The following is a 231,955-nucleotide window of genomic DNA, read 5'->3' as shown; positions in this document are numbered from 1 at the left end:
GGGGGGCGGTGGAAAAAGGAAAAAGGAAATGAGAATTGAACCAACAGCACTAGTAGTTAAACAGGATGAAATCGAGGCGTGTAGGGAGGGCGAGTGGATACTTTCAACAGGTACAGGAATAGACCGGTGCAGTTTGATTGACGGGCGAAGATATACATAGCACGGATTACCCCTGGCAGATGGAGACAACCAGGAACCAGAAGGACAAAGAGCCAGTAGTGCAGGCCACGTTGGAAGATCAGACCATGTGTTGTATCTGGGGAATGGCGACGCTGACCTCTTTTCCGCACGCAACTAAGGATTTAGGCGCCCCCCACTGCCGATTAATGCTCTGCACAAGAGTCGATCCGCCTACCTTCTTTGGTTATCGTGTTCTTCTTACTGTAAGTTAAGTCCTTTTTGTGTGGATTTAGCCATGGAGAGGGAGATTTACGGAGTACATATCCCACCTCGATCGGATGCAATACAGCTTCAAAGTTGTGAATTGAATTAGTTAATCTATCGAGGCTCGGAGCTTACTCGCGTATGCACGTCGTCAGTCCGGCGTTAGACTTCAAATACCAATATATCATCCCCTTCGGCCTATTGGAGCAGCCGCTCGTTTCATATCGCTCAAAATCTGAGGCAGCTCACGGAAGCCGCCGGCTATAACTCAAATCCCCCATCGACTAGTGAGAGCTACGGGCAGCTTGAAGCCGCCTACTCCGGAGTAGCAGTGACAAAGTGGTCCATTCGAAGGTCTCTATTTCTCTAATTTCATACAGACAGTGTCAATACGTATACGAAGTGCTCAACCAATCTTTGAGATCCAGCAGGACTGACAGGATCATCTTGCCATCTTCCCCAGGAACCTCGCTCTATCGACCCATCAAGGGTTTCGAATCATACTTCCAGGGGGCGTGGTAGAGTGAGACAGGACACGAAAATGATCGTCTTGTTTTTCAGAAACCTCGGCAACAGAACCGTTCGTCCTCTGGGAGACCTTTTTTTTTTGATTATAATCTTCACTGCCTTGCTCATTGCAGCTGCATCCGAAGGCTCGTAGCAGTTCTGGCTGGACCCTGCCGACACAGGCTTGTCTTTTCTCCGGAATGTTGCATCTGCACCTTGACGTGTCCTTGCATTGTCAACCTTAATTGCACAAGGTCTCACCAGTCGGAATCATAATATTAAGTTGCTTGGAGCTCGGGCTTAGCTTCGAGGATGGTAAGTAAGTAACTGCCAGTAAGAGGTGAGTCAGTTTTGCGAATGTGTAGCTGTCGAGGACAAAAACAATCAGCTTTTTCATGTCGTCGCTATCTATGAGTGCATTGTGCAGATGACAATTGGTGTTTGGTGCTCCTTCCATTGATAGCTTATGCAGTAGTTATGCAGATGAAGTGGAAGTGACCGTGTTTCTGCCTGAGGTGTTGATGCCTGTTGCGCCGGCAACGCATCTGTCAACACCGCGTCTCCATACCGAGTCGCATCCAGACCCATCCATCCCTAACCAAAACTCGATCTACTTGGTCTATTTGAATATCGAGCTGACAGTCTGACATGCTCTGTGAAGTGCATTTATTTATGCTGTTTCTAAGCATACAGTCCGAATCATTTGACGCGTTAGCTGCGACACCAGCATTGCCAAAATATATTTTCGCGGTCGAGAGGATGATAGCTTGCAAGACTGCCTAAACAAATCACTTTCGAACAAGCTCCGGCCATTAGAACGACACCCTCGGATTCATTCGCCTTGGTCAAGAAGTACATTCACAAATCTGCTGTCGTTGACCACCAACATGTCGAGTTACATATATGATACCGCAACCCCCTGCCCGTCGCGGCTGAGATCTTCGGGGCTTGATTATACCAACACCCAAGGCTCACCAGACAATTTATGGGACACTAGCATCATCGGCAGCGACTCCACGGAGAACATCGATTTCACCACCGAAATCCGACCATCAGTGCTGACGAACGCCAAACCCAGACGGAAGACACGCTCGAACACGTCCTTCCTGATCCATGACGACCATGAGGTCAAATCCGCGCGACCTGCGCATATGCGTGGAGAGGCAACAATCGCGACAGCTGCCGCTTCAACTCACAGGAAGTCCTTGCTTGCCCAACCAGCTCAGAGGTTCCGTCCAAAGGTCAGTTTCGTTGCCAGCCCCCAGAGACAATCACGGCAATCGGGGCCCGTTGCGACGCAGCAGCACCAGAGACAAAATCAGGATCAGAACAATGAGCTTCTGATGCAGATCAATGGCCGTACCCAAGAGCCTCAGCCCAAGAATGCTCTCAAGAAAGCAGTCCGGCGCAATACAGTCTACATACCGCCGGATGATACGACGGTTGCAAGCGTTTTCATGGGTCTGTTTAGTCCTCAGAAAACTGAGAATGTGGAGAGCCTTCTCCGGGAGGACACGCAGATTAATAGCTTGGAGGCACAGATTGCACGGAAACGACAGGTTAAGCGATCGCTTCAGTTGGGTGCACAGCGAGCGCCGCTGAACCCCAGTTCGAAGATTGTTCAGGGAGCTAATATCCATGTCGACATGCCTGGAAAGAATGGTGGGAAAGAGAATATCCCACCAGGATCAGTTCTCGTTGAAGGCGAGAAATATCTCAAATCCTTTAAGACTAAAGAGCTCTATAGATGTAGCGAGGATGTGGCTCCCAATAATGAACAGACTCGCAGGACGATGTGTGCGTCACGATCGACGAAGTTGGCCCTCGCTTCCAAGACAAACAATCAGGTTCTTCACAACAAGAAGCCCGATATCGGCAAAGAAAAGCCCAAGACAAAGCCGGTTAAGACACAGTCCATTGAGAGCAGATCAAAAGCGCTTGATCGCAGCTACGAAGCCTTGAAAGGTCCAACCATGGAGCGTGACATGTCACCTCCGAGCCCAATTACTGCAAAGTCGAGTCTTTTACAGACTAAGGAGGTTGTGAGGAGTTCCTGCGTCATTCCTAACGACATCACGAAGCCAGAACTGTATGAGGATGACTGGCTCGGACATCAGGAGGTCATCTTGACCCAACTCATGAATGAGTTGTTTGATAGCACCAATGACAGTTTTGACTATGTCGATGCCAACAAGCTCAGGGATGAGCTGTTGGGTTTCTACCAGGGACCATCGCTCACGCAATTGCAGAAAAGGCTGAAGGCATCAATACTATATGGAGCTTTGAGCTTACCCAAGGATGTACTCAACCGTGCCAGTCAGATTCAGCGCGACTTAGGTCTGAAGCGGAAGTTCCTCGACTTCTGGGTCCAAACTTACGACTTGCAAACTCTAAGAGCAACACTCGAAGTAATTACAGGGAGAATCATCCCCAACTCAAAGCTAGCCCCCGGAGTCAGTCACGCCGACGGAGAAAAGGCATTGAAGCGGAAATTAGCGGGCTTCTTGGATGTATTCCTCTTACAAAACCAGGACATGGATCGACACGCACAGGATCACAGAGGAGAGGATGGAGATATTGCGGGCCGCGCATATCGTCGCACCCTTCTCCGGAGCATCATGATCATTGTGCTTCTGGATAAAGCAAAGCAATGCTCCGATATATCGCTACCTCGTCTCCTTTTCCAGCCTACGGCACCGTACAAGTCTTCCCATGCTGCTATTCAGGCACTAGGTCAATTGCTAGTGCCATCGTGCGGCGACATCATCAAGGCACTGTGTCATCTTGACTGCCAATTGTCGTACGAGCAGCAACCATTAGCGGAGTACAGATTTTGGATCAGCAACATTGCCGTGGACCTACGTGATGGGGTGAAACTGGCACGACTTGTCGAGCTTTTACTCTTCGGGTCAGCCTCGATAGGAGAACCGGAGCAGCAGAAATGGCTATTGTCCGGCAGGCTGAGGTTTCCCTGCCTGGGACGGGCAGTAAAGCTGCACAATATGCAGCTTACCTTAGATACAATGTCTTCGATTGATGGAGCTAGGAAGCTTGTCCAGGGCGTGTGTGCGGAAGATATCGTCGACGGACACCGCGAAAAGACGGTCGGCCTACTCAGGAAGCTCGTCACCACTTGGTGTCCTGGTAGGCTTCTGGATTGCAATAATCTCAGGAAAGAGGTTCATCGCCTGAAGACGAAGGTCACTTTCCAATTCGAATCTGAGGATTTTGGAAATTTGGATTCAGCCTCTCTGAATACTCCAGGCGAGGACACGGAAGCCAAGTCCTTGCTCAAGCAATGGGCCAAGCTGTCAGCGGAGAGCAACGGACTGCCCCTAAGCAATTTCAGCACATGCTTCAGCGATGGGAAAATCTACGAGTGCATTGTTAAGGAGTACGAGGCAAGCATAGCCCGATGTTATGAGCCTCCGTCAACGACCCTGGAGTCTCAACTTCAAGCTCTGGGTTGCAGTGCACAGCTGGGTGAGTTCACTTGAGCATCTCAGTTGAGCTAGCAGTCGCTAACAAAGGTCTAGTGAGACTGATATGTCCTGCGCGTTCTGGCGCCCATATCCCTGATGAAGACTTCACCATTGGGGTGCTCGCGTTCCTTTGCTCTCGAATTCTTCCGGCTATTGGACGCGCATGATCTGAAACAGCTATGAAGTACAGGGCAGTATATGTCGATATGGGGAACTATGACAAGGATGCGACCAGGAAGGACAAATGGGCACGCACATGCTATCCTGGACGAACGGAAACAGATCATGTCCATAACATATCCGGGGATTAATCAACTGGAAGACTCATTGAATGAGTACTCGCGTTAGCAACTATAATGATATCAACTACCAATCTCATTGTTATCTTTTCAACGCGAACGACAGGCGGCAGTGCAGCAAACAGTCCTTCAAAGACAACAAAGATGCACAATTCAACTAGACCATAGGTACTGTGCCCACCGTACATCCATAAACGCTACAAAAGCTCGGCCTCCTGATCTACAACCTGCGCAATCCACCCCCTGTATCAGTTGTGCCTCGTCTCAACAAAGTGCGGCCTAAGACCTCAGATAGATGCAGTCAGGCCACCCTCTATCCTCGGCCCACTATCCAAGTCAGCATTCGTTCTTGCTAGATTATAGCTCTTTTCTTATAGCTTAGGTCAATGCTCGAGCGTAACAACCCATCCACCAGCACTTCTTCAGGCGGACTGTGTGGTCACGAGCTCCGGGATTATCCCACGATGGGCCGACTTGTCAGCCTGAGAAGTGAAACTACGCTGATTGCACAAATCCTGCTGGAAAATAAGTGTGGCGACTATCCCCACTGCAGTATTCATTTTTCATGAAGACAAGCGAAATATGCTATCTGAACCGAGCTCATCGAGAAGCGATATCGTCAGACAGAGCATTATCACCTACTAGTACTCTCTGACCATTGAAGTAACTCCTCCGCCCTCGCCCACTTAATGTAGTAGGTAGTTTCCCCTCTTAACGCCCTCTCTCTCCGCCAACCATGAGGAAGGAGATGTATCTCTATGCCCAGGCAGGGCACCCAAATCCCGGACCATCTCACTCAACAAATCCACAACCTTCAGCTCAAATACCCACACTCGAAACGTCCAGTATCGAAACATACAATCACAAGCCCTTACAAAACCGATAAATATAGCATCCTCTGCGGAGTAGCATGGCTGTGACAACGATAGGCCACGGATTTGCCTCCATGTTGTAACAACCGACCAGTAAGCCCCGCGCTTCAGCCCTGTTGAGTCAGAGTCAACGTCAACGTCAACTTACTACGGTTAACTTATCTATATGCCTATGGAGTACTTGCCTCTCTGACTTACTCACTGATTCTGATTACCAAAGGATCATCGTCACGAGAGAAGAACGTGGAAGCCTATCCTCCCGTACTGTGTACTCCGTAGAAAGTAAGTACAGTCCGATTGCAACGAGCGGGAAGATAGATGATGTCAGAGGGTCGCATTTTCTATCACAGACGGAAGTATTGACTTGAAGTTGATGGCTTAGTTAGTTATTTACTGTTAGTAATTCAGAGTAAAAAAGAAGAATCTGAAAGAAGATAAGCCGGTACAGCCGAGAGATCCCTCTTAGCCACTGACTTCAATACCGAGTTAAGTTCACTGCAAACGGTGCGATGACGTATAGTGGCTGGGGTTCGGGCCCGAAGATACCCGCGCGCTCGGGATACATTCTCTTTTTTTTTTTTTTATGTTGTATGAACTCTGCGGAATACACAGTACGGAGTGTTATCAGGTAGATGACGTGAATGGATCATGCTTTGGGATTCCGACATGATCGCAGCTGTATGATGATATAATCTATAGGGATATCAATGCGAATAAACCTGGATAACGGGGTCAAGAACAAGTGACAGATGCGGGGAACAGCAGAGCAATACGGAGTACCTAATGAGAGCTTGAGATTCGAGAAGATTGCCCTAATAGGAAATACATGTAGGAAGCCTGCCTACTGCCGAGTGACTCGAGTCCACCTCTTCATTAGTTATGGCATCTCTCTCTTTCTCTCTTACTTACAACCCGGCATTAGCGGCCTACAGTCCACCCCTGTGGATATGCTGGGAGACTTGAAGTGAGCTACTACGGTGTGCGGAAGTATGTACCTGTGCTGGATCAACCTTATCTGCACCCCTTATCATTGGACACAAGCAGAGATCGCCCGCCTCATGATCGTTGTTCCTCCCGGCGATCGTTGCTGCGGAGAGGAAAGAAAAGCGGAGGGAGGGAAGAGCTGGAGGAGAAGAGCAAGTCCTGGATATCATCCGACCACGCATGCAATCCGAATGCACAATTCAAGACCAACGGGCCGATCACAACTCACTCACCGGTAGTCAATCTCAACTGCGTCGTCCTTCTCCTCTCCCTCTCACTCTTTTTCAGTTGGGTAAGAATCAATGGCGGTATTGGCGAGGTGGTCCTTGGCTACTGATTGATAGTCATTCTCCTGAGACGATCCAGGCCCAGAAAAAAAAAGCACATAGCCTCATCATCTGGACTGGGGGGGAAATGAAATCTTGCCTGCCCCTGAACAGCTTCCCCCCCACCCATCCGACGTGTTCACGCTCCCTCATCGCAGTGCCAAGAACCAACAATGCAGTTATTGAAAACAGGTGATCGACGTCGATCCCTTTATCCAAATCAGGAACTCCCGCAGCTCCTCCTTCTGAGATAATCGTGAGCGATCTTCGCCGCCAAATCCGCCTCTCTCCAAATTTGTAACCTCTTGGCCTGGCGTACGGACAAGTGAAGCGTAATTGGGAATGGAGTGGGATCTTGGCATCACTTGGCCGCGCGACCAACTCAATTCGAATCCGCACAGCGGGCAAGACAAGGTAAGGAGGGAGGAAGAAGGAATGTGATCGAGAGCGGAGTACGGGATAAGTCGGTAGCCGCGGAGAGAGAGGGAGGGAGCAGCGGGTTGCATCGTCAACCGGCCAGACTTTTGCTTTTTCCTTCTTGTTGGGAGACTCTGAGAGGCACTCACTCACTCACTCACTCTCCTTGATTTTCCCCCTTCTCTCGCTCTCGATTCTCATCCCCTTCCCGCGGCGGTATCATGGCTGTGTTCTCTCTTGGCGGAGAGGTGCGCTTTGCTCCGTTTGTCACACCAGAGAGAGGGGGAAGGCGAAGTCATTGAACGTTGCCAAGCAATGTTGTGGAATGTTGCGGTGGCTTCGTCAGAGGGAGGGAAGTTTCGAAGTAAGGGCAGAAAGAAGAGAAAAACAGCAGCAATCTTTGCTTTTCAACGCTCACCTCAAAAAGGAGACCTTGGCGCTCTTGGCGGAGGGGTCTTGGCCTTTTCTTCTTCTCAGTCGGGAATGCATTGAGAGGTGCGGGTGATTTTCTCAACCCCCTCCCTTGTGTCTCTTCGAAGAAAGGGGGGGGGGGACGGACGATCACAAGACTCGACTCGACCCGACTCGACTCAATTCTACGGTGAATGAATGCTATGTCATTCATGGAGTGCGGAATCCCTCCTTTGGAGGAGAATGTCATCACCCTCTCGGACTCAAAGCATTGACACATTCCAGATGGTTACCTACTATGGTAGGATTCCGGAAGTGCAGTCGGACCCGGCAGGATGGTCACCCAGGCTTTCGACTTTCTAGACCTCGACCTCAAGTCTGCGGCCACTCACTTCTCCCCCTCCCCCTTGGGATTCATACCGAGTTCTGGGCCCCCCCGCCCTCAAGCAAGGGTGAGAGGTGCGCATTTCCATGTGCGACTTGAATCGGTGACCATCACTGCAGCAGCTGCAGCAGCAGGAGCAGCGGCAGCTTGGCTCAAGCAGTCGAAGCAACAATCTTATATCCCGTGTATCCAACTTACTATACATGGTATGGTATTCTCGTTACAGTGAGCCAGGGGGAAACGGCCAGGCCAGACTTTCCAGATAGTGCTGCCGCATAAGGAATGGGAAAACGTACTTCTCACTATGCAGCAGCTTGGCCCAAGTTGTGAATTCTTCCATAGAGAGAATCAAACCATGCCACCCGCGATATGGTCTCGGAGAGAGAGGTGCGGGTTGCAGCTGTCATGACGGGCAGCCTCGCATACATTCGCTCTGAGTGCTATGACTTATGAGGCTGAAAGCAGTTAGGACAGGAGGGGAAGAAGGATCCAACAGGGGAGTTCATTGATTGACTCGACAATTAGCTCAAGAGTAAGAACACGCTCGGACCATCTCTCATCATCCGCGGAGGAAGAGAGAGGGGGAGGAGGGTCTTAGAAAACCCGGGGCGTCAGAGGACAATATGCGCCGGGTCGGCCGACCCTTTAGCGGGATCATACTAACTCAATCGAAGGCTGACCGACAGACCATCAGACTCACAGCGGTTGCCGTGCCGGACGGCGTGTCTTGGGGGTTTTACTTGTTACTCAATTTGGGGCGCCATGCGTCAGAGGATCAAGAGGGCGGCGCAAATCCGCGAACGAAGTGCTTCCGTTGCCGGCGGAGGGGAAGAACGGCCAGCGAACGGGGAGAGAGAGAGAGGAACGAAGGAGGCAAGAACGAGGGTATAGTAAGCCATTGTTAAGATCCCCCCCTCTACTGTTGCTGAAGTTGCTCTTCTTCTGCCACGAACTCCTCCGGACTAAACGAGATGACTGGGTGCCTTTTGGTGGTTTGGTGCAATGTACGGAGGTACAGTACACGGGGCTCAGTCTTACTGAGGGGGATTAAATCCCTCATACATTTTCCTTTGGCCCTTAGGGCCGACCTTGGCCGTTCAGCCCTCAAGCAGGAGTCCTTCGTTGCCTATTTTGCAACTAGTCACCAATAAGATATGCCATATACCCTCCCGTTCGTATGTATGAGATGCGGTAGTGTAAGCCACTAGGTCTAGTTACTTGTTGTTTAGGTGGTAGTCGAGTACCGAGTAGCCACCGACCAAAGCCCCTGTCATGTTCGAGGTTATACTATTCTTATCGCATCGAGGCGACGATCCGGGAATTCGTTCAAACATATGGAAGGAGTACATTTGAGCAGACGAAGAAAAATCTCCAGGGGCAATCCTCCAATACGTTAGCTACGTAGTATGGGGACTCCGTACACAGTGAATGGGGATAAAAAGTACTACTGTAGTATACTGTTTCGAACTGCGCTACCCGCTTTTCCTTCCCTTTGATTGTCCCCAACAACAAACAGAAGCAGACAATCGCATTCAAATCTGCTTATTCTTCTCTGTTCACACACGTTGCTTCGTGCATGCTGTTGTTTCCTCCCGTAGCTTCTCTCTGGGGTGTATTATTATAGATCAAGGTTACTGACTAACGGACTCTGAATCCATCAATCGAAATTGACACGCACGACAAAAAAGTCTATTTCTCCGGGTTCTCCACCATGGAGTGCAATGGTCCGATACACTTCCACTTGAACTCCCTTCACCCCACGCCTTCGATCCTCTGCCCACTCCACTCCCCCCCCCCCCCAAAGTTCCTGTTCGTCTGATGGCTGGGGGTAGATGGAGCATGGACAACGCTGCAGAACGCATGATTTCCTCTTCCGGACACCCGGTGACTGATGAAGGTGATGCTACCGGTAGCCCGACGTACCCCGACCAGGCCTTGCCTACGCTGTACTGTACCTTAGTTAGTTACTGTTTTTCATGCACTTCCAACTCTGAAGTGGATTTACTCCCTCATCTGCTCTGTGATCTGTTTACCCTGTACGGAGTACCTCTCGCATTCGACTCGACTTGAGACAAATCACAGAATACGAGTAGTTATCTAGTAACCAGATAAAATAACATACGCAGCTGTGACCCCCGACATGGACTAAACTACGGGGTAAACACACGAAACAGCTTCGAGATCTTTGTCCTTTGGCTTGGTGTTTTGCACTAAACTCCTTCTTCCCCCGAGCCGTGCCCGGTTAAGCCACACCATGCACCATGCACCTCTCAAACTCCTCTCTCCGCGGGGTTTTGGTGTTTGTTCCCCCCGGTCCTGTTATTCTCGGGATTACTGTAGGGAGTGTTCCCGGGCACGCTTCCGCTGTACTTACAGCAGCTTGCTCATGAGTGCTGTAGAACGTTGTCTGGATCAGTGGAATTTATGTAGTCTGCAGGATCCTGGTCTGGAATTACTGGGACTTGACAGGCTGGAGGAAAGTCCGGGGGGGGGGGGAAGAGTTGAGGGTCTAGATTGCGGAGAATGAAGAGCTGGCTCTCCTGCACTTAACAGCTTACAGCTTACAGAGTAACTTTACCTTCGGGTTGATTTGATTCTGGCAAGGGATATTGTAGATGCCTGAGGGTGTAACTCGGATGAAACTGGTCCTCCGCCCCTCTCTTGCATCGTTGCTCATCTTCCACCACTCGTCATCGATGTTTTATTTTCTCTTTCCCGCCTTTGATGGCCATTTATTGGGCAAGAAGTGCATGCATCGGCCAGAGGGATCGATTGACTTGAAGAGGCAACGCAGACGAAGAATTGAACCCAAGCCGATGGGGTAAAGTGGAAGGTGCCCTGATTTCTCCCTCAATTCCACTGTGCCAGTTGTTCTTATTGTTGTTGATCTTTCGTTGTCGGTGTGTGGACTGAGGGACGGAGGAAATGGGAAATCAAACGGTGAGTGATCGATTCCGTCACGGTGAGAGGAGAGGATCGTCCTGCTCGTGAGTTGTTAAGGCTGCGACTGCTGCTGCTGCTGCTGCTGCTGCTACTCCAGGCAAAGACTCACCGAGGAGATCCCTTCTCCCGGACTACCTTACAGTATGCCCACGTTCAAGGTCGAGTCAGCTCAGCTTAGCTCCGCGCAGATTCAGCTCCTCCCTGTCTCCCCACTTTGTGTCCGTCTATCTCAAGTGATCATGATAGAATGGGCTGACAAAAATTTCTTGGTTCTTGGGTTTCCCGGTTGATCATCGGAGCAAGAGGGCGAGCGAAGGAGGGCGGTGATGCATCCTGATTGCTGGGATGGGGTTTGGCTTTTGGCATTGGCGATGGATGATGGATGATGGGTGTGAGTGGAGTCTTTACTTCGGGATCCTCAGGACTCTCCCGTTGTCGACTGTACTGTAAAGATTCTTCGGGCTGATCGGTTGCGTGACTTTTGGGATGGTGGTGGTGCCCGGGGCCATGGGACTTGATGGGTTTTGCGGTTGGTGGTGGGGATAATCCCTGAATCGTGGGAAGCTTGTCCCAGAACTCATTTAGAATTGTGGATTTGATTGACTTTGTAGATTCATGGGTATTGTAAGAAAGTTTTTTCGATTATGGCGTACATACAATCAATGACTACATTTAGTTTTTGGGTCTTCATTGAAGCTCATGATTATACTCAATCAACAAACAGTAAACAAGGTTAAGGCTCCGCTTTTGTTGGGCCGGGGCGGGCGCCCATCCTTGAACTCGGAGTGTCTGTCATGTCATGTCATGTCATATCATATCATCAAACCGCGCAGTGCAGGGTTCAGGTTTCACCCCAAAGCATCGCAACTCATCCCATCGCCCTGCCCAGGTCCCCTCCCTCTTTTGCTTCCCAATTACCTTGAAGTCACAGTGAGTAAGGTTCACCAACTTGGCTGAAGGAGAGATCAAGAGCAGGTCTGTTGGTTTTGACGCGCACGATTCATGGTTCATGCTCCTCCTTACCCGTCCCTCCGTCCCCGCCTCTCGCTTGTTGGTGTGATTTTCCCTGACCGCTTCTCTTGGCTAGTCAGTCAGTCCATCCATGTCATTTGCCCATTGCCCTATCGCCCATCGGGCATAGACAAAATTATGGAGACTTTGAACAATGGATCTCATGGATTGATGCACATAATCACATCTGAATGTCCATTCGATCGACTGACTCCTCTCCCCGGAAATACGGCATCTCAGCCCATCATCATCTGCAATGATTCCAAAACCCCTTCTTATTTCTTACACAGTCCTCAGGATTTGCTTTTTTTCGGAAGACCAGGCACCCAGAGCTTGGCGTACGCACTGCGGAATGCGTTGGTGTGTATGGTGTCTGTATGGATGCATGGATGTATGTAAGATACAATCTCTACATGGCTTCGTGGGATTCCCTTCATGATGCTTTTTGCTCGGCATTTGGCTTGGTTCATGCCCTGCCTACCCTGCCCTGCTCTGCCCTGTCCTGCCCCCTCTCTTAGGCTGTGTTCTGTCCGGGGCGATCCTGGCTTGATGATCTTCTTGGGAGAGTCTTATCATGATGCCTAAATGAATATATGGTCATGCTGGGTAAGAAGATTAGGACTATGGGTGATTTGTCTTCCCTGTTGTTTAGTGAGTGTATCTAGTAACTACTATGGTTGTGTCGTCAATATCGGCGGGAGCCGGGAATATAATCTCAGTACAGCGGCGGAGCAAGCATAAACAATCACGAAGAAAAGCCACAGACACTCACCACTACCCACTAACCACTAATTACCGCCATCACATTTTGTTTCATACTGTGTACACAGATGGTCTCTTCATGCCAAGTCTTCATCAAAGAACATAAAAAAACTTACATCTCAGATCGCCCGCGTGTAGTCATACGAAACCTCCAACTTCAACTACATACATACATAGCTCGATGTTTATTTGGTTCTTGGCTGATAGTGCCAGATCGACGGGTGCACTAGTTTCAACTGTATCTGAGGCGCCCGCACCGCCATCGGGGAATACTGGACGATATGTGTGTGTGTGGACTGGACTTAAAAATAAAGAGACTATTACATTTAATGCTTAATCACAGACCACCTACGGAATGAGTTACTGTGGCTTGCTTGGTTTCTTAAATTGTATACTACCAAAAAGTCAAACTCGCACAGCCAAGAGCCCAGCAAGCTGACTATGTCTCCTGCCCAGCCAGATCTATTGATTCACAAGGGGGCTGCTGGTGCTTGTCGCTCCTCTTGGCGGTTTGTTCTTCCTCTTGATTACTACTAGTAGCTAGTGAGTTAGCAGCTATGTAGCAGCGAGTCGGTCGCAACCACCAACTCAATATTCCGACCGACCGATCTAGTCCCTGCGATCTTCCGGGAGTACGGCTGCTAGATCTGATGATGGATGTGGCCGGGTTCCTAGTCTTACATCGCTGGGATCAGCACACTGCACTTTGCAGTAGTTGTTTCAGCATGGTAAGTCACTCGTAGCGAGTATCCCGGGAGGGGGAAGGAGTATGGGGCTAGATCGTTCGTCTCGTTGCTGGTGCTGGCGCTGGTGCTGGCGTTGGTGCTGGCTCAGCTTCAACCCTTACTTTCCTACTATGGTGTATACAATCCTGGGCGGCTGAACTCCATAGCGTCATGAAATGTCATTGTTTGTCGAGTGAGGATATGTTGAGGGAGGAGGAGGTGGTAGTGGTGGTGGTGGTGATGGTGGTGGTAGTAGTTGTCTTCCATGGTTGATGACGGAGTAAGGTGGTAGCCGTTGCAGATGAAGTATGCTTCATTCATGGCTACCGATACCCAGGATACTCCGGGGTAAAGAAGTCATTCCTTTCCCCACATCATCATCACCATCATCATCATCATCATCATCATCATCCAAGGGGCTGGATGACCGATGGCCCTTCAAGGCCCAGACACTTCTGGGTGGGTTGTGATTTCATGATGAACGGCAATCCCAATCTAAACTCCTGTGGTACGGTACTCGCTACTCTGATCGGCATATCTTAATAGCAAGTGAAACTACTAAGTGCTCGAGTCATAAATGCAGTGCAGACTATCGAGGGACGAGGCGAGTATCTAACCGACACGGACTTGGCGGGGGAAGGGGGGAGTCACTAAGGTCGAATACGCACTAGTTTCCTCGTCAATCAGGGGCAGCGCAACTTACACCACTGACAGTGACTGCACTCGCACCGCAAAAGTTGGAGGGGAGACTCGGGGGAGACAGGCTTTTACGTCAGAGTGCCAAGAGGGCGGCTTTTCCGGATCAGGAACCAGTCGGGGAAACTGAGCCACAGCGTCTTATTATAGTTAGCAGTGGTTATTGGTCTCGGCATGGCAATAGTTTGCTCATCTCGAAGAATACCAAGCATTCTATTATTTGAGGTTGTTTGAGATCAATTGAGAGGAGTTTGATTTAAGGGTGGGATTATGTAGATGGCCATGAGGTTGAGGTTAGGGGGTTGTGATTATGGGATGGTTTGTGAAGTCATAACAGGACCACCAGGTTGGTCTAGTATGCTAAACCATACTGGATACTACGTCGTAGCGACGCCAATTGCGCAGAGAGCCATTACTGGAATGGGCGCATCACGTAGACACCACCACAGTTTGTTCGTACGTAGTAGACAGTCTCCTATTGACGAAGTTCGATCCAGAAGCTAAACTCGACTGGCCCTAGAGGCCTCAAAGCGAAGCATCGCTGAAACGGCTTCGGCGCGACTCCGAACAACATGGTGAGTGGGTGTTTCTTACCTAATCGGGTCCGCCCTCGTCTGTTCGGCTTCGCCTTGCCGTGCATGGCTGGGAGCGCCAGCCCGTATTTACCGCAACATTACCGCCTAAATGACAATACACGGCCCGTCATGATTACTGACCAGTTCGGTCGGTCCGTCCATCCACTCGGTCGGTAGAGACTAAGAGAGTATCAGAACAGGTTACGAGCGAGGCGGACGGACTGAACGGCATCTGCCAGTTTGCTGCTCGTGCCGCCACTGATGCTGATGCTGATGCTGATGCTGCGGTTGCCGCTGCTCCTGCCCTGCTCTGCTCCGGTGTGTCCTCGTGGCGGAGAAGATCGATCATTCTTCTCTCTTCTCTCTCCTCTCTCCCTTACCGCATACAATTCATACTACGGGGTAAGATGTTGTACGGAGACACCCTGGGAACAGTTCTTCCATGTCTTCGCTATCTGGAATGCGGTTGTTCCTTTCGAGATTTGTACTACATTCCGATCAGATAAATTCATTTCCCCGTCGTACATGTTCTAGAAAGAACCAATCACTCCCTTGCCTTTAACTTATTACAGTAGTAAATATTTTTATGGTTTCTGGGGTTGTGCGTTCTACAAGGTCTTATTATCAGGTTCGTACAGGATCGAGGGTTTTGACCAAGATCCTAGCGAGTCACCACTCACCACCACCAGGAAAGACATTTCTGGCTGACCGGGTTAGTAATATCGAGTATAGCCTGGCTCGGTCCCGTTGTGAACCAACCTCCAAAATGCCTCATAGTGATGAATGGAAGGGCCTTTGATACTAGTCTGGGTCTCATAGGATGAAACCGGGTGGTAAGTTGGTAACAACTGGTGACGCCCCCCCCCCTCTTAGGTTCCCTTCAACAGCAGCCACGGTCAAAGGACCGATTAACATTGAAAAGAATGAAAAGAATGAATCATGAACAATAAAGAACTCGGATCCCTGCATCGGGTTCTTCAGCATTTGTCTCAATTGAAATCTGGTGCAATGGTTGTTGTCTCGTCTTTTTATTTGGCCATCCACCCACCCACACACGGCAGTTTGGTTTAGACAAAGGTAAGTCAAGTAGGTATCGAAGATGTCCTGTACACAGTAACTACAGTACACGGTAATTGTGCTTCTCCCCCACGTAGCCGCAGGAACCAAAGCATTGCATTGGGTTGAGGGAAGCCAAAAGGCGCTGCAAAGCACCACAGTGGAACGCAGACTGGCGGGTTTGGTTGGACCGAGCGTTTCTTAGGCCCGCCTGCACAACGAAGCAAAAGAAGCCCCAGAGAAGATCAGAATATTATCGTCTTGCGGATTGGTTGGTGGTTTTATCTCTGGTCATCGGTATTGCAGGTGCATGTGCAGGTGAGGTGCACCTGGTGTCCTGCCCTGCCCTGCCATGCCCTTTCGCCTTTGCCCGGTCTGCCTACTTTGCCATGCTTTGTTGCCCTCGAGGAGAAAGTGTGGCGACGAGAGAGAGAGAGAGAGAGAGATGGAAGGAATAATAGCTCAACCCGGTTCAGTTGCTTACTGATGGTGATGCTGTTGTTGTTGTTTCCGCCAAGGTCAGAAAATACCAAACCTGGCGTTGCTCTCCCGCACTGAAAGGGCTTTTTTACCCTGCAAATCGTCATTCACCCACAACTTTTCTTTCTCTCCCCCCATTTTAACCGCTTTCCTCCTTTCCACCCCCGCCAAAGTACTACTAAGGCAACGTTACCACCGCACACCACGTAATAACACAGTTATCTTACATACAATACCAACAAGACTCTCCTCTACCCCCCAACCCTGAAAAGAATTTATCTTTCCTTTTTCGAATTTTTTCCTTTTTAATTCCGCATTTTAATTTCGATTTTAATCATTTCTTTTTTCTTTTTTTTTTTTTAATTTTTGCCTTTTCCACCGCCCCCCTCCCTTAATCACTTTTATTTTCCGATCATCTCTACATTCCTTCTTCCCTCATCTCAATCCCACCTAGCACACTGCCAACACATTGCACCTGCGAAACTCTTTCGACGCGTCTTCTTCTTCTGGCGCTCTCTGAGCTGCCAATCTCTGAAGAAGGCGTAAGTCCATCTCTTGGCCGCATACCTAATCCCTCTTGTCCTCCTTTAACCTTTTACTCTTTACGCTCCACCTACCGCACCATGTGTTCTATATCATGACAATCCTCGTCCTGCTAAGGACAACCTAAAAGCACCGCCCTCTGGGTCGATCAGTTTTCTTGTTGATCGATAGCGAGAGAGCATCTTCTTTCTTGACCTTGAATTGAAGCAATTATCCTTTATTATCCCTCTTGACTACTACTTATCGCCACTATCCCGCCGAGTCATCTCACCTATACTAATACTACATACCAACCGCCCATCTACCTCGTCGAACTACCTTAACTTACTCACGCCAAAACTCCGACCTCCCTCTGTCTTCTCTTATTAATATCCTAATTCTTCAAGGAATGGCACAGTTACGTGGTAGTGAACGGCCATTTGCCTCAATACACAACCTATTGAAGATGCTCCTGTCACCTCACCAGTCCAACAAGTCGGCCCCCCAAGATACCGACATGGTGGAGGATATGGATGAACCTCCTGATCACCGTTTTCTGAATACTTCAATGAACAACATGGACGAGGGTGTGGTCTACGTCAAGTCCCCCACCGCCATGTCGGACCGCAAAGAATCGCTCCTCACCCGGGCCCTGAAGAACAGCCCCCCTCTCAGCCCCACCGAAGCATCCTCCCATGAACACAGTTTCTACCGCTCCTACACATACACCAACATCAGCGGCATCTCTACCGCCGAGCTGACCAGCGATGGTGGCCTCACCAGCCCGTCATTGTCCAACACCCCGAGCCCGCCGCTGCCTTCCCATTTGACCTGCAAGCCCTCCTCGATGGGTGACAAGAGGAAGGCGGAGGCCGTGGAAGGAGGTGAGAACGCTGTCGAGGCAAACCTGGGTCGCAAGCGATGCATTAGCTTTGCCTGCGGTCGTAAGACTGAAGAACCCCAACCTGAAACCCCTACCGCGCCGCGGTCGACTCAGAAGCCCAGCGATACTAGCCCCACTCCTACGGAACCCAAGCGCAAGACGGTCCTTACGTTCGTCTGTCCGGCACCGGACCCAGAGTCGAAGAGAGAACGGTCTCCGACCCGCCCCAGTGCCTTCCGGTGCCGCCCGCGTGGATCACCTGCCCCCCTTGCACGCAAGCCTTCCCCGAAGAAAGAGACTCCCGCCGAAAAAGTTGCAGACGAGAAGCCGGCAGCTGAGCGTCGAGGAGTTCCCACCAAGGGGTTGGGCAAGTTCGAGGAGTCTGAGGCCACCCGCTTCCACGAATTCGCTAGCTCCGTGGGTGAGGACGATGAATGGGTCACCAAGTCGGGCGAGTACGGACAGAAGATCACGCTGAATGATTGCATGAAGAAGGAATTCGCCATCCGGAAGCTTGGAGAAGAAGCTGAGGCAGAGGCGCTGGACGAGGAGGCTCAGGAGGACGCCGACGATTCCGAGGATGACTCGACGGTTCACGACTTTTCCTCCGATGACGATGGGAATGAGTCAGACAACGAAGCTGGCTTCGCCGACTCGGATGACGAGAGTGAGAATGGGTCCGACTACGAGTGGTGGGCTCCGACGAGTACCACTGCTGCTACCAGCCCTCAGGCTCCCAACTTCACTCGATTCACATTCAGTCGTCGCAACTCAAACATCTCTGTCGACTCCGCCAACGACAGTCAGCAGCCCCAGAATTGGTCTCCTGCCTTCTCTGGGAAGCCCGCTCGAGTGCCGATGAAGATCCCCAAGCTGCGTCCTGGCACCCCCAACCTCCCCGATAGCACGGACTTTGTCTGCGGTACGTTCGACGAGGACCGTCCGCTGGAGGCCGCCTACAAGTCCTGCATTGAGCAGCGTCGTCTGTCCAAGCAGATTATCATCCCTCAAGATATCGACCCTAGTTTCCCCACCTCGGATCCCGAAGACAACGAAGACATGGACGAAGAGGATGTGGCCGAGTCTGTTCCCGACGACGGCCCCAGAGGGCGTACCGGTCGGGACAGCAGCCGCAAAGCGTCTCCCCGCCAGTCTCCCAAGCGCATGGTCTCTCCCCCTCCCCCCAAGCGTATGGTCTCCCCGCCTCCACGTCGTCATGGCCGTGCATCTCCTCGCCGTCTTCGGTCGCCTCCGCCCATGAAGCTGCGGACTTCTACGCGAGAGCTGGAGACGGTCGAGGAGATTCCCGCCCAGGGTCTCAACATCAGCGAACTGGTGCAGCGCCCCTCCATGTCTCGCACCAAGTCCCTCCCTCGCACCCCTAACCCATTCTTCACTAGCCTGGACAAGTCGCACCGGTGGTCGGGCATTGTTCCAGTGCAGGAGTCGCCGGAGCGCGAACTATCACGCACTCGTGAAGTGCATACGAGAGGCCCGATCGATATTGTCGAGGGTCTTGAAAAGAAGCGTCAGAAAAGGAAGGAGAAGTTCTGGCGCACCCACTGCCGCAAAGCTGCCAAGGAGCAGATGGAACGGCGACCGATCCCCGGCAAAGGTGCTGAACGGATGAAGGAGCTTGGCCTCGAGGTTGCTGAGAGGTGCAGAGCTTACGGCGTTGGCGAAAGCGCCCAGCTCGTCCTATCCGTTTAGACCGATATATTGCCTTCGTCCTCGGACGGATGAGGGGATTCGAGTCCTTCTTGTACATACTTTTCTTATTATTTCCCCCATTGAGTCGGCCCGCTCGAGCTTACGATTCTCCCGTGTGGATCGACCTGGGGTGTACAGAATTGAAACAAGCGTCAATTCGCTTTTGCCTATTAGCCTTGTCTATCTTTGTTCATTATTATATTCATTCTACGTGTCCCATGGTATTCGATTGGTTGGAAATGTTCCATCATTTGCATATCTGCTGGGCGGTCGAATCTGTCTTTTCTCCTTTGCTTGTCACGATTATCCCATTTTGCTTGACTCTTAGCATGGATTTTGCATGGCAACGGTTTTCCTTGAGAGTATACCCCTGCGTGTTTTTTCTGTTGTTTGTGTTGAGTTGCTATTGCTTGTATTGAGGCCCAAGAGCCAAGGGGGCACAAAGCGAGTTCCCAAGTCAAATTGGCAAACATACACAATTACACATATACATGTTAACCAAAACATGCCCAATGAGCTGGCCAGTGGAACACGTGGTAGTCCGTGTCTGCTAGTAAATGCAAGTATTTACATTGTAGTGGAAAGTCGGTAAAACAAAGAGACAGGTCGGGACCGGCTGATCTCCCGGCGGCTGAAGTTGAGTAAGTTGAGTTGGTGCTGGAAAGTTGGCAAATTTAGGCGCTCGGCTAAGGCGTCAAGGCCTTCCATTGTCAACTGACCGCAAGGTGTCTCCTTCCACCCTTCCACTCTTATCTCCTCCTCCTCGCTCTTCATCCCAGCTCGTGCCACTCGCCCTCTTACCCACGCTACCGCTTCCCTGCGCTGGTATCTCTTCCTTTTGGGAGTTTCTTGTTCAGCGAGTTTATTGATTTCAAGCCTACTTCCTTTTACCCCCACCATGTGGATCATCAACTGGTGTAGGTGATTTCCCTTGCTTTGAGGTTTGGGGTGTTAATGATTGTCCGACGCGAACGTGCTTCGCTGTCGGAGAGCGCGAAGGGGTGCCACTGGAAATCTCTAATCTGGGCCGCTTGCGCTTGTACAGTGTTTTGTGCTTTGTGAATTCGAGGTGTCGATATGCTGACGTGATGGTTGCTCTGGACTAGTTTACGACCTTCTGGCCTCCCTTGGCCTGCTCAACAAGCACGCCAAGCTGCTGTTCCTCGGTCTCGACAATGCCGGAAAGACTACTCTCTTGCACATGCTGAAGGTACGTGATGAGGTTGCTGTGATGGTTTATGTGTGGGATCGATCCAGATTCAATTCGGAGAGAGGGTGTTTGGGCACCAGGTGTTTTTGGGAAATGAGGGATGCAACAGATGCACTGGATCTTGAACATTAGGCTGACATTCACACCGCTTTGAAAAGAATGATCGCGTTGCCATCCTCCAGCCTACCGCTCATCCCAGTACGTTTTCGCCACCCCGCTGTGTGCCCGGCCGGATTCACGGGCCAGAGTCGCGATGGACGTGATTGGAGGCTTGGAGAAACTAACTTGCGTGCACTAGCGTCGGAGGAGCTGGCTATCGGTAACAACCGTTTCACGACCTTTGATCTGGGTGGTCACCAGCAGGGTGAGTATTCCAAGTTAACCTGGAATGGATGCAGAAGGGCAAGAGACTGACACGAGAATCCTTGCAACAGCTCGCCGTCTCTGGAAGGACTACTTCCCCGAAGTCAGCGGTATCGTCTTCCTGGTCGACGCCAAGGACCACGAGCGGTTCCCCGAGTCCAAGGCCGAGTTGGATGCCCTGCTTGCCATGGAGGATCTGGCCAAGGTTCCCTTCCTGATCCTGGGCAACAAGATCGATCACCCGGATGCCGTGAGCGAGGATGAGCTCCGACACCAGTTGGGTCTGTACCAGACCACGGGCAAGGGCAAGGTCCCTCTCGAGGGCATCCGGCCTATCGAGGTGTTCATGTGCAGTGTTGTGATGAGACAGGGTACGTTTGACTTGCGCGGTGATTGGGTCTGGGATGCTAATTCTATGTCTGTCTGCAGGTTACGGCGAGGGTATCAGATGGCTGTCTCAATATGTCTAGAAGTACTTTTCTCCCCTTCACGCGCCCCGCCTCACTGTACCGTATACACCATTCCCCCTCTTCCTCACCCTATCTTAGCCCACTTGTCTACTCTACCGCTTCCAATCTATACCAATATTTACACCTGTCAAACATACAACCAAACATCAGAACTCCCGCGCTTTTCTGCTGTCCACAATTGGTGGTAGTTAGGAGTTCTCCTCGAATACCTCTTGTCTCTATCCTCGTCCTTTGAGGGGGTTACCTCGTTTTCGATGCTAGTTCCGCGTTAGCTTCAAAACTTTATCTTAACGCATTACGCTTTCCTATTCCGAGTATCAGTCTATCCGCCTGTGTTTTGGATTGCTGTTGGGCCGATCACACAGCTAATTGATTCACTATCTTGCCGCTGCTGCTGCTGCCGGTTCCGTTCTGAATTCCCGTTTCATCCCAAGCAAGCTCCCTGCTACTACAACCTGCGTGTACCCTGCTGTGTCAATACGTCGCATTTAAGGTTAGTCTGTGGAATGTGACTCCGTTCACTTGACTCTAGCCCGTATTTCAGTAGCCACGAGAGAGACAGGAATCGGTAAGTAAGTATTTGTGATAATGATCCCCGTAGCATGTATCCAGGCGAATCTATCACCTGTTCACACATGGCAAAGTGGGCCTAGGACAATACAGCTCAGCCCAACATCCAACCTTAGTACAGTGGGCCCCGAAGCCCTGCTCAAGGATAGATAGATAGATTTATGTTTTACTGAGTCAGATGGAGAATGGCACACGCACGGAGGAATCGCACAAACAGCACCACCACCACCGCCACAACGCAACAGTGTTCATTTCTAGTGCTTTCATCTCCTCCAAATGACCTCCGCAGTCGTCTCTTGGGGCTTTTCTCCTACAGGGCGTGCCATTGCACCGTGTAGGAGTCCTCCCCGTAGTACACGCATACATACATTAGTATCGACACAGTCCAGATCCAGCACACTCAGACTCGCATACACATCCACATCCGCACACCCTGTATTTATTCACACAAATGCATATTCTCATCCAGCCGATATCAGATGCACAACACTACATGTCACGTCACACTCATCGCCGAGACATACATAATTCCACCCTACACCCGCTTCACCCACCCGTCACCGGTCCTACTCAGGATTTACCCCCCGAAGAGGACGGGAGGGAGGGTACTTACCGCCTGGAGAGAAGAAACAACGGAGTTGGATCGGTACAGTACAGTACAGGAGAGAAGAAGAGAGGAGAGGAGAGGAGAGGATGGGATAATGCAAGACAAGACGGGAGAACCACGGGACAAGTCCTAATCTAGCGGGAGAAGAGAGCAGAATATATGATGAAGAGAGAAAAAGAAAAGGGATGGAGTTATGACCCTAAGGGAAGGAGAAGGGGATAGAGAGCGGGGACTCCAATTGTACAGGACTGACTAAACGGCATGCCACCTTATAGTTATACCTAGCATTCCCAACTCCTGCTATATGCGGCGACATACTGGTTGCTATCTACCTAGCTCTTGCACATCCATCCACCAAGCCGTGTATCTGCATCTCCAATGCCCCCATAAAACTTGCCGAACCAAGTCTATCGAGAAGCACAGCTATTTGGCAAAAACCATCGAGAGGAAACCATAATGAAACACAAGGAAGGAGCGAGTGCACGGTGATTCGGTCTACCGGCGGGAAATGGCATTGGCGAAAGACTTCCAGAATATTACCATCATAGATTGTATGCAATCACGTGGCTTGGGGTGGGTGTTATCTGCTGTCAAACTAATCTGGAAGGGAATTGGCGGCGGCTGTCCATATGTGTTGAGTCAAGCGTATCTGTCACAGGGAATACGGTGGTATGGAACGGGGTAGGACAGGCGAACAGGCAAACCTCGAGCCGAACTCTCCGGAACGTCAAAAGACACGGGCGTGTCATTGCTTATTTGGTTGGCATTACACTCACAGAAAGATTTTCAGGAAAGAAGAAAACGCAAATGGAGAAACACCAGATGCAAGCCCGTCGCTTCGCCTTCCTCTGTCAAATGAATTCCGACAACATGAGATAAAATGGGTGAAGAGAAAAGAAAGGGTCAAAGAGACGAATAAGGAGAAAAAGGAGAAATAACACCAACCCCTACGTGGGAGCAGAAACTACCTTCCATGTAAGAAAATGAAAACACATTCAGCGAAAAACATTCATTTGCAAGTCGCTGGAGTCTGGAATTCCGGAAGTGGAGGATTGTGGAGGATTGTGTGACGTTCCGCGTGGTCGTGAGCTTCTCGGGCGGCTCAGGTGTGCTGCGTGCTGCTGCCGATCGTCTAATTTCATGGCCATCGATGTCGGTGGGGGTTTGTGTCTCTCGCTATAGTGTGACATGGTGGGAGTTTTGTTGATGACGAAGTTTATCTCCGCCCGAACCTGCTGCACATGGAAAAGCTCGTATGATTCCTTACTTCTTCTTTTGCTTTCGCGGAGGAGTGATGGGCCTGCCTGAGCTCATGCCCCCGTAAACGTACTTTTGTTTCTTCTCTGCCGGTTTTAGGATCTAAGGAGTCGAAAGGTTAGCACTCGCCACGATGCTCAACCGAACTCGTCAGAACCAACCTGGAAAGAGCATAGTAGACTTTCGTCGACACTCATCATTGCACCGGCATTGTCGAATTCACCGCAGTAGTTGGGCGCACTGAACAATGTGACCAGTTGTCTCTTGGAGAAAAACTCATATCCATCCTCAACGACTTGATGCGCACGGCATATCAAGTCCATGTCGTGCTTCTGAAGGAATCGCGATACAACATCCGGGCCGAACGTGAACGAGACACCACGGTCGTTCTCGCTCCAGCCGGTGATGTCCTTGTCGGGATCGGACCACAGAAGGTCGCACAGCAGACCGCAGTCGGGAATCTATCGCTGTCAGCAGGTGAAGCCCGGTAGCTTCGAGGGTCCTGGTTGAACATCCTTCGCTTCCATGTAATTCCAAGATGCAGGTGATTAGAGAGCAAAAAGGCGGACAGGGTGAATCTTGGTCTTTGAAAACGAAAGATCTTCCAGGACTGGCGACCGAAGAAAAGAGGGACTTACATCAGTGGGACGCATGACGCGACGGATCTGTTCCATGGAATTCAAGTCGGGACTCAAACCTCCATGCATCGTGAAGATCTTCTCATCAATAATGGCCGCAATGGGCAAGCAGTTGAAGCAATCGGTGAAAGTCTTCCAGAGCTTGATGTTATACCTCCGCTTGCATTCGTCGTAGAAACCGTAAATGCGGTTGATAGAGGCACACTCGTGGTTGCCACGTAGAACGAAGAAGTTTTCGGGGTACTTGATCTTGTAGGCGAGGAGCAAGCAGATAGTCTCCAAAGACTGCTTGCCACGATCAACGTAATCTCCGAGGAAAAGGTAGTTAGCCTCAGGGGGGAAGCCGCCGTATTCGAAAAGACGCAGAAGGTCGTAGTATTGGCCATGAATATCACCGCAAATCTGGTGGGCGCCGCTTTTGTTAATGACCCAGGCCATAGTCCGGATGATCCGGCATTGCAACAGGGGAAAGGGTGGCATTACCTTGATGGGGGCTTCCAGTTCCAGCAGGATGGGCTGGGAGATGAAAATCTCTCTCGCCTTGGTGCACAGATAACGGATCTCCGACTCCAAAAGCTGGACTTGCTTGCCAGGCCGGCTACCCCTCACCTCCAGCAATCTATCGATGATCGAGTCCAAATCCACTTCCTGGTCGGCCATGACTGAACGATTCTTGGGAGACACCACGAAGAGCGGGGGGAAGTGCAGGAGAAGGACAGAGGAAGGGAAGGTGAAAAAAAAAAGGATTATTAAGAACAAGCGTCAAGCGAAAGAAAAGAAAAAAAAAAGACGCGACGGAAGGAGTTGCGGTGCGCTCGCTGGTGGAACAAGTGATGAGACGAGGTCTACTAAGCTAAATGTTAGATGAGAAGGTTGAAGTCAGAAAATTGTTCCCGGATATTAGATAGAGGTTGGTTGGTGGTGGATAGAGTTTTGGGGAAAAGAGGCGATCGAGACGCGCGGGGGAAACAGATCATTGCGCCCGGTGAATTTTTTCCTCTACCCTTTTCGCCGACTTCCGCCCACCAATCTCGAAGAGTAGAGGAAGGGGGTAAGGATAACGCACATCAGGAGGGGGCGAAATGAAAGAGCTTACCAACTAATCTAATATGACGAGAGGGAAGAAGCAATGAGAGGCCAAATGGCCTTGAGAAAGAGGAGGGAAGGGGGGAGGGAAGTCGGATGAAGGTCTGGCCGGAGGGATGCCAGAAGACGTCAACAAAAGAAAGCAATCCGTGGTCGAAGAGGTCGAGGATGATGCGCAGTGGTGGTGATAACGAGAAAATGCGGCTAGCAAGGCTCGAGAGCGTAAAGGCTGCTCTGGACGGGGCCGTTGCAAAAAATAGCAGCAGGCGGCGGGAGAAACGGTTGGGGGGGAAGGAGAAGAAGGGGAGAGGAAGGGAGAGCGAGCGAGCGAGCGAGAGAGAGAGAAGTTTGGCGGCGGGTAGGAAAAGGCAGGGAAACTGAGGATTCCACCCAAATGATCTAACGCTCAAAAATTGACCGGATGTTAAAAGGCGATCACGAACAATCTCGTCGAAGATAGGGAGGAGAGATGGGGTTTTTGTTGTTTTTTTCAACTGGCAACCGGATGATGATGGATGAAGGACGAGGGGTGGGAGGAGAGAGAAGAAATTATGAGTGAGGTGGAGGGAGGGTGGAAGAGGGGAAGGTGACAGACAAACAGACAGACAGACACGAACAGAGGCAGAGTCAAAAGACAAGGAGAGAGAAGAAAGATCTATCTCTCTAGGGTGTAGGAACTGACTGTTTGCTTCAGCTAGAAAACGCCCAAAATGAGGTCGTAGGATGGCGTTGAGAAGATATGGTATAGGAACTAGTACTAGTAGGTGTAGCCAGGCAGCAAAAGGTGGTGGAGGTGGAGGTGGAGGTGATCGAGGCGATGGTGGTGGTGATGGTGGAACAGCAGCAGCGATAACGAAGCAACGACTTTTCCCAGCACAAGAAACACGCGCGCGATAGTCTAATGGTACTCCGTACTGTGAAGTGGGTAATGGGGCAAGTAAGTGGTGGTGGAGAGAAAAACGAAGAGGTGGAGAGAAACGCGGCGAGGCCAGGAGAGAAAGAATGGCACAATCCTCGTTTTCCGTGCAGATCAACCTTAGTGATTGGTCTGCAGGCTAAGGCGGCGAAGGGGGGAGGGGAAGAAGGAGGAGGGAAATAGAGGGAGGCAAATTTGGTTCAATTGTATACAATTTTCCAACAACATCAACAATAACAACAACAACAACAACAACAACAACAACAACCATTCCCACCATACCTATAACCACGAAAGCTGCAGCTACGGCGGCGATAGTGACAGCCAGATGATTCTGCAGTCTCCCAAGCGGCATCTTCAAAAACATCCCGTTCATGTCACTTGCCGGTTGCGCATACCTATTCTCTCATTCCATCCCAACCCGACCAGACCAATTCCCAACTCTGCAGTACGGAGTAGTCTGCGCCCCAAGAACTTCAATGACTTTCACCAGATAACCTCACGCGACAGATTCTGCAAGGAGGTTGACGGCCTGAAGTGAGTATACTCCCCCCACACTTGGCATCGAATGCACCGGCGGCGATGCGGTAGGAGGCGTCGATTCCCCTCCGTCATTGTCGAGTCCTCCGGTCGGCACATAAGCATATTCTTCCCGCCATCTGTCTGTCTGTCTGCCCAACACCGCCAGCGACAGGACCTTTCAGAAGAGCAGGTGTCATACATCGCCTCCCTTGTCGATTCACCATGGCAAGCTTCTGGGCGGATTTCTTCCCTTTCAGAATCATTCGATATTGAAAGCGCGGGACTACACTAACAGTAACTACAACTACCCTCCGAGGAGAAGTTATGCACAATTTGTGACTTTGTCAACGACCCAAATCGCATGGCATTTCAACTATTGGCACTATCGCTGGCAGATTCTTTGACTCGTCACAAAATCTTCGTGTCTCATGCATTAGGTCCGAAACTCATCAAGGGTCCGGTCCAAACCCGAAAATGGAAGACCGCTTCGTCAGATAGGAGAGAAAGCAGAAAATAAAAAGTGTACAGCTGGTGCATGGAAGCAGTCGCAAGTCAAACAGAAACCGATCATCAAAGACCCGTGGGCGAGATAGAAACAAAAATACTGCTGGGAACGCCCCAGCACCTGGACTCCAGCACCAAATACAATACAAGCCGTCTAAAGTAGGAAGCCGTGGTCTTTTTCATCACGCCTCCAATAAAGGTGGACCAGCCGGGAAAAAAAAGAGGTCGCATGCACGTCGTAAAATGTGTAACTGTGGAGAAGTAGAAGCAGAGCAGGAAAGCGAGGTGGCGTAGGTGGTGAGGACCTATAAGCTGAAAATGATCGCAGAACGCCATGAAGTATGCAGTTCAGCAAGCAGCTGCCAGCCCCACATATTTGGTGAATCGGCATATGAAATGCGAGTATATTCAAGAACAGGAAGTAGGTGTCATGAAAGAGGTGCTTTTGTCGTAGCCAAGGTAACTTTTACCGAATTGTGGAGGATGGTTATCGTGTCGAGGTGAGGTGAAGGTGGGGGGTATGATCGGCCAGGTCACGATATTGTGCGCTCCCCACGTGGTCTTTCCCTTCTTGCTCGTGCTTCGGCTTCCCTTTGATATTGGTTTTCCTGCTTTTGTTGGGCCGGTTTCGTTTTCCGTCTTCAAAGCAGATAGGCAAACTAATATCCGCTTTCGCCGAGTCGCTAATCGTAAGGTAACAATCCGTAGTCCAAATAACAACTCCATTCAAGTCAAAGCATGTCCTCCACTCAGGATGACCGGTGGGGTCACCATAGACAAGGAATCGGCTGGTAATCTGGTGGCTTCGGTGAAGTCTGTTCCTGTGCGTGGTACAGTGACCTCTGTCGAACTGCGCTTCCAGCTTTGTCCACCAAGTTGCGCCAGCCATGCATTACCGAGTTCCTGCCTGAGCGCTTCTAATTCACGTCGGTAGAAATCCCTCTCCATACTCCAGGCCAGGCTTTCTGATGCTGGCTGAGTTGTCAGACTCTCTGCGTTTTGAGCAGTGGGGTGAATTTGTTCATGGTCGACGTTCTCGGAGCTCTTGGGGCTAGGAAGTCTGGCCTGAGGTCCACCATCAGATTTCCATTGACAGTCGGTAGAAGGCGAGATAAACGGATCATCAAGTGGTTGGACGTGCTGGACAGAAAGAGTAGAAGGCACCACTGCACCTGGAGTATCATTACCATCAGTGGAGGGTGTCTCCTGCGGCCGATCGATGATCCTCCGCCGAGCTCCCTTTTTCCGACGAGTCGAACCCACCTCAAACTCACCCTGAAACACACGACCAGTGGGTCGCTCCTGCTTGTGAGGCGAAGGAGCTACCTGGCTGATGGTGTTGGACGACGGTTTGCTGATCACGGCTGAGTGATCAGCCGCAGCCGATCGTACGACAGGTGCAGCTTCGGGTTCCGCAGCTCGCTCCACCAGCTGTTTCCGTTCCGTGTATCCGGGGCCGGATCCATCAATAGTGATATCTTCCGAATACCCGGGGGTACGACGGAAGAGATTGAAGATGGTCACGCGGTAATTGGGGTGTGTCTTAACAAATGAATTACCAGACACCCAGATCTCCCGTATCTCAGGGAGATTTGTGAGCCTGGCAATTTCCGTCGGATCAGAGAGGTCGTTATCTCGGAGATCCAACCTCTCCAATGAGAGCAATCTTTCGATGCCCGCGAGCGAGCGAAGACGATTGCCACGAAGGTTAAGGGCTGTAATGGCGGGAAGAGGATTGCGAGACAATGAATGGAGCGACTCTATCATGCATTGCGACAGGTTCAGGGCGCGCAAAGCGACAAGCGTCGATAGACTATCGGGAACTTCAGTGAAAAGGTTGGCCGAGATATCAAGCGAATGAAGCGTATTGGCGACAGGTGCGAGTCCTGCAGCAGAGATGCTGGTCAAAGAATTATCCGGTAGCCCGAGATGGCGCAAGAACCTCCATTTGGACGCGGGAAGAACACCGGTCAGGAGGTTGGAGGAGCTTCCGTTGCGATGACCCGAGGTATCGCTCGAGTTTGAGCTGCCAGAGCCGGTGCGTCGGATACGAGAAACATTTCCCCGGCTATGGCGATAGGACGAATGTTTCGAGCTAGTCGGGCGCGAAGGAGAAATGCTCCCGGTCCGATGACGGCTCTTCGAGCCCTCCGACGCCATTCGAACCATCGAGGCTGCCTGAGGACTCGAACTCGTGCCGAAAGCCGTATCTGTGACCGGCGATCCTGGGGCCGAAAGGGACCCAGGCGTTTGAGACTTGTTGTTGACAGGCCGCGGATGAACAGGTTGGCTCCAACTCATCATCGGTCCATTGTTATGGTGACGAGTTGACCGGCGGCGACGTTTATCGATGTCGTCCAGTACAATCCCAGTCAGCAACTCGGCGGGATCATCGATGTTTGCCCGCTTGATCGTCAAGGTTCGCAATTGCTCTGACAGTCTATCCCAACCGAAGAAGGAGCGGAAATCTATATCGATAATCTCCAAAGCACTCAAATTCTTGAAGGAGTGAAGGGGCACTGCGGTGTCAAAGGGAAACTCTTCGTACCCACGAATCAAACGGGCACGACGGTCAGGGGCTAGTCGTAGGCAAGGAATCTTGGTGAAGGCCGAGTAGAGATACTTCGTATCCGCCTCTAGAGCCGCCTTGGCCTTCTCTGACTTGGAGACTGAGTCCTTGGATACCAGGCCAAATGAAGACCAGAGCGAGCTCATACCAGACATGACACTACGGACACTGGATACAGAATGAATCGAGTCTCGATCCCCCCTGGAGCGCTGGGGCTTATTCAAGAATGAGACGTAAGACTGCGAGATGTCTGCATGGATGTTCTCCAGTCGAACATTCAGGGGACCCACAGCAATGGAAAGTTCTTCGAAACAGGAGAGGAGGTAGAAAAGGTGGTGAGGAGTAAGGGTGAGTTTGGCAGGCTTGACGCTCTGCGAGGCGAACCTCAAAGGCCCGAATGACAGGGCAGCTGCCAGGGTGGAAGAAGCCGAGCTCGCGGACGAGCCGGACTGAGTGTGTGTGTTTTGCGCATTTTTGGGTGGTTGACGTTTCAGTTGCAGCGCGTTCGCCAATGCCTTCTCATGCGTTCGTACGAAACTGGCGAGGTTCTGATGGCCGAAATAAAGGTTAGAGCACAATGGCGTTGAGGCGCGCGGCGCAACAAACCGAGTCGGGGCATAGCAACCGTGCGGAGGGAAGACTAACCTTGATGAAAAGCTGTCCATCTTCGCTGTTCAGCTTCTCCATAACTGAAAATGCTCTCGCCCAACAAGACAGGAATGTATCTAGATAGGCGGACTCTGAAGAGGAACGCTCAAGTACTCGTAGTATGGACAGCAAGAGTCGACATCTTGCTAGTCAAGGCACCAAGTAAAGAAAGAAGCTATGGAGTGCAGCGAAGTCAGCAGCAATCCTAGATGAGATATGGCAAGGCCGGACTTGATGAAGGACCTTAAGATCAGGGTAATCGAAGTACCTTGAAGGGATATATGGCAAGGTATAACAACAATCAACAAACGTGAACAACAACAACAACAACAACACAGTAAGCCGCCCACACGACAATGCAAGATGAAAGATAAATTCAGAGACGGCGAGGAGGAAAGGGACACGCAGTGATAAAAAGAGGTATCCCCGAAGTCAGTTGAGAGAAAATTGTCACCGGGACAAAGCTAAGGAGGGGAAGGAACAGGGAGGAGAAGAAGTAGCAGGTATCACGACAAAAAGGAGAAGATGGGAAGGATGATGATGATGGGATGATAGAAATTGGGGATAGCGACGATTGAAAAAGAGGACCGGGGGGAGCTAATATGCAAAGTACCACGGACCTACTGGATTTAGGCTAGTGGATGGTATGTGACGGATGGGGGGTGGGAGGGGAGGGGCGGCCAAAGTGGAGCATGGATGTGCACCGGAGCAATCAGCTGAGAAAGGAGGGGGTTTTTTAGGGGGGGTGGAGGGGAGAAAAAAGCAAGTGAATGAATAACAAGGTAAATCATTTTATCATGACAGATAGATACTATCTTTCTTTCTTTCTTTTTTTTTGTCTTGTTCTTGTGTTTTTTTTTGTTTTCTCCAGCAACGACGGGAAAAGGGAGACAAGGGTGGGGAGAACGAGACAAGAAGGATAAGCGAAATCAATCACGAGCAAGATTCTCAAGAATCAGGAGGATAATTACCTTCTAATCTTTGATCACAAAGAACCGATCCAAGGAAAATCAATTGACGGTTGAACGATTGAGAAAAGGGGCAAGGAAAGAGTAGAAACCCCAAAGCAGAGAGAGAAAGGAAGAGGAGGGATCGGAGAAGAGGCGAGATGTTGGACGAGCGGGCTGGCGATTCCTACTAATATAAATCATTATCTTTTGACTGTTATCATCTTCTCAGCCTTCCCTTTGGTCAGGGAGCCGCTGCATCGGGCGTGGTCGAGGTACGTAGTACATGCAGTAGTGTGTATCGTACGGTATGACTCTTGTGGATACCGGATCACTAGTAAACTAGGTAGTAGTAACTAACTAATACCTAACTAGGTACTAGGTTACTCTGTTTGGGTGCTTGTCTTTCAAGGATAGAACTACTAGTTATTAGAAGAAAAAGAATCGGTTGTTGCTGTCTCTTTGATACACTATTCTATCCCTCAACCGACTTTTTGACCACCCTTCTGACGCTTGTCTACAAAGACTACCCATAAATTCGGTGGCAAATAATGATGCTTAATGTTTCATCGTAGGTATCGGTTTCCGTTCTCTCGTCCTCGTCTCTTCTCCCCTCTGTTTTTTGGGAGAATAGTCCACACAAATCGAGCCAGGAACAGGATGCTCGGTTTCTTTACGACTGTCCCTGCTCCAGACATGTTTGGCTTCAATTTCCCATACCTCAAATGGCTGGTAGCCTTCTTTGGAAACTCTATCTAGCGAGGGAGGGGAGCAGCACGGCCGAATATCCCGAACGTGATAAAAGAGATACCACAGATTGGCGAGAAACCCCACTGGTACCTCTGGGCGTTCCATCAGATGAAGAAACTTACTTCTTCAGTGACTTCATGGCTCATGGCATGCATTATTGGTTTCAGTATCAATAAAACATGATTCTATCCTCCGTGAGGGGTGGAAGGCACTGGTGCTATAGAGTAGTAATATTAACTATTGACTAGATGGTGTTGTTGTTTTTCCTTTACCACATCGCTATCCATTCTGTTCTCTTGAGAAAAGGGAAAGGGAAAAAAAAAAGTGGAGCATCTTTCCGACTGCATCCTTGAGAAGCGGGTTTCCCGATCGCCCGACCCTTGAACTTGGCTGGTGCAGCAGCAACAGCACGGAGAAGCCTTCATGTGAAGCGTACCAGTAACAATGATCGCAGATTTCAGCGAATGACAATCAACAGGAGAAGTACAAGCGCCGACGCACACACCATGTTGACCCTTCTACTTGGTCTTCTAAGAAGCGACTAATGTATGTCAGTAGTCGGAGAAGATGGACCGATTCTTTTTTTTTCCCCTTCTACTTTGCTTCGTTCCTGTGCAAAAGGCGGAGAGAAAGAAAAAGGGAGGAGGGTGGGCTTGCTGCAGGTTCGGGGGTATGTTAGAATCCATACATTATACCAATTCTAAGTTAGATAAGTATAATTATGGAAATGAAAATGCAAACCCGGCGCAGCAGCGGGACGAGTAATGGACCGTCGGTGTCAAAACCTCCCGTGATTGGTAGTGAGCCCCCAACAGTGCAGCTGATAGCGCCCTGGAGGACATCCGAGTATATCGCTCTCGGGCGAATCAGCCCGCACCCTCCAGCCACTGTGCATGACGCTTTACTCGGTCTAGTGCTAGAGCATCAATCCCTGCTCGGTCACCTGTAAACAACTACTGGCAAGTCTGGCAGCCTAGCACTAGGGAAGTACCAACACTGGCAAATGAATATCGAGACAAGGCCAAAATAACATCATGGCTTTCCCAATACAGTTATTTGAACGGAGGCTTGACAAGTTGAGGCGCTTTAGTGACTGGGGGCTAGGATCTTACTGAGAGTCCCCAGGTATGCCTGGGTATGTACCAGAAATGACCATACAGAACTATCTTACACAGTAGCGGCATCGAGAGGAATGAGGATGATTCTGTATGGGTGGGAAGATTTGAACACATTTCAGCAATTGTCTGGAAATCTCTTTCCGGCCGCATGTATGGGCTAATTACTGCGTCTCACTTCATGCACTTCATGCATCGGTTTCTTTAGCTGAAACTCGGATGGAAACTTCGTTTACTCCAAGAAGGCATAACTAACGGTTGTACGAGATCACTTTCTTAGAATTATGATTATGTGCACCCTCACCCCCCCCCCCTTCCCCTTCCTCTTCATTTACTTACAGTACTTACTCAGAGGGTGTGTCAGCAGGAGAATCACGAAATCCGACTCTGTTATCTCGCACTGACAGTTTGGCATTCTTTTGGGAGGCTCGAGTGGAGCCCTGCGCTCATGAGGATTTCTCATCTCTCAGTCTCAGCATCAAGTGACTACAAAAGCCCACCTAGACTTCGTAAAAAATGATCGGGTCATCTATCATGCCTCCCTCCCTGTTGGTTTCCCTGAACCATTCATGACACATACAGTAGTAAACTTTTCCCTGTCGTCTATCTACCGAGTCAACGAAAGGGGATCAACAGGTGCGCCGTGCACAAAACGGCGCTGGTTCGAAATCCGATGATGTGCTTTGCTTGCTGTGTGGTTATCTCGATTACCAGAAACCTTAAAAAATCACACACTTCAAAGACAGACACTCCGGCGATTCGTTGATTTGCTTCCGTTATGGATCGCAACTCGCTTTTCCCGCTGTCACACCGCTTCTGTTTGTTGACGCTATTCCCAAATATCACACCACACATTCTTTTTGTCTTGTCTAGCTCCAGTTCTGTGTTCCACTTTCTCTCGTTCGTCCGCAATGAATAACATCATTTGGCCCATAATTTCCACGCCCGCCCTGTCCCTCCCGCCTCCTTTTTTCCTTGAGCACGAGAGTTGTGTCATTGTCTGTTGCCCTCATTCCATGACCCACGTTCTTGGCGATCCTCCATATGCTTGATCGCAACGAGGGGTAGAATGCTGGTGTCGAATCTCAGATTCAATGACGTCTATGGATGGTGGGGGGGGGAAGACTATGCGATTCTGATGATTTCGTGACCGCTCTCTCTTCTTCCCTTTCTTCCTGCCTCACTTATCCTACCCATACGTAGGCTACGGAATAGCAGGCATCAATTGAGGCTACCATGTATCCATCTTCGCGACGATGCCGGTTGGCTGCTTCATGAACAGCCAACAAGTCTATCCGGGATGCTGATGACGACGATGAAGTGGGCACCTATCTCGAACCCATTGCTTTGCGGACCGTGTCTACAGCTGCATTGGAGGAGTGTCTTCGCCTCTCCATGCCTTGACTCTTCGAGGCGCTTGGCTGAAAAGTCGAGTCCCTTCTTAGGAAAAAGGGTGCGTATTTGATTCGCCCGCCCCAAGATGTCATCTGGTTCTACACCGTAGTAACGGATAGGTAGATACAAGACAGGCGACACTCACTCTATTTGCACTGCGGCATCCCTGGGAGTCATCGTGACGCTTCACGGTATGTGATCGGTCCAACGTCGCTCCCAAGGTCGGGACGGTAGTCTGGTGAAACCAGAGGAAACAATGAGAGCAAGATGGCCTTTCTTGAGTTTAATACCCCGATTTAGCCTGGAGGAAAGGGCCGGCCCTATTCCATGCGCTGTGTAGCATGCTAGGAGTGTATCGAACACAAGTTGTACTCCGTACACACAATTGGCTTTGTGGGTTATTTCGGGAATCGCGTATGCGAGGAGGTTCCGTCCAAGAACTGCCCCAGCCCTTAATGGCTTGTTTGATGATCAACCCTGCTTTGAAGCCCTGTCTCACACAATGTGTGGAGAGAAGGGGGAGGGGTCCAAATGTGTGCTTGGCAGCGGCGATTGTTGTTTGGCAATGAAGATTCCCGCCCACTCTCTCTATCCGATTAGGAATGCTGGATAACCATGTTGTATACGGAGGTTGGAATGGGCCAAACCCGGAGTCTCGGGGCAGGCTCCTTTTTTGATATCCTCGAATCGTGCCAATCACCGTTGAAATCGGACAGGGCGCACATGACCCATTATGACATCTTGGTTATATCTGGTTTGTCAATACGGATAGAGGGGGAACGCTTCATTCTTCCCAACGAAGGGGGACGCTAATTGTAAGAAAAAAACCCTGGCTACCAGAGTCCTGGGTGGACTATTCTTGAATGGATACAATAGTATCTTACCTACGCAGTAGACTACCTTAGTCTAAGGTTCAATTTGATGGCAGCAGACAAAAAAAAAAAAAGCCGGACCCGGTTGTGGGAGACCGAAGGAGAGTGGGACTCGGAGGAGGATCTGACGACTCAAATGGGCGGGTCTCCACTGCTCTACTCATCCCGCCACGAATGATCAGCAGTTCGCTCGACGAGGCGCAAATCTCATGCCAATCAGCGTGGATGGTGCATCCCGTTTGCTACTAGATTTTTTTCTTGCTGCTTGCCCTCTGCCTTCTTCTGGTCTCTCTGCCAGTGACAATTGCCAAGGACCATGGCAATAGGTTGCCAGACAGAAGACTTCTACGCGGCACATACGTACAATACTAATAAGACGGAAGACACAGGAGGAAACTGGAAGAAAGAACTGAACCCATGAAAGCACGGAGGCTTGATCTGCACACGCTAGTCAGAATCTGGACAGAACATGGGCGCAACTCCAACCAACTGTGAACTTGACTCATACGCGCACCGCTGAATTTAAGGCTCACGGTGATGCATCCCACCGCTTTAGGAAAGCAGCATAAAGAGTGCACAGTCGACGGAATAATGGCTTTGACTGTACTCCGTATACCTCCCGCCATGGCGCTGCGAAGGTTCACCTTACTCATACTGTGCTCAGTACGTACACGAGTTTCCATCTCTCTTATCGATTAGGCCTGAAAGATATCTATCTGCGCGGGCGGCTGCCGCGCTGGCGCCAGGAAGGAAACATCACAGGCATCTGCACTGCTGTGAGTTTTCCCTGCTTTGAGGGAGGCAGAAATCTTGATTGAGGGGCGAACTTTTATGCAAGCTACTTGAGTAGCTTCAGCTGCACCACGGTGAAGGGAACGGAAGAGGAAGGGAAAAGCAAGTTGCGCTGAACCTGTGATGGTATGATGCGGCTGCAGATTTCGTATCATTTGTTCCCAGTACGCGAATGCAGCACCCGATCCCTATTAACCTTTCCAAACCGCGGCTGAACTTTGTACAGCCATCCCATCATCCAAGGACGGGAATTAGCCTGCAGCACCCGTTGATCAGGAATCAGGATCCCATTCGCTGTCCGGCCTTCATCCTCCTCCTGGGACCGCGCACCAATGACCAGCGCCAGAAGGGAGGGTTCGAACTGTCGCCATATCACTAGTTTGCGTTGCTGACCATCCTGGCCGGTGCAAATCTCCGAGACGGTCATCGAAATCAGATATCTCCTATTTTGAGCCAGGGCTTTCGGTCAATTTTACCCCGCATTTCGTGAAAGTGCCGGAATAGGCATCGAGATCAAACAGCCTGGCAAACATACGGTACAGTAACGCCATGCGCTTCAGCTCAGACCCTGCACCTTTCACTGTGGTACACTGATATTGATATGCCGACCGATGGCAACATTGAGATCTGGGCGGCTAATAATGGAAGAGACTGACGGGACCACATCCGGGTGGTGGCAGTACACTCCGTTTGACCCTGTCAATAAAGCACGGGTCTTCCTGCAGCTGAGACCCAGGAACTTTCATCATCGTTCTTTCATCAGCTCTGCCGAGTTAACTCCAGCTCAGCCGATGTGGATTTTATGTGCCACACCCTTCCTGAAGAGACCCATGCAACTAGCGGTACATATGATCCGGATAGTCCTTCAAATGCTGGCCTGTAAGAAGCCGTTGGGACATGTACAGGTGCGCTCACCCGAGTCATGCCTACAGCCATCCGCGTGTTCCTCAGGCATGTGCGTGCGCAATACGGGCCTGGGACCGGGGGACACATTCCTGCCTCTGCGCCCCGGACTTCACAGTCTCCTTTGGTTATGTAAGTCTTGGATGAGCTGGTCGGATGATCATGGGCCACCCCAGGCAGTGATTTACAAGCTTTCCTCGTCTGCACCGTCGATCTGTCAGTGACACGGACCAACTCGGATTACAAATGGCCGGGAGTGATAGTGCAAAAGTCGGTCTTCAAAAAGCCAAGAATGCGATGACTTCAAGCGGAGAGACCAGCTGCATCACTTGGCGGGGGGGGGAAGTCAAGCTGATGTCACAAAAGCAAAGTGATGGAGCGGATGTTTGTCATCCCCATCTGCATCTCCTATTACTTAGTTTCATCTCGGCCCGGATTCAGCTTGCGAGGGCACTAGCAGTATATGATAGAGCACCAAGGGCTAATGGAAGGAGGGGGTGAGGATTTTTTTTCCTGGGTGGATGAGGTTGTGACACTGTAGACCGTAATCTGGTCACTTAATTTTCTGTTACATACTCATAATTATTGTACTGAAGTTAGCCTGATGTTCGACCGGTTCTTATCGCAACGGTTTATCTATTCCATCAACGGGCTAGGCTCGGACCCATGGTTCACTGCCGAAACGGGCGGGGGAGTATGAAGCACCGAGAATGTCAACCACCGTCACGGGAAAGGGTGTGGCGCATGAGGCCCGGAATAAGGGGCGGTGCCAGGATCTGACGTCTGTTCCTAGTGCGTCACCGATTACCTACCCTGGCCCCCCCCTCCCTCTTCCCGGAAACTCACCTTGCCATCATTGATTCTTCTCCTCAACATGCATTATCGTCAAACATGAACGGAGCAGAAAAGTCTGCAACGCTCGAGATCTACGATCCCAGCGCCATCCCCGACTACGACCACGACTTCATCAATTCCGATGACCTGCGACAGTTCGAGAACGCCCTGACCGATCAAGGGGCCTCACCATTGGTGGCTCTCAACGATTGGCGCCCGATATACCAGCGAGTTGTCAAAAAAGGCCGCAGCCGTCGCAAAGGCCCGCGACGCACCAAGGATGAAACGAGAGAAGGGGTTCTGTACACATTCCTCAAGTGGCCGTTCCTGCTCATCGTCTTCGGCTGGATCACGGCTCTGGCCATCGCTTACGCCTTGACGCGAATCTATATCGTCCTCTACGAACATTGGATCTCCTGGAGGGGCACGCGGCAACGGCTGCGGAGGCAGCTCCATGCGCAGACCAACTACCGCGACTGGCTGAAAGCCGCCCAGGCGCTCGACAACTACCTCGGCAACCAGCGGTGGAAGGAGATTGACGAATATGCATACTACGACCATCTCACCATCAATAACCTTGTGAAGCAGCTGCGGAAGGCGAGACGAGAGGTGGAGCGCGAGATGCAGGACAAGAGTGGTGGCGCAGGAGACACGCCTGCGGCTGAGGAGCTGTGCACCCTGCTGGAAGCGTGCGTCAAGAATAACTTCGCTGGAGTGGAAAATCCTCGCCTGTATAGCGAGGCTTATTCGGGGACCAAGAACCTTGTGCAGACGTACATGGACGAGCTGCATGCGTGCATCCAGGTGGTGTCGGAGTCGAAGACGATCAGCAATCAGGAGAAGATCCGTCACTTCAAGCATCTGGACACCAACTTTGGACGTACCGCGCTCTGTCTCTCTGGCGGTGCCACCTTCGCTTACTACCACTTCGGTGTTGTACGGGCGCTTTTGGACAACGAGATTCTGCCGGAGATCATTACGGGAACATCAGGCGGAGCGCTGGTGGCTGCCTTGGTTGCGACCCGAACCGATGAGGAATTGAAACAGCTGCTTGTCCCTGCGCTGGCGCACCGGATCAAGGCCTGCCACGAGAGCTTTCCGCAGTGGTTCATGCGCTGGTGGAGGACGGGCGCCCGGTTCGACACTCTGGAGTGGGCTCGTCAATGTAGCTGGTTCTGTAGGGGATCGATGACGTTTCGAGAGGCGTATGAGCGAACGGGACGTATACTAAATGTGTCATGTGTCCCATCGGATCCTCACTCTCCTACTATCCTAGCTAATTATCTTACCTCGCCTGATTGTGTCATCTGGAGCGCTGTTCTAGCGTCTGCGGCAGTGCCTGGCATTCTAAACCCTGTGGTGCTCATGACCAAGAAACGCGACGGCACACTTGCGCCTTACTCCTTTGGACACAAGTGGAAAGATGGTAGCTTACGGACCGACATTCCCCTCAAAGCGCTGAACCTGCATTTCAACGTCAACTTTACCATTGTCTCGCAGGTAAGGTTACCTTTGGATCTTCAAAAATAACACGCTCACTGACCCTTTCACTTTTGTACAGGTCAACCCCCATATCAACCTCTTCTTCTTCAGCTCGCGAGGGTCGGTCGGCCGGCCAGTCACCCACCGCAAAGGCCGAGGCTGGCGCGGCGGGTTTCTGGGGTCAGCGATCGAGCAGTACATCAAGCTTGACATGAACAAATGGCTGCGCGTTCTGAGACATCTCGAGCTCCTCCCGCGTCCCTTGGGTCAAGATTGGAGTGAGATCTGGCTTCAAAAGTTCAGCGGCACCGTCACCATCTGGCCCAAGACCATCCCGTCGGATTTCTGGCACATCCTGTCCGACCCAGACCCCGAGCGTCTCGCGCGCATGCTGCGTGTCGGCCAGCAAAGCGCCTTTCCCAAGATTCAATTCATCAAGAACCGACTCAAGATCGAGATTGCCGTCGTCAAGGGACTTCAGAAGTTTACACAAGCCGGCGCCGCCCCGGCGCCGCTGCCCGGTGGGTCAGACACCAGCAATTCGCTGTCGCGGCGGTTGGACGAGAACCTCCCCAGTCGACAGATGAACCACGGCAGCAACGACCACGCCAGTACGGGCGAATCGCAGTATCTGGTGGATACGTCTTACTCGGACCTGTCATCGGCGGAGGAGTCCTCGCACGCCCCGTCCCGGCTACGACTGCGGGTCCCGGAGCCCCGACGGGGAAGCTCGGGGGGCAACATCTTCGAAGAGATGCGACGCCAATCGGCGGTATTCTTCGATGATGTGGATATGTATGGTGAGGAGGATGGACTCCGGGGCGAATAGAGTTGGTGCTTTGTTCGGAATACATGCATGCATACACTACACAGTACACAGCCATCTATTCTTCTAGTCCCGTCTATTTAGCCGTTGCTTATCATGGTGCTGTTGTTGGTTATCAGCCGTTGTTCAAGTTTCAGTTTATTAGATCATTTCCCTAGCTATCTAGCACAGACACAGTAACATACGACAGCGCTAGCTAGTCACACTAGCTGAATTGTATCATATATTACTTTCCTTCCACTTACAAAGTACTGCATACACCTATAGACTTACCACCAACAATCAGTTTAAAGCAAACCCTTTAGGAGGGAAAAAAAAAAAAAAAAAAACGAAGATACAAGAAATTACCCCAATACCCGAACAACGTCAAGTACATGTACCTCGCCGTGTAGTGATCAAAGACCGAGATGATCTTCTCACTGCCAACCAATCACGAAGATGTCAGCAAATGATCTTCGACCTTCACCCAATGGCAAAACCCTTGTCTCGAGGATCTCTGACGGCTATGAAATATGATACTGGTATATGTTATAGATATCACCTCGCCACCCGTTAGATGAAGAACCTGGGAATACAGTACCAACCCATCCTAAACTTTTGGTACTTACCGTTATAAGTCCCAATTCCACCTCACGGCACATCCCATCAATAATTTCAATTTGAGAATGCAGGACGCAGAAATACCATTCGCCATTCGATCTCCTTCCTTTGATAAGATCAGAGGATAGCTAACCCGTAGATCAACCCCAACGCACCATCAATAACCACTCCCTTTCCTCAAACCCCCCCCCCCCCGTCCTTTGATATCATCCCATCACATCATCCTCCTCCTCCTCCAGAAATAAAGTGCGGGGTAAATTCCGCGCACAACACGATACTAACCTACTCTGTAGAACCCGCTCTAAAACTCTATCTATCTACGCCTTCCAAGCGGAATCTTTGATGATTAATGTCGATCATGACGTGAGAGGGTTGCTGGGCGGGATGAATCTGGTCACCCTTTTTCTTCTGGGATGTCCTTGCCTTGCCTGTCTACCCGCGGGCTTGGCATCAGTGGGATGGGTGGGAGGGTGAGGAGGAAGTTATACCGAGGGCACGGATGGGGGGTGGCGAGATGTATATCGTAGTAGATAATCACTAGGAGTGTGGTGACTGCCAGAGCTGCCAAGACAGGCTTTCCTGCTGAGGAGCAGATTGTCTGGTAGATCAGGGTCCTGACTTTTTTTTTTTGGTAATCTTTTCCCTCTCGTCAAAGGTCTTTGGATATCTAGGTGGTTGAAGAGCTACGTAATATTCTTTCCTCACGAAGAGAGGTGGGGGATACAGCGCGTGTGTTGTTTGTGTTGGTGTAGTCATCTCCAGGTAAATCATCAACACTCAAGCACAAACTCCCGGAGAATTGCGTCGATGAGCTGTTGATCTGCTGTCCTTGCTCTAAGCGTGAAGGAGGACATCACGCCGTGAGTCAAAGTGCACCAAGTGTATATCCGCGTGATAACATAGTTACTGTACTGTGCGTAGTAACTCAATGGGGACATCAACTGTCCTCCGGGAACCATTGCCTGGTACCTGGTACGGCAGGACGCCCGCTCCCCCCTGGAAGCTATCAAGGATAGATGTTGCGGGCTATGATAGGAAGCCAGTTGAAATCCAAAGGCTCGTTCAAACGTACCCATTCAGGCTGCGCGAGGTATAGGTGCGACAAGCACACCCTTGTTGTAGCAGCGGTGCCTCGAGTGGTACTGGGATCCTACCAAAACAGTAATCCAAGCATTTGTGCAACTGGTACCGTCTCATAACAATACCAACTTGGTGATATTCCGCTCCCATTAGTCGTATTCCGAAGCTGAGTCCATGCAATAAGTAGTTGCCAGTGTTCTCAGCAGTGGTTGCATGAGGCCGGACGGTGGCAGTCCCACCGAGACTACCGACGCTACGGTCAACCTTAAATCAGCCGAACTGATCTCGGCTTCTCCATAGATCGGTACGACCGATTCTCGGCCTCAACATTCCAATTTGATTGAAGTACAAGCTTTAAAACTACTCAGTATGGCCTCGACTCTCCAAGGTGCATCATCTCTCCTGGTTAACGACGCTGCGCTCACTTTTTGCGCTACCCGGCCCGAACATATCGATCGAGGTCGATGGCTAGTGCAGATGCAGTTCCAACATATGGCACCCTTCGATCAACTGCAGGGTACGCGTAAACCTCACTCCAGCAGTCGACGCGCATGCAAGGCCGCAAGGGTACCGTGCACCTGTGCCTCAAACTCCACCAACCAGTCCCGCTCAACCTAAGCGGGAAGAGGCCACACGTTCTTGTCGTTTTCCCTGCCACAAACCTTGAGTACAATAGACATACTACCATCTCCGCCCAGGAACAAAGACCAAGCAGTTGCACTTAGGGAGGGGAAACAGTCCACCCAAGTGCATACGCATCAAGGGACTCGCCCGTCTCACCAAGCAGAGACGGGTAGTCGTCTGCATACGCCAAGAAACCTCGCATCCGGGGCTGCTGCAGGGCCAGGCGTAGAGGGAATTCGATGCCCAGCGCCAGCCTTGCAGGTCTTGCTGGGCAAGCCGGAGATGCTCGTAGAGGCCAATGGCCACGAGATTGTTGTTCATGGGTGTCCGCTGCAGGACCCCGCTGGTAAGTTCGTTGGCATGCTGAGGTGAATATCTTCATCCTGGGCCTGGACCGGAAGGCCACGTTTAAAGCTCCAAAAGCGGTCAGATATATGAATGGTCCACCAAAGGCGCACGCGACGTTCTCTGTAGCAAAGTCGTCACACTGGTTCTCAGGGTTGCTGGTGGTTCAGCCCACATCTAAGGCCGGTCCGAAGAGCATGGCCGACGAGAGCGAAAGCGGATTGCCATCGGTTCACGAACTGACTGCAAAGGGCCTGAAAGCCAGTGGCAAGGCACTCGCCTTTGCACCGATCAGGTAAGGGGAATGATGGCAACATACGAGCATCAGAAGAAACTCAATGTGCTTGATGGTGGGCCGTTCCGGGAAGGCCGAAAGAAGCTCCATGGCGCGTACATAGTACGACAAACCCGGCATTGAGCTGCTTTTCGACACCACAGACAACATAGAAAAAGCTCTCCGAGGGCAAAGAGAGCGAGATGTTTACATGTCGAAGCAGAGTCTTTGCAAATTGTTCTATAATAGTCATCATGGAGTTGATCTAGCGAGGCGGTGCGAAGGGCTAGATGAAAGGGGGGGGGGCTAGTATGGTTGAAATTTGGTTTTGACCAGCAATTGAGCTTGAGCCGGACTCGGCCATTGTGTTTCTGTACGAAGAAGGCGAGTCAGGCTAGAATGTTTCACATTATGCTGCTTTTGAGGCGGATCCAGCGGCGACGACTCTTGCCCTCTGAGCATTCACATTGGCGAGTTGCGAAGGCCGCCGAAGATGCTTCACTGACATATCTGGGGAGCTCATGTCCACCCCAAGGATGGAAGCTCGCTCGCTTCGGTCAGTCCTGGGACTAGATTTTGATTGCTGTCTGCAGAGGCAAGTCTAGCAGACTTACCACTCCTCAACCAGAACTTTCGGTCACGAAAGACATATCTGCGTTGGTCACCTTGGCCAGCAAGGTGGCACTTGGAACACGGCTGCTCGCCCGAGCATCTGATCTTCTGTAGTAAGAGTACGGGTAGTGGATTGAGAGCGGACTGAGCTACTTACGCTACTGCCCTCTTGGAATCAAAATATGCGAAGCTGTATAATCTTTCATTAAAGCGTTAGTAGCGATAAGTCTGGCTGGTCGAGTTTTCACGACCTAGGATTGGGATTTGGCTCGGTCTCCGTGGCCGATAAAGGTGACTCGGATGAAGTCCAAATGAAATCCCCAACAACGAATGACCAGGCAATTACGTGTGCGCTGTAAGCAGCCGGCGAGTTTTCCAAAAATAAGTTGATCAATTGTACTTCGATGACCTTTTTTGACAGTTGACAGGTGATACCCCGTAAACCAAGAAAAGGATAAGAAAAAGGAACAAAAAAAAGGGGGAAATGAAAAGCAAAGGGAAAACAGAAAAAAGTCCTACAGTGCGTGCCAACCAGGATATCGCACTTTACATCCATAGTAATACTGTGTACGGAGTAAGATGGGCCTGTTCGATTTCTTTGATGCTGAACTAGAAGTGAATGACTTCATGGGTGCCAATCGTCGCCACGGACAGCTGCAGGGAACTCCCGATTCGGCCGCGCTCAAATCACCAACCATTGAGCCGTCACCTGCTGCGCAGATCGGATATCGCCGCTAAAAGCGTACAGATTCTGCAATGCCACCGCGGCTTCTCGCGAAAAGTCCTCCACAAAAGCAGGGTTGTCGACTCCCGCGCTAGCATCGGCCATGACAACATCGGTGTCGGTCATCAATCCCGTGCTCAGCTGCGAAGCAGGTTTGGCTTGCGCTTGAATCTGCTTGCCGATATCCAGCACACGGTGATACCCTTCTGCCGCTAGATGCGCTAGCCCCAAGGTGTGCCAGACGCGGGCAAAGTTAAATTCCATCTCCTGGCGCTCGGATAGCAGTGTTCCCGGTCGCTCACGGACACGTCGGTACTCCTGCATAAAGGATAGTCCCTGCATAATGAGGTAGTGCCGATTCTCCGACTGTCGTTTCAACGACTGGTGAATATAGCAGAGGGCGATGGACAGCAGGACCACCGGGTTCTCGTCATCCAGCGCGTACGCGCGGAATAGATAGTTCAGGGCCGGATAGAAACTGTTGCCCGAGTACAGGATCTGTCCGTATAACACGATTAAAGCGATATCCATCTCCTCGGCGGAGATGGCTTCTCCCGTGATCTCGTCGCGGGTCGACAATGAGGCTCGCTCCTGGTAAATGGACTCTCGTGGCCTGTTGGGTCGGGCTCCCGCGATGTTCTCAGGAAGGGTGAAGTCCATGGCCTTGATTTGACGCAGCATGAACTTCATATTCGAGGAGGAATGAAAGATGGACCGCTGAGGGTCGCCGCTTAGACGGCTTAGCATGGCAAAAAGACGATAGGTGTCAGTCACGAATTGGTATTCTTTGATGAACCAACGCGCCTCGTTCGCGAGAGTCTCCTCGTCCTGCATTCGAAGGGCGCAAGCTAGAGACGCGTTAGTGTTAACGTGCGAACAGATCACTGGAATACTCACTGAACCAACAGACATGAATCATACGGGTACTAGGCTTGGAATGGTACCAGACGCTTGCATCTGCAGCAGCTGCAAGCGTATCATACGCTTCATCCGCTTCACCCTGTGCTGCCACATAGAGAGCATACTGGAGAAACAAATCGAGCCACTCATCAAAGCTGATTCCGTGGTAATCAGTGGGAATGGTACTTTGCAGTGGCTCTTCCGTGATATTGCCTAGACCTTGTCAATATAGGATCAATCGAGAAATGTGATTGGTGCTTACCCAGCGACTCGTGAAGCCGACCTGCCATCTCTTGCATCTCCTCCATGAGGCTACGGCCCTTGCTCTTCTTTCTCTGCGCCTCTCGCGAATATCCCAAGAAGGTCATGTGGCGCTGAAGCGGATAGAAAATCCGATTCGAGCGAAACTCGCGCAGCAGAGCATCACCAATATCCAGCCAATCCTCCATGGCTTCATCATTCCCACTTTTCAGTGCTCCTTGCAACTGGAGCAGTTTGCCATATAGATACTGTACATTACTTTTCCTTTGTCCTTCATCGGGCTCGGCCTGCTTCTTGCTCGAAACTGGTGCAGCAGGGGTGGTGAGGATGGCGGCCGGCGCCTGCTCAGGGGAGACGGATTCTGGCACGGCAGCGTCAGCTCCTGAATCCGCTAAGCGGAACTCCATGGCTAGCTGTTCCAGTCTCGTGTCTTTCCGTCTTCTATGGCTTCGGGTTTCCTGTCTCCCAAGAAGGACTGCTTCGTTGACGAATTTTAGCGCCTGCTCATTCATGCCAATCTCTTCATACAGCTTGGCAAGCTGGACTCTTGATTCGATGTGTTGCGCATCGTACTCCGCCACGGTGAGATAACAATTTTCTGCATCCTCAAGTTTGCCCAGAAGTCGGTAGCAGTCACCGACTGCCATAAAGAAGCTGACATCAGCATAATCATTCGTTTGTTGCAATGGTATGTAGAACCTGAGCGCCTCTTGCAGCAAACCAACTTCCTTCAGAGCATCGGCGACCTCGCGAAACAAATCCCCATAATCATATAATCGAGCATCCTCTGATGTGTCTTCTGGGTCCAGCCATTCAAAGTGTTGTAACGCTTCGTCTTTGTAGTCATATCCCATCTTGAGTCGGAACAGCCCGAGCTTTATCCGGAGTTCAAGCGGTAGACCCAGTCCGTACGAATCACGATGCCATTGTTTCGGAACATAGCCATCCGTCTTGATCCGCCTGGGAGAATCATCGGCGTCCCACTCACGATCATCATCATGGAAGTCTTTCCACATTGTGTCACGGTTCCGACCCAGCAACCACCGGGACAGCGTCTTGGTGGCCTTCAATCCGTCAAAGGGACGGCCCACGATGCTGTGCAGCTCAGCATAGATATTGATGTCCGACCAGGAGAAATCAGGCACATCCTGTGGCTCATAAGTCAGGATATAGTCAACACTCCTCGACCATATTTCCAGCGCCTTCTGGGCCTCTTGGGTGTCTATCAGGGTCTCTGCAAGGTGTCGGAGGGCTCTCGCGTCGTTTGGCCGCTCTCGCAAGATCCTTTCATACTCGGTCGCAGCCCTTCCATTGTGGTTGAGCTCCCTATAGATGGCAGCTCGCTGAAACCTGATCATGTAATTCTGTGGCTGAATATCGATCACTCGGCTGTAACAATAGACCACGTCGTTCAAGGCACTGGTGCGATCCTCTCCGCTACGTTCCAGGATCATTCTAGCTACCTTGATCCACACTCCCGGATCCTTGGGTCGCGTATGTGCACCGTTGAACAATGCCGTCAAAGCTTTGTCGTGCTCACCCTGGGCCAAGAAGATCTCGGAGAGGAGCGAATGCGCAGCAAACATCTCCGGGTTGATCTGAATGGCTTGTTTCACCAACACAATGGCCCGGTCATAATCACCGTCAATGAAGGCAGAAGTGGCCTCGGAGTGCAGGATCTTGAATTCCGGACTTGGTTCTAGTGGTTTGCGAGGGCCTCGTTTGACTCCTTTCTGGCCCCGAGCCCCGTAGCGGCCACTAAAGGGACCTCCTTTGCGGCGGCGGCGACGCCGCGAAAGCGAATCATCGTCGTCTCCTTCCTCTGGCGGGGCTTCATATTCCTCTTCCTCACTGTCATCTGTCAGTACCGAATGTGAAAGAAAGTGATATGTATGCTTACGTTTCTTCCTCTGAAGACAAGGTATAGAGCGAGTCGGAGGAGACATCCACGTCTTCATAGGTTGCAGTGTCTTCGTGCGCAGATTGTTCGTCTGATGGCTGTGCAGAGTTACCGTTGAATAAGTCCCTGTATAGACGAGGATCCAGTACGGAATGGATAGAGGGCTCTGCCTGGGCGGGTGGCTGGTGACCCTGCCATGGGTACTGCCTTGTCTCGTCGACCGTCGGATAGCCATACTCTTCAGCCGAAACCCCCTGCTCCGGGTAGATGTTGTCAGGATACTCCATGGCGATGGTTGGTTATGCTACTAACGAACTGGATTGCTGCGGAAAGTCAATGACTTTCCTTTTCCGCTTTAGGCCGAACTTGGCGCCGCTTTTTGCTCCCTGAGCGGCCCGGAGCGTGGGAGGAGCACAAAAGTGCGTGTCCTGAGCAATCCCTGAGCGATCCCGAATTACTCCAGGACTAAAAACTAGAGAAGTAACCATTACTCTGATCATATACCTGACCATTAACCTGCGGTCAGGTATAAAAATTGAAATAACCTGACCTGACCTGGCCGTTAGCCACTCTAAGCAGAATTTTACCAGTTCAAATAGCTTTAACTATAAAGTATATATAATCTTCTTAGTCTACTAAAGAACTTAGTAATCAAGGTATAACGTAATCAACGGTCGGGCGGGACACACGGTCAGGCGGGACACCCTGGTAATACTAGACAAAAGGTACTTTTTTAAATACAATATATCTCAACCAGCAAAGTCTAGAAGGATTAAATTTGTTCTGTATAGATTTTGAATTATATTAAAATTATTTATATATCTTTCAAAAATCAGTATAGATATATTTATCAACTTATTATAATACAATACCTGTATTTTATTTGTATTATATAAGAGTTTGATCTAACTATATATATAAATATTTTAAAAATTCTGAAAAAATTATAGGACATCTATTATTATATACATAATCTATATACAATGTAAGAGCTTCTTAAAAGTAGTATTGGTTGATATATGATAGAATACAAAAGTCATCTTTTATATGGGATACCAGGGTGTCCCGCCTGACCGTGTGTCCCGCCCGACCGTTGATTACGTTATTTAGTGGAGTTATTAGTAGCTGAATTACTCCGAGTTAAAGATTATAGAAATAACATGCACGGAAGCCTACTTGGGCGGCCCGCTCACAAGTGGATTACATTATCCTAAGCCCGTATTAGTCATCATTTCTGGGAGGAATAATATTCACTCCCGGGGGTACCATAGAAGCAAAAGTTCCAGACTGGCAATGATAACAGCAGAAAGTTCAGCCATTTGAAAGTTGCTCTGCAGATGGGCACCGAAGCGCCGGTGTACATTCTAACGTTTGATTGTCAAGCAACTCATAGTGCAATGTATCCCAAGTAGAAAGCATGTATACAGTTTACCTGAGGTAGCTCTGGGTGAGATTAAAAATTGGAGGTTGCACTTTTGCTATTCGGCCAAAATAAAGAGACTTACATAGCACTTGAATCATATTTCAACCATCTATGAAGGTTTATACTTACGTGACCAAGTCAGAGCGAACTTTAGAATAGGACGAAGCTAAACCACTGGCAGTCATTTGGAGTAACTTGAACTAAGAATCATAATGCAACTACATATGCTACTTGTCTGTTTTGGCTCCATACGGAAGTAAATAGAAGAACGATATTTAGATGTGAAAAAAGAGGGAAATAGTCTGGACCTGAAAATGTTCATTCGCACCGAAGAATTCCAATTAAAGATGATACTAGATGATATCGGCTTTGCGAACAATATTACAGCGACGTTTTGAATGCATGTGGTCCCAGGTGCTTATGTACATGCTGATAGAGCAAGATCACCCAAGGTTCGCAGACGTACGAAATTGTCAAGGCCTTCAATGAACCCTGCACTTAGGAAGACAAATGTAAGAGCACGATCAGGGTCGACCATCCACATTGTGCTTCCGCCTCCAACAGCGTAGAAAGCACGCGGAGAGGCCGTGAAGCCTGCACCCGTGAATACATGCCCCTCTCCACGAATGTAACCGCCAAGGAGGCTGAAAAGAGCTGGATACTCAGGAAAACCCTTGGCCTCCTTTTCAAAATCCCAGGTCGTGTTTGTCAAGGTACGGGTGTGGTTTTGGCAAGCGTAGTCAAAAAGAGCTCTAGAGATGAGCCGGTGCTCTCCATTGTTTCCTCGTAAACGCATTGTCTCGGCAAAATGGAAGACATCTTCCGCAGTACCGTACGCACCTCCAGCTGGGATTTCGTTTCCGTCGGTGGTTACCGTGTTGAGCAACTTCTGAGTTTGTTCATTGTTCGTGGTGACGTGCTTCGGGTGGAACGAGACTGGAACACGCCTTGGGTGGTCTGAAGCAAGACCAATCGCTGCCTCAGTCATTTTCAAAGGCGTAAACAGCTCATCTCGCACAAGATCTCTGAAGTGACGATTTTTCGGATCGGTAGCCTCTAGGATACGGCCAAGAATGGCATAGCTAGCAGCTTGGTTGTAGGCGCAACGCTGCCCAGGTAAATGAACCAATGGAAGTACAGAAACAGCTTCGACAAACTTCTTCAGATCTCCCATTTCTGCAGGAACCACTCCCGGGGGTACCATAGAAGCAAAAGTACCAGAGGTATGGGTGGAGAAGATGGTGGATGGTGATATTCTGCTTTCCACTCACGCCAAACCCAGGTAGGATATCGATGACTTTGGTATCCAGATTGAACAGGCCCTGATCGATCCATCTCTACGTAAGAGAAGCGGTGAAAGACTTGGTAATTGACATTAGAAGATAAATATCATCGTCAGCAGCTGGACGACCATCAGGTGTCACTGTGCAAAGCTCTTTCTCGAACCAATGCGGCCATGGCGAGCGACAATGACTGAGGCTCCGAAGATCCGACCGTTGTCAATGCCAGACTGAAATCTTATCGCACAGTCAGTCTAGAGACTTCTGGTCCAAGTCAAGCTGATCGATGACCTAAGACATTTTGAGCGATCTGCGACGGATTTCAAGAGTTTCGGAAGTAGGGCAAACTGTGATGGCTTGGGTAGCAAGACAATTACACTGTCCTTGATGATTGTGGAAGAGACTCATTTTTAATGAGAGCTCTCATGACTCGGTGGATCCAGCGAAGACAATATCACCCCACCATATCGACGCCTCGTGCTTGAGTAATCAGGGGTAACACGGTTGGATCGGAAGCGCACTCAGCGTACGTACCGAGTTTGATGATTTAGCGGCGTCTCTTTGGCAAGGATTAGCGTGCCCATTCCAACAGTGAAAGCAGAGTGTGATGCAAGCGGAAAGCCGGCATCTTGCTCGGTCTCATTAACTACCAAAGGTTCCAGTACCGACCACTGACATCTCTACCTAGGTCATTTTGAATTCAAGATGCTATCTGCCCCACCATAAATTCGGACGCTACTGAAGTTTACGTGTCGAATAAGAAAAGTCTGCGGGGCCGAGCGGGAAAAGTCTACGGGGCCGAATGGCAAAACCCTGCGGGGCCGAATGATGGAAACAGCTGGTCTAACAATTACTGGCTCTTTCTAGCTTCCCCTCAGAATCACAACCGATCGCAATGGCGGAGCAGTGGAAATCAAGTACCCTAGGTTATTTTGAATTGAAGATGCTATCTCCCCCACCATAGATTCGGATGCTACTGAAGTTTACATGTCGAATGAGAAAAAGTCTGCGGGGCCGAGCGGGAAAAAGTCTACGGGGCCGAATAGCAAAAACCTGCGGGGCCGAATGGTGGAAGCAGCTGGTCTAGCGATTACTGGCTCTTTTCTAGCCTCTTCTCAGAATCACAACCAATCGCAATGGCGGAGAAATGGAAATCAAGTGATAGTTGATGATTATGGAGCTTGATCAATTTCTTTCAAACTAAAATTCTACTCACCTGCACTTTCAACTCGAAATGTTCTGTACGACGGTTATTTGCATCCCCACATCTGCAGTCAAAACTGACCCGGTGCTCGAAGTATAAGTCGCAGTTCGTTACCTTAAACACGAAAGATCTCTAACGCCTCCGCTGAGATCAGTTGGTTTCGGAGGACCTTTCAAGGTGGCACAGAGGTAGCTGCACCTACAAAATATTGTGAGGAAGGTTTTGCCGAAAAGTCATAGACATGGCTAGCTCTAGGGTCAATGAGGTTGAGCTTGCTGAGCAGGCACGAAGACACCATTCAAACATCTCCGCGTCGCTGGAACCCAGCTTGTCTCTGGACGATGAGTTATCTGGGAAGAATCCTCATTTGACTATGGGTCACGATGCACGGCAAGAGGCAGAAGAGTCCATCGAGTTCACTGTGAGCTGGGATGAGAATGATCCAATGAATCCAAGGAACATGAGCAAGGCAAGGCGGTGGCTTATTACCACAATTGTCTCCCTTGGGTCACTCTGTGTGTAAGTCAAATATGAATATGATTGAATCCCCTGGGTAGAACAATTGGTTGACCACGCACTCGCTACAGAGCTTGCACCTCTTCTATATATAGCACAACATATGACCAGATTGAGAGAGAGTTTAACTCTTCTCGATTGGTCGTGACACTTGGGTTGTCATTTTTCATCTGGGGCCTTGGTGGGTTCATTTGAATTTACAAACGCTTGTTCATCATAAATACTTACACACTCCAGGTCTCGGTCCGATGATTTTGAGCCCTTTATCCGAAGTCAGTCACCGAAGAGCACTCCCTGGGCGAATGGATAACAAAGTTAACAGATGGTTACAGTTTTATGGCCGCAGAAAAATCTACATCGCATCATTCACCCTATTCGTGGTGTGGCTCATCCCATGCGCAGTGGCAAAGAATATCCAAACTATGCTTATCTCTCGATTCTTCAACGGATTGGCAGGTAGTGCATTTTTGAGTGTAGCTGGCGGTACTGTGGGGGATATGTTTGATCGACATGAACTCGCTTTACCTATGATGTTTTATACTGCGACCCCATTCGTTGGTCCTGAAATCGGTCCTCTGTAAGTTCACTTGTTAATGGCATATTCGCTGGTCTTATTAAGACTAATATTCCTTGATAGTGTTGGTGGATTCATCAATGAATACAGCACATGGTATGTTTCAATTTCGAACTCAATCCTACAAAGATCAAATACGAATGGCTACCTCTAATAGGCGTTGGACATTTTACGTTCTTCTAATTTGGGCTGGCCTAGAACTGGTCTCTATTGTGCTCTTTGTCCCGGAGACTTATCACCCAGTGTATGTATTTCTATTCACAATTCATATTCCAAGATTTAGTACATTGCTAAAATCATATCAGTCTTCTGAGATACAAAGCCCGAAAGCTTCGTCAAGATACCGGTAATGAGAAATGGAAAGCCCCAACCGAGAGATCACAGAGGTCAATGGCACAGATGATCATGCAGTCTATGTATCGTCCTATTTTGCTTCTGACAATGGAGCCAATGTGCTTGAGTCTGTGTATATTTTCGGCTCTACTCCTCGGGATCCTTTATCTCTTCTTCGGTGCTTTTCAGTTGACCTTTTCCACTGTTTATGGCTTTTCGGAATCGCAATGCGGCCTATGCTTCATCGGCCTCTTTGTCGGTATGCTTTGCGCTATATTGACAGATCCATTCTGGCGTCGGAATTATATGCGTTTAGAGAGTGCTCACAAAGGGAGGGGAAACGAAACGAATGACTTTCAACCAGAATGGCGACTACCTCCGGGTAAGTATAAATTGCATACACGCTAGGTATAAGGTTCAATGGCTAATATCTAAGTCGGTGTAATAGCCATTCTAGGGGGCCCATTGGTCACTGTAGGAATTTTCATATTTGCCTGGACAATTTACCCTAATGTACATTGGATTGCTCCTATAATTGGCAGCGCAGTATTTGGAGCAGGGTAAGACCCCGGATCGTTATCACTTGAGCACATAAATTGCCTTCCATTATCCTGACGGACTCTTAATATCCTAGGACAATTCTGGTCTATTCAGGCATCTTCACCTTCCTTGTTGATGCTTATCCAACATATGCCGCTAGTGCACTGGCCGCAAATAGCTTTACCAGGTCATCATTTGGAGGAGCATTTCCGTTGTTCGGGATCCAGAGTAAGTACAGTTCCTTCACAGGCTCATTTGACTGTCATGCTTCTCGTTGAAAGCCTACTACAAGATAAACATTCTTCTTTTGAGAGCGGGTGAAACGATGGTCTGTGCTAACAATGCTCTACAGTGTATGATAAGCTAGGTTATCATTGGGCATCATCATTGTTGGCGTTCTTGACCCTTCTTATGGCCCCTTTCCCGTAAGTGAATTCTCTGCTTAGAGGCTTGAAGCGGCATGGAACGAGTGTTGCTTGACGAGTTTGACTCAAGTCAATCTCATGCCATCAACATTATACATGTTATCTTCCAATTACCGAATAAGCTACTTTTACTAACATTCCTTCACGACAGATACCTTTTTTTCAAATATGGAAGCCAAATTCGCCAAAAAAGCCGGTTTGCCACAGGAGAAAGGTGATCGCCTTATTTCTGTGCAAATAACACTATGGTGCATGCCTGAATTAGTGATCAGAAGTTTTCAGAAGTCTCCCTGAAGATATTGAACACCTGACCATGCTCCTTTCGTATGGATCGCGAGGTACGGCTAAGCGAACGCAGGTTTCTTCTATTTTTGTTTTGAGCCAAAAGTCTTCATAGCGGATCGCATCGTTGGCCATTGCTCCTTCGATCACCCGATCCCGAAGTATCGGAGATGTCCATTTATTATATGAAAAGCCCTAATGTTAGTCATGAAGAGCATGCTTGTAACTACAACAATCCAAATTTAGTCATCGATTTGGATTAGCATGGCCCCCTTAAGATTATTCCACCCTAATCTGGCATTCTTTAGCAGTGCTTGAGTTTGGCTCAGGGTAATATTGAGAACAAACTGAACGGTGCAAGAATGCCATGGGTTAAACTAAGGATCCGTGCCACATCGGAGCCGATAAAACAACTTCAATGATTTCCCACACGTCTCGCACATTGGCCAGATGGTTGAAGTGCACAGAATCCGGGCCCCTTCGTTGACAAGTCTGGAAGTGCCTTTCGTGTCCAACAGGCTGCCGACTCCTGTCAGATAAGGTCGCATATTGGGTCTTCCCTGGAGCCAATCCTCCTTAATGTCCTCATCTAGTTGCCCATCAAGTCGAATCGGGATTCCTGGCGTCTGTTTCTTCTGCCCTGAAATATCGAGGTGATTGTTGTTATTTGAGTCTTGCACGGAATTTTCGCTATAGATCCAAAGAGCAAGGCATGCGATCATGAGAGCCCGGCCTTCATAATAGCCGTACATATTCGAATTGCGGATATATCCAAACAGCCGGCTAGCATGTAAGGCAACCAAACGAGCTTCTGTATCGTTCTGTGAAATCCAAGATCTGAGACGCCTTTTAGAATAGACGATATCAACGCTGGTGACCCGATAGCCACAGTAGCAGAATAGCTCACGCAATGGCACAAGCAAGAGGATTCGCATGCAATGGTAATGGTGTATGACGACAGATCTCAAATAAGATGACCTTTGAGCATCACTGCGCTCAGGGCAAAGAGCCTGGAGGTATTTCACCCCTGGAAATGTCTCTGACGTCCTCTCCGAAGCATAATTCAAAGCCTGCCGAGGTGAAGTAAGACTGTGGTATATTGATCCTTGGTCAGAATTGCAATCACGGGAGTAGTGAACAGTTTGCCTAAAGACCGCCATCATAAGCAAGAGTATTGCAAAGTCATCTAGGCCGCGTCTGGGCTCCAGATTCTTGTATAAATATTCCAATTCGTCACGCATATCTTGACTTCTATGTTCACCTGAACGACCGCAAATTAGCAAATTCAGACACTGGTTGTATTTTGCAAAGAAATTCCTGAAGCTTACCGAGCTTATTGGCGCAGTCATTCCACGACTCTGCCGTCGGAGCATGCCACAGGCTTTCCACGTTGGGCATTCTGAGCCGAAGTAGATCGGTCGGAATAGTGGGAGGTAGGTCAAAGTATAACATGTATTGGCTATCAACAAGCTGATAGCCACGAAGCCGGTTAGCATCCCATAGGTAAGCGATTTCGATGGATGGGTTTTGAGATTTACCCAACATATATAAGCCAGCCGTCGCATACTTTCAGAATGTACCCATGCTTTCCAAGTTTCTGAGAGATTTCCTCTCTGTCTAACGACATCTGTCCGATCAATCTCAATGAAGCAATTGACTTTACGGCACAGAGTTGCCACAAGGCTTCTGCAAGATTGCGCATGTTCCATGAGTCTCAGATCACCTGAAAACTGCATTCCTATGAGGTTAAGAAGAGCTGTTTGGGCGAGCCATGGCTGGCAACTGGTCTTATAGTCTCTCTCAATCTAATTGATTGGTAATCTATCTTGGAAGATGGGTAAAAACCGAGTGAGAAACTTACTGTCAAGTTGATTGCTCTCCGGAGAAATTCTTGAAGAATATCTACACATTCTATCGCAGCTGGATTCCGCGAAAAATGAGATCCAGTGACGATTACTCCAAGAATAAGTAGCCAATGCTCACGACTAGGATCGAATGTTGGCTGGTGAAGCATGGGAAATATGAAGTTGAAGTTCTCAAAGTAAAGCTGCATGAAGGCAGAGCACGCAGCCAATGAGGGGAATTCGCCAGCTGCAAACGGCATGTGGTAGCCGTTGTCTTTGTTGAGCGTACGAAATGTACCCAAAATTCTGTTGTAAGTCTCGATAGGTAATGGTTGAACATGACCAAGGTCCTCTGCTTCCCAAACAGAGGACCCGCCCTCACAATCGGGCCTAGGAAAGCAGAATGCCCCCATGAGTGGAGAGTAGATGCTTTTTCCTTCACTCTGGTTTTGAGCACCTGTATGGGCTTGTAGGTGACAGCTTGAATCTTCTAAGCCATGACGACGGGACCGCCCTGTCCATACCTTTCGCAAGAAATCGTTGAAAAGTAAACCTTGGCCTTCATGGGGATCTGGGCTCGATCTGGCGTCACAGAAACTCGGTACAGGCGGTCTGCTTTGTGTGGTGTGTGCAGAGCCTTTGGTAGACCAAGGAGGTACACCGTGATTTTGAAGCTCCAATTCCTGATCAATGGGCTGCCCCAGACATCTATCTTCGTAATTCAAATTTGCCATTTGATTCGGAAAAAATCCCATGGAAAGATTTGGCAGGTGACACTGATACAATGGAGAAAACAGATTAAGGTCGTCCCAAAGGCGCGTGCCCTGTGTCGTTGCATTATTGTGATTGCGCTGCCATCGGAATTCCATGTTTGATTGCTGCTCATCACAGACATCCGGTCGGACCATATTTGTCTGTGCTATACATTGATTGGGCTGAAGAGTCGTTTCAAGCGAGGCATCTGCCAAGGTAAACAGACTATGGTGGACGGGATAGTTGGTACTCAAGGACGGAAAGGTCGCTGGTTCAGGTGGATCGCAGGACTCTAGCATCGTCTGGTCATTTGCATGTGATGCAGAGGTGCGGGAAGCAGGAAAGCAGTCCTCAGTATCATGGATTGGGTCTCGTGGGTTATTGCCTTCTTTTCCTAATCTCGAGTGTCCATACCAGCATACAATGCCTTTGGATTTGCACCGACCACATGGGCTGGCCCCATCACACCGAAGCTTCGATTTTGAGCACCTTTTACAAGCGTGCTTTATTCTTACCCCAGTACTTGGGTTCCTGTCGGTTTCTAATGATGGGTTGCGATTGATTTCGGTGTGCACACTCATATGTCGCCGAAGGGTATCTCTAGAACAGGTCTTGTAATAAGTCCGATATTGGTCAAAGCGGACAAAGAGCGACAGCAAACTGGCAAAGAATATGGTCTTACCTCCTCGCAAACTTCAAGTCACATATTGAACAACCAAACGGCCGCTCGCCGATATGGCGCAGCTCGTGCCTTGATAAGTGCCCAGCCCGCTGAAATGTTGCGCCACAGGTGCTACAGACATGAATGTGCGTAGGTCCTCCTTCCATGGTAAAAATTGGATGCAGAACATAAAGCAAAGCTGCATTACATCAAATATTGTCAAATCAGACAACAAATCGCAATAAATAAAATGGTGGAGAATTTGAAAAGAGGTGCGGAATTTCGCGGTTAGTGGGGAGGTGATGACTCGGATGCGGTGGTCAGCTGCAGAGCAGTAGGAAGGTAGGTTTAAATACCGTTGGTCGTTGTAGCGCCTGAGCACCCACCTGGGCACCATCGGGCCAATGACAGAACAAACTTTTTCATTACAAACGTTACACCCCCAGGTAATACATTGCGCTAGTATACGACTAACTAGCAAATGGAAATATTCCTTTGTTGGTAAGGCGAGCACTTTATACCTCTTCACTGCGACGCCAGCTACGTAGGCGCAGCTATGTTCGAAAGAGTTACAATGGCTAGTTTTTATAGGCAGGTCTGTCACGTCAATGAATGGCACTTAGGAAAAAATCAGACCTGACAGTCAGGATTTTCTCGAAGAGCCCATATTTAAAACTGAGCGCAATTCACGAAACCTGAGTATTATCGCACTTATTCTGCTGCGGTCAATTTGTCATATGGCTTTCCGATGGCTCATCACAAGACTTCCAATTTCCATAGCACAACTTTCACCGCCCATGCAGTATATCTATTGGCTTCGTGAAATCGATCTAGGAGGCGAAGCGAATAGGAATTTTCCGTCTCAAGACATCCTTTCAAGAACACTCTAGATAGCTCATAGCTAACTAGGTTTGCATGATCAAGCTAGACAAAATTGTTCTTTTGGTCTGCTAAATTGGACGTGAACGTTCAAGGTGTATCAATTGAAAGACAACGGTTGAGACTGAACCAACCCTCAAACTCAATCTCTTGTTATTCTTTTTACTTCCTGAAGATTGCCGAGTAGTTTTGATTGGATGTGACATAGTAGAGCGTACACATTACATGGTTTATTGTCTTTCTCATAATGGTTATAATACAGCTAATATATGCCTGTAAGAAGACAACCACTGTAACAGCAGCAGTTTGTGGCTGTGCCAGCTTACGTATCGGCAGAACAAGGCCGTCAGATGTGTTAAACTTCTTATGGGACCAAGGCCCTGATATAGAGCTCGGCTTCAGGCACCAGTTGGTACCTGAGGCCTTGGATACTATATACTAAACTAGCGCTAGCTTAGTATATATACTCAAAAGAATTTTGTATAAACTAATAAAATAGCTCTTTTTGGAAAGGGGGGGAGGGGGTCCCAATCAACGGGTATGTGTCTATGCCATGTTTAGAAAGATTTGAGAGATTTGCAGGGTGTCAGGTTCAAAGAAAAAGGAATGTGATTTTTTGTTTATCATGGATCCGATAAGTTAATGGTCATAACTGATGAAGGGAAGACAGGAACCCACCCTGCAGATGCTTAGCGGCCAGACCAGCCGGTCTTAGCGGCACGGATGCTGGAGGGAAGTTCTAGGATGACTTGACTAGCTTGGTTGCAGGGACTGAAATGTGATATAGAGTTGGTATGGACCATAAAAGATGATGTTGGGAAGAAGAGAATGGGAGCGAAAGAGAAAGGCGCAGAGGGTGCAGGTTCGTTGAGGAAGAAGTGGTGAAAGTTATTTTTTTTTCTACCCGCTTGTCCTCTTTTTTTCCCCTCATCTGCAGGTCTCTTTCTCCCTTCATTTTCTCCATTCAGTCCTGAATTTACGGAGTACTTTTCTTCTTTTCTTCTATTCTTCTTGCATTCCTACTCGATTGCTCTTCCCCGCTAGTTGACTATCTGTTTCTTCTTATAACTACTTTCCTTTGCCTTGTTATCTCTTCTTCCTCTCTCCTGATGCTTCAGGATCTTGTCCTTACTTATTGTGTTTGACACACTATTTGTAAATCACAATATAGATATTCTGACATTGTTTTGTTAGAAGAAGAGAACATATCACCCAAATAAATAATATAAAGAACATCAAGATTAAAAATAACAAAAAAGGCTTAAAAGAAGCGACAGGGAAGGATTGAAAAGTTCGAGGGCGAGGAACCCACAAGAGAAAAACTAAGCAAGATCCGGAAAGTCTCGCCGCTTTGTCCAGCCGAAAGAACTCTGGCCTTGTTTCTTCATTCTTCTTCTCTCTGTGTGTCTGACTGAGACTCGCGCTCTCTCTCTCTCTCTCGCTCACTCGCTCTCTCTCTCCTCTTCTTCTTCCTCTTCCTCTTCCTCTCTTGTTCTCATCTACTGATCCATTTCTCTCCTCCCCTCCTTCTCCTCCACCCCCTTTCCCTCCTCCCCCTCTCTCCACCGACCTTATCTCGCCCCTATTCACAACCTGACTCCCTTGTTGATGCTCTGACGATTCGATCGATTTCTTCTTCCTCCAAGAAACCGAATCGGGTAGTGCAGCCACTGGACTGGTCTGTGCATCCCCAATCTCAAATCGTCTCTCTGTCCAGAACCATCCACCGAGAGTCTCCATCCTTAGTGAGATCCGTCGTTTTGTACCCTCTTTATCGACTGTTCTCACCTACGGTTACGGGCTGAGATCATCGGAACGAAACGAGAAAAAATAAAAAGACTCGACCCAGAGTTCGAATTATTCGTCGGTTTTACGCAAACTCAGCAGGTGCTGCAGGTGTTTTGCAGTAATTATTTTTCTCTTTCTGTATTTATTTTTTTTACCGAAACCCCGCGAGAAAAAAAATCTTAGGGAGATCCCAGCATCTCTTCTCCGACCTTCCTTTTCAGACAAAAGAACGCCACTCTCATTGCTCACTTATGGCCAGCCACATCATCGGCAACCGCAACAGCACTCCGGAAGCTTCCAAGTCTAGTCTTCGTCCGCCTTCCTCTTCGCGAAACCTAGGGTCGCATCAGTTGCGAGCATCGGCCGATATGTCGGGCTTCCCCTCCCCGCTGTCTTCCCGCAGCATTCGTCCTTCGTCCGAGGTCTTCTTCAACCAGCAATCGCAAAACTCGAACAACACGGAGGATCCTCTGGATCGTGCGGCTCAGCAATGGCTCGCGGACATTGATCAGTACGAGACCACACTGGAGGAGATGGCGGCGGCCACCTTGGATCAGGATTTCAAGGACGAGCTTAGTGCCATTGAACAATGGTTCCGCGTGCTCAGTGAGGCCGAAAGGACTGCTGCGCTCTATGCTCTGCTGCAGCAGACCACGCAGGTGCAGATTCGTTTCTTCATCCAGGTCCTGCAGCAGATGGCCAAGAGTCACCCGATGTCGGGGTTGTTGTCTCCGGCCAACTTTGGAGAGAAGGGTAAGTCCACTTCAGTCGATTGATAGCAAGGGCTAATCCTTGACGTCGCTACAGACGCTATGTCCAACCGGCTCAACGATGCCATGTCCAAGTTGAATGTGGACAGCTCACGAAACTCTCTGGGTCGCCCGCCCCCCTCCCCGGGCGCCAAGCGCAACTCTGGACTCGATTCCTCCACTATTAACGCCATGTTCCCTGATGCAGCGGCGGCCATCGCCAAGAAGAAGGCTGAGTTCACTCAGCAGACCGGCAATGCGCCCCCTTCCAACCGGAACAGCGCTGTCTTTGGAGATCGGACCTCCTTCGTTGCTCCTACCATCTCAGCCCCAGACAACAATACCGACAATCTGGGCCAGCCTCCCGTTTCTCCTTGGGTGCAGCGCGGCTCAGAGCCCCAGCCTCCCATTGCTCGGCCCAAGTCCTCCTCGGGCCAGCAGCCAATGGGCCAGTTTAGCCAGAATCCCTCCAGCCTGCGTTCACCTTTGCCCACCCAAACGGCCACGATTCCTGCTCCGGAGATTGATGCTCCGCTGCTCTCCCCTTACAATGTTGGAAATGCCAGCTGGGCTTCCATGACCAACACCCCGATGACAGCTACGTTTGGGCAGCAAGCACAGCACCCCCCGCAGGGTTCGCAGGCCGATATGGTGGCTAACGCGACAGCAATGAAATTGGCCGCGCTGTCGACCGTGAACAACCGGATTGCGCTTGATGATGCTCGCAAATATCGCCGGGCCCGCTCGAACGATGGCCAGGGCAAGAACTCGGTCAGCCACCTCGGCCCCCCGCCTCTGGCCAGCCCGGGACTGCCCACTCCTAACCAGCTGATGGCCAATCAGTTGTTGAATGCTCAGCAGCTGGCTACCCTGCAGGCGCACCAGCAAGCTGCTCTGGCTGGTCGTCGCTCTCGTCCCACCTCGCCCGGAATCGCCATGCAGGGCGGTGGTCTGGGCCACATAAACTTCACCTCCCCGCAGAACAACGGGTTCCTCGCTGCGTACGATCCCAACAACCCGCTGATGGGGAATGGGCTGAGTGCGCTGGGCATGGGGCAGTTCGGGTTGGGCGGTCACGAGGGCTACCTCTCGGACCACTCGGAGGTGGCTCGCGGCCGGTCGCCGCGCGGTCGTCGGGGCAGCTCGAAGCCGCCAGAGGATCCCACCGACCCCGCCCTGCTGAAGGATATTCCCAGCTGGCTGAGATCGCTGCGGTTGCACAAGTACACTGATAACCTGAAGGACCTCAAATGGACGGAGTTGGTTGAATTAAGCGACAAAGCTCTGGAAGAGCGCGGCGTGAATGCTCTGGGCGCGCGCAACAAGATGCTCAAGGTGAGTCCAGAGGTATCGAAGCAGAAACACGGGCCGAGCTAATAATCGAAACAGGTCTTTGAGCAAGTTCGCGAAGCCAAAGCCGAGGGCAAGCTTGACAACATTGCTTGAATGCACCGATTGCATCCACACTCATTCATGCACTCATTCTTGAATTGGACGACGTTTCTGCTTACATTCTCTCTACTGCATTAATTGACCTAGATTGGCTTGGGGCATACGTGGCAGGATCCGAAATGAACCTATGAGCGATCTCATATCGGCATGAATCTTTGGGAGGAAGTTGCCTAGTAATGGTGTAGGCTGTTGGGGTTTATTTTGCGTGATGCTTGAGGCTGCGTCTCAAGGTTGTTGATGTTTACGACGGCTAGGATGTTAATGTTATAATTGGGCCAGGGATATGAGTTTGACTTTTGTTTTGTAGATATCGTGTATGACGGAGGATGAAGTGAATATTGCTTGTCAGATAGTAGCTGCGTCTGGAATATACTATGATGTCCGTATGCGAAGAATATTGTGTGAGTTATCGTGAGTAAGAAACAGCCCAGCTACGGGAGCTTTTGAATCCAAGGCGGAACAACGCGGCAGAATAGCCATCTGACTCGTTAGTAACATCACCATCACCATCACCACCACCCGGTTAACCTCAATCCACCCATTCGCATTCAACTGAAAACGAACAACGGACAGCCTCCTCCGCACCTTGCGAACAGGACACCCACATATCTTCTCTCTCTCTCTCTGTGCATACATCTAGACTCGAACACAAGCAACCCAAAAGATGCCCCCAACGAAACAAGAACTCTCCCTCTTAATCAACCCGCTCGTCCCGGAATCCCTCCAACACAACAACCGAGTATGTGCTCAACCCCCTACCAAACCATCCCATTACAATTCAATCTCCGCCTGTCGGCTCTCTTCCCCAGCACTCCCCCAACTCATCACATGCACACACCCCCACAGTTCCCTAAACCCATCACAACCAAACCCCAGTAACAAACACACCCATAATCTCCCCTCCCCCCCCCCCCACAAGCCCATTTGAAATCAACCAAGCTAACCACGACATAGACCCTCACCTCCCTCCACAGCCTCACCTCCTTCCTCCTCGGCCTAACAGCCGGCATCCTCTCCCTGCAATCGATCACCGGGTTCGCGTTCTACGCGGGCGGGACGGTGCTGGTGTCGCTGCTGTTCCACGCACTATTATTATACCGGTCTGGCGGGGTCGGGGCGGGGGTGTATTTCGCGGGGGCGCAGGGGGAGATTGAGGGGTTGGATGGGCGGACTGGGGTGGTGGACAACCGCCACAGGAAAGCTGCTAGTGGGAAAGGAGGGGCGACGGGAACGGTGATGGTGCGGCGTGCGGCGTGGAGGGATGTGTGGCTTGGGGGTGGGGTGTTGGGGGAGGCGTTGTCGGGGTTTGTGTTGGGGTGGGCGGGGGTCGGTGGTGTTTTGCGGTAGAGTTTGGGTCTGTTTTTTTGTTTCTTGTAGTGCAGTTTGGGATGGATTAAGAAGGTTGGGAGTGCTGGCTGGGTTGTCGGGGGAGGGGCTGGTGGAGGGGCTACGCTATACTATGCTCTGGTGCTTGGTTCAGGGTGAATGGCTGAACTAGAAAATACATTTTGTCTATTCACTTGTATATACTAGCGGGGTATCATTTTCAAATACTCTAGCTCGCTCACTCACTCAGCGGACCGGAGGTTGGTGTGCTGATTCGCCTGTATGATTTCAGATTGCCCTATTGAACGGTCAGCATAGCGTTTACCAGATAGACAGACTCTGTACTCACCTTCGCCAGTGCCCATAAATAAGGCACATAAATCACCTCGCTGCGCGCCTCTTCTCCCTCATTCCCCTGGACATTGACCCAGACGTTCCCCATCATCAGCCCCGCGAACAAGCTCACCCCCATGATCGGGAGGATTGCAACAAAAGCCCACATAATAGCCTCCTTCCCTGCAAGCTGTACCCCCGCCTTCGCAGCAGCAGACAGCCCATCCAGCATTGACAGAGAACTCGTGTCGTGCACATCCAGCGTTGTGCCGCCACTACTGAGCCCTAGAATGACCGCCGAGTTGCCAAACTTGTTGTTGAACACGCTGGTCATGACGGTCAGGCCAATGGTGCCGCCAAAGGGCAAGGACACCTGCATCAGAGACATGGCGGGAGCAATCCTCTCTGGCCAGATGCCTGCGGTGTGCAGTGAGGAGGACACCAGGCGTAATCCAATTCCCGCCCCTGTCATGACCATCATGCCGCTGAGGAGGCTTGTATCCCTGGCGCTGATGGCGTAGGAAATCACCGCCAGACCGATGGTGCTGAGGACTGCACCCAGACTGAGAGGGAAGAAGGTCTGCCGAGGGTAGATGTTGCACATGTATACCGCAGCGTAGACGCCTCCTAATTTGTCCATTAGTAGGCTCAAAAACAAAATGAAGAGACACGTACCTCCTAGGCCCGGGATGTAGTACAAAAGTTCGCGTCCGGACTTGGATGTAGAGTATCCTGCCACGAGAATGTAATAGATGCTGATGAAGTAAAAGATGGAGTAGGACGCTGATTGAGTCAGTGACTGCCACCCTGCCCTAAATGTGTCTCGACTTACCTGCTCCCGTTGCGAAGGTCAAGATCGCAAGCCAGATCGTATCTCTCCGTTCGAAAAGACTGTATGGCAGCGTCGCAACATGTCTTGGGAATACCCTCGCGCACAACCTGCCTGGCTCAAGCATATATTCATAGAGGAAAAATGCCGGAAAACAGACCGAGCCCACGATCAACGGTGCAAGAACCTGAGACGACGACCACGAGTAGGTCGCACCTCCCCAGGTCGTCGCAAGGATGATCAGCCCCACCCCAAATATAAAGAGGATCGATCCTCCAATATCTACGGTTGCGAGAGCCGGAAGCACCGATGACCACCTGGAACCTTTCTTGAACATAGAACCCTCGACCAGGTCGTGTCGCAACAGCACATACACCAGGATATGGCTTATGACAGTGATCTTCACCTCATTAGCACATAAACATCTCATGGAGCGGTTTTGGCACTATCTCACCGGGATAGGAATCACAAAGCAGTATCTCCAGTTAGTCTGTTCACAGTCAGCAGCTGTTCCGCGCAATAAATTCCATACACTCACTTGGGTTAGATACCTAATTTCATCGTCAGCAAACATCTAAGACAGCAGGGTAAGAGAAAACATACCCTCCCACTATGGGCCCCACGGCATACCCTACACCCCCAACAAGAGTGAACAAGGACTTGTTCCTCCCATTCTCTTTCAATGAGACCTTATCCGCTAGGATGATCATGACCAAATTCCCCAGCCCCGCGGATCCCATCCCCTGCAACGCCCTACCCAGCAGCAGCATCCCCCATGTCTGCGCCGCCGCACACAGCACACTCCCGACAAGCATGAGAAAGAGCGCCGTCTGCAGGATCAGATGCCGACCAAAGACGTCGGCGAGCTGACCGAAAATTGGGATGAAAGTCGTCGATGTCAGGCTGAAAGCCGTGATGATCCAGTTCAACTCGTCGAACTTGTCTAGAGGTGCTGAATTAGCATCTGGCGTCGGAGGATCGCTGTGTCGCGCGAGGATACTACTGACCAAAGTGCGACGCAATGACCGTTGTCGCTGTGGCCACGATAGTCAGGTCTAATGTGGATAGAATGAAAGGCAGAGAGAGGCCGGCGATGAGTCGCAGCCGGTACATGCGTTGCTGACGCTTCCGCTCATGACAGATGCTGCATTTCTCATTGATATCTGTATGGTTGAGAGCTTTAGCTGAGTCCGCGGTCGACCCGAGTGGTGACAACTCGAGGTCCATGTTACGACCGACAGCGGACTTGGATAGATGTCCTTGCGAGTGATGTATACAGGGCGGCTTTGGCGGGGAAGGCTTTGAGCCATACCGCTTCTGGTAGAGGTATTTGATAGCTGTAATGATCATTCTGCAGAATGTGTAGCTATCAGGGGACTGGAATCGGGTGGAAGTGGTAGTCTCTGTATGTCAACTTGGAGCTATCCAGGACCACAACAGGTACTTATATAGGCAGCGCGTGTCCTGCGCAATCTGACACGAAGCTGCCTAAAGGGAGCCATCTCACTATGACTCCATATTAGGAGAGAGTTGCGAACTTGCCAAAAGATTTTGTGGCGGAGTGAAATGAAGCCGCGACATTAAGAACGTCCCGATTAGGCAAGTGTCACGGAAGCCCTTTTGATTCATTTCGCGGTGCCTCCCGGATCGGGTAAGGGTTGCGAATAGCCAGCCCTGCCCTGAGCTTAATTCCAGCCGCTTATCCGCCTGATTCTCCAGGCAACAATGTCTCAGATCTCAACAGCTTGTCTCACGCATCGGCCTCGTGTCGGCCCCCATTTCGAACCGCTCGGACTCTATCCGCAGTCGAAGGGCTTTTCTTGACGTCAAGGCTCTATCTGGCTCTTCTGAGCACCAGAGATCGTTCAGATCGTGTACAGTTCATCCCAGCGCCCAAGTTGACAGATAGCCTTTTGAGGGTCATGAGCTCTCGTACTCCTGCTGCTCTACAGACTGAACCGCTTTTTTCTTTGTCCGTTCGAGAGAAGGGACCAGAGCAACCATGTAGTCGTAGCCGCGGCTGCACCTGACCTTGTGTAGTGGTCTACCCTCAAGAGCCCCGACGGTCGAGATACTTCCCGGGATGCTCTCCCGGACCAGGTCAAGGGGCCTTCATTTTAAGCTTATCTGGCTCCACAATGGCTTGGTCCCTGGCTCTCGAACCAGCTCCGCGGAGGTAAACACGTTCCTTTCAAGGCGCTCGTCCAGGGCAAGTGCGATGTACGTGAATTTAAGAAGTAGAATGCGGATCTTCCCAGCGTACGATACGCGCGAGCCATAACACCTAATTCTACAGTGTGGGCGACACTAGCGATATTGCCAGAAAATGTGCATTAGATCATGTTCGTCCACCCTCAATTAGTTTCATCTATATACAATCTAAGTGACATCAGGGGGTATAGTGTCGACCATAAAACCAAAAGAGTATCACAAATATATCCATAGGTCCAACAATCGCTGTCTTCATGTCAAATGACAAAGCAAGAAAAATCATTCCAAATATGTTCATGTCGAGAGAACGCTCCATCCAGGGAGTCTCATCTTGATTCTCTTTTTACTCGCAGAGTCTTCACTCGAGCTCCTCGGGCGGCGCATTGGCCAGAGCACTCTCAAGAGCACTGGTCAAGTCGATGTGGAAGAATGGCCGGTTGATGCCCTGCACCACCGCCACCTTGCGCCGGTTCCGGTACGCCTTGCTGTCGTTCAAGTCATGCTGCAACTTATCCTCGGGGACGCTGCTGATGTCCGAAGCCTCCTCGATGCCACGAGTCTCGCGCTCTGTTGTGTGGCCTTCGTGCTTGAGACCATCCTCGACGTCCCGTTTCTGTGCGACGTGCTGTGCATGCTGTGCGTGTTCGTTGTTGACCAATTCAGCGTGCGCAGCGGCAGACGAGCGGCCTTCAATTTCAGCCACGCTGAAGATCGGCTTCCAACGGTGGAATCCGTTGTCGGAGTTGGGAGTCGGGTAGCCGAAGCCGGCGGCGGCCAGCGCCCGTTTCGTCCACCGGTTGTTGATGTGAGCAAAGTGCCACTGCACGGCGCGGGGCGAGGCGTAGAGATCCAGCTGGTTGCGCACGTCGATCAGGTTCTGGATGGAGGTCACATCGACGTTGTTAACGGAAGAAAAGTCGAGCACAACAGCACGGAGCAGAGGTCGTTGCGAGCGCTGGTCCTCTTGGGCAGAGTTCTTGCGAGGGCCGGGATCGTTCCAGGGCCGGTCGCCGCGCTGCTCATACGAGAACGGAGTCGTGCGTCGTGTCTCCCGGAAGATGGTCTGGACCAGAGCGTCGGTGTAGTGGTTCGCGTTAGGGTAGTTGAAGCCTTCAGAGAAGCGGTAGATAAAGATACCAGGATACGGCTGTTCCAACTCCACTTCAGGATTCGAGCCGTCGGCGTGGTTGAGCGGAAGGAAAATCGAGCGACGAGACCCATCCTCATCATTATCCGGGGTGTTGGCATTGTTGCCCGAGCCATACTTGCCATCGCCTTGCACGAGATGGTCGCCAATGACCGAGTGAATGGTAACGCGGCCGAGAAACTGGCCACGGGCCTTGGCGACACGGAACAGGAGTACGGCCACGGAAACACAAATGGTGCAGTAAATACCATCCTCAATCGATGAGAAAACGGTGACAATGACCCCAATGAAGAAAATGAGCGCATCAATAGGGGAGACGCGCCAGAACTGGTAGACAGTATTGGGAGGGGTGATCAGATCTCCGACCGCGTGGATGATGACACCAGAGAGGGCAGCCTGGGGGATGTAGAAGAAGACGGCGGTCAAGGCATAGATAGCAAGTAGGACAACGACCGCGGTGATGATACCAGCCAAAGGAGTCCGAACACCAGCCTTCGACTTGATTGCAGTACGGGAGAAAGATCCAGTAGCAGGATAAGCACCCAAGAAAGGTCCGAGCAGGTTCGTCACACCAATGGCGACCAGTTCCTGGGAGGGATCGATGGTGTAGTTGTTGACGCGACCGAAGGACTTGGAGATGGCAATGTGTTCGATCAAGAGGACAATGACGCAAGCAGGGAGTTGTTGCGCGAAGACTGAAATGACTTCGGAATCAACACGAGGGACCCCGGCATCTTTGAAACCTGTGGACGGAAAAACATTAGTTTTATACCCAGCAGCAGTAGACAGGTAAAAGCATACCTCTCGGAACGTCGCCAATGACATTGAACATAGGATTATCCTTGCGGTGCAGATTGACGGCGGCACTGATCATCGTGTAGAACAGAATGACAAATACCGTACGCAACGTCGACATGAAGAACCAAACCTTGGCCTTTCGGGGGTACTTGCGAGCAAGATAGTTGCAAGCTGAGCGGATCATGTACAGCATCGCCAAGGCGGTGACTCCCAGAGCAGCATCAATACCCGCGGATGGCAGGTGTTTGAGCGAGTTAATTATGATCATGTACGTTGCATCGCGGGTGGAGAACGAGGCCGACTCGCCGAGCAGATTCTTGACCTGGCCAGAGGCAATGTTGAGCGCGGAACCGGTCATGAATGCGGAAATGGCGGGCAATGGGATGAAATCCACGATGAATCCCAGGCGAAGCAATCCCATAGCACAGACAATACCACCACTAATGATTGCCAGACACGACGCAACGATATGTCCCGGCACATCCGGCAGCTTCGTTTCGGCGTCGAGGACGATAGTTCCGACCAGGGTAGACATAACAGCGACGGGCTAAATGAGAACGCATTAGAATGATGTCCGGTAACCACACGCGATACAGAGAGGGCATACCCCAATGGTGATATCCTTGGAGGTGGCAAAGAACCAGTAGACCAAGACACCCATAAAAGACGAGTAGAGTCCATATTGTACTGGCACTTCGGCCAGCTTGGCGTAAGCCATTCCCTGGGGAACGACGACGGCGCCGACAGTAATACCTGAGTGTCCCAATTTAGACCGGATCATGACATCGTATTTTGCAGGATGACTTACCAGCCACCAGATCTCCCATGAGCCATTGTGTGTTGTACCTCGTTATCCACGATAGGAACGGGAAAAGTCTGATGAAGTATTGAGCTACATCCCTCCAGCTGGGAGTGATTTCCTTGAACCATTCGGCAGTGGTCGGCTCGTGCTCAAGGTAGGAATAGGTGTCGATAGTGCCGTAGGAAAAGGTGGATTCGCCTCTGGTGACCGGATCGGCATGGGCGCCTAGAGGATCCCGGTATGGTTGCTTGATCCCCAGACCCTTGGCCAACCCTTGACCGACTTTTGTTGTGAAGTCTTTCGACATCTTCGTTGTGGTCGACTCGGGTGGCGATACCGGCGAGTTGTATGGAAGTAGGGCTAAGAAGTGCCCGGGACCACTAGACCGCTAGGGCTCTGTCGGGTGGTAGCAAATGGAACACTTCAAAGGGATATTAGAGCCAGAGGAAAAGGCTCCGATTGATATCAATAAAGTCAACCTCCAGAGATGTCAATTCAAGATCCCAAGACGACCTGGGGAGGGGAGGTAATATAGTAGTGGTGGTTAGTGGTGGAGGCGGGAACCAGGTGGACTTAAAATGGGGATCGGGAAGCCAAGAAACGATGTCGTGATCGGGAGCTCCGAACGCGAAATATCAAAATTGCCCACCCGAAGCGTCCAAGGTCGGAATCTAACCGGACAATGGACAGACAAGACAAAGCTAAAGACCAGGCTAATTCCAGGACCGAAGATGCACACTACTTAGATCTGTCCCTGCTTCCAAGAAAACACAGATATTGGATGGTTGTGTGGCTTGAGCGGCGCACCGTGCGAATGGGAAAGGAGCAACAACTGGAAAGACCGCGCGAGCTGTCCACGGGAGAATATCTATAAATCCGGGAAACAAAAAACAAGAAAAAAAATAAAAGGAAGCGCTGAGGGAGTTTAATGGAACAGCGTCGTCAGAGAGCGAGCGGGTGACACGAGTTCTCATCGCCCGTGGGTGTTGATGCAGGCTGATCATCATCACTAGCACAGGCCCCAGGAGGCAACCAGGCAGGGGGGTGGGGGAAAGCACTAGCATACACAAAGGTCGGCGAAGGACAGATTACCCACCGTCCGACATGGAAAGCATCCAAACAACCAGTCTAACACAGGGAACACGCAGACGATGGCGGCAGCTGATCCACCAAAGATCGCCAAGGGCAAAGGAGGGCAAGCCAGAGGACAGAGGGTCGTGTAAAATTGCTGCAGGCCCCGAGGAGATCCTTTCAAAGCAGCATGCAATACGCATACATGCGCGGAGGGGAGTCTAGTCTACTCTGAGTAGTTTAAAGAGGCACCAGGAGGGACAAAGCTTGTCAGAAACCAAGCTGGCGTAAGAGAACCGTTTCGGTGGGTTGGTCTGGAAGCGACGAAGATGACGATGTGCCGTGGGGCAGCGAGGATTCCGCCCACCGGCGGGGCCCACGGGTTAAGCGTGTGGGCAACATTATCCGACCGGTCGAGCCGCAGATGCTCGCTCGTGTAGATCACTCAATGTTTGACCGGATGGATGAAATGGTGGGAGGGTGGAAGGGCTGGAAGAGGGAGAATTTGGGTTAGTGAGACACGACAACCACGACACCATAACGATACTGTGTAGAAACTAAAGTTGATGAAGAAGTGGACTGGAAGAGTAGGTCAAGTTCAAGTCTCCATCTGATAATTATTGCCCAAGGCAGACCGCCCACCGACGAGGAGATTTCGACGGGATCGCCGCCAATCAGAGAAATCCCAGGGCAATGGAGACCCTCAGCGCAGTGGACAAGTCCAAACCAATGGGATGAACGGCAGAACACGCCATCGCAGGGGTTGATGATGAAAACCTTTTATTTGAGGGAGTGTCCACGTGTGGGTTCGCCATGACAAGAGAGGAGTGAAAGTAAGAGGTGCATGAGTGCATGATTGAGGTAAGGCTTGTCTAAATCTGTTTGCTCTTACAGCCTGCATCAGCATTGGCATCCTTCTAGGCTTTTACTACACACATCTGTGTGACAGGACTGGCAAGATGCCAGATTTAAAAAAAAAATAAAATAAGAGACTGCTGAGTAAGCCCATGTTCGCTTCGCTTTGCCGACAAGTCTTGGCAGGTCGGGAAGAGTACGTACGCTTCAGGAGATGAACGTACGTATACCGCACTTACTCCTGTCGAAGTCAGAGTCAGTGCTTCTTGCTTCTGTTGATGATCGGTGTAAACACGCGCATGAGTCTTTACATCTTACCCACGGGGAATAAAACTCAAATGGGATGGGACAGGTCGAACTGCTAAGCACACAAACCACACTAAATGAACTACACTACTATATGAAGCTGGGCAACCGCTTGCAGAAGCCATTTCTCACGCTGACCCTCAAATTAACCACCGGGTCTAAACACCCTCGCGCAATAAATCTGCCAATCACACCATCCTCAACTTCTCTTGACTTGCTGCAGGGCCTCCTTAGCTACGTACGGAGACTCTGAATCCTAGTACTTTCGATGCGCCCCAGTATTGCGCCATCAATCTTATCGTGGTGACATGATGGCTATGCAACCCACTCAAGCAGTCACATTGTGCAGAACACCAGACCATTGGATAGAAAGTCAGAGTTCGAGCGTGGCAGCCATGCAGCCATGGCTTGATGTTTTTTCAATTGCATCCCAAATGATCCACTCACGCCCCTCGTATATCCAACCCAGCCCCAATCTCTTGGAGATTCTTTTTTTGCTTTGAGATCTGGCAGCTTTTTGCTTTCTTTCTTTCTTGCTCCGAGGGCGGCGCTGGCTCCACCATGGTAACCTGTCAGATGCCTCGCCAAATCGAAAAGCCTATTGCCAGATAACTGTCCATTAGATTATACAAGTAGTACACTAACCACTAGAGAGCCACATCCTTGCTGAAAGTTCACGGCGGTATGTCCGCCACATCACGGACTGTGTATGATTGAGGGACCAACCCCGAAAGGACCGAACCAGCATGGGCGCAGTGCTACTGCAGTCGCCACAGAGGACGACTCGAATGAAAGCCCTTAAGACGAGTCGCCGAAAACCACTGGTTCAATCTCGGACATAACCCAACATCGGACATCGTATTCCCTCTGAGCTAGTCCTTATTGTCCCGCGAGCACGACATCCTAATTCATTCCCATCGAACCCCAATCGCAAGATCGAGCTCGGCTGGATGGTTCTCATGTGAACATACTGCTTTGGATTGAACAACCTTCTCACCTCACAATCTACCAATCAGTAGGGTCTCTTAGCCAGGAGACATGGAAAGTCAATGCTTCCGAACACGAGATATCCTGCCTTGTTGGAACTCCTGTGCCGCAATCATCGTCCATAGGATGTGGTATCCAGAACCTAAGACTTTTGCGGCCACTCGTGATGGCCCAAGGAATGCTTCGATGGGAACTACCACTATTGCCTGTGCCGAACTCGGCTAGGATGAAGCTGAAGCTGAAGCATTCACAATCCCGGGTACGGAATGGCTCATGGCCGTCAAGGATGGCGTTTCTGCTCCATGACGAATCTGAGGTGATTGATCTCGCGAATGAAGCCCACGACCGCAGCAGCATCCCTGGGAGATTATGCAAGCGGTAACTGGAAGACCCGTCTATGCTGTGCTGCACACTCGTAGCGTCATGACGGGTTCTCTGCGATGCAGGATTGAGACCTAGCAGGAGTCTAGGATCGTAGACCACCCTGATCCTTTGCCACCACATTGTATTTATCACATTATGGCATCATGATGGAATAGAGCCGAGCTAGAATACCTCGACAGGCGTTTCATGTCCCTCTATTCCGTTCCAACTCGTCTACCCTGCATGGATTTTGCACCTAGAAGCCTGGGTCACGTTTAGACTAACGCTGTATATAATACTAGCAGTACTAACAATATAATCTCTAATACTTGGCTCTTACTCCAACTGTGTGGTCCTACCAGACAACTCCTTAACAGCAAATTCATGGTTACTACCACTTTTAGATAATATATCTAACAACTTTTATAAGTATCTTTGCAATATCTGTAAGTTTATCAGTACTGTATACTATTTTATGCCCCTAAAAAAATAAGAAAATAATCAGTAGAAGGATTGGATTTTAAGAATTGAGAAGACTATTGTAGGATCGTTTACTACTGCTTATCGCGCCGCAGCCCAGAAACAGTAGACCCACCACTGTTGCGATATCAATTATGCAGGCAGTCTCACTGCTATTATTACACATTTGAATCACTACTCTGGCTTTGGAAAGCCTCACACGGGTTGCAGCCCCTGGGTGGGTCGACTCGTCTAAGGTCTGTTCTTGAGGAATAACAAAATAGTCGATTGAGAATACATTGACAACCTTCGTAAGACTATAGTCAGTCAATATCATGGGTCCTGGTATTTCCGCATTTAGTAGCGTCAACTAAGCGAATCGGAGTGAGCTTAAGACCAGAACAACAGATTCGCTTTACAAGACTTATGTATTCACGGACGGACTGTCAAGATGTGAAAGAATCGCGAAAATCCACCTTTAAGGCTGAAATATTAGGCTGTGTTACTCTCTCACAATGAAACCTCCTCCACCCCAATCACAGCGACCCCTCCATTGAGATGTCAAATCACGAAAACTCAGCTTTTAGACTGGCTCTACTGAAGACGTGTTGTTTGGGACGCGGCGAGACATTGTTAGTGTATTACTATATGACTAGTCCAGATCTTTCTGATCTAACTATGTTATCTTAGGTTGTTGGCTGCAAGATACTTCAGGTGTAGGTGTGGTCGTCCGGTGGTAAATAGGGTTAAACTGGATTGAGGATAAGAGCAAACTTCAATAAGCAAGGCCTCGCGAACCAACTCACGACAGGGCTAGGGGAACCGGAGAAAAAGCTCTGAGATACAGGAGAAGCAGAAGAAAAGCAGCGCATATACCAGAAACAGGGAACCAAATCTATCATCTCAGTGCAAGGTGACTCTTGCCATTTGGCGCAGTTGGGAGCCCTCCCTTACTTATAATAAAATATCATGCGGGCATCCATTTAGAATACCCAACCTCAACGCCAGAATTGTACAAAGGTGGCTGCAGAACATGTGAGACTTTCGGCTATCACAATTGACCACACAGGATGAATCTCTGACGGGTGTAGACAGCCATACTGACTTCGAGACGAGTAGCAGGGAAGAGAGTCTCGGTTTCGCTTCACCCAAAAAGGGCTACTACACTCCAGCATTCCTGTGGGATGCAAAGATATCCCTGCACACCCCGATCTTGCTTGCCGGTCAACAGCTATCATTGGTGGATGTTCGATATCATATCTGCAACTGTTCTGCAGAAGTTGTCCGTTTTATAACCAGTCTGTATGCTAAGCGCGAAGACAACAATTTCCGAGAAGAATACAACCACCCCCGTCAATCCGAACAGTGAAGATGGCATATGATGGACTTTTCGGCTAGATCCAACCGTTCAAGCATGCGTGGATAAACGACTCCTTCCCCACAGTAACCCATAGGCCCTTGACTGTCGGAGTGGGGTCTACTCCTTGTATGTCTTTTCTTAGATATCTGTTACAGGCAGGGGCGGTTGGATGAGGCTTGAGTTTCTGGCACAGTGAGCGGCAGGTCGTTTTGCAAGACGAATGCGGCGTGTTGTCATAATGAGCCGGTATGGTTGAGGTTTTCTATTCAGGTAGGGATTTGACCATGCTAATTTGGTGTATAGTTTGTTGTTGGGTTTCTGAATATTTGCGCGAAGAGCAGTGGGAGCAATGGCAACGGGAATGGCAGTGGTACTGGCGGCGGTCATAGAAAGTAAAGGTAATCGTAGCATACGCAGGCAGCACCGAGGAATAGTTCAGTTTCGTCTCCTCAACGTGTTCTTACCCCTCTCCCACCAGAGAGCACCAGAAACCTATAAATACAGATTGTGATCCTCACAGTCAGACTCGCAATCCGTCTCACACCCTTCCACATGGCGGCGGAGACTGCGCAGCCCGCGGCCATCCAAGCTGTCCGGCCAGCTCGTGTACCAGTCCAGAAACTCCGGGATCGAGTCAAAGCGCGGCCGCCGTCCGTAGAGTACCTGCGGCGGCTCGAAGGTCGTCGCCTCGTGCTCCATAAAAACCACGCGCCATACCCACTCCCGGATCTGGGGAGCGTCCGAAATGCCTTCATCCGGGAGCTCAATCCCCTCCATATCCTCCTCGGAACCCTTCCGGCAGTAGAGGTACGCGCTGTACCACTTTGGATATTTCCCCGAAGTAGCCGGTGCCCATGACCACGCCCGCCCGCACCTCCTATTCCACATCCGGGCAGGCCGGGATTTTGGCCTTGTTGATCAGGTCCGAGGTGTGCTCTGTCTCCAGCCGCTCCCGCAGCCACGCACAGTCCCGGCGCACCTGCGCTTTGTACTGGTCCCGCTGCGCCGGCGTGTCCAGGCCCGGGAGGGGTTCATATCGGCCGCCTAGCACAACAGCCCGGCCTTAAGGGGCGCGACGCCTGAGTGGCGGAAATTCGGGGTCTTCCACCTCGTGGGCATACGTCAGGAGTCGGCCCAGCTCCTCACAGCAGGAAACGGCGGCTCGGAAGCGAAATCCTCGCCCTCGGCGGTCGCCCACTCCTCCGCCTGCTGTTGGAACACGTCCTGCAGGGTGTGTCAAGTAAGATCCGGCGGGCTTCCGGCGTGCGGAGCCGCGGCGGGTGGATCCCGTCCAGGGCGAACAGGGGCCGCGTGCCCTCGGCCAGCAGCGCGGGGCACAGCCGCCAGCTCCCGCGTCTGGCGGAACCGGTTGCTGGTGTGGCGCGCGGCGGGATTGCTGTGGCTGGCCGTCTCGTCGCGGTCCAACTCTTTGAACCGGCGCCACCGCTGCATCAGGCAGATTCGTTCCTTCTCGGTTGCGAGGCCGCGGGCGTCGATCTCCGAGATGCGGTCCTTAAAAAACCCTCGGTTAGCGGCCGCCATGCGCGTGCGGAACCGATCTACGGCTGCTGCATGGTCTTGTCGTTCCGCGTCGAGGGTCGACGGGTGGGTGCTGCTGCTGACCGAAGCGTTCGTGGACATATTGAGATTAGAAAGCCAACAAGGTTGCGCAGGCTTGATGCGACTTGGGAAAGGAGTGGTTGGCAATGAGTAGAAAGAGGGAATGGAGTTAGTTCTCTGGAATTGAGATGATACTCAGGATTTATTTCATCTTGTCTTCCTAATTACGTGCTGGGAACCCTACTACTACTCTATAGGTTCTGAGTATATACTACTCTTGGAGTCTAGAAGACCATACTATAGAAAAATAAATCTAATTATAAGTAAGAATCAGATCTATAGTTAGTTTAGCTTAGCGTAGGGCCCTGATTATTCCTAAGGTACTAAGTATCCTTAGATTCTATTACAGCCTAGACTTGGATACTATTAGTATAATAATATCTCTGCCCCTACTAGTAACTTTTTTCTAATACTATAGAGCCTTGCTATAAGAAACCTCAGTGATTTTAATTTCCATATATTGTAAATTTTTTAAAGTATTCTTTGCATATATTACGAGATTAGATCTAGAGACTCAGGCTATTTCTATATATAAATTCTTTCAATGTTATAAAAGAACTAGACTAGCTTAGATAGATCATATATTTAGTATGAGTACTTAGAGTCAACTCGCAAACAGCAATGACGAGTGCCGCATTCATCAGACCTGACATCACAGGCGACACATTTTGCTCTTCATCTTGATTCTGGGGATCCGCGATCAACACGAACGCAAGTTGCGGGGCAAAAGCGCTATTCCAAGTTACTTCGTGACTGCATATATCGAAACACCTAAGACAGAATACGCAATAGTCCCCGATTAGATTCAAGATGACATTACCCCTCCCTGCCCCTCACGTTCCAAGCATATATTTGCAATCCACCATCATACACATACAATCGGTCTAGAAGAATGTCCTCTGTACACCTTGTGCTCTTGGCAGCACTGTCAGCTCCACACAATATACACATATTCCCATATCTAAGCTGCCTCAGAGATTGCCTAGTACGCATGTGTCTACAAGTTACAAAGGACAGCTCCCCTCCATCATAAGTCGATATCATGCAGGACCATAAGTTCAGCACACACACCCAGACAGACAGAGGAAGCGAAAGGAAATGTACTCAACTCAGCAGCCACCACAGCAAACCCGCTTCTCACGGGGTAACCTCGGCCAGCACCAACCGTTGAGCTCCCCTTTGCTATACACCATCCCTGCGTGACCAACCCACTGAACCCCGTCGTACTCCCCTTCACCATCACAAACCGTACAACATACCTGTACTCCATCCATATAAAAGCCCCCTTCCCCGCAAACCAAATCCCAGACTGAATCAAACAAAGCCCTCCAGCTTCCCGGTGGGACAAAAAGTAAAGAAAACCTCTTCTCCTTCAAAACCAAGCCCCATCCTCGCCGATGGGCAGAACTGGCTGAACCCTGTACAGTACAAACTCCTAGTCCAGTCTCCCACCTGTCGAAACCATCCCTTCTTTCCTGACAAGGCCTAGACCTGCCCGGAGACAAGCGGTTACTATGTAGAGTAAGAAGATTACCATGCGCGGACAAACTCACGCAGGAGCAATATCAAAACCCCCCACTCCAACCTGAAACCCAGAGGAGCGTCCTGCAAGACCCCGGGCTGGTGTACAGTCCATACAAGGCCAGATAAACACTCCGACCAGAGTGGTTGAGCTCTATCAATTTGAGGCCACAAGTCGATGGAAACAAGGGCAGGGGACAAAAATGGGGGTGGTGAGATTCGCTCGATTTAGTGTGTGTGTCCTGGATCCATCTATCATGTTGGTCTATCTGGTACCAGAAGGTGGAGTGTGCGGGTTAGGGTGACTTATTAAGTACATGCAAACATACAGCACGATAGGCTGTCCGTTTTATCCAGGGTTCTGGTATTCTTGCAGCCAACCTAGGGCTGGCTTGCTTCAAGGCTGGTTCTTGGAGTCTCATCGCGAGGTCTGTCTCACCTTCTCTATAAACTTTTACACAAGGTTTTGTGAGCGATCTGGGGGAAGAAGGTTTCCTTGGCTGGGAAGAAGTCCAACGGTTACGCGACTCTTGATTTGACGTCTTGGACTCTTAAGGCTGGTGTTGGGTGAAAGTGCTTAAGTGATGATAGAGTCCCTCCTCCGCATCATCGTCGTCTGCCGCAATAGGCTCATACTGAGAATTGTGCGATCACTCTGATATGCTGCTGGACACGCCTCATCGTTAATTTCGCAACAGTGTTAGTAAAATAAGGGCACAGCTCATCAATCCGCACAATCTACGTAACTACAATCAATATAACGGATATAGTGAACTGCGCTCGCGAGTGGAGCGTCACATGCAATAACCAGAATCATGCCGATAGTCTATGGAATTTAAGAAACAAAACAATCAACCTTGTCATCTCTCACATGTCCTTGCAATGACGCCCCTTCTCAGTCCCATGCAAGTATGAAAAGCAGCACATCGCAAAGAGAGTGGCTCGCTCTGTGAAACCTCTCATGAGTCATCCCACTGAGCCCTGGCCGACTTCAAGCCTTCCGCGAGCGAAGCATGTAGTCAAGGAACAGGGGGAAAACGACATTAAGCATGGGGAAATTTTAATAGGGTCGTAATGGAATGGATCATGGGATGAACAGGAATGCAAGAAAAGGAAAGAAAAGAAATATCCATTGTCATCTTCCGAATTCTTCAATGCAAACGCCATCGCAAGAGTCAATGTCATCACATAAAACACAAAAGCAAAACCGAGCAACAGCACCAGGGCAGAAACCCCCCACATGGTATCATAAGCGAATCTCAGAAAGCCCCAGCGCATCATCATCATCTTATACTGTCCAACCCGAAGAGAATTTACTGAGAGGCGCACTGCACACGCTCAGCACCGGGAGGAACGTCATCCTCATCCTCATCCATGGAGTTGGCAGCTCCATGGGCACGTGCCTGGGAGTACTCGCTGGAATCGATGTCTTCGATCTCAAAGTCCTCAACCATGGCATCAGCCGCGGGCTTGGCCTGCTCCATGCGAGGAGGCAGGACTTGTTCGAGCAATTCAAGATTCTTGAGCTGGTCTTTCTCGGGGAACTTGACGTCGAACTGGATGTACAGGTTGCCATAGTCGTGGTGGCGGTAGGAAGGCATACCCTGGCCCTTGATGACCTTGATGGCGCCTGAGAGAGATGTTAGCAACTCGGTGGGCAACATTCGGACGGGGATTACTAACCAGGGGTGATAACCTCCCCAGGGGCGATGTTAACAGTCAACCACCGGTCGTCCAAGTGCTCAATGTTGATGGTACCACCGGCGAGGGCAGTGAGGAGGTCGATCTCAGCCTGGTAGAAGAGGTCGTCATCCTTACGCTGGAAGCGAGGGTGTGGCTTTTGCTCGATCTCAAAGACAACATCACCGGGCATAACGCCGGGCATCTGGTCACCCTCGCCGCGGAACTCGATCTTCTGTCCGTTCTTGACACCCTTGTCAACGTGGACGTGAAGGACCTTGCGCTCAACCACGGTCTTCTTGCCGTTACAGCGCTTGCAGCGGTCCTTGTCGCGGACGATCTCACCCTCACCGTTACAGTCAGGACAGACAGTCTGGAAGCGCTGAATCATAGGACCCATCTGGCGCATCATCGTCTTCATACCGCTACCGTTACAGCCCGTGCAGGACTTGACGGCGCCCTCTTTACCACCGCGGCCGTCACAGCCGGAGCAGATAACGGACTTCTGTAACGCAAGCTTCGATACCTTACCACGGTAAATGTCCTCGAGGTTGACCTTGTGGACGTGGTGGATTGTGCGAGCCTTCTTGGGACCCTGATCGCGCATGCCACCGCCGAACATGCCTCCGAAACCACCACCGCCGCCGAAGAACTGGGCGAACAGATCCTCAGCACCCATACCGCCGCCGGCACCGCCATGCTCGAGACCCTCCTCACCAAGCTGATCGTACAAAGAACGCTTCTGAGGGTCTGAAAGAACTTCGTACGCGTGGGACAGCTCCTTGAACTTCTCGGCAGCTTCCGGGTTGTTTGTGTTCTTGTCTGTTCGTGAGAGAAGACACTGGTTAGTGCACCGAACGATCTAGACGGCACACTTGCGACTGGAAAAACACGTACCCGGGTGGTATTTCAAGGCACCCTTTTTGTAGGCGGACTTGAGTTGGGCCTCAGTGGCCGAGGGGTCAACCTAACCGTCTCCCTGTCAGTTCGCGTGTTCAGGTGAAAACTCAAATCCAGAGCAAGACCTACCCCGAGGACGTCGTAATACTTGGTTTCCTTAACCATTTTGAAATGAATCCGAGACTCTGAAGCAGCGAAGGATGGAAGAACTTGGGTGATATGAAATCAGAGTAAACTTTTCGAAAGGGAAGCAAGAAAGCAGGTTCAGTCAGATAAGTCTACAACTCAGGGTATTGGAAGAAGCGGAGAAGAACGAAAACAGGGATCAAAAAATGCCGTCTTTCGAGCAACGAAACGCGCACAGCCACTAGATGTAGAGGAAAGAAGGAAGTGGGGGTTGAGGAGAGACGGAGAGGGGAGACTGTGAGAGAAAGAGGAGCAGAGAGGAGAGAGAGTGGGATAAGAGAGCCGGTAGTGAAGCAGATACTGATCGGGGATTATCAAAGCCAGCCTCAGCAGCGGCGAAGAAAGAGTAGGCGGAGTAGGCTGGTAAATTACTGGTAACAGGCACCGAATTTGCCAAGCGTCCCGAGCGATCTGAAAGATTTTGATACCGGAGATACGATGTGGCGAAACTCCGAGAGTATAGAAGATTCCGAGATTATAGAGAGATGGATTAAGAGGATTAAAATGAAGGAGGATGCAGAAGCAACTAGAAGACAGAGAATGATTGATACCTCAATCCCGATGCTTCCAGGCTGCTTTTGAACCAATTGTCTCTACAAATGGTGGCTTCCCCGACTGAATGGTGATGTTCTCGTGGTTTCGACTACCTCCGTCACCCGCGGCTTTCATGGCCCGAGCGCGCTTGGGAAGGCTTTCCATGTCTTTCGGTCAACTTCCATGGCTTTCGATCCCTTTCCATCTCTTTCCCCAGCCCCAACATCAGGCTGCCAGGTGGGTAATCTACGACATCAGACTGGATAATCGCTCAAAATGATAGTAAAATAAAAAGAGTGCAAAGAGAATCAGAGGTTCGATACTGATAAGAATCCCGGCTTTGCTGTGTAGTGGAAGACAGTCTGTCTGTTCTGTCCGTCGCATGGGTGTACTGTACAGTACTACGTGACGCTGTTCACTATCGAGCCACACCGCTGAGCTGTCTTCAGGTTGAACTGCCAGCAGAAAAGTCTTAAAAGTTGTTCTCCGCCTTGCCCACTGTGGCGCTACAGCCACATCACTGCACCTCGGCCACATTGCATTCTATGTCCCTGCCTCAGGACTCCATGAATTCCTAGTGACCAGGCGGCAGTCAGGGCTAGGCTAGCACTACTGTGTAGCCTTAAAGTAAGCTCAGTAAGGAAGGAACTATGGCTGCCCGCGCTCCGGGAGAGATGTTGTCTCCCGTGATGATCCACTCATCTGTTTGGTCTTTTGATGCTTGTTCGGTTCTGTGCGTACTTTGTAAATGTGTAGGAAAGTTCCCTGCCCATGCCTGCGTTTGCCACCCAGAAACAAAGAGGTACAATGAGCAATTGCCGATGATAACAAGTCTTCAGTGCATAGTTCTGGCTGTGAGAAGAACTCTGAGATCCGGACAACTTCATAAAGCACGATTTCATCGTCCTGCTGCGATACTAATGCGCCAAAAAGACTTGATCTTGAACCTCCGCACGCCAATCCAGCCTACTTTCACGTAGTGGCTTAGCTTAGCACATGATCGTGATGATGCCCCCCCTCTCGAGATGTTCTTCCCAAACTGGTTGATAATCTTTGGAAAGCCATGATGGATGAACCCCCCGGTCAGCCAGAGGAAACTCCAGCCTCTCGCCGGCGAAGAATCGTGTGGCCACATGATGAGTGGATCGGCTCGGTATGTCATCATCCATGTGCCAGGATTTTTGAGAGTCGAGGGCTGAGCGATCACAGAATTGCTCACGTCTAAATGGCGTTGAGACTAAGCCACACGCCTGGCCCCTTCTTCTTCTCGGTCCACACCTCACGTAGGTAGCGTGCACAAGTCATCTCGTGGTCTGGCCATAGACTGTTAAACCAGGAGGAAATCGGTAAAAATTCAAGGCATAGCGAGTGTTTCTGCCAGATGGTCTCAGCTTGCGACGCCGAGCGTTCCGTGTGGTGCTTCGCTTCGAAAGACTCTTCATGTCCTCCCAACAATTGCCATACAGGCATCTGCAAGGTGCGCCGGGCAAGAGCGCGACAACATTCAAGATGCGATTGCGAGAGGAATTATGGTCAATAACTCGGAAGAAGCAGTAGCACTGCAGCAAGCAGACTTGGTCCATCCAGCATCTCCCCTATATATCCTCCAAATCGGCAAGAGATCCAATGAAGTGCATGCCATCCCAGCCCGGACTCAGCTTAACCCGAACGATCTCCCCGACTCGTCATGGCCGATAGGTCGTTCAGCATGGTCGAGAGCTGCCCTCAAGCATACGATATAGTGACTGCATCTGGTGTTGTGGTTGCTATGTCGACGGATTCAATAGTGATCTTAAGATGCTCCTTGGGTAACGGGATATCGTTTGGAAGGTCGCAGTTCTCACAGATGTCGAAGTGTGCGATCATGACCACGGGGAGTTATGCTAATTGGGGCTGCGGGTTAGAGTACCCCTGCAAGGGAAGCACTGGGTTGGACATAAGTTACATATAGAATAGAATGAGTATAGTCAATTACGAAGATAACAGATAATATGAGATTCTACGATCACACTCCGAAGGGGGGGGAGCCTTGCGAGTAGTAATATAAGGCAGGGATCCGGAAAGACTCCGATCATCATACTGACAGAGAGAGACACTGGACCCTCCAGAGAGAGAGGGGTGGGGGGGAATTGAGTCCATTCACTAAGCCGCTGGATGAGACAAAGCTTTCCAGTTCCTCCTACCTCAATAGACTGCTTGCCAAGTGGCGTGGGGCTTGTATTGTTCACCTGACTAAGCCACAGTAACCACCGAGCACATACAAGTATATGGCTCTGATTATTGCTCCCGAACATTGATTTCTGTTATTCTGTAGTACGCTGCAGCAGCACGTTCAAACTGCCTCATCCGGAACTGCAGCTTCAATTCTACGCATCGCTCGCATGGGTTGCAACTCATGAAGCCAAACCGACAGACATCTTTTTCGGATTCGATGTCCAGAATCACCAACTTTCTCATCTCCTCTACCAGGCGTCGGTCCGCCATTTCAGTCCGGCACAGAGAAGCAGCCCACCCCGGAACTCTACCTTGAGGTCTTCGCCCCTCCTGCGTCGGTGATGTTCTGGGACTCTGACTCGGGCTTGCCGAGCATAGTTTGGCTTCCGTCCGATCACCCGTGCAGTCTGTGGTTCCTCCTGCGGTTCCTGATGATTGGACGCAGGAGAGCCGGCCTGAGCAGATTTATCTGAGGCGGACATGATTCAGAAACCTAAGGTAGTTCACAGGTGATGTATACACTATAGTTTCAGTATCGTTTAGACCCCAATCCTCTTCTTATACGTAGCGGAAATAGGATCCACCGCAATACCCCTGAAGAGGTACCTGGTTACCATACACGACCTGGCAGCACTTTAGGCTAAGAAAACACACTGACAGCTTCTCAGAAATGGTACACGAGGTTTGGGACAACACAAGGTATTGGGGCAAAGACCTCTGCTCAACACCGGGACACCGCTTGTTGTGAGCATGCGATCAAAACACCAACCATGTTATGTGCTTTACGGACTCAGGCATTGAAACGGGGTCCCGATGATCACCGTAGTGCATCACTTTGATGCTGAACGATGCAAGGCGATCTGGCGTCACAAGGCCGAAACATGCACTCAGACGCAGAGCTCTAAACCACCTATGAGGACAGGTGATAGCCCGTATTTATGCCCCCATCACCAAGCTATCCTAGCTGTCTGATTTGGACGAGCCCTTGACTGCTTGCTCTCTTCCTGCCTTGAGATTTGAAGAGCGAAAGCACGAATGAGGCGACATCAATCAGCAAGAGCAATGCTCTCCATCATTGATATGCCCACTGTCGGCAGGATGATGTTCTTGATCCGGCTCAGTGAGTACAGCTGCATAGCTTCTCGCTGTCCATCTCTCTGAGTTTGCCACAAACGATCAGTCTAGCATGGCTCAATTATGATTTGCGACAATCGTATTTGTTCCTCATCATTTTTAAGACGTCTACACGGACTCTCTCCCCCGACCTCAAGACCTTGGGCTGCTGGCTAAGCTGTCACGCCCGGATTAGTATATCTCACCTTTGCAACTAAAGGAACTGATATACAAGCGATCTGTGACCCACTCCATGAGCACAGAGGAAGAATTTCAGACCATCGCTCGCCAAACAGCCACCATGGCGCCCATCGCAATGTCTTCTAGCGAAACGCGTAGTCAAATCCCAGGACTTCACAACTTCCTCGCTGTTGAGGGGTCAATACAAGAACTCTAAAAGGTTTTCAGCAATCTACTACTCCTCGGAAGTGACGTTATCAAGCACGCGCTCGCGCAATATGTGGATTCCAGAGGGTTCAGTCCAGTCGTCTTTTCTTTCGGTGAGACACATTCAGCAAAAGCTTCATGCTTTTCGTTTTGGAGCCAGATTGGGTCCTGTATTCGGTCAAGGCGCTCCTCTCTGTTGCCGGCGGGCGTAGGCTTATGCCTAAGGCCGATTGTAGTTGCAAGGTCGTCAACGGCACAAGCGGTTACATGAGGGACAATACCAGTGGGGTACTAGGCCGACTAACGCGGGACTTCAACAAATGGATGGACCCCAGAACGCGGAGCAGGACAGATTAACTCCCAAGGAAGAAGTTGGTCGAGCTCAAGGGAGACGATGCGAACGCGGAACGGCCGCAGCAAGCAGGGCTTGTTGTTTCGGTGTACAAACCAATAGGCGATGAAGTCGGCGTAGTCAGACAGCGCCGTCGAGACTGGATAAAACGGATCGCGATCGGTGTAGTGCTGATTCAACTGGGCCTTGCCTTTGGATCACCTCTCGCATTCCGTGATTAGGGTACTCTCTTGATTACTGTAGCTGGGAATGTACTTGCCATCAAAACCGGCATTCTTCCACAATGGAGAGAGACATGGGCTTGCCGCCGGCGGGGCAAAGATCCGTATATTGTGATGCGCGGCAACGGCGCTCAACATGCCATTGTTGTGCTCGGAACTGGTGAAGGCTTTAACCTGGAGGATCTGGCTTCTGGAGGTGTGGATGTCGAGCTTGATTGGGAGACTCAAATTTTTCTTGCGCTTTACGCAGTCTTGTGGGTTGCGCTCCTCATCACTGCCGCCTGGTTTGATTCGCGAAACTGGTTCATTTTGATCATCGGACTGGTCGGCACTATTCAAAACGTCTTGGCGGCAAGCATGGCACGAACCCCGGAGGATTATGGCATTCCTCTCAAGTTTAAGACCTTGTACGGTGAGATAGGAGCGATGATTACTCTGTTAGCTGTTGAAAAACATTACCGACACATAGGACAAAGTATGTTGGGGGAGTTCTTTCCTGGGAAGCTCAAGCCCGAGGAGGAAAGAATTGGCAGAATCTCGAAGCCAGATGCCTCGAGAAGGAGGGTGGGGCTAACCCTCAAGACGATGGAGGTGAGAAAGACGTAGTAGATAGTGTGACTTTTGAGGAATAAGCTCGGTTGTGTGTGTAGTATGTACACGGAGTATGTAGTTGCCCAATACACACCACGGTAAGGGGACTCGGTTGACAAGTGAAGAGCGGGAGCAAGTCCATCATGACTTCGGCGATAAAAGATAAGATTAACCCCGAGTTGTAACTACGTACGGAGTACAGTGGAAGGAAAGCACTGCAATTTTGCCAGAGGTTAGCAACCCCCCTGTTTGGTTCGCAAGCGTGCTAGTAGGTAGCTCACCGCCTTCTCAACCTGTTGACAGCACTAGTTTGATAAAGATGCATTGGCTGATGGTGAAGTCCTGCCGGCAGAACTACACTCGACTGCTCCTAATTAGGAGAGCGGACGAACCACCCCACCTTATCATCGCAGGGAGGGGGGAGTTGCAAACTACTTTCCACCTACTGACTGTACCCGCACGCAGGGCTCTCGGTAAAAGATCTTTTCTCCCCCCACCACTTCCCCGGCATTTGAACAACCGATCTCTTCTAATTCCTGTTTCACACAGCGACCACAATCACAACAGTATCATCATGGAAACTGATCCTGGATTCATCGCCGCTCTGGAGGAGGCCAAGCAAGGGTTGGCCGAGGGAGGAGTCCCGATTGGAGCTGCGCTGGTGTCGAAGGATGGCAAGATCCTTGGTCGCGGCCACAACATGCGCGTCCAGAATGGCAGTGCCGTCTTACATGTGCGTTCGCATTAGCTCTCTTTTCGTCCGTCTGTCTGTCTGTCTGTCTGTCTGTCTGTCTGTCTGTCTGTCTGTCTGTCTGTCTGTCTGTCTGTCTGTCTGTCTGTCTGTCTGGGCTCTGGATCATAATTACTTATCGCAGTGGATCTAAACTAGTGCATGAGCCCCTGCATGACGTAGCCGAGCTGCAGACCAGACTGGGCTGGACTACCTAACCTTAATTGACTGACACTCTCCGATCTGCAATCCTTAGGCTGAGATGTCTGCGCTCGAAAATTCGGGTCGTCTGCCCGCTTCGGCCTACGAAGGTGCCACCATGTACACCACCCTCTCGCCATGCGACATGTGCACCGGTGCCTGTATCCTCTACAAGGTGAAGCGCGTCGTTATTGGAGAGAACAAGAATTTCATGGGCGGTGAGGAATACCTTCTCAACCGTGGGAAGGAAGTCGTGGTCTTGGATAACAAGGAGTGTAAGAAGTTGATGGAGGACTTCATCAAGGACAAGCCAGAGCTCTGGTAAGTTGTGACTTGGCTTGGTAACATTGTTTTGCTTCTATCATATATAATTTTGTGGCTGTTCTCACCGAAGGTGTGCCGGACTGACTGCTTTTACACAAACAGGAACGAAGACATCGCCGTATGAGGAAGTCGAGAGAGAAGATTGGCGGATATATAACAGTGAAAAATCCCAAAATGTATATAGTAAAGAGACCAAATGAGTCATAACCCACGTCAAGCGACGATCTCACGCCGCCGTCAAACGGTGAATCTCTTCGAAGTAGAATTTGAGATCATCAGGGTTGACGAACGGAGTAATGCCTAATCATCACCACTAATGTCAGTAGACGCAAGGTTACGATGCTCAGGAGTGTATATCTCACCATGGCCCAGGTTAGCAATCCAACCCTTCTTGTTCGTCCAGAATCCGCGCACCATAGTCTCCACAGCCTCGGTGATGGCCTCGCGGGTACCGTAGAGAACTCCCGGATCAGCATTGCCCTGCAGCGTAACGCGACCGTTGGCGATCTTCTTAGCCTCTGCAGGATCATGTAGCCAGTCCAGACCAACAACATTGTACCCCGACTCGCACAGATCCTCCAATGCGAACCAAGCCCCCTTCGCGAAAACAGTCATAGGGACAGGCTCCAGACCCATCTCCGTCAACTTCTTCGGGAGGTTCTGGGCGATGTACCGCAGGTAGGGAAGAGAGAACCTGCTGAAGGCCACAGGTGACATCTCCCCCGCCCAGGAGTCAAACACCTGCACCAGCTGCGCGCCGGCCTCAACCTGCAGCGCCAAGTACTCGACGCAGATCTCAGCGATCTTCTGCAGCAAGGCCTTCGACTCCTCTGCATATCTGTAGATCCACTTCTTCGACTGAACGAAGAGCTTCGTTCCACCGCCTTCGACCATGTAACACAACAGGGTCCAGGGCGCTCCGCAGAATCCGATCAACGGCACGCGGCCGGCAAGCTTGTGACGGGTGAGCGTGATAGCTTTGTAAACGTAGTCTAGCTCGGCCTTGACGTCCACCTGCTTGTGCATCACCTTCTCATACTGGCCATCGTCCGGCGACTGCAGCGGTTGCGGGAAGTGCGGGCCCTTCTTGTCAACCATCTCCACCTGCATGCCCATGGCCTGGGGAATCACCAGAATGTCCGAGAAGATGATCGCTGCGTCGATAAGTCCGGCGTATCGCTCAATGGGCTGGAGAGTCAAGGTGGAGGCGATCTCGGGGCTGCGGCAGCATTCGAAGAAGTCGCGGTTGCCCTTTGCTTCGTGGTACTCGGGTAGGTAACGGCCAGCTGTAGCAGGACAGGCATCGGGGTTAGATTACTACCGCATGTTCCGATGCCTCACACAGGTCTGTGAGTGAGAGAAAACATACCTTGCCGCATGACCCAGATCGGAGGACGAGGCACCTCCTCGCCTAATAGAGAATTAGCTTGCGTCGGGAACGGGCTCGTATTTACGTTTGGGGCTACCTTTGGCAGCCCTCAGCAGGAGGTCATTCTTCAATGGTGCAAATTGCTCAGTCATTTTGGCTGTGAAAGATATGTTGAGGAGGAGGGGGGCCTTAGGAAGGAGGGGCTTCGATTACATGCGCAGGCCCTGCCGCTCGGTGCCTCGGGCCGCCGATCGGCTGATCACCGCTGACTACGCGGAGGTGAGATGGACTACGGAGCACATAAGTTACCTGTGGATGAACAGATCACAGCATGCAAGGGCAAAATTCATTAAAAGAGCTACTCATTAGATGAGAATCCAAAAACAATAGTCAAGAAGGCAAGAAGTGAACTGAATGTAGATATTCGATTGCTAGCTAAGATTCGCTCTTAAACACTCTATCCCGATCTCTCCAATCGTAAAACGGCGACAATCAGGAATAGATGTCACAATATTCCCGAATTCCTACAAACTCATGACTCCGACCTACAGATAGCCGGGAACAGAGAGCTCAAAGAGTACTGTCAGAGCACGAAGTTGGCTTTACGTCCTACGACAAATCATGACGAGCCGACGTAGACCTATGTTCAGATGTTGTTAGCCACAATGTTGTCAAGAAAGTGCAAATGACAGAAGTAAGAGGGTAACAAGGGTGTCAGCAAAAAATTAGAGTGTAAGTTGTTGCTGTTTTTGATCTTCAAAGCCGTAGCTACGAGTTAAAAAGGATCATCATTCACCCGGGAAAGTTGTGCATGAGAAAAAAAAAATATGTAGTAACAGGTCTTGCTCACCTTAGTTGATTCGTCAGATAATGGAGCGTAGCCTACGTTCCAAAATCTATACGAGAGATCGATCACAACGTTCTTGACCATGAAAATCATTTTCATTCATCCAATCGTCAAGACTGGAAAGAAAGATATCTAAAACATGGCAATCGTATCACGTTCAGAATTGACGCGAGACGTTTAGTCGAAGAGACCGAAGCCCATGTCCTCATCGGACTCCTCAGCCTCCTCGGCGGGAGCCTCGGCAGCGGGGGCGTCACCACCAGCAGGGGCGGCGGCGGCGGCGGGAGCGGCGGAAGCGTAAGCATCGGGGTTGGCGATACGGTCCTTGAGCTCCTCAATCTCGGGCCAGGAGATCTCAGTCTCGATGGCAACAGCGAGAACCTTCTTGTAGCTGTTGACCACGGAGTGGATGACAGAGGGAAGGGTGGGGAAGTTAGCGGCCAAAGAGATGCTGGTGATGGTCTTGATGGCAGCGCTGAAGGCATCGAGAAGCTGGGACTCCTCGATGTCGAGAACCTCGGAACCGAAGGTCTGACCCTGGTCGTAGACCTGAGCGATGGTCATACCGTAGGTGAAGGGAGAGATGTTGAGCATGTTCAACAAGGTGGCCTCAGAGGGGCCGACCTTGGCACCAGCCTCAACAAGCTTCAGGTCGGTGGTGATTTCAATGGTACCACGAGCAATCTTGGTGGGGACACCGAGAGCCTGGAAGAAAGAGGTCTTACCGGGTTCCATACCGGTGTTACCAGCGGGAATCCAGACATCACCGGGAGCGACAGCACCGGCACGAGCGGGAGCAGCAACACGGTTGGCAAGGATCTTCTCCTTGGTGGCCTTGAGGTCACCGCTGGTGAAGATGAAACCAACGTTGCCTGTGGCATTCAGTCAGTCAATCAGCCGTTGTTGCCAAGCAGGAAAATTCAAAACCTACCCTTGACGAAGGGAAGCAGACGCTCGTACTCGGGGTTGTCGTTGACGAAGCCCTTGATGGCACGGCGGACCTGTTGTTGTCAGCATGCTTTTCCAAGGCCAATTGAATGGAAGGGATTTTAGAGGGGACATACCATGGTGTTCTTACCCATCAGGACGACACCCTCACCACGCAGAGAGACACGGATCTCGTGCATCTGCTGGGAGCTGACATTGTCGACACCGACAATGAAGACCGTCTTGTACTCATCGAGAAGGGCCTTGAGCTTCTCGAAGTAAGCGGCCTTGCTAGCAGACTTGCCCCCCATTTCTCCTTATTTCGCTGAAGAAAGGCTGTTTAAGGGCAAGGGAATAGTTCTTGACGTTGTTGTTGTCCGAATAAATCGAAACGTTGAAGTTCGAAGAAACAATCGCGCCGAGAATTTTGGGAAATCCTTAGTCGGTTGTGGCCTCGCTAGCCGATAAATCACGTGGGCCCCGCTCCGCGCCTGGCTTCCATTTCTTTTTTAGTTGGCGGTGTCGCATGCGGTGTCGGGCTTCAAGGCGGTGAGGTGTTTTTTTTCTGCCACGTCAAGTCCCCTCTACCAAATCGCAAGTGGGATGGGTCAAGGTTGCTTTCTGCGATTGCTCCTAATTTCATATCTTGTTGGAGTTGAACCACCATCCCTGAGCTCCCCTTACAGCAGTAAATCATGGCTGTCAATTTTCAACATCCATTTCAATGCGTTCAATACGTGCAAAGGCCGCAGGCCAAGCTACTGCTCGTCTCCGCTGGGCCCCGGCTGTATTCCTACTCTGCCGAAACTGGCCAGCGACTTGCGAGCTGGCCGCAAGATACTGGCTCAAGTGACCAAGAACCTCCGGAGAAGAAAAGGAAGGTCTCCTCGTCGGAGTCTGGACCACTTGAGGAGGGTAAGGCCGCAGAGAAGAATGAGAAGGCGAAGACCGCGCCTGCATGGTCGAATATACCTATTGTAACCAGCACATCGAACGGCGAATATGCCATCGCTGTCACTGGAGAAGACAAGTGCATCCGCGTTTTCCAGCTTCAGGACGATGGATCTCTCAACCAACTCAGCGAGAGGTACGCGCACTCTAGGACCCTGCCTATAGACCAGAACGAAACCCTTAGGGACCGCTAACGCATCCGAACAGAGCCATGCCCAAACGACCATCCTCCATCGCATTGACCAGCGATGAGACCACGATCCTATGCGCAGATAAATTCGGAGACGTCCACTCTCTACCCCTCATCCCCACCACCGACAAGCCCGCCGTGGCTCCCCGACCGAATCGGGAGGCGAAACTCAGTCATCCAGCCGCCACCAATTTGACCGTGCACACCAAAGGCAATTTGCGAGCCCTAGAACAGCAACTCCTCCTCGCCAGCAAGAAAAAGGAGGACGGGGAGGAAAGGTCAGTGGGTCCGTCCTTTGAGCACCACCTTTTGCTCGGCCATGTCTCGCTGCTTACCGACATGGTCTTCGTCTCCCTCCCCTCCGAAACTCACAAGCGCACCTACATTTTGACCGCGGACCGCGACGAACATATCCGTGTCTCTCGTGGCCCGCCCCAGGCGCACGTCATCGAAACCTACTGCCTGGGTCACACCGCATTCATTAGCAAGATCTGTGTGCCGCAGTACGCCCCCGAGTACCTTATCTCCGGCGGAGGCGACAATTACCTAGTCGTCTGGAACTGGGCCGAAGGCCGTGCTCTCCACAAAGTTCCCCTGGTCGAGAACTCATCCGCCGCTGAAGTGGTTGTCCGCGGAATCTGGGCTACCACCATCGGAGACCTGCGACTCGTTCTTGTCGCGCTTGACGGGTAAGTCTCGCTATCGCGCCTGTAACACATGAAACCAAGTGCCCCATATGACAAAAAAAACAAAAGCACAACTTTTGAAGAACAAAATCCAATGACTAACCTTCCTGGACACCCGCAGGTCCCCTAAACTCCTCTGCTTCACCCTCGAAGCCGACGGCGCCCTCAAGCCCCAGACCCCTATCGACCTCACCGGCAACGTTCTCGCCGTAACCCCCCTCGAGGAAGACAACACTATCTTCATCTCCGTCGACTCGATCCGCACCGCGGGCTCGATCCAGGAATGGCGCGCTAGCAGCAGTTCCCTTACCCCTCCTACCCTGATCGAGGCGTTCCGTCCTCAACAAGGCTCTGAGGGATCCTCGCTGGCCTGGGAACCGGCCCTCAAATCCGCGACGGACGCCATTAACGCCGCCGGCTCCGTGGAGGTCCCGGCTACCACTGAAGACAAGAGACGAACGGAGCTGAATGACTTGTTGTATGCCATGAGCAAGCTGCGCAAGACGCCGAGGGGCGGAGATGACGAGTAAGGGGGAGGGAGGGGTCCAAGAACCAAAGGAAGAAGTGCATTCAAAACATGTATACCCCGCTTAGTAGATATATGATACACAGTCGAGGAGCTTTTGTTTGAAAACTACTCTGTATACATCACTATAGATGATGTCATTGTACATAGGACACTATATCATGATACTATGATACTCTGTGCTAGTTACCACAAAGCTTTTTCTTCGGGTTCATACAGGAAATCATAGATCACAGCCACTGATTGATGAGTGGACTGCACCTTACGTGCGTTAATTTTTGAGAAAGCTTCAATTATTTTTACGGAAGCAGATCTCTGATTTTGAGGGTAGTAATGAGAAACCAACGATACATCATACTGGTGCAAGGCCAAGGATATATATTACTAGTACTAGTGAGTGGGGAGTCCATTGTGCAATCATGGACATCACACCTGCTATTATTCACCACCCCCATCACCACAAAAGTCAGAATCGTTAGGATGCCGGGAACCCAATCCGCCTTCAACTAGATGCGCAGACTCAGCCTGTTCCATCGTAGATTGAAGAGAACAACCCGTGGTGCGCCATTCACGGTTCTTCCGCCATAGAAAACACCATAGTCCATTCACGTGACATTCTGCCTCCAGCACTAATTCCTCAAGCCACACGCTGCCACCACTGAAGCTAAGAAAAGGTAGTCATTGTGGCACGAAAGCGCATACTCTCATAATATTAGTATTATCTATAGCAAGTTCGTGTCATATGCATCTATGTCTCGCTTGACCAGTCACCCCACCGTAACACACACACAGAAGAAATCATAGAGAAAGAATGAAAGAGGAAATTATATTCATATGTACAGAAAGGCAGATTATAAAACACGCCCCCAAGAGCAATAAATCACCCATCATCCCCGCCCCTGCCAAACCTACCTCCAAAACCACCTAGGTCGCGTCGGAAGAATTTTCCAATATTCTTGAGGTTCTCGTTCAGGTTAGCTGCGGCGCTGCTCTCCGCGCCCGGATTATTGCTCTGGGCCGAGCCTGCAAGGTTGGGCGTGGATGAAGCCGAGGCGAGAGTGCCGCTGCCGCCGCCACCCGCTCCGGATGTCGCACCACCCGCTCCTCCGGGTATTATGGGACCCGAGGAGCTGCTCATGGGTGTTCCGAAGCGGTCGACGCCATCTTTCGCGGCAGAGATGAGGGCGGAGCCGAGCATGGACGCGTCGAAGCGAGTGGGAAGGTTTGTGGCGCCGATGGACGCTGCGGCCGAGCCGAGACCGAGACCTTGGGAGACGGAGGAAGACGACGTCGGTGCCGCGGTGGATTGCAAGGCGGTAAGCATGGGGTTGCTCTGCTGAAGGTTGGATGCGTAGCGATCGGATGCACGGTGGATCTGGAAGAGCTCCAGGAGATGGTTCTGCTCCTGGCGGCTGCGGATGCCCTTCATGTCAAGGATCTTGCGGAAGTTGGTGTTGTTCTGGTCGGCGATGTGGACGAGGTAAGCTTGCACAAGGGCCTCGGGGGGCGAGGGGTGCACTTGAAGGGTCTTGAGGAGGGCCTCGATCTTTGCAAAACTGCCATTGACGCGTTTGACGAAGCCTGCAGGGGCGGGATTCGGCATGAGTGACGAGAAACCGGCTTTGAGGGCGTAGGCATCAAGGAGCATCTGTCCGCAAGTGATTAGTTCGAACGCTGTGGGAGGTTGACCGGGACAGGAAGATCCTTACTTGCTCTGCTCCAGTTTCTGCAATGGGCTTGGACTGGTAAATGTTGGTAATGAAAAGATTAGAGACCAGCTCTATAGTGTGATCTGCGAAAGCCCGGGCATATTGCTGTTTATGTAGTAGTTGCAAAGTTTCCGTGCACTTGGCTTGAGTTTTGGACAAGAGTTCGCCAACGTAGGAGCTCTGATCGCTGACATTTTCCAGCCGACTCCAGGGTATATTGCGCATTTCGCGCCAACAAGGCTCCAATTCGATTTCAACTCTTCGTACAAGCCCCCTGACAGTCGCAGACGCAATGCCCATGAAAGTATCTGCTTGGCTCTGCAAGTCTACTGCTTGTTTGAGAGACTTATCCAACCTCCCCTTGATCTTCTCCTCCAGCTGGTTGCATGTCGTGTAGCAGTAATCTGCGGTGTTGAGAACCAGAATAAGGTCTTCAAGATTGGGTACTTTCGATGGCGTGTGGCCACTAGGACGTTCACTGATGTAATATAGAAGTACCTGCTGTGCATACTGGTCCAGGTACTTTGCAAAGACCTTCGCGAGGTCTGCAAGGCTTGTGCCGGTCGACAACTTCGCACATTGCTGCAGAGCATGCCGGTAGAAGTTGAACAAATCCGTCGAAGAGGATATAACTATATGTGAGTCGAACTCTTCGTCCGGCGGCTTCACGGGCTGTTGCCGATACTTAGGTATAAGTGCAGCCAGTTGTTTATCCTGGGCCTCCACCCAAACGCTAAGATAGGGCTCAAAAGCCTCCGATATGGCCTGACCAAACACGGGCGCCTCACTCGATGCGAAAGTGTCGGTTGAAGGACGAGCGGGGCTGACAAAGCGTCTTTCAAGCGAATGTTCGAAATCCAAGGTCTCTTGCAAGCATGACAGGAGCAGGTTGACGTCGATCGATTGCCCGTTGCGCACCGAGCGGGAGAGAATGCCCTTGAAGTCGTCTCTTGTACCTTCACAGAAGATGTTGGTGAGAGTCTCATTAACCTTCCATGAAGCGGGGAAAATGGGCGCGTATTCCTCATCATAGATCTTCAAAATACGCCTGAACCACGCGTATCGCCGGGATATGTTGTCCAGAGACCCCGCCTCCTCGTTGTTTCTGAACACCTGACGATACTCGCGGAGTTGAAAGTTGCAGTACCAGGTCACTAGCCTAGATTTCGCATGCTCACCCAGCGCATCCATAACCAAGCATCCCTCCGAGAGCGTCGACCTCCGCAGCCCTACTTCCCCCTTCGCGAAGGCGAGCTCAAAGTCCTCGCAAACCTGTTCTAAGAGTTCCCGTTGAATATCTGCCACGTTCTTGCTGAGAAGCGCGATCTGATCAATCGATCGATACGACTTGAAGTGCGCCATGAGCTGGATGACTGCCTGCAGCAGCTGAGCACAGTCCCGATATTGCCTAGTCCGACCGAGGGCACGAAGTTGATCGTAGGCCGTCGTCAGCATTTGCAGCCGTTTGAGTGCAGTCATGGATAGCGTGAGGTTCTTCTTCGCGTTATCAAGTTGCTTGATATCGGCCGTCATCTCCGTTATTGCGAGCTCGGTCTTAGAAGCGCGGTCGCGCACATCGTCGATCTTCTTGAACAATTCGGTGAGATCAGCTTTGGCGGCCTGAATGCGCTCAACGCTTTCCGCATTCGAGGTGACCTGGTCCTCGACCAGAGCACTGATCTCGTCGTCGAGCTCATCTTCGTATGTGCAGAGGGACTGGGATACTTGGGACACGGCGGACAATGTGGACGGATGGGAGAAGATTGAGTTGAGGTGGTCGATGGGATCGTAATCCACTGGTGTGAAAGTCTCATCAGTTAAAAGCCTCAAGGATCAAGGACTGAGAGACTGCCAGCGAGTGCGCTCACCTGCATCTAAGGGGTCAATATCGGCCGCACCATTGGAGGGCATCGAGGCGGTGGTAGTGGTAGTAGTGGTAAACATTCCATTAGCTCTTCAGCGAAAACACCAGACACATACTGCAATATCAGCTTGAGGAAAGTCGCCAAATCAACATGCACACAAATAAAGAGATACGGGGTGAAATGAACAAAGGAAGCAGTATGAGTCGAGCAGCATCGAACCCAATTGATTTTGGGGGGGAGGGGGATGGGAAGCGGGGAGACAAGCTGGTTCGGAGAAGCTCACAAAGCGCCGGGCGGGAGGGAATCCGTCAGGCAAGTTGTTCAGGCAAGTCCAGGTCACGCCCGGGCCCCTACACAATTCCGCTTGGCAGGGGATTGAGCAGTTCATCTACATAGCACTATATCAGCATAAATAGCACGAAAATCGAAGTCTTTCCTCTCTTTTCACTACAATAGAAGGTGAAACGGTGCGATTGATAAAAAATCCGCCCAGGGGGGCATTGCTCGCCACCCTAGGCTCTTCACTGATGGACGTGATATTCGTGGTCTCTGGTAGTACATAACAAAATAGAACGAAAAAAAAATATAGTTTCAAGATTTGAGTATTCAGCTTGATTGCCATTCGCCCGGAAATGCAGAAATAGTGAAGCGAATTGTAACTCCAAACACCATCAAAGTCTAGCAAAATTTCAAAAGAATCGGCTGTTCTACTGATTGTGAAAGATTTTGGTAATGCCGAATAGCTTCATATCAGGCACTTGCGGCTAGAAAAGCTTCCGGGGGCAATGTCCCCTGTTCCTGTGTAGGGGGTTAACGAGGGTCTCATCTCAGAAAAACTGACGGTTGCTCTTACCTTAAGCTTGACGAAGTCCTGTAATGCTTTCTCCAAATCCCAACCATTTCCGCTGATAGCCAATTCTGAATACTGCAAAGTCATTCCAGTCTGGCTCATCACTTGGAGCACCAATCGCTCTTGTTGCAATTGAGTTTCACTCTTCCCAGGTGCAGGCATGCCGTACCCTTCCGGAGTGGCCGGTGGCCCCGCAACCTGCTGAGGAGTAGCTACCTGACTAGTAGGTTGCGAAGTAGTCGTTTGTTGGGCTGCTTCCTGTCCAGCTCCATCAACCTCCGGAAGCCAGGCTTCATTGCCACCATAAGCGCGACAGCACAGAATGTCATTAATGACCCTTACTCCACCTGCACCACCGCCAGGTCCCAGTACGAAGGTTCTGTCAAAGCTCCGCGTATCGATCTTAGATCCCTTGCCGATCTCGTCGTACCTGCCGTGGACGGTAATCAGAAGGCCACCAACACCAGTGGGACTCTGGCCGGTTGGATCAAGCAGTCCGGGGATTGGATAGCACTCAATCAGCCAATCCTGAGGGTGCGCCGCGATGTCCGGATGCCTTGTGGCAGGAAGACCGTTCCATAACTTGCGGATTTTCTCCGTACCGGTATGCGTCCGAGACATCCTCGCGGTCAAATGCGTGATTCTAAGCAAATTCCTGCTATTCTTGATGTACGCATCCCAGGCCGCAACGTCGGCTTGATGGGCTCTGGGAGCAGCAGTGTTGATGTTGAGAGTAAAAGTGGATTCGCTGTCATACACGCTATCGAGCAGACCGTTCCGGTCGTTATCGTAACTGGAGAAGAAAGCCCTGATGAAGTTTTCGGCGATGCATCCCTCATCCCGGAAATACGGTGCCTGCACGGGGATCGGCGACTTTTTCAGCGCCGCCAACTCTTCCGCGGTCCGAACCTCGATACCGTTGAGGATCCGGAGTTTGAGGTACCACTTGAGCATAGTATCCTTGAATGTAGGGTCGGCACTGAAAGGAGTATTGGAAAGGTCGAGGAGCTCGAGATTCTCGAATTTGTGGCGCCATGCCAGCAAAGACTGTGCGTCTTTGAAGTCGTTCATCGAAAGGTCGAGGTTTTTCAGGTCTGGAAACGTTTGTGCCAAGGTAGTGACCGTCTTGAGATTTGCAAGCTTGTTGTTCCTCAGACTAACGCTCTCTACCGCCTGACGTCGCGCGGCAGGGCTGTCGAAAACCAGGCTGAGGTTCAGCTCCCAAACCTTCATCAGCGCGGGGAAGAATTTCGATTCAGTCGATGTGCTTTGGAAAATTCCCATGGCAATGAGGTCCGGATCGTTGTGAAGATCCGAAAGGTCGAGCAACTTGTTTTCTCGATTGAAACGCTTGGCGAGGAACGCAGTCATCTTAGCCTTCGTGTCGGCCGCAGAAGGCGTACTGCCATTTACAGGCAATTGATCGAGCATCGCACTCTCCGCTTGATCATATTTCTCGATGGTCAAAGGAGCGCCTGCAAAGCTGAAGCCACTGATTTTGAGCATCCTGTCCAGCAGTTCCGGCTTGATGGACACTACAAGCGCGTCGCCTTCGACCCGCGACTAGTTAACGTAACGTTAGTAAGGCGCAAGAGACCTCCCGTAAATGCGATCATCCCGAGGAGTGAATGTCAAATAAGCGAAAGCAAGTGTCGACCGTCGGTCTGGAGGTACCATCACTGAAAACGAGAGCACACCGAAGATGACGGCGCTGGTGCTAACTCATGTCGATAATCGCAAGTTCTGGTGTTGCACATACCTTAGTGATCCTTGCGCGGGTGCCAGCGGGGACGCTGAGTTTCTTCTCAAGGAAGGAAATTAGGCTTTCTTGGCCGCCGTCGGGATTCGATCGGGCCTTGCATTTCTGATCTTTCCAGCCGCGGACGCTGACTTGTTCCAGATTGCTGGCCCGGCTACCTTGACGGATGTTTGCTTGTGGCGAGTCAGAGTTGCTGGAGATAGCCTTTTGGATGGCGTCCAAAGCTCTGCCGGATGTCTGAGACCGTGTTCCAGAAGAAGCACCGGACCGACCAGAATCACCACGACCTTTCTTTGCACGGGACTGAGACGTGTTCCCATCCATAACCAAGTCGCCTTCCCGGTCGACTTTCTTCGCAGCACCCCGCTTGCGGATGCCCCCGCGATCTGAAGCGCTGGTGCGGCCTTTAGCCTTTGCGTTCCTCATAGTGGGCGACAAAAGAGAAAATGATGTTTTTCGATTGTGAGTTCCTGTCGTCTTCGAACAATTCTGACTGGGGAGAGGACACGGATGATGTTCAACGATGCGCGAAAGGTTTTTGTAGGTAGGTGGAGCGCAGCGCGCTTTGTCGTCCAAAATCAGACAAGCGGCATGCGACGAAAGATGTTGAAAGAAGCCGCTTTACGAGGTCAGGTTGATGAGGTGAAAGAGCGATTCTTTCATTCGGGGTTTCTATAATTGGAGAACCCTTGGTGCGTTGTCACGAGTACCGCCAGCCAACATCAAAAGGCTTGAGGTGTGAAGGAGGGGGAAAATGATAATGAGACAAGAGACAAAGGCGACGAGCGAAAGCTACAAGCAAAAGCAGAAAAAGTGACGTGCACCCGAAAGTATGCATATCACGTGACAAGACATCAGACTCGAATTCCGATGGGGCTACCACGTGATCCCGTGAGTCAGGTACTGTAGCCGGCGGCATCCAATCAGAGTCTGTAGTCTGTCCTTTGAACAAATGCTGGTAATACGGTCGTATCGATAGACGCATGCTGGCAGGCAATTGTACCGCCCTAACCCCTAGGAGGTAAAATTGCAACAATACTCGGTATCTGTCCGATACCCGCAGTGTAGTTCTCCGCTTCAGCTTAACAGGACAGCTTGTTCCATTGAAAGTCGCACGCCAGTCGTCACAGACAGGAGAGGGCTTGCTTCGTGCTACAAACCTCGTTCACTCATTTACTGAATCATGTATGCTCTCCGATTAGATCTCAAATTAGCTCAGCTAATTGACATTCCCCGACTTGTTAAGCTAACATACATCTCCAGTCAATAGACGCCGCCCTGCCTTGATCGCGGGCACTAAATAGCTGATCTCCGCTCAATCACGAAGACTCCATCTCTTGACATAATCCGACGACCTCTCCGCATGGTCGTCAGATAAATTTGACAATGCCGGCCAAATCACGATTTACACGGTTGGATGCATTTGCCAAGACGGTTGAAGATGCGCGCGTTCGAACCACGTCTGGAGGAGTGATCACCATCGCATCGTTGCTGGTTATCTTCTGGCTGGTATGGGGAGAATGGGTGGACTATAGGCGCGTGGTGGTTCTGCCCGAATTGGTGGTGGATAAATCAAGAGGTAGGGGGGACTCTTCTTCTCCTAAGAACGTGGAGAACGAAGTGAGGCTGACTACATGACTGTTGGCGCAACGTAGGAGAGAAGATGGAGATCCACCTGAACATGACCTTTCCCCGACTTCCTTGCGAAATGTTGACCCTTGACGTTATGGATGTGTCAGGCGAGCAACAGACCGGCGTGGCTCATGGCATCAACAAAGTGCGACTGACCTCGGAGGCTGAAGGAGGTCGTGTGATCGACGTGAAAGCACTTGAGCTGTAAGCTTGGAACCCCTGGTTTCCCCTTGGTGGCTATTGCTAACCATCATCCTTTCAACTCAGCCATTCTTCAAAAGAGACCGCTAAGCACCTTGACCCCGATTACTGCGGCGAATGCGGTGGTGCACCCGCGCCTGCGGGTGCCATCAAGCCTGGCTGCTGCAACACTTGCGAGGAGGTTCGCGAGGCCTATGCGCAAAAGCAATGGGCCTTTGGCAAGGGAGAGAACATCGAGCAGTGTGACCTGGAGGGATATGCGGAGCGCATCGATGCACAGCGTCGGGAAGGCTGCCGCCTCGAGGGTGTCCTGCGCGTGAACAAGGTGATTGGCAACTTCCATATCGCACCTGGACGCAGTTTCACTAGTGGAAACCTCCACGTGCACGACCTCGCGACGTTCTTCGAGCCCAATTTGGCTGAGGACGAGAAACACACGATGACCCACGAAATCCACCAGCTTCGATTCGGACCCCAGCTGCCTGACGAGCTGTCAGATCGCTGGCAATGGACAGACCACCACCACACGAATCCCTTGGATAACACTCGGCAGGAGACCAGCGAGCCTGGCTTTAACTTCATGTACTTTGTCAAGGTGGTATCGACTTCGTATCTCCCCTTGGGCTGGGATCCGCTTTTCTCGTCTTCCATCCACAGCGCCTATGACAAGGCCCCACTCGGTGCTCACGGCATTGCCTACGGAGCCGAGGGCAGCATCGAGACTCACCAGTACTCGGTGACCTCCCACAAGCGATCTCTGCGGGGCGGGGATGCCTCCGACGAAGGTCACAAGGAGCGACTGCACGCCGCCAACGGTATCCCCGGCGTCTTCTTCAACTATGACATCTCCCCTATGAAGGTCATTAACCGCGAGGCTCGCCCCAAGACATTCACTGGATTCTTGACCGGAGTCTGTGCAATTGTTGGTGGTACGCTGACTGTGGCGGCTGCCATTGATCGTGGGCTGTATGAGGGAGTCAACAAGATGAAGAAGCTTCATTCTAGTTGAGGATATTCGCAGTGCATTCCGGAGATCAGTGATACGTTAACTTTAGAAAAAGAAGAAAAAAGACAAGAGACACCAGTAGAACATCAAAAACCAAAGGGAAACCAAGCAGCTGCGCAGGAGCATCAGCAAGGCAGGGCACTCAGGCAGTCCACCTCAGGCGTTTTCAGGTTCATAGTCGGTACACATGCTCATCTCTATTGCCATTTTTGATTAGCATTATTTTCAATTCAGATGAAATTGAGCATTTTGAAAAATAAGAGATTCTTTAAAGTAACCGAAATCTGCATGCATCTATAGAATATCCTAGGTATGCTCAGGTTGATGCAAGTCGAGTGGCGAGTGCCTGCATGGAATCACTGCAATGGATAAAACCAAACCAAATCCTGCGGGTGTTGCTTATGACGTTATACTCACAGAACATCTCCCACCCATGGCAAGGAAAAGGTACCTCCCCGAAACACGCGACCGATCCCGTTCCTCACAAGCCTTTCCAATTTGTTCTGACCTTCAAATTATGATTTCTCACGATCCCATGATACCATGTTCACGCTGTGTCGGAATCCCAGGTTATTGTTCCGTCCACTCCAGCAAGCCCGCCCATTCCCTCGACATGCCTTGAACTCCGGGCTGTGCTATACTGCAATTCGCAGCCAGGAGTCGACCGCGCCGCTACCTCCACGCCAGTTTCCTACAACAGGGTTCGCGAAGCTGGATCCATCTGAAGCATGGGAAGAAGAGCAGCTCCCCTACTACGAAGCGAACCACTTCTACCCTGTCCGCATCGGCGAAGTGTTCTTGGACCGATACCAGGTCGTCGCTAAGCTCGGATACGGCACTTCCTCGACCGTCTGGCTTTGTCGAGATCTTCAGTACGCCTGTGCCTCGCAATAGATGCATCCAGCAGACACTAAAGCTTCAGTCACTAGGACCCATGGGTATCGCACCCTCAAAGTATGCGCGCAGGGCCACGATCCGGTGCAAGAAGTCGCCGTCTCGGAACACCTGAAGAACGCTCCAGACCACGCGGGCAGAGCTCTCGTGCGGCTAGTCCTACGGTCCTTCGTGGCGACCGGGCCCCATGGGAAGCACCGATGTCTGGTGTACAAGGCCTGCGGCATGAACATGACCAAATACATGAACGGTTGCACCCTGCCCACGGAGCTGGGGCAGCGGAGTCTCCAGCTGACCTTGATTGCATTGTCGTTTCTTCACGCCAACCAGACTGTTCACACTGGTATGTACACCGACCGAGGAACCTTCGTCGCATCGACGAAGCGATTGCGCTCTCATGCGTTGGATCTTAAGCGTTCTTGCGCTGACCACACCGAAATCAACCCCAGATGTCTCCCCTAACAACATCCTCCAGAAGATCGACGATAGCTCCATGCTCTCCGCAATGGAAGAGGAGGAGATGACGCAACCGATTGCTCGCAAAGTCCTGGCTGACCACCGGACCATCTACCGCTCTCGCGCGATGCCCGCCTGCGAGGGGCTACCCGTGCTTTCGGACCTCGGGGAGGCGCGGTTCGGCCACGCCAAATACCAGGGCGACATCATGCCGGGCATCTATCGCGCACCGGAGGTTATCCTGGGGATGGAATGGGATGACAAGGTGGATATCTGGTCGGTTGGCGTGATGGTACGTGTTTGTGATATGGAGCTATATCACACACCTCGATCCAAGTCCAAGTACACACGACCTAACGTGTATCTATGAGCGATAGGCATGGGACCTACTGCAAGACGAACACCTCTTCTCCGCCAAAACACATGGGGTCCTCTGCAACGAGCAGCATCTCGCCGAACTGGTCTCGCTGATGGGCCCTCCACCCCGCGCATTTATTCAGAGGAGTAGCAAATGTGCCAGGTATTTCGATGAACAAGGTGCGTTGCCCTGCCCCCCCCCCCCACGCTCACTTCTTCCCACACCATCCACCCGGCCTTACTGGTAACCATTGTGCTTGTTGTGAGAACTGTAGGAAACTGGAAGGGCTCGCTCCCCATCCCGCATCAATCCCTGGACTCGCGCATCCAGCACTTCCACGGTGCCGAGAAGAGACTCTTCCTGAACTTCCTGCGACGGATCTTCCGCTGGCTGCCCGAGGAGCGTCCCTCGGCCGAGGAACTGGCGCACGATGAATTCCTGATGCAGCCGATCCTGGCGGCTAAGGAGCGGCAGACGCAGCAGGATAGCAGATAAGCCCGACGACGACTTTCCCGTGAACATAAATCAGAAGTTCGTCCGTACATAGACCATGATAATAGTGTTTACGACCCATGTGATGTTCTCTTCGTAGTTTCACTCGAACAAGTGACCAAAACCAGTTAGTTGCCTTTCATTGCCCCATTCCCAACCTTAGAATACCCTGCACAACTCCAAGTCAGGAACCCGCACCTAAACCGAGGTTACCAGCCCCAATCTACCAACCAGATCTAACACACTCTCTTCTCCAACCACTCCATAAACGAGACCACACTTCCCCCTGAACAACAATGTAATCCCATCAGTATCTCTGCTACGATAATGCCAAATCGTGTTCGTCGAGGTAGGTACCTCGAGCCGAATCCGACCCCCAGAAGATCAAAAAGATGTATAGGGTTAACTTACGGTCAGCGCCCTGGCTACCTTTACACACATTCCAGAGTCGCGCGTGAATGAGCATAGCAAGGCGGATTTCGACCCCATCATCCGGTCAGAACACCTGAGCAGTAGGTACATATTACCTGACAAGCTACAGTCTAGGATCCAACACCGAACTCGCTCAAAGAGGGGAAACACACACACACACACACACACACACACACACAAAAAAAAGGCAAGGTGCAGGACTGCAGGCAGATCATTTATAGTACAGAAGGGTGGGGGATCGTTCGTGATTGTACTGGCACGGGAGACTCACAGTATCGATGTTTTACAGTCTTTGATAGCCGATCAGGAATGACCGTGTGAATGTCAGATGCTCAGATACTCAACGCATGCGACAGTGATGTCGATGGGGAGTTTCAATCCAGCTAATGCGCTATCCAGCTGCTAAGTACTCGATGGTCTTACTGAGGGTTTCCGGGATTTGAGTACCATCCCGGATCGAGGATAACTTTTCAGTTCCTGATAGGATACGTGGTGAATATAGGTGCTGGTGATTATGGTACTACTAAGTACAGATAGTGATGAAGAGGGTGCTGTCAAGGATGCGTGGCGGGCTTTACACTGGAGGGGTGCTGGCCGCTACACTACGCTTCGCCGGTCTCTATTCCCTCTTCACATGGACGCACGCTCGAGCATGCCTACGCCATAAGACACATAACTACCTCGATAATTCACAGCAACAGGTGTATCGTTGATAAGTGTGAGACAACCGCAGGACAACCAAACAAAGTTGTCTTCCGGAACGTCAAAGCACTTCTGAAAGCCAAGAGCAGCGGTACTGTTAAACGCCCTGGAGATATCCCTAGACAATAAACGCCGAGTGATGCTGCAAACGAAACGTCGCTATTCAGAAAATTGAAGACAGCAGTGCACCAACCAGGTTTCTCGAGCTCTAGCTCTTTAAAGATCCACAGTCAAATGAAAGAACAAAGAAAGCAAGATAGCAACGAGAGGTCGACGCTCTAATACCTTAGCAAGATAAGGAAAAATGAAATGAGAACGATATGTGGGGTTTGGCCAGGCCGACAGTTCGTTTCACACACACCAGTGGTACCCTAGTAGTGACTGGCGTTGGCATTGCCGAAATAACCTGTTGGCTGTCCGAGAGATTGAGTGTGATGATGTACGGGGGGCGTCCGTGACTTTTGTGCCGCAAAGTATTGCCCATACCACGACTGACGCCGCGGCTCCTCGGGATGGTAAGGCTGGTTGAGAGCATCCCAAGTCCGACTGGCGGCAGGAAGGTTGTACACACTGTAGTGGTTGTCCTGGCCATAGAGCTGAGGTTGAGTTTGTGCGGGCGTGGGCGGCTGCTGCTGCTGCTGCTGCTGCCAATGTTGCTGGCGCTGGGCAATGGCATGCTGCACCATTTGATTGGAAACCCCCTCGCGGATGTTCTTTTTCTCCCGCTCTCGAGCATCAATAGCCCCAACCAGACCCATGGGGTTGACAGGAGTTACCTGCGGCTTGTGCCCGCCAGGGAAATCAAGAAGCGGAGCGCCGGTCATACGAGAGATATGCTCCTGCTCTCGAGCCGACAAATGCGAGGAAAGCTCGTTATAGTTCATGACAGTACTAGCCCCACGGGATTGGGGACGCGCTGGACCCTCCCGGTGGCCAGATGATTGCGGCTGTAGCCTAGAGCCGCCCGTCCAGTCTCCGGACAAGGGCCTAGGGAGAGCTGGCGCCAGATTTGTGGTTGCTGAGGAAGAGAGAGTCCGGTGGTGCGCATGCAACGGTGGGCTGGGAGCCGATCGTTGTTGCACAAACTGCTCGGGTGTGAGTCGGCCAGGTGTTGTTGGGCGCGGTGCAGCCATGCCCGGCTGCCACATCATGCTGGGTGACCTGGAATGTGAGCGCTCCATGTGGGGCGTGGGACCTTGCTTTTCTGTCGAGTTAGATTCACTCCGCCCATGACCGGATTTCTTGAAGGTTTCTGAGGTAGTGGGGCGTGCAGTGGTAGGCATCAAAGTCATTGTTGGCCCGAAGTCGATAGTAGGAATGTCGGCAGTGCTCTTTGGCTCTGAAGACTGCTCAATAGAGTAATGTGCGTCGCCGATGACAAAGTCTTTCGTATCCGGCACCGTTCCAACCGTCTTCTTGACTCCCATCCTAGGCCGAGGGATTGATTTGACAGAGCGTTTGCTGTATACAGATCCGCGTGTGCTAGCATAGTCAGGGGAAGCAGCCGACTCATCATCATAAACACTGTCCTCATCTGGACGGGAATCTTGGTCTCGAGATGTGAACGATAGCTGGCGGTTCCCAACCCAGTTCAGAGCCTCTTCGTCCACAGTGTGGCGAAGATCATCGAAGCTGGGCTCTCCAGCAGCACTGGAAGAGTCTGGCTCGCCAGCATATTGCTGAGGCACGGGCTTTCTCTTGACGGCCTTTGCGGTATCCAATCGTAGCCCGCGTGCCTTGGGTATAGCCAACGGTGGCCCAAAAGCATTAGAGCGGGGATCAATAAGCGAAGATTGTTGTAGGGTGTTGCTCCGGCCTATTGCCTCCGGATTCACCCAGTCTGCGTAGTGCTCAACAGTTTCGCTACTCGGGGTGGGCGGACTGGGTTGGCTAGTCTCCCCGGCTGTCGTTTGACTGTGCGCCGCCAGGTCGGAGCCCAGACGGCTCAACCCTCCAGAAGCAGCCACGAGCTGTGTAAGCGTGGCGTCTGACATCCTGTTATTGACTTTTCTAAGATCAGGGGATGCTCGGGGTCGAGTAGGGGGAACTTCTCCCGGTCCGTGGGTGAACGCAGGCGGTTGCACTACTGGTGAAGGAGGGGAAACAGGGCGGAGCTGTTGGCCAACAGCTTCCGCCGCAAGTTCCGCATGAGCGTGTGGCTCGGCCTCCCCACTGCTACGGTCACTTCCGCGGGGACGTTCGTCGCTTGGCGCAAGATCGTGAGCAGATGAGGGCGGAGAGCTCTCACTGAGAGACACAGACGCCTGCGTCTGAGAAGCAAGCCCGGTGAAGTCAGAGGCACCGCGAGCGTGATGAGCCGGCGATACAGGATCACTCTCCGCCACCTCGGGGACAATAGCATCGGTGGACTGATTATAGCCTTGTCGATGTTCGGGAGAAGAGGGTATGCGCTGGGTAGCTCCAGCGCGGACATTATTGCCTTGACGGCTTGGAAGACTGGACCGGAAGCGTGGCTTGCTTCCAGAAACGCTACTCGTTCGGCTTCCAGCTGTTGCCATGCGGCGTGCAGTGGCTTCCTTGAGCTGCTTTCGCCATTCCGCCTCGCTCCAATTCTGACTTCCCGGTGTCTGCATGAGACTTGAGATATCCAGGATATCCAAGTAACCGTAGCGACGCCGGTTAGGGAAGGCAAACATGATACTTTTGATATGGTTCGTCGCGGCGAGCAGCCGAGTCGGCCGCCCGTACAGATTGAAGGTGTCAAAGGTTGGTATGAGAAAGCGGAGCATCATTTCGAAGCCAGAAACAGCTGGGTGGACTTCAGGCATAACAAACACAAACCCCTCGGACGTGGATTCTGGTTGCGAATGAACGGTGATCGTTCCTTCTATTTTGACTAGAGTCGACTGTTCGATCAACGGCTTCGATTGTGGATAGATGGCAAAAGCAGCATAAGCGTCCGTAATAGTGGCAATTGGTGTCGCTTTTTTGGTCTTCTTCGTCTCGTAGAACTTGATATGACCTGTGACTAGTCGAGGCGCGCGATCGTATGCCGATTTCTTGATGGATTTCTGTGCCTTCTGGAACTCCTTTTCATTTGGGGGAGTGACAACGAACCAACATCGCCTCCAGGGCGTACCAGCACCGAATCTTACACGGGCCCAGTCTTCATGTTTGAAGCGGTTGCGCTCGAGAATATGTTTGACATTATTGAGAGTCTTCCCTTTGCCGGCGATGATCGAGCCAGTGTAGGCCTCATAGAGGGAGGTGTGCTCAAACAGGGCCAGCCGTATAGCGGCAGTCCATTGTGTCAAAGAATGAAAGGAGTTGAAATGGAGGAGATACCGATTCTGGCCCGCGGAGCATATGCTTAGTATGTTTTTCAGTGACTTGACCTGTTGGTTTCGAGTTGGTAACGTTTCGAGCTGGATCCGCGGATGTCAGTCAGTGTTGGGCCTGGACCAGTGCCGGTTCGAAACGCCAAGAGGGGGGGGGGAAGGTTGCGCCGATCCTACCATTTTAATCGAGGCATCCGCCAAATTGATGAATGTTGGGCGAACGTCACCATCGTCTCCCGCCTCGTCCAGCGCTGCGGCATCCCAAAGAGAAAGAGCTGTTCCAACGAGTTGCGCATAACACTCCACCCATTGTCGGTCAGAAGAAGGCCGGCCGTCTGCACGTTTCTGATAGTTAGTGCCAACTCCAACCTTAATGAGCGTCGGGAAGCCACGTACGTATATCTAAGTCGTTCAGCTTCAAAAAATAACCTTCGTGATATAATTTGTTGGCATGACTGTTCAGATGACTGAATATGGGCTGAAGTTCTGGCGGTGTGTCTTGCGAAAACTCCACTAATGGTGGATTGTGTGAAAAATAGGTCGAATCGGGTCGTGACGAGATCCGTCGTTCTGCATTGGAAGTACCACTAATCGGCGAGGCATCGATGGGCGACGCGGTGTCTGGCGTGGGGGGATCAGTCCTGAACGGGGGATTGTTCAAAGTGACTGAAGCTGAGGCAGTCCGATGGTGTTGACCGGGGTTGTCTTTGCGAGAAGAGCCGCCAAAGACGGACATCAACGATAGCACTGGGGATAGAAGCCCAAATTAGTACAGCGACTCCTAGACCAGGGGGGCAGCGGGGTTTCCTACCACGCGAGCGACCCATGATGTCGAGACTCCGGGGTAAAATCGAAAACCGGACCGAGATAAAGTTGGGGGGAAAGAGCAGTCTGGTTGCCAGCTAGAGACACCACGGCTCGCGCAAACGAGAAAGCCGGCGGGTGGTACGGTGCGACGAAGGAGGAAAAACGAGAGAAAAGAGAAGTGGAGGCAAGATGTCAACTGAGACCAGCTCCTTCGCAGCGTTCAGATAGCGCGACAACGGATGTCAGGGCCTGCCAAGACTAGGAACGGCGGAAGTTTGCCCGTTCCATGAAGTTACCGGCAGTGAATGTTGGAAGCGAAAAGAGCGGAGGAGGCAAACAATAGCGAGGGAGGCGTGTAGTCAGCGCACAAGCGCCTGTGACGAGGCCACTTGACGTCTAAGTTCCGTCCGGCGAGTCAGCGGGTCGGTCAGAGGAAGAGATCGCGGGATGTGGTTCTCTGAGGTGCTGGGTGTTGCGTGAGCGACACGGAGGCGAAGGAGAAACAGCGAGGGACGATGCAGTGGATATAGAAGTCGCAAGGTGAATGGAACATAGATGGAAGGAGAGAGGAATAAAATAAAAAGCGAAAGAGGAAGAAGATTGCACCAAGTGAGAGGGACAACGTACAGGACCAAAACGACAGAAGGGAAGGGGGGGGGAGAGGGGAGGATGATGCTTTTGCCCGGTGGGTCTGGAGGTTTGTTCACAGAGTGGTAAAGTGTAAGAAAGAGTCTCGCAAGTGTACTCCGGAGTAAGTGTTGGGGGGACCTTTCAGGAAAGTGTGTAACAGCTGACTGGCCAAACAGTCTTTTGTCTGAGACATCCCAGGTAAAGCGGAAACTCTTTCAACACGAAAGATGGTTACTAGTCAGTAAATGAGTATTTCAATGAGAAATGAGAATAAAATTGCAAAGTACGGAGGCTGGCGTCATCCATTGCATGTACACTTTGTCCCCTTCGGTTTTAGCTCCCGCATCTCTTCCCAGTAGTTTACTTCGTACTTCGTACTCTCTGCCCCTGTCTGTCTGTCTATCATTCCACAATGATCGCCAGAGAGGCTGCACTGCAGCACCTTAGCAACCTACTTACCTACACGGTACCCCTCGTGGATTAATTATCAGATGATAGCAATCAATATTTGAGCATTGCGATCATGATTATTGTTTTCTCATTACCCAAATGGCGCCTCACTCTTTTTTTTTTTTTCTTTCTCTCTCTCTCTCCCCCGCGTAACCGAAGTTCCGGGACACTTTGGAGGCTGCTCCAAATATAGCAACAATCCTGCATGTCTTAACCACGGCGATCGGAACTGATCCGCTTGCCTTTTTCGCTTCGATTCTTTGCTTCTTTGGCCTCCTACTCTCCACGAGGAAGAGCCAGAGAGGCAAGCAACAGTCCTGCCAAGCATATTCGAGCCTTGCATTACTGGTTGGTGGGCCATTGGTCCCTGTTTTGTTTTCTCTCTTCCAGGAGTCCAGGAGTCCTCGAAAATTGACCCCGGGGGATTTCCCTGAGACAAATTACACACAGTCAGCACGGCGTACCCACGGAGTACTGTGTGTTAACTACCTTACCTAATAAGTACTTAACCCTCCATTCGTGGAACTGAAGGTTCGGAAATGATAGCACTGCCACACAGGCGGGCTAGTGGGGTTTAGTTTATTTATTACAGTGATTATTTAAATTGATTCCCGTGCCACAGAGCATCAGATGGTCTTGCCTGCACACGCTTTTGGGGTTCTCCGTCAGGTGCCAAATAACTGATCATGATTGTTTTAACACTGAGACCCAAAGTCAAATACTGTGGCTACCTATCAATATCTCAAATGAGCAGCACTCTCAGCTTTTTCAATCTACCGTAGTCTTTCTGCGGAACACCACCATTGACGGTCTATTCTTGCCACTGTGTACCGTACGCAGTACTCCGTATGTCTCACGGATAACCAGCAAGTTCCACCAACGGCCAACGCCGCGACGCCATCGTGTGAGACCTTTCCCAATCCATCTTAGGCTGAAATTCCAGACCCCTCACAGGCTCCGAACGCAATGAAATCTCCCTGCCTTATAACAGGATTATGAATGACCTTTTGCTTGGCACTTGCTTGGAAGATTGATCAATCGCATTATATGAGTTCCTCTGGAGGGCAGATGACGATTTTAGATCTGCTCAAACACCTACGCAGTTGTTCAATCTAGATGTGATGTTAACTAACAATCTGTCTCAGTGTCTCCTGGACGAAGGTGGTCATTGACTGTGGAGTAGTTTCAAGTAAGCTAGCTGCTGGTAGTTATGCAGTTCAGACCGTCTACAGTGAGAGATGTTCTGCATATAACCAGATCTCCTCGTATGTCATTTACAGGGCATATACTCAGTAAGTCCTCGAAATAGCAGCGTTTCCAGTATACCGCACCGATCGAACAATATCCTCTTGCTAGTGAGTCCGTGCATAGAGATTGTTTTTGTTCTACTGCATGATCAAGACCACTTCGAACAATGGCCGTGCCATTCGTTCCGGGACGTTCAAGCCGTAGCCATGCACATTGACCCCAGGGGCAAAACGAAGGCTCCGCTCTGCTGGCGTGGAGACGAGTGGGGACTGGGTTTATGCTTGATACTGTTCCGTGCGAATGCCGGAAATTCGGCTGTCAGTCTCTATGTGACTACATTCAGCCTGGCTTGTTAGGTGCTGCAATCCGGTGGGGCAAGCATCTGCAGATTGGCCGGGGGATCGACGAGACATACGTTGCTTTCAACCCAAGATACTGTAGTGTTCAGCAGAGACTCCAAACAATCCGAGAAGGGATTGGCCGATGGGGGAAAAGGGCTATCTGCCTTTTAGCGCGTGAGGTGCTGCAATCAAGAGGGCATTACATGCTTTTATCTGGTACACTCGCTTCGCACAACAATAAGCATCCGATTCATATGTCTAAGCAGCAGAGAAAACCGAGTCTTGAAAGAGAGGAAGCAACCCCAACGCGGAGCGTATTTCTCGTTTCCATGCATTTGGGGCTATACCAACGGCTGCACATCTGCGGGACCCCATTATGAGTGTACCTTCTGCTCGATGACTGTGTGATTAGTTCAACTGACATATCCCTTCAGTCAATCCACACATGTTCGTTCACACGGAGCTCGCACTGATACGGAGCGCCATGTCGGTAACTTAGGCAAATTCCGGACAGAGACTTACTGAAACTCGGAACCATGAAAGAGGCGTCATTGGATTGGCAAGGTTCACTGTCTGTGTGTGCAGAGAAAGACATAGAAGTTCAACCCTCAAGTCAATCCACATATTGTCATTCCCCAGCCTGTTTCCAGTTCTACTTGCAGCACCGGCTGATCTTTACACCAAATATTCTCTGACATTACTCGCCTCCTGATACTTGGCAGCCCTAAGCACCGATTCCATTTGTCGAACAATTCTTCCATGTGGTCAGGCTCGCAGATGGATGCATCGTTGTGCCTGAAGAAGCTTCATCGTCTCAAAGAGTTCAAGAGGAGCTTGTTTTGCTGCTTGAAGAGAATCGCTTTCGCTATGGTTGTCAGTCAGGCCAGGGATGATTATCTAGGGGACAAAATCCTCGACCTTTTCGCAGCATCCGTCAGAATACATATACTCAGTGACATGGCGTATGTCCCGGAATTACTGTGTCATGGTACCTCATAGGCACCCGGGAATGCTGCAATAATGCTTTTGCACCCCATGTGTCGTGCGTGTTGAGGACGCAGGGAAACGGAAAGTTGGTGAGCTGGGGCTGGGCTACTCGCTCGGGGCGAATTCCTGGCTTCCGGTCCGCCCTACCCGTCCATTATGAGCCTGAGATCTTCAAATCGCGAACGTTGGTGCCATGATTCTAGGTCTTTGGTAGGGCTATTCATGCTATATAGTTCGGAGATCTTCGTCATTTTTCTAGGGGTGGACGTCATTAGTGCTAGGAAAGAAACACGGACCTTATTGGATAGAAATGTCTTCAGACGAGAGCACTCAATTCCTTCTTAGTAGTGATATGCTGACCAAGTTGAGTCTAAGAAGGCTTGTCATCATTTCTCATCCCACCGACCTGGTGGTGATGAGCCTCCAGCTGATCTCTACAGACTTCTGAGAGAGTCTGCTGTCTCGCGTGTCGAGCTGTGGGACGAAAGCCACCCATGGCTAGTCATCAAACACAGGGATGTGTGCGAAATTCTCACTGACTTGCCTCTATTTGAAGAATTCACGTTTTCAGGAATAACCGAAAGGTGAGGACAATGACTCTAGTGGTGAGAAGGAATAGGTTCGTCAGCGTGAAGATAAATGTCATCTGCCTCGCCCTTTAAAACCAACGTTCACGACGCAAGTGAGCTCTCTGGTTAAGGTGAGGCGGGAGATGTCAGCTTCACAGAGCAAGGCATTCTAAATGAATACCTTGGGTATCATGTGAGGCCTCGTGAGGATATCACACATACAGTACCTCTCATTATGTATTGAGATAGTCACCAGTGGTATTCAACGCATGCCTTATCAGATATTAGATGCAGATTAGTGACTCTTTGATACAACCGAGATGAGTACTCGTTATGGACGGATCTTTGCCAGGCTCCCAAATGAAGAGATAGGGAACGATTGTTCATCCCTTTTCATATCTATTAACGGAGCCTTTCTTTGTTTCCTTGTAAGCGCTGCACATGGTGGAATGGGCCCACCCGGACTCTCTGGAGAATGGTTTTGACTGTGAAATAGTAGTGAATTAGTACATAGGATATTTGCTTAGAGAGTGCATCCTCAGGACGCCAACAACAGGCATGTCGACTCGGCGATGACTGGAGGTGAAGCGGAGCACCTCAGGTTCACTGACAACCTTCGCTTCAGCTATACTACGTGTTATCCTGTTACATTTATTCTGATGCTTCCAATCACCATCTCCAGTTTGTATTTTGCTTCCGGAACGTTGTCATATCCCACATATCCTTTCCCTTCCTTTTGGCATCCTACATATCAGGATATTGTCTTTTAGACACAAACACAACCTCCTTTCTCTTCTGTGACCTCTCTACTCATCTCCAGATTGCCTGTGTCTCCCCGAAGCGCCACGGTCTTCTGACTGGGCCTTCGGGGGATTTGCAGCGCTCCTAATCTGCAAGCTTTTGTCTGGCTGCACTTGGTCTTTTTGAAATCTCTACACGGCTTAGCTGGGGTCTATTGAGTCAGTTACTTAGCATTGTAAACCTGGAATCCCGGTTGTCATGGACTATTTTTCCTATGTTCCGGGGGGCCGCAATGTGGTAGGACCGCAGCCGCTGGATATCATTGTCGATGAGCCTCATCACAGTGCGATGATTGAGGAGAAGAACCAGGAGATCGTTGCGGCCGAGTGTGAGAAGCTTGATCAGTTGATTGCTAAGTTCACGCGAGGCTTTGATCCATCTATCTTCCGCAACGAAGTCATCTCGGCCCTCCCACACCTCGCAGGCTCTGCTTTCCCAAGCAACCATGTGCATCTTCTGCTGTTGCTCTTCGCCACAGATGCGGAGGTGCAAGTTATGCAGGTGGAGCTTGAGAAGTGGACCTTGCAGCGTTACGAGGACGTGTTCAAGCGCTACAGGGAGGTACTTGAGGATTTCCTGCCGCGGGTCGAGGCAAATAGTCTCGATGAAACGTACTTTGCAGCCGAGATCGAGACTTTGCGACGACTGCTTGAACCTCTGCGTGGAGATTCCACTCATCCGGTCTACTGGCTTGGTTCTCGACGTGCAGATCCAGGCCAAGCTCGACAGCAGCTCGAGGCTGCGACCACGGTGATCAATGCGTTCAAGAAGGACTTGATTGCTGCTCTGCATTTCGGACCCCAGGAGCGTAAGTCAGACAGTGGCAACACTTCCTCCCTGCCGGACCAGACTAGCATGCAAGAGGTGCTCACTAATGACTTACAGGTGAATTCCCCAAGCCGCTTCCAGTCTCCGTCGAACGCTCTGCCTTGGTTAGCATAAAGCAGCTGCGTATTGACGCATGCAAGGACACTCTGCAATGGGATGAGTACAATAAAAGCACTCTGGTCTTCACTCATTTTCATTCGGCTTACAAGGCACTGATTTGCAGAGACAATTCGGACAAGGCCCGTAATTTAGGTTGGCTGCCACCTGCAGTGATGGTCGCTCCCCGTGCGTCGAGTCCGCATGCAGCTGTGGGGGATCTTGCCTACTGGCCGCTCAGACAGGATGAGAAGCGCATTTACGATCTCTTGATCCGCACCGCAATCTGGCTGGCACTTGCAAGAGGTCTCCCCGCAGTGCATCTATTCTGCGACATTGTTCGAGTCTTTACCTTTCACAAACCACCTAAAGATGCAAGCCTCGCAGAAGTGGCGTACCTGCGTCGTTTGACCCAGCTGCGCATGCCTGTAGAAGAAGAAGAAGAAGAAGAAGCAATTCACCCCGAGACTCAAATCCCACTGACTTTCCAGAACCCGTCATTGACAACCAGCAATGACACTTACTTCAAGGACGTCTGGAAGTCGGACAAGAATCTAGAAAAAGATCTGGCACGGCACGTCACGCTCACTGGATTGAAAACGGCCAAGGATGTCCGCGACTCCAGACCCCTTCCGCCTCGCCGCTCGTTCCAGCAGCAGGCACAACTGATCAAAGATGCTCTCACTGTTCAGAAGGGCTTCGACGATATGTGGCCTAAAGAGCCGGTAAGCAGTTCATTCCTACATCTGAAGACCCACAGCTAACCCTATCGGATACAAATCATAGATCCCCCTTGTGCGATCCCGTTCGGTCCCTATTCCTACTCCTGCACCTATCCCCAGACCTCAGTCTAAGGCTGAGCTACCCGATATCTTCGACGGAGAGGAGTACATCGCAGTCCTCCTTTGAGCGACGTCAACCAGAATAACCTCTCACTCGATCAGATTGCACTTATATCTCCTTCATCTCCTCAGAATCACGCAACGTACAATCCAAAGACATCACATACGATTGCCTCAAACACACGAGTCATATCGCATACTTTCGTCCGAAGTTTGTCAAGTACTCGAACACACCAATAGGACAAACGGATAATACAAAACATCTATCCCCTTAACTACACTCACACTTTCCCAGCCATCCAGCCAACCCAGGACTACGTCCCCGCATCTTCAGCATCTCTTCTACCTTTTTTCTACCTCTTTTCGACAGTTCTTGATCTATTTCAGGAAACAACATGCCAGTGCACTATTACTCATCCGCTACATGTGACGCCATTCAGAGGCGAAGCTTTCTTTGGGATGCAACTTTGCCAGGAATCGAGGTAAAAACTTCAACAGAAAGGAAGCGGAAGAAAGAGCCAGGAATGTTATCCAGGGTTCTTGGAGGGATTGCTATCTTTTTTATTTTTTTTTTTTTAAAAAGTTCCATAGCACTGCGTCTTTCATGTATCTAACCTAGAAAATTGAAGACGAAGAAAGAGAAACGGAATTCCTAGAGTGGACTGAGACCATTGCATGATGGTACATGGTCTGCCCTGCGGAAATGCCTTTTCCTTTCTGCGGGCTTGGTTCATGAGTTCACCGGTCCCGGCGGGTGACTTGAACCTTCATCGACAGAGAATCTGGAGATAGGGCTGTTACTCAGTGCACATGACATTTGGGACTGTCTGCGTGGCAGGTTTGAGCTGCTCTGCCGGACTTTTCACATGTACTACCAAAGAATTCAATAGTGCTGCCGGTCCCGCCTGTTGGCTTGGAATTAGGGCTTTGCATCGAGATTCTTGTTCCGCCTTTGTGCAGAAATCATGTGCCTGTTCCGGTAAGCCGGTGAACTCTGCCGGAGGTGGATGTAGTACATTCACCATGAGTCTTCAACTAGAGGCTGTTGATGCTGTTGTCATTGCTGTTTTCTTGATAGCCTACTCAGATTTCCCTTGCCTGCGCTGATGTTTACATTTACCTACTTACTTGTGCAAAGCTACCGGTGGCTGACCACCCTTCCAACTTTGCAATGTGTCTGGAGATGGGCTGATGAAGCAGTATCTGAGAACATGGCAGTCACGTCAACGGTCACAATATGGAAGTATCGATCATAGCTAGTTCCCACTTTCATAAGTTACATAAAGAAAACACCCGAAATAGTTATCTAGATCAGTCCAAACCCGAAAAAAAGCACTTTTGTTTTTATCCCGCCATGCTATTAAATTCCAGTAAAGGGTCAATCATCGCCAAATCATCAACTGTGGGATTCGCCGCACTGGGTATCTTGGTATCAATATCGTGCATCATGTCGTCATGAGGGAGAAATTCTCCCGTCGAGTAAGCGCCGCCGCTGCCACCATCATACTGGACCACCGGGCCTGCAGCAACCGGTTTGCCGTTGGGATTGTACGGCTCATACCCGGGCCCTTCATCGTCGTTGTCAAACTCCAGCCCATATAACCCAAACAAATCTCCCATCATGGCCGCCGCCGCAGCATCACTGGTGGTAGACTGTCGCTCGCCATTATCCGCCAATAGGGCTCGCTGCATGAACAGATCCCGGATTTCATCTTCCGAGCATCCGTGCTTGCTTCCCATATGCACCCAGAGATCGTAGTTCCGGTGAAAGCGATGCGCGCATCCTCCCTCTAAGCATGGAATCTGGCGTCCCGTTTCCTCGGCGTAGCCCGCGCCCGTTAGTGCCGCCAACGCCGACGGTCCCGCCCCTGCCGTGCCAATGGTCGTCTTCGGTGCCAAGCCTAACCGGCGGCGCCGTTCTGCCTTGGCGTTCGGAAACCCCATGTGCGCCGTGCGAATGTGTTCCTCGAGGGCTAGTTTGCTCCCGTAGCGCTTGCCGCAGCCGTGAGCGGCGCCGCCGGGCCAGCCGGCGACGCGCTTCGAAGCGGAGAGGTCGGTTTCGCCGCAGACGAATCGTTTCTCGCCTTGATGCACGGTACGGACGTGCACGGTCAGGTTGCCCTTCTTGGTGAAGCTGCTGTCACAGCCGGGGACGGTGCAGGGGAAGACCTTGCGGTCCGAGAGGGGAACGTTGCCGTGAGCAACCTCAAGGTGGCGGCGGAGCTCGCGTGTCGTGGAGCAGGTGAGCGGGCAATGGGGGCATTGCGGTGGATGGGCGGCGCGGATGTGGGCTTGGAGGAGGGCGTACGTTGGGAACGTTGCTGCGGTTGTGGGCGTTGTCGTTGCAGGGGAGCTCGTGGTGCTAGTGGCAGTCTGTTCATTATCCGCTCGTTGAGCACATTCGGCGCAAGTAAAGCGTTTCTCGGTGTGAACCCGGCTTTCGTGCGCGCGGAGATGTCCAGCCGTATCGAATGCCATGGAACATTGTTGGCCCGTGGTTGGGTCAACGTGCGTACACGGGAAGGGCTTCTGGTGTAGGTGGACGCTCAGGATATGCTTCTGCAGGGTCGTGTGTTTTCGGAAAGTCTCGTCGCAAGGCGGATATTCCGTGCACCGATACTTGTCCCGGCCATCGTGCGCAGCCAGATGTCGTCGGAGACGCGAGCCGGTCACAAAACTCTTTCCGCAGCTAGGGCGATCGCAGACGTAGTCTCGAACCCCTGTGTGAGCACTTTTCACATGATGGTTCAAATGTGACGCTCGAAGGAAGCTTTTGTCGCAGCCGTCATGGGGACACTGGAAGAGGCGCTCGTTGTTGTGGGAGCGTAGATGCTCTTGAAGGCGTGCTGGACGGTTAAATGCCTTGGTACAACCGTCGAAGGGGCAGTGGTGAGTTTTCAGTTCGGATGGGTATCTGGACGATGTTGTGGACATAGGTGTTGCTGGAGTTTCATGAAGACTGTCCTCCACTTCACTGTCACTATCCGATAACGCATACTCGGCGTCAGAGTGCTTTTCCTGATAAATCGGGTCTGAGATGAGAGGATTAGCATTGCGTGCTATCGCAGGAAGGGCGGTATACTGTCTAGCCTACCGTCATCATCGTTAAGCGTTGGCAGCCCCTGCAACCTTTTAGGGCTAGGGAGTTCCCCGGTAGCCTTTCTTTTCAGGCTCATTTTCTCGTCATCCGCTACCTCGTCTATCCAAAATGCTAAAATAGCATCATAAGGATGATTAGATGGAAGACGAAGGACGAGCAGGAGACAAACACAGAAAAAGGAAGCCCTGCAGATTGAATTTTGCCAAAGCGGTGAAAAGATACTGCCCCAGAACGGACTAGCGCCGGTCGAGAAGACAGGAACTTTTTCCGCCTTTTGGAGGTCGGCAAACTACGATTTCTGCACCTCAACAAAGCAAAGGCTGTCGCATCACTCCTTCTCTCGCTTCACCTGTTCCGGTCGCGGTCCCGGCACCTCTTTTCGTTCAAATACACGGCCAACTGTCTTTTAAGGATCTTGACTGATTCTCGATCGGCACCATGTCTGACTACGGCGATCACGGCGATGAGGATAAGTAAGAGCTTCCTCGATATGGCTTGCAGCTAGCATTGCGCACCTCGGGATTTGCGCAGCTGGCGGTTGGCTACCTTCCGATCTAGAGAGATTGTATGATGATCTGACTTCGATCTTCTCCTATCTTGCAGCTACGACTACGAGCCCGCGGAGCAGGAGTACGATGACAACGAGCCTGAGGACTTCATCAACCCCGACGATCTGGATGGCGCTGAGGGAGCCGAAGATTATGGCGACTCGTATGAGCCAGCCGTGAACGGCGACCGTGTGGTTGTCTCAGGCGACCCGAATGCCGGTTACTCAGGCAAGGTGATGGAGCAGGCGCGCGAGAAGAAGGTGCCCAACGATCAGCGCACGACGACCCCATATATGACCAAGTACGAGCGGGCGCGTGTCTTGGGTACCCGGGCTCTGCAGATCAGGTTGGTTTCGAACATGTTCCCGAACAGGCTGTCAGAGGACTGGGTGAAATTGACCGTGACATCAGTATGAACGCTCCGGTGCTTGTTGACCTCGAGGGTGAAACGGATCCTTTGCAGATCGCCATCAAGGAACTCAACCAGAAGAAGATTCCTCTCATCGTACGGAGATATCTTCCGGATGGCTGGTAAGCGCGACGTCTCACGCGAGCAACCAGTTTCGAGTGTCGTATCTAACTCTAGTCACCAGGTATGAGGACTGGACATGCGAGGAGCTGTTGTAAAAATGGTGGAGACGGTACGGAAGGTTGTACATTGATAAATGGTTTTCTGTTTTTTCTTGCTTCATAATGGTCACGGTCTAAGTATTTATCTCTTGGGCAGCATAGCGTTTGGAGTTTCGGGGTAGGGAAGCAAGCCAGAAAGGCTTGAGCAATCCCTAGGTCACTAGGACGAGCGCAGAGAAAAAAAGACTCACAAGGATAATGCACTGCAGTATATAACGGTAAAATGAAAAAAAAAAATCCATTCATGTCGACAGAGTTGTACTGAGTCTCATTTGGACGTATAGCTATTTCTGGCGTGTCACAATACCAACTGCCCATTTACCGCAACTTGGACTTAGTTAATAGTAGAGGTAGTCGCAAATAGAACACTTGAACAAGTCGAACTAGCCCGTCGCATTGCTGGTGCTGTACATACAGTACACGAGGCATTCATGCATAGCGACATATGATGCATCATATCAAGCACGATGCGCCAGCTCACCACCGCAACCCCGTTGTGTCATTGTATCATTTGTACGAAGTATTCGCAAATAGAACTTCAGGCATGTTTCGAACTGACCTGGCCATTAAACACTCTGATGTCGAGTCGTTGACTGCAGTCGAGGTGCAATTTTTTTTGCATTGGCTAAGCGAGAAAACCTCCGTCGTACTTCGCCTTGCCGAATCTAGTAACCTCTGTTGAGTGTTGACACATTCTAACCTCAGTCACTCTCTTCTTCTCTGCCTCATCGCCGCCATAAGTTGTCTTTGCTCTGTATCTCTTCAATGAAGATGCCAGCAATATCCAGGAACATTATATTGCGAGGCAGATGGCCGGGATGACCTGCCTTTTCGAGGGATGTGGAGTAGTTCAGTGAATAGTAAGTGTGCGTGCGTTGCGTGTCTGAAAAGTCGGTTCGTGCCGCGGCTTTGATCGTTGACTCATGATCCACCAGGCTTTCCTCCCCAGCCAGTGCCTGCGCAGAGTCAGTGTAACCTGCTGCATCAGACTTTCAAAATAATTAGACTAAGTTAGTCTCGTGCTTCAGAAGCTGAGATTCGAGGACTCTTTCTCCGCCTGGATAAATCGGCACGCTGCTGACCCTTGTTCCTTACCAATCTGCACTTGGATCGGCCTGCTAATGCATCAGCTCCAGGCCATAAAATGGCCATAATGAAATCGTTCAAACGCACGGCAGTGACGGCACAGGTTCATGCATCTCCTTCAGTCCAGGACTAGGATCGGGTTATGGCTCAAGCCCCTCTTTCCTGTCATCTGACGAACACTTCCTTGAAGCCATAATAGAACTTCCAAGTATCGTCGAGATAAGATGCGTCGGCCTCTGGCCCCTGGGGTAATGGGCCTCCTCCTCCCTCCCCGGCAAGAGTCTCCATCTGCATATCCGGAACCCACCCGCAAGACATCCAGTAGGATGCCTCCTTCAACGGAGCTGTCAGGCCATTGGTACCATATTCACTCTTTACTGGTTGTTTTACCATCTCCAAGTCGCTGGAGTCGACACGGCTCCATGTTAGAGTGGACCCCTGGACGGCTTTTTTTTTTCTTGTGGAGTCTGCTTCTTCTACTTTTCTAGCTTCCAAGCTCGATCCTAGGGCGTGGCCCCTCCCTGGTGAGTTTTTGGACCGAGAAAAAAATACATTATTAATCACACTACGCTCCCACATAACTACTGTTTCAATTGTCTTTAAATTCTAGGTTTAGCAGTGCCTGATATTTATCGACGGAACCTCTATATTGTGTCATCGTACGACCGCCGGCCGTGTTCAGATCTCAAAACGCTGTCGGTCTTTCCCTCTACCTTGCCTCTGGCGCTGACTCTCCGCTTGACGATTATCTCGGCCCCAAGCATAATCGTGGTGGAAGATGGGAACCAATGCTGATATAAAGGAGAAGGTCTCCGTGGAGTCTCCCAGCACCACTAATCAGAATGGCAGCAACACGATCACTCCTCTGTCGGACGACAAAGCCCCAGAGCCGACCTTTGATACCGGTCTCATTTCTTGGATTCAAGTCATAGGGTCCTGGTTCTTGTTCTTCAACTCATGGTATGTTTTGCGCTCACATATCGCGTTGGTCGCTTTGCGAGCTGCTGACTTGGATTAGGGGAGTGATCAACACCTGGGGTGCATACCAGACATACTATGAAGAGAATACATTGAAGCATATGTCCTCTTCCTCGATTGCCTGGATTGGCTCGCTGCAAGCCTTTCTGCTGATGCTTTTTGGGGTGGTAACGGGCCCTCTATTCGATGCAGGATACTTCCGTGCGCTCCTTGGGTTCGGAACCATCATGCTTCCCTTCAGTCTCATGATGACCAGTCTTTCTACTAAGTTCTGGCAATTGATTTTATGCCAAGGAATCCTACTCGGTCTTTCCGCCGGTTGCCTCTTCGTTCCCTCTGTCGCCATTCTACCTCAATATTTCAAGCAGAAACGAGGATTGGCGAACGGACTGGCAGCCTCGGGGAGCAGCATCGGTGGCGTGATTTATCCCATCATGTTTGATCAGTTACAACGGCGGGCTGGCTTTGAATGGGCTACTCGAGCCGTTGGCTTTTTGTCTTTTGGAACCTGCTGCATTTCGTTCTGTCTCATGCGCATGCGATTCCCTCCGAAAGAGAAGCGAAAGCTTGTCCAGCTGTCTGCGTTCAAGGAGCCAGTCTTTGCCATGTTCTGCATCGGTATGTTCCTGGGCTTCCTAGGATTCTATAACTTCCTCTTCTATATCCAATCGTACGCCATTGACACTAAGATCGTTGACGCCAACCTGGGCTTTTACCTGCTTGCCATGCTGAACGCGGGCTCAACTTTCGGTCGAATCTGTCCCAACTTCATTGCCGACCACATTGGACCGATGAACGTACTTCTGCCTGCTGCCACAGGAACTGCCATCCTGGCTTTCGCATGGATCGGTGTGCACAATGTCCCCGGAATCATCGTCCTGTCTGTTCTATACGGTCTCTGCTCCGGTGGTTTCGTCTCGCTGCCGCCTGTGGTGATGGCCTCCATGACCAAAGACATCCGCGACCTGGGAACTCGGCTTGGTATGCTCTTTGCTGTGACTTCGGTCGGTCTGTTGATCGGAACTCCTATTGGCGGCGCGATTCTCAGCAACACCGGGCAATACCTGGGGGTGCAGCTCTTCACTGGATGCTGTCTTATTTCCTCCTCGGTTATTTTTGCAGCTCTGCGATATTCTCGCACCGGTCCTCATTTCCTGGTACGGGCTTAAGATTGTCTCACGGAGTACTAGACGATGCATTACATCTCCACGAGCTGTAGACGATCATGTCTGGATTATCTATTTAGCATGCTAGTCTAATTTTCAGCATACTGATTTCCACGATGTTACTCGAACCGCATGCTTTAGCGATACCATTCATTTGCATAATCTTCAATGGGAAGGCAGGCGTTACTGATAATAGAATATGAGTTCGCGTCGCGAAGATAGTACTCTTGATATTTTTGGTTTCCCACGTGATACATACCTACGATGCATCCAAAATCACTGATCTTGATTCTCGTTCCGATTGAGCACAACGTCCAGCTTCCCTACTCGCTTGTTTCTTAATGCATAAAACTTTGGCCACGATCCACTAACACACCTTGTTGTTTTATTATCAATTATTCTCATAAGGATCACCACCTAACTTGAGTCGAAGTCATCAACGCCTCAACACCTAGCTTCTCGAAGATACAAGCGATAGCGTCTGTCGCTGCTAAAATTCCCTCATCGACCTTTGTATACTTACACATCGCTGTCCGTACAACGACTCTAATCCCCGAGTGTCCCCCCATCCCACTTCCTCTCCTCGCACGATCACGAAACATCCACCGGATCCACCAAGAATTCCTCCCCTTTCTCCCGAACATGCTGCAAATTCTTATCGCGACTGCACGGCTTGCGCATATCGAAGGCATCCTCGCCCGTCTCTGACATCCCCGACGGATCATCACTATAATATCCCACGACTCGCCGGAAGACCGAATACCTGCGCAAAATCAGGACGTAAGCCAACACCGTTCACAACACACACACACACACACACACACACACACACAATGCTCCAAAAGACAGAAGATTGAGACACATACCCCATGCCCTTATACATATCCACCGCGACCTTATTCCCGGCGCGCACATACAGATCCACGAACCAGGCGTCATTGATATCGGAGCCCCGCTCGAGGCGCTCGGTTAGGCGCCGCGCGTGGCCCAGCCGGCGCCATGCGGGCGCCACGGTCAAAACGGTGATGTGGCCGTGCCAGGGTGTGTAGTGTTCCGAGTGGCGCATGTGGGCGGGCTGTTCTTCGAGTTTGCCCATAACTGTTGTTTTTGGGGGTGTCTGGGTTAGTTTGATGTAGGGTTTGCGCTTTTTGCTTGTGCACTTTTTGCTTCTTTTGGGGGTTTTCTTCCCTTCTTTTCTTTTTCTTTTGTTTTTTCGCGGGGATAGAGAGGAGGGGGGAAGGTGTTTGCGTACTGTAGCCGACAATTCCTTCTTGACGATCTTGGACGCTGCTGAACAGGGAGGGCCAGCGCATGAGGTAATTCAGATAGAAGCCCAGGTCATAGTTTTCGGTCAATGGGTCGAGATTGGTGAGGTTGAGGGAGAGGAGGTCCGTCGGGGACATGCGGCGGATGGAGGACATTGTGGCTGGGGATGGGAGTTATGATAGTTTTGAGGAAATTGGGATCATATGAGAGATATAGAGATATGAGAAGGAGTCAATGAGAATGGAGGAAGAATAGAGCAGCAAAAGATTGTGGAGTGAGAGAGCTGTCAAGGTCCACAATCTATAGATTTTTGGTGCGGGGAAGGATTGAGGGCGATGAAATCAGAGGGGCTCTTGGGCGGCGGGCGGTGAGCGGCGGGCGGGCGCAGGCAAGACAAAAACAGCCATTGATTATTGTTTTTCGGCTTCAATTATTATTTCGGATGCTAAAGTTATTTCTTTCTCCTTTCCCCTTCCCCCCTTCCCCTCAATTCATCCTCTTGCTTGACAATTCCAAAATACTACTCTTACACACTCCTGACGGCTTTTTTCTTTCTTTATTGCCTTCACTCGACACTCATTGTTCTTTCTTCTCTTCCTTTCCTTCCCCTGAGCGTTCGGAGCATCCTGGTGATGCGGTCGGCGATCCTCCCGTATTGACTTTCCCCTGTTGTTTATCCCGTGGCAGTCCGCCCCAGCCCACTTGACGAATTTCGACACGAACAAGTTTCTCTGCTCGCTACAAGATACACCTCCTGTTACCTTTCTGAAATACAGACCTTTCGAGTCTCAACCACCTTCGCAACTGATTAAATCACAATCATGCCGTCCATTCCCCCTCCCCTGACTCTATCTCACCGCCACACGCGGAGTCGATCATCCAACATCGACTTCGACCCAGTTTCACCAGGCACTTACGCTCCTAACGGCTTTTCCTACCATTCTCCTCGATCGCCTCGGACGCCTCGTTCATCTGCGCCTCCCTCTCCCGTCGATTCTCGCCCGCAGCGTGCCAACAGCATTAATGAGTCGCACCGGATGTCGGTCGATTTTGGCGGCGTCGCCGGTGGAGGCGGGCTGGGCAATTTAGCCGATGAGCTGGCCGACGCATGGGAGGAGGAAGAAGGGGGTTACGGATACGCCTCTGGGCAAGACACCGGTGTCCCTGACACACAATACGCGCAACAGAGCGAAGACGACGCTGCATACAACCATCACACACGATCCCCGTCATCCGGGTACTCCCCAGAGCGGAATTCCACCCTGCAACCCCCACGGCCCAAGACGCGCAATGGCGCCCAGCGACAACACCGGCGGTATGAATCGCAGTACGATGGCTCCGACTACGGAAATGACTCGGATTTCGAGGAATCGGATATGCCCCCGAGCCTGGAAACACAGATGGCGGAGATTGAGAGTCTGGCTCGAAGAGGTATTGAGAACAACGGGAGTGAGAATGACTATGTGATCCCGCGAACGGTGGAGGCTTTGCGGGACTTGGGCGCTCAGAGCGGCATCGAGAATAATGCCATGAGGTACGTTATAGCTCTTTTGGTTGGTGCAAGAGTGGCTATTCAGACTGACGCGAGATCTTTAATTCTCTTTCTCCTCAGACTCATCACCGCTCACTCCTCCATCACGTCGCATCTCACACACCAAACCCGGGCCCTTCAAACCCTCATCCACCCTCTTCTATTCTCACCTTTTCCGCTTCTCTCCGAGGACGCCATTGACGCACTTATCCCGCTCATCGACGAAGAACTCTTGCCGAACCTCCCCTATCCTTTCCCCGACCAGTCACGACACTCCTCCCGACCCACTACCCCTTCGCAATATTCGGCTCTGAACCCGCTCACGTCGCTACAAAGTCTCGTCTCGCAGACCTCTGACATCACCCTCTCCCTCCAAAGCCTAAGCGACACGCTGTACGAGAATCGACAACTGACCTCCACTGCGTCGCGAAGGCTCCGGTCTGCCCGGGAGCTTGTTGCAGAGCTCCGCCGGGAAGAAGAGGGTCGCGAGGAAGGGACTCGATGGCTCGAACGCGGCGACTGGGACCGGCGTCTGCGGGACCGCGAAGCCGGCCGTGTTTGTGGCGAGGTGGTGAGCGGTTTCGAGGCTGTATGCGGTGAATGGCGTGAGAAGCTCTTCGGGGCTGCTGGGGCTACCGCGGTTGCTGGAGCAGAAGTAGCAGCCGCGTGATGAACCTTTCCCCCCTCTTCTCTCGAAAGACCGCATTCAAGGAGGATAATCTCTTTTCTGATCTGACTGCCCCAAATATCAAAAGGACTCACTCGCATGATGTAATGGCCCCTTTTGCTAGACATTCGCCTCCAAATCACCCCCAAGCTCCGTTCTCTTCCTCTTTCCTTGATATCCTTCTCTTCAACCAGTATATAGATCTTACTTTGATATCTTGCAGTTATGACTTTCTACTTATCTACGTGAAAAATTATTTATTTGTTCTCCTCTTTCACGGACTGGAAATGGTGTGTGGCTCTGATTGCTGATCTAAATCTGAATTAATCCCTACTCTCCTCTTTCGCTGATGGTCGAATGATAGATTTGCGCTTATCGTGCTTTTCAGTCCATCATGACTTCCTGCCTTATCGGTTGAATCAAACTGAAGGACATGCCTGTTGTCTGCTTGCTTGCATACCTTGGATCTGTATGTCATGGATCATCATCCCATGCCCCATAGATATACCACAGGAAACAGCTAAAGGAACCCCACAGAGAGTACCCTGTTTACCAGCTCATTTGTGACCCCCGGACTTTGCCTACTTTACCCGGCAGCCCTATACCGATTGAATTCTGATACTAAATTGGGTTTAACACCCACATCGGTTACGTACTCCGTACACAGCGATTCTCCTTATTACAAAAACGGGAAACCCCCAGATACTGTTTCGTAAATGTATGGAAAGAAGAAGGTAGATCAAATATACCATCCACGCGGTGGATGCATGCATCTAAGTCAACGTTGTTGGAGCTCAAATTGCCCATATTTGCGAAGCAAAAAAAAAAAAGCACAAAATGACCACATTAAGATAAAGGATGAGAGGAAAAAGAGCAGCGGCGGCAGCGACAAGAGGGCAAACTAACTTTGTACTACACTGTCGAAAAAGAAGGCTGGAACCCTTCCCCTGGAAAATCCCGCTTTTTTTTGTTCTTGAATAAACAAAATCAAGTCCCGGGATGCAAAGGGAGGCCAGGGAGCGGACATGAACGGTATCTTTTTATCAAAGGAAGGAAAAGAAAGAAGAAAGTCGGACTCGGAAGGGCAGAAGATGAAGGGAGGAAGGAAGAGAAGGGCTTCGAGGACAAAGTACGGAAAGAGGGGGTAGGAGAGGGAAATAAAGATGGAGAGGATATTTCATCATCATCGGCATCATATCAATCGCACACGCGTACACACACACACAGACACACATACGCCCCTTTTCTGCAATGAGAATTTCTTCTTGTTCTTTCCCAAGAGAAAAAAAGAGAAACTTTTTAGGTTCAAAAGTCGGTCATGTCATGAAAGAGAGAGTAAACAAAGTATCTACTGGCCCTGCTGCTGCTTCCACTTGGGTACCCACTTACCGCCCGAGGAGGGCTTGGACTCGTCGGAAGCAGGGGTCTGAGTGCGCGAAGGAGGCTGGGAAGAGCTGGAGTCGCGAGCGTGACGGGGCACCCAGCGCTCCGTCGAGGGAGCCGGAGCGGCGGCGGGAGTGGCGTTGGCTCCGGAGCGGAGGTGAGGAGGCACGTAGCCACCACCGGTGCGGCGGGGAGGCTGAGCCTCTTCTCTGGCGGGAGCAGCAGCCTCGGCGGGAGCGGCGCTGGTAGGGGCTCCGCCAGCAGCAGCGGCCTCCTTAGCGGCCTGGCGCTCTCTCCAGCTGGTACCAGCACCACCTGTGCGAGGAGCCAGGTTGAGACGAGGAGCAGTACGTTCGGTAGGAGCAGCAGCGGCGGCGGCGGCGGCGGCGGGTTCGGGCTCGGGTGCCCCAGTCTTACGGGCCATGCGACGGGCCTCAGCTTCCTCTTCACGCTGTTTCTGTCTAGCAGCCATCTCATCGAGTCTCCTATGGAAGAAATTAGTATGGTGCGCAATCGGGACAATGAAGTGGGATACTGACTTTCTCTCCTCCTCACGCTTGACCTTCTCCTCGGCCAGAACGCGACGGCGCTCCTCTTCCCTAGCCACTCTCTCCTCCTCTTCGCGCTGGGCGCGCTCCTCCTCCTCCCTACGGCGGCGCTCCTCCTCCTCACGCTCTGCCTTCTCACGGCGGCGACGCTCCTGGACTTCCTTGATACGCTGCTTCTTCTTGGCCTCGAAGTCGCGCTCGGCAGCCTTGCGACGCTTCTCGAACTCCTCGTGGCGCTTCTCGGAGACCTCCTTGCGGAAGCTGTTGAACTGGGGCACCAGGCGGCTGAGACGGTGCTTGAGGGCAACAGCCTCCTTGTGCTTGTCTTCGGCCTCCTTAAGGGTCTCGGCCTTCTGGGCCTCGTAGATTTCCATATCGCGCTTCTTCTGGGCCTCGTAGTCTTCGGGGATGTGCTTAAGTTCCTCACGACGGAACGCACGCTCCAAGTGGTCAATACGCTTGGCGGTGGTGCGAACGCGATCATTGAGCTCGTTCTTCTCCTTCTCCAGCTGCGCCAGCTTCATGGCACGAAGGCGGTTGGCATCAAGCTCGCTCAGGTCGAGCTCGCTGATGTCAATGCCCTTAACGCCACTCTTGAGCTCCTCGATCTGCTTCTTGAGCTCCTGCTGGCGGATGCGCTCTTGCTCATCCTGGATGCGCTTCTTCTCACGCTCGCGTTGCTCGTCGGCCAGGCGCTGCTTCTCAGCTTCCTGGAGCTGTTGAGTGCGGATGCGCTTGCGGGTCTCCTCATCGCGTTGCTTGCGCTGCAGAGCATCGGTAGCAGCCTCCTTCTTCTTCTCGATGATGACACGGCGAGCCAGAGTCTCCTCGTGCTCCTTGGCAGCACCGGCCTCAGCCCGGGCAAGAGCAGCGCGCTTAGCCTCCAGGCGAGCCTCGCTATAGGAGGGATCGACGTACATGCAGGTGACGTGAAGGGTCTTGGCCAAGCGAGTGAGCTGCAGGCGAGCAATCTCGGCGGGGGTATTCTGAAGGCGCTGGACGGAGCCGACCTCGCTCTCGGCAGAACCAGCAGCACTACCGGGGTGCAGGGCCTTGGCCGAGGAGAAGACATCGGTGTCGAAAGTGAGAACGCCAGAGGTGTGGTCCACACGGATGGCGAGATCGCCCTTCTTGCAACCGTTCATGATGAACTTCTCGATCATCGAAGGAGTAATCTGGAAGGGGTCGGGGAACTGAGCCAGTTCGTAGACAAACTTGAGCTCGACGGACTCGTAGACCTGAGACAGCTGCTGGAAGAGACGAGTGAGAATGACCTGCTGCAGGGGCAACACGTACTTCTCCATCTCGGGATCCGCGCCAATCTGCTTGAGGATGGGGGTGATCTTCTTGCAGATGGAGAGGGGGTGGAAGTCCACCTCAAGGATGTTGTAGAGGTCGCGGATCTCAGGGCGGACGCGCTTCAGCAGACCCTTGTTCAAAGCATCCTTGAAGAGGATGGCACGGGAGGGAGCCTGAGCCATACCAAGCAGGTTGGTGAGGCGAGTGTTCTTATTCTTGCGGACCTCATCGACATCGACCAGCGCACCGCGGGAGCGGGAAGTGCTGATGACAGGGATCGAGAGAGCTGACAAAAGAACGAAAGAAGCAGCCTTGGTCATGTCAGCCTCGCTGACGGAGGGGTTCTCCTTCTTGGTGCTCTGGCCAGCGGCAAGGGCAGCAGCGGACTGGCGGAGCAGGTTGTAGTAGCGGCTCCAGGCGGCAGCGTGGAAGAGGTAGTTCTCGCTGACGAGGAAGATGCGGGCCAGCTTTTCGTAGTAGTTGGCCATCATGACATTCTTGGCGGGACGCTTGGAAAGACTCAGCAGAGTGTGGATGTCCTCAATGCTGCGGAAGGCCTCCTGCCAGAGCTCAAGCTCAACGGCCACGTTCAGCTGTTGGAAGCGGGTGTCCAAGTGACGCTGGAGGGTGTCGGGATCGCTGAGGTTGATCGCGTGCATCTGGGCGGAGTACTTGGCGGCGTTCTGAACATGGTTGCGCAGGAGCTCGCACAGACGACGGAACTCGGTCTTGCGGGTGTACTTGAGGCAGAACTGGAAGGCCTGCAGAGCGGTGGTCTGGTACATCACCTCCAGGCGAGCGTTGTTCTTGAGGATTTCCAGCACGGTACGGTAGGTTTCCCAGAGAAACTTGAGCCATGGGGTGACGACAGCGCGGTCGGTACGGTCGCGGGACTGTTCTCCGGAAACGGTGGCCAACAGAATGGTCTCAGGGGTTTCGATAGCCTCCAAGTCATCAACGTTGGAAGAGGGAGCGGCGGACTCGAGGGAAGACTGAATCTCGTCGGCCTTGGCCTGGGCCTCGGTGACCTTGGTCTCGGCGAGCTCGATGAACTTCTTCAGGACAACCTATGACACGAAACAATGTTCCCCTCCGGTCAGCCTTTGCTTTTATGATGGTAGCAGCGAGTGGTCCTACCTCGATGGTACCGACGTTGGTGTTTTGGGCGATGTTCTTGTACTGGTAAAGACCATCCTTGGCGGACTTGCCCTTGCGGAGATCGACACACAGCTCAACGAAGAGGAGCATCACGGGCTCGAGCGAGACGATAGGCGTGCTGCGCGTTCTCTTGGAGGTAACATGTTCGTGAAGGACGTTGAGAGCGGCGGGGGCCTGGCCCACGGCGATGAGTTCCTGAGCCCTCTGCAGACAACAAGCCGTTAGTTTAAAAAGATCTCATCATTGCCCATTGTCATCTTCTTTTATCCTTGTCCTCCCCGCGGTCCAACAAGATTCTCCGACCTCCTCCCGACCGACATCGCGTACCTTGAGGACATTTTCAGGTTTGATATGGGGCGGCGGCGGCATGATGGGCGATGTAGCGAATGGGAAACACGATCAGTTGTTGATAGAAGGTGAGAAAAGGTGGATCGCACAACGACGGGCGGGCAGCAGAGGTCGATGGCGACAAAAGCCTAGAGGTAAAATGAGGCTGCCACGCGACGGTCGGCGAGATGACCCAGACGACAAAGCCGATGGGAAAAGATGGATGGGGGGAGGGGGGGGGAGGGAAGGGAAAGAGAGGGAGAGGGTGTTGTTGGTTGAGGGCGGCGGTGGTCGTCGTTGTGCGAGAGTCCGGCGAAAAAAACCAAGATTTGCCCACTTTGGGTTAAGCGACCTTTGCACGGCTGGGATCACGTGATGTCATATCATCCTGCCTACACCTCGAATTTCGTACCTACAAATGTATCTCATGCTACGAGATTGTATTCTACAATGTGTATCTCTTTTTCTACTGATGGATGATAGAAGTAATCATGGTGGTTGGAAAAACATCATAAAGGTGGCGGAGACTCATCGAGCCGTGTCCTCCTCCACCAACCAACTGGACCACCAACTGGGCCACCCGCAATTTATCTTCCGGAGAGTGAACAATAGGAATGACTGAATGAAATGGGAAGACATCCATGGAAACCCCCAGACGAGAACTATCCGGTAAGCCAGCACTTCGCAAACGTCTTCTGTCCTTTGTGCCAGCTGGTGCGATCGCCATCGGAGCTATCAAGCTTTGCAGGGTTGATGTATCCAACGACAGCAGCCGGACAACTGTCAAGCCCACTGACTGCACGTGAGGCTCACACCTCCAAGCGACGACCCCCATCCGGGCATGAGAGGATCGATCAGGGACAGAGCTTGAGCAGGCCCAGGTAGTAGCCTGTCTTGTCTCGTCTGGCCTGTTTTCAGGGGTGTCGGAGGGTCAAATGGGAAGAGAAAAATACGACTAGACGGGAAATTAGATTCGACCGCGCCGTTTGGGTTCCGAATTATAGAAACAGCAGAAACACACCACCACAGACCAATTGTTCCAGTGGTTTAGGTTCTTTTTAGTGCATGCTTGGGATTGTCGTGCTAAGCACCAACACTCACTAATTATTATAGATTTGTAGTTAGTGAGATGGTAGGTAGTTTTGGGGAAGAGTCCATCGAGTTGGAAGCACTGAAGAAGTCTTAGCTAGTTAAAAGAATGGTTTAGTTAAGTGGGAAGAGGTATCAAGTGGGTGGGTTTAAATTATCCCCTCCTTATTTTTTCCTGCTTAGTAGTAAAAACGAACAAGACCATGATTTGGGAATAGCTCCAAACCTCATCAATTCCCCCCCCTCTTTCTCGCTCTCTCTCTCTCTCTGTGCCTTTTTGTCTCTCCACTTTTCCCACATCCTGCTCCCTCCCCAAACTTATTCCCTATTCACTCTTACGGAGTCTTACCCACTACTTGGACTTGACGACTGACTAGCAACCAAACTACCACTAAGTTACTAGTTAACCATCTCTCCCTCTCTCCTCTTACCTCTTCTTACTTACTCTTCCCGTCTTTTCCTTCCCTTCCTTTCCTTCTCTTCTCTCTTTTCTTCCCTGTTGGATCGTCCCCCTCTGCTTTCCCTCCCACCCCCTACGGTTCTTGTCTGTCAGTCTGTCGTCTTATCCTCGCTTCACTGGCCTCCACTTCCCACTTCTTCTCCTCCCGCCAAGTTCGCTCATTCAATCTCCTCCTGCTGCTGCTGCTGCTGGTGTTTGGTGGTTTTACCTCTCCTTAATCCAACACAGCCTCCCACCACCATCCCTCTCCCCTTACAGCTGCTGCACCGCGCCGACCGCAAACCTTAACGGCGACTCCGACCTCTCTCTACCAGCTGCCATTCGCAATCCTACCACTACTTTATCGCTTCCTTCTTCCATCGCTCCGGCGCCGTATCTCGATCCGAACGATCAGACCCTCAACCTTAAAACGGCGGTTGTCTCTTCCATCGCTCGTCTCATCCCCACGTTCCCGACCGACCGACCGATCCGAATCATCAAACATCAACCCAATCAGCCAAAATGCCAGCTTACGAACTCCGATCCGGTGGTGATGTCAAGAATAAGAAGCAAAGTGTGGCCGACCTCAAGTACCGTCGCCTGACAGAGCTCAATGCCCGTCTAAAGGAGGATCTCGACCGGCCCCGCGTCAAAGTCTCGGAAGCCGCCTTGTCGTATGCATTTCCCTGCCCTTCCCCCTCGCTCTTCCGGCCACCGACCAGAAAAGCGCCCCCACGTCGTGAGCAGGACCAATGACTAACCACGGTCGCATTGCACAGTCTGATCAATTACTGCAACAACACCCGCGACTTCATGGTACCATCTGTATGGGGTCAGGTATGCGATTGATGCCCACGCGGTCTTGCCTTGCGCACATTAACACGGTCGCTAACTTGAACGCGCGCGCACAGGTCGACAAGCGGGAAGACCCATATGCTCCTCAGCAGCAGGGCGGCTGCTGCACAGTCATGTAATGGACCCCATGGCTATTTTAATACCTCTCGAACTCGAGCTCTCGACCCCGCCGATGGCCGACTTACGGCGTTCTCATTTCTTTAATATCCCCTCCTGCGATGACTTTTCTTTCTGCTCGACTTCTGCTCGACTATTTTAATTTACCTTCTGACCTTCCCCTCTCGTCGACTCCAACGTGGACCTGATTCGCCTCTATGCTTGTGGACATCGGTCGCGTGCGGCGAACCACGACGACGAGAAAAGAAAGACGGGTGGTGTCTCGCGCGCGCAACTTCCGACCGGTCCCTTTCACGACCCAGCCAAGCCACGATCAGATCTCCTTGTCAGAGGGGGGTTTTTTTCCCCATTACTTTCATGTCGGTCATCTATTCCTAGGCAGCTCGACAAACTCTTGCGTCCTCATTGCAAACCTTTTTCTTCTTCAATTTCTAGTGATTTTTTATTTAAATCCATATTTCCTATGTTCAGCCGTTGAGATTTTCCATGATGGGTTTTGGAGGGAGTTGCATGCAAGGCCACGAAAACAAAAGCCGGAATCGAAAGCGGCAGGTGGAGGACCTGATTCTTGTAATATAGATTTGCGAGGCTAGTTAATGAGTATTACAGTAGGGAGAGTGTGGATTGCATTTTGACAGTTGCTTGAAATCTAAATCTCCGCATGCATGCAGGAGATACAGTAGATTGACCCTGGCCTTGCCTGCCCCGTCACACTCCACCGGCTGACATCATCATGCCCCCCCCCCCTAGTTATTGTAGTGAGCTGACTGGGGAGTACCTCAACTTGCATCTTCCTTTTCATTAACTATTCAACAACAACAACCGCTACACCACCACCACCACCACCAAACAGAACAACAAGGATATCACCAAAATGATCTCCATCCCTCACACCCCCAATCCGAACGCCTCCTCCCTCTCCACCCGTGAGCAAGACCAACTCACCACCGCCGCCAACCCGCCCCCAGCCTCCTCTGCGCCGCAGTCCCAGCAGTCGCAGCAAGAATACCACTACCCCCGTCTAACCATCCATTACTGCACGCAATGTAAATGGATGCTCCGCGCCGCTTACGTATGTTTCTCTCTGCTCTCAAGCCTCAAGCACAAGCACAAGCACAAGTCCCCCCCCCCTTCCCGAATCCTCCAAAAGTCCCAGATTAGCTAGGATCTACCGGGCCACTTACCTACCTACCTGGACTCTCAGCCCCAGTTTCCGACCTACTACCTTATCCTTAACCTCCCCCAAACCCCTCTCCTAAATAAAAAAAAGAAACATAGCTAACCACAACCCCTGGTGGGACCCCCGCACCCCATTGCCTATCCCATCGTCTCGGGTGGTGATAGGTAATGGGCAAGGGGGGGAACGGGGTGGGACGACACTACAGTTCGCGCAAGAACTCCTCTCCACGTTCTCCACGCAGTTAGGCGAGGTAGCCCTCGTGCCGGCGACGGGGGGACGGTTTACGGTGACGGTTTATCATCGGTCGGGTGGTAGCGCTACCCCTGCTGCGACCGATGAAGAAAGTGGGGGACCGGTGACGGTGACGGTGACGGAGACTGTGTTGTGGGATCGGAAGCGGGATGGGGGGTTTCCTGGTACGTGACCATACTTAGGACTCTGTCCGGATACTGCAGTGTGTACTGTGCCTGAACAGAGGGGGGGGAAAGAGGCTGCTGAGGGTGGTGACTGACTGACTGACTAAACAACTAAACTGGCTATTAGAAGTCAAGGTGCTCAAGTCGCTCGTGCGGAACGTGGTGGATCCCGGCCGGGATTTGGGACATACCGATCGGGCCTTGAACAAAGCGGCCGAGAAGAAAGAAGTGGAGGGCAATGAGCCGCAGGAAAAGTGTGAGGATTGTGTTTCGAAACCAAACATAGAGTTGTAGTATCGTCCATATGTTATAAGAAGTATCAAAAGTATGAAATATGAAGTATCAGTAACGATCTCAATATCCAGTGTCATGCAATACAATTCAGAGCACACTCCCTGCCTCCGCCAAATAGAACGCCTGTCCACGCCCCGACTCTAATGGTGCTCCGTGTCCGTGAGTCTGTGTCCTCTTGGGTGATATATAAAAACAATAATAATAAATAAGATGGAAAGTCCAGACAATGGTCAGAAGGAATAGAAAAGAAATCTTAAAAAGAAGGTGGTTGGTGAGGGACTCAAATCTCTCACATGCAAGCATCAAAAGACACGAATCCCCTAATGCTAGCAGCATATCGTCAAGATCGTCAAATGTCGAAAAAGACCACGGCCAGAGCCGCTTGCAGGCAGAACCTATGGACGCAGCCCCCTCGTATCACCAATCCGTGTCGTCAATCATGCAGTCCATCGTAAATCCCAAGTCATCAGCTGAATGTCACCGTATGCCCATAACCCAAGTTCCCCCCCCCGTGTTTTTCCATGAACACCGTGAAATCAAATCGCAGAATAACGCCAAAGAAGCAGAAGATCGTTTCAAGTCTCGCCACTCAGCTCATGCTGGTGCGAATGATGCGGCTTGCGTCGCCAAAATGCCAGTCGGAGCCGACTCCGACGCTTTACCAGTTTGAACGGGCTCGAGTGACGCTCGCCGGGCTCGCCCCACGGACGGCCTCGGCCATCGTGTTTGGAGCTGCCCGCCGTCATCGTCGATTGCCCAGAGCTGCCGGTGCCATTCCCGACCGGCGATGCGACATGCTTGCTCCCCGCATCGTACGTGTGGGGGTCGGATGCGCGACGGTTGACCGGGTAGACGGTGCCGGTCGACTCGTGATTGGATGTGGCCGGACGGATGTTCGCCCGGCTCCATTCTTCATTGTCACTCCGGCTGACACTTTCCCGGGCGAATCCTTTCTCGTCGCTGTCCACCGTCAGGAAGCTAGTCGCATTGGTAGCCGGGGAGATAGGAGTCATGTTGTTGCTGTAAGTGCTGACGCTGTGGGTCCGAGTGCAGCTGTTCCGTTGAGAGCTCGACAATCCCGACGTGCGCCCCGATGAGCCCGTATTCGCATGGCGACGGCGACACCCGGTGGGCGCTTGCCGCGAACTGCTTGGTCGTTCCGACGCGCCTTCAATCGAGCTGTTGCGGGCACTAGACGGGCCAGACGCACCGCCATTCGTGGCAGACGAGTTGGCCAGGACAACCGCGGCCATCACGGTCGGGTCGGTCGACGAGCGGTTGGTGTCCGTGGAGCCGTCGAATATCCCACTCGGTCGGGCCGAAGGCGTGGAGAAGTCATGACTACTAGTGCGGGATTCTCCAGGAGTGGATACCGTTGCATGATCCGGTACAGCACCAGATGATTTGCATGACTCTATTTCCGTGGGAAATGAGCTTCCCGTGATGTCCATGGAAGGACCGGGGGTATCCGGTGATACCACTGGGCTAATGTTGTTCTCGTTGTAATCACCGGGTGGCTCATCCGAGTTCACGGGCGAATGCACGGCCCCAAAATAGTCGTCCGGGGTCTCATTCGGCTCACGAGTAGGAAAGGAGGGCTTGACCAGCGTGTTTGGCCCACCAGTTGCCACCGGAGCGCGCAACCCCTTCACACTTCGAATCGGACTCTGCGTCCGCGGAGAAACCACCTCATCCGGACGCAGATCAGTGAGCTGTGTTTGTCTGCTCTTCTCCCGATCGGCAAGCATGTGCCACCTGAACTGGTTTCCCCGGATATGATCCACCGTGAACTTCAAATCGGGGAGAATATCCGAGACCCCCTCGAATAGGGGGAGCGCAAAGATCGACATGAAGCCGATCTGGCCGGTGGCAAGTTTGTAAATGTTCCCGAGCTCTGGAGGCCCGCCAAACAAGGCTGTTTCCATGCCTACCTCTTTCTCCATTTCCCCTTGATTGGCGAACTCCTCCTGTAGTATCTGGGTCCACTTTTCTGCAACATCCCACGGGCGCGCAACATTGCTGATGTCGGCACATTTGATCAGCAGACCGCACACCAGGGTCTTGTACAGCTCCAGGTCCTGTGGCTTCCACCCGTCCGTTGTGCAATCATTTTCATGAAACCGCTCCTGCAACGAGCCCAGCCTCTCCATGAATTTCTGATGGACACCCATATCGGTCGCCAGGATGGAGCTGATCAGAAGTTTGCGCAGCTGGCGGTCTTTGAAAGCGGCCGGCCAATATCGGCGCAGGATCTGGGAAAATGCGGCGCAGTGGAACGCCTCTAGCACGGAGTTGTCATTGTAAAGCTGCGCCAACGGAGCGTTCAGCTTTACTAGGAAAAAGTTGTTCACGCCCGGGTGGCCGACATCATGACCAATCGCGGATATCAGTAATGTCAGGGTGTCAAACGGCGTGAGCAGGGATGCCATCGGAGATTTTTCGCCCGTGGCCGGGCCGATGGATCGATAAGGTGGCAGCGCGCCTATATGGAGTAGAAAGCAGAAAACCGATTGCAGAACGTCTATGGCATGACGAAAATTGTGGTACAGGACAAAGGAGTTATACGAGGCGCGACAGGCAAGGAGGAATGTCCGGATCTCACCTAAAATAATCCCAGCAGTCAGCTGACAAGACTTTTTTTTGAAACGCATCTGCGAAAACGACCATGCACTTACTTGGTGTTAGTTGCCACTCTCCGAGCTCGGGAACTTTTAAAGCATGTTGGAGCATTTCAAATGCTCCCAAGACCAGCTCATCATCTGAGAAACCATGGGCAGTGAAGCCCCATTGGCCGATCTGTTCTCTAACTAGCTCTGCGCGCTCCGCGCGAACATCTAATTCGCGATCTTGAAATTCTTCAATGACCTCTTCCGGATTGCATATGCCTTTCATAAGCTTGGAAACCATCGCCTCTCGCAGGTATGCATAGGGTTGCTCATCGTGCACACCGACCCACGAATGTTTTCGCGTTTTCTTTCTCGACAGAAAGCGCGCGGATTCTCGCAAAGCAGTTTTACGGGTCCGGTAAGCATGAACAACAAGAGCTTGGGCTCGACAGCTGTCAAGCGGGGTTACAAGAACATCGACGGCGCCGGCGTCCAGGCACTTGGAGATGTGCTGAGGGTCGGGAAGGGTGGGTATAGTGAGTGGTTGGTCGGTAGGGGAACTGGTAAGATCGCCCGAGGGGGGGCGCAGGATGGCAACGGGCACGATCAAATTGGGCAACTCCTGCACCTGAATATCGGTTGACAGTCCTGAGAGGAGTTTCAGATCGTATGCTCCTTCCCAGTTTGAGGAAAAGGTGAATCCGCGACGCAGCGAGGCGGGCGAGGGAGGGGATACGTCCGCCCAGGAGCCACGGCTCGCTCGGCGGCGATGTAGGGTCGGCTCTTCTCCGTGCAAATCTATGTCGAAAAATGCGAAAATCGGCATGCATTTGCTACCCGCGCCGTCGCTCAACTCAGCCAGTTTGGTTGCAATCGATGCGCCGGCTTGACATAGATAGATACGTTTACAGACCCCCAGTAGCACTTGAACGTCCGACCGAAGAGACTCCGGCTCTTCAAGCAGGAGGGCTTGTGAATCCGGGTCCGCCACAGGGTCCTGTGTATTGTGATCAACCCACCGCTCTGATCGGACGCGATGATCGATGTAAATGGCAGAACATTCAATGCGATCCATGGTGTCGTTGGGCATCGTCGTGGTACCCATAATCCAGGGGAATTCCGCTCCCAGGGTCAGGTCTCAGGCCAGTAGCAGAGATAGGAGGAGAGGAGGAAGATACAGTGAGGCCGATCTAAAGTCGGGCTCATATGGTAAACGTGGTTATAGAATGGGAAATTGCGGATAGGAGAGGTGGGAGGGAGAGTCTCTCAAGGCGAAACGAACGGCCGGGAGACTGGGCAAATGTAAGGCGAAGGAGCGTTGTGAAGCGAAAAGAAGGGCGTGCGATAAGAGACTGCAGTATCGAGTCACTGTATGCTGGTGTCTAGTTCTTGCGTCAGCGAAATCCGCCAGTTCAGGGATACTTGGGGTGCGGTGTATGCACGCGACAACCCGAGCTGACCAGGCGAAGCGCAGCGACCAAGAGAGACTTTCAGCGGCGACGAACCAGCGTCATCTGCGGCGGCGCACTCGAACAATAGATTTGTTCGCTGCAGAGCGGAACACCAGGTACATGGTCGATGGAAGCCTTTCTGCGGGAGGGCTGTGCAGGAGAGGGGAGGAGCCTCCCAAGGGAGACAATCCAGGTCGCTTTGCACCCAACTGCATGCATTACCACCAGCTGGCGGTCGGCTGTAGTTGCCACCCGTGCATACCACCGGTCGGTTTTAAATCACTCACATTTCTCTAAGGGCGCAAAGTAAGAATGGAAATAGGAAGATCCGGAAAAGACCCAGTAAAATAAGTAAGGAGGAAAATTAGGTTGAAAAGGTCGAAGGACGGGTTTGGGTTCAAGGTAAAAAGACTGAATGACGGGCAATTGCCAGTGGATAGTGGTCTGTGTTTCGTGGGATTGCGATTCTAAGGTAGGTTCGTCACCGATGATGGAAAATGGCGCCCGAACCAAGTCGACCCGAAGGGGGAGCCACCGAAATCGCGACACATGCAAGATTCGGCTACAGGGAAAGGAGGAGATTGGCGAACCCAGGCAATAGGGCGAATCTTAGGGCGTCATGGTGGGCCACGGACACGGCCAGGCGGAGACAGACACGGAAGAATAAAAGGCTGGTTGAGATATAGGAAAAGGTGTGTGTGTGTGTGTGTGTGTGTGAAAGTAGGAGAGAGAGTGTGTGGGGGGTGAGTAGGTGGTATGTAAGAGAAGGAGACCAAAGAGGAAAAGAATCAGAGAAGAAAGAAGAGAGCGGGGAGGAGAGAAGGAAGGAGAAGAGAGAGAGAGAGAGAGAGAGAGAGAGAGATTGCAGTAGACAGAGAGAGGGAGGGAGAGGGAGAGAAGAGAGGAAGAGAGAGAAGGGGACGGGTGGAGAGAGACGAGAGCCAAAGCAGGCCAAAGATCGATCGGGACCGACGAAGGGGCCGCACGGGTACTCTTGATAAAGGATTAGGTAACGAGAAGGGAGGGAGGATGAAGATTGAAGAGTCCAGCAAGTAAAGGGAAAATGATTTCAATGAAATGAATAGGGTCTCAATTGTCTCTGGGAGGCAATTGACTTAATTGGGTAAATGATTGCTTGATTGATAAGAAGAGGAGGAGGAGGGGAAGAAGGATGATGGAGAGATCAGAGATCGAGGTAAAGGGAACAATTGGAGGGGCAAGAGGGGGGTGAAAGGGTGATCGAATCGTGTGGATTGGAGAGACGTCACAAAGGGACGATTGTGGGGAGCAGATGGAAGAGGATGTCATGTAGTGTGTACTAGTGCAAAGAGGTACTCGTGGGGAGAAGGAGGGGAGAGGAAGAGAAAGAGAGAGAGAGAGAGAGAAGAGAGAGAAAGGGAAGAAGAGGAGAAAGAAACAGACGAGGAATAGGGAATGAATAGTAAGTAGTAAGTGTAAGGATGAAAGACGGGAAGTCGGTTCCAGGCCTTCAGGCAAAGAAGGGGGCGATTGGGGTAGATTACTTTTTAGTTGTACCTAGTGAGGGAGTGGGAAAAGAAGAAATGACGAAGTTGCTGTTGGATTGGAAATCGGAGAAGGCAAGTGAATCCAGGGTTTTTTTTGAGAGTCAAGATAGATCAATAGAATACTGTATGTACGGAGTAAAGTGAAAAGTGATATGTTATGTTGTATAGAGCAGTTGCAAGGCTTCAAGCTCCATGGCATCTCTTGCTTCTCTCCCTTCGCTCGGTCTTCCAGAAGGTCGCGGCACCCGGCGGCGGCGGCGGCAGCGGGCGTCGTCAGAAGACAATTCGAATGGGGCCAGACAGAGCGAGGCCAGGTTCCTGAGTCCAACGCCTTAAACTGAAAGCAGCATCGCCCCCGTCCGACTAAAAAGGATTACTATTCCCTCTGTGTGTGCGATCGGCCCTTCAGCTCCTCCTCCCCACTCCCTTGGCCTTGGGTCTAGTTCATCATGGGCATGGGGTAAACTGTGAACTGTCCTGGGTAAGTCATGAGAGTATACCTTAGTTATTCTCTGAGTTCTTCTAACTATGTAAAGCACAACCAGTAGTTTACATACATCCACTATTTCGATTCACCGATCGGAAGCTACCGGAGAACGTGAGTGAACACCCTGAGCCACAACCGAGAAAAAAAAGAGAGAGAGAGAGAGAGAAATACCCAGCTACTAAACTAAGGCAATGGGAGAATCGAGGGTGTGTGGGGCCCATGACGCTTAAGCAAGCCATCTTATTAGTTCCTGGCCTGCGTCTTTCTAGAATCTCCCGGAGCGGGAAAAACATGGAGTGGAGGGAAAGGGATTCCATCGCACCACTTAATTTATAATTAAAATGAGGCTTTTGACTTTCTAACCTCTTTTTGCTCCCTCTCTCTTTCTGCCTCTCTCTCTGTGTGTGTGTGTGTGTGTTGAGTCTGTGTCATCATCATCATCATCATCATCATCATCAAGAAGTTCCTTTCAAGCTAACGTTAGTTAACTAACGTTACTTACTAATTGCATATTACATCAACCCTCCCACTCTTTTCCCCAAATCTTTTTCTCCTCCCTCCCCCCCTCCACCCTCCCCATCCCCATGCATAAAATTTTAAAGTCATCTGGGTCTAGGGATCGAACGTGATGTCGATCCCCGCAGGTAAGCGCATGAATCAGAGCGTGAATGGCCGGCGAGTCATTGGCATCTTCTAGAAGTTCCACTTTCCACCCATCCATACATCTTGTGTATGTACATCCTACATACAATATATATATACATCTGAACCACGCTGCAAGCCTAGACCTGGACTGCTTGCACAATGCATATAGTTGGAAAACTGGCTCAGCTGGGTTCTTACACTACACACAGGAGACTTTGGACAAGAAAAAAAGAGAGGGAACAAACAGGTGGCAAACTTCAGTGACGTCGACCGAAACCCATTAGAACCGTTCAAGAAAAGAGAAAAAAAAAAAGGTATGAGGTGATTTGCATGATCTCCTTTCCCAACAATGGGAAGCAGATCCGTCTGACCGTGAACCGTGGGTCAGAGGAGGTTCTTGCTATTGGGCTGACAAACACAACAAGGGAGCCCTCGCTCCAAAACCTACTTGATAGTTGTTGTTGTTGGGAAAAAAATGTTTGGGAAGAGGAACAGGCAGAAGAAGGAAAAGCGGAAAAAAACAAGCAGAACTGGGAAGACAGCAGCAGCAGCAGCAGCAGCAGCGGCACAAAGAGAGCTAAAACGGGGCAAGGGCGGTGGGAAACTCTGAACGAGTCGACGTGACTTTTATGCAAGGAGCTTCGACCCTCTCTGCTGCTGCTGGGTGCTGCTACGGCTGCCCAACAACACCCACAGTCTCATCTTGTGAACTCGTACAACATACATGACCTTGGAAGTTGACGCTTAAATAGAAAAAAAAAAAAAAAAAAAAAAAAAAAAAAAAGCCCTGGGTGGGGGAATGGCCGGTCAATCATCTGCAAGACATGAACGCGCCTTATTGTCTCAAAAGAGATCGTCGGGCTACACCTCCCGGAATTCGTTTTTCTTCTGTCTCGTCGGCCAGAACCCACTCTTATACTCGACAAACCTCGTCACTCTGGGATGGTGATCCTGCCGACACCCCATCCCTGCTGCCTATTTATCTTCGGTACCTTCGGTACATGCACGGCATGAAACCCACCTCATCGGGGCCGACTTACCGCCCAGGACGTACTCCGTACCCCGAAGTAGACAGCAGAATGTCCCATGGAACTACCGTAACCTGTACTCCGTACTATCCACTGTACCCCCGCATGCAGACTACAGCGAATGGATTCATCGGACAATGGGAGTTTTCTTTCTCTCAGCTTAACGCACAGACCGGGTCCATTGGGGAAAAATAGAAATCTAACTAGCAATTCCAAGATTTCAATGTTCCTAGTCTAAATTTCACATCGGAGGAGGCCATTTGTCCACTCCCACCGTAGCCCCCCCCCCCCCCCCCCCCCCCCCCGCAAGCGATAACCTGGTATAGCACGCACAGCAAGGAAAATCGAAATCAAGGCAAGTAAGAAGCAAGGCACCCAACACATAAGGTTCTAATCCACGCTGATGGCCCATTTTTACCATACCAGAAACGATCCCAAATAAATGCAAAGAAGAAAATGGAAGGATAAAAGAACAAGACTATGATACATGATCTCGCGGATCCATCGCGGCGTCCCAAGTGAAGGGCAAAATGTCCGCGCATGTGCTATCAGGAAAGTAGATTCTTCAAGGAAGGGCTGGCGCTGGCGCCAGAGCCTCCATTCGTCCCACCACTGTTCCCTTGTCTACTGGTGTTCATCAAACCCGACCCGCCAACTGCGGGCATCTCATCCGACTTGGTAGGAGGAGTGGGTCCTCGAGGGTCGAGATGCACTTGGGACACCGGAGGTGACTGGGCGGCTGCCCCGAGAACTCGATCAACAGAGTAAACCCGCGGTGGCGGGCCTCCGTTCAACGCGCTAAGCGTATGGGAGGGCGAGTGCCGAACCATCGTGGCCTGAATATCGGGCGGTGAAGCCGAAGGTGCGTACGGGCGGGGCCCTGCAACGTGCGCCGGCCGTGGCGAGAGCATCGACGCCGGTCCGTAGGGACTTTGATGGGCGGAGTAGGGCTGAGGCGGAGGAGGGTGCGCGCCTGCCGTATAGTGAGGGGCTGGAGGGGGAGCATGGTGCGCTGGGCTCGATTGGTACCCGTTGATGTGATGCGCTGGCGGGGCTGGAGGTCCCCCGCGATACCCTGGGACTGGCAGACCATTGCGCATTCTACCTTCCGCGTATTCAGCGGGCCGCTGTTCATACCAGTCGGGCACACTGTGGGAAGGCGTCCCCATAGGTCTGGCAAGCACACTAGGCTGGGCTGGGTGTGCATGGTGAGGTCCAGGCCCATACGGATGAGCGTGAAACTCGCGCATCGTGGGATTCAGCAAAGCTGGTCGAGAAGCTGCTGAGTACGGCGATGGTCGAGGTTCGGGCGACGGCTGAGATACCGGCTTCTTGAGATGACATTTGTGACATTCCAGAAGCGCCTCAGACCCGTCGCTTGATACCGTGCCATTGCCCGGGGATGCGTAGTCGCCGTTCAGCCTTGGCAGACCGGTTTGTGATGGTTTGCGGGAGAGGTACGGAGGACTGGCCGAGGCTGCGCTGGGATATCTTGAATCATTGAGTCCAGCTCCATTCAAGAGAGGCGTCCGGTGGTCGGTATTCCGTCGCGATTTCTCGATCGGCCACCATTTGGGCGTGCAGGTACTCGAGCAGCGAGCACACTTCCGAGCGGAGGTTGTGTCGGTGGCAGGGCGAGGCACATGGTTTTCCGAGTCGATGATCATCTCGTCCGGTGCATGCTCAGGTGATGCCGGGATAACTTTGTGGTTGTCTCTGGTAGTCGTTGACAGAGGCATCACACCGTTGACGGCCGAGACCCGGCGACTCACCGGATTCGTTGTAGAGTGATGCGATGCACTGACAGACTGTTGCATGTAGTTGGCTCTTCGAACAGTCCCAGTCAAGCTCAAATCCGCTTGCTTGTAGGTTTGCACGTAGCGCTGAAGCGCATTCAAGCCTTCATCCTCGGTTGGCTCGCCGATCTCATGCACAACAGCAGAGACAGTGTGGTGGGGACACCAAATTCCGGCAGAAGCAGAACCATATTCATCACCAAGTCGTACACTGCTCACGGTATCCCTCCTGGAGCTCTTTACTGGTGTGATGTCGAAGCCGAACTTGTACTGCGCCTGGAATGCACATCCGACATGGAAACGGGCATTACAGTTGCTATAATGACATGGCACGCAGGCGCCTTTGTCCGTCTTGCAGATTTTACATACCTCACGAAACCTATCCGGAGGAATAAGTACGAAGCCTTCGGCTGGCTCAAGCTCCTTTGAGTTCCCAAACTTGATCTCTGGTGTCCAGACGGCACACGCGACGTGAACCCAATTATTCCCAGCGGTTCTCTTGAGCGGCTCGCGCGGCCCAACTGGCTTACCTACATCCTCCTGCCGCTGTCGGTAGAGCTTGATGGCCTCGGTAAGTAACTCTTTTTCGAGCCTCTCCTTCTCACGGTCGCGTTCAGTCTTCTTCTTATGTGTCGATCTCGGCGCCTCCATCAATTCATGTTCAGTCCACGTTACTGGGCACAAGACGCATTCATAGCGAGTTGAGGTTGTTGGATCTCGGTCATTGGAGCACATGTCGCAAAGCCATTTGACGCAGTTACGGGACGGGCTGACACCGTAGCAGCTGCGATGAACTGTCAATCGGCAATCTCGGCAAGACAAGTGCTGATCGCCCATAGGCTCCATCATATTGCAGATGGCGCAGGGAAGAGTCTTCGCCTTCGGAGGATCGGGCATGATTGGCGGAGGTTCTGGTACTTTCTCAGTCGGGGGTTTCTTCTTTGACGCAGGCGGCTCAACAGAGGTTGCTGTGGAGGTTGCCGTGCTATCTTTCTCCGTGATTCGTCCTTTCTTCTTTGTGGATTCTTGTTGTACCTGGGGGTTAGCATTCACCGGGACACCGATTGAGGCCGCTGTAGCTGCAGTTGCACTGTTGATGCTGATTGGGGTCTCGGTCGAAAGAAGAAGTTGAGTCAGAAGCTCTTCGTCTACGCGACGGCGCCATGACTTGTTACCACTTTGGGCGATCTTCTTAGCGACTTCATCGACACTCTCCCACTGAATGCCGTATTTTCGCCACAGCAGAGCACAACGCAAACAAAGAGCCACAGTGAGCGGTGGCCCCTTGTCCTTCTGCTTGGATGGGGGTTCACTGGGTGTAGTGGTGCCAGGCGGGATTCCCGGCGCGCGCCGCCACTGCCGTGAAGTCCGAGTTGAACAGAATTTGCACTGGAATCCACGCTTCTTTTCAGCAGCCTTGTCGTTGTCGTATGCTGAATCATCCTGATCATCCGCCACATCGTCCACCAACTTCGCAGCGCTGTGTCGCTTGGCTTCCTTCTTCCCCCGCCGACCTTCGTATGTTCCCCAGATCTGGCGTCCTCGCGGCGTCTTTTTCCACATGTAGTAGAACCGGACAATCTGATAGTGTGGCACGGTCCCAACGTGTTTTGTAACATGGCGTAGCTCCGACCCGAATTTCGCGACTGCTTGTTCAAACAACTTCACTTCTTCAGGGCGCAGGTGAGGTTCTTTGAGATCCTTGTATTTGTTAACCTGTTTCAATTTGCCAAGAGCCGCTTTGATGTCAAAGCTGTTTGCATAAAGCAACTCAAGAGCTTTATCGAGAAAATTGGTGGAATATTTCTCAACTCCCAAGTCAGGAGCCAAGGCCTTGGCTTGCTCCATATAATCATCGATGAACTTCTCCCTGTCCGCAAGGCTGAGATCGGCACCTGGTACGTCATCTTCTCCGCGGGAAGGGATCTGCTCTGCAGTAGGCATCTTGAACATTAGTTCGGCGGTGCGCATTTGCTTGCCAGCCACTGGGACTGGCTCATCTTCACCGCGACGCACGTATCCCACGGGCTCATCCATTACCCATTTAGGGCGGTTCGCTTTTTCTTGTTTCGCAGCCTCGATTGCGGCAAGCGTTTCTTTTGAAAGCTTAGAATCCTTTCGGCCGCCCGAACCTCTCAAATATTTTTTCTTGATATCGATCGGTTTGACATACTCCACGGGCCTACCCTGCCATGGAATCACCATTGCTTGATGCCGAGGCCCCAGGCGAGAACTGGCCCGTGGATATATGCGGTCATCGTAATCAAGAGCGTCTTCAACCCGACAGTGGATCCCGAGATAGCGGTAAGGCCACATTCTGGCCTGCGCCACTTGTTCCTCAGTGGCTGGTCGAACCTCTTCTTCGACAGGAGCTGGGGTGCTGCCCGTGGTACCGTTCGCTGCGGCGTTCGGGTCCTCCTCCTCTTCTTCAACGACCTCTTCTTCGCCTTCGGGATGCTGCGTATCGCCGAGCAAGGGGGTATTCCGTGCCTCCAGCTTCCGTTCCTGAGCTCGACTGCATGCTGCACAGGCCCAGGCAAACCCTCGGGCAGGCTTCTTGGTCAAAACAGGTCGAACACAGTACATGTGATAGGTGTTATGGCAGACAGCACAATCCACCGAGTCCGTACTGCGAAATCAATTAGTGTCGCGGTCTCGTCGAAGCAAAGGGAGAGCCTTGGTTCCTTACTTTGCAGCATACAGACTGCACCGTTTGCACGTCTTGACGGCACTGGTCAACTCCTTCCGTCGACCAATCTCAACCAGAACAAACTTCCACCGTTCATCCAAGACTTTCTTAACATTTCCGGGGACGTTGATGACCTTACTCGTGGGAATCACGTCGTAGTAGCGGTGAATGTAACGGTCAAACATTTTATCGTACCAAAAGCAGTCCCGGGTTTTCCTGTATTCGTCGAAATCTGCGATTTCTGACAGATGCGAGATTTGACATTTTCCGCGCAGGGAAGTGAGCGGGCAAGTATCGGAGTGCATGGATGCGAAAACCAATCTCGTATCTGCGACTTTCCGTTGGATGTCACGTGGTCTGTAATACCAATTCACGCGTAACGCCTCGATCGGGCCCGAGGCGGTGTTCTTGGAGGGCAGAAACTCCATAATTCGCGCCAAGTAATACGGTTCGCCTGGCGGCTCACAAATGAGGTAAACATGGTCTAGCGCCACAGGGCCTTAGCATCATTTTCCAGCCTTTCGTACACTCGGCGCGCGCTGATTGACAAGGAACAATGAGAAGGAGGGAGAGGACTAACCATTTACGGCAAACGTGGTGCCGTCATCCGCTCTGAGCTTTCCATCTTCCAAATAAGCGCCACGCTCCTCAAAACTGACCATATTCGTGTCCGGTTGGTGGTGACCAGCCCCCGGGGCAGTCGTGAATAACTTCTTCGTAGCATTTCCATTGGCAGTCGGAGTGCTTGTCGAGCTGGCCGGCTGTTTTCGTTTTCTAGATGAGTTGGCTGCTCCATTGAGGTCGTCGGTTTTGGCAGAAAATGATGAAGTGCCGGGGATGGAGGCGTCCTTTATCGTGGCAGTGGGAGTTGGACCATTTGCCGCCGTCAGACTTTTTCGCGAACTTGACGAGGACGCTGTCTTATCGGCCTCCATTTTGGAGCCATTTACAGACTGGCTTGCAATGCCGCTTGCCCGTTTCGTGGATTTAGGTGCGGGTTGAGCAATCTCCAAATCCATGTCGATGTCGCGGTCTTCCGCGTAGTTGGGACGTGGCGCTGCATTGCGCCCTCTGGAGCGGGTACCATATGGTGCTGGCGTCGTAGAAACACTGGGCGGCTCAGTGGCTGTGAGAGTGGTCTCCGAGGCCGGTGAAGCCGTGGCCGCGATAGAGAGTGGTTGCGATTGCAGATCGTTCCCGGCAGCGGCCCCTTTGGGCGTGGGAGAATCTGCGGAACCCGTCCGAGAAACCAGACCGGGAGTAGGCATTCGACGCACTGCGGAAGGCGAGGATGAACTGAGCCTCGCGGTGTGCTGGTGCTGCAGGGACTTTTGAGGCGGTGACCCGTCCGAGGCCATAACCATGCCTCAGGCAGAAATGCCAAATCAAACAAACCAAGTTAAATGGGCTGTAGTGCCTCCAGCGTGGCGGGCGTGTGGATTGATTAACCAAGCGGAAGAAACACCAAACAAAATTGGCTGATGAGAAGGAGAGGCGGAAATGCGAAGCTCAGCAACGGGCCGTGACGGGAAGGCGATCCCTCATCAAAAGTTGACTCTGCAGGCGGGTGGAGATATTGCCCAGCGGCGTGGACCGAGTATCAAGGGGCACCAACAACAACAAGAGGAAGACCAGAGATTGTTGGATTCGGGGGAGGTGGACTGGCGGGAAATATCCTCTACCTACGACTGCACTGGGAGAGGTAAAAGAAGACAGTCGATGAAGGCGCCGCAGATGAACATATGCCAGTGTCGACTTTCAGGGCAATTCACTTCTTTCTCTTCCCGCAAGGGTGGAAGGAAGGGTGAACGGATGGGTGTTGACGTCGAGCAATAACACTCGGAGAGATCGAGGTCGGCGGTGGAAATATCAAACGAGATAGAGGAAGAAACACCACGGAGGAGGAACGCTTGAATAGAATGACAAGGCCAAGAGCCACCGAGAGGCAGTTTCAACAGAAGGGTCACCGAAAAGCAAGAGGGGAAGGTAAATTGTAAGTCGAAGGAGACATCAAAAGAAAGAGTGTGTGTGGGTGGGAAAGGGAAAAGTCGAAAAAGAAGAGAAGCGCAGGAGGGGTGGTGAAATGAAGGTTAGCGGCGGTGGAAGCCAAACCGAAGTAGAGCCACACTAAGGTTGTTGGAAGACTCGTGGGGACGGAGAGGGAGGGAGGGAGGAAGGAAGTGGGAAGGGTGTGGATGTGTGTGTGAGAGAGAAAGAAAGAGAGAAAAGGAAGAATGGAGAAAGACGGACAGGAAAGAAAAGAGATGGGAAGAACGGATAGGATGACTTTAGAGCCAGTCAGATTGGACTAGTCCTTGTGGCAGCACTGGCACGGGAAAGTAAGTAGTTCGTGATAATCGCAGTTGACCCTCGCCCCCAATTGCTATAGTCCTTCGATTTCCCGAGGCGATGAAGGGTGAGAGGGATTCAGGGAAAATGGGTAGGTAGTAAGTAGTTCGATCGATCCTCACGGACGAGATTGTGCTGTTATGTATGTTATATTGAACTAGTGCATGTCCCGGACCCAAGGGGAAGGATATCGGGGAGGGGAAGTCAAAATGGGGCAGGGTTTAAAGAAGGGAAGGGGGGGGAGAAGAGTAGGGAAAAAAAAAAAAAGAACTTGAAGGGAGGAATAGAGAGAAAAAAGAGAAAGACCGAAAGACAGAGGAAGTAGCAGAGAGAGTGCGAATGTGAGTTGAGTGAGTGAGAGGGAGAGAGGGAGGGAGGGATGTGGGGGAAGGAGGCAAAAAGAGGATCAAGATAGAAAGTCGAGTCAAAGGCCAAACACGACCAGACAAGAAACGTGAAAAGTCAGAAGCTTGAGTTGATGGGGAGAAGAAGAAACATCAAATGCAGAGAGCAAGCAAGCAAGCAGTAAGTACGCAGAAAAGTGCAACAATGAGACCCCGAAAGATTCACTTTGCTACCTTTTCCCCTACCTACAACAATAAGTCAATTACCTACTGTACGAACTAACAAATCTACTAACTACAGTACAGTACATACATAACTAACCACCTGAGATCCCGACCAGTCCACATCCTCGCCCTAGTCCCAAAGGGTTAATATGACGGATCCTCCTTCATCCAAAGCACCCGGAAATGCTAGCTGGCAGAGACTCGATGATCTGATTACTGGGAGCAAGACAGCTAACTAGGCTTCCTGGGCCTTCAAACCCCGAATGTGTCGATTGACTCCCCCCATACAAGCTACCTCCTCACCCTCTCCATGCGATGTCCCCAATTTGATATGCCCTCAGTTACCGGGTTGTGAACGGGTGGCCGGCTAGGCTGCCCGGGCGCCGTCATAGATCCAGAGCATTCTTTTCGGGGCCAGGAGGTTGGCAGAGGCCGTGGCTTCTCTCTTTCCTCGGCGGTTGCTGACTAGCATCTTGATTGCTTATAGCCCATTGTTCCCCTTGCTCTCAGGCGGCGCGTTTGACCCGTTGGGGAGATCTACGTTGTTCGACGGGGATTAGCGGTAATACCTTAGTTTCATCGCTATCAAATGCTTGTTGTTGGTCCTTCTCCAGAGGCAATTACTGCTACTGTGGGCCGAGCGACCCGATACGAAGAGAGAGAATGCTGGTCATCAGGAGAGGGGAAGAAGAGTAAGTAGCCATGGGCCCGAAGAGCGCAATATGATGAGGCAAGCGCCCAATAGCCAAGACAAGGGTCGACCGGCCGGGAGAAAATCTGTCGAAACTCAAATGAAGAAGTGCGACAGAGACGGAGGAGAATAGATAATAAGCAAAAGAAGAATAAGAGACCAGATAGACTTTGCTCGGCTCAGTACACCGTAGGAGATGGGAGGCGGAGGGAGAGGTGGAAGAAAAATAAAAATAAGATAATAATAATAATATCAGAGGAAGGGGGGAAAAAAAATAAAAATAAAATCAGAGGGCATGTACGTACTATCCGTGGCAGGAATGTTGTCACGTAGGGCAGCGCATGCGCGTTGGATCTGAAATCCAGAGCGCCAAGTCTATTCCGGGTTCGGGTTGGATGGGGGAGCGATAAAGACCACCGCATCGGTCGGTTCGTACAGTATGTGACGGCCAGAGCCACATGCTTGAAATGTGTCCAGGTACTTTGTTATATGGTTCATACTAGGTAGGCATGTAGCCAGACAGATTCATCCAACACCTGTTCAGATGGTCTTTGCCTAGAGACATGGACCAGGGTTTGAAGTTTGAAGGGGGGCTCTTGAGCTCATGATGAGCGATACCGCAGTATTTAGGATGTTACAGGAAATCTCTCCGAAACAAGCAGCACTACTGGATTAATAGCAGTAGCTTGTAGGTACTTTACAGCCTTCTGGTCTCTACAAACGCTCTCCTCGACCGGAGTACTTCTGCACTGTGCCTCTGAGTATTATATAGTTTGGCAACAATTCCTGAAGGAATCCAGCAGCAGAGTGTATGTCGGAATATCGCACCCGTTGGATTCCCTGTTTTGCCTTTCTTATTGAAGAAAATTTAGGCTCTGTCCACCGTCATTCCCGATTTTACCGGGGCACGGGAGGTCAGAAAGGGGAGGGGCATTTTGTGCAAGAGTGGCTCCGTACGACCAAAGAGAGAACTGGAGGCATGGAGACATCTGGGTCAATGCTAAGCCATTTTAGACTAGATAGACAACCGAAAACTCGGATCAGAACAATACAGCAAGAAGGGAGAGGACTGTCGGTACCATGGCTCCTCTTAACCTGCTGTACTAATTGACTAGTGGTGATTAGCAATGAAACACCGTGGTCGATCATTGGGTGTGTGTTGGCTTGACATGCGGACAGGCAGGCTGGCCAGTGTCTGTACTGACTGTCGTAGACTACAGCATGGACGAACCTAATGCGAACTACCGCACACTTGACGCCTCGGTCATTGGGTCTCTCAATGTATTACATGCGAGATGACAGTCTCTATCTCGAAGAACTTCTTAGGATGTAACTGCTTCCCACACGAGTGGGATAACTGAATGGTTACGTGTATTGGGAATCGACTTTTGGACCAGAAGAGGTGATGCGATGATAACTTAATTAGCACTCGATGAGAAGTTCTTCGGCCCCGGCGGGAATATGACCAAAACCCTTAGCGCGACTCCCCTCCCTTTTTTCCTACTGGGAACTCCCCTCCCCCTCTCCCCCGCGACGGCGGATCGCCTGAGTCGCATGGGTACGGCGGTTCTCTCTTGGCCTTCAGGTTCTATGGAAGGCATGTGTAGTCCGACAAACCAAGCACACCCTTCAGCTTGCTTGGATACAAAATCCTAGTATCGGCGGTGTAAAGGGTTATCCATAGTTAGGTACTAGTCAGTTGCGCTCAGTTACATCATCCGGAAAGGCTGTCGGCTGCCCTTGACTTGGCTGGTAAGGTAGGCATTCAAGTGACCCAGACAAGTTACGTACCTCGGAAACTCCTGGGGGGTCATCATAACTACCTTAGGTACCTGGTATCCATTCATTCGGCTCATTCATGCCAGGTGATTTGCTGCCACACTGCTCCCTCTAGCCTTTATTGCCACCTGAGAACTCACCTGCTTAGCCCGGCACAGCATCACCCAGCGAAACAACTGAGACGGATTGGATCATTATCGCAGAACGATCATCTTGGTGAGTCCTGCCTCGTTTTGTGTGGCTTTCCCTGCATGCTATCCTTGGCCCGCACCCCCTGCCTCATGCCATGAGAGAAGTAGGCGGTTCAGATTCGGACAGGCGTGAACCACGAAGGCATATGCCCTTCAGTTTGAGGGAAATGCAAGATTATTTACCCCAGATCCCAGATAACCAAAATGCCCATGTGTCGAAACATGTGTCCAATGTATTTGTGCGAACGCGGCAAACTGCCGTAACTTAATATATATGGGGACAGGATTGCAGAGACTGATACTTTGGTAGACTAGCAAGTACAGCACAACCAGTAAAATGACGGCTGAACCTGCCATAGGGTCTCCTGTGACACCAGATTCAAGACCGAGTATTGTGGTAGGTCGTATACAATTGCTTCTTTGGATGTGTGTATGAGTACAAAGAATTGATCTGGCAGGAACAGACTGTAGTTACGGTGTACCGGGAATATATCTGTTCCAGCAGGAATGGTCACCTTGGAAGTGGGAGTTCCATTTGCTCTTTCAATCTTCTTCCACTTCTATTCTCTTCGTTTCGACTATGTAGTAGACATATATTTATTTCCCGCACCCTTTTGCGATTCTATCTTGGGTCTGGTGTCTCTCCGAATCCATTGCGCTGGTGAAACAGCTTGGGGTAGTGTATACCCCTCTTGAAGCGAGAGTTTCGTGGATGTGAGCGGACTGACATCCCGGAATATATTCTCACAGATCCAGCACCGGGAATAGCCAGGTGGGAATGTAAATTGAAAGAGGAGGGGTTTCACCCGCACCTTGTGGGCATCAGAGGGAAGCGGAAAGGGTGGTGCCAACACTCGGCAAGCCACCGAAGTTCGCCATCGTAACTCCGAGGGTGAAACCGCTGCTGTTGATGGTTCCCTCTTTCTAATCTCTAGTAGCGACACCTGGTCGAAGCCTGTTAGTCTAGACCATCTCCGGTAAGCGTGAGCAGGAATGAACCAGACAACTTCCGGCTGTCAGGTGACCGTAGGCAGCCAAACAGTTTTCATATGCGTGATTGACCGGCTCAAGTGGCCAGGCTGGCAGCCCTTGCTCGATAATCAATCTAGTAGGTAGGTGGACGGTGTCTGTGCTCTCATCTAGAAACACGGAGTCCATTGTCTTATTTTCGACCGGTAAAGACTGGGGATTTCTGGTGAGCGAGAGTTTCACCATGTAAGATACCGTACTGTCGATGTACACACCATGTATGTACATCATTCAAACACAGGCTAGAGACAGACAATGCATGCCGGTTGTCGACTAGCAGTGCTGGGCGGATCAGCAGGGCTCCGATTAGCGGGTAAGACGATCCAGGAACGTTTCCGTGGCGGTCGGTCGGTCTGGCTTGTGCAGGGGTGGGTGGGTTGGTCAATAGAAACAAAACAACCTACTACTTGTTATGCCTGAGGCAATCATTGAAATGACCCACCCCGCGGTCTTTCTTCACCGTCTCCCGCCGGGGATGCAGTTTCCGATCGGAGCGCGTTGCAACCCACGCGTTCTTGGTAATTTATTTGGTTATTCACCAGTTCCCGTGCACTTCGTCTCAATCTCTTAAAGTTCTTCAACCTTTGTCTCTGAAGATTTTGATCTCGAGCTGACCTGCGGCCTACAACTTGTGAGGTTTCTGTTGATTCTCTGGCCAAGGGAAACCTGATCATTGGCCCTTGATCCGATCATATATCTAGTACGGAGAGTACTCAATGCCTACCTACAGGTATTGCCCCCGCCCCCGCCTGCTTCAATGAGTTGGCGAAATAGTCTAGATAACTTGTCACCGATGGGACCTCACCCTGGATCCTCCCACTATCGCAAATTGTGAACTCAGCTTAAGGCATGTCTGCACCATCTGGGCAGCCAGTCCGAATCTATGGCTTCCAGACGTCCGTGGACATCGCTCGCCAACACACATACGACACAGCTCCGGTGGCCGGACACAAGCGCCCGGGAGAATATTCTGCGAGCGACAATCGTACAGTTCCAATCGTAAAGCAGCGTATCAGATTCAATGTGCCAGCCGATCGGTCAGTAGATTTCATTCGGCCTTCGCTGGATCTGCCCAAAGGTCGTTTGGTTGCCAGTGATATTCGTCCGGTTGCAGCCGTGGTCCGTGGCAGAGACCCGCCGCCCCATTCTTTGCAGAATGACGAGAAAGAACTCAACGATCATCCTCTGTTGTTATTGAGCAACCCTGCATATGGACTGCCTCCTGCCTTGGTTGCTAATTGGTCGGCTATCGGGCTCAAAAGTATTTACCAATGGCAGGCATCATGCTTGCTGACCCCAGGACTGCTTAACGGCAGTCGGCACCTAGTCTATACTGCCCCTACTGGTGGGGGAAAGTCACTTGTCGCTGACGTTCTCATGATAAAACGTATCATCGAGAACCCGGGCCGCAAGGCCATCCTTGTTCTTCCATATGTAGCCTTGGTACAGGAGAAACTGAAGTGGCTTAGACGTATCGTACAAGATGTTGAGAAATGCATCGACGATACCGGCGACAAAGTGGACAGTACGAGACCATATCATCAGCGCTGGCGCAAGCTACAGAAGTCGATACGCGTGACGGGCTACTTTGGAGGAAGTAGGACGGCTGCGTCTTGGGCTGATACAGACATTGCCGTCTGTACAATTGAAAAGGTGTGGCTCCCTCGTGTACGATACTTGAACCTCCCGAATATTGCTGGAAATTAACCAGGCCATGGCTCAAGGCAAACTCCCTCATCAACAGTACCATCGAAGAATGTAGTATTGGGGAATTGGGCGTAGTTGTTCTGGATGAGCTGCATATGCTTGACGACGAGCACCGTGGATATCTCCTGGAATTGATGGTCACCAAACTGCTACTCCTGCGACAAAACATCCAGATCATCGGGATGAGCGCTACGTTATCGGTAAGTGAGGGAATTACCACCGAGACATGAGCAGCGTCACCCTGACTTGGGCGTAGAACACCGAGATGTTAGCGGAGTGGATGCATGCCGTGTATTACGTCTCAACCTATCGACCAGTTCCGATTGATGAATACCTTGTTTTCGAAAATGCAATATACCCTGCTGCAACATCAAGACAGTTATTTCAGACAATTTCTCGACTGAAGTCGACACCAACGCAGTCTCTCCAGGAGAATATGCCTCCACAACGTGTTGTTTCTCCTTCGACATTCCGAGAACTCGCAAATGCTATGACGAATGCGACGGTCGCTTTGGCTACAGAGACAGCATCGGCTGGATATGGTGCTCTGGTCTTTTGTGGTAGTCGACAGGCTTGCCAAAGTCAAGCAGCGATCATCAGCGAAGCCATGCCCCTTCCTGGTGATGAGACGGATGAACTGAGCAAACGACTGGACCTTGTAGCCGAGCTTCGGAGTCTGCCAGGCGGTCTGGACCCTGTCCTTGAAAACACACTCGTCAAAGGCGTGGGCTTTCATCGTAAGCATACTTCTTTTTGGGACTTCGAATCAAGACTAAGAGAAAATTGAACAGATGCCGGCATGACAACCGAGGAACGCGAACTCATTGCACAAGCTTATGACCAAAGTGTCCTTAGAGTGCTCATAGCCACTTGCAGCTTGGCAGCTGGCGTGAATCTGCCTGCGAGACGAGTCATCATAAATGGAGCCCGCATGGGTAGAGAATTGGTTGGGCCCGCAATGCTGTAAGTGTCGCCCAACCATGAGTATTATTATAGGCTGACCAGGAAAGGCGACAAATGTGTGGCAGAGCTGGCCGTAAAGGGAAAGATGAAGCGGGCGAGACGTATCTCGTATGTGGTCATAGTGATCTACAAGCTGTCTGCGACCTTCTTGAAGCCGACATGCCGGCTATTGAAAGCTGCCTAGCTCCGGAGAAGAGAGGGCTCAAACGGTATGCCTTTAGGCTTGGTTCCCCTCGCAATTAATCGCTGACGAAACTGCAGAGCTCTCTTAGAAGCCATCGCTACAGGGCTCGTATCAGGGTACGACGCGATCAAGGAATATGTTCAATGCACCTTGCTCTATCGCACGGCGGACAAGAAGTTAGCTTACAGTATCATGCAGTCCGCCCTCCAAGAATTGGTTAAGGAAGAATTAGTGCATGTTGATGATGACGAATCATCATATTCAGCAACACAGCTTGGACAGGCTGTGGTTGCCTCTGCGTTCGCACCCGAGGATGGCTTGTTTGTCTATGAAGAATTGAAACGGGCGCTGCAAGCTTTTGTCATGGATGGTGATATGCACATATTTTATATGTTCACGCCTCTTCAACTAGCTGCCAGCACTCACATTAACTGGCGCATTTTCAGAGATCAGCTTGATAACCTGGATGAAAGTGGTTTGCGCGCCCTGCAATTTGTTGGCGTTCAGCCTGGGTTTGTGAATTACATGTACGATGAATTCTCATCTTCGCCGCCCTTTAGACACCACGGTGCTAACAATCTTAATAGGGCCCAGAGCGGTGGATCACTGAAAGAGAATACCTCAGAGCAAATTAAGCAGGCTAGGATTTACCAGCGCGCTTACACGGCGTTTCAGCTTCGTGATCTGAGCAATGAGGTTCCGTTGTCAGATATCGCATCGCGGTACCAGATACCACGGGGCTCGGTGCAGAGCTTGGCACAGCAATGCCACGGGTTTGCCGCGGGCATTGTGAAATTTTGTCAACGCATGGGTTGGGGAATGTTGGCCGCAGTTTTGGATCATATGCAAGACCGCCTGGAGGCCGGGGCGCGGGCTGACCTGCTCGAAATGGCACAGGTGACTTATGTCAAAGGCTGGACCGCTCGGCTACTTCGAGAAAATGGCTACCGGAATCTGAGAGCTCTGGCGGAAGCGGATGCAAAGGATCTGGTTCCTATTTTGATGATGGTTTGCCTGACCCTTACTGAGCCTTGTCTGACTGCATGATACTCATATGAGACCAGGCTAATCCGCGCAAAACTCAAAAAGGCCAGCTTCATCCTGCGGAAGCTGAGCGCTATGCAAAAAAGCTTGTCGCCAAAGCGGAAATTATCATCGCGTCTGCGAACAAGATTTGGGGTACGCCATTTCTAGTCTCGGAGACACCATCATTTCATGCTAACCCTGGCTCGAACCATCATAGAACGTGAGATGCAGGTGGAATTAGATGAATGAACAGTCGTTATGACCTGACTGTATATACATACTTGAGAATTTTTGGCCGAAGCCCGTTCACATCCGCTGATCCTCCGAGTCCAGCAGTCTGGGACACTTGGCAAGGACCCTATCTCTCCTCTAGAACTCCTTCTTCCACATCACCATTTTAAGATTTCCATGCTGAAAAGATCCTGAGCTCATTCTTTCTAGAGAGATCGAAAAACATGTGAAACGCGGGTATGAACAGAACCCTAACCAGCGAGGTTTATCAGCGTAGGAGTTATCATGCTCATAGTCCATTGAGCAGACTTTGTGCAGCGATGGGTTGGCCCTGGTCGACGAAGTCAACAAGAATGACATTCGGTAGCCGACCATAAATGGAAAGACATAGATCGGCTTGAGCTCCGATGCTGCCGTCGCCTGCTTCTGCATTGGTCTCGGCTGCACGATCGCGGTCTGGGATCAAGATGCCTAGGATATCGATATCCAGAAAATGATTCACGATGTACATGCGACCAGTGGCTGAAGCACCCGATGGTCGATCAATACTGCAGCTTGAAAATGAGGCATCGGTCACATCGTACGGCGTTTCGAAGAAGTAAGCGAACTCATCGAGAATGTATGGCACCGTTGTGGTATCGGCACCATAGTCTAGACGAGCCTGTTAGCTATTGGCCACGATCGCTGAGCATGGCTACTTACCCAAGAACGTCACTAATCGCGTACCATTACTGATTAGCTCCTGTAAGGTCGGCCAGGCATCAATGGCCAGCGTGGCTGGTGATGACTTCGGCACGAATGCATAGTCAGTGAGGGCTGCGCTCGTGAATGCCTCAGCGAAACGATCTACTGGCAGGCTGTCACCATTCGTCAGAAGCAAGGTCACGACTTCGTCCGGATTGTCGTCCAGCCAGGTCTTGACGGTGGCCAGGTACGCCTCCAAACTCCCGGCATCCTCTAGGAGACACGAAGTATGGCAAAGGAGGATCGTTTCGTTGTCAATAGACTGATGGGTCTGGCCTTGCAGAAAACGGATCCCAAGGTCCAATTGTGCGGTGACGTCGATGTTTTGGTTTTGCTGAGGCAGTGGGCCTACAAAAGGACTATCGTGGGCGCCCACTTGGGTGAGATTCGAGTAGCGACGGTTGCAGTAGGCCGATTGACCGTTGCAGGCGGATTGGGCTAGAACGGGAAGCACGAATGATGTAGTTGCAACACACGCTGCGGCCAGACCGTGAGCAATAGATGTGAGAAGCATTTTGTAGGAAGACGAGTTGCCTTCTCGGGCAGGGCTCAGAAATATGAGGGAGCTTCCCCCGAACCAGCAGCTGAGTACTTGGGGTTTTATAATAGGGCCCCCGAGTTACACATCACCGCGTATGGGATGACCATATGATGGGGGATGGCAGTTGGATGGTGAGGGCAACTCCGGCGCTTGTGACGCTAACGTGTGAACTAGCCAGTCTAAATAGACTAGACTCTTCAAAAAGAATGTGATTGTGACGAGAAGTCACAGAAAGGAGTGTGCGGAATGGACTGCATGAACAGGGAGATCCCGAATGTCGAGAGGGGGAATTTAGAGCTAGTTTACAGTGAGATGCGCACGTGCGAACTGTCGCAAAGATGAGCCGTTAGTTCATTTGATCAAAGGATATCCTCATGACTATTATCACAGAACTAAGCCTGTCCTTGACCTCAGCTCAGATTCCAGGCGGGAACAGTGCCTCCCATCTTTTCACGGGTCCGTGATCTGTATAGGGTTGATTAGCTCAGGAACCGCATGCTTAGATCGTCGTTTATGAAGGTGGCCGGAGCGTTCGCTGAGACGAGGTCCTTGGGGAGTTTGATAACTCAAGTATAGCTTGATTGAATGATCTCCACTTATCGACATGATTTTATTCAGGATTCAACCAGAGCGATGAATTTACAAAGTGGCATAGGTCCAGTCACCGCTATAGTTTTTTACATACTGTTATGTTGTAGTGCAGCCCGGGATTCATGCCTGGGGCAGAAAAGGAAATAGTGCTTAGTTAACGACGGAGTACCGCCTCAGCCTCTCCATTCTACTGTATCTTCCCTTGACTTCTTCCATCATCATCTGAGCAGTGACCAATTCTACCGACTATTTCTACCCAACCCTTCCATATTCATCTCCATCCAGTTCATGGATTGTTATGCTCAATTGAACTGCACAAATCTGCCTTTTTATCTGGCCCAAGAATTGATAACGGGTAAGTTCTCCAATGTTGGTCCCCACCCGGAATTAACTTGGCATCTCCCCCCCCCAAATTGCCCGCTCCAGTTTAGCCTTGATGACAACTGCCTTGTCGGTCTGACTGTCTGCGGCCGACCTTCCATCTTCCCACCGACCTCGAGTGACTTTCGAGACCTCACTCCTCCTCCTCCTCCTCCTCCAGCTCAATTAAATACCCTTACCCGTCATTCACTCTCTCTTCCAGCTACTTCCCACTCAGGCTCTTGAAAAATCAAAGTAATACGCTGGGAGAGATGGTCATTCAAATCTACTGCCGATGAGCTCCATGATCGAGGCCAGTAATGACTGGGCACGAGAGGATGAGCTCGACTTGGGACCAAACCACGATGCACTCTCCCCGCCGACCCGCAACGGCATCGCCGACCGTGTTGACTCCCATCAGGGGTCAGTATCGGACCCAATGGCTTATGTCGAGGAAGATCTACCAGATCTGACCACTGAGGATCATGCTGCCCCCGTCAAACCACTCCCTGCCACCGACCCCGATACGACCGACCTTCCCTCTTCGCCGCGTTCCGGGCAGCCCGGTCCCCCCGAGAGTGTCGACGAGACACTCTCAATTCCCGACGATACCCCTTCTCTTCATGTGCGTCGCCGGCTGTCGCTTTGCGGTCGTGGTTCCTCGCTGATGATTTACCATAGGACTCCATCCTATCGTCGCGAAGCAGCAGCGCATTGGCCTTCAGAGGCTCCCCTCGACTCAGCCCCAGTCCCTCCCACCGACCATTCGACCTTCGCTTTCAATCTAGACTCTCTTCCGCCTCAATCGGTAATTTCCGATCGCCCTCACCGTTCCTAGCGCAATTGCACTCCCGCCAATCTTCCGTCACTAGTCATCTGTCTCCCGGTACCGTGGACTCGGGGCCCGACACCCCTCAGGGCCCCTGGGATGTCGTGCGATGGACCAGATTAAGAAAGATCAATGGTCAGGCATTCTCCGAAGCTGGAAAGCGGAACTTTGGCCATCCGACTTGCATGGTGGTCTCAACATCAATCGTGGTTGGAACTTCGAAGGGGATAATTCTGGTCTTTGATTACCAGCAGAATCTCAAGACAATAATTGGCCTGGGAACGAAAGGTAGGCTTCCTAAGAAAGCCTCTGTCGGCGCTCTCGGGTACTAAGTGTGGATATTTAGCTGTCGAATGCGGTGCGATCACGTCCTTGGCACTTTCTGCGGACCACTCTACAGTCGCAGGAGGCCATCAGTTAGGTGACATTTTTACTTGGGAAATATCACGATCGGCACGGCCCTTTCTGCACATACCCCCAATACCAGAATCTCTGGTCGAGAACCGCCCCTCCGATGGTCATATCGCGGGATCACCTGTTATCCATACGGGATTCCTGGGAACCCGACGCACTGCTCTTGTCTCTGCGGATAAACGAGGAATGGCATTCTCCCATCTTGCTACGCGTGGTATGGGCGCCGTTGGACGGACAGTGAAAACAACTAGGATTCTGGGCCGCTACCCCCAGGTCTACGCGGAAGGATTTCGGCCACGAAAGCCCAGCTCAGTCCTGGGGTTTTCACCTCTTCCCTTGGGCAACGTCGCGCAGCCAACTGACTCGCTGGGCCTGGTCGCTATGCTCACTCCCTATCTCCTAGTTATCGTGTCAACGACACCCGTGGCGCAAACTCAACACAAAGCGCCCCGCCCAAAAGAGCTTGCCGCTCATGGCGCGATGACTGGAGCGTTAGCCTGGTTCCCAGCTATTCGTCTCAAGGGCAAAGAGATGGAAACCTCGCGGACGAAACTGGTCTATTGCTGGTCTAATGTGCTAACCGTACTGGACGTATCGGAGGTAGAAACGGATGAACCGCCAAACAGGGATCGACCGCCAAGCCTGGCATTCAGGCCACGGAGCAGATGGAAGGCAGACGAGGCTATCGTAGCTGTGCAGTGGCTGAGTCGCTCAGTTATGGCAGTGCTTACTATCACGCAACAGTTGCTGATCCTTGAAGATCACACCATGCGTGTCACCGAGGCGGTTGATCTGCTCAATCGGCGCATCTATCATGTGGACTTCTTTTCTGCTCAGCTCCATAGCTTGGTTGAACAGTTCGATGAAGAGGACACGACAATGCATGGTGTAGTGGCCGATGCATTCTTTATGAGTTTTCGGTCCTACAAAGGTCGCCTGTTCCTACTTGGCTACAATGAACTTCTCATTGGAAGTCTCTCCAACTGGGCCGATAGGTTGCTTGCCCTCATGGAGGCTGGTGACTTCATTCGGGCAATCCAAGTGGCTACCTCCTACTATCAAGGTAGCGCCGAGAAGCTCACGATTGGCCTTCCCGAAGAGGACGCAGTGAGGCAGCCTCTGGTACGAGAAAAGCTCCTCGAAATGATCTCGGCGTCGCTCAAGTATGCTTTTGGCCGCAACGCGGAGGCGAGCAATGAAAGACTGGATACGACACAGCTTCAGAAGCTAGCCGAGGTTTCAATCTCTGCCTGTGTCTGCATGACTGAATTGGATTACCTCTGGGACGATGTCTTCACTTGGTTTGAAGAGAGTGACTCGCAAGGCATTTTCCTCGATGCACTTGAATCCTATATCGTTGATGGGACTGTCCGCTCACTCCCTCCTACGGCTGTCAAGGCTCTGATAAACCATTTTGCGACGAACCACACCGCCAGCAGACTGGAAGAGATCATCTGCCTGCTGGATACAGCGACCATGGATATTGACCAAACCACCACTCTCTGCAAGCAGTATAATCTCTATGATGCATTTATCTATGTCTGGAACCGTTGCCTTGGGGACTACGTTGGTCCCTTGCAGGAGCTTCTAGGGCTTATACCATCTCAGGAGGCTCTGACAAATGGCGTTGCTGCCACTGGAATTACACAGTATACGAACGCCATGAAAGTGTTTCCCTACCTCTCCTTTGTCCTTACAGGTCGGGTCTATCCCACGGGCGAGGATATGCACGAGCAGGAGGCCAATCGAGTCAAGGCCGCCTTGTACGAACATTTGTTCTCCGGCAATAATACAGCCACAGGGGCAAGGAAAGCATCCGAGACATTTCCGGACTTGCGAATCATGCTGAGGTTCGACACGGCCAGCTTCATGAGCATGCTGAATGAAGCTTTTGAGGACAGCTTTTTGAACGATCAGGAACCCGACGAAGCTCCCTCGCATGGGGTGTCGATCAACCGGCAGTACTTGATCAGTGTTCTGCTGCAAGTAATGACTTCAGACTCCTTTGATGCGTCGGGTACTATATGGTTAGATATGTTTGTTGCTCGCAATCTGCCGAAATATCCTCAATACATTCTTCTTTCAGGCAGCACGCTTCAGCAAGTTCTGGAACGGCTTTGTCACTATCCAGATCCCGCCATGGCGGATGACTGTGAGCTAAGCGCTGAGTACTTATTATCGATCTACCACCCCCCTGACCTACGGGCCATGATACCTCAATTCAAGGAAGCTCGATTCCTTCGGATATTGAAATCGACTTACCGCTCGGAGAAACAATACCCGGAACTCATTCTGGCTTGTCTTGAAGATCTCAATGAGCCAGAAGCCGTCTTTATTTGCCTGCAGGATTATCTTCGTCCCGGCTCCGGACTGAGCAAGAAGCAAACCCGGGATCTTCTTGATGTGGTCAAGCACCATGCCGGCCAGCTTGCAGCGATTAACGTCGAACGCGCCGCCCAGACCATGCATACATTCGCGCCAGAGATGCACGAAACTTTCCTGGATGCTCTACGGCAGGACCCTTTCCGACAATACCAGTACCTGACGATTGTGATTGGAATCGCCCTGCAGTCTGCAAAGGAGGGCAGACCGTCCAAGCCTATCGAGAATTGGATGTTAGAGCGCTACGTGCAACTTCTCTGCAAGTATGATTCTTCCCGAGTGGCCGATTTTGTGGATGATTTGCGCATAGGTGATGTACGCCTAGAAGAGCTACTGCCTTCGATGGAAGAAAGTGGCGTGGTGGACGCCGCGGTGATTTTGTTGGCTCGTCAGGGCCAGGTTCGAGCGGCGATGGGCCGTCTCATCGCTCATTTGGGGACACTGGAATCTGGCCTGGTGGGCATTCTGCAAAACATGAAACACAGCCCGGATTCTCCAGGCATTGTGGACGCTATCGATCACCTTATAGGATCATTAGACAAATACACGCGGGTTGGTATCTGGCTCTGTCGGGGCCAGACGAAAACGGCTAAGAATTCCCGTGCGATTGACAAGAATGGTCTCAGCACAGGGGCCATGGAACAGCCTCTCTACTTTGATGAGTCTCTATGGCTGGATTTGATAGAAGCCGTGGTACGCATTGCCAGTGGCGTCTTTGGCCTGCTGCCCACAGGACTTGCAAAGACCATCGATGCTCCGGTGACGGCAACCTCATCTCCTTGGATGTCGGCCGTGCGCTCGCTGGTTCAGCAGGTCTTTACTGCCTTACTTGCCAGCACAGTGCGGAGTGGTGGATCTTCCACGAGTGAGCGCAGCGATATTGCCTTCCTGCGAATCTTGCGTGCCTTCCTCACGCGGGCTGCAAGCTGGTCGCCGTCCCTGCTTGAGCTGCGCGCAGTATTGGCGTCGATATTTTCCGCGTATACTTACGAGAAATCCCTCCTGGCCCTCGCCAACGGAATGCTGGATCGGGACTTATTTGTACACGTGGATGAAGTAGCACGATTGCGTCAGCGCGGCTGGCGACCACGAGGCCAGGTATGCGAAATCTGCCGACAGCGCATCTGGGGACCTGGGGTCGGGCCCCAGTACTGGCAGGCCTGGGAGTCAAAACAAGCCGCGGCGCAGCAAGGCCGTCTTGCAAAACGGATCCACGAGCAAAATGATCCTGCGACCGCGCGGGGGAAAGGAAAAGCGGCAGACGTAGGTCAGCCGCTACATTTGCTCGAAGGCCATGCGGACGCAAATGTGGAGAATTCCGAACCATCCCCCGGGCCTGTCGTGATATTCGCTTGCCGACATTTGTATCATCGTCGTTGTATCTTGGAGGAGGAGCATTCTGATGCTGCTCAGACTCATCATCCCCGTCAATCATTCCGCGGTGGACCAGACTTGGAGGTGTTGTCGTGCCCGGTGTGCCCTGTACATACATAGTGAACGAGCGATTTTGCAACGCGATAATGACCTGTTGAGTTTAACCAATCCTACTTCTCTTTTCCTTTCCTTTTTTTTTTTTTTTTTTTTTTTTCTTCCTTTCAAACTTTGTCTCTGTTTTGCCGATCCCTACCTAGAGTATTCTTTGCTGCGTGTCGAGAATGAATGACCGGACATGGGAACGCCCGATGCAAAGGACAGCGGGGCAGACGCCTCATGATTCCTGGTGAGTGTTCTTCCTCTCCTGCTTTCATTCCTGCTGCTTCTTTTCAGGAGACAGAAGGTGGGGAAGCGCCGATCGGAGGATGGGCTTGGCTACTGCACAGTAGGTTTGCGCGTGTGCTTTGGCGGCAGACCGAAAATCACCGACGATTCGCTCTGCACTGACAGGCTTGCATTCCTCACCCGCCGCTATTTGACGCCCACTGCATGCATGGTCGGCCATTGGGCTCGAGTCCTCCCTCTTAATACTGGGAACTCGCCCTGAATTCCCTTTGACGAAATCGAGCCTAATCCTGGTTCTCTCTCCTTACTGGCTGACGGGGCTCATTTGCCCTTTATCATTCATCTCTCCTCTATCAATCCGTGACATAAACACGCGCACATGGGCCTGCCATCTGCCTCAGACTGCCTTTCACGCCACGCGACAGGTCTCAAGGCCTGGTCTGCTGCATGGATAATGGCTACGCCACAAGTCACTAGTGAATGAGCTTGTCCGTTGCGGATTGCCGCCGGAAAAGGAGCGCTGGCCAAAGTATATATGGCTGCTTCCGACTTCATGGCCGAAAACATACGGTCATGATCATCACGATTCTGCGACACTCCTTTGGTTCACACCTCCTTGTCCTTACAGCTGGACTGTGACTCTTCGTTCATTCTGACTTCAGGTAGACTTGCTACCAATCCACTCCCTAGCCAACTCGAATAATACTCACTTGCTCTACATTGTGTGAAACTGTCCTTCCTGGGCGCTATGCGGGCTTACACTTCCCTTCTGACGGCTCTTGGCCTTACGGCGCAGCTCGGTGCTGCGACCTACACATTGTTCGATGACTATACCAGCTCGTCCTTCTTTGACCGGTTTACCTTCTTCACTGACACCGATCCTACGCACGGCTTCGTCAGCTATGTCGACCAAGCTACAGCACAGAGCGACGGCTTGATTTCCACCAATACCGACGGATCAGTCTACATGGGCGTGGACCATACCAACGTCGCCAGCAGCGGCCGGGAAAGCGTACGCCTCACTAGCAACAGCCAGTATACCCACGGGCTGTTTATCGTGGACCTGGCGCATATGCCCGGTGGTATCTGTGGTACCTGGCCAGCATTGTAAGTCGCTGACTGTAGTGGATCTCTAGTATGATTCCAGCTAACGAAGAGGAAAAACAGCTGGCTTCTTGGCTCAGACTGGCCCAACAACGGCGAAATCGACATCATCGAAGGCGTCAATCAGCAGACTAATGACCTGATGACCCTCCATACTAGCGACGGCTGTACCATCAACAACTCCGGTTTCACTGGCACCCTGGTAACTAGTAACTGCTATGTCTATGCGGCGGACCAGTCCAGCAATGCAGGTTGTGGCATCACTTCCTCCAGCTCCCAGTCTTTTGGGTCTCCCTTCAACTCCCTCGGTGGTGGTGTCTATGCCACGGAATGGACCAGCTCCGCCATCAACATTTGGTTCTTCCCCCGCGGTAGCATCCCAGCCGATATCACCAGCGGCAGCCCGATTCCATCCACCTGGGGAACCCCCGCCGCCAGCTTCGCGGGCTCCTGTGATATCGACTCCCATTTCAACGCCATGCAGATTGTACATTCCCCCCCGCCCCTTACGCTTCCGTACTCCTGTGTTGGTCTAGAAACATTGCTAATCTACAACACGCAGGTTTTCGACACAACCTTCTGCGGCGACTGGGCCGGCAATGTCTGGAGCTCAGGGTCCTGCGCCTCGTACGCCAGCTCCTGCACAGACTACGTCGCGAATAACCCCTCGGCGTTCGAGGATGCGTACTGGACCATCAACTCGTTGAAGGTCTATCAGGACAGCAGCATTAACAGCATCCTGAATACGACCGCCTCGGGGCGATGGCCGGGTATGTCGCAGCATGCGCGTGGACCGGCGTCCCTGCGGCGAGGACGCAGGGAGACGGGAGGGTACGAGTATGCGTTCCGTGCTTGATTGACCGTACAGAGGGACTCAGGTAGGGCTATTTGTTAGAATGTCGTTTGGTGGTTATCACTTTTGCTTTGGGGGTAGTTCTATGTTGGTTTGCGAACGGGACAGACATTCGTTTTTTTATTTTTTTTGGTTTCGTTTTCGTTTTGACAATATGCATCCCCGCAGATTCATTCGCTTGGACGTGAGGTTAACACCACCTTACCCACGCAGTTCACACTCACTTCAGAGGGGGGGAAGCAGAGGATGTTGGAGCCTTACAGACGGATTTCTTGGTTGATTACACTCGTTTTTGGAAAACTGGTGGAGGACTTTGACACGCTCTTTTGGGGTCCCGGGGGTCGTTCTTTTGCCCTTTCCTTTCCCCTTCTTTTCACACCCTCTATACAACATTTCCCTCATACAAGGGAACACAAATCGCTCGTTTTGGCTGGCCCAACCCGCGGGACATTCACACGCACGGCTTCGCGGGAGAATTGCTAGAGATCTAGATGAGGTTCTTCGTCTTGTATATACCTGCATCTGGCAATATATATATACGCTTACTTTCGTTACTTCTTTTCGAGGCATCGGGTGGCCAGTATGCTGTATGTCCAGAAAACAGTCCGCCAAGCGGAAGGGGAGTTTCCACTGTAAGTCTGGCCTTGATACTGATTGTTCCAAAAAGGAAAGGGTAGACCACCGGGTAAGGGAGAAAGAGAGAGAGAGACAAGATGCCCACTTGTCCACTTGTTCTGGATCATCTGGTAAAGCAGTCTCAGGACTAACCCGGACGTCTACCAGAATAAAATAGCTCTCTGTCAAATCATACAAGGGAAAAAACCCAAAGCCAAAGCTAGCAAATCACCCGCAAACAGACGATAAAATAACAAACAAACAGATAAACAAAACAAACACGATTACGGCTCTAATAACGCAAGCACGCATTAAGGCAGTGTACACAAGCGGAAAAAGAAAAAAAAAAAAAAGGGATCAAGAGAAAATCTTTATATCATAGACTATGTGCTCAAGGCTTTTGTTGTTTCTACCTCTTCCGTCAAGTGGCGCCCCCTCCTTCCCCTTGCTGTCTCCCATTCAGAGCACAATTAATTAAAGAATGCTTTTTGTGTTTCTTGCGTGCTTCGCTGCTAGCAATACAGTCGGGCCTTTTTCAGTGCTTCTTCTTCCGACCCTCAGTGCCCTTCTTGATGATCTTTTGTCGCTTGGAGTCGATCTCCTGATCGTAGATCTCGCGGGCGGACTCGCCCTTCTTGCGCTTGGTTTGCTTGGAGGACTTAACGCTGACGGTGGAGGCGCCGCCGTTACGGATTTGCTTCTCGGCGTCGTCCCAGGCGGTGCTACCGTTGTTGATCTCGTATCTGGAGGCTAGAAATCAGTTATTGTTCATTCGGTTTATCATTGTTTGTTTTGTTTTTATGGGGGGGGGGGGGGCTGAATATGTTCAGAGTTGAGGGCGGGAAAGAGTGAGAACTAACTTTTCAAGAGGAAGGGCGTCGATTAGAGCCCGCTGCTTCTCGCGTAGCTCCTGGTCGATTTGTTGGCCGCCCTCGCGGAGCTCGTCATCGAGTTCCGTCTCTAAAGGCTTGAAGCGGTCGTCCATCACCTCGTCGTGCGCCTCCGTGACGTCCCGCGCGGCGATGGCAGCCTGTTGAGCGGGCATGGTCTCGGCGACGGCGCCCTCAATGACGGCACGGAAGTGTGTCGACATCTTGCGGATGATTTTAAGAAACATGGCCAGAAGCTGCTGGGAGGGGAGACTGAGCTCCTTCTCCAGGGCCTCGATGTTCTTGCGCTGCAGACCGATGGCCAAGAGGATGGACTGTTGGACGCCCGAAAGGCTGACCTTGCCGCTGAGACGGCCGGAGAAATAGAACTCGGCGATCGTGGGGACCATGTCCAAGATGACGTGGTAGTCGAGGAGGTTATTGGCGTAGCTGTCGAGACGCTTGAGATCGAAGGGAGAGAAGACGCGGTCCAGGTCGGCCTTGGTCAGGGAGAGCGGGGAGAAGGAGGTGTCGAGTTTGGCGCCGGCATTGGCGGACTCGCAGATGCTGAGCGACAGCACGGAGGGGAATTCACGGAACTGGTACGACAGGAGCGAGTTGAACCGCTTGTGGAAATCCCGCGAGAACGCGCCCAGCCAGCTGGCATCGTTGGGGCCGGTGGCAAGCGTGCGCAACATCACACACGAGTGCTCGCCGGTCAGGTCGTTGGGGGTCTGACGAAGGTAGACGGGGGAAAAGGAGGACCGTTTCCAGAATTTGTGCAGAGAGGGGGTCAGACCGAAACTGACACCGAGATAGTCCAAAGCGTCCGGGCGGCGCTCGGAAAGCTTGCCAAACAAAGGTGGCATCTTGTGAATATCCCGGACCTGGATATTGTCATCCAGAAGGCTGGAGTTGGCTAGTTCCTCGTCCGTCACGCGGACCATCTCCTCCGGAGCCTCGACGGCATCCTCCGACAGACTGGTGAACTTGCCCTCATAGAAGTCGGTCAGCAGCTCCAACGCGCGGGAGCCGTAACCCATGTTAAGGTATTCGGGGTTCGTGGCGATACGGACAACTCTGGCACCGGAGAGACCGGCGAAGTCTTCATCCTGGTATTGTTGGCTGACGAGCCAAGGGATCAGGTCTCCTCCCGCTCGTTGGCCGCGGCTCAAGCTGTTAAGGACGCTTTGTCTGCTGATACGACCTTCCAGCGCAACCTGGATCACGACAAGGGGCTCGGGAAGCTTGGTAGCTTCCTCATCAATCGGAGGGACAAGGACAAACAACTGGTGTGCGGGAGCATCACTCATGAGCTGGAGGTCATTAGGGGTATTCTTGTAGTGGCTAGCCACGTAGAGGGCCATCATCTGCTGCAGGAACTTCTCGGAAACGGGATGGAAGGAGAATAGGGTATCACGGTTGACTTGAAGCAATTGACATTGAGAGGGGTGGGGGCAGCCCTGGGTGTTCATCCGCGACTTGGGCAGAGTTGCATCAAGACACAGGACCTTGTTCAACCACTTCTCCACCGAGTCGCCAGGAGCATAACGAATGGGCTCCGCCAGGGTGATCTCACGGAGCGAACGACCACCCAAGCCCTTGTCGGCATTCTTGGCCGCTTTGCCGGTCGCCCGATCAGCGACGTCAATCTCCTCCTCGCCATTGGCCTTCAGTCCTCCTCTTGATTGCTCCCGAAGCTGCTGAATCAGCTTCAAGGAAAGCGACCGACCAGTTCCTTCGTAACCATTGATTGTGGAAGCCATGAACACCAGATACGGGCCCATCAATTTGCGGACCAGAGGCAGGGGAATAGCAGCGGCTTCATCAATCACCAAGAGTTCGGCCTGGCCAAGAACATGTGCATCCTGGGGTTGAATATACTGGATAGTCTGGCGGTGCTGGCGGTGAATATTGACACGGACAACAGCCTTGTTGAAATCGGGATTTGTCGACTGCAGAATGGTGTAATCAACGTGGTCCATATAGCCGAGCGCATCGAAACCCTTGAAGACAAACTCGAACAGGGTCTTCAAGTTCTCCGGACTAGGCGAGGTGATGAAGATGTTGCTGTATCCGTGGGCCACGGCGGCGGCGATAGCCACACCAAGAGCTGCCGACTTACCGCGACCTCTGCCGGCAGTCAATGTCACAGTGCTACGAAGCGTCTTCTCAGCAATTGCATCCACGAATGTAAGAAGAGCCTTGGCCTGATCAACGGTGCGCGCCAGTTTCACAAGAGGCCCAACCAGTTGGGACTCTTCCAAGCTCTCCTTGATCTGCTTCAACTCCTTCTTCGTGCCCGTGCTGTTCTCGTCGACTGATTCCGGGGGTGGCAGCGGCTTGACATTCTTGCCTCCGGAGATGGGCAGAACGTTCATTTCGTCGTCGAGAACGAGGCAGGAGTCGCAGCTGCCGAGGGAAAGAATGAAACGCTCGTTGAAACGGGCCACAACATCGTCATGCGCCTCGGTCCTGTACCGGGAGTGAATATCCATTGACAAAGTATAAAGTTGCTTCAAGCTGTTCATTCCCTTCAGCAACAGCAGCACGATACCACCTCCCTCCACGGTCTCGACGGTACGAGCGAGCAAGTTGGGCGTCATAGCTTCGAAGTCTTGAAGAATGCACATGCCGTATGTGTTACCGAGAATCTTCTCTGTTTCCTTGTAGTAGACATAGCGAATCTGGTTGAGAGTGATGAACAACTCGAACGGATCCTCCTGGTTGGGCTCTCTGATACCACGCTTCACCTCCTTCTTGATCTTAGCCTCGCGCTTCTTGCGGTGACTGGTGAAGCCCAGCAGATCCTTCTTGTAAGCCCACAGGACGGACTTGTTCTGCTTGACGTCGACGCTAGACATGATGTAGTGCAAGTTGACGATGACATCCTTGGCGCGATCGCCGACGACGACGAAGAAGCTTCTCTTCTTCTCTTGCACACCATTCCGGATGAGCGCCGGAATGCGCGAATCGATGGCCTTGCGAGGCATTCTGTGGAGAGGGTGCTTTGAGGACCCTTTTCACCCTTATCGCGATTGAATTGATTGATTCCCGAGGAGAATCTGTAGGCGGCGGCGGAACCCTCAGACTGCGCTGGGAGTGGTGTCTTTTGGAAAAAGGAATGAGACACCGCGCAGCTTATTATTGACCGAGACACAGACCAGGTCCTCAAGAAGGGAGAGGATGTAAATGGTCAAGTGCTGGGGGCTGAGAATCACACTCTCTTGCAGTAGGGCAATGGCAGCGGGCGGTTCGGCGCCAGAAAAAAAAAAGTTATCGGCGACCGGGGCTCGCAACTGCCATCAGCCACCGCTTGCTTTATACGATACCGCCTTTACCAGCACGTGCCTCACATGGTGCCTGAGGGCGCCAGGTCCCGAAATAGTCAAGCGGCTTATTCTCTGCGGCCGCATTTTCACGTGACGCTTGGCAAGGCTGCCCCTCAAAGGCAGGCGATGTCGGACAATTCTCTTCTTGCATTACACAGGAACAGTTATTGCTTCTTGTTCACAGGTCAGTTGACTGGTTGAATGGTGGTTATTTCTTGCAGGTAGTCTACTTCCAGATACCGTTTCTGATCCTGCCACAACCGCAGGGAAGAGCTTACTCAAGCTAGCCCTCCGTGCTCCGTGGTGGTGGAGCTGCATGGGAAATTAACCCCGTCGCTATTTTAAGGCCCGTGCTTCCCAACTCCGATCAACCTTCAATGACAGTACTCCGGAGTATGTCTCTAAAGTCTGCGAGGACAGACCAAGAAGGAGGGCAGAATGGGCAATGAGTCGATCAAGGAAAAACAAGAACGATCACAGGGGCAGATTCCACTTCGGGGATAGTGGCAGCTTGACTGGCATTGCCAGACGCGTGGACTTGTCTTAGGATTACGCCGATCAACTGGGAAATTCGAATGGGCTGGACCCTGACGGGTTGGTTGGCTTACCTGTCGACTGGCCACCCGAATCAGAATGATAGGAGAGAGAGAGCGAGAGTTGGGAACTTGGAAGATAGATATGGTTACATACCAACCTCGGTGCTGACGTGCGAGAGAGATCGAAGGCTAATTGACAGAGAGTCTGGGCGGGAAAAGAGCAGATGATGACTCGGTTGCAACCCTTGGATCCATGGGCCAGAATCACTGTCAATTTCCCTTTCTCTCCAGTTCAATTGATTGATTGATTGCTTACTTGCTTACTTGCTTACTTGCTGGAGTGCTTGACGCAACCCCCAACCATCGAAGACCATACTTGGCATCAGTAGTCTCTTTTTTTCTCTTCGCCTTTTCCCCTTGCCCTACTTTCTCCTCTACCTCTTCTCCCCATATCTCTCGCCTTCTCCTTCTCCCTTCTCGCCCGTCTCTCCTCCCCTCAGTTAGCCCCTCTGTCTCTCTTGTGATTGTCCAGGATCCAGATTGCGGACAGAGGCCTACTAGAACAGGCATCGAATTGCGAGGAGAAAGTCTTGACGTCTCCACTTGTTACCCGTGCGGGATTGCCCCAGCCAATTCCCCTACACTTTCTCCTTCTTCCTCCCTCTTCCCCCTCCGAAACAACCCAAGCCCGAAACCTCTTGGCCACCGAATCTCGTACTCTCCCTCACTTTTGTCCCCACGCGTCTTCTTTTCCCTGTCGACCTGTCTTCTTGTGGCTTGGGAATACAACCTCAATGTGCTGCTTGGATTGACCGACTAGTTGATGCGAGAATGGCTATGCGACCTTCATACTCATGACTTGTCTGATTCGGAATGGTACACTTCTCCGCTGAGACGGGGCTCAAGGCCTCTGTGGGGTGAGTACTGTATTTCCACACCATTCCCCTCCTCTCAGAGGAACCCATAGGTGCTCACTGTTTACCTTACCTCAGTATCTTTTTGCTCACTTGCACATTTCTTGCAACGTCTTACACCACTACTTTTGCCTTCGGTAATTCATCTCCACCCCATTGCGATCATACTGTAGTCCGACGTCTCCGGGGCGCGTCGTAGCCGCCATCGTCTGGCTCGCTAACACTTTTTCCCAGATCACCCCCTCAACACAGCTGTGATCGCATGTCTCATCGCTGGCTTCTCCCTCCTTCTACTGAGCCGTTTTATCAATCGAATTCCCAAGCCGTCCTCCGTGCACAAGTACAGCGTCATACCATTGGCGGAACGTGACCAAGCGATCGAAGAACCTTTGTCGCCGATCAGCTTGGAGAGTAGCAGCAGTAGCATCACACCTGTGAAGTCGCGCAACCTTCCTCGCTGGTTCAAAATTGGTCTGCTTACCGTTCTTGGCTGTGTCCGGGTTGGTTTATATCGACAAATAACGAAAAACATCGAATGCGCCCCGGACGGCTACGCGGTAAGTGCGTCAACATAAGGACAAGTGCATAGGTCTGCACTAACATCTTCCTCCCGATCCCAGTATGCGATCCCGTTCTTTATCGCTATCTATGATTACTGGCGTAATCAACGCGGCCGGCCAAGCACGAAATGGGCCGCTCCCGAAGGCCCTCAAAATGCGCAACTCCGCACAATAGCGACTGTCGCTAGTCGCATTCACTTCTTCGTCTTTCGCAGCCAGTTGCGATATGTTGCGTCAGCGGTTTGCCTAATGGCTAGCGGATATTTGGCGGTGGCATTCGATAAAGGACGAGAATCGACGTACATCTGCGCCGCTGTATCGGGCCAGTACCCGCGCCTACACACCTTGAGAGTTCTCAGCGTTGTTCTCGACTGTATGGTTTTGATTGGTGCTGCCGAGTTGGCCAATGAAGGCGCGCGACCTCGTGATGGTCGGAGGAAACAGACCTTGGTGTCTTGGGGCTTCAGTCTACTCGTAAGTCAATTCAGCAATTGTTTGGATTTCCACGGGTCTGACTGGAGCGAACTGAAAGGGCGTGGCTGCATTCTGGGGTGCTGTTGTAGCCTATCTGACTGTCAGATTCCATGGCAGTGATAATCTTGTCAGTTCGCACTTCCTGCGAAGTGCTATCGGTCAGGGTGCACTGATAGCTTGTGTTGTGGTCTCAGGCTCTCAGCTAGTAAGTCTGTTGGGATTGAGGTGTACAACTCGACCTGCTAACACGGTCAGATCCCTCACTATGGCGTCGTCGGCCTCTCGGTGTTGGCCGGCTTTGTCTCCTTGTACTACACCTGGACTGCGACTTTGTTCGAAGGGCACCAGCCATTCCCCCTCATCACTGTTGGTCGTGCTTTCGCCGCTCTGCTCTTGAACTATTGGGGGGGTCTGTCATTTCTTTACGCGCGAACGGCTTCTGAAGAGGAACCGTCGTTTCTCTATCGGTTCAACATCACATTGCGCGTTGCTATGACCGTCATGGCAGGAATCGGCTTTATTCTCGTCACACAGCAAGGCAGTGTTGCTCATTTGCATCCAATTGATCTGCTTATTTATGAAGGTAGACAACATCACGACAAATGGTTTCACCGCGCCAACAGCAGTCAAACCCTGGCCGATGCCGTGGCGCAGTATCGGCTGCAATATGATCAACACCCTCCACCGTAGGTTCACCATCCACTCTTGCCCCAAGCCTCTCGTTGATAAGGAACTAGGAATTTCGATAAATGGTACGAATTTGCGACGAACAAATCCTCCCTTATCATTGATGATTTCGATGAAATCTATAACAACCTGCTTCCGTTCCGTGCGGTAGCGCCCGCAGCGATACGAGACATGACGCAGAAATTAGCCACAAACCCGTACAATGAAATCGGAGCCATCAGCATTCGCAATGGGACTGCGAGAGTACAAGAGGGCATCAAGCCTACCCATGCGTGGATGGTCATCAGCGCGGCCAAGATGATTGAGAAGTTTGCTGAACACTTGCCGGACATGGATCTGGCTTTCAATCTGAATGATGAGCCCCGAGTGGCAGTGCCTTGGGAGAAAATGTCCGCCCTTCGAGATCAAGCCCGATCATATCCAGTGCTCCAAGACGAACGCATCTTGAATGAATGGTCGACTGACCGTAGTGACCAATGGCGACCGATCGAGCCGGCCGACCAAACGCACGACACCATGTTCGTGGACAACTCTTTTAAGAACATTTTTGACCGCTACGTGAGCGCCACTTGTCCTCCATCTTCCAAAGCGCGCTCTCAACGCATCTGGGACCGCCGTCACCTCTGCGTCAGCTGTGTTCGGCCTCACTCACTCGGCGAGTTCCCGTCCGACTGGGCCCTGGCGACTGATATATGCCATCAGCCAGACCTGGCCCACCTTCACGGTTTCTTCATGTCACCAGCCTCTTTCAAGGTCTCACAGGAGCTCATGCCGGTTTTCAGCCAGAGTGCGATTTCCGGCTTTGGCGACATCATTTTTCCGAGCCCATGGAACTACGTTGACAAAATCGAATATAAGCCCTCGGCGGAGTACCCAGATGCCAACTATACTGACAAAGCAAACACTCTTTTCTGGATTGGAAGTACCTCTGAAGGCATCAGCCACTCAGGCGAGTGGAAAGGCATGCCGCGACAACGCCTCACCCACCTGATCAACAATAACACGTACAATCACGTCTCCGTGTTCCTGCCTACTACCGACAACACCACCGACTCGTACCGCTACGAGATTCTACCTGGCACTTTTCCTTCCTCCTCCCTTCACCTCAACACAACAGTCAATATCCTCGACCCGATCGTCCGTTGCCGGCACCAGGATTGCGACGACCAGACCGCTGAATTCGGCCTTAGCGGGCGGGTGGACTTTCAAGCTCACTGGCAGAATCGGTATCTCTTTGACGCGGACGGCGCCGGTTTCAGCGGCCGCTTCCTTCCTTTCATGCAGAGCCACAGCCTGCCTTTCAAGACGGGCCTATTCCGCCAATGGTTCGAAACGCGCATAACTCCTTGGCTACACTTCGTACCCGTCGATGTCCGCCTTCACGGCTTGTGGAGTACCCTGGCATACTTCTCGGGAGTTGACTCCAGCGACTACTCCTCGACCTCTGAGAGGAAAGCTCGCCTCCAACCCCACGACATCGAGGGTCAATGGATCGCAGAAGAAGGGCGAAAGTGGGCGGCGCAAGTGCTGCGCAAAGAGGATATGGAAATTTACTTCTTCAGGCTCCTGTTAGAATGGGGGCGCTTGACAGACGATCGCCGAGAGGAACTGGGGTTTACGCTATAGTGTCACCTATGGCTAGTGAGAGCCACCGGCTGTCTCTCTCCAACTAACTTGATGATAATGATGATACAGGGGTTGGTGGGGCGGTGGAGGCGACGGACATGTGTAATGACTATATACTACTACCTATTGTAACTTCTTGATCCCTGTTTTTCTGATCCGAAATATATTCTAATCGTGTTACTATCAAGACTTCTTCTTTGGTTCTTGTTTCTTGTTTGTAGCATTCACTTGTCCCGTTCGCCTGGCAATATCGTCTCAAAAAATACATGTTTCGGCCTGACTAAAATACCGTTGGTTATGCTACTAGTTGCTGAGGCGCCCATTACAACGCAGGCTCCCAATTATCTTACAACTCGTCATGATCGGCTACGACAGGCTTCTCTGCCTGCTGCGACTCCGCAACGATCACGCCTTCGGGTAGCTTTTCCTTGGAACCTTCTCCAAGACGGATGGCATCCACCCATGCGTCCAGGCGCTCGACGCTGTAATCGGCCTCTGCGGAAGCGTACTTTCTCCACCATCCTCTCCGGCCGTTGACAGCGACAATCTCGAGGCCCTGCTCCGACAGCCCCAGGGCCACACGCAGGGACTTCGCCCCGCTGTTCGTCGCTGGAACACCGTAAAGAGGGAACAGCTTGCTCTTGTGTAGAGCGTGCTTATGCGCCACCTCGGCCAAGCTGGCCAGAGCGACGACTTGCGCTGAGCTCTCCGTCTCCGTCTCGGCCTGCGACTCCTCAGGCAGAAGGGCCAGCACACACGTGCCCGACTTGGGAGCCAGGCAAGCTGCGGCGAGGGCTTCCGGGGTCGTCAGAGACTCGATCTGCGGAGCCGGCACGGGGGGCGCAGGGGCCGGCGGCTGTTGCTGCTGTTCCTCTGCTCCGGATTCATCCGCCTGTTGAGTCTTTCCATCATCATCATCTTCTTCTTCTTCTCCATTCTTCTTCTTTTTCTCCGCCGCGGGAGCCTTGGAGGAAGAGCTTTTCTTAGCAGCCGAAGGAGCAACCGGAGCAGGATCCGGGTTCGGCGCCGCCACCTGGCTCAAGAACTCCACCAAAGGCGCCTTCTTCAGGTCTCCACTGTAAACAATCGCATCCTGCTCGCTGCTGCCCGCGGGGATCAGCACCAAGGTCGGGAATTCCTTCACCCCGAACCGCTCCACCGCCGCCGTCTCCTTGTTCCGCACCTGGGCGATCTGAATCGAGCCCAAAAAGTCAATCGCCAACGCCCGGATCAAGGCGCTGGTGGTTCCCTTGTCCGTGAAGAGGATGGCTTTAGGGGCCTTGTGGTCGTCCGATAGCCAGCTATCCAGGTCCTTGTCCGTGAGGCGGCGCACGTGGTTCGGGATGCGGTCAACGACGGCCTCAACAATGGCTTTGGCGGAGCGCGCACCCTGGTAGTCCTCCACCCGCGGTTTGCCGGGCTTCTTGCCGGGGGTCACGATCTTCAGGGTCGGGAAGCCGCGCACCCCCATCTGGCCGCAGAGAGGCTTGTTGGTGTCCTCGTCGCAGTTGATCGCGGCGACTTTGGCTAGGCCGTCGAGGTTCTTGGCGGCTTTCTCGTAGGCGGGCTTGAGGTTCTGGCAGTGGCCGCACCAGGGGGCGTAGAATCTGGGTTTCAAGATTTAGGGATCTTGTGTTGTCGTTGGGAGGACGGGGAAGAAGGGGGGGTGGAGAGAGAGAGGCTTACTCTACAATCTATGGAAATTGAGGTTAGTTAGATGGTCACTGAGATGTGTTTGGTGACGGGAGGGGGATCCTTACCGATGTGTGGTTAGAATGCGCAATGAGTTGGTCGTAGTTCTTGGATGTCACCTGCAACACGGGGGATTTCTTCGTGTACAGTCCATCTGCCTGGACGGGCAGCGCCGCGAGTAGCGAGGCCGCGAGGAAGACAGCAGAGCTGGGCGGGAGCATTTTGGAGACAATGAATTTGGGGGTGTCTTGACCACCAGAACTAGGAGATGATACTTATCAAGTGTGTACTTTTAGTTAGTAGTAGCTGGAATGCATCGTCCAGACAGAAGAGGGAAGATTGAAGCAAGGTGTCCTGAAGCTCTTGGCATGTGACATTGAGCTGAGCTGGGATTCATTGGATGGGGTTTCTATGTATAGCTCCCTCACTAGGCAGGCGGTGGAGTGAATTGAAGATTGTCTTTAGCCTGGAATCTCAGGCCACCATCCCGCATCTTCGGACGCGGCATCCATCCATCCATCATCCATCATTTCCGAAGTAAACAACCATCACCAGTAAATCCTTGCGGCCTCAAATGCAATCTTCCTTCCCAACCCCTCCTACCCCCGCAGCTCTTGCAACCCTTGCATGGCGCGTTCATGGATGGCTAATTGTGGAGACTTTCTGAGCATAGCTCAATTGATTGTCTTTGCATTGTCATATCCTTCCCACCCCCGTGTTTCCATGATCACACGACACTGATCAACCCCGCAAAAGTGCCCCCTCCCCGGTCAAACCATGGCTGCAGCTATGGAGCCCGAGGGCACAACAACAACAACAGCAACGACGCTGACATCTCTACCCCGGGAAATTTTCTGGATGGTCTTCAAGCAGCTTTCGCCCAAAGACATCATATGCTGTCGCCGGGTCTGCAAACTCTGGACCGAGGCCTTTAGCAGTCCGTTGTATCTCATCCCGCTGTTGAGGCGGCTTTTCCCTCGAGCCCGAGAGGTGCGGGAACTCGACCACGAAACGGACACGGACGAGCCGCCGGCTGGAACAGAGGACAGCGATCATTGGCGCCAACTCTTCGACCGGGTTGCGTCTCGCTACGACCACCTGCGTCGCGGCCAACCGCAATCCGTGCAGAAGTACCGCTTGTGTGATGATTTTGGCGCGACGGGCGAGCGCGAGTGGTTCCCGATCCAGCCATGGGAGACGCACGCCAGCCAGCTCGTGCAGCGCGTGGACTGCTTGTTCTCCGAGTCTTTCTGGTCCTATGAAGAAGGGCTGGTGGTATATCCGAGTGCGGATCATGCGTGCTTGGTCCTCCTGGATTTGGACACGAGCCGCCGGTTCATGGTGCCGTTCTTCATCATGGGCAAGGTGATCCGGCGCATTCGCCTGCAGCGGCGGGTGCTTGTAGTGGAATGGGCGGAGCCTAAGGCCTTCCACTGGCTCAATGACAGTGACGGCGTGCACCGGCATTTCGCCTCCTCGTTTGACGTGACCCAATCGCCCGCTACCGGCACCTGGAGCATCACCTTCCGCAATGAATGGAAGATCATGTTCCTCGGCCATCCGCTGAGTGAGCGAGACCGCTTCTACTCGACCCACAGTAAGACGCATTACGCGATCTACATCTGGCAGCCGAATCGCAGCCTGTACACGGCGGACGACGACGCCCCGATCGAGTCGCTCTCGGTTTGGGATATCTCTCGACCCTCGTCGTATCGGCCCTCGCTGGACCCAACGGGTCGCCTGCGCGAGGAGACTGAGGACCAGGGGCCCCCGATCGTCACCCGATTCGGGTTCAGGGAGCTGGGCTTCTACTCCGTGCGCCAACGCGGCCTTCCGGGGGTGCAGTGTCTGAGTATCACGGAAGATGATCACTCCATCGAGATCGTCGAAAGTCGATGTCCCGAGCCGCAGGTTCGGAGAGGCCCAGCGGACTGGATGACGGAGGTGCGCGTCACGACCATCCCCTTGGTTGGTGATGGTCCGGCTTGGAGGAGGTTCGTGGACGTATCACTACCTCCTTATCGCGGTAACTGCAGCTTGCAAACGGCGCCCGTTCGATCCTCTCCGTGGAATGAGCCATCGTATGCCATAGTCTCGGAGGCGTACGACGAACAAGCCCAGGTAGGTTATAGCTTGTACTTATCTTCCATCCGGTGGCCGTTCGACATGCGCATGCTCCTGAGTATCCAAACGCCCACCTCAACCACGAGACTCACGCAGGATGAAGCATTTGAGCTCACCGGCAGAGGCAAGATTTACGGGAATGAGAGGTACATAGTGGGCGAAAACGGGAATAGGGAACTGGTTGTATTCAGATTTGATAGATAGACACAATTCCACGAATGGATGCAATCCCTAATTCTTCTGCATGGCAGATCATCCCGTTCCCCGTTTTCTTTGAAGAGATATCCAGCTAGCGATATCCAGGCCGAGATCACAAAAGTAAAGGGCTTAAAAACACCTAAAAACACCCATCCCAACCTCTCTGGAACAACAACTAAGCAGCCGGCGCTGCAAACTTGCAAGCGACACATGCTTCAATCCCGCATTCCGGGCAGGTGAGCGTGAAGATGGGCTCCCACTGCCCACAAACCCTACACTCCGCCTGCCCATAGGCCTTGGTCCAGTAACCCAGGTGAAGGCATCCACCCTGCTGTGCTTGATTACCACGTGTCGCCGAAGCCACCGCCGCATCATCAACCCGGAAGCTGCGCCGGACGCCTTCCAGCCATCCGCAGAAGGTCTCCATGATAACCCCCCGGCATTCAACGAGTATGTCGTCGTTCGTGTATCGGCCATGGCTTGCGTGGAGCTTGGTTTGGAAGTATGGGAGCAGGGGTGTGAAATGGTGTCTGGAGCCGGGGAACTGCTGGAACAAGTCGATTGAGGAAGCCAGATCCTCGTTTGCAGTCGCGAAGTCGGTGTCGGATTGTTCGGCGGCGGCGGTGGTTGCTTCGTCTTTGGTGTCGCAGGAGTAGTAGAGCTCGGAGTCAGGGTTTGCTCGTGAGTAGGTGTCTAGGAAGTCGTTGGCTCGGGTTGCGGTGCTTGGTGTGGATTGAGAGGAGGTGTAGTATGCAGCGGTGGTATCGTGCTTAGGATCGGGGTGGTGGTGGTTGTTGCTGTTGTTGTCAGGTTTGGTGTGCGGGTTGTGAGGGTGAGATCCGGAGGAGTCATTGGAGGAGTTGTCTTTCTCAGTGGCGTTCTCTTCAGTGCGGTCGTCTTCAGAGTAGTCTTCAGTCATCTCGGAATGGTCATCTCCGTCTTCGGTTCTGTCTCTCTCGGAGTTGCCTTCATCTTCATCTTCATCCTCCGAATCGTCTTCGTCATTATTGTCGGTGGCGGTAGTGCTGTCTCTGGAATATCGATGTGGCAAGCTCACGCCCCAAGGCATTTGTCCTGGATATCGGAACCAGTCCTTTTCATCGTTCGCTATACCCTCGATTCTCTTACACATGCATATTGCTTGCCGCTTAGGTCCAATATCTTCCTTGCAGAACATCTCGTGGAAGACTTCGCCGCCGGGCACTCCATACTATCTAGATTTAGCATGTCCCTCAACTCACGTCGAGTGAACATTTTCTAGAACCAGGAGAAGCTGGCAAAACTCACGTTTGCGTCATTATCGTCTGTCCAGCCGTCGCCGGCGCCTTCGTTCGTTCGCCCTGCCTGGCCATCTGCCGGGGGACTATGCCTTAGACCAGTCTGCAAGATCGCGCCCTCCACCACCACATCCAGCAGATCACCCGATTGGTGGTCTTCAGGTATAATCTCGGTAGATGCAGACCCAGTGCTTCCTTTGCTGGCCATGGTGTGCATTTCTGCGTGGCCGCTGACGGCAACTTCAAGATCAATGAGATCACCGATGGATGTTCTCTCCTGCAGTGCTTCGGGTTCAGACGAGTGGTCTTGTTCAGACTGTTCCTCTTCGTTAAACTCTTCCTGCTCGTCCCCCAAATCCTCGTCCTCCTCGTCGGCATCCTCCTCCTCTTCGTACTCCTCTTCTTCTTCGTACTCTTCCTCCGCCTCGAAGTCTTGACCCTCCAGCTCAAACTCTCCCAAATACTGCTTCTCGAACTCCTCTCCAGACCCGCCCTCAAAATTCTCCTCAAGATCATCCTCAAGATCCTCGTTCAAATCCTGCGGCTTCTCCCACCGATCTCCCTTCTTCATGGCCTCCCGCCCCACCTCCGCGTCCAAAAGACTCGCCATCCACTTGGCGTGTTTCTCCTCCTTAGCCTGATCTCTTACCTGCTTCTCTTGCGACCAATAGGCCGTTTCAGCCGAAGTCCCAATCCAATGCTCCTCCTGCTCATCTTCCTCCTCCACCTCTCTCTCATCAGTCAGTCCTTCCTTCTCTCCTTCCACCCTACTCTCCTTTCTGTGAATTTCCTTTCCCTTCCTCCCCTTGCACACCTTCTTCCTCGTAATCAAACATCCACTCTCATCGTAATACCCAATCGGCTCCTCCGACGAAGACGACCAAGAACTCAACTCACTGTCTACCACCCGCCCCTGGTCATAGCCATACCCCTCCCATCCCCTCCCTTCTCCCTCTCCCTCAACCTCCTCAAACAGCCCCGCGGCGGCGGCAGCAGCAGCAGCAGCCGCCGCCTCAGCATCCCTGATCTCCCTCTCCAATTGCTCGCTCACCTCGCGGTTCCGCTGCATCTGCTCCAGGATCTCGATAGACTCGGGGGCCGTTGGATCCATGTGCACGCTGTGGCGGTAGGATGCCTCATACCGGCTCTGTCTGGTTGGGTAGCTGGTATGATGGTAATGGTAGTGAAACGATTCGTCGGCGTTGAGATCGAGGTTGTTGAATTGGAGATTGCGGCAGAGGTGATCGGCGAGGGTGGCGTCGTGGACGGCGCGGCGGGTCGGGTCGCGGAGGGTTTCGACGGCGTAGAGGATCTATTTGTTTTCGTGTGAGTCTGGTGGGTACAGGGGGGGTCAATGGTGTTATGCTGATGGGAGAAGAGGAGTGAAGGAAGTGTTTGTGTTTTGTGGTTAGGCGATATGGAGGATCATGTAATACGGTATAGGTAGTTGTTGCTTCTGGGAGAGACAGGGACGGACTCACCCTCTGAAATGCCTCGGCATCGCCGCCATCTGTCTTGTCCGGGTGGTGTTTCAGCGCGAGCCGCTTATAGGCACTGTTGATATCTTTGAGGTCGGCGTGGCGGGGGACGTTGAGGGTTGCGTAGCAGTTGATGAAGGCTGGGGTTGAGGTGGTGGTGGTGGTCATCTTGGGGCAGTTGGATGTGGATGTGGATGTGGCTGTGTCGCATGGACCTGAGGATGGTGTTTGCGGGAGAGGTTTGTTATAAGACGAGAAAGGTGAGGTTGGCTCGAATGTGTGTTGAGAGGGAGAGATAAGAGGCGGAGGTTTTTGGTGATGGGTATGTCGTTTGTTGTTGGTTTAGACCTGCGTCCGTTTGTTGTGGTGACCGTTACGGGGTTGATGGCTCCAATGTTTGATGGAGACCAAGTACACCGCAGTGAGACGATCTGCTGTAGCTGGAAGGACCGGCGAAGGAGTACAAAGCTGAAAGACGAAGCTGGAACAGGAAGATGCTTTTATATGTAGACATTTGATGCTTCTGGTGGTTAAATGGGACGCCTTCACTCATGGACATGTTACCTGGAAGGAAGGAATCTGACGAGCTATTGAGATGAGAACGAGTTTCAATGGTGAAAGACCACACTGTCGAATGGATAATCCCAGTCAGCTGTGAATCGATGATACTGTAAACATTCGCCACAATTGCAGCGGGTGCACCAAAGGTGAATCATGTGCAATGCGATGCGACTCTCTTCAGTATACTCAAAAACCATGTATTAAACAATGACTCCTTACTGCAGCATGAACCAAGCATCCACTTGAATCATCCCCGGGAAATTATCACAGACAAAGAAAAGGTAGTGATAGATTTTACAGGCTGGCAAGGATCTAGGTATTTATGAGTAAGTCTACACACATGGCGACCCCTCCCCACAAAAGCTTCAGAAAAGCTTTTACATGTCCGCACTGGCGGTAGCACCAGTGATAATCTCAACCAGTTCGTTGGTAATGGCGGCTTGACGCTGACGGTTGTACAGAATCTGGAACCTGCGATGTATTAGACTCGTTCTCATCACCACAAGGGGCCACAGAACTCACTTGTTGATCATCTCACCGGCGTTCTTGGAGGCGTTCTCCATGGCGTTGCGACGAGCCTGACTTGTGTTAGCACGAATCCATGGTCTAACCATTCCACGAAGCAACTCACAGAGATCTCGCAGGCGTGACCCTCAGCAAGAGCCCAGAACAAGCTGTTGGCAAGAGCGTACTCGCGGAGGTTGGTCAAGGTCTCCTCATCAGTCTCGTAGGCAGAGAGGTTGGCTATAGACGTAGTTTAGCACATGTCCTCATTTCCAAGCACAAAAAGCAACTGGAACCACTCACGGGACTGGGTGATAGCCTCCTCGGAGAAAGCCTCAACGGTGGCGGGCTCGTAGCTCTGAGCGTTGAGGAACTTGTTGTAGACGATCTTGACGCTGGCGTAGTCCTCGGGAAGCAGAGCAATCTGGTCAGCGATGGCCTGAGCGTCGGCGAAGGTAGGAACATCCTTGCAGACGTTGGCGAAGCTCAGGACGATGGCGTTGGGGTTGGTACGGGACAGCTGGGCCTTGGCCTTCTCTCCGAGGACGACAATGTCGGCGTTGGGAGTCTGCTGGAGCATACGGCGGGTGGCCTTGCTGAGACCGGAGTGGATACCACCGCAAAGACCCTTGTCGGAGCTGGCGATGACGAACAGAGTCTTCTTGTCCTCGAGGGGCTTGGTGTCAGCCTGCTCGAAAACAGTGTTGGAGGTCTGTCCATAGCTGCGGGACTCCTCCATGGCCTTCTGAGCGCGAGTAAGACGGGTAGAGGCGATGACCTTCATGGTGTTGGTGATCTTCTCGATGTTCTTGATGGACTTGAGACGGCCCTCGATTTCACGCAGAGTCGCGAAGTTGGCGGCGTTGGCAGGAGCAGTGCTTTGGGATAAATCAGCCATTGATCCATGATAGCGACCCAAGCTCTTGACTTCGTCCGAGTCGGTTTGATGTTTGCGAGCCAACCCAATGTTTAGGTTCGGGGAGGGATGCACAATGGCGATGAGTCGGGTGGGTTGTGGATTGGCCGGACTGAAGGGAACTTACCGGGAGACCGCAATGCTACCAGCGCGAACGGCCGGACGAACAGCACGGGAGAACATCTTGAATTGAAGAGATAACCGTACGGTCAAATTAAGGACCAACGATAAAGAAGTTGTGGAGGGGGGAGGGTGGGGAGAGGAGGAGGTCAGAGAATCCTCTTTTGGGCTGGGCGGATGAGAAGTCGGTGGTTGAACTTGGGACTCCTGTTTCTGTTCTTCCGACAGCCGGACAGCACGGGATTCCAGTCACGCTAGTCTCAAAGTAGGAGCGCTGGTTCGTGGGTGCTAGGGACAACCGCAAAGACCTACCACGCCATTTTTCCGGTCAGGTGACTGACTGACGGACCTTGAGTAAATAAGGGTAACTAGTTAAGGCTACTTTTGCCACTCTGAGCTCTGCAGACACTCAGGCATCAAGGCATCCAAACTGTGAATGGAATCGTCATTTAATTCCCAGAATGGACAAAGTGAGATCCTCAGGCCGGTCAATTTGTCGCCGCTTCGTGCGCGCTGGGAGGGCCGGAGAAACCTGAAGTCACAGTAAGTTAACCACTAAGTCAGATTCGCTCGCCTCAGGCCCCCATCTCGGGACGGCCTCGTTTTCCATTCCATTCCAGGTTCTCGCCTCGCTACTCTCTCCTCTCTCTCTTCCTCTTCTTTCTTCTTGTCACTCTCAACTCTTTTTCCTTTTTGTCATCTCTCCTGCCCTGTTCTTACTCTTCTCTTTTTTCTCTTTCCATTGCCCCATTGCCCCCCTTCTCCCTCCTCCTTTCTCACCTGACTTTCCTCCCTCTCTTTTCCCCCCCAATAACACTACTCTTCTTTCTCGGTTCTTCTCTTGCTTTTGGTCTCCTCCGTCCATGTATCTTCCTTCACTGTGACGCTTCGACCTCTGGTAGCTCTCTCATTGGCTAGGCTTTCCTTGATCGCATCCCCCCGTCGAGCGTCTGTCCGGTACAACAACCTCAGCGGTTCATTTCCACGCCTTTCTGTTGCTGCTGCTCGAACAGCCTCATACTTGGCTTTCGGCCCTCAGCGATCCTTCCGTCGCCGTCGCCTTGCAAACATGAGCTCCTCGGACGACGACACTCCTCTCGTCCAGACCAATGGTCGCCATTTGGGTGAGTTCCTCTACATCCAGTCTATCTGCATTCGTGCTTTATTCTTGCTGTAATCGTCAATCAACACACTCAACGAGCCCTTAATCCATGAAAATGGTTTCCAATGCGCCTGCCTCCCCTTGGACCCTACCCCTTTCCTATTTTACCCTATCTTTCGTCGACCACTTTAGGACGTTAACTAATATGACATGGGGAATTGCGACAGAGACGAATGGTCATGTTGACCCTGGAGTGTCGATACGGTTTGGTCCGGTAAAATCCGGAAATGATGTCGAGATGGCGGATGCGGACGCTGAAGCCGGTGCCGCTTCGAAGAGGAAGTCGCGCAACAGTGTCGGTCAGGTCAAGTCCTACGCTGAACCGGAAAGCAGTGAGGAAGATCAACCTTTGGTACGCCACACTTCTCTTCGCCGATCACAGTTCAATCCTTTGGGCTCCAACCTATTCTTTTCAATCTCGAATACGAACCCAGTCAATCGGCTGACCTATCGATAGAGCAAGCGTCGTCGCACATCGGTAAAACACGAGGATCCCGAGACGGATGATGATGTGCCTTTGGCGCTCAACGGTCGCAAACTTCCGAAGGCTTCTGAAACTGCTATCGGCGAGGAGTCGGATTCGGATGTCCCAATTGAAAGGAAGCTCGCTGCGGAGAAGAAGCGAATTCAACTGAAAGGCGAGAAGGAGGCCAAACCTAGTCGCAGTCAGGCCACGACGAAGAGCACCAAGGCCGCGGCAACTAAGAAGCAGACCAACGGCGTGAAGAACGAGCCCGAGAACTCGAAGCCCAGCGTCGTGAAAAAGACAGCCAAACATGCCAGGGCCCCGGAGAGAGCTGTCGTCACCACCGTCAAGCGGGGAGCGTCGACCGGCAAGGCAACTCCCGCGAAAGGCAAAGCTTCTGCCGCCAAGGCAACTCCAGTGAAGAAGGAGGAGAGTGAAGAAGTTGAGGATGGCGATGAGGAAGAGGAATACCGGTGGTGGGAGGACCCGACTAAGGGCGATGGCACGATCAAGTGGACTACGCTTGAACACAACGGCGTGGTTTTCCCTCCCCCTTACGAGCCTCTTCCTAAGGATGTGAAGCTGAAATATGACGGCATCCCCGTCAATCTTCATCCCGACGCCGAAGAGGTTGCCGGCTTCTTTGGCAGCATGTTAAACTCTACTCACAACGTCGAAAACCCCATCTTCCAGAAGAATTTCTTTGCGGACTTCCGAGATATCCTGAAAAAGACCGGTGGCGCAAAGGATACCAAAGGCAATAAAGTCGATATCAAGGAATTTTCGAAATGCGATTTCCAGCCTATCTTTGCATATTATGAAGCGAAGCGCCTTGAGAAGAAGAACTTGCCTCCCGCTGAGAAGAAGCGCCTAAAGGCCGAAAAGGACGAACAAGAGGCACCCTACATGTACTGCATGTGGGATGGTCGCAAGCAGAAAGTCGGTAATTTCCGAGTCGAACCACCCTCATTGTTCCGTGGTCGGGGTGAACATCCCAAGACTGGCCGCGTCAAGTCTCGAGTCATGCCGGAGCAGATTACAATCAACATTGGCAAAGATGCACCTGTTCCTCCGCCACCGGAAGGCCACAAATGGAAGGAGGTGAAGCATGACCAAGAAGGCACATGGCTTGCCATGTGGCAGGAAAATATCAACGGTAACTACAAGTACGTCATGCTTGCAGCCAACTCAGATGTCAAGGGGCAGAGTGATTACAAGAAGTTCGAAAAAGCCCGCGAACTGAAGCACCATATTGCTCGAATCCGCAAGGATTATCAGAAGAATCTCAAGCATGAATTGATGGTGGAGCGACAGAAGGCCACCGCTGTATACCTTATTGATCAATTTGCCCTTCGTGCTGGTAATGAGAAGGGTGAAGACGAGGCTGAAACTGTCGGTTGTTGTTCTCTCAAATATGAGAACGTCACCCTCAAGCCTCCCAACAAGGTCGTTTTCGACTTCCTGGGTAAAGATAGTATCCGGTTCTACGACGAAGTCGAGGTCGATCCGCAGGTTTTCAAGAACCTCAAGATCTTCAAGAAGGCGCCTAAAAAGGAGGGCGACGAGATTTTCGATCGACTGACTGTAAGTTACACTGTGATTAGCTCACGAGTCATGCGTAATTCTGACACTTTTAGACTTCCGCACTCAACAAGCACCTGTCGGGTTATATGCAAGGCTTGACCGCTAAAGTGTTCCGTACCTACAACGCTTCCCACACCATGTCTACGTTGCTCAAGGAGATGAAAGCAACCGGTAATATTGCGGAGAAGGTCAAGGCTTACAACGATGCAAACCGTAAGGTTGCCATTCTCTGCAACCACAAACGAACCGTTACTGCATCTCACGCCAATCAAATGGAGAAAATGAGCGAACGCGTAAGCAGAATCCAGCAGACTTTTTTTATTTTTTGGCTGAATAGCAGCTAATGTGACTTGATGGATAGATCAAGGGTCTTCGCTATCAGCGCTGGCGTTTCAAGCAGCAGATGCTCAACCTTGAGCCCACGCTCAAGAAGAAGAAGGGTGCCAAGTTCTTCGAGTTGGACGAGGACATGGACATGGAATGGGTCAAGGAACACCAGGCGTTCCTCCTTGAAGAACAACGGCAGAAGATCCAAAAGAAGTTCGAGAAGGACAATGAGAAGCTTGCCGCAGATGGAGAGAAGGAAATGAAGGCAAGCGAGCTCCAATCTCGCCTCGAAGTTGTCAAGGACATGGAGAAGAAGTTCAACAAGGAGATCAAGACGGGCAAGGTGGAAGCCGAAGGCAAGGCTCCCACTGTTGAGAAGCTCGAGACCGCCATCAAGAAGCTCGAGCAGCGTATAGAAACCATGGAGCTCCAAGCCCAAGACAAGGAGGACAACAAGGAAGTCGCCCTGGGTACCTCGAAGATTGTGAGTTCTCTTGCACCTATTTCCTTTTTCTCATTTCCCTACCAGGCGTGCCATTAGCACTCGAACTAACTTTGCCGAGAACTATATCGATCCTCGTCTCACCGTCGTCTTCAGCAAAAAGTTTGACGTCCCTATCGAAAAGTTCTTTTCCAAGGCCCTGCGTGAGAAGTTCGAATGGGCCATCAAATCCGTCGACGAGACCTGGGAATTTTAGATCTGGATGTTCCTGGTTAGCTTTCTTGAGAGGTGGACACAGACTTTTTTTCCTTGATGGTTACAAAAACCTGATACTGTTGGCTTCTTTAGCTATTTCTTACTTTTTTCTCCCGTCTTCCAGATAGTCATGAACCACCTGGAATTCAATGCATGTTATGCCCCATACAACATTTGATTGCATTTCTTGGAGCCTCAATGTCAATTTCTCATCCCATTGGTTAATCTCTATTTACTTTTCATTCTTCTCTTCGAGGACCGGGGGATGGAAGACATAGTAATGGCAGAGAGAGAGACACACAAGAAAGAATACTATCAGGGTGTGGCGAGACGGAGGGCTATGAAATCGATTGACAGATCATCAGAATCGTACGAGCTGTTTATTTCTGTGTCAAGAATAACACCAAAGCAGATTGGTCGATTCATATACGCCAATGGCTTTGTATCATCCGATATCGGGTCTCGGTTCCGATGACGATCCCCGAGACAGATATGCATACAACGAAGAGTGTTATGTCTTTTCAGAACCAGTTTTTGTTCAACAGGATGGGGCCGCTAATTACAGAAATAAACTTCGACCAATGGACGGTACGTGTGCTGTGGTATAGTGTTCTTTCTGTCTACCTTGACGGTTTCAATGACCGTACACGTTCAATCCGCGAATGAGAAGACAAAACTGCAGACGTCATGCAATAACAACGTATAGCTGGAACCACGCCGGCGTGAGAAGTGTCAACACGATCTTTCTATCCGAAAGCAAAATATCATTTTGATGCGCGGAGAACATCAATGAGTCCTGTTCATGCCTCATAGATGCAAAGGAGTACATAGAGATCACGAGAAACAGGGAAGGAAAAATTGGACAAACCCCAGAGGTAGTAGAAGTCAGAAATGAGGGCTGGACTCCATATCCAATGTGTGCAGCAATGAGATAAAGTACAAAAACAAATCAATTATAGAATGACGAGGTATCAAGGTTCTCAAGACAGGCTCAACCCATCGAGATGCAGCGCGGAAGAAAGAGTAGCTATGTATATGCAGGTCATAGAAGACAGGAGTTGTGCCAGATCTTGAACAGTAAATGTTCCCAAAATCAACCAACCAAAGAAGGAAGGAGTACATACCGTTCGGTCCATAACAGGCATCCGGAGTGTCCCAAACAAGAGATAATAAAATTACAGGCATAATGTCCGTGATAATCTGCAGTGTACAGTTTCCGGGTATTAAGGCGAATGAATTCGATGGGAGAACGAGGTCTATGTGCTTTTGTCAACCTGGTGGTTGGGTAAATTCGAGCTACCCTGGTGCAAGGTCGTGGTGATGCACGTTCGGGGTTTCAAGAGCACACGAAATCGGTTCGTGAGGATCGGTTGCGAAGACACTCGTGCGTATGGTGACTTGGAGAGTAGTGGTCAGCGGGGAGATCCGCGTCCACAGAAACGTCTCACGGCCACCAGCCCATTCTTTTGTAGCTGTCAACCATGGCCCGCACAGCATCAGCGTCGAAGCGTTCACGCGTAGGCTTCCATCCTGTGGTATTCTCAAACAATGTGCCATCGATAGACATGTCCTGATCTCTGAGAACATCCCTCTCCAAAAATGGGCTAATCGGACCGGGTCTTTCAATCTTCTTCTCCTCAAGCAGGTCGGCCCAGCCTTGCAAGCACTCCTCATTCATGTCATCCACGACTTCGTCCAAATTCATCTTAGCGAATTGAGATGCCAAGGAGCCCAGAAACTCGACCTTCATGTTGAATACCTCCGACAGGGCATCTGCAATGTGCTCTTGGCGAGTGTCACCATGGTCAACAATGTTGAAAGCAATAGGGGCCGACCCGTCCGTCGGAGCGCTGGCCCTCCATTCCGCTGCTTTCCAAAGTGCGCTTGCTGCATCTTTGATGTAAAGTGTGTTGATTTTCAAATCCTTCGTGTACAAAAGCTCCAAGTTCTTCTCCAGTTCTGAGTAAACTCGCGCAAGGCAAATCCCCATGGCAAAGTAGCCAGAATCATACTCACCGTAGACGTGAGGCAGCCGGAGCAAACAGTAGTGGAGATTGGGAATCTTCTGCAGCTCCTCACTGGCCTTCATCTTCCACTTAGCAAGCTTGTGCCAGGGCTGCAACTTGTCATCTTCCTTACGGGGACTTGAGCCACCCTTGTAAACGTGCGCGGTGGAACATTCGACGAAAGAGCGGATGCCTCGACGGGCGACTTCGCGACCGAGGGCAACGGTGAGGGCAAAGCTGCGGACTTCGTAGACATCATCAGGCTGGGAGTGTCGAGTTTCGCCGCCACAGTTTATCACGTAGTCGAATTGTTCACCATTGGTACGGTCGAAGATACGGGGAAAGTGCTCTAGCGGATCCAAGAGTGTTAGTTCGCGGTCAATTGTGAAGAGCAACGAGCCCAAGCGAGTATGGTGACTCACGTTCCCGGCTGGCGTCTGCTTGCACGAATTTGTCTTTGGAACAGGCTTCTTCAAACTCAGGGGCTAACCAGGCAAGCTGGGGTAGGACTTTGTCGACTAGTCGTACTTCCGAGGCCAAATTATTCTCGTGAATATACAGAGCAAGATGGCGACCAATGAAGCCTATAAGCACAATGTCACGTCAGCCAATATTGCCTAGGCAGATTTGCACATGTCGAAGAGTGATCGTCATCAGGAATGCGTACCAAGACCGCCAACGATCAGAACAGCGGGCTTTTTTGTCTGGTCATCAGCCATGATGGGAATGCGACACGGAGCGAGATTGCAGGTTGAAGTTAAGCCCAAGGAAAGTAGCTTCAGCTTTGTTCAGAAGGTGGACTAGCTCGTGTTGAATTGGTAGTTTGTTGACAAGCACCCCGCACCCGAGCGCGTACCAGTCAATTGGAAGAATGCGGGGAGGAAAAGGGGGCGGAAGAGATGCAGGGGAGGCGAAGGAAGCTGAAAAGCAAAGGGAGGCCCGTCACACAGGATGAAGCAGAAGTCAATAGTATGTAATTAAGAATGGAAATTAATGTCGGTCAGGAAAGAGAAGAGAGAGAGAGAGAGAGAGAGGAGGAGGAGGCGAGAAGAAAAGGAGGAAGTTGAAAGAGGGAGAGAGAGAGAGAGAGAGAAAGGGTAAGGCGGACGAGGGGGGGAAACAGAGAGGAGGGGGGGTGGAGGAGGAAGGGAAGAGCATCTCTTTTGGGAGGAACTAATTGGATTTGATTATAACGACACGGAGTAGTTACTCATACTATCATACTGACTATGGTAGTAATTTACTGCCACAACCTCTTTATTTCCATTCAACCTACAGGCAGTTGATTCCTCTCTGTCTCTCCTCGTGTGACCAAAGTTATCGCATTGGCAAAGTCCAAGTTCCTTGCCTACTGATGACTGACTCGCTGTGCCTGACCCGGGATTGTGTCTGTATACAACAATGTTCCCAAGCTGTCTAAGACATACGAACTGACCACCACCGTCACACATGGAGAACACGGTAGACAGCATATGAACCGCAAATCACTTTCCCCAATCTCATCCAAGTCGCAAAGGGCCGGCAAGAGCTAGAAAGAGACAGACACCTCATGTCACTCTCTCTCTCACGCTGATCACGATACCAGTTTCTCCAGACAGTTCTCCACTCTCCTCTGGTGTAACCTCCATCCATGCGAATAATGCGACCCAGTGCTGCGACTGAAAACAGCCATTTACTCCTAGGACCTCATCGAATTGATAGCCAGTCCTTCTCACGAAGAATCGGTGCTACCAAGCAAGATTATCTTCCTTATCCAGTCCTCTTTTCCTCTGCGACTGACTACAAATCTCGACCACCGCCACCGCCAGAACCACCAATAACGAAAGGCAGATTCTCATGGAACATGAGGGGGAAGCACATCATCATTCCAAACCGCTTCTTTTACCGAATGAACGCCGCCGCTAGCGCTGCGTCTAGAAATTTCGCCGGCACAGTGGAGACCACACTCCCCCAGCGAGTGCCTCCCACTCGTTCCTTTGCCCTCGTACAGGAAGTGGGCAAATTTTAAGCGTCCCCCTCGAGCATTTTGGGTAGGTCCCCAAACCAAGGAAAGACAAATAGATTCATCAATCTCACCCCTGCCAAGCGCGCGTTGTGGGACGTTGTCCGTTCGTCAGGGACACCGTCCGATCATAGTCCCGCCCCTAAGTGGGCTCTGAACCCATTTATTGCCTCTTCAAGTCCCGAAAGGGAAAGGGTTGAAGGTTGAATACGTATCAGGTCACAGAGAAACGAATGAAGCAAGAAACCAAACGAAAACCAGCGGCAAAAAAGCAAAGAGGCCGTACGGCCGGAATTTGTCTCAAGCCTTCTTTGCCACCGCATCGCGCTTACGCAGGAAAAGAAAATGAAGTATATCGTGTAGAGATAGAGACTGATCGGCTCAGACATCTCACATGTCGGAGGGAGCGCCTGACGCAGGAAGAAATACGAAATAAGGACAGGAGGCGGCGGCGGGCGCGCAACCGCCAATTGTGTGAAATTGGGAGGACTGAAAGGGATCACCCACAGGGAACAATAGCATGGATGATCTGCGTCGCATAAAATGATAATACGAGTCAAGGGCTGCTTGCTGGTGGATAACAGCTAATTGCTTGTGAATCCTACTGGAATATTATTCCACCCTTTTGCAGTTTGACGCCGGAGGAGTGCCTGCATCCTGCATAGGGCGTCGGCAAATCGCATCGGTCCCGTCTGCGACTAAGCCTAGATTCACTTGAATTATTTCTTCGCTGTCCTACCAGTCTATCTGCATTGGCCTTGATCCGCCCGACAGGCATAATGGACAAACAGCCTTGGATCTACCAACGGACCTTCAAACAAAGACCACCAGCAGGCAACCAAAAAGGACACAGAATAGGGACAGCGGTGGATGGCGGATCTCTACTATTGAACGCTTATCCGCGGCAATTTGAAATCGTCACTAGCTAATGATATCAACCTCAGCGACGGCTTCACTTTGCACTTTGACCCGCTTCCCTCCCCCTCCTTCTCTTTCTATCCATACTCCATCGAGTAGTGACTCCGTACCAAAGCCTCAACCCTTCATCTAGACTGGCCGAACTAAGTCCATAACTCCATTAGCACGGGATCAGATCGCTCGAAGAGCACGAGTAAGAACATACAGTGGACAGTTGGGAATTGAATTCCGAGCCACTGAACGAAGAAGAGGGGAGGAACTCTCTACACAGTAGACTACTAGCCAGTACAGTGCACGACCAAGACACCAACGGTGTAGTTACCAGCTTTTCAGCAACCCTAAGGAAACGCCGGCAATTGCTCGGACTTCTTTGTTGATAGGACAACCACGGCCCCCGCGCAAACGAGACAGCAAACCTTCCATTTCCCCGGGTCCAACATTTGAGAGAAGGGAGGGAAGAAGCATTGGTAGTACGGTATTTGACTACGGGACTAGCTTCCAAGGTTTCTTCCCCAAGGACCGTGGGCGATCGTCATCCCATGGTTCGTGCTGGGCCTTAAAAAGAGTTCACCCCATCACGAGCGAGCTCGAAGAGGCTTAGATCAATTTAGACTACTACTAGAAACAGTAAAGTGAAGATGCATCACGGTCTTGCAACACGCGGCTCGTGCGAAGAAACCCTACGAATTAGGTTCATTTTTGTATGGACGGAAATCGCCTCCCCTTCCCCAAAGGCAGTCTAGATCGACCAATCAAATCTGAAAATTAGCAGCATTCAATATTGGCATGACTTTAGAAGCCTAGGACTCGATATGGAAACGATCAATGCTTTGCAGGTGTTCACAATCTGATGGGGAAAGAAGACCTCCTGAGAAAAACCAAACCCATTCAATAACCTCCCAACGAATGAGAACAAAAGCAGGAATCAGGGATTGCAGTCAAGTACTGTCCAAATTAGATGCAGACATAGAATATGGACGTGTGATTGTTGCCAGACCAATAGTACAAATGGCGTTGAGAAACACGGCGAAAAAGAGAATCAGTAACCCTTGCCGTACGCAACCAGGCGATCCTCCTCGACGACGTGCAACCGGACCCGGATCTTGAAAGCCGGAGTCAAGGATCCAGACTCCAGCAGATGGGCACGGCCCTCCATCGCTTTCTGCAGCTCATGCTGCACCATGATCCAATCCTGCTCGTGGTTCTGACGGACCCGGATTTCAAAGTCAGTCCAGTCAAATCGGACGGAGGCGGCGATCACAACAGGCCTCTTGGATGAGGAGCTGCCGCTCACGTCGTGGCTCAGCTGGCGGGAGGGGCTCCATTCGTCCAGGCGACATTCATGCCGCAGAGATTCGATGAACGTTGCGGTCGAGTTGAAGTTGAAGAAGCGAACCCAAACCGGGGCCATACCCTCTTGGCTGGTCGCAGTGACAAGGAACCAGATGTTGTCATCCAGGTGCGTCGCAACGACCGGTGTAGTATTGGCAGCGTGGTCCAGAGGTTCATCCAGGCTCATCGCCAGCTCCTGTGACTCCTGCCTGACGGGCGCGTACTTCTTGGTCTTGGACTTCTTCTTATTCTTCTTGTGGCTTATCTGCATCTCTTGGCCGTGGGGAGAGGGCTCCATCTTGATGCGAGGGGTTTGGTTGTGCTTAGACTTCTCAGGCTCGACACGTCCGGTTTTCGAGCTAACCAACCGCACATCGCTATCCGATTGCATATCACATTCGCGGGAAGACAGGATTGAGTTGAAAGGGCGAATGTTCAGACTCGCAGCTGAGGAAGAGGAGCGTCTCGGACGAGCCGTACGGAGTGGTGAGTGCTCATGATCCGCATCAGTATCATCAGCAGCCGAGTCAGTCTCCCGGTACTCTTCATCCACAACAACATTAGACTTGCGTTTCGGCTTGTGTTCGACTTGCACGGAGACTTGTGGTGCCGGTGGCGCTCCTCGCTTAGTGGATGACACAGTGCTTGTTGCCATGGTTTTATGGGAATTGGCAAAGGTGAAGCCAGTGATGGAATCCTGTACAGATCGATGAGATGAGTATATATCCAGAGTTCGAGATGACTTCGACCAGTAAGAACAATAAGGGGAGAGGGCGAAGTGATGATTTACTTTTGATTTCTGATCAGTACGTGGTCTCAGACCAGATTTGGCTTTACGTTCAAGGAGAATCATGATGGTTCGGATAATCCTGCGGGTGTTAGTCGTAATAAGCGACAGGTGGTTGAGGGGTTTTAGGTGACAGTGACTGACACGGGAAGAGCAGCCACTTACTCCTCTCTTCTCGCGGGATATATGCAGAGACTGCTCTGATTCTTGTTGAGTGAATCTTCCATCAAATACTTACGGCGGTTTTCCTCATTGCCCCAGTACTTCATCCCAATGTCGTCAACGAAAATCTCAGCGCATGTTCGTCGGATAGCCTCCGAATTCTGCAATTTTACCCATTCATAGCCATGAATGTGGACGTGGTCTCGAAGGCTATCAAGAAACTTGCGCGAGTGATCCAACTTAAGGTCAAGGAACAGGGTGAAGCTTCGATCTCGGCTCCCAGGCTTTAGCTCACCCATGTCGAGTTCAGCTTTCATAGGGTTGGAGTCCGTGTCTGGCACCGTGCTGAACGCGAACATACCGCGCACCATGACGAAGTAAGCTTCTCAACTCAGAATATTGTATGCTGACCAAAGCAGGAAAGGGGTCTGATGTTGGATGTCTACCCTCAGTTTGGCCTGCTGATAAGGTCGGGGGACAGGTGAGTTGTGATGGCAAGGGCAAATGGGAGTGCGTGGGAGATCCACATGGGACATCCGTGTTCTTGTGCAAATCAATAGGGGAAGCCGGGGAGACACAAGCGGCGAGAATGACTGTGCATACAGATCGGAAGTGGGTGTTGCTGCTCATCGCCATGGCGATGGTAAATTAACATGATAGCTGGCCGACCTTAGAACGAACCCCTCGACGTGCAGGTCCGTGAATTCTGAGCTCAAGCGACGACTCATGACTCACTAAACCAGAGTTAGGTCTCAAGATATAAGGAACTGCAAGGAGCAGCAAAACACAGGGAAGATATTAGGATTTATTAATTCATTCATGACTCGAGAACAACACCATGAAAGCAGTCCTGACACTCATTCAACCATAAGATCGCGGGGCAAAGGTATCTTCCATGACAAACAACATTCGCTAAGCTAGGTAAATATGAATGCGTGCTTCATTCTGCTCCCAGATAGCGCAATGAATTTCTGAGTTCCTTAATTGCTGTATTGATATCATCAAATGTCAGTGCTGACACCGCCCAGCGAGCATGCTTTTGTGCAAGCGCGATAGCTTGATCATCAACCGGCTGAGCATTCGTCGAACCCAAAAGTGGAGCAGCAGGTGCTGGTGCTGGAGGTGTTGGACTTGGGAAGTTCTGGTGCGCCGGGCGTGCGACGATAGGGACTGTTCCTGACGTGGACTGCACGAATGGTGGAGGAACTGCGGCGCTAGGAGACGGCTTGGAGTAGAAATAACTTGCGTCATGAGAGGGCACGGATGGAGTTGCAGGACCCATGTTAGATGGCGGCGGGAATGAATGGAATGAGTCGGAAGGCGCAGGAGCATGACTCTTCCCTGGAGTATCCGGGAGATCAGGCACGGGGTCTGACAAAGATGCAAACGTTTCCGGTGCAGATGGAAGCTCCAGTCCATGGTCCGTGTCATCCTCCGCCTTTACTCCGGAAGGCGACATGGTCCTTTGGTGGCCCGAGCTATAGTCTCTCGTTGTATTTGGTGTGTCCGGTAAGGTAAGTGGTGCTTGCGATGCTTGTTCCGCATCATCAACAACATCCTCTACAGACGGCTGCCTGGGCTGGGTGGGCAAAGTTCCAACAATGGCCTGCACCTCCGGGTCGTCTGCTTTAGGCTCAAGGTCTGCCCCTTCATCTTCCTCTTCCTCAATAGCCACAGGATTTGACGCATTCGGATCCTCTCCAGCTTTGATCGCTTTGATAATTCTGACAGCGTGGTACTTGGCGAATTTGATCTTTGCGGCCATCTCAGCCTCCGGAGGATTCCAGATTTGGCACAATTCAAGAAACGTGGCAGCTGCTTGAAACGTATCTGCTGTTTGTCTATGACCACAATCAGCTTCCAAATCATGTGCAATCATTATAAAGGGCGAAACGAACCTTGTCACTCTGTTGGCTTTCATCGTCGCCTCAGCACGCCCAAAAACCTCCAGAGCAAACTGCTCTACGTAGGCATTGGCTGCTACAGCATCCGTCACGGCGTCATTGTCAGGGTTCTCATTCTTGAACTTTAAGGAGAGCGCAATGTCAGCAACCAAGTACTGCATTCGATGTTGCAGGCCAACAATTGCGCCCGACGTACTTGCTCCAGCTTGTCCACTAGTTCTGTCGTATACAGCTTGACCTCGCCATCAGAAGTGTGTAATCCTCGCTCAATTATCTGATTGACAATCCAAAAGTTACCTTGGAATGTAAAGAGGTCATGATTAGAACTCTGATCACATTCGGGCAGCATTGACCAGGCGCACAGCTGAGGACTTACACCAGTAGGCCACGACGGGCTTTGTGCGTTCGAGCTGAGCTGCTCTGAGGGCAAATCGCCCAATATCGGCAGATTTCAGACTAGCTGGGATATTACTGGCCATTTGGTCGGTCGGTAAAGAAGGTCGAACAGGGTTACTGTTATTGTTGTGGTGCGTTGGAGGGGTGAAAGATAACGCGATGCAAGCGGAGATGACGTTCCGGAGCGGGAACGGTGCCGAACGTGGAATCGCTGGGCAACCTCCGTCCGCGGCACGGTTACTTGAGGGCCTGAGATCCCGTCCTTGTGAAAGCAGTATCACAATCTTTACATCAGCCTACTTTCTTAGAGGCTTCACTTCCTGATCATTTGCATATCCAGTAGTGAGTCTTCGCATTTGACATGGCCTTGCGGTACAGTATTAGTCCTCGCGCTATGCTTCAAAGCCAGACAGGTCCGGCATCCATCGAGCCACTAAATTTACTACGCCATCATGCATCCTCAACTATCCATTCCCCAACGTACACCTTCTCTTCACCCAGTATCTCCACTTCAAAGTGGTCTTCAACCTGCCCTCCAGGACCTCCAATCCGCTCGATGACAATCCAGGCCCCACCACGATCCTCGAGGTTTGGGTGTAAATTGAAATCCTCGATGCGCACACCCGAAATGGCATCACTATGGCACCCATCTTCAGAGGTTGCCAGGATCTCTTTGTATGGACCTTGACCAAGTTCCACCGTCATTAACATAGGTGAAGGCCCAACCGATCGGCTCCCAATCGTCGACTGTCTGCTTCTCCCGATGATCTTCAGGCGCGTAAGCCGCGGCGTCTCCAAAGGCGCCAACATCCGATCTTTTCCAGGGGACAAGACTCCAATATCCGAGATCACTGCGCGCCGCCCCGCTGCTTCTGGCGCCAACGGTTTCACCTCACATGGACCAGAAGAAGAAACCCAGAGATTGAAGCGCCCTAATTGGTCCGGTGCGAAGGTCGAACAAACAATAGTATAGATGCCTTCGCTGAGTCCCATTTTTTCCGCGAGCGAGCCGCCTCGACGGTAGTCACCACTATCGGTGGCAATATCGCGGCTTCGGACTCGGGAAATACGCTGACCGTTGGACCAAAACAGCTTAACATGCGTCGCTAGCTCGGGCTCAGATGGCTCAAGAAGGAGCGAGACGTCAGTCATACTGCTGATCTTGAGACTGAATTGAGGATTGAAAGGATAGCGGGCCGACTCCGCGTTTCCTCCTGCAGTAGAAGGTGTCCAGGAGCCGTGGACTTTGGTGGTGAACTTGTACTTATTCTGCGCATGTGCGATACTCACCGGGGCAGAGGATAGTGCAGATAGTGTGAAATGTTGCTTTTCTGAGGGCAGAGATTGCTCGGAGACCACCACCGTGTAGGTCGTATACGCAGGCATAACCAGCCTCATAAGGGTGTTTGGAGAGTCGACATAGGGACCGCGATGAAGTGCCCCGTCACTTAATGAGACACGTTGTCCACCTGCATCAAACACATAGAGGCTTATGAACCCAGGCTCGTCGCAGCCGACTGATAGCCCCGATCCCTCGTGATGCCCAATAGTGCGAAAATGCTTCCCAAGCAGTAGCCAGACTGTACCGCTAGCATTGGTGGACACGGAAAACTGAGGATTTTTCGCAAAACAACCAGCCAAACCTCTATCATTCATGAGGTCCCACGTGAAATGGATGTCTTGTCGACATTTAAACAAGGAGGGATTCCAGTTCAGATACAAGTTTTCAAAATTCTGAAGAACATCCTCGCAGTCCATCCAAAAGGTGCCAGGCGATATGTGGGGCTTATGTTCACAATTATAACTGGGTCCAGAATCGCTGGCATGGTTGTAGTCGCCAGCCCACGGGTTCTTCACAAGCATTTGGCGACGACTCTTGGTCTCTTTCATATCCAGGATAGCATAGTCATGCTCACTTACAAGGCCAAGCTCCTCCTGCTCCCTTTCTGTCAGTCTTCCAGTACCTATAGTCAGAAGAACATCGCCCATCTGGAAGGCTTTGAAGAGCCGCCTCCATATTTGTTCGCCGGTGACGTCTTCATGGTGGAGAAAAACTTGCTCTGGAATCCATCCTGTCAGCACCCACAAGTCCGTTCCAGAATTACTCCCAGGAAAATCATAACCTCCGCGAAGCTTAAGATACGCTTTCTCCACTAGGGCAGGCCAGATATAGTGAGGGTTGCCCCGGTCGACCACGTGGAGTGACCGCGATAATTTGGACGATGGCAGGCGATCGTCGATGACTACCTTGCGAAAGCACCCGTTGAAATAGAAACAGAATATGTATTTCCCTGAAGGTGAAAGCTTGGGATCCGTATAGCGAAACTCGCAGGGATAAACTATTGGATAGTGAAGCTAGAACCATCAGTTTACTGTGCAAATGCCGTACTCTCACAGTGACTCGGCTTACCTTGTCTAATCCACGCTCATACCTCGAAGTGACAGCGCACAGACTCGCAACAACAGAGCAGTCCGTTAACATATCTTGGACGAGATCAGTCTTCTCATTGACAGCTATCACCGGGGCTGTGATGGAATCCGGTTCTCCTGCGGTGTTTTGCAAAATAAGCTCCTTGGGCCGTTTCCAGCCCGCAAAAACATTTTTCTGTTGTTCAGAGAGATGAAGTTCAGGTGAATCACTGGGTAATGTCAGGACGAGCTTTGTGTATCAAAGGTTATGGGCACTCAACATACACAAAGAGATCTTCCCCCACTTGACGTTCGAACTCGTTAGATCCTGGAGCACTTGTCCATGGTGGGAATATAGAATGGTTCAACTTTGCGCTCTCCAGAAGGATGATTTCCTCCCGGGTTGTGAGTTTGCGGGCAGATCTGGGGTATCGAGACACGGGATCGGCGGTGCCATGCTCTAGAATCGCAGCTCGCCAGTCTTTGGCTATCTTGATTCTTTCGGCCCGAAGAAGCCAATCCTTGCACTTAGTGTCCATGGTCTTCTTGTCTTTCGAGCTACTTGACAAGCTTAAGGCTTTCATGTAGTGCTCCGCAGCGTTGATAGCTGCCTCGAGCGCCTCGCTCTGCGATGTAGCAATAAGTACATCCTCCTCGGCTTTCTGTAACACGGTTAGCTTAAGTCACTCTTTCTTGTGGTTGCGAATGAGCTGAGGTGTTCGGAAGGGATTTCGAACCAAGGCCTGGTTGATTTGCAAGCTCAATGAAGCAGCAGCCGCTCGAGACATGCTGGAGTATGAGAGAATCAAAAGTCTAGAATGTCCAACAACACGCAGTGACTATCATCCAGCTGCGATGACAAGCTGAGCAATAAACGCGCCGGGGAGCATCCCGAAGCACAATCGGCGTGACGAATGATCGAGATGCACGATAAATTAGATTGATCAAGACAAAAATATGGGTACGAGAAATTCTAGGAAGGTGAGGGTCAGGTCAAGTTACCACTGCCTACAGAGTACTAATGCGGGACCCGCTTCCTGCCATCTCCGACGAAGCTCACCTACCTTCCCTCTCTGCTATTTTGCCATACTAGACCGCCTAATTTGTATAAGGCGCTGTTTCCACTCCGTAGAAACTACTTACATTGTAGGACTACTGGTAGGTTATGTGTAATTTGAGTTCGCTCTACACAGGGGCTTGAGGTATGCCTTCCCAGCAGTTAGCGACAAGCTTTATTTTCACCTCCCCTTTTGTTGACCGGCTCCATTTCGACCAGAAACTATGGGACTTCCGTAAGAGGCCGCCTAGTTAGGTAATAATGTCTGGCTTGAGTGGGACATATTGGAGGCGCGTAGTAATAATAAAGCTGAAGTTGTACAGAATGCTTGCCTGTTTGACCCTGTGTGGTGGTTCAGTACGATCTTATCTTTCACCACCACGATTTCAAGTTCAATTCACCTCCATCTGATATACAGGCATCCTAGGTCGGTCACCTGCATCAAGTTGACTCCGGATAGGATCGGATAAGAGGGACGGGAATGGAGAGAGAGCCAACGCCCCGGACCGATAAGAGGTACGGACCTCGGCTCGTTTCGTCATGCGCGCTCCGACGATCGACCACGCCGAGGTGCGATGGAAATCCCCCCGGCTGTTTCTTTGCAGCAGATCCCTCTCTGGATTTCCAGTTTTCTTGTCATGCCGCCTTTTCTCTTTTTCTCCATGCGCTTCAGGGGGGTTCGCTTGCTATTCTTGCTTTGACTCAGTCAGGAGTGATATCTGAACTTCATTGCCTTTGACTGTTACTTTTTCACGCCTAGAAGTATTCGTGGTTTGGGTGCGCTCATTCGACTCTCCCGTGTCCCCGCTCACAACCTCAAGGCTCAGTTCTTCCGCACCGCTAGACCTCCAGGTGAGGGAATTTAGCATTCGACTGTTACCTAAACTCAGGCGATATCGGTCTCGCTTGGGGTTGTCTGTACAGCAGCTATTGCTAGTGCGCTGACCACAAATCAAATCTTCCCTCTCACAACCATAGGCACACCAAATGGCCGGTCAATCGAAACCCGCGCTCTCACCATGGGGCAGTGCTGTTGCAGGTGCAACTGGTGCCGTGCTCGCAAACGCCCTGGTCTACCCACTCGATCTGTGAGCAATTGATCCTCCGTGCTTGTCTGTCATACTACGTGATGCTGTGAAATTGGAAACTTACTCGCTGTTACTCGACTTCCAGGGTGAAAACTAAACTCCAAGTACAAGTGAAACAAGCGGATGAGGCGAAGCATGAAGGACCCAACGAGGCAGTACACTACAATTCGACCCTCGATGCCATCAACAAGATCATGGAGAAAGAGGGCATTGAAGGCTTATACTCCGGAATTGCGGGTGCTTTAATCGGTGTCGCATCCACCAACTTCGCTTATTTTTACTGGTACACCATTGTACGATCGCTCTATATGGCATCCAACAAAGTACCTAAGCCCCCTGGTACTGCTATTGAGCTCTCTCTCGGTGCCGTTGCCGGCGCGGTTGCCCAAGTCTTCACCATCCCTGTATCGGTCATCACTACGAGACAGCAAACGCAGGATAAAAGTGAGCGTAAAGGTTTGGTTGAGACGGGCAGGGAGATTGTCAACAGCGAGGATGGCTGGTCTGGACTATGGCGTGGACTCAAGGCCAGTCTGATACTCGTCGTTAATCCTGCGATCACCTACGGAGCGTATCAGCGCTTGAAGGATGTACTTTTCCCGGGAAAAACCAACCTGAAGCCTTGGGAGGCGTTCCGTGAGTGATAATCGTCTACGGTAACTCCACCATACATCAAGCTAATGCTTATTGCTCAGTTCTTGGTGCTCTTTCTAAGTCTTTGGCCACAATTGCGACGCAGCCGTTGATCGTGGCCAAGGTCGGCCTTCAGTCGCGCCCACCTCCCGGCCGGGAAGGCAAGCCTTTTAAGACCTTCAGTGAAGTCATGCGCTACATCATCAAGAATGAGGGAGCGCTGTCTCTCTTCAAGGGTATTGGACCTCAGATTACGAAGGGACTCCTCGTGCAAGGTCTGCTGATGATGACGAAAGAACGGTATGTCCGGCGTCCTTGTATGCTTCCCAGAATCAGCTAATCAATCTTAGTGTCGAACTCGTATTCGTTCTTCTCTTCGCCTATTTGCGCAAACTCCGAGCGCAGAAGCTCAAAAAGGTGGTGGACTCCGCGGCATCCACAGCTAAGACCAGTCTGCCGGTTACCCTGAAATAGTGTCCTTTCCTCTTCTCGTCCTCTATATACACATCTTTGCCCCTCAGTTTATGTTCCTGCGGGTAGACAGTCCCTTGCGTCTGCCTTCTACTGATTATCGAGTCTACGACTGAGAACCTCTCTTCCCAGTGCTTTGTGAGATTGATAACGAGCACGCCGGCTATGACTGCAGATAAGATCCCGGATGGCATTGCACAGCATGAATCATGATGCTTCTACTGGACCTTTATAGAACCAGCACGATATACAACTAACCAATTACTGTATGCTAGCTATCAGAGTCAACTAAAGCCAGATTAGTCCTGTAATTTCTACCTAAGTTCGTGAGCCCTTTGTATCACTAGATACGATAAATGTGTTGACCGCACCTTACACCTCGGCAACAACCGAAACAACAAAACACAACCTCCCTCTCACCGCTAAGCCAGCCCAACCCGACAACACCTAAACTCTCGTCACGGTTCTCGGCATTTTGACCCCATCTCGCCCTCGACCACAGGGAAAAGCAACATCATTCCCTTCCGACCCTAGAAGCCTTACACCAAGCGGGGAAAAGGGTATGAGCCGTGATGAGATGGCCGCCATGGGCTCCCAAGACCCCTCCCACCGAGCCGGAACAAGAAGCCCGCACTGCCGCCAACAATGACCCGCGACACAACTACACCAACCTAATCGACTGGAACGCGTTCACCGAGCCTCGGACTCTCATCGCAACAAGCATCCTCACCACCGGCATCCTCGGCGCCGTGAGCCTGCATGGGCGCTACTTCCGCTGGTTCCCGGATGCGGTCAGCATCTCGCCCTCGTATCTGCGTCGCAGGAGTCTCCTGGGGAGGGTGACGAGTGTCGGGGACGGGGACAATTTCCGCATGTACCATACTCCCGGCGGCCGGCTGGCAGGATGGGGATGGTTGCCTTGGAAGAAGATCCCGACATCGAAGAAGGAGTTGAGGGATAAGACGGTAAGTAATTCTGTTCGAGCGAGCCAGGGATCGCGGGGCGAGGTGGTTTCTGTTTGGGGTGGGGAGATCCCTAGCTCTACGGTCTCTCGCTAACGTCTCGAATTTTGTCTTAGATCCACATACGCCTGGCAGGTATAGATGCCCCCGAACTCGCGCACTTCGGTCGGCCTGCGCAGCCCTTCGGCAAGGAAGCCCATGAGTGGCTCACGGCCTACTTGACCAACCGGCGCGTGCGCGCGTACGTTCACCGCCAAGATCAGTACCAGCGTGTGGTTGCGACGGTGACAGTGCGGCGGGCGCTGGATTTCCCCATCCCCTTTCGGCGGCGCGATGTCTCGTACGAGATGCTGAAGAAGGGGCTCGCGACCGTTTACGAGGCCAAGACCGGAGCTGAGTTTGGCGGCGCGGAGAGGGAACGCAAGTATCGGCAGGCGGAGTGGTGGGCCAAGCTCCGGGGACTGGGGATGTGGAAGGGCTTCCGACGCAATGATGCGTGGGAGAGTCCCAGGGACTACAAGACACGCATGGGATTAGAGGACCCGATGCATGTGAAAGGGGAAGTGAAGAAGAAATAGAATGAGAAGGGAGATTCTTCATGCGTGCGCCCGCTTTTTATTTTTTCGGATGCAGATATACTGTCTAAACGCTCATGACGATACGGCTAGCTCTCTAAGATATCCCGGTGATTATCTCGGCTTCGCACAATTGAGTTTCATCTATGAACCTCGTGTTCATTCAAGAAGAATAGGCGGACCTTCCAAGTTATCCTGATACTGGCGGCACTTCATAATCTTCGTAAGACCTGAAACATAAGTCATCTAGGCCACACAAGAAATGCCAATTGTCTTCTATAAGACATTACATAACCGCAGAGGATAGAAGATAAAACAGAAAGGCCTGCTCATGCCTGTAATCCATCAAGGACCGCAGTGAATGCAAAGCCGAAAAAAAAACCCCCCCGAACAACAAGGAGAAAGAAAATATATGTATGACACAAAAAGGTGTCCCACATCGACATCCGAGGAGAGCACCCTGTCTAGCAGAAGTGTCGCTCAATCTCTGCAAAGAGCTTGGGGCTAATCTCGTCGCTCGAGTCGCCCTCAACGCGCCACAGACAGCCCTTGCGCTGATAGTGGTCTAGCAGGGCCTTGCTCGTCTCCTCGAACTTATGCAATCGCTGCGTCCACGTATCAAGCGAGTCATCCTGCCTTTGAGTCAAAGGCTCGCCGGTGATATCATCCTTGCCAGAAACCTTAGGCGCGTTGAAATCTGTGTTGTAGACTCTGCCAGATGGTTCGTGGACCCATCGCGACGCTATGCGAGAGAGTATGACAGAGGGAGGTGTCACCAGGTGGACGACGAAGTTCACCGGCACGAGGTCGTCCAAGCTAGAGGCCTGCTTCGCGGTACGAGGAAACCCGTCGAGGATAAAGGAGGCGTTTGAAGAGACCGACAGCGAAGGATTTCGGGTGGTTGTTGTTCTCGTTGTTGCTGCTGTGGACGGCTGTAGCCAGCCTTTGGACTTGAGCTCCGACGATATAAGCTCGAGGATCATCGAGTCCGGCACAAGGTTGCCGGATTGCATTGCGGCCTCGGCTTTGAGACCTGCCCCATCGAAAACAAAGATTAGCCAGTGTCGCAATGGGGTTTGCCCCTTCTTATTTCCGAGTCAATTAGAAAGCCAGCATTTACCCAATGGTGTTTTCCTTCGCACATTTTCCCGGAGAAGGTCGCCGGAGCTTATGGAGGCTAGGTCGGGGAATCTGGTGAGCAGCCGCTCTGTTTGTGTCCCTTTTCCCACCCCAGGTGCGCCTATCAGAATGATTCGCGCAGCTTTGCGCAGCTGCCTGACAGTGCGGGTCATTGTAGTGTGTTGGATTTGTCCTTTTGTAAGAAAGGGAGTGGAAAACTTTCTCTAGGGATCTAGGTAGGGTAGGGTTATTATTGCGCCCGCAGCGCGAGGAATTCCCGACTGGCGCGACTTAGATGGGAATTGTTGAGCCGTCTAACTAGTTCAAGACACAGACAGATAACGGGAAGGCGGTACGCTGTATGATGTCCATGGTGGGTGGTTATTGATTCATCATGGATCGCAGCTGCAGGGGAAAGACTTGGAAGAGAAGGAAGGAGAAGCCGCGGCACCAGCAGGTATTGTGAATTTGCGCCTATACCCTTATCAAGGATGGCTGGTGCTCAGCTGATGCAATGGCATTTAGTTGTCGACTTGCGAAAGCGTGGGGTTCGGGATTTGTAGATGGTTCCCTCTTTAGGAAGTCGGTGAGCGAGCCTCGATCCGGGGCTTTCTGCTTGCCTCAGCTTCTTGGGCTCAACATTATTATATAAGCTGGAAGTCAGTCTTATCAAGATGTCACATCATTAAGCTTGTGCACCAAAGTGCGACTCCACTCTAGTCAATTATGTTATTCTACAAAAGCTGAACTATTCTCATGGCTAGCAGAGGTGACTATCGGTCCCTTTGCTCGTATTCAAAACTATAAGCCTTTTGCTGTTCTAGCCCAAGTCCATGGGCTCGTGCAGGGTAGCTTTCGATACTGAACAATTGACCTCCCGGCCGTTCGAATCAATTGTTCTCGAGTCCGTGTACTAATAGTGGTCTATTCAGTCACTTCTTCCCAGAAACTCTAGGGGAAAGTGCGGCCATCTATACTGGCGTCCTCACATTTACCGCACTAATTAATTTGATAGGCGATCTCAACTTTATCATCCCTTTCTATGCAGTGCAAGTCACCACATAAGGATCCCACCGCTCGAAAGAAATCGGTGATTCTCTTTTGGCGCTCACTAAGCCCGTACTCGTGTAATGTGTGGTAATTGCGATCGTGGCTAGTTGTCAAACAACATAGCGAAGTTCAGGATACTGTAACATCCCATTGATTCAACAGCCGGCGATCAGTGGAGAATGCGCGTGGACGTTTCTGTGATATAAGAAGTAGTGGCCGATAATCAGTGGCCGTCATCCTATCTGCAGTGTCCAGGAAGGCAATCGCTCAGTATCATGTGTATCGAGTCCGAGCAAAAAGTGTGTCACATCTTCTCGAGCCAACTCTCACCATCTGTGTCTTCCCGTGCATGCATGTGATCATTGATTCTCTCAGCTTGAAGAGGTGTCGGAGGGGTCTGCCTCCGCGGGACAGAGAGAGGGTCCATTTATCTTCACGTGACCGTGTCGCGTGGTCGGCGCGTTCGGCGCGTCCTTCGCGAGGGCCCAGCGGCGGCCAGATTATACAACATCAATTTTGTCTTGCGGTCGCAGAAGAAGTTCCAGCGCTCTGAAAGTGATAGACTTCTTTTTGAATTACACAATGATTAGAGGCGACTTTCTCAGAATTGACCCCAAGAGAAGGGCCAATCTCGACCACAAAAAGAAGCAATTCGCTGCACCCACATTCAAGCAGCAGGACTATCCGCATCGTCTCAATTTCTACGACGTCCCGCCCACCGAAGAGATCACACTCGAGCAGTTTGAGCAATGGGCTATTGACAGATTAAGAGGTATGCTATAACGACATTGTAGCATTATATTCTGTACTCATGTCCAAGGCAGTTCTGGCTGAGATTGAGGCCTGCTCTTATCGAAACAAGTCCGCGGCGGAAACCGAGGCGCATCTTACACCCCTCCTTCAGAAATACCTCCCATTATCATCTAATACATCTTCCTCTCACGGTGCTGCCGACCAGCGACTGAAAAACGAGCGCCAAAAAGATCACTATTCACACTTCATTCTTCGATTGGCGTTCTCCGCCACCGAAGACCTTCGCCGGCGTTTTGTGAGAGCAGAGACAATGCTCTTCAGATTCCGCTTCCAGCGTGACGATACCAGAGAGAAGCGCGCTTTCATTGAAAGTCTCAATCTCGACTGGGAGCCCGTGGAGAATGAGGAAAGGCAAAGATTGGCAGAGAATCTGGTGAACGCTACCCCTGGTTTACGTCGCGTGGATGAAGAGGCATGGTACAAAGTGGACTGGGAGCGAGTACCCGAGCTCGTCGAGAGAAGGGCTGTTTACTTGTACAAAGGAAAGGCGTATGTTCCTGGAAGAGAGCAATTGAGCATGATTATTGCGGAATTTACTGCTCGATTGGAACGTGCGCTTGAGGTACAGAATTGACACTCCCTGTCGGCTTTTTGTCTTACCACTAACCGCTTTCCAGCTCACAAGTCGAGCACTACCACGTCTGGATGAGGATGATCGTCTAACTCCAATCTTGAACCATTTGTCAAAGAACTTTGGAAGCGCCGAGTCGGTTTATTCGGAAGGCGAAGGATTCGTTGACGGCGCAGCGATTACTGCTGGCAACATCGACCAGCTATCGCAACACTTCCCACTTTGTATGCGGAGTCTCCACATGAACCTACGGAAGAACAACCATCTCAAGCATTACGGCCGTCTCCAATACACCCTCTTCCTGAAGGGTATCGGATTGTCACTCGAAGAATGCATCGTGTTCTGGCGTCAGTCGTTCAAGGGCTTCACAGATGACGAGTTCAACTCACGGTACAAGTACAACATCCGTCACGCGTATGGTGATGTAGGAGGCGATGTCAATCGCCGGGGTCGAGGATATCCTCCATATTCGTGCCAGAAAATCCTAGGCGATTCGAACCCTGGGGTTGGACAGACTCATGGATGCCCTTACCGCCATTACTCGATTGACAATCTTATCGGGTTGCTTCAATCCACAGGCGTCCATGACAAGGAAGTCCTCCGAGGAGTGCGAGAAGACGTTGAAAAGATGCGGTACCACATTGCGTGCAACCGAGTATTCGAATCAACTCACAAGACAGAAATCAAAAGAGTCAAAGAAGACGGCTCTTGGAACCAAACGGATCTGGACACCATCGTCCACCCTAACACTTACTTCAAGCGCAGTTTCTTGTTGAAGCAAACGGCCAGGGCGTCCAAGAATTCTTGATAGCTTTCATGGAGTCCATGACGATATGTGTGTTTTCGCCTTTTTGGCTTTCTCTTGCAGAAATTTTAGTCCCACAGGCGTTAGGCTCAGGATTGTTGCGTTGGGATACGGCGCACAATTTTTCTCTTCAGCACAATTCTTCCAGGTAGACATTGATTGCACTAAGGAATACCAATGAGGTATTACAGTCCAGTACTGGAGCACATACAATTTACGTAGATGGTTAAGGGATTTGACCACAGCTGATTCCCAAATTATCCAAAAGGAACAAAACGTCCTTTCAAAGCCAGGTGCCCAGCAACGGGTCAGATTTACTCTTCGCTCGACGCGTAAACAACTTCACCATTGAGGTGGCTAGAAGCTGAGAAAGATGATGTCGGCGTGAAAAAAGAAAGAAATTCATGAGAAGAAAAGAAAAAAATTGGAAAGTGGAGGGAAGGGAGCCGCTATATAAAGGGCACTAGCGTTGGGGTAGGGCGGGCCCCAGGGACCAACAGTGCTGCAACCTGGCCTTATGCCAGCACCGCCGCTTCACACAACAGTCTCCTGATCCCCCGCATAGTATCTCAGGACAGCAGCTGTCGGCGTTGCGCGTTTCGAGACCGGGTGTTTGCTACAAGAGTATTCTCTCTTTGATTTAGTCTGTGGTGTTTAAGTTATCTGGTTTTGGAACAGTTGTTGTTCAAGGAGACCTTCCTTCACTTTCCCATTAACGGAGCCCCGTTTACCACGCCGCCAACATGGACTACGAAGCGTTGAAGGACCAATGGAGCGATGTCGAGGATCGCGACGGCATCAGACTGAGCTGGAACACGTTCCCGAGCTCTCGTATGGTATGTTTCCTGCCAACGACAACTTCCACAGATCGACCGCTAAGCTACCCCTCAATAGGAAGCATCCCGACTTGTTGTCCCTATCGGTGCCGTCTACACACCACTTAAGGAGAAGCCGGACTCTCCTTTGCTGCAATACGAACCGGTGACCTGCAAAGCGCCCTGTCGGGCTGTTCTGAATCCTTATGCGTATGCGCAGCGGATTTTCCTCGCTCAGATTAAAGCCCCAACTGACATCGTCTAGCAATGTTGACGTCCGCGCCCGCATCTGGATCTGCCCTTTCTGTCTCATGCGCAACCCCCTGCCCCCTCACTACAAGGACATCACCGAGAGCACAATACCCCCGGAGCTTCATCCTATGAGCACGACAATCGAGTATCAACTGGCACGCCCCGCTCCCACTCCTCCCATCTTCGTCTATGTCGTCGATACCTGTCAGGATGAAGACAGCCTGAAGGCTGTGAAGGACTCACTGATCATGAGTCTGTCGCTATTGCCAGCCAATGCCTTGGTTGGTCTGATCACATTCGGTACAATGGTAGGGACATATTCTGGCTTCTATGTGGGTCAAATACTAATTTGAGACATAGGCTCAAGTACATGAGCTGGGCTACACCGAGTGTGCCAAGTCCTATGTATTCCGCGGCAGCAAGGAGTATGCTGCGAAACAGGTCCAGGAAATGCTCGGTCTAGCGGCTGGCGTGCGCCCGAACATGCCTCAGCAGCCTGCCCGCCCTCCACTTGGGCCTGCGGCACGATTCCTTCTTCCGGTTCAGCAGGCTGAATTTCAGATCACGAATGTGCTTGAGCAGCTGCAGCGCGATCCGTGGCCGGTTGCGAACGACAAGCGTCCCCTCAGATGTACTGGTGTGGCTCTTAGCGTTGCTGTTGGCTTGCTCGAAACTTCCTTCCAGAATGCCGGTGGTCGCATCATGATCTTCACTAGTGGACCAGCCACTGAGGGTCCGGGTCATGTTGTCGGTCCTGAGCTGAAGGAGCCCATCCGCTCTCACCACGACATTGACAGAGACAATATCAAGTATTACAAGAAGGCTGTCAAGGTAAGCTTCATTAGGGTGCTATGGGTGCTGTCAGTATACTAATGCACGCGCCTAGTTCTACGACAGTATGGCCAAGCGTGCCGCTAACAATGGACACATTGTTGACCTCTTTGCCGGATGCCTTGACCAGGTTGGTATGTTGGAGATGAAGAACCTTGCCAACTACACCGGTGGCCACATGCTTCTCACGGACAGCTTCACATCCTCACAGTTCAAGCAATCGTTTGTCAGAATCTTTGACAAGGACGTCAATGATAACTTGCTCATGGGCTTCAACGCATCCTTGGAAGTACTCACCACCAAGGAATTGAAGGTCACCGGACTTATCGGACACGCCGTGTCCTTGAACAAGAAGTCGAGCTCGGTTGGTGAGACGGAGTGCGGTATCGGCAACACTTGCGCCTGGAAAATGTGTGGAATCGATCCCTCCTCGAGTTACGGCATCTACTTCGAGATTGCGAACCAAGGTGGCCCGGCAGCGGTCCAGCAAGGCCCTCAAAGGGGGATGATGCAATTCCTCACATACTATCAGCATTCGTCTGGGCACTATCACCTTCGAGTGACGACCGTCGCCCGGAATTTGAGTGGTCCAGCGGGTGATCCCACACTTGCCCAATCTTTCGATCAGGAGGCCGCTGCCGTGCTGATGGCTCGAATTGCGGTATTCAAGGCCGAGGTTGATGACGGCCCGGATGTGCTCAGATGGGTTGATCGTATGCTTATCCGTCTTTGCTCTCGCTTTGCCGACTACCGGAAGGATGACCCGACCTCATTCCGGTTGGAGAAGAACTTCACTCTCTATCCTCAATTCATGTTCCACTTGCGCCGCAGCCAATTTTTGCAAGTATTCAACAACTCCCCTGATGAGACTGCCTTCTACAGACATGTCCTCAATCACGAAGATGTCGGCGATTCTCTTGTCATGATTCAGCCCACGCTCGATTCGTACTCTCTCGAGCACGAAGGAAGCCAGCCGGTGCTCCTGGACTCTGCTTCCATTCAACCTTCCCATATCCTGCTACTGGATACCTTCTTCCACATCCTAATCTTCCACGGAGAGACCATTGCGGAATGGAGAAAGGCCGGTTATCAAGATCAGGAGGGTTATGAAAACTTGAAGGCTCTTCTTGAACAGCCAAAGGAAGATGCAAGGGTTCGTATACATTCATCTTTACTCATTCTTTGCTTCTCTGCTGACTAATTGCAATCACAGGAACTGATCTCAGACCGTTTCCCCTTGCCTCGTTTCATCGTGTGTGACGCCGGTGGCTCCCAGGCCCGGTTCCTGCTGTCCAAGCTGAACCCCTCTACGACGCACGCGACAGGAGGATACGGCGGAGGTGTCACGTCGCAAACGATCTTCACCGACGATGTCTCGCTGCAGACTTTCATGGACCATCTGATGAAGTAAGTTTGCAGCATATGCTATATCCTCAATGAGTGTTGCTAATCCGATGCACCAGGCTTGCTGTTTCCGGAACCAGCTAGGTCTAACGAGACATGGCCATTAACAAGAGCAATGGGCGGTTCACATTGGTCGTCGGGTCGTTTGTATCTTTAGCGGTTTTTCCTATTTTTGTCTGTTACCCTGGAATATAGCAGCTGCCTAAATTAGATGCATTGAACACAAGCAGAATCTGGTAATGAAAATTATGCGTCTTACGAGCTATGCATCGTTCATCTACTTGCTGTACCATGAAATGCAGCCTTCTAGAGGGTCACGTGGTTATACCGGGCTGAGCCCTACCGCGCCAAGCCGCTTTGGGAGGCTCGCTTATTGGAGGTGCGGGCGGCAGCTAAATATCCTTCACATTTCAGATAACGGTTACCCTTCTTTCTTTGTACCATCCACCCCGACAACTCCCAAGGACGATCGACCACCTTTCGCACTCGCCATGCGTAAGTATCATCTCCTTGGTGTCAATATGGCGGACTGAACTGACATTACACCCATTGGGCAGCTCCCAAGTTCGACCCCAATGAGGTGAAGATCATGTAAGTCTCATCGCAAAACCTTGTCTGGCGCGAAAAAATCTCCATGCTAATTCATATACAGTCACCTGAGAGTGACTGGTGGTGAGGTCGGAGCCCAGTCTGCTCTGGCTCCCAAGATCGGTCCCCTCGGTCTGTCTCCCAAGAAGATTGGTGAAGACATCGCCAAGAACACTGGCGACTGGGTAAGGCGCACCGCCCATGTGATGCTTGCGGCATTAAGGATAATCGCTAATATCGATTCTCTGGGGTTTTTAGAAGGGTCTCCGTGTCACCGTCAGACTCACCATCCAGAACCGTCAGGCCGCGGTCTCCGTTGTGCCCTCCGCCTCTTCCCTGGTCATCAAGGCCCTCAAGGAGCCCCCGCGTGACCGCAAGAAGGAGAAGAACATCAAGCACAACAAGTCCATCCCTCTCGATGAGATTGTTGAGATTGCCCGCCAGATGCGCCACCGCTCTCTGGCTAAGGAGCTCAAGGGTACCGTCCTCGAGATCCTCGGTACCGCCTTCTCCGTCGGTTGCCAGGTCGATGGCCGCAGCCCCAAGGATGTCTCCGACGACATCAAGGCTGGCGAGATTGACGGTATGTTGTCATTCAAGCTGCGATCAGTGCCACACAACGTGCTAATAAGCTTCTAGTCCCCTCCGAGTAAATGATCAATGTTACATGGCGGTCGCAATGATGTATCGGCATGCTAGATACCTAATATGATCATTGTTCTCACGAACAAACCAAAAATTGCTTTACGAGTCATGACTAGGATTCCCCCTTTTTTGTTTCATCATTCGACAACAAATGATAAGTGTTTTACTCTGACGTCTGGTCCGAATCCCCGTCTCCCTTCCCCCGCGCCCCCACCTGTTCGCTTTTCACGGTCTACTTGCTGCCCTCCATGTGCGAGCCAGATCCTGTCAAGACAACAACTTCTCAATCCGCCATCGGATCCTCTGCAACACTCTGGCCCTTACCGTCTCTTCCCGCCTTCGGGCCTGGATTTGACCATTTACCAAGCGTGGTATAGGCTTATTTTACGCAGAGGAGATCAAATTATGACCCGTTACTCACCGCGGCATCTTTGGAGGGAGCCTTCGGCTTCTGACAGTGGATGCAGTGGTCCATCTTTACGGTCAACATCTCGTAAATCGTAAACCTCTTTATTGAGAATCAGTCACAAATATCAAGTGTCAAATTGTCTAGCTCAAGCACTTTCAAAAGTCATTCTCCATACTCGTATTCGCAATAAGATACCGCCCCATACCGATTGTCGTCCAGCATGGAATGCTGCCCGGCATGCGGGCACATCCGTGCTATCATTGAGAAGGCAGCTACAAGCCTCAATCCTACCCATGAGCAGAGGCCAAGGCAAACAGCCAAAGACGGGGCGTCTCCCGCAAAACGCCGGACAACAGCGAAAAATCCCATCATCTCCACATGCAGGGAAAGTGATGGACGGAAGGGGGATCTCAAACCGCGGTGGCATTTGGTCCCTGATACGCGCCCGCATGCAGGTGCCCTGATCAAGTTCACACCCACACCCCGCTCCTCTTCCTCGGCCTTTCCCAGCAAGCATGGCAGCAGCCTGACAGCCCACAAGAATGCTAGTACTATACTTATGATTGCACGTTAGAGGAGGAGGGGGGGGTTGTGGTTGGGTTTAGAGGTCGAAGATTATGTAAATGGAGCAGTTTCCACCGTGGTGTAGTAGTACTCCGTATATCAAACCCCCGTGCCTGGCTTTTTGCCTGCCCTTTTGCCTGCCCAGTCCTGATCTTAACACGACCGTTTTGAATCTCGTTCCACCATTGCTGAATGAGCAGGCACGCACAAGCTGAGTCAGTTTTATGCCTGGTTAGTTGATATACGTGGCCCATGAAATGAAAGATGCCTGACCGGTCTTGCTTTTCCATTCCCACATCTGAAACCTCATGACTACACATCACGGCTCGCACCAGGTTTTTTGGGGGCTGGGTGGAGGGCGGGACGATCCTCCACCACTTGGTGCAGATCGAAATGAGGCATCAAACGAGCAAATGGTTTACGAATGTCAAAAGCAAGAAGCCAAAAAAAAAAAAAAAAAAAAAGCCCTAACGGGAAGGGCTCAAAAAAAAAAAAAGGAAAAGTAAAGTAAGAGGACCTGACAGGTGCAGAATGCATTTCAATTCGTATGTGGTAGATTGCATCCGTCTATGTAGAATGGGAGGACCTCTCTGAACGACACTTACTCGTCAGTTTACTCAAATCGATTTTTGTCTCGCAAAAAGTGTGATTGATAGTTTTGGTTGAACTTAAGTTTTGCCGATCCGCAACACCTCCAGACCGGCTCGTGACATGGACTATGGCCGGTGACCGAGCTCAGGGTCCTAGTTTAGTGAATTGTACTCAGACGTCCGGGCTTTGTTTGGCGGGGGGGTTATTCGAGCGTTCTGGGATTAGAGAGCGGCCCCATCCTCGCCTGATCTGGGCAGGTTATTCATAGTCGAGATACTACTCCGTACACATTGGTCCTACTTTTGCATGGTATGTATTAGATGAAGACGGAATTTGAGAACCACGAGTCCTGGGAAGAGAGCAAAGTCGGGAAGATCTAGTAAGAATTCGATGGTAATAGTCAATGATAGACAAGGTATATTAGAATGGCGATTATGATTAAGTAGTATCCTACGTGGAGGAATATTTGATTAGGTGGCCTCTTCTTAAGAACGTCGCACCTACTTACCTGTTATGCCAAGCGAAGCGAGACTGGCTGATTTCGACCGTTGTGACTGGATAGGGGGTGGACACGGGCTTATGTGAACCACGTTTGTTGTGTAAGCGATCATATTGATTCATGTGGAGCAGATTAGCAGTTCAAGTGATTTGTGCTGGAACAAAGCTGGGCTCCTGACACTCAGCATAAGCTCCTGTGTCGCTCCAGATATATATGTCGTTGGTTGAGGCTGGGGTGTCTTGATATATGTTTTCGGCAAACGAGGGGATCACCTACATCACGCCGGCACTGTCAAAAGTTGAAAACAGCCTATGAAAGGACAGCATCGAGGCATAGGCGGTCGGGGCTCAAATTTATCCAAGCATTTTCCTCACCTGATCACAGGTGGCATGCGTGGTGCTTTGAGCCTCGCGCATTGGGGCTGCAGAACCGATGCGAGCAACATCCACGATGGCTCAGCATTTCCGGCCCTCACTTTTGTGCAGCTACCCATCGATCGTATTGTTATCGTCTGTTTATTTTGATTCAGCTCTCCAAGGTCTCCCTAGCTCACTAGCATATGACAGACGAAGTACAGGATGCAGGATTTCAGAGCCCTCTCATCGGCATCTTTTGCAAGTCCTATAAATCCAACTGTCCCGTTCTCATTGTCACAACAATCACATCGATCGGATATCAAGTTCAGATAGCTGTAACAATCCATGCATCTTATGATTTGCTTTCCCCCGCCCATTCAACTTACCAGGCAAAAGGAACTTGTCAAATCTCCTTCAAAGCCAGCGTGCAGCCGCCGCCGTCAAAAGGATGGCCACAAGGATGGACTCCACTCCCACTTATCCACTGCCTCGAAGTGCTAGATCGCTCCGAGACCAACGGACCAAACAGACCCTCGTACATAACTGCTAGGCAGCCGCCCCCCCCCCCCCCCCCCCAAGAGGCCCCAAAGGCCCTCCAAGGCTTGATCACTGCGGGCGCCAACTAGGACCGGGGGATAAAAAACGGAGGGGAGGGGTGGGAGGCCGGGAGGGTTTCCCAGCATCCATGGCTGATAATTGCTGGACCACTGACGTTGGACAGGCCTGGATTTGCTCCTGCGCCCAAGTGGCTAGCGCCAGACCATCCTGGCCGTTGGATCGTAACCTCAGGTGGGTCGGAGGGAGGGAAAGTGGGGATGCAGAGCCTAAGAAGAGAGGGAGGGGGGGAAAGATGTTCGTGTTCTTTGGTTGTGGTCCGCCCTCTGCTCCCTCCGTGTGGGATGGTGGGGGAGGGTGGTATACAAGTCAGGCTGTCTCGGAACGGTTGTAGCAGGAGGGGGAGTAGGGAAAGATAGGGGATAAAAATGATGCCCTGACTAACTGTCTGTGCAATAGAATGATCTACTCCGGATCCCTTTTGATGGATATTGGATAGAGGAGAGACCGACGGGTGTGGAGGGGGAGGAGAGGGGGAGAGGGAAGCATGAAGCATGAATGAGAGCTGAAGAAGGAGCGACTCCATCCACCCATGGAAACCCAAGCTAGTGATCTACTTGACTACTACGGTGCGGAGTACACAAAACTGTTAATAAGATACTACCTACGTATGTACATTAAATTGCTGTGCCTGCTTTGGCTTCCTAACTTCTCATCTATTCAATCTTCATAGATACATATATACAATTTACTCCTCTCAATCTACATTCCATTTCTCAGCGGCTGCCACCATTTGACCCCCCGTCCCATCTGTCTATCTCAGCCACCCACCGACTCATTTTTATCCTGGACGCCTCAACGACTCGAGAGAACCCACCAGGTTCCAGCCCCAGTAGCCATTGGCTCCACTTCCGCTGGTCCATTCGCAGTTTTTCTTCCCCCACTCTCTTAGAAAAATGAAAAAAAGGAACCTGGAACCTTTTGGTTGCCGCCTTCCATGGCTTGCGTTTGAGATGCTCCGCTCCGTCATGAATGGTGGCTGACTCTTTGTCTGCTACAGAAAGGTGGATTATCTGAGTCCAACCAAGACCCACCTAATGGTCCGCCCACTGGAGCTTTAAATTCCATATTGCAATTTTATTATCATTATTCCCTTTCCTCTCGCGTCTTTTCTGCTGCTCCAGCATTCAAATGCTTCCTTTATGCTCTGTCGTCTTCGAATGAGATCCCGGTCAAGCAAGATAGTCCTAGTCGTCGAAGGAGAAAGAAGGAGAAAATTTTCTATTACAAGGAACATCATCCATCTACTGGCTGACTCCGGAGCTATAGTCTGACCTTATTTTTCCATTTTGAATTTCCACCCGCGAATCTCTTCTTACACTTTCTCCTCCTGTCTCAAATCTTGTTAACTTCCTCTCCGCCCGCCGTTGGGATCAGCTCCGCTTCCACAGCCTTGCGGTGCCTGGATTCCGGAGCCCTCTTGTCAATATCTACCGACTACGAAATACGTGTAGGCACTTCCACCTACTAATCAATCATTTGTGATACCTATCAAAGAGAAAGAACTACGGAGTATTCCGTAGATGTGCCTGTCGATTGGCATTGTCTATGAGGGATTGTCATCAGCTAGTGGTGCCATGTCCAACCTTTCTACGACACTATCGCTTCCCTGATTCGGATTTTGTCGGCTTTTCTCGATGTGATTCGTTCCTCCGTTCTCTATTTCGATTGCCGCATTGATTGATTGATTGTTGGATTGATTGATTGACTCTCCCTCCTCCCCCATTAATATTCTTGATTAGTATTTAATCTCTTTCTTTTTTTTTTCTCTTCTTTTTTTTTTTTTGGTTGATTAATCTTTCTTTCTTTCTTTTTTTTGGTTATTATCCTTATTCTCATTAATTTCCTTGATCACTATTCCTTTTTACCCTCACAGCCCCGACTTTCTACCTACTGACGACAACCACCACAACTCATCTCACTTGACTCCCGACCGGTTCACTCGTTCATTCTCTCTCTCTTCTTGTGCGCAGTGACTCTTGTCGCATCTCTCCTTCCCTCTTCTTCCCTACACCATCACCTCTCACGCCCCCCCACTTTATCCGAGTACAACATTACTGCCAAGTGCAGGAGTGGCTGCTGGCTGATCGCGCCGTGCGGACACCTGCGTCAGTGTGGGCGCTCGACCAGGCTGACAAGGGTTGTGACTTTCAATCCCTTGCCTCCCTTGCATCGCGTCTTCACCCACCCAGACTATCCGGCAGCAAATAGCGACTTCCGAGTGCCTCGCCTGCGTGTCTTTTCTATCTTCTGGAATCCTGCGTCTTCATGAATGGTATCTTCGCCCAAGATTCGATCTCTGCATAAGCTCCTTCTCGCCCACCTCTTCCTGGTACTGATCGCCTTACGTTCGACCTCCAGACCAGGATACCATTCATCAGCGTTCATGTCGAGCCCAGAGACAAGTGGTGGGGGGCTTCACTGAAGTGTCCAAGTGAGCCGACTCATGTCCAGGATGAGGTGTAGGAAACGCTTCAAAGCGCATGCTTGTTGAATTTCCAGCGAGAGATCGACTGTCGACAATACCGATTGCTTCCCAACTATCGGAGCTACTCTTTGTCGACGCCTTCCCTTCTCCTCACGTCGCTCCGCATAACGTTATTCTTATTCCCGTATATTTGCTACCTGTCTTCCGCATTCGATCTCTCTACCCTCTCCATTCCAACTCTCTCTCTCTCTCGCATAAATCACAGGAATATCCATCGATCGATTGAGCGGAAGACGAGCGGTCTACTCGCTATCCGTGGCCAACATGTTGCCCTCAGTAGCGCCGTTTCCGCCCGTTCAACCGCACCACCTGCACTATCGTCATGGATCCGATAGCTTGAATGATTCTTACGACCTGAATGCCGCTTTCTCCGCCACCCTCCCACATAACGACGCTAGCAAAAACTCCTTTCAATCAGTGCCTCGGACACGATTGCAATATCCTCATCCGATCCAGCGCTTGGGTCTTCCAGATGCCGGGGGCCCATCAACAAGTTCGAAAAGTGCGGGCGAGCATGCGTTGCGGAGAAAGACACCAAACGGGACCCTGGCGGCGGGGTACGACGGAACGCCCGGAGATACTACGATTCAACCCCCAGCGAGTAAACATATTCTAGTTTCGCCTCTCGAGTCAGGGCATTTAATTCCCTCACAGGCTGGTTTCGCGTTGGACTCGTGGCAGCAGCAGCAGCAGCAGCCCGCTTTTGATCGTGCTTCGTCCGGAAAGCAGCTCAACTTCCCGCCCGTATACAAGAATGAAGCGACGCGAGGAAACGCATTGACTGGGGAGATAGGTCAAGCAATCAATGGGGCAAGCTGGGTCCGTTCATTAAATTACGTGCCTGGCATTGATTCCGTGCTGAATCAGACATTGCCGATGCAGCCCTCGCAACAGCGTTTCTACTGGCACAATGGTGCCTATATCCCTACTGTCCTCCCCGCAACCTTGCAACCGTGTCTTGGTCCTACAGCTTCAGCAGGGACCGGTCCGTATGGGCCATACTGGCCTGACGGGGCTTACATTCCTTACCGCCCCGCAGCATTTCGGGACACCCGATTTCATTCCCTAAGTCCTTTCCCGAAGGCTGGGAATTCTTCTGGTCTGCAGTTCATCGATGCTATTCAGCCGCCCTTGAACCGGTCGGGATTGCCAGCAGCCAGCCATCCTGACTCGGGTATAGCTTGGAACCAGAATCCGACAGGGATGCTCAATGCTGAGTTACCGATGCAGAATAACTTTCCTCGACGCCACTCAGAACAAAAGGTTTTGGACACATCTTCACACCAATTGGTCCTACCGTTTCACACCCGTCAGCCGACATCAAGCTCTAGTTTTTCACCTCGACCACCGCACGATGCATCATCATGGTCGAACTCTGCAGGTAACCAGGGATTCCAGAACACGGAGTCCATCGGCAGCTCCCGCGCAGCGAATGCGGAATTCAAGGAAAAGGTGTTGACGTGGGCTCACGGAGTTTACGTGGATCTCCTCGCATCTATACACCAAGCCCGACGAAATAGCATATCTAACTCTTCCACTGAGGGTCAGAGTCAACGTCTTCTGAAGCCGAGTATATACCCAAAACCTCCTCGTCAGCCAGGACTTGATTTCTCAACCGCCGCGTCTAGTGCCCCCTCTCGTCATAACAGTTTCCCCACCGTTCAATTGGATTACAATGGTTCAAGATCCAATGCTGGTAACCACCTAGGACAACATGACTCGAGTCGTCACCTCGAACGACCTACACTGGCTCAGTTCTCACAAACGGTGTCTGACGTTCAAATGCTTGATCGAATACGTCACACAGGGCGATTCTCTACCAGTACTTCTGCCTCGCGTCCTGGCGTGGCATTTCTTGATGAAGGGTCCACAACTGCTAATGCCGTATCTTCTCTGGAGATGCTGTCTCATCTCTGTATGGAGAGTGGTTGGGAGTGGATTGACGGCATGCTTCTTGGGGGTTGTCTGGCTTATGGTCTAGGTGATTACAACAAGGCTACACGGTGGTATTCGCGGATAATCGCCCGAGATGCAACGTGAGTATCCTTGATGAATAGAGCATAATGAGATCTCTAACATAGGGCCAGGCACGTGGAGGCGATCTCCAATCTTGCCGCAACACTTTTAGCACTTGATCGCCGCGATGAGGCACTGCAGCACTGGCTTCGCGCTGTAAAACTGCGTCCCAGCTACTTTGAAGCTGTGGAACATTTGATTGGGCTTTTGTGCAGCAGCCAGCGGGGCAAGGAGGCGGTCAACATCATCGAGTTTGTGCAGAATTCTCTGCGTTCTTCTCCAAGTGGAGAATGCTTCAAAGCGGATGAACATGCGAGTGAGACGGAAAGCGACGCCGAAAGCCGAGCTTCAAGCGCGTCAGATTTGGGCTCTTACGAAAAAGCTACATTTGATTATGATGACGACTTTGGTCGATCTGTATCCATAATACCTGGTGCAGCGGATGCCAGCACCGCAGGGTTTGGGTCAAGTGGATATGATATACCCGGCTGCGACAATGGACGTATATTAGCTCTTGTCCACGCCAAAGGAAACATGCTTTATGCATTGGGTGACAATGTGGGAGCAGCGGCAGCATTCGAGGATGCGATCCTAATTGCCGCCGGACGCAAACGCCATAGAATTCAAAATCTGATCAAGCAGATCTTTTCGGCCTTTATGCATGGTGGTAATCGTGCGCATTCGGCCGGAGAACTACAGGGGCCCCAGGAGAGTATTCTTCTGTATCCTGAACAGGCGCTTCAGACCTCGAAACTGGTATTCGCTCCCTGCGGAACCCCCCCGGGCATCAAATTCGTGGCGGAAGGCCTGGCGAGGAAGGCCGCCATATCCACGACAAGCAACTCACTACTCTCACTCGCCAAGATTTACCAGGATGGCATGGGCAACATCTCGACCTCGGGGGTTCCGAAAGCTGCCCCGGGCGTCCGGGATATTCTCGCCCTCTATTACCTTTCCCTGTCTCTTCAGCCTAGTCCTTCGACTGCGAACAATGTGGGAATCTTGTTGGCAGGAATTCACCACAAAGTCCCTAAAAAGAGCCTCCCTCGCTCCAACGGTGATCTGCAGCACCCCGAGATTCCTGGTGTTGTTCCCGGGACAGGGATATCGTTAGCCTTGGCGTACTACAATTACGGGCTGCACCTCGATTCCCGCCATGCCCACCTCTACACAAACCTCGGAAGTCTACTCAAGGATATAGGCCAGCTTCAAGCGGCAATTCGGATGTACGAACAGGCGGTTCAGTGCGACGGTAACTTTGATATCGCCCTGGCTAATCTGGCCAACGCGGTCAAGGATGCCGGACGCGTGAATGATGCCATCGCCTACTACAAGCGGGCCGTCAAGGTGAACCCGGAATTCGCCGAAGCAGTGTGTGGTCTCGCAAATGCCCTCAACTCTGTCTGCAACTGGGTTGGTCGTGGTGGCGTAGGCAACGGCATTGGTTTTCGAGATCGCTGGCATGTCGATGAGCAAGGGATGCTCCGGGATGCGTATAGCACTGACACCGGTGCAGGCTGGATCAAACGGGTGGTTGAGATTGTCGACCGCCAACTGAAAGAAGGGGAGTTTTGGGGCCAGGGCTTGCTGACCCCCCATGCAGTTGAGCAATTGTGCGCTCAATTGATTCCCGCGTTGAGAATGCGCAATCAGCCGGCATCCAGTTCCCTGGCGGCTATCCTTCAGTCCTGGGCTGGCCAGCGATGGGAGGGAGCAAGGGTGGTACGACTGGTGGAGCGCGCCATCCGGTCCATCACTTGGCAATGGTACCAGGATCGCTACGTTCAACGCAAAGAATACCCTTTATCGAAATATCGGCGCCCGCAGTTGCCGTCGGGTCTGACGGCGCCAAATGCGCCCACCGTGCTGCCTTTCCACACCTTCACCTGCCCGCTCTCAGCCAAGCAGATCCGGCAGATCTCGCAGCGGAACGGACTTCGCATATCTTGCTCGACCTTGCGCTCGCCTTGGCTTCCTGCCACGGTTTACCCACCGCCCCCACCCCCGAACCCTTATCTGAAAGTCGGATATGTGTCGTCCGATTTCAACAACCACCCTCTTGCGCATCTGATGCAGTCTGTTTTCGGTCTTCATAATCCGTCGCGTGTCAAGGCTTACTGCTATGCGACCACAGCCAGTGATAGGTCAATTCATCGACAGCAGATCGAGAAAGAAGCCCCTGTGTTCTACGATGCAAGTGGGTGGCCTGTGGACCATCTTGTGAAGAAAATTGTTGAAGATGGTATCCACATTCTGATTAATCTCAACGGCTACACCCGCGGCGCCCGGAACGAAGTTTTTGCTGCCAGACCTGCCCCCATTCACATGTCCTTTATGGGATTTGCAGGAACACTGGGAGCTGAGTGGTGCGACTACATCCTGGCAGATGAAATCTCAATTCCCCCAGAGACATTAGCGCCGGGTCGCCGCAATGTGCGCATCGAGGACCGACTACTGGAGGAAAATCATGGCGAGGATCTTGAACATTGGGTTTACGGGGAAAAGCTGGTCTATACACGTGACACATTTTTCTGCTGTGATCACCGGCAGAGTGCACCCGACGCCCAGGATCCACAAATTGCTTGGGAACAGGAGCAGAGCCGAAGATGGCGGATGCGCAAGGAGTTGTTCCCCAACCTCAGCGATGACACCATCATCCTTGGGAACTTCAATCAGCTGTATAAGGTGGGTGTCTCTTCTCAGATACATTGTTCTTCAGCCCGCTAATGATCATTAGATTGAGCCTACAACTTTCCGTACCTGGCTGCGTATCCTCGCTCACATCCCGAACGCTGTCCTTTGGCTTCTCCGCTTTCCTGACCTTGGTGAACGCAACCTTAAGGAAACGGCCATCGCCTGGGCGGGCGAGGAGACCGCCTCCCGAATCATTTTTACGGATGTTGCCCCCAAGAACATGCATATTGCCCGTGCTAGAGTTTTGGATCTGTTCCTGGACACTCCTGAATGCAACGCCCACACCACAGCTACGGACGTTCTCTGGAGCGGTACGCCGCTCCTGACCTTCCCTCGCTACAAATACAAGATGTGCTCTCGCATGGCAAGCAGTATACTCAGTAGCGCTCTGCCGGACACCGACGCCGGCCGCGCCGCTCGGGACGAATTGATTGCTACCTCGGACGAGGACTATGAGGCGAAAGCCATCCGCATGTGTCTCAGCATGAATACTCGCCGGACCGCATCTGCAGAGACAGCGCCTACGGGCCGACTCACCGAAATACGGAAGATGCTATTCCAGGAACGCTGGAAAGGCCGACTTTTTGATACGGCTCGATGGGTGCGGGATCTTGAGGACGCATATGACCGCGTCTGGCAGCGATGGGTAGTCGGCGAGGAAGGCGATATTTGGTTATGATCCATGCGCCTGTATTTGCAACATAATAAACCATGCAATTCCTCTCTCTGAATATACCCCTTTGAGCGTTGTTTCAGTCCTTCTCCTGGTTGTTTTTGAGCTATTGATCTATATTTATATTGATTTTGGATTTTTGATTTCTTATTTCTGGTTACATGATACATGTCTGGGTTTCGTCTTCTGGGTTGAACTATCAAGGGCTTATAATTTACATGTTGGTCTGGTCTTTCAATCATTGTACTGGGATTTGAGGTGTTTTGTCATGACGAACTGTGACGAGATGTAGCTTCATGATATGTGCATAGTATTACTCGACTGATGTGATGATGGTCATGGTCGGGTCTGGTGTCTGTTTTCCATATGTGTCTCGGTTTCACCGCTTTTGGTCGGTCTATTCAGTCAGCATTCAGCAACCCTATGGTGGTGTCCACAGGGACCTACTTTGGTTATGGCGTTGGCATTGGTGTAGGGGGGTCTAAAGTCTTACTCATGCTTGTTATTTTATCAAGCAGGGAACTTCACTAATGACTAAACGATATAGAGGATAGTACGGCTCATGTGCTTCCTATATTTGGAACGATTTGACACACAATGTGTGATGACATCTGTATCATGTTCTGCTTTATTCGCAACTCCAATTGTGGACAAATATGGTGAACTGGCAGGCGTACGTAGCCAGCCAGGACTGGAGTACGATCAGCAACATAGACTAGTGCTTTCTTGTATTCACAATACATTTGTATATAGCATGTCCCCCACCTGGTGAACCGGTTTGCCTGTGTCAGTGAGTCTAAGCATGTCAAGGCGATCAAGCTGGCTGGGCTGCAGAAATGGACAGAGTCCACTTTTCCGAGGGCTTGTTCCGAAAACCGATAGTCAAATTCAAGATCCCTGAACCTGAAGGTGGACAAGTTGTTAATGGTGTTGATGAAAGACGGGAAGACGGGAAGACTGGCAGACTGGCAGACTGGCAAGCGTTGCACAGGAAGGAAGAAAGACGGTTCCGATGAATGGGATGGAGGTAGGCAGATACTTTTGCGATGGCTACCTATGTTCAATGTAGGCCACATCCGATCACCCTCGATCCTGTCGTCTTCTATCGGAGATTACGTGCGTCATTCTGGCGGGGAAGACCCCCTTCATCATAGCTTTGCAGGGCACTGAAGGGCAGATGGTAGTTGTATAGTAGTTCTGTTGCAGTGGCATAGCTCTTCGATTGATGGTAGGTACTGTACATGAAGTGCTAAGACTAGCGGACGATATGCGCATACATCAAGTGCATAGTTATCGCCAATCCAAGTCACATTGTGCTTGAAATTGTACCGAAGGGTGATCATATCCCATTCACGCATGACTAGGTCAAGTACAGCCAGCTTGTGCATAGTACACTTTTATTACTAGATTGCAAACAAGCAAGCCAAGTCAAGAGATATACATCATACTAAGTCTCGGGGAACACTATGATTTGACTGACATCTTATAGCGCGGGCATCCAACGTAGTAATCTGAGGCAAACTTCTGCAAGTCGGAAGGTTCTCCCTCCTCCTCCTCCTCCTCCTCCCCTCTTTACAGCAAGCGCTACACCACCAACCACCCGAGTGACTAACATGGACACTACCTAGGCTAGACGGGAACCGCTGCTGCTGCTGCTGCTGCTGCTGCTGCTACTCTGCTGGAGCAGCGGGGGAAGCCTGGGACTGTCAGCTGGGACCGTCAGCTGGGACCATAATAAGCCCTCTGGCACCTGCCAGTTCAATCTTCACCACCTACAACAACTTCCCTTACTGGTCGAAGCAACGACTACTCAACACCCTGTCCTTGCCTTTGGCTCAGGACAAGTGACTCAAGATCCACTAGATAAACGACTGATGACCGATCACTTGCGATTTGCAGGATCAGGTCTTCTCATGCCGGCCTCGTATTTTACAGGTCTGATCCTGATGCTCGAGCTTTACGAACGTCATCCTGCACCAAGGATCCTGCCATGCACTGTCTTGAGGGGAGGGGAGGGGAAGGGGCGAAATCTTCTTTGCTGTTGCTGTTGGAAAATAGCCCTGGCGTTGACCAGCTAGCCAGCCAGCAAGCCAGCCAGCTAGTGGGATCTTGAGAGGAACCAATCTTTCCAGTGGTTCCTGGTATCAATAGGGACAACCCTTCAGTGCATGTCCGACAATCATAAGGCAGGAAAGCGCCAGCAATAAGGCAAGAGTAGCACTTGTAGAATGAAGTGATACTTGGCGAGAGATTTCTTAGTTCAGCAGGACAAAATGTATATAACGGAGCAGCGGAGAATAGAGCATACAGTAAGTGCCATCGGGCAGGCTAATAAGGTGATTCAAGGGAGCACCTCGTGTGGCAAAGTTGTTCTAATTACGATTGAAGCAAATGGGTTAAGGGGGCAAAATCGGCTGGGTTACGCACTCGCTTGATGGCATCATCCATATACCTATCCTGTAAGCCAATAAGTACCGTAGGCCAGCCAAGTAAAGAAGTAAATATGCACAGTACAGCGCGCCCTAACGCATGCAGCTCGCTCTTGAGGTCCATAGCCCAGTTGTTAGTGCTTCTGTCCTTCTTGACCAGAGAGACAGCCAGCCCCATAGAGTGCTCAGAAACGGTGTCTTTTTTTCCTCTGTTTCTCTGTGTTCTGCTCTACTCCTTTTACATTCTATGGGGCAAATCGATCAGATACCGTCTCGCTCGCCCCTCGAAACCGCTTTTCAGCTCTGTTTGCCTATGCTGCGATATTGCTTTTTCATTTACTACACCATAGAGGAGAGAGGACTGAGTCAGGACAGACATACACGGCTCCCCTATGTTGACCTCGTGCGATGGAAATAAGCACCAGATACTATTATTATTCCCGTCACAAGTTTCAGCCCATCCCTTTTACTCCCATTGTTTTCAGGATCGCCTGGCAGGTTCAGAGAGAAGGTTGGAACCGAGTACAAAACTGTAACCGCCAGGTGTTTCGTCTATACTTATCTTGTCGGGAAGGGGACATCCACTCAGACGCGGACCCAAAATGATTTAGAGAAGAATAGTAGAGTTCGATCAGTTGCATCTGTTTGCGTACTTGGATTATCAGTGGAGGGCCCTAATCACTACCTATCTGGACGTGTTGAACAATTCTATAATGCTCTTCCTGGGAAGTGACGACCGGTGTGCATCATAGTACAAGAGCCCATCATAGTCATGCATACATAATATCAAAAAATGAAGGCGATCTCTGCAGCCTCGGGAGAACATATGTATTAACAGAAACTCTT

The 231,955-nt window shown here is 51.4% G+C and overlaps 64 protein-coding genes across 64 annotated transcripts; 32 read left to right on the top strand and 32 right to left on the bottom strand.

Annotated features, from left to right (window-relative positions):
• Nucleotides 1-1,778: 1,778 nt before the first annotated feature.
• On the top strand, nt 1,779-4,990 carry sha1 (putative calmodulin-binding protein Sha1; the record flags this gene model as incomplete). The annotated part of the gene is made up of 2 exons (XM_025573063.1): nt 1,779-4,374; nt 4,428-4,990. 2 exons carry the CDS (start codon nt 1,779-1,781, stop codon nt 4,538-4,540), a joined length of 2,709 nt encoding a protein of 902 aa, XP_025436076.1. The 3' UTR covers nt 4,541-4,990.
• Nucleotides 4,991-13,443: 8,453 nt separating this feature from the next.
• BP01DRAFT_352638 (uncharacterized protein) lies at nt 13,444-14,295 on the bottom strand. The gene has a single exon (XM_025573985.1). It carries the CDS (start codon nt 13,827-13,829, stop codon nt 13,638-13,640), a length of 192 nt encoding a protein of 63 aa, XP_025436075.1. The 5' UTR covers nt 13,830-14,295; the 3' UTR covers nt 13,444-13,637.
• A 224-nt stretch (nt 14,296-14,519) lies between these two features.
• On the top strand, nt 14,520-19,430 carry BP01DRAFT_378692 (uncharacterized protein; the record flags this gene model as incomplete). Its single annotated transcript, XM_025577080.1, has 5 exons — nt 14,520-14,526; nt 14,593-14,660; nt 14,725-14,779; nt 14,975-15,097; nt 17,245-19,430. The coding sequence occupies 5 exons, from the start codon at nt 14,520-14,522 to the stop codon at nt 19,428-19,430; spliced, it is 2,439 nt and encodes an 812-aa protein (XP_025436074.1).
• An 898-nt stretch (nt 19,431-20,328) lies between these two features.
• Nucleotides 20,329-21,815, top strand: sar1 (Arf family GTPase SAR1; the record flags this gene model as incomplete). Its single annotated transcript, XM_025578485.1, has 6 exons — nt 20,329-20,347; nt 20,537-20,640; nt 20,799-20,838; nt 20,939-21,004; nt 21,075-21,374; nt 21,433-21,815. The coding sequence occupies 6 exons, from the start codon at nt 20,329-20,331 to the stop codon at nt 21,471-21,473; spliced, it is 570 nt and encodes a 189-aa protein (XP_025436073.1). The 3' UTR covers nt 21,474-21,815.
• Nucleotides 21,816-23,750: 1,935 nt separating this feature from the next.
• glcA (type 1 serine/threonine-protein phosphatase catalytic subunit GLC7) lies at nt 23,751-25,408 on the bottom strand. Its single transcript, XM_025570551.1, has 4 exons — nt 25,029-25,408; nt 24,546-24,947; nt 24,069-24,368; nt 23,751-24,009 (listed from the first exon to the last, which is right to left on the bottom strand). Exons 1-4 carry the CDS (start codon nt 25,203-25,205, stop codon nt 23,914-23,916), a joined length of 975 nt encoding a protein of 324 aa, XP_025436072.1. The 5' UTR covers nt 25,206-25,408; the 3' UTR covers nt 23,751-23,913.
• A 2,891-nt stretch (nt 25,409-28,299) lies between these two features.
• Nucleotides 28,300-30,829, bottom strand: BP01DRAFT_286036 (leucine-rich repeat domain-containing protein; the record flags this gene model as incomplete). Its single annotated transcript, XM_025571454.1, has 2 exons — nt 28,300-30,690; nt 30,788-30,829. 2 exons carry the CDS (start codon nt 30,827-30,829, stop codon nt 28,300-28,302), a joined length of 2,433 nt encoding a protein of 810 aa, XP_025436071.1.
• A 6,351-nt stretch (nt 30,830-37,180) lies between these two features.
• BP01DRAFT_13933 (uncharacterized protein) lies at nt 37,181-38,002 on the top strand. The gene has a single exon (XM_025570544.1). It carries the CDS (start codon nt 37,273-37,275, stop codon nt 37,786-37,788), a length of 516 nt encoding a protein of 171 aa, XP_025436070.1. The 5' UTR covers nt 37,181-37,272; the 3' UTR covers nt 37,789-38,002.
• Nucleotides 38,003-38,387: 385 nt separating this feature from the next.
• BP01DRAFT_352626 (patatin-like phospholipase domain-containing protein) lies at nt 38,388-40,941 on the top strand. Its single transcript, XM_025573984.1, has 2 exons — nt 38,388-39,898; nt 39,960-40,941. The coding sequence occupies exons 1-2, from the start codon at nt 38,456-38,458 to the stop codon at nt 40,707-40,709; spliced, it is 2,193 nt and encodes a 730-aa protein (XP_025436069.1). The 5' UTR covers nt 38,388-38,455; the 3' UTR covers nt 40,710-40,941.
• A 2,431-nt stretch (nt 40,942-43,372) lies between these two features.
• Nucleotides 43,373-44,180, bottom strand: BP01DRAFT_396757 (uncharacterized protein). The gene has a single exon (XM_025578484.1). The coding sequence runs from the start codon at nt 43,798-43,800 to the stop codon at nt 43,588-43,590; it is 213 nt and encodes a 70-aa protein (XP_025436068.1). The 5' UTR covers nt 43,801-44,180; the 3' UTR covers nt 43,373-43,587.
• A 648-nt stretch (nt 44,181-44,828) lies between these two features.
• On the bottom strand, nt 44,829-48,313 carry BP01DRAFT_420162 (tetratricopeptide repeat protein; the record flags this gene model as incomplete). Its single annotated transcript, XM_025579446.1, has 4 exons — nt 44,829-45,813; nt 45,863-46,078; nt 46,128-47,977; nt 48,027-48,313. The coding sequence occupies 4 exons, from the start codon at nt 48,311-48,313 to the stop codon at nt 44,924-44,926; spliced, it is 3,243 nt and encodes a 1,080-aa protein (XP_025436067.1). The 3' UTR covers nt 44,829-44,923.
• Nucleotides 48,314-49,254: 941 nt separating this feature from the next.
• Nucleotides 49,255-50,623, bottom strand: BP01DRAFT_362088 (serine hydrolase domain-containing protein; the record flags this gene model as incomplete). The annotated part of the gene is made up of 4 exons (XM_025576207.1): nt 49,255-49,390; nt 49,532-49,537; nt 49,579-49,649; nt 49,916-50,623. The coding sequence occupies 4 exons, from the start codon at nt 50,621-50,623 to the stop codon at nt 49,255-49,257; spliced, it is 921 nt and encodes a 306-aa protein (XP_025436066.1).
• A 1,683-nt stretch (nt 50,624-52,306) lies between these two features.
• On the top strand, nt 52,307-54,539 carry BP01DRAFT_286891 (MFS transporter; the record flags this gene model as incomplete). Its single annotated transcript, XM_025571484.1, has 11 exons — nt 52,307-52,452; nt 52,521-52,630; nt 52,687-52,721; nt 52,782-53,026; nt 53,087-53,119; nt 53,181-53,267; nt 53,329-53,738; nt 53,805-53,916; nt 53,991-54,124; nt 54,249-54,321; nt 54,473-54,539. The coding sequence occupies 11 exons, from the start codon at nt 52,307-52,309 to the stop codon at nt 54,537-54,539; spliced, it is 1,452 nt and encodes a 483-aa protein (XP_025436065.1).
• Nucleotides 54,540-54,980: 441 nt separating this feature from the next.
• BP01DRAFT_362086 (uncharacterized protein) lies at nt 54,981-58,028 on the bottom strand (the record flags this gene model as incomplete). The annotated part of the gene is made up of 7 exons (XM_025576206.1): nt 54,981-55,864; nt 55,932-56,073; nt 56,171-56,260; nt 56,465-56,505; nt 56,587-57,594; nt 57,716-57,741; nt 57,883-58,028. The coding sequence occupies 7 exons, from the start codon at nt 58,026-58,028 to the stop codon at nt 54,981-54,983; spliced, it is 2,337 nt and encodes a 778-aa protein (XP_025436064.1).
• A 2,602-nt stretch (nt 58,029-60,630) lies between these two features.
• BP01DRAFT_13793 (uncharacterized protein) lies at nt 60,631-62,851 on the top strand. The gene is made up of 3 exons (XM_025570537.1): nt 60,631-61,281; nt 61,336-62,612; nt 62,667-62,851. The coding sequence occupies exons 1-3, from the start codon at nt 60,780-60,782 to the stop codon at nt 62,721-62,723; spliced, it is 1,836 nt and encodes a 611-aa protein (XP_025436063.1). The 5' UTR covers nt 60,631-60,779; the 3' UTR covers nt 62,724-62,851.
• Nucleotides 62,852-63,256: 405 nt separating this feature from the next.
• Nucleotides 63,257-64,076, top strand: BP01DRAFT_388199 (EMC6 family protein; the record flags this gene model as incomplete). The annotated part of the gene is made up of 2 exons (XM_025577802.1): nt 63,257-63,468; nt 63,684-64,076. Exons 1-2 carry the CDS (start codon nt 63,394-63,396, stop codon nt 64,074-64,076), a joined length of 468 nt encoding a protein of 155 aa, XP_025436062.1. The 5' UTR covers nt 63,257-63,393.
• Nucleotides 64,077-64,293: 217 nt separating this feature from the next.
• Nucleotides 64,294-66,567, bottom strand: mfs56 (putative MFS multidrug transporter; the record flags this gene model as incomplete). The annotated part of the gene is made up of 8 exons (XM_025577801.1): nt 64,294-64,353; nt 64,405-65,015; nt 65,064-65,171; nt 65,221-65,617; nt 65,672-65,707; nt 65,756-65,768; nt 65,821-66,160; nt 66,225-66,567. The coding sequence occupies 8 exons, from the start codon at nt 66,565-66,567 to the stop codon at nt 64,294-64,296; spliced, it is 1,908 nt and encodes a 635-aa protein (XP_025436061.1).
• Nucleotides 66,568-67,559: 992 nt separating this feature from the next.
• BP01DRAFT_310423 (SLC26/SulP family anion transporter) lies at nt 67,560-70,691 on the bottom strand. The gene is made up of 4 exons (XM_025572417.1): nt 70,182-70,691; nt 69,981-70,126; nt 69,377-69,920; nt 67,560-69,318 (listed from the first exon to the last, which is right to left on the bottom strand). Exons 1-4 carry the CDS (start codon nt 70,480-70,482, stop codon nt 67,787-67,789), a joined length of 2,523 nt encoding a protein of 840 aa, XP_025436060.1. The 5' UTR covers nt 70,483-70,691; the 3' UTR covers nt 67,560-67,786.
• A 5,377-nt stretch (nt 70,692-76,068) lies between these two features.
• On the bottom strand, nt 76,069-77,217 carry BP01DRAFT_412885 (uncharacterized protein; the record flags this gene model as incomplete). Its single annotated transcript, XM_025578975.1, has 4 exons — nt 76,069-76,398; nt 76,463-76,576; nt 76,723-76,800; nt 76,879-77,217. 4 exons carry the CDS (start codon nt 77,215-77,217, stop codon nt 76,069-76,071), a joined length of 861 nt encoding a protein of 286 aa, XP_025436059.1.
• A 2,813-nt stretch (nt 77,218-80,030) lies between these two features.
• Nucleotides 80,031-81,462, bottom strand: BP01DRAFT_286745 (type I HSP40 co-chaperone YDJ1; the record flags this gene model as incomplete). The annotated part of the gene is made up of 4 exons (XM_025571470.1): nt 80,031-80,347; nt 80,401-81,219; nt 81,295-81,364; nt 81,427-81,462. 4 exons carry the CDS (start codon nt 81,460-81,462, stop codon nt 80,031-80,033), a joined length of 1,242 nt encoding a protein of 413 aa, XP_025436058.1.
• A 678-nt stretch (nt 81,463-82,140) lies between these two features.
• BP01DRAFT_13735 (uncharacterized protein) lies at nt 82,141-82,644 on the bottom strand. The gene has a single exon (XM_025570534.1). The coding sequence runs from the start codon at nt 82,552-82,554 to the stop codon at nt 82,264-82,266; it is 291 nt and encodes a 96-aa protein (XP_025436057.1). The 5' UTR covers nt 82,555-82,644; the 3' UTR covers nt 82,141-82,263.
• On the top strand, nt 82,483-83,130 carry BP01DRAFT_13740 (uncharacterized protein). Its single transcript, XM_025570535.1, has one exon. It carries the CDS (start codon nt 82,668-82,670, stop codon nt 82,995-82,997), a length of 330 nt encoding a protein of 109 aa, XP_025436056.1. The 5' UTR covers nt 82,483-82,667; the 3' UTR covers nt 82,998-83,130.
• Nucleotides 83,131-85,626: 2,496 nt separating this feature from the next.
• Nucleotides 85,627-86,910, top strand: BP01DRAFT_412883 (uncharacterized protein; the record flags this gene model as incomplete). Its single annotated transcript, XM_025578974.1, has 5 exons — nt 85,627-85,714; nt 85,745-85,844; nt 85,892-86,019; nt 86,101-86,296; nt 86,327-86,910. Exons 1-5 carry the CDS (start codon nt 85,646-85,648, stop codon nt 86,908-86,910), a joined length of 1,077 nt encoding a protein of 358 aa, XP_025436055.1. The 5' UTR covers nt 85,627-85,645.
• Nucleotides 86,911-87,344: 434 nt separating this feature from the next.
• BP01DRAFT_352619 (cytosine deaminase) lies at nt 87,345-88,358 on the top strand. The gene is made up of 3 exons (XM_025573983.1): nt 87,345-87,628; nt 87,882-88,147; nt 88,253-88,358. The coding sequence occupies exons 1-3, from the start codon at nt 87,470-87,472 to the stop codon at nt 88,272-88,274; spliced, it is 447 nt and encodes a 148-aa protein (XP_025436054.1). The 5' UTR covers nt 87,345-87,469; the 3' UTR covers nt 88,275-88,358.
• On the bottom strand, nt 88,115-89,701 carry BP01DRAFT_352618 (uroporphyrinogen decarboxylase HEM12). Its single transcript, XM_025573982.1, has 4 exons — nt 89,617-89,701; nt 89,520-89,561; nt 88,513-89,436; nt 88,115-88,450 (listed from the first exon to the last, which is right to left on the bottom strand). The coding sequence occupies exons 1-4, from the start codon at nt 89,669-89,671 to the stop codon at nt 88,377-88,379; spliced, it is 1,095 nt and encodes a 364-aa protein (XP_025436053.1). The 5' UTR covers nt 89,672-89,701; the 3' UTR covers nt 88,115-88,376.
• Nucleotides 89,702-90,543: 842 nt separating this feature from the next.
• On the bottom strand, nt 90,544-91,604 carry BP01DRAFT_287086 (60S ribosomal protein uL10; the record flags this gene model as incomplete). Its single annotated transcript, XM_025571488.1, has 3 exons — nt 90,544-91,238; nt 91,298-91,367; nt 91,431-91,604. The coding sequence occupies 3 exons, from the start codon at nt 91,602-91,604 to the stop codon at nt 90,544-90,546; spliced, it is 939 nt and encodes a 312-aa protein (XP_025436052.1).
• A 306-nt stretch (nt 91,605-91,910) lies between these two features.
• On the top strand, nt 91,911-93,765 carry trm82 (putative tRNA methyltransferase). The gene is made up of 3 exons (XM_025572416.1): nt 91,911-92,380; nt 92,452-93,123; nt 93,242-93,765. The coding sequence occupies exons 1-3, from the start codon at nt 91,989-91,991 to the stop codon at nt 93,648-93,650; spliced, it is 1,473 nt and encodes a 490-aa protein (XP_025436051.1). The 5' UTR covers nt 91,911-91,988; the 3' UTR covers nt 93,651-93,765.
• Nucleotides 93,766-94,492: 727 nt separating this feature from the next.
• BP01DRAFT_331836 (putative GARP complex subunit Vps53) lies at nt 94,493-97,477 on the bottom strand. Its single transcript, XM_025573061.1, has 3 exons — nt 97,224-97,477; nt 95,356-97,151; nt 94,493-95,294 (listed from the first exon to the last, which is right to left on the bottom strand). Exons 1-3 carry the CDS (start codon nt 97,297-97,299, stop codon nt 94,527-94,529), a joined length of 2,640 nt encoding a protein of 879 aa, XP_025436050.1. The 5' UTR covers nt 97,300-97,477; the 3' UTR covers nt 94,493-94,526.
• Nucleotides 97,478-97,803: 326 nt separating this feature from the next.
• Nucleotides 97,804-100,392, bottom strand: BP01DRAFT_13676 (mRNA export factor mexA). The gene is made up of 3 exons (XM_025570530.1): nt 99,830-100,392; nt 98,074-99,633; nt 97,804-98,012 (listed from the first exon to the last, which is right to left on the bottom strand). Exons 1-3 carry the CDS (start codon nt 100,253-100,255, stop codon nt 97,971-97,973), a joined length of 2,028 nt encoding a protein of 675 aa, XP_025436049.1. The 5' UTR covers nt 100,256-100,392; the 3' UTR covers nt 97,804-97,970.
• A 523-nt stretch (nt 100,393-100,915) lies between these two features.
• Nucleotides 100,916-102,913, top strand: BP01DRAFT_331830 (retrograde cargo receptor ERV46). Its single transcript, XM_025573060.1, has 4 exons — nt 100,916-101,014; nt 101,093-101,408; nt 101,485-101,665; nt 101,729-102,913. Exons 2-4 carry the CDS (start codon nt 101,216-101,218, stop codon nt 102,669-102,671), a joined length of 1,317 nt encoding a protein of 438 aa, XP_025436048.1. The 5' UTR covers nt 100,916-101,014; nt 101,093-101,215; the 3' UTR covers nt 102,672-102,913.
• Nucleotides 102,914-103,109: 196 nt separating this feature from the next.
• BP01DRAFT_310395 (CMGC/CLK protein kinase) lies at nt 103,110-104,934 on the top strand. Its single transcript, XM_025572415.1, has 5 exons — nt 103,110-103,540; nt 103,598-103,905; nt 104,012-104,310; nt 104,396-104,555; nt 104,651-104,934. Exons 1-5 carry the CDS (start codon nt 103,212-103,214, stop codon nt 104,869-104,871), a joined length of 1,317 nt encoding a protein of 438 aa, XP_025436047.1. The 5' UTR covers nt 103,110-103,211; the 3' UTR covers nt 104,872-104,934.
• Nucleotides 104,935-106,373: 1,439 nt separating this feature from the next.
• BP01DRAFT_378669 (PH domain protein) lies at nt 106,374-110,128 on the bottom strand (the record flags this gene model as incomplete). The annotated part of the gene is made up of 4 exons (XM_025577079.1): nt 106,374-109,388; nt 109,479-109,636; nt 109,698-110,048; nt 110,113-110,128. 4 exons carry the CDS (start codon nt 110,126-110,128, stop codon nt 106,374-106,376), a joined length of 3,540 nt encoding a protein of 1,179 aa, XP_025436046.1.
• A 5,294-nt stretch (nt 110,129-115,422) lies between these two features.
• On the top strand, nt 115,423-116,822 carry BP01DRAFT_286057 (uncharacterized protein; the record flags this gene model as incomplete). The annotated part of the gene is made up of 3 exons (XM_025571455.1): nt 115,423-115,695; nt 115,726-115,942; nt 116,020-116,822. The coding sequence occupies 3 exons, from the start codon at nt 115,423-115,425 to the stop codon at nt 116,820-116,822; spliced, it is 1,293 nt and encodes a 430-aa protein (XP_025436045.1).
• A 1,311-nt stretch (nt 116,823-118,133) lies between these two features.
• BP01DRAFT_352605 (C2H2-type zinc finger protein) lies at nt 118,134-120,149 on the bottom strand. The gene is made up of 2 exons (XM_025573981.1): nt 119,995-120,149; nt 118,134-119,932 (listed from the first exon to the last, which is right to left on the bottom strand). Exons 1-2 carry the CDS (start codon nt 120,074-120,076, stop codon nt 118,245-118,247), a joined length of 1,770 nt encoding a protein of 589 aa, XP_025436044.1. The 5' UTR covers nt 120,077-120,149; the 3' UTR covers nt 118,134-118,244.
• Nucleotides 120,150-120,292: 143 nt separating this feature from the next.
• Nucleotides 120,293-121,397, top strand: BP01DRAFT_352604 (DNA-directed RNA polymerase core subunit RPO26). Its single transcript, XM_025573980.1, has 4 exons — nt 120,293-120,473; nt 120,604-120,894; nt 120,960-121,079; nt 121,142-121,397. The coding sequence occupies exons 1-4, from the start codon at nt 120,439-120,441 to the stop codon at nt 121,173-121,175; spliced, it is 480 nt and encodes a 159-aa protein (XP_025436043.1). The 5' UTR covers nt 120,293-120,438; the 3' UTR covers nt 121,176-121,397.
• Nucleotides 121,398-123,042: 1,645 nt separating this feature from the next.
• On the top strand, nt 123,043-124,411 carry BP01DRAFT_370640 (MCT family MFS transporter; the record flags this gene model as incomplete). Its single annotated transcript, XM_025576620.1, has 2 exons — nt 123,043-123,224; nt 123,283-124,411. 2 exons carry the CDS (start codon nt 123,043-123,045, stop codon nt 124,409-124,411), a joined length of 1,311 nt encoding a protein of 436 aa, XP_025436042.1.
• A 408-nt stretch (nt 124,412-124,819) lies between these two features.
• Nucleotides 124,820-125,968, bottom strand: BP01DRAFT_352600 (peptide alpha-N-acetyltransferase complex B subunit NAT3). The gene is made up of 3 exons (XM_025573979.1): nt 125,661-125,968; nt 125,275-125,506; nt 124,820-125,171 (listed from the first exon to the last, which is right to left on the bottom strand). Exons 1-3 carry the CDS (start codon nt 125,827-125,829, stop codon nt 125,000-125,002), a joined length of 573 nt encoding a protein of 190 aa, XP_025436041.1. The 5' UTR covers nt 125,830-125,968; the 3' UTR covers nt 124,820-124,999.
• Nucleotides 125,969-126,146: 178 nt separating this feature from the next.
• BP01DRAFT_420139 (uncharacterized protein) lies at nt 126,147-128,323 on the top strand. Its single transcript, XM_025579445.1, has 2 exons — nt 126,147-127,208; nt 127,287-128,323. Exons 1-2 carry the CDS (start codon nt 126,496-126,498, stop codon nt 127,873-127,875), a joined length of 1,302 nt encoding a protein of 433 aa, XP_025436040.1. The 5' UTR covers nt 126,147-126,495; the 3' UTR covers nt 127,876-128,323.
• Nucleotides 128,324-129,220: 897 nt separating this feature from the next.
• On the bottom strand, nt 129,221-132,629 carry tif32 (putative eukaryotic translation initiation factor 3 subunit EifCa; the record flags this gene model as incomplete). Its single annotated transcript, XM_025577078.1, has 4 exons — nt 129,221-129,740; nt 129,795-132,169; nt 132,240-132,464; nt 132,588-132,629. The coding sequence occupies 4 exons, from the start codon at nt 132,627-132,629 to the stop codon at nt 129,221-129,223; spliced, it is 3,162 nt and encodes a 1,053-aa protein (XP_025436039.1).
• Nucleotides 132,630-134,343: 1,714 nt separating this feature from the next.
• Nucleotides 134,344-135,187, top strand: BP01DRAFT_13406 (guanine nucleotide-binding protein subunit gamma). The gene is made up of 3 exons (XM_025570496.1): nt 134,344-134,789; nt 134,895-134,952; nt 135,027-135,187. Exons 1-3 carry the CDS (start codon nt 134,638-134,640, stop codon nt 135,087-135,089), a joined length of 273 nt encoding a protein of 90 aa, XP_025436038.1. The 5' UTR covers nt 134,344-134,637; the 3' UTR covers nt 135,090-135,187.
• A 726-nt stretch (nt 135,188-135,913) lies between these two features.
• BP01DRAFT_388178 (SelT/SelW/SelH family protein) lies at nt 135,914-137,121 on the top strand (the record flags this gene model as incomplete). Its single annotated transcript, XM_025577799.1, has 4 exons — nt 135,914-136,159; nt 136,473-136,683; nt 136,811-136,937; nt 137,049-137,121. The coding sequence occupies exons 1-4, from the start codon at nt 135,962-135,964 to the stop codon at nt 137,119-137,121; spliced, it is 609 nt and encodes a 202-aa protein (XP_025436037.1). The 5' UTR covers nt 135,914-135,961.
• A 371-nt stretch (nt 137,122-137,492) lies between these two features.
• pdeB (3',5'-cyclic-nucleotide phosphodiesterase PDE2) lies at nt 137,493-140,957 on the bottom strand. Its single transcript, XM_025570490.1, has 2 exons — nt 139,653-140,957; nt 137,493-139,579 (listed from the first exon to the last, which is right to left on the bottom strand). Exons 1-2 carry the CDS (start codon nt 140,686-140,688, stop codon nt 137,553-137,555), a joined length of 3,063 nt encoding a protein of 1,020 aa, XP_025436036.1. The 5' UTR covers nt 140,689-140,957; the 3' UTR covers nt 137,493-137,552.
• Nucleotides 140,958-145,186: 4,229 nt separating this feature from the next.
• Nucleotides 145,187-149,769, bottom strand: BP01DRAFT_13264 (DNA-binding E3 ubiquitin-protein ligase SNT2). The gene is made up of 2 exons (XM_025570480.1): nt 149,206-149,769; nt 145,187-149,145 (listed from the first exon to the last, which is right to left on the bottom strand). The coding sequence occupies exons 1-2, from the start codon at nt 149,631-149,633 to the stop codon at nt 145,269-145,271; spliced, it is 4,305 nt and encodes a 1,434-aa protein (XP_025436035.1). The 5' UTR covers nt 149,634-149,769; the 3' UTR covers nt 145,187-145,268.
• A 6,776-nt stretch (nt 149,770-156,545) lies between these two features.
• Nucleotides 156,546-160,002, top strand: BP01DRAFT_13230 (DEAD/DEAH box helicase). Its single transcript, XM_025570478.1, has 9 exons — nt 156,546-157,466; nt 157,538-157,720; nt 157,777-158,257; nt 158,312-158,483; nt 158,531-158,692; nt 158,745-159,194; nt 159,255-159,675; nt 159,732-159,846; nt 159,911-160,002. The coding sequence occupies exons 1-9, from the start codon at nt 156,663-156,665 to the stop codon at nt 159,940-159,942; spliced, it is 2,820 nt and encodes a 939-aa protein (XP_025436034.1). The 5' UTR covers nt 156,546-156,662; the 3' UTR covers nt 159,943-160,002.
• Nucleotides 159,919-161,539, bottom strand: BP01DRAFT_412863 (uncharacterized protein). The gene is made up of 2 exons (XM_025578973.1): nt 160,627-161,539; nt 159,919-160,575 (listed from the first exon to the last, which is right to left on the bottom strand). The coding sequence occupies exons 1-2, from the start codon at nt 161,180-161,182 to the stop codon at nt 160,214-160,216; spliced, it is 918 nt and encodes a 305-aa protein (XP_025436033.1). The 5' UTR covers nt 161,183-161,539; the 3' UTR covers nt 159,919-160,213.
• A 483-nt stretch (nt 161,540-162,022) lies between these two features.
• Nucleotides 162,023-167,343, top strand: BP01DRAFT_412862 (CORVET complex membrane-binding subunit VPS8). Its single transcript, XM_025578972.1, has 3 exons — nt 162,023-162,785; nt 162,842-163,277; nt 163,336-167,343. Exons 1-3 carry the CDS (start codon nt 162,456-162,458, stop codon nt 167,277-167,279), a joined length of 4,710 nt encoding a protein of 1,569 aa, XP_025436032.1. The 5' UTR covers nt 162,023-162,455; the 3' UTR covers nt 167,280-167,343.
• An 819-nt stretch (nt 167,344-168,162) lies between these two features.
• On the top strand, nt 168,163-169,575 carry BP01DRAFT_13187 (glycoside hydrolase family 16 protein). Its single transcript, XM_025570473.1, has 3 exons — nt 168,163-168,611; nt 168,672-169,095; nt 169,171-169,575. The coding sequence occupies exons 1-3, from the start codon at nt 168,253-168,255 to the stop codon at nt 169,462-169,464; spliced, it is 1,077 nt and encodes a 358-aa protein (XP_025436031.1). The 5' UTR covers nt 168,163-168,252; the 3' UTR covers nt 169,465-169,575.
• Nucleotides 169,576-170,382: 807 nt separating this feature from the next.
• BP01DRAFT_352586 (ribosome biosynthesis protein KRE33) lies at nt 170,383-174,199 on the bottom strand. Its single transcript, XM_025573978.1, has 2 exons — nt 170,937-174,199; nt 170,383-170,819 (listed from the first exon to the last, which is right to left on the bottom strand). The coding sequence occupies exons 1-2, from the start codon at nt 173,936-173,938 to the stop codon at nt 170,612-170,614; spliced, it is 3,210 nt and encodes a 1,069-aa protein (XP_025436030.1). The 5' UTR covers nt 173,939-174,199; the 3' UTR covers nt 170,383-170,611.
• Nucleotides 174,200-175,268: 1,069 nt separating this feature from the next.
• BP01DRAFT_310344 (putative capsular associated protein) lies at nt 175,269-179,251 on the top strand. Its single transcript, XM_025572414.1, has 7 exons — nt 175,269-175,730; nt 175,806-175,864; nt 175,962-176,284; nt 176,348-176,761; nt 176,820-176,966; nt 177,017-177,447; nt 177,499-179,251. The coding sequence occupies exons 1-7, from the start codon at nt 175,687-175,689 to the stop codon at nt 179,072-179,074; spliced, it is 2,994 nt and encodes a 997-aa protein (XP_025436029.1). The 5' UTR covers nt 175,269-175,686; the 3' UTR covers nt 179,075-179,251.
• Nucleotides 179,252-179,263: 12 nt separating this feature from the next.
• On the bottom strand, nt 179,264-181,129 carry BP01DRAFT_352584 (putative disulfide isomerase). Its single transcript, XM_025573977.1, has 3 exons — nt 180,835-181,129; nt 180,761-180,768; nt 179,264-180,681 (listed from the first exon to the last, which is right to left on the bottom strand). The coding sequence occupies exons 1-3, from the start codon at nt 180,985-180,987 to the stop codon at nt 179,421-179,423; spliced, it is 1,422 nt and encodes a 473-aa protein (XP_025436028.1). The 5' UTR covers nt 180,988-181,129; the 3' UTR covers nt 179,264-179,420.
• A 426-nt stretch (nt 181,130-181,555) lies between these two features.
• On the top strand, nt 181,556-183,094 carry BP01DRAFT_286402 (F-box protein; the record flags this gene model as incomplete). The annotated part of the gene is made up of 1 exon (XM_025571463.1): nt 181,556-183,094. The coding sequence occupies one exon, from the start codon at nt 181,556-181,558 to the stop codon at nt 183,092-183,094; it is 1,539 nt and encodes a 512-aa protein (XP_025436027.1).
• Nucleotides 183,095-183,227: 133 nt separating this feature from the next.
• On the bottom strand, nt 183,228-186,011 carry BP01DRAFT_420126 (DnaJ domain protein; the record flags this gene model as incomplete). The annotated part of the gene is made up of 3 exons (XM_025579444.1): nt 183,228-184,298; nt 184,376-185,677; nt 185,847-186,011. The coding sequence occupies 3 exons, from the start codon at nt 186,009-186,011 to the stop codon at nt 183,264-183,266; spliced, it is 2,502 nt and encodes an 833-aa protein (XP_025436026.1). The 3' UTR covers nt 183,228-183,263.
• A 370-nt stretch (nt 186,012-186,381) lies between these two features.
• On the bottom strand, nt 186,382-188,052 carry BP01DRAFT_352582 (F1F0 ATP synthase subunit gamma). Its single transcript, XM_025573976.1, has 5 exons — nt 187,952-188,052; nt 187,212-187,786; nt 187,036-187,148; nt 186,927-186,982; nt 186,382-186,875 (listed from the first exon to the last, which is right to left on the bottom strand). Exons 1-5 carry the CDS (start codon nt 188,005-188,007, stop codon nt 186,782-186,784), a joined length of 894 nt encoding a protein of 297 aa, XP_025436025.1. The 5' UTR covers nt 188,008-188,052; the 3' UTR covers nt 186,382-186,781.
• A 930-nt stretch (nt 188,053-188,982) lies between these two features.
• On the top strand, nt 188,983-192,313 carry BP01DRAFT_13067 (DNA topoisomerase 1). The gene is made up of 5 exons (XM_025570466.1): nt 188,983-189,458; nt 189,564-191,156; nt 191,210-191,449; nt 191,518-191,967; nt 192,047-192,313. Exons 1-5 carry the CDS (start codon nt 189,156-189,158, stop codon nt 192,179-192,181), a joined length of 2,721 nt encoding a protein of 906 aa, XP_025436024.1. The 5' UTR covers nt 188,983-189,155; the 3' UTR covers nt 192,182-192,313.
• A 1,181-nt stretch (nt 192,314-193,494) lies between these two features.
• Nucleotides 193,495-195,040, bottom strand: BP01DRAFT_13075 (NAD-dependent epimerase/dehydratase family protein). Its single transcript, XM_025570468.1, has 3 exons — nt 194,854-195,040; nt 194,609-194,770; nt 193,495-194,535 (listed from the first exon to the last, which is right to left on the bottom strand). The coding sequence occupies exons 1-3, from the start codon at nt 194,903-194,905 to the stop codon at nt 193,625-193,627; spliced, it is 1,125 nt and encodes a 374-aa protein (XP_025436023.1). The 5' UTR covers nt 194,906-195,040; the 3' UTR covers nt 193,495-193,624.
• Nucleotides 195,041-198,008: 2,968 nt separating this feature from the next.
• On the bottom strand, nt 198,009-199,378 carry BP01DRAFT_352578 (uncharacterized protein). The gene has a single exon (XM_025573975.1). It carries the CDS (start codon nt 199,289-199,291, stop codon nt 198,146-198,148), a length of 1,146 nt encoding a protein of 381 aa, XP_025436022.1. The 5' UTR covers nt 199,292-199,378; the 3' UTR covers nt 198,009-198,145.
• Nucleotides 199,379-200,327: 949 nt separating this feature from the next.
• Nucleotides 200,328-201,770, bottom strand: BP01DRAFT_370622 (uncharacterized protein; the record flags this gene model as incomplete). Its single annotated transcript, XM_025576619.1, has 4 exons — nt 200,328-201,228; nt 201,286-201,413; nt 201,488-201,588; nt 201,668-201,770. The coding sequence occupies 4 exons, from the start codon at nt 201,768-201,770 to the stop codon at nt 200,328-200,330; spliced, it is 1,233 nt and encodes a 410-aa protein (XP_025436021.1).
• A 337-nt stretch (nt 201,771-202,107) lies between these two features.
• On the bottom strand, nt 202,108-205,099 carry BP01DRAFT_310325 (calpain-like protease PalBory). Its single transcript, XM_025572413.1, has 4 exons — nt 204,834-205,099; nt 204,382-204,758; nt 204,098-204,326; nt 202,108-204,042 (listed from the first exon to the last, which is right to left on the bottom strand). Exons 1-4 carry the CDS (start codon nt 204,882-204,884, stop codon nt 202,138-202,140), a joined length of 2,562 nt encoding a protein of 853 aa, XP_025436020.1. The 5' UTR covers nt 204,885-205,099; the 3' UTR covers nt 202,108-202,137.
• A 644-nt stretch (nt 205,100-205,743) lies between these two features.
• Nucleotides 205,744-207,654, top strand: BP01DRAFT_388161 (putative peroxisomal carrier protein). Its single transcript, XM_025577798.1, has 4 exons — nt 205,744-206,241; nt 206,327-206,877; nt 206,937-207,174; nt 207,225-207,654. Exons 1-4 carry the CDS (start codon nt 206,141-206,143, stop codon nt 207,346-207,348), a joined length of 1,014 nt encoding a protein of 337 aa, XP_025436019.1. The 5' UTR covers nt 205,744-206,140; the 3' UTR covers nt 207,349-207,654.
• A 111-nt stretch (nt 207,655-207,765) lies between these two features.
• BP01DRAFT_331751 (thermonuclease family protein) lies at nt 207,766-209,008 on the top strand. The gene is made up of 2 exons (XM_025573058.1): nt 207,766-208,310; nt 208,424-209,008. The coding sequence occupies exons 1-2, from the start codon at nt 207,918-207,920 to the stop codon at nt 208,883-208,885; spliced, it is 855 nt and encodes a 284-aa protein (XP_025436018.1). The 5' UTR covers nt 207,766-207,917; the 3' UTR covers nt 208,886-209,008.
• BP01DRAFT_420118 (adenylate kinase ADK2) lies at nt 208,919-210,537 on the bottom strand. The gene is made up of 2 exons (XM_025579443.1): nt 210,003-210,537; nt 208,919-209,915 (listed from the first exon to the last, which is right to left on the bottom strand). Exons 1-2 carry the CDS (start codon nt 210,172-210,174, stop codon nt 209,347-209,349), a joined length of 741 nt encoding a protein of 246 aa, XP_025436017.1. The 5' UTR covers nt 210,175-210,537; the 3' UTR covers nt 208,919-209,346.
• Nucleotides 210,538-211,579: 1,042 nt separating this feature from the next.
• BP01DRAFT_352572 (DNA primase subunit PRI2) lies at nt 211,580-213,406 on the top strand. The gene is made up of 3 exons (XM_025573974.1): nt 211,580-211,823; nt 211,876-212,426; nt 212,482-213,406. Exons 1-3 carry the CDS (start codon nt 211,634-211,636, stop codon nt 213,241-213,243), a joined length of 1,503 nt encoding a protein of 500 aa, XP_025436016.1. The 5' UTR covers nt 211,580-211,633; the 3' UTR covers nt 213,244-213,406.
• Nucleotides 213,407-213,806: 400 nt separating this feature from the next.
• sec23 (GTPase-activating protein SEC23) lies at nt 213,807-216,793 on the top strand. Its single transcript, XM_025573973.1, has 7 exons — nt 213,807-214,076; nt 214,135-214,265; nt 214,321-214,615; nt 214,668-215,138; nt 215,194-216,291; nt 216,352-216,545; nt 216,602-216,793. Exons 1-7 carry the CDS (start codon nt 213,984-213,986, stop codon nt 216,624-216,626), a joined length of 2,307 nt encoding a protein of 768 aa, XP_025436015.1. The 5' UTR covers nt 213,807-213,983; the 3' UTR covers nt 216,627-216,793.
• BP01DRAFT_378638 (60S ribosomal uL11 domain-containing protein) lies at nt 216,791-217,783 on the top strand (the record flags this gene model as incomplete). The annotated part of the gene is made up of 5 exons (XM_025577077.1): nt 216,791-217,037; nt 217,100-217,133; nt 217,195-217,315; nt 217,389-217,713; nt 217,770-217,783. 5 exons carry the CDS (start codon nt 216,791-216,793, stop codon nt 217,781-217,783), a joined length of 741 nt encoding a protein of 246 aa, XP_025436014.1.
• A 5,596-nt stretch (nt 217,784-223,379) lies between these two features.
• BP01DRAFT_12851 (UDP-N-acetylglucosaminyltransferase) lies at nt 223,380-228,866 on the top strand. Its single transcript, XM_025570459.1, has 3 exons — nt 223,380-225,333; nt 225,385-227,998; nt 228,051-228,866. The coding sequence occupies exons 1-3, from the start codon at nt 223,562-223,564 to the stop codon at nt 228,684-228,686; spliced, it is 5,022 nt and encodes a 1,673-aa protein (XP_025436013.1). The 5' UTR covers nt 223,380-223,561; the 3' UTR covers nt 228,687-228,866.
• The last annotated feature ends 3,089 nt before the right edge of the window (nt 228,867-231,955 follow it).

The sequence above is a fragment of the Aspergillus saccharolyticus genome (genome assembly GCF_003184585.1).
Source record: "Aspergillus saccharolyticus JOP 1030-1 unplaced genomic scaffold BP01scaffold_1, whole genome shotgun sequence".
In the NCBI taxonomy this organism is placed as follows: domain Eukaryota; kingdom Fungi; phylum Ascomycota; class Eurotiomycetes; order Eurotiales; family Aspergillaceae; genus Aspergillus; species Aspergillus saccharolyticus.
This window is presented reverse-complemented; position numbering and strand designations above follow the sequence as displayed.

Coding starts and splice junctions, on each gene's coding strand:
- BP01DRAFT_331751 (XM_025573058.1), top strand. CDS start 207,918: ATGAGATGGCCGCCATGGGCTCCCAAGACCCCTCCCACCGAGCCGGAA. Junction 208,311..208,423: donor AGGAGTTGAGGGATAAGACG/GTAAGTAATTCT, acceptor ATTTTGTCTTAG/ATCCACATACGCCTGGCAGG.
- BP01DRAFT_352572 (XM_025573974.1), top strand. CDS start 211,634: ATGATTAGAGGCGACTTTCTCAGAATTGACCCCAAGAGAAGGGCCAAT. Junction 211,824..211,875: donor GGCTATTGACAGATTAAGAG/GTATGCTATAAC, acceptor TGTCCAAGGCAG/TTCTGGCTGAGATTGAGGCC. Junction 212,427..212,481: donor GATTGGAACGTGCGCTTGAG/GTACAGAATTGA, acceptor ACCGCTTTCCAG/CTCACAAGTCGAGCACTACC.
- trm82 (XM_025572416.1), top strand. CDS start 91,989: ATGGCTGTCAATTTTCAACATCCATTTCAATGCGTTCAATACGTGCAA. Junction 92,381..92,451: donor CTCAACCAACTCAGCGAGAG/GTACGCGCACTC, acceptor GCATCCGAACAG/AGCCATGCCCAAACGACCAT. Junction 93,124..93,241: donor GTTCTTGTCGCGCTTGACGG/GTAAGTCTCGCT, acceptor GGACACCCGCAG/GTCCCCTAAACTCCTCTGCT.
- glcA (XM_025570551.1), bottom strand. CDS start 25,205: ATGGCCGACCAGGAAGTGGATTTGGACTCGATCATCGATAGATTGCTG. Junction 24,948..25,028: donor AACTGGAAGCCCCCATCAAG/GTAATGCCACCC, acceptor GGCGCCCACCAG/ATTTGCGGTGATATTCATGG. Junction 24,010..24,068: donor GTCTACTATGCTCTTTCCAG/GTTGGTTCTGAC, acceptor TCGACTCCTTAG/ATCCTAAAACCGGCAGAGAA.
- BP01DRAFT_13933 (XM_025570544.1), top strand. CDS start 37,273: ATGGCAACATTGAGATCTGGGCGGCTAATAATGGAAGAGACTGACGGG.
- BP01DRAFT_420139 (XM_025579445.1), top strand. CDS start 126,496: ATGCCGTCCATTCCCCCTCCCCTGACTCTATCTCACCGCCACACGCGG. Junction 127,209..127,286: donor ATCGAGAATAATGCCATGAG/GTACGTTATAGC, acceptor CTTTCTCCTCAG/ACTCATCACCGCTCACTCCT.
- BP01DRAFT_420118 (XM_025579443.1), bottom strand. CDS start 210,174: ATGACCCGCACTGTCAGGCAGCTGCGCAAAGCTGCGCGAATCATTCTG. Junction 209,916..210,002: donor GCGAAGGAAAACACCATTGG/GTAAATGCTGGC, acceptor TCGATGGGGCAG/GTCTCAAAGCCGAGGCCGCA.
- BP01DRAFT_331830 (XM_025573060.1), top strand. CDS start 101,216: ATGCCGGCCAAATCACGATTTACACGGTTGGATGCATTTGCCAAGACG. Junction 101,409..101,484: donor GGTGGTGGATAAATCAAGAG/GTAGGGGGGACT, acceptor GGCGCAACGTAG/GAGAGAAGATGGAGATCCAC. Junction 101,666..101,728: donor GACGTGAAAGCACTTGAGCT/GTAAGCTTGGAA, acceptor CTTTCAACTCAG/CCATTCTTCAAAAGAGACCG.
- BP01DRAFT_352638 (XM_025573985.1), bottom strand. CDS start 13,829: ATGAATGAAGCATACTTCATCTGCAACGGCTACCACCTTACTCCGTCA.
- sec23 (XM_025573973.1), top strand. CDS start 213,984: ATGGACTACGAAGCGTTGAAGGACCAATGGAGCGATGTCGAGGATCGC. Junction 214,616..214,667: donor TGATCACATTCGGTACAATG/GTAGGGACATAT, acceptor TTTGAGACATAG/GCTCAAGTACATGAGCTGGG. Junction 216,546..216,601: donor TTCATGGACCATCTGATGAA/GTAAGTTTGCAG, acceptor CCGATGCACCAG/GCTTGCTGTTTCCGGAACCA.
- BP01DRAFT_13264 (XM_025570480.1), bottom strand. CDS start 149,633: ATGGAGTTTCTGCCCTCCAAGAACACCGCCTCGGGCCCGATCGAGGCG. Junction 149,146..149,205: donor TGCAGTCTGTATGCTGCAAA/GTAAGGAACCAA, acceptor TTGATTTCGCAG/TACGGACTCGGTGGATTGTG.
- BP01DRAFT_310344 (XM_025572414.1), top strand. CDS start 175,687: ATGGTACACTTCTCCGCTGAGACGGGGCTCAAGGCCTCTGTGGG. Junction 175,865..175,961: donor CACCACTACTTTTGCCTTCG/GTAATTCATCTC, acceptor ACTTTTTCCCAG/ATCACCCCCTCAACACAGCT. Junction 177,448..177,498: donor TATGATCAACACCCTCCACC/GTAGGTTCACCA, acceptor ATAAGGAACTAG/GAATTTCGATAAATGGTACG.
- BP01DRAFT_331836 (XM_025573061.1), bottom strand. CDS start 97,299: ATGTTTACCACTACTACCACTACCACCGCCTCGATGCCCTCCAATGGT. Junction 97,152..97,223: donor TATTGACCCCTTAGATGCAG/GTGAGCGCACTC, acceptor CTTTCACACCAG/TGGATTACGATCCCATCGAC. Junction 95,295..95,355: donor CAGAAACTGGAGCAGAGCAA/GTAAGGATCTTC, acceptor ACTTGCGGACAG/ATGCTCCTTGATGCCTACGC.
- BP01DRAFT_352619 (XM_025573983.1), top strand. CDS start 87,470: ATGGAAACTGATCCTGGATTCATCGCCGCTCTGGAGGAGGCCAAGCAA. Junction 87,629..87,881: donor ATGGCAGTGCCGTCTTACAT/GTGCGTTCGCAT, acceptor TGCAATCCTTAG/GCTGAGATGTCTGCGCTCGA. Junction 88,148..88,252: donor AAGGACAAGCCAGAGCTCTG/GTAAGTTGTGAC, acceptor TTACACAAACAG/GAACGAAGACATCGCCGTAT.
- BP01DRAFT_352600 (XM_025573979.1), bottom strand. CDS start 125,829: ATGTCCTCCATCCGCCGCATGTCCCCGACGGACCTCCTCTCCCTCAAC. Junction 125,507..125,660: donor AGAAGGAATTGTCGGCTACA/GTACGCAAACAC, acceptor CAAAAACAACAG/TTATGGGCAAACTCGAAGAA. Junction 125,172..125,274: donor GATATGTATAAGGGCATGGG/GTATGTGTCTCA, acceptor GATTTTGCGCAG/GTATTCGGTCTTCCGGCGAG.
- BP01DRAFT_352582 (XM_025573976.1), bottom strand. CDS start 188,007: ATGTTCTCCCGTGCTGTTCGTCCGGCCGTTCGCGCTGGTAGCATTGCG. Junction 187,149..187,211: donor GGAGGCTATCACCCAGTCCC/GTGAGTGGTTCC, acceptor CTACGTCTATAG/CCAACCTCTCTGCCTACGAG. Junction 186,876..186,926: donor GCCGGTGAGATGATCAACAA/GTGAGTTCTGTG, acceptor AATACATCGCAG/GTTCCAGATTCTGTACAACC.
- BP01DRAFT_352618 (XM_025573982.1), bottom strand. CDS start 89,671: ATGACTGAGCAATTTGCACCATTGAAGAATGACCTCCTGCTGAGGGCT. Junction 89,562..89,616: donor CCTGCTGAGGGCTGCCAAAG/GTAGCCCCAAAC, acceptor ATTCTCTATTAG/GCGAGGAGGTGCCTCGTCCT. Junction 89,437..89,519: donor GATCTGGGTCATGCGGCAAG/GTATGTTTTCTC, acceptor GTCCTGCTACAG/CTGGCCGTTACCTACCCGAG.
- BP01DRAFT_13187 (XM_025570473.1), top strand. CDS start 168,253: ATGCGGGCTTACACTTCCCTTCTGACGGCTCTTGGCCTTACGGCGCAG. Junction 168,612..168,671: donor TGTGGTACCTGGCCAGCATT/GTAAGTCGCTGA, acceptor GAGGAAAAACAG/CTGGCTTCTTGGCTCAGACT. Junction 169,096..169,170: donor ATTTCAACGCCATGCAGATT/GTACATTCCCCC, acceptor TACAACACGCAG/GTTTTCGACACAACCTTCTG.
- BP01DRAFT_352626 (XM_025573984.1), top strand. CDS start 38,456: ATGAACGGAGCAGAAAAGTCTGCAACGCTCGAGATCTACGATCCCAGC. Junction 39,899..39,959: donor ACTTTACCATTGTCTCGCAG/GTAAGGTTACCT, acceptor ACTTTTGTACAG/GTCAACCCCCATATCAACCT.
- BP01DRAFT_388161 (XM_025577798.1), top strand. CDS start 206,141: ATGGCCGGTCAATCGAAACCCGCGCTCTCACCATGGGGCAGTGCTGTT. Junction 206,878..206,936: donor GAAGCCTTGGGAGGCGTTCC/GTGAGTGATAAT, acceptor CTTATTGCTCAG/TTCTTGGTGCTCTTTCTAAG. Junction 207,175..207,224: donor CTGATGATGACGAAAGAACG/GTATGTCCGGCG, acceptor AATCAATCTTAG/TGTCGAACTCGTATTCGTTC.
- BP01DRAFT_12851 (XM_025570459.1), top strand. CDS start 223,562: ATGTTGCCCTCAGTAGCGCCGTTTCCGCCCGTTCAACCGCACCACCTG. Junction 225,334..225,384: donor ATAATCGCCCGAGATGCAAC/GTGAGTATCCTT, acceptor ACATAGGGCCAG/GCACGTGGAGGCGATCTCCA. Junction 227,999..228,050: donor ACTTCAATCAGCTGTATAAG/GTGGGTGTCTCT, acceptor AATGATCATTAG/ATTGAGCCTACAACTTTCCG.
- BP01DRAFT_352578 (XM_025573975.1), bottom strand. CDS start 199,291: ATGATTCTCCTTGAACGTAAAGCCAAATCTGGTCTGAGACCACGTACT.
- BP01DRAFT_310423 (XM_025572417.1), bottom strand. CDS start 70,482: ATGTCGAAAGACTTCACAACAAAAGTCGGTCAAGGGTTGGCCAAGGGT. Junction 70,127..70,181: donor CATGGGAGATCTGGTGGCTG/GTAAGTCATCCT, acceptor TGGGACACTCAG/GTATTACTGTCGGCGCCGTC. Junction 69,921..69,980: donor CCAAGGATATCACCATTGGG/GTATGCCCTCTC, acceptor GTTCTCATTTAG/CCCGTCGCTGTTATGTCTAC.
- BP01DRAFT_352604 (XM_025573980.1), top strand. CDS start 120,439: ATGTCTGACTACGGCGATCACGGCGATGAGGATAA. Junction 120,895..120,959: donor ACCCGGGCTCTGCAGATCAG/GTTGGTTTCGAA, acceptor CCGTGACATCAG/TATGAACGCTCCGGTGCTTG. Junction 121,080..121,141: donor AGATATCTTCCGGATGGCTG/GTAAGCGCGACG, acceptor TCTAGTCACCAG/GTATGAGGACTGGACATGCG.
- BP01DRAFT_13075 (XM_025570468.1), bottom strand. CDS start 194,905: ATGGCTGATGACCAGACAAAAAAGCCCGCTGTTCTGATCGTTGGCGGT. Junction 194,771..194,853: donor TCTGATCGTTGGCGGTCTTG/GTACGCATTCCT, acceptor TTGTGCTTATAG/GCTTCATTGGTCGCCATCTT. Junction 194,536..194,608: donor AGCAGACGCCAGCCGGGAAC/GTGAGTCACCAT, acceptor TGGATCCGCTAG/AGCACTTTCCCCGTATCTTC.
- BP01DRAFT_352605 (XM_025573981.1), bottom strand. CDS start 120,076: ATGAGCCTGAAAAGAAAGGCTACCGGGGAACTCCCTAGCCCTAAAAGG. Junction 119,933..119,994: donor AACGCTTAACGATGATGACG/GTAGGCTAGACA, acceptor CTCTCATCTCAG/ACCCGATTTATCAGGAAAAG.
- BP01DRAFT_13067 (XM_025570466.1), top strand. CDS start 189,156: ATGAAAATGGTTTCCAATGCGCCTGCCTCCCCTTGGACCCTACCCCTT. Junction 189,459..189,563: donor GTGAGGAAGATCAACCTTTG/GTACGCCACACT, acceptor ACCTATCGATAG/AGCAAGCGTCGTCGCACATC. Junction 191,968..192,046: donor CCCTGGGTACCTCGAAGATT/GTGAGTTCTCTT, acceptor AACTTTGCCGAG/AACTATATCGATCCTCGTCT.
- BP01DRAFT_412862 (XM_025578972.1), top strand. CDS start 162,456: ATGAGCTCCATGATCGAGGCCAGTAATGACTGGGCACGAGAGGATGAG. Junction 162,786..162,841: donor ACGATACCCCTTCTCTTCAT/GTGCGTCGCCGG, acceptor GATTTACCATAG/GACTCCATCCTATCGTCGCG. Junction 163,278..163,335: donor AATTGGCCTGGGAACGAAAG/GTAGGCTTCCTA, acceptor GTGGATATTTAG/CTGTCGAATGCGGTGCGATC.
- BP01DRAFT_310395 (XM_025572415.1), top strand. CDS start 103,212: ATGTTCACGCTGTGTCGGAATCCCAGGTTATTGTTCCGTCCACTCCAG. Junction 103,541..103,597: donor TGGCTTTGTCGAGATCTTCA/GTACGCCTGTGC, acceptor TTCAGTCACTAG/GACCCATGGGTATCGCACCC. Junction 103,906..104,011: donor CAACCAGACTGTTCACACTG/GTATGTACACCG, acceptor AATCAACCCCAG/ATGTCTCCCCTAACAACATC.
- BP01DRAFT_13740 (XM_025570535.1), top strand. CDS start 82,668: ATGGCTGCCCGCGCTCCGGGAGAGATGTTGTCTCCCGTGATGATCCAC.
- BP01DRAFT_310325 (XM_025572413.1), bottom strand. CDS start 204,884: ATGTCTCGAGCGGCTGCTGCTTCATTGAGCTTGCAAATCAACCAGGCC. Junction 204,759..204,833: donor TGCAAATCAACCAGGCCTTG/GTTCGAAATCCC, acceptor ACCGTGTTACAG/AAAGCCGAGGAGGATGTACT. Junction 204,327..204,381: donor GTGGGGGAAGATCTCTTTGT/GTATGTTGAGTG, acceptor GACATTACCCAG/TGATTCACCTGAACTTCATC.
- BP01DRAFT_412863 (XM_025578973.1), bottom strand. CDS start 161,182: ATGCTTCTCACATCTATTGCTCACGGTCTGGCCGCAGCGTGTGTTGCA. Junction 160,576..160,626: donor GCGATTAGTGACGTTCTTGG/GTAAGTAGCCAT, acceptor AGGCTCGTCTAG/ACTATGGTGCCGATACCACA.
- BP01DRAFT_13793 (XM_025570537.1), top strand. CDS start 60,780: ATGGCCAGCCACATCATCGGCAACCGCAACAGCACTCCGGAAGCTTCC. Junction 61,282..61,335: donor GGCCAACTTTGGAGAGAAGG/GTAAGTCCACTT, acceptor ACGTCGCTACAG/ACGCTATGTCCAACCGGCTC. Junction 62,613..62,666: donor CGCGCAACAAGATGCTCAAG/GTGAGTCCAGAG, acceptor TAATCGAAACAG/GTCTTTGAGCAAGTTCGCGA.
- BP01DRAFT_396757 (XM_025578484.1), bottom strand. CDS start 43,800: ATGTTGTCTGTGGTGTCGAAAAGCAGCTCAATGCCGGGTTTGTCGTAC.
- BP01DRAFT_352586 (XM_025573978.1), bottom strand. CDS start 173,938: ATGCCTCGCAAGGCCATCGATTCGCGCATTCCGGCGCTCATCCGGAAT. Junction 170,820..170,936: donor GACGCCCTTCCTCTTGAAAA/GTTAGTTCTCAC, acceptor TCTAGCCTCCAG/ATACGAGATCAACAACGGTA.
- BP01DRAFT_13676 (XM_025570530.1), bottom strand. CDS start 100,255: ATGAGGAACGCAAAGGCTAAAGGCCGCACCAGCGCTTCAGATCGCGGG. Junction 99,634..99,829: donor CCCGCGCAAGGATCACTAAG/GTATGTGCAACA, acceptor TACGTTAACTAG/TCGCGGGTCGAAGGCGACGC. Junction 98,013..98,073: donor AGGACTTCGTCAAGCTTAAG/GTAAGAGCAACC, acceptor ACACAGGAACAG/GGGACATTGCCCCCGGAAGC.
- BP01DRAFT_352584 (XM_025573977.1), bottom strand. CDS start 180,987: ATGCTCCCGCCCAGCTCTGCTGTCTTCCTCGCGGCCTCGCTACTCGCG.
- pdeB (XM_025570490.1), bottom strand. CDS start 140,688: ATGGGTACCACGACGATGCCCAACGACACCATGGATCGCATTGAATGT. Junction 139,580..139,652: donor AGAGTGGCAACTAACACCAA/GTAAGTGCATGG, acceptor GGATTATTTTAG/GTGAGATCCGGACATTCCTC.
- BP01DRAFT_13230 (XM_025570478.1), top strand. CDS start 156,663: ATGTCTGCACCATCTGGGCAGCCAGTCCGAATCTATGGCTTCCAGACG. Junction 157,467..157,537: donor CCGTCTGTACAATTGAAAAG/GTGTGGCTCCCT, acceptor CCATGGCTCAAG/GCAAACTCCCTCATCAACAG. Junction 159,676..159,731: donor TGGTTCCTATTTTGATGATG/GTTTGCCTGACC, acceptor ATATGAGACCAG/GCTAATCCGCGCAAAACTCA.
- BP01DRAFT_13735 (XM_025570534.1), bottom strand. CDS start 82,554: ATGTGGCCGAGGTGCAGTGATGTGGCTGTAGCGCCACAGTGGGCAAGG.
- BP01DRAFT_13406 (XM_025570496.1), top strand. CDS start 134,638: ATGCCAGCTTACGAACTCCGATCCGGTGGTGATGTCAAGAATAAGAAG. Junction 134,790..134,894: donor GTCTCGGAAGCCGCCTTGTC/GTATGCATTTCC, acceptor CGCATTGCACAG/TCTGATCAATTACTGCAACA. Junction 134,953..135,026: donor TACCATCTGTATGGGGTCAG/GTATGCGATTGA, acceptor GCGCGCGCACAG/GTCGACAAGCGGGAAGACCC.